The sequence below is a fragment of the Mytilus californianus genome, unplaced genomic scaffold (assembly GCF_021869535.1).
Source record: "Mytilus californianus isolate M0D057914Y unplaced genomic scaffold, xbMytCali1.0.p SCAF_8, whole genome shotgun sequence".
NCBI lineage: Eukaryota > Metazoa > Mollusca > Bivalvia > Mytilida > Mytilidae > Mytilus > Mytilus californianus.
In genome coordinates this window covers 99,109,502-99,397,859 of record NW_026262734.1, presented here as the reverse complement: position 1 = coordinate 99,397,859, position 288,358 = coordinate 99,109,502, and the positions used below count along the sequence as shown (strand labels likewise).

The 288,358-nt window shown below is 34.0% G+C and overlaps 7 protein-coding genes and 1 long non-coding RNA gene across 18 annotated transcripts; 2 read left to right on the top strand and 6 right to left on the bottom strand.

Annotated features, from left to right (window-relative positions):
• Positions 1-34,247: 34,247 nt before the first annotated feature.
• On the top strand, positions 34,248-46,561 carry LOC127711370 (elastin-like). 8 transcript variants are annotated; one of them, XM_052217403.1, is made up of 8 exons: positions 34,248-34,356; positions 36,306-36,377; positions 38,058-39,878; positions 42,545-42,568; positions 43,661-43,918; positions 43,991-44,002; positions 44,417-45,307; positions 46,302-46,561. In XM_052217403.1, exons 2-8 carry the CDS (start codon positions 36,317-36,319, stop codon positions 46,310-46,312), a joined length of 3,078 nt encoding a protein of 1,025 aa, XP_052073363.1. In that variant the 5' UTR covers positions 34,248-34,356; positions 36,306-36,316; the 3' UTR covers positions 46,313-46,561. The 8 variants fall into 8 exon arrangements, with proteins under 8 accessions (XP_052073363.1, XP_052073356.1, XP_052073362.1 ...); XM_052217396.1 differs by having other exon boundaries at positions 43,991-45,307; XM_052217402.1 differs by having other exon boundaries at positions 43,661-44,002.
• An 11,354-nt stretch (positions 46,562-57,915) lies between these two features.
• On the bottom strand, positions 57,916-198,541 carry LOC127712685 (uncharacterized). 4 transcript variants are annotated; one of them, XM_052219281.1, is made up of 11 exons: positions 198,104-198,541; positions 196,040-196,257; positions 192,529-192,696; positions 189,852-190,044; positions 188,558-188,799; positions 186,543-186,637; positions 185,968-186,114; positions 183,978-184,147; positions 182,632-182,825; positions 59,104-59,311; positions 57,916-58,221 (listed from the first exon to the last, which is right to left on the bottom strand). In XM_052219281.1, the coding sequence occupies exons 1-11, from the start codon at positions 198,453-198,455 to the stop codon at positions 58,145-58,147; spliced, it is 2,064 nt and encodes a 687-aa protein (XP_052075241.1). In that variant the 5' UTR covers positions 198,456-198,541; the 3' UTR covers positions 57,916-58,144. The 4 variants fall into 4 exon arrangements, with proteins under 4 accessions (XP_052075241.1, XP_052075243.1, XP_052075242.1 ...); XM_052219283.1 differs by lacking the exon at positions 182,632-182,825 and adding an exon at positions 61,238-61,431; XM_052219282.1 differs by lacking the exons at positions 182,632-182,825; positions 183,978-184,147 and adding exons at positions 61,238-61,431; positions 63,065-63,234.
• Positions 82,449-99,439, bottom strand: LOC127712686 (uncharacterized). Its single transcript, XM_052219284.1, has 2 exons — positions 98,542-99,439; positions 82,449-84,875 (listed from the first exon to the last, which is right to left on the bottom strand). Exons 1-2 carry the CDS (start codon positions 99,372-99,374, stop codon positions 84,035-84,037), a joined length of 1,674 nt encoding a protein of 557 aa, XP_052075244.1. The 5' UTR covers positions 99,375-99,439; the 3' UTR covers positions 82,449-84,034.
• Positions 153,315-157,255, bottom strand: LOC127712687 (uncharacterized). Its single transcript, XR_007987244.1, has 3 exons — positions 157,166-157,255; positions 156,087-156,219; positions 153,315-153,555 (listed from the first exon to the last, which is right to left on the bottom strand). It is a non-coding gene; the product is annotated as an uncharacterized LOC127712687 (long non-coding RNA).
• On the bottom strand, positions 198,541-220,056 carry LOC127712684 (uncharacterized). The gene is made up of 14 exons (XM_052219279.1): positions 219,373-220,056; positions 217,169-218,492; positions 215,680-215,753; positions 215,092-215,193; positions 210,840-211,787; positions 209,681-209,893; positions 207,398-207,536; positions 206,209-206,375; positions 205,617-205,939; positions 204,719-204,934; positions 203,128-203,435; positions 201,459-201,579; positions 199,718-199,903; positions 198,541-198,814 (listed from the first exon to the last, which is right to left on the bottom strand). The coding sequence occupies exons 1-14, from the start codon at positions 219,512-219,514 to the stop codon at positions 198,572-198,574; spliced, it is 4,506 nt and encodes a 1,501-aa protein (XP_052075239.1). The 5' UTR covers positions 219,515-220,056; the 3' UTR covers positions 198,541-198,571.
• Positions 220,057-233,451: 13,395 nt separating this feature from the next.
• LOC127712928 (lactadherin-like) lies at positions 233,452-240,675 on the bottom strand. The gene is made up of 4 exons (XM_052219519.1): positions 240,514-240,675; positions 238,321-238,431; positions 234,932-235,064; positions 233,452-233,596 (listed from the first exon to the last, which is right to left on the bottom strand). The coding sequence occupies exons 1-4, from the start codon at positions 240,581-240,583 to the stop codon at positions 233,452-233,454; spliced, it is 459 nt and encodes a 152-aa protein (XP_052075479.1). The 5' UTR covers positions 240,584-240,675.
• A 6,324-nt stretch (positions 240,676-246,999) lies between these two features.
• Positions 247,000-260,718, bottom strand: LOC127710737 (potassium voltage-gated channel protein Shaw-like). The gene is made up of 2 exons (XM_052216690.1): positions 259,957-260,718; positions 247,000-248,363 (listed from the first exon to the last, which is right to left on the bottom strand). The coding sequence occupies exons 1-2, from the start codon at positions 260,599-260,601 to the stop codon at positions 247,305-247,307; spliced, it is 1,704 nt and encodes a 567-aa protein (XP_052072650.1). The 5' UTR covers positions 260,602-260,718; the 3' UTR covers positions 247,000-247,304.
• A 1,842-nt stretch (positions 260,719-262,560) lies between these two features.
• Positions 262,561-273,640, top strand: LOC127712927 (uncharacterized). Its single transcript, XM_052219518.1, has 6 exons — positions 262,561-262,568; positions 264,306-264,584; positions 266,927-267,250; positions 267,899-268,054; positions 270,968-271,088; positions 272,543-273,640. The coding sequence occupies exons 1-6, from the start codon at positions 262,561-262,563 to the stop codon at positions 273,317-273,319; spliced, it is 1,665 nt and encodes a 554-aa protein (XP_052075478.1). The 3' UTR covers positions 273,320-273,640.
• The last annotated feature ends 14,718 nt before the right edge of the window (positions 273,641-288,358 follow it).

Sequence of the window (288,358 nt, the reverse complement as noted above, 5' to 3'; positions counted from 1 at the left end):
ATCGCTTATATGATCATCGAATGTCTTTGGATGTCAACTCGATAGTTAATTAGATGGCGTCTAGACTAAAATACACACGAAACGAAGCTACGTGTTATCATGCCCATGTCCTGTTAACTGTTTATTTTAGACTTTTAATCGTTTGGATAAATGTTTTACATTGTTATAAATCAAATATGAGAATTTGAGTCAAATCGGTGAACATGAATTTGACAGCTAGTGCACCTTTAACTGTTTAGTCTATTTTTGGCAATTTCCATTTGTAAATAGTTTAAGCATGCCATTTATTCAGTTTGCTCCGTTCTTTTATGTCAATTTAATAGTGCGTTTATTTATGGGAACGGCAAATAATGCCTTCACCTAGAGCGCTTCGATCCAAAAGAATTGCCGTATTTGTCCTATTAGAATCGAAATAATTCATGGGGGCTTGAATATATCGTGATTTTACCACGGGTTGTCCCTTTATGCCGATATTTTACCCCTCGCTATCGCTCATATTTGGCATAAAGGGACAACCCGTGGTAAAATCACGATATATTCAAGCCCCCATGAATTATTTCTTAATTCTTGTCTTTCGTTTTTGCTTATGTGATACGTCGATATGCCATTTTGTTTTTCTTTGTTGACACATTTTTTTGTTTTTATAGTGATTAAGATTAGAACACAATGTTGACTGCTGTACCCTTATTTTTTTTTATTTTTAGCTCACCTGGCCGAAAAGGGCCAAGTGAGCTTTTCTCATCACTTGGCGTCCGTCGTCCGTCGTCGTCGTCCGTCAACTTTTACAAAAATCTTCTCCTCTGAAACTACTGAGCCAAATTAAACCAAACTTGGCCTAAATGATCCTTACGGTATCTTCTTTGTAAAATGTTTCCGATGACCCCGCGGCGGCGGCGGCGACGGCGGCGTCAACAATGTATTAGTTTGTGATTAGGTCTAGTTCATGGTGAACCACTAGCGGTAGATCAATGATATTTGGTATGCAGTTGTATTAGCATTGGCACATCTCATTACCATGGAGATTATTTGGCCCCACCCCCTCATTCAAGGTCTATTGACTTTGAAACTTTGCTTATTTTTCATGTATTAGTTTGTGATTGGGTCAGTTTATGGGGAACCACTAGTGGTAGGTCAATGATATTTTGTATGCAGTTGTATAAACATTGGCATATCTCATTTCCATGGAGATTATTTGGCCCCGCCCACTCATTCAGGGTCTATTGACTTTGAAACTTTTGCTTAGTTTTCATGTATTAGTTTGTGATTATGTCAGTTTAAGGGAAACTGTTAGTGGTTGGTCAATGATAATTGGTATGCAGTCGTATAAGCATTAGCACATCTCATTTCCATGATATCCTTACCCCTCAGTCATGGTCTATCGACTTTGAAACTTTGCTTAGTTTTCATGTATTAATTTGCGATTAGGTCAATTTAAGATGAACCACTAATGTTTAGTCAATGATATTCGGTATGCAGATGTATTGGTATTTGCAAGTTTCATTTCCATGGAGATTATATAACCTCACCCCCTAATTATGGTTCATTGACTTTGAAACTTTTACATAGTTTACAAGTTAATGTTTGTGTTTAGGTTTGTTTAAAGGAATCGACTTATGAAAAGTCAATGGTATTTGGTTTGCAGTTGTATTAGCATTGGCACATCTCATTTCCGTGGAGATTGTTTAGCCCTGTACCTTCAGTCAGGGTTCATTGACTTTGGATATTTGCATAACTTACATGTTAAAGTATTACTATTTTAATTTCAACATTTTCATTATCAAAATAACAAATAGGCGAGACATATCTCTGTGTTAACAGTTTATGGTTATTATCTTGAATATTATAATAGATAGAGATAAACTGTAAACAGCAAAATTGTTAAGCAAAGTAAGATCTACAAATAAGTCAAATATGACTAAAATTGTCAATTGACCCCATAAAGAGTAATTGCCCTTTAATGTCAATTTTTCACAATTTTTCGGTAATTTTTGTAATCTTTTACAACAATCTTCTCCGCTGAAACTACATGGCCAAATTAAACCAAACTTGGCCTAAATCATCCTTAGGATATCTAGTTTAAAAAATGTATCCGATAACCCCTGCCATCAACCAAGATGGCCGCCATGGCTAAATATAACATGGGGGTAAAATGCAGTTTTTGGCTTATATCTCTGAAACTAAAGCATTTAGTGCAAATATGAAAGGAGTAAAAATGTTCATCAGGTAAAGATCTATCTGCCCTAAAATTTTTAGACGCATAAACAAAACCCCTGGTTTGGATGCTGCCCCTGAATTGGTAATTTTAAAATTGCTCAATATGTCTCAGTTTCATTCCTTGCTCAATATGTCTAATTCTCACTCATTGCTAAATATTTCTAATTCTCATTTCTTGCTGTATATGTCTCATTCTCATGTCTTGCTCAATATGTCTCAATCTCATTCCTTGCCCAATATGTCGAATTATCATTCCTTGCTAAATATGTCTACTTCTCATTTCTTGCTAAATATGTATAATTCTCATTCCTTGCTAAATATATCTAATTCTCATTCCTTGCTAAATATATCCAATTTTCGCTCCTTGCTAAACATGTCTAATTCTCACTCCTTGCTAAATATGTATAATTCTCACTCCTTGCGAAATATGTCTAATTCTCAATCCTTACTCAATTTAAAATTGAGAATGGAAATGGGGAATGTGTCAAAGAGACAACAACCCGACCATAGAGCAGACAACAGCCGAAGGCCACCAATGGGTCTTCAATGCAGCGAGAAACTCCCGCACCCGGAGGCGTCCTTCAGCTGGCCCCTAAACAAATATGTATACTAGTTCAGTGATAATGGACGTCATACTAAACTCCAAATTATACACAAGAAACTAAAATTAAAAATGTCATTGATACAAGACTAACAAAGGCCAGAGGCTCCTGACTTGAGACAGGCGCAAAAATGCGGCGGGGTTATGTCTGATTCTCATTCCTTGCTCAATATGTGTAGTTCTCACCACTTGCTCAATGTGTCTAATTCCTACCACTTGTTCGATATGTGTAATTCTCATTCCTTACTGAATATGTGTTATTCTCATTCCTTACTCATTTTGTGTAATTCTCATTTCTTGCTTAATATGTCAAATTTTCATTCCTTGCTCGATATGTCTAATTCTCACTCCTTTCTCAATATGTGTAATTCTCATACCTTGCTCAGTATGAGTAATATATTCATGTCTAATTCTCATTCCTTGCTCAATATATATAGTTCTTACTCCTTGCTCAAAACGTCAAATCTCACCCATTGCTCAATGTGTCGTATTCTCGCTCATTGCTCAATATGTCTATTTCTCATTTCTTGCTCCATATATGTCTAATTATCATTCCTTGCTCAATAATTTATGTCTAAATCTCATTCCTTTTTCAATATGTCTAATTCTCACTCCTTGTTCAATATGTGTATTCTCATTTCTTGCTCAATATGTGTAATTCCCACTCCTTGCTAAAAAATGTCAAATTCTCACCCATTGCTCAGTATGTAATTATTCTCGCTCATTGCTAAATATAATTTCTAATCCTCATTTCTTGCTCAATATGTCTTATTCACATTCCTTGACCAATATGTCAAATTCTCATTCATTGTTCAATATGTCTAATTCTCACTTCTTGCTCAATATGTGTAATTCACATTCCTTGCTCAATGTGTCTGATTTTCACTCATTGCTAAATATGTTTAATTCTCACTCATTGTTAAATTTGTCTCAGTTTCATTCCTTGCTCAATACGTCTGATTCTCACTCATTGTTCAATATGTCTACTTCTCGTTCCTTACTCAATATGTTTATAATTCTCACCACTTGGTCAATATGTCTGATTTTCACTTATTGCTCAATATGTCTGATTCTCACGCATTGCTCAATATGTCTGATTCTCACGCATTGCTCAATATGTCTGATTCTCACGCATTGCTCAATATGTCTGATTCTCACGCATTGCTCAATATGTCTGATTCTCACTCATTGCTCAATATGTCTGATTCTCACTCATTACTCAATATGTCTGATTCTCACTAATTGCTCAATATATCTGATTCTCACGCATTGCTCAATATGTCTGATTTTCACGCATTGCTCAATATGTCTTTACTGTTTAAATCTAACTCGTTATTCACTGTCTAATCCCCACTCCTTGTTTAATGATTAAATCTTACTCCTTGTTCAATTTCTAATTCCCACTCCTTGTTCACTGTTTTAAATCTAACTTTTTATTCACTGTCTAATTCCCACTCCTTGTTAAATGATCAAATTTTAACTCTTTGTTCACTGTTCTATTCCAAGTCCTTGCTTACTGCGATTCTTGTTCAACATGTGTTATTCCATTTCGCTGCCAGCTTTCAAAATCTAACTACTTGTTCACTGTCTTAGTCTCTCTCTTCTACAAAACTTGAAGATCAAAGTGAATTGGCTTTAATATATGGCTTATCTGGGAAGGATATTTAATTGATGAAGATCGGACCGTATGTTGAAATTAACTTAGGCAAGAAAATTCTTCTGCTGTTTTGTATTATGTTGCTGTTCCATTTACAATTATTTTAATTTCTGACTTATCAAATTTACTTTTATAATCGTACTTGGTTTATTTTTCTATCGTCTATATAATTTGTTCAATCCTTGCTTTTTAAAAGCAATTTGAAAAATTCAATCTATACCAAAGTAATGCTAAATAAAAGAAAAAATGGAGACGTTTTTATCTTCAAGAAGACGCAGCAACATAGAGCTAGATCCAGAGTCCAAATGTGACACACCATTTTTCGAAACTTTTGGGTTTTTTTTATTTTGAACTGCCCCTTTTCCAACCTTTTTGAAAAATCACAGATCCTACATTGCGACATTTTTCAATAAGTGTTAAAAAAGAAAGCTGTGATTTAGTGAAACAGATAAGACTGAAATATATGAGATCTGGGGGTGGGGTCTTTATTTTCTGTATTCTTTTAATTTTTAGGGCATTTTTCTCTGTTCATTATGTGGTTTTTTTGCTGCCATTATCCTCTACTCGGAGACCACAATAACCCGACCAAATTAAACTCTATTTGCAACAGTTAGGTAGACCCTCATATAGTCTTTTCATGCGGTTTTTATGAGTATGATTATGATGCTACCCTAGCTTATAAATTATTATTATAATACAAATAAAAATGACTCCCCATGGGTAGGTGGGAAATAGAAATATGGTCATTTTATGGTTCTTCCGACCGGCAGTAAAACACTTGCTAAAATGTGGCGTCTGTTTGACTGTCCGGGATGTATTAACACGCAGCCACGGCGGATCAAAACTTACGTCTATTACAATGGCTCGTGTAAAGAGAGTGCCACGCTCCCCACACGTAAAGAACACATGTAACAATTCATAGTGATGTTCGTAGGTGGCCTTTTGCAAGGCAAAACTTCGGTCTCTAGCCACTTATCTCTCATTTTTCAGTGGCAGTCCAAATTTCCACGACTTTCAACCCGTATAGCCACTATTACTGGACCTACTTATTATATTCATCTTAATTTGTTCTCGTCCTCAACATGCATGATATATTTGCCTCTGGATTTAAAACAACCAAGTTGAACAACCAAATATATAAGCAAATAAAAAATAAAGTATTAAAAGACACATTCATGAACATGAACAAACTATCATCTTGAACGATAACCTTTTATCTAAACTTATTGAAATTAAAAAAATAAAATAAACTGTAATAGTAGTTGGAAAATAAATTTCTGCATTTAATATTGTTTATCTACTCAAGTTGTTTGACAAAACACTTTAATTCATTTATCCCCACAAAAACAGCTATAAATACATTATGTTTACAAAAACAATCATAAATTCCTTGTGCTGTAAAATGATCATTCGCAGGTGATCTCAATACACAATCTAACTATAATAACATGTATAGATATATTCTTACAGGTGAGACGGTCAAATAGAGTTTAGATCTCTGGCGGCTATGCTTTACCTTGATAATTGTTGTTATTTATATTGCATATTATGGGGAATAACAATTTAAGCTTCTTTCTTCAAAGATCGCATTAACAAATATAGTTTTGAGGTTTATCTCCAATTATGGTGTCCGTCATAGGAGGATTATAATTAAAAAGTCTAAAATAAGATCTACTAAAAACCCTTCAATCACAATAATCAAAATTTGAAATTAAATATTGAAAAACTTTGATTTGTCGACACTTCATGTTATTATTCATTACGCTCACCTGAAAGGACGACTACATCGTCTAATTAAAGTGTCTTTATACTAATATGAGAATCGTATGTTTACGGGTAATATCGATGTGCTTAATAACTAAAAACGGAGAGTTACTTGGTGATAGGAAAACTGAAATCGACATAGTTTTTTATAAGGAGTCTTGTTTGAAGACAGCTTTCTGTGTAAATTTCAAAAAAGACATCCACATTTGAAGTAGACTTTCTACTTCTTCACACGATATATTATGAATTATAGTTAACAGAATATAAGGCGAGGCCTCTTGAATCGAGCTGTATTGACTTGGCAATCAGAAAAAAGCGAAGGCGAAAGCAACTGAATCAAGCTGTATTTACTGACTTTACACGCAGGATACACAAATGCGTAATGAAAAGTTACTCAAAACTAGAACTAAGAGAATAATGGACGAGAATTCTAAAGAATAGCGAAAAAATAATAAAAAGAAAAAAGAATAGAGAAAAATGAATACAAAGAAAAAAAGAATAGAGAAAAAAAAAGAAAAAGAAAAAAGAATAGAAAACAATGAGTTGCTTAAATATAAGGAATAGAGAACAATGGGCAAAACGTATAACGAATAGGGGAAAAGGAAGAAAAATGGATAACAAAATGAAGAATAGAAAACAATGAGGTGCCAAAATATAAGGAATAGAGAACAATGAGCAAAACGTTTAACGAATAGAGAAAAATGACCTAAAAAAGAATACAGAATGTAAGTTCTCATCCAGACCCTCAAAAAACACATTTTTATCTTATTCCACATTCAAAGTAAATTATGCAATAGTATTATTTTACAGTATGTAAACCCTGCATTAATCCACTGAGTGAGAGAAATATCGGTTGGTATTGTTACTAGAAGAAGAACAAAATGTGTTACCGTTACGTACATAGCTTTATTGATCTGTGCTATACGGCTTTCCATACATTATATATTACACAACTTAACGGACTGTGTAGCTATTGTGAGTATAAATACATTCATTTAATTGAAGAAAATACACTAATTGTTACACATAGTTTTCAAACTCTCCGCTTATTACTGTTAATTTTTAATTCTTACATAGTATATTGTCGTGGTTATTTTAATTTGTTGATTGTAAATATTAATCATAAACATCGATCGCCCGTTGGTATGTCGCAGTATAAGTGTCATAATTATTTCAATAAATACGTGTAAATGTAAAATTAATGCTCTTTTGTTCCGACGTTGGAAAGTTCCGGAGGAACTTATTAACTAGTTACTTTGTTCTTCCTCTGGTTTAAAAGTTCCACCGGAACAAAGTGACTAGTTGAAAAGTTCCAACGGAACATATCAACTAGTTAGAAAGTTCCTTTTTGCCAAATTAGTCAAAACCGGAACTAACAAACTAGTCCAAAAGTTTTAACGGAACTTATCAACCAGGCAGAAAGTTCCATTTGGAGAATTGATGCAAAGTAAAAGCGCAACATATTATATTTGAACCTTTCAAAGGGAAACCAAGATACTGATTACAAAAGTCAAAAGGAACTTATCAACTAGCCACAAAGTTCCTCTTTGGCAAATAAGTCAAAATCGGAACTAACAAACTAGCCCAAAAGTTCCAACGGAACTTATCAACCAGTCACAAAGTTCCATTTGGAGAATTGATGCAAAGAACCACATGAGGAGGGAGGTATTCTTCCCTCTCTTGAGGGTAGTATGAATACTAAATTTGCATGATAATGCAACTTATTCCGTTTTATGTGAGCTATGAAATACAACTTAAATTTTGCATATTTGTCCCCAAAGAAACCCCTTTCAGTGTGTTGGGTATTCTTGTAAATTAATGATTTGCTCTTATATATACTGATACTCATTTTCCCCCCTCTTTCTACAAAAAGGACGAAATATGGTATATTCGGAAAGATGGAACTAGTTGTTCTGTTCCGCCAGAACTATTCAACTAGCTAGATGGTTCCGGGTTTTTCAACTAGCTACTTTTTTCCGGAACTTTTCGACTGCACTCGGAATAAAACAACTAGTTGGAAAGTTCCATCGGAACGAAATAACTAGTTGAAAAGTTCCGCCGGAACAAAGTAACTGACGGAACATAGTGGCTGTTACATAAACATTATTGCTAATGACTTTTGAGTTTAAATAAGTTTTTCATTATTACAATTTCATGCTTGATTGATAGCTCATGGAGGTATTTACTTTATAAAAACAATCCCTAAAAAAACCAAGTTTAGATACTCGAAAAAAAAAAAAGAATTATATGAAGACTTCGTTTATTATTTTATTTATGAAATATGACCTTTCTGTCAATGTATATCTGTTCCACCTAACAGAAGTTCCCTGGAAACTTTGGTATTCAAAATGCCATAATATCTGATCTTTGTTGAAAGAAATTGTCTTTACCATTTTTTCGTAAGTAACCAATTCTTAAATATTATTTTTCAAGTGGATATAATATTTCAACATATTTTTTTTCCATTTGGAACTTATAGTATAAAGGAGCTTGTATTTCATGACATTTCAATCAAGAAGGTTATGGTTATTGCTTTATCATGTTTATTGTATAATATGTCCATGATTTGATGGCCCCCTCTTTGATAGGGCGTTTATAATGTTTAATTAGTGGCAAAATTTGTCCGTTACCACATACACGTGACAACTAAAGAATCATAATGTATATGAAAACTGTTTTTTAAAATTAATCATTTTTGTCGAGCCTGCGACTTTGGTCGCAAAAGCGAGACATGGCGATCCTACATTCCGTCGTCGTCGTCGGTGGCGGCGGCGGCGTTCACAAATATTCACTCTGTGGTTAAAAGTTTTTGAAATTTTAATAACTTTCTTAAACAGTTAAACTATCCTGGATTTCTACCAAACTTGGACAGAAGCTTGTTTATGATCATAAGATAGTATCCAGAAGTAAATTTTGTAAATAAAATCCTGTTTATCCGTATTTTACTTATAGATGGACTTAGTTTTTTCTGCCAGTTAACATTACATTCACTGGCGGTTAAGGTTTTTAAAATTTTAATAACTTTATTAAGATATCCAGGGTTTCTACCAACCTTGGACAGAAACTAAGTCTTGTTTATTATCATACATGTCATAAGATAGTATCCACAAGTAAATTTTTGTAAAAAAAATCCTGTTTATCCGTATTATACTTATAAATGGACTCAGTTTCTCTGCCAGTTAACAATAAATTCACTCTGTGGTTAAAGTTTTAAAAAATTTGATAACTTTCTTAAACTATCCTGGATTTGTACCAAACTTGGACAGAAGCTTGCTTATGATCAAAAGCTAGTATCTAGAAGAAAATTTTGTAAAAATTTATTTCCTGTTTTTCCAAATATTACTATAGGGGCCTCGGTGGCCAAGTGGTTCTACTACTGTAATCACTATTCTATCAACACTGAGGTTGTGAGTTCGAACCCCGTGGGTGCGCTCGACTCCAATCTTAATTGACTAGGATTGTCAGTTTTCCTATCGAAGGTAGGTGGTTTTCTCCGGGCACTCCGGCTTCCTCCACCAATAAAAGCTGGCCGCCACGAAATAGCCCAAAGTGGCGTTAAAACACCAACAATCAATCTATCCATATATTACTTATAAATATGATAAATGGACTTAGTTTGTCTTCCAGTTAACATTACATACAGTCTGCAGTTAAAGTTTTAAAACATTTATTAGATTCATAAACCATTCTGGATTTTTACCAAACTTGAACAGAAGCTTCTTACAATCAGAAGATAGTATAGACAGAGGAACATTTTAGATAATAATAATAAGCTAAACTTTTTTCATACATTTCAAACGTTTTATTTCATTAACTGTAAATCTATTATGTGCATTCCCCTATCACACTGAAAACATAGACAACAGCAAAAGTAGGCGAGACACTGGGTTCCGCGGAACCCTTACAACTTTTTATATTAATGCTTATTTAAACATATAAAAAAGAAGATATCACAGTTGTATAATTGCCAATGAGACAACTCTCAACCAGAGACATAAAGACATATATAAGTAAACAACAATAGGTCACTGAACGGTCTTCAACAATGATCAAAACTCATACTGCGTAATAAGCTATAAAAGGTCCTGAAATGACATATGAAAGGAATGTAAACGAGAAAACTAACGGCCTGATTTTAAGTAATTTATGCACAAAACAATGAAAGAAAAACAAATATGATATACAGCAACACACGACAATTACTGCATTACAGGCATTGAGACAAGCACATACAAGGTGTGGTGGGGTTAATCAGTAGCCAAAAATAGACTCGAGCAATTATTAGACATCGTTCATAGGTATTTTTATTTTAGGGTCTAGAAGGTAAATTGTTGCACTATATAGAGGCTCAAAGGGTGTAAATATAATATTTTTATGCCCCAGCCTAAGCGGAGGGGGCATTAAGTTTTACCCTTGTCCGTCTGCCCGTTTGTACGTACGTCCGTACGTCACAAAATTGGTTTCCGTTCTCTAACTTAAGTTTGCCTCAACAAAATGTTATGAAACTTATACACAATGCTTATTAGCACCAAATACAGATCAAGTTTGAATTTTGGTAGCATCACTCTAACCGTTCTAGAGTTATGCCCCTTTACAAATGGAAAAATTACAAAATGTTTAGTTTCCGTTCTCTAACTTAAGTTGCCTCAACCAAATGTTATGACACTTATATACAATGCTTTTTTCCACAAAACACAGATCAAGTTGAATTATGGTAGCGTCACTTTAATCATTATCGAGTTATGCCCCTTTATAAATCGAAAAATTGCAAAATTTTTAGTTTCCGTTCTGTAACTTAATTTTGCCTCAACCAAACCATGCAAACATTATGAAACCTATGCACAATACTTATTACCTTAAAACTCAGATCAAGTACAAATTTGGGTAGCGTCACTTTTATCGTTCTTGAGTTATCTCCCTTTATAATGTTGTATGCAAGCGGGGGCATCATCTGTGTCCATGTGGACACATTCTCCATTTATTTTATAAACAGTTTGTCAGGGTTAACTGATTAATAATGAGCAATAGGCCCCAAAAGGGATTTCATTTTTAGAATCTTAGTGTGAGTAACAATATGTCTACACAGATGTTTATTTCTATTAGTATTATTAGTCAGATACAACCAACACCCAAGCCCAACACGACCAGCCGAATGAGGTCCGGTCAGGTGAACGCCTGCTTATATTTAATAGCCCTAAAGGGGACTTAACTGCAATTTGGAATTGACGAACGCTGCAAATTGTATACAATTGGTTTGTTTTCTGAGGGGTTGAAAGATGGTCAATTGCAAGGCAACATTTCTACCCTTACATGTACCTACAACACCCTATTTTTTACAAGCAGTCTTTGATTTCTCGACCATCAAGCCGATCCACTACTTAACTACTTACAAAATTTGTTAAATGTGTTCAATATTCCTGCAATAGTTGCTACTGTACATAAGTACCTGAATCATTTTAGATTATCAATTATAGAGAATTACCGTCTGAATATTTTCATGATAAACGTACAATATGTGTTAGCTGTGTTTTACTTAGTTATTGTGATGTTCAGCCATAAATTGGGTTAAAAGCAGTTCATAAACGACCACCAACGATAGATGGGCATAGTCTGTTCTGTCGCCAGCGGAATATCAATTACTGATATATATTTACTGTCTATATTTACGCAACGACACAATTAGGAATGCGAAAAAAACGGTTTATAAAAAATAGAAGATGTGGTCTGATTGCCAATGAGACAACTTTCCATCGAAACACTGCATACATGCACTGAAAATACTGGTGTTCAATACTTCTATTTAAAAATTAATAAGTCATCTTGGACCAATATGTATTAGTCCCAGTTGTCGTGCAATGCCGTTTCACGAAGCAAAATTTGTAAGCAGATAAACTAGAAGATTAAAGCCCTGTGTCATTTATCCATCACGTCTATCATCCACAATTACAAGCAATTAACTTTAATCTTTCAGATTTCTTAAGATGACATCATTGTATGAATCCTGCTACGGAGAAAGTAAACAAACAACTGCATTGAAATATTGCACAAACTGCGACGAGCATCTATGTAACGACTGCGCAGACTCACACGTCCGTACTAAGGCTTTCAAATCACATGATATCAATCCATTGACAACCTCTACTGTAGCGAAAAATTGCAGTGATCACCCGGAAATGCCCATAGATTATTTCTGTATACACCACGATATTTTGTGTTGTGGAAAATGCGTTTCTAGTAAACATAAAACATGTCACAATGTAATGTCGTTAGAACTTGCATCAAAAGATGTGAAAAGCTCTGCATTATTGACCGATATCAGGCAGGAAATAAATCATCTTACTAAGGTGTTAGAGCAGTTAAACCAAAACAGGCAAGCAAACATAAACAAACTAACAAAACATAAGGCAGATATACTCCAACATCTAGGTGCAATAAAAGCGCAAATACCTGCGGAAAATGTTGATGATTTAGAAAATGAATTAATAACCGAATTGACGTCTCTTCAGATGAAACATGTGGCTGTTATCAACGGTGAAAGGAAAGCAATAGCAAAGTTATCGGCAAGATTAAAGGAAAGTGAGAATAGAATTTGCTTTCTGAAGGAAAATGGGTCAGACAATCTACTGTTTGTAACTTTGCATCAACAGGCAATTAACCTACAAAGGCTCGAGGACAATGTTCGAGATATGATATCCAACATTCAAGAAATCAACGTAACATTGGAAGGAAGTAAAAATATGTCACTAGAACCATTTGGGAAAGTAGTAACTACGACCAGACCCTGTGAAATCCAGTGGAATTATAATCCAAAGAAATTACAGCAAGCACAAAGCTTTATAGATAAATCAAGACAGATTGTAGAATTCGAGAAGGAAAGCGAAATAACTCTGAAGTCCAGGGTTAAGTATGAACTTTATGGTCTGGCCGTTACTAGGGACAATAAGTTACTGCTTAGCAATTATCAATACAACCATCCGAAACTCTTTGTCTACAGAAATTGCAAAAATTTTGAGACGGAAATAAAGTTTTCTAGCAGACCGTGTGGTGTCGCTGTGATACCAGAAACAGATACAGCAGTTGTAACAATACCTGAGGAGACATCAGTACAGTTTGTTAACACTTCAAACTTCACACTGGATATGAAAGTTGATGTTGAATTTAATTGTTATAGCATAACTGCTGTAAAAGATAAAATTGTTGTAGGGGGATTTTCTCGTGTCAAAATACTGAAGACTGATGGATCCATTTTGCAAAGTATACTTTTCCCCGATTCTAGACATCCAATTTGCTGGCGTATTTTGTACAACGAAGTCACACAGCTTATAACAGTAAAAACTGATTATAATCTTTATTGTATGAAATCAGATGGAACACTCGTTTATACGAAGGATGGAGCGGGAATAAGAGGAATTTCTGCTGATCAACAGGGAAATATTTACTTTACATACAACAGGACAGGAAATATCAATCGACTCTCTCCGGACTGGACAACCACGGAAGAAGTTCCGAACAAAAACCTCGGACTTGACTCACGTTCTGGTGCTATGTCTTTTAATAGAGACTTTTCTAAACTGTTTGTCATAAACAAAATTGATGGCAAGTCTGTGTTTGTGTACAAGTGCATATATTAAAAAAGTACATATAATTACCTCAAAGGAAACTTTAAAATAACTCTAATATATAAGTTTAGCATACATATTATAATATTATATTAAATTTTAAATGTATTCTGCAAGTTTGAAAAATATCATCTTGAATCACTGGGACCCATTTAAAACCGCTAAGATTTTCAATCTTATTTTAATTTTGTTTTTATTAAACCCCTTTGCTTTATTATATTTCAGAATTTTATTAAAAATTCGAGATGTCCGGTATCCAATTATTTATAATATTCATCAGAAAACATATGCAATGTTCCCGGTACAGTAAAAGAGATTTAGATAGTCAATGCGGAGGTCTATTCTCCCGTTTTGCATCTTCGCTATCCAAGGGTCACGATCCACTCCCCTCTTCTCCAGCCTTGGCAAATTAAGCCAACATTTGTGATTACAATGCTGCGCCATCTACCGGTAGATACAAGTCACGCCCATTCCGACATCATCATTTTTGACCAATGGCAGCACTTGAACACTCTTTAATGTGGAGGTGTAAGAATGATTATGTCCCTAGTGTTTACAAATTTCGTGAAGCTGGCACTAAAAATATATGTTGACATGCCAACATTTGCGCGAGAAACATACTCAGGAACTTTAATAAGTTATTTAAGAACTTTAAAATTGTCACCAAATATCGTTCTATGTTTTTGGGTTAAAGACTTGTTGCACAATCAGCACGTGGCAACTGTTTATTTACATTTTCTACATTATCACGTGATCATCTTACAGGTGCTTTTTGATTGGATGCAGCCAGTTAACTGTGACCAATAGAAATCATTACCTTGTGTCTCCGACAAGGGTGGGAGGAGGGGATTGAATCGTAACTCTTGGCTAGCGAAGATGCCCGTTTTGTAACTGATACATATCTATATTTTGTTGGACAATTTTCACAAATTATATGTACATGTATACTGCGTTGTTATTCGTTCAATTGCTTAAGAAGAAAACAAGCCTCATGTGTCATGATTTATTGGAAATACCGTGCCTCATGTGTCATGATGTATTGGAAATACATTGCGTGTCATGATGTATTGGAAATACCATGCCTCATGTGTCATGATGTATTGGAAATACCATGCCTCATGTGCCGCAGTACAAAAAGTCATATATACACAGTTTTTTTTCCAGTAGAGAAGGAGTACATGTAGTACAACAATATGAATCCAACAAATTATAATTTGGTGAAGTTCGTGTTGCAAAATCTATCCACAAAACCAGAGTGACTTTGAGATGAAGAACAGCAGTAAAAGCACTGTTCCTTTGTTTTTTGTGTGTGTTTTTTGCCTTACATATACTGATTTTGTGTCATGGATGGATACCTTATATCCTTTGTTTTTCTATTAATCATGGGAAAACTTAATGTAATAAATCAAAAATTAAAGATTCGCTATCAGCAGAATTAATTTTCAAATTGTCGATACTCGAACCGATTTACTACTCGATATATGGTATAGACAGTTATCGGTAGTCGAAACTGTGCGTTGCCTTGTTTTATCGTTTGGTTGCTGTAATTGACATCTGTTATTTATACTTCAATATGGATCGATGATACTTTAAGTGTAAGTGTATACTTTGATGAGTCCAATGTTTGTTTTCATATCATTCTAAGATTTTTGATCAGTAAAGTTTAAGGTAACGATGACTTTATTGTATTGCCATTATAATATATATTTTTCAAAAATGAATAAATGGGATTTTGCGTTTATGTCACCAAGACAGCTATCCAACGACACAACTATGATAACTAACCAGACAATCTCATTGAGGTCAACACATAAATGTCAAATATAAACAACTTATTATAAGATAATTTGGTAAATAGGAACTCAGAAAAGTAAAAATTCAATATGAGAAACTTGAAATCATGACATTTGTCAAACGTGGTTCCGTGTTCAGACGTCCATTACAATCAACTGTAAGGTATAAGTTCTGGTACATTTATTAAGCAGAACCAGTTGTATCATACTTCAATATTTTAATATTCAGTTACTGCGAGATTTGAGTTTCGTTGATACGGTATAGTGTATTGTTGCTCTGTTTGTATTTGTTTGTATTTGTGTTGTTTGTTTTGTGTGTTGCCTATTTTACCTTTATTATTTAGTTAATTGAGTTTTTTGTACTGATTCTTCAATCCAATAATCGAGATTCAAAAGGGGAAAGGTTGAGATATCAAACAGTTGATTGAACCCCTCCACATTTTACTTGTCCCAAATTGTCAACCATCTCAGTGGTGGTCTTTTGTTTACAGTTATATCTGATTATTTGTTGTTTTTTTTGTAAAACTTGATGTTGATGGTAAATATTGGACCGTCTCTGATATTTTTCCACAACTTTCCCCCCTCAATGCTATATTTAGCTTGACATATTTCAACATATATCTTACGATATATTTTGTTTTGTTGTAGAATTTGATGTTGATGGTAGATCCTTAACTGTCTCTGTAATGCGTTCCCCAATTTCCACCCTCAATGCGATGTATAGCTTGACATGTTTAAACATATCTCTATTGTTGAAAGACCGTTTGTTGACCTCTTGATGTATTTTTGTATTTAATTTGTTAGGTTGCTGTCCTATTACGCACATACATGTACCTCATGACTTATGTTTTCATTCATAAGAATACACATGATGGGGGAGATAGCAACCATTGCACACGTAAGTATTACTGATGTTTGTTATTGTTTGTTTCTTTGGTTTGCTTGTTTGTTCTGTTTTGTTTGTTTTGTTTGTTTGTTTTTAGAGGAGGCGCCCGGTATCAGATGTAAACAGCCATGTGAAAGAAATTCCGTCCATTCGATAAGAAGTTTAATAACGTAAATCCCTGCATATATTCCTGAGATGAAAAACAACTTAATATCAGATGTTCCGTCCAATAAGAGTACCTAAAAAGTACCAAAACATAAATATACATTGATTGTATAATGAAAATTAGATCAATAAATCAACAAATACTTGTATGGCAAATTGATTATCAATGATTAATATATATTCACTTTTTATTTTATTTTTTTCAACTTTTCACAGCTTTTATAGTTTTAAAGTTTCAGACTTAAGTCTTCAGATTGGTTAACCATTGAAAAACAGGTTCTAGCTCCTAATATCAAAAGTTTCTGCCTACATATTGAATGATACTTACAGACTGTTAGCATATTAATCTCCCCCTTTTGCACGTGATGTTGGATTTGCCACTGCCCCTCCTGTAATTAAAAAAAAAGTCTTATAAATGTAGTCAACAATTGTTGACTCTTCCATGCATGTTTCTATCTGTTTTAATGGTTTTACTTCGAGGTGAACTATAGTACTGTATCTATAAAGAAAATTTTTTTGTTTTTTTTCGAAACAGGAAGTTCCTAGAGTTAGTTCCCATTGAACCATGCTTTAAAAATCAATGATTTCAATTCAGCTCTTACTAGTCATATATATCTTTTTAGCGGGAAGGTGTATTTATCAGTTTTACTGTCTTATCCGTGCTAACTTCAAACTTAATCAAGTTTGGTATCTTATGCAGAGAGGCGGCAGATACCAAGGGATATTAAAATGCATATGTGGAAGATAAACTGGTAACGCCATGGCAACATACAAATAAATGTTTTTCTATTATTACCATAAACATTTAAAATATTTCTTGTCACAGATAAACTTTGCGACGCAACAAAATAGTTACCTTATTTTATTCGTTGTTATTTTTATCATTCATTCAAAGCGAAGAAATTAAGTTCTACAAACGACAATTTTCATAAATATTCTATTTGTTCGTTTGCTTTTATCCAAATGCATTATGTAAGTATGTATTTTTTTCAGCACTCATGTATGCTACAAGCAGGCAGGGCAGTAACTACATAGAGGCAAATCAGGCAAATGCCTCATGTTTGAAATTTAAAAAAAAAAAAAGTTGAAACAAAAGCTTGTCTCCATATCAAATTGTTTTCACGGCGAATGTCTTGCAAGAAGCAAGTTCTGTTCACCCTCTGACGTCCCCCCTGTTTTTCGGGATGCATATTTCTCTTTTTTTTCAGTGTTGATTGTCTATTGTTTGTCGTTATGTATCTTTCCCGATCCCGGGTTTGTCTTTCTGCTTTGCGTATACTTAAGACTGGGGAAAGATCTACGACGACAGGTGAACGGTTGAGTGGTTTAGCATTGTAAAATGAGTGTATTGACGCGGGTCCATCATTTCTGTATTCTTTAATTTTGACGATCATTATTCTTGATCTTTAAAAATTAATGGCTATTCTGAAATTACTTTATAACTGTATTCTGGACATTGTTCTTTTCTGTAATCAGTATATTTTTACATAATTATTTAGTTTTTGCCGTTATTCTTTATATTTTAGCCCCGCATTATTCTTTATTTTATGTTGTTTTTGCCCATTTTTCTCTATTCTTTTTTTTTGCCTATAATTCTCAATTCTGTAAACCCCATCAACACCTTCTTACATGTCCACCAATGTCTAGATATTGTTCGAGAAAATGTTTTGAGAAGATACGATGCTTTCGGACATATATAAAAATGGTCGTTTTTTCATGGAAAATTTAACTTTATGTTAAAGAATACAAAACTGGCTCTCTTCTCCGTAAATAAAACCAAAAAAACTGACATGGGTTAAATTAAAGTGAGACAACCAATCTCCCTGAATCAAATCATTTGAAAAGAAAAATAATATATTGCCTTATGACCTTTTACATTGAAGGGCTAAACTTGCATTAAGCCGTGTAAAGAAAATAAAGGGAGAGGGAGTAAATGTGCACGGGATAAAATCACACACAAATTATAAATGAACAGGGCTTTTATTACTGTTCTTTATCTTGACAGTGGCTGAAGGGTCTTCTACAATGACCATACAACAAGGTCAAGACGGCACCTAGCGTCGACTTAAGCGGTACTTAAAGTATTGTACTGTGAATAAATTTCAAAGTCACAAAAAAATTACACCAGAGTCTGAACACAATACAAAACCAGAACAGACAGATCCGACATTAATCAGCCGGTATACATATTAAAACAGCAACACATATAGCAATGAGGTCTAAGAACAATTTTCCTGAGTCTACCCTGAGTGTACCCTTTTATACCAGTTAGGAACTACATCAAGTTGTAATTGAAATGTGCTATAAAAACTAAATTCACATAGTTATATCAATATTAATCAGCCCGCTCTTAACTAATTTAAAAAAAAAACATGTATAATACGTTTTTTCTGCAAGCCGAAACTCCAATAACAACCAAACAAATCCAACAGCAGCCACACACTTAACTATATGTGAGTTACGATTTTTGCTTTATCCTACATACCGGTCTTTTGACATTGTCCCTAAAAACTTAAGACTACAAGTCTTACACTGAATTTATATGTTTAGCTTTGAGACCAGAATATTGTCGTAAAAGTAATTAAAACAAAAATTGCGTTTCAGATTAAGAAAGGATCGGGAAACGCTCAGAATGCACGATTTTGCGTCATTTTTTCCAGAGCTTCTGGGGACCTTGACCCCTCGCCTCAAATTTTTATTAATATAATTGGCCTCACTTTTAAAATAAGCTTGTTATGGCCCTTGCTCATCCTACAATAAAACTCAATTAGTACAATGGTCGTGTTGAAAATTCCTACCATGTGTTCTCGTGCTACCATCATCCCATTTATGGAAAGTAGAACGTTGGGACGTCGCTCCTACATTGTTCTGATAGAACGGTACAAATACCCACTGTACATCAGTTACAGCTGGCCACTGTCCACTATATGCCATTCCCATGTAAGGGGCTGACCACTGTCCTGCTTGTACGTTTCCCATCTGAACTGCTGGCCAGTTTCCTTTTTAAAGAATTAAGTGGGGATGAAAATGATAAATGATTGAAAATAAATTGTTTTGCATTTATTAAGTGAACTGGTTCCTTTTCACTTGTCAGTGTAAACGTGGTTTAAGTATAGTAAAGTATAGCAATCGATGAAAAAACTTTAGAATCCTTTAAATATAAATGACAAGTATAGTAACACTTGTGTAATAGTCGTCACTACTAATTATAACTAAATAAAGTCACACTAACGGTCTATATACCGTTTTTTGTGTGTGTATCTAATCTGATTAAATTACAGATCCTGTGTTCAAGCTTTGCTTATAAAGATCTGACAACTCGCTGTTATACTTTCTGTTCTAGTAATTATTACATCAACTTATGAAATTTCAGCCTTCAAATTTTTGAAGGTCTGTAAGAATCCGACAGGTTCCCTGAAAGTGTTTAAAACAGAATGCAGAACGTTGCGTTTTCAGATCATTGTTATTCTTGGACACATGCAGGATCTATATTTTAATTAGATTGTTTTGTATCCCACTCAAATTGGGAGTCTCGCACGGTCGCTGAAATACTCTCTAAAGCATCCTAGTTTTCATGACGGAAATATTAGAATGTCCCATTAGTTGAATTAAAGAATTGTGGACCGATTTCGGTACGAATTTTTAAACAATACAAAAACAAAAACAAATTTAAATCTTATTACTGTTTATAATCATTTATGTGTTTGTATTAATACTATTCATTGTATTTCAGTGGTTGTCGGTTTCCATGTTTTTTATAATACACTTGTATTTGTTTTTTGTTTATTGTTTTTTTTTTATACAAAAATTAGGCCGTTGGTTTTCTCGTTTAAATTATTTTACATTCGTCATGTCGTGACCTTTTATAGCTTGCTTTGCGGTATGTATTTTGCTTACTGTTAAAGAACGTACGGTGCCCTATACCTGCTAACTTCATTTAGTCTTTGGTGGACAGTCGTCTCATTGAAAATCATACCACATCTTCTTATTTTTACATATCGAAATATATTCCTGTATATATAAAGATGCCATAATCATCCAACGTTTGATGGTCTCGTTGTAGCGGGGATCATATTAGGCTTTACCAGGCTAAGTGAAAACATGGACCTGAAACTGATATTTACTCTTGAGTCTGAATAATGTTTCCGAGTAAGGTGGAGTTTCTTCCTGTAGACTTGCCTTATCAGATAAAATAGCAATGTTCGACTCAGCGTGTTGGTTTAATATAAACCGGTGTGTATTCACGTCTTATTAACATTTTATGTCGCTACTATAGATGTAATATTTGTTATTGAAGTTTAAGCAGCCATCTATCAGTGAAACATGTGTATGATTCCTGAAGAAAATCAAATTGTTTTTGTATTCCTTAGTATAGGAATGATTTTAAAGATTATTTTGATGTATCCATGACATGTTGTATAACACGGATTAAACTTTTATCAATGTTGAGGGCCTTGGGGCAAAACAGTCAAAGCAATTCGTCTACAGTGATCACTAGCTTTTCAACACGGAGATTGTCTCTGCATCGTGTGATATAAGGTATGTTTAACCCATATTTCCTTGTATAACGTAAAATAAAATCAATTAAAAAGAACCACAACATTCAGCACTAAATTAACTATAAAAGATTTTCTTACTTTGAGTTGCGCTGAAACTTCCATCATCCCACTTGGATTTTACACTACCTACAATAATGAACAGTTTCCGTAACATGGTTTTTGAATTACGTTTTGATTTATTGTACTTTCAATAATCCGTTCTCAAAAGAAAGAGATCGAAGTATTGTGTCATATGAAGGCACTTAATGGTGTTGGAATGTGTGGAAAAGGGAATATGGAAAAGGAATCATTTTACGACTGAAAAATATTTAGCTAAAACCAAACATATTTATCGTGCTTCAAATCTTCTAGAACTCACAAACATGCTTAATGTAAGCACTGACACAAGCCCTTTCCTTTTGTTGAATGCAATTGTTTTTAATCCGACAATTTTGTTCTGTCCGAAAATGCAAAAATATATTTAGCTGCCTATGCTGACTACAGTCACATCGTTGCATTTTTAGACTTATTGATATCAATTACCTCTTTAAAAAGAATAAAAATCAAAAGTAGAGTTTGTATCACAGGAAATTATCTTTTCCTTGTTTGGTAACTCTGCTTCATTAATGTTAGAAATCTAAATAAATAAAGAAATAAGGAAAGCGATCCAAAGTAGGCGTCACGTGATCGAGAGACGGCTTTTCTGCGAGATAAACTGTTGTCTGGTGAGAGACAAACACATTTATTTAGTGCATAGTTACAATTTTACTATTGAATAATGAGCATTATTTTTAGCAATGTTTTGTTCATGAGAAAAGATCTTAAGGCAGACAACTAACAGCAATACGACTAACGGTTCCCTAAGGAGTTTTGTTTACCAAAAACATAAACCTTATGACATTAGATAAAATCATCAAAAAGATACACAGGCACTTGTCTTAGAAAAAAAATGTCCTATATACCTTAATATAACGTGTATTAAGTTACATGTATATAGGAAATTTTTTTCTGAGACAAGTGCTTATGAAATTTAAAGATAGTGAACATGTATATTAGAATTATCATTAGATATATACTATTTACGAAAACGACGGGTCTCTTATTATCTAAAATCATTATTGAAGAAACAATTCAGGAAAGAAAAGTAAAAATCTAACTACCTTGAAGAAACTTTACTTACTCACTGACTGTGCATTCAAATACACAGATAAAGAAATGAAAATCAGGATCTGGTAGAAACTCATCTTACTGGTGTCACACTGAAATTTGTTAAAACGAATGTTTTAATAAGAGGTTTAAGATACATATCTGTTTAGAAATATTCTAAGGTACATAAGTAAATACATGACGTTTCTGTAATTATCAATCCATACAAAATGAAAGCTTCTCTCAGTATTTTGAACTATATAAGAATCCTCATATTATAGTATCATTTGGCCAAATGTAGGTCTACATGGATGAAATTTCTATACCTAAGGTAATTTTGAATTTAAAAACAATTTGCAGGACAGTTTTCATATCATATTTTGACAAATAAGCTCTACGAATAAGCCTGCTGGTTAAAAAAAATCAAATCTACCTACCTGCGTACAAACTATTTTAGGAATGCAGCATGGTTAACAGATGTCATTCTATATATATCTTGCTCCTAAAAATTATTAATATCATATTTAATTTTCATGTCATTAATAAACAAATACAACGCCATTAAATGAACTTTAAAGGAAAAAAATCGTGAAAAGGTAATAAATTATTAACGGTCTAAGTTCAACGTATGTTTTATCCATAAGTTGTAATGTATCAACACTTTAAATAGCGGAAACAACAAGTTATGTCCACATTAAACTGTTCAAGGAGAATTGTAGTTTTGCTATATTTGTTACTGTTCATAAGGTCACTTAAAGATTCAAGAACTACACATGATGACAATGAAATAATCACTATCATATTTTCAGTATGTGGGTGAACAAGAATTGCGTTTTTGCGTGAAATATTGATCTCTTTTTAAAGTAACTTATTACTTAGAGAAGTAGTACATTATACAATGTAAATATTTCATAATTTTTAGAGTAAGACCATCTGACAGTCAACACGAGCTCATAACATATAGAAAACAAATAGTATCAATGAGTGGTGAAACATCAGACTGGAAGAAGGTTAGCCGTATTTGGCACAACTTTTTGGAATTTTGGGTCCTCGATGCTCTTCCAACTTTATACTTGTTTGGCTTTCTAACTATTTTGTTCTGAGCGTCACTGATGAGTCTTATGTGGTTATGTGGACGAAACGCGCGTCTGGCGTATCAAATTATAAGCCTGGTACCTTTGATAACTATTTACACCAGGAATACCCCAAGACTCAGTAATATGCCCCCTATTATTTGTACTTTACGTAAATGTCGTAAATGACCTACCAGATTGCGTTAAATCGGATGCCTACTTATAAAATTTACTGATGATACTAAAAATTTCAGGATCATAGTAGATAAGAGTGACTGAAATAAATTACGAAATGATCTAAATCAGCTAGAAAAGTAGAATGACAAATGGCTCTTTCCCCTGAAAAATGTAAACATATACATTTGAGTAGAACTGCAAGGTACAAAAGCACATCCTACAATATAGTAGGTCAAAATATAAGCAGATGCAAAGAGGAGAAGGATAAAGGCGTGGTTATAGACGACAATCTATCATTTGAAATAGATATAGGAAGACAAACATATTTGCGAAAGTGTGAATAAACCCAATTCAATTTTTGCTGCACTAAGAAAAATCATTTAAAAACTAAAATAGACATAGTACAAGAGTAAACAGTAACAAAATCATTCGCCAAAGATTCAAAAAAAGTTTGAGGAAAAATAGCTTTGCGGTAAGAATTGCCAAAATATGGAACACGCTTTCAGATAAAGTTATAAAGGCCCCACCAATAAACTCATTCAAAATAGACACGATATATTATAAGCATTAGGAAAACGAAATGTTGTTCTGATTATCGAGCTGAAATAACAGGAAGCAGCAACAGAAAAGAACAGAAAAAAACCCACAATAAATGAGTCTGTTGAAGAGAAACCGTGAGGATCCTTTACCGGAAAACAAAATTAAGTAACATTAAGTATGTCGGCTTTTCAACGAAAACTTTCATTTAGCTTTAAGATTTTTCTCTTTTTCGAATTCACGTATGAGAGACGGGTTGGGAGATGAAAAAACAATGATGCGACAAAATGTACAGGTTACAGTGACCTTTATACGTGTATAGAACACTGATATATGAACACAAACATGTTCTGAAATGATGGGACAAACTTTACGGCTCATTGGACCCCTTTCTTGTCATAATGCAGTCATCTATCCTGGTTTCTTTTTCCTCATCAGAAAATAAAGATTCATTAAATCATTGTCTAAGAAAAAAAAAATCCCAGAACGAATGACCGATACTAGAATTCAAAAGATAATACAGAAATATTTATAATGACACAGGCATACATTGTATAGTCCGTAGATTAAACAGTATGAAACACACCTTGATTTTATACGATAAAATGCATGTCACTAAACTGGTACACGTTATGAACGTTTGAAGAAGTCATGTCTTAAAGTGATCCTTTGACAATGTGTGAACTATTGTGTTCTTTTTCTACTTTATTGATTAAACAAACCTAGTATTTTATTTTTTTTAGATTATGAAATGTTTGTATTGGTATAAGACACATTAATTGATGTTTTACATTGAAGTATCAAAATGTTACAATTGAAACATTACAATTTCTTCACACTTAGAAGAAAAAGGGTTTGAGCTATTCTGTTAAAATTTAACACCAGTACAATATAATCTTAAGTTGTAAAAATTTAACAAAACAGCCCTAAATCCTGGCTTTTTGAAAATATTTAAAACTGTAATAGCGTAAGTACACCTATAGCTGTTATCTTTTACGTCATTTGGTCTCTGGTAGAGAGTTGTCTCATCGGCAATCATGACCACATTTATGATCTTCTTACTTTTCTAAACAATTTTAAATTATATTATATCAAAACAATAATTTGTTTTTTTTGTTTTTCCTCATCTTAATGTTTGTAGATTGTTTCCATCGAAGCACAAAAAAAGCACATCCATAAATAAGACTAAGACATTGGCCGTAGTCTGTTTAGAAGCAAGTGCTTAAATTAAAAGAAAATGTGAAATAATATACTGAACTGAACCTTATATCTTTTTCTTTTAAGTAAATAACGAAACTTGAAAATTTGTATATTACCTGGGAGGATATGAGGTACATGTATGAATAGTGCACACAATTCGGATACACTGCATCATAATAGACCATTTTCCTATTACCGAGTCCAAATTTTCCGACCTTCATTCCAGAAGGCCTCTATTACAGGACCTACCTATTGTATGTATTGTTAATTTGTTCTCGCCCTGAACATGCACAAAATATTTGCCACTGGACGTTGATCGACCAAATAATCAACAATCAATAAATCATATTACCGCCTTTTGACTTCGGAGCACTAGTATATAATTTATCGACAGGTTACCTAACCTGTGGTAGGACATTCTCGGTCCTGTAAGAGCAAATAAAAGAAGTAAAATCAAGTTTACAATCGGTGCAATATAGAGGGGAAAATTAAACGTTTCCGATTTTGAACATAAAACAACTTTTTTCCCAATCTGAACCGATTGTAAGCGTGATTTTACTTCTCATAGTCGCTCTAACTTGACCGAGTACCAGAATATCCTACTACAGAGTAGGTTACCTGTCGGGAAATTATATAATCCGGAGTTATAAGTCAGTAATATGAAAATGGTCTAATAATGTTTTGATAAACACACAGACAGATAAAAGAAAAAATATTGCACTATAAAAAGTATATCTCAAGAATAATGGCATAACTATACAAATGTAAGCGCATTATCTAAGACACCGGGAAATAACTGTAAAATGTGAGCGCATTATCTAAGACACAGGGAAATAACTGTAAAATGTGAGCGCATTATCTAAGACACAGGGAAATAACTAAAACGTGAGCGCATAATATCTAAAACACGGAAAAAAAACCGTAAAAACGTGAGCGCAATATCTAAGACACAGGGAAATCATTGTAAAACGTGAGCGCATTATCTTAAACACGTAAAAATAACTGTAAAAACATGAGCGCATTGTCTAAAACACGGAAAATAACTGTAGAACCGTGAGCGCATTATCTAAAACACGGAAAAATAACTGTAAAAACGTGAGCGCATTATCTTAAACACGGAAAAATAACTGTAAAAACGTGAGCGCATTATCTAAAACACGGAAAATAACTGTAAAAACGTGAGCGCATTATCTAAAACAAGGAAAAATAACTGTAAAAACGTGAGCGCATTATATCAAAAACGGAAAAATTACTGTAAAAATGTGAGCATAGAATCTAAAACACGAAAAAATAACTGTTAAAACGTGAGCGCATTATCTTAAACACGGAAAATAACTGAAAACATGTGAGATCATACATCTCTAACACGTGGAAATTGCTTACGGCCTCAAAATATCACTAGAGTTCATTGCATTTTATCTATTGATAAGTAAACAATTTAACCTTTAGTTAGGTGTTTTTGCTGTTTTGTGTGGATTCTTTTTGTTGTATTTGTCCCAGTGTGTTTGTTCTTATTAGAAATACGAACTTCTTGCCTTGGGTCACCTTCTTAAGTGAGACCTTAAATGGATGGATGGATGGATGGATAGATGGAATTGAATATTAGCAGTTTGTTGTGAAAATCCCATGTCTTCACCTTAAGATGACTTTCTATATAAACACATGTCATTTTCCCACAAGATATGAGTTTCTTTTGAAGCTTGGCGATAAAAAAAAGTGTAATCTGTGTTTACATACTTAAGTCAGAAAGGAGATAACACAATGTGTTTGACAATAATTTGTCCAGGTAACGAAAGGTGAGAATACTTTAAAAGTATCACACAAATTTACCAAAAAATCTAAAAGATATTAAGCGGATTTCCTATTATTGGCGCTTGATGTGTATACTGAGCTGTGATACAGTAAGTTCTAGCATGTTTTCATTTCATTTCCTTGTATTAATTTTCAAGTATGTTTCCAGAGGAAATACTGACATTTCTATAGAACACAATATATTACTATTTTTGGAGCGTCATATAAATATGTATGTTGACGATATCGATAACAATTTAAAAGATAATAATGATTCTTTTTAATTGCCCCACATTTAAAAAAATGTGACATGTTATTTCTTAACTGTTTCAAATCGTGTGATATTTAAAAATTTTGGTAAGAGAGAGAGATAGAGAGAGAGAGAGAGAGAGAAATACATTGTACCTGCATCTTAGTATTATAGTCTGTTCATTTCACCATAATGCCAGTTTCAAATGATGTTTCGCCTGGCGGATGATGCATGTATAGCAGGCGAAGCTTTCCATATCTCGATTAGTTTTTGCTTTTACCTTGATTTATATTTTCTTAATGGATTTTTGATATATGAACATCGGTAAACTACTGTTGCCTATAATTAAAAAAAAACTTGTTTCGAGTAAAACTTCTATGTCAGTCATTGACCTTCAGCATCACCAGTCATCGACCTTTAGCATCACCAGTCATCGACCTTCAGCATCACCAGCCAGTCATTGACCTTCAGCATCACCAGTCATCGACCCTCAGCATCACCAGTCATCGACCTTCAGCATCACCAGTCATCGACCTTCAGCATCACCAGTCATCGACTTTCAGCATCACCAGTCGTCGACCTTCAGCATCACCAGTCATCGACCTTCAGTATCACCAGTCATCGACCTTCAGCATCACCAGTCATCGACCTTCAGCATCACCAGTCATCGACCCTCAGCATCACCAGTCATCGACCTTCAGCATCACCAGTCATCGACCTTCAGTATCACCAATCTTCGACCTTCAGCATCACCAGTCTTCATCCTTCAGCATCACCAGTCATCGACCTTCAACATCACCAATCATCGACCTTCAGCATCACCAGTCTTCGACATTCAAGCAGCACATGCATATGAAGGATATATTTCCAAGTTGATACTATATTCCAAGGATTGCAGAATATGAGTTGTTTTTCATTCGTTTGATGTGTTTGAGCTTTTGATTTTGCCATTTTATAAAGGACTTTCCGTTTTGAATTTCATTTGGAGTTCGGTAATTTTGTTATTTTACTTTTTCCTATATGAAATAAGGAGATGTGGTATGATTGTCAACAATACACACTTCATTTTGGAGATAAGGCCTTCAAAAAAAAAGTAAGACACACATCGTATAGTAAGCCGCTCAAATTTTACTCTCTCACTTTTTTTTTACATAAATATATCCTGCATTATGACATTGTGTTGCAGAATATTCATTTTTATCATGTCTTGTGCAAAGTTATTTATGTTCATGTCTTACTAGGCCAGGATATTCATTTTCAAACTCCTCCTCCCCAAGAATACCAAATGGTCGTCCCCTAATGATATGATTGACTACTATTGGACTCTCCATGGAGCGCAAGGCTTTGAATGTAAACGAGTTTATTTTTTCATTCTTAAGAACTTAGTTCCGTGTAGTAGTTACGTCGTAGCTTTGTACATTTGTGCACTCTTTTATTTCTTCTATGGAACGTTTTCTGGACTGTTGTTTGCCTTTCTAAATTGAATTATTTGTCTTTCTTTGTCCTTTTTGATTATTTATGTGTAATCCTCGTACGTTTTGTTTATTGGGGTCATAAAACACAAGCCCTTTGAAGAATCCTTTGAGTAAACAATGTGTAAGACTTCCATAGAAGATTTGTGTCGACTGTCGTCTCCAAATCATATATATATATAAATGGGTGCAAGAACCTGTGAACGTTAAGTCGAGTTTTGTCGAGCTATTTTGAGTTAAACCATTGTCGTGACGTCAGCCTATTCATTTACCGTGGATTCTTTTTCTTTACATCCCAGCTCCTTTGTTCTACCAGGGGTGATCTGAGCCGGATCATTCCTACCAGATCACCCAAGCTTGAGTTTCTTTGTTTTGCATGCTTTCCTTTGTCTTGAAACATTTAGGCGGGAATGCCTAATCCACAATAAAACTTAGAAAATTTATTGAGAAAAGACACACTTTCAAAATTTATGTAGAAAAAATCCATTGTCTATGCTGGGATTCAAACTCAAGACCTTTGGCATATCAACCCACGACACATACCCCTATACCAGGACGACTGGATACCAACTCTCAGTAATTTAACATATTTAAAGGAAGCAATATATCTTCATAAGTGGGGCGAGTTGTCAGACTGATTGTTCAATGGGATTTTATCCTTTTTCATAAGTGGTGCGAGTTGGTAAACAAGAGTGGGGCGATTTTTTTGAAAGTGGCGATTTAGTGTGGGCCGATTGGCCAGTGGGGCGAGTTGACATGGTTTCATATTTAAACATCGTGTTCGGTACAGGGTATATATTATATAGTAATATATAGAGTATATTATAATGGTTGTGTGGCGTTCTAAACTAGATTTTATGAATTGTAAATGGTTTTTCGTCTAATCTCTAACAGCTGGGATGTAAAATAGTTATCCCATTCGGACTTGTCGTGTCAGTGTTAGATCACCCTCTGGCCTCCGGCCATCGGGGTGATCTTACACTGACACAACGCGTCCTCATGGGATAACTATTACAGAATCAACGCTTCCTAAATCTGTCGCTGAAATGGACTCACCATATTATATTCAATTGTTTCCTTTGTGTGTCTTATTTCATTAAGTTTGAATTGGCTAATTTACTGATTTCTGTTCACTAATGAAATTAATTTAAAAACTTACTTTTAATTTTTGTTATTTTTATATGCCTTCACTGGGAATCGAACCCATCCTTGAAATCTGTTATGTGTGACTGACATCAACATATCGACGAAACCTCTCGGCTACCAATCGGTTGCAACTTAAATGTTTCTTCTATATATATAAATGAACATATGATATACATCAGTACAACGGACACACATGGCTTGTACCTTTATATATACATAATAGGCAATCGTATAGTATAGGTTGGTAGCCGCGAGGTTCGCATGGTTAAGATCAAAGAGTTAAAGGTAGGGACTTGTCTGTTTAGGTTCGAATCCCTGTATTCTCTTTGTTTTCCCTATTCTTTAGTTTTTCTGTTTTGTTTTTTTTTTTTGTTTTTTTTTCTTGTTTTGTATATTAAATGTCCCTCTGGTATCTTTCGCCCCTCTTTTATTGTGGATATTTTTGTAATAATATCGAGTTTTACCGTTCATTTTTGGATTATAATGGGCTATTTCACATATTTGAAACGAAAATGATAACATTCTATTTGTCCATTTTTGTTTTATAAATATAGTATGATTTCATCTGTTTTACTACATAATTTTACAAATGTTTTTTTTTCTCGCAAATTCCTATGCGAGAAAATCATGATGTGCCTAGAATTAGTCTTCTTGCTAGAATTAGTTTAAGTTATAAAGCGGGGGCATCATCTGTGTCGATGGGGACACACTCTCCATTTATTTTTTATTGATTTCAAAATTGAAAAAATAAGCCAATGCAATTAGGGTTATTCCAGAAAAAGGTGTCTCCTGGGACAGAATGTCCATGAAATTCAGGGGTGTACTACTACTATATAGATACAATGGATAAGCGGGCTCATGGTTTCTTTTTCAAGAATCAACGCTTATTCATTGTATCTATATAACAGAGTTGTAGACTGATTGATAAATTGGTGTCAGCAAAAAGTGCTACGTCAATATTATGGTATTGAAAACCTCAAATTACTTAGAAAAATTTTTTAATAACATGCGCAAAAATTCACGTCCTTTTGAACAGATTTGGGCAAATTTGGTTGAATTCTGTCAATCTGTTTTAAGTCTTGGATTAACCAAAAAAAGGTTCGGACGACCACGATGACGACACTAAACGACACAATACACTATCTTTCGCCACGGTCACATTCTGTATATACCTGTCCCAAGTTAGGAGCCGGTAATTCAGTGGTTGCTGTTAGTTGCTGTATATCAAATTTGTTTTTTTCGTTTATTGTTTTGTACATAAATCAGGTCGTTAGTTTTCTCGTTTGAATCGATTTACATTTGTCATTCAGGGCCTTTTAGGGCTAGCTATGCGGTATGGGGTTTGTTCATTGTCGAAGACCGTATGGTGACTTCTATCATTTGGTCTTTGATGGGAAGTTGTCTCATTAGCAATGATACCACCTTCTCTTATCTTAATGTATCAAACTACATAAAAACCAAAAGACAACTAGAGGTGAGGTGTTCGGAATGCCGAAGGTCTGTGGTTCTCTCCGGGCATTCCGGCTTCCTCCACCTATTAAAATTGACCGCTACGAAATAGCCAATAGTGCTTAAAGAGCTTTTTATACCAATCAATCAAATTCCATTAAACCCCACGAGATTAAGACTTAAGAGCGCTTACAATAAGCATGGCCCCAAAAGTATTCGACATACGCTGACTTTCAAATTCCTTCTTTCAAGATAGGCTGATGTTAAAATTTGACATACATTTAATTAAACCCTGATGAGAATTCTCAGATATTCAATCAATGCAGATTTTCAAACTGGACCGTCCGAAATATTCCTGATGTAAACCTCTGAAATAATTTGTTCTTAAATGCTAAAGAAAGGTCTAGGTGTAAGAGCCCTTAAAATGAATTTTCCTATAACTCACATTTACAAGAGGAATAACTCCTGAAAGATAATATAATGGACTAATTTTTGAACTTGTTAGAGATATTGCTGATGTTAACCTTTTACATATTCATTTAACTCCAAAGACGGATATTAAGTTAGGTGTGCGAGCAAGTACAGTACTGTTTTTCCGTAATACTTACATTTTTAATGGATAAAATTCCCCCTGGAAAATGAGTGCTCAGCAATGATATTCGAAATCTCCGAGATATTTCTAATAATAAACTTTAACATAGATTTAATTAAGATTTATGGAGAATTGTATGCGCGAGAGCGCTTACGATCTTGGTCGGACATCAGCATTTCCAAATATCGACTTCGTTTTGCGACGGAAAACAATGACTATATTAATCAACCTTACTTTGGTACACCCAATTGGTGCATACTTTACTTAATATAAGGTAGAGTGGGGGTCTTCCGCCATCTTAGATAGTAAAATATTAGAAAACGATCGGTTTAGAATTTCAATGAACTAAGCAAATTTTGAGGCAGGACTACTATTCATTAAAATTTCGGTTACTTTGTTTTGGTTATCTTATCTTTTTTCCGCTTTTGTAATTAAACTTCATGTACATTTTCCTATTTTTGATGAATTAATGCCTATGTTTGAAAGTAGTTAGTATTATACCATAATTCAGAATGAAATATCATTCCAACAAAGGTTGGTTAACGAAGCTAAAAGCTACTTCAAAAGATTTTTTATATATTTTTTTAACTTAATTTTACGGTGCTTTTTTGTACTTTAAAGAACGTCGGTGAATGTTTATGTTGATATGTAACCAGCAAGAGAAGTTACTCCGTAGTCATAGGAGGGTCTCATTGGGGGTTCTGATCCCGGATCCCGCTTACTGTTTTGTCAGATTCCCGTATCCCGCTTACACTATGTACGTAAGCAATTCTCATTTTTTTGTAATTTCCCGTGTCCCGCTAGACTTCAATTCCCGTTTTCACGGCACAATAATTTGACTTTCACGTGTCACGCTTACAAAATATCGGCAATCCTGCGTCACGCTTAGACCCCAATGAGACCCACTCATAGTAGTAACAAAACATATTACCCGATGTCTGTGTCCATGACACGTATTTTTGGAGCAACCTTCATTGAGTTCGCCCAAGACCAAAAGTTCTGGAAGCTTGAGCAATAAAAAAAACCGAGACCATCAAAAACCGAAAACGAATATAAACAGATCAGCGTAAATCGTACAGGCAAACTTTACCTGTTAAAAAAAACTGGTAAGCCTCCATGTTATATATATTACAACGCGTTTAAAAATATCATTGATGCTTTGTTGTCTGATTACTGATTAGCACACGCTACCTGTACCCTCAAGGTGAGCTTTAACGACAGATATCTTTTGAGTTTGATGAATTCGCCTTTTCATAATCTAATTCATGTGAGTAATATATTTTGAAAAGCATACACTGAAACCTTATAATTTGTTGAAGACCCTTAACAATATTAATGGAAATGATGTGACGACATCTTCATTCTGGGGTACGGACAATGAAACTATTCATTATGATAGTCCATTAGATTCTGAAACGGCAAATTTGGATCGAAACAACAACCAACTCTTATCTTGTATTTCAAAACCATGCAAGAATACACACGTAATTAACTATAAAAGTGCTCCAAAACTGAAATGATTAATCAAATACAGCTAGTATCAAAAAATGATTTTATTTTTTAAAGTATGTTGTAAGTTGTAATAGAAAACAGGTTCTCTATCTGTTAACGGTGACCTAGTGTCATTTCGTTGATTTTATTTTCATGACTCTTAACTACAGACTTATCCGAAGAAAAGATTTTTGCATTCAATGAATTTTAACCTGTGATTATTTAATCATTACATGATAGAGCGGACTAGCCATAACAATTATAGACAACCCTAAAATTTATACCATACATGACATTATGACATTAGCAGATGATAAGGGCAAAAAATACAATACAAACTTACCATTTTGAAAAATTCTTCAGTTACTATCAATACATTAAAGAATGCCAAAAAAAGTACTAAGAAACATATGGACTAGATTAATATATCGTTTTACGTAATAAAGTTCATAACATCAAATCACGCGTAAAATCGAACTAATAACATTTAGTATTTAATATAAAAATATTTATCATGTTGTCACATAATCTGACAACTATTCTAATCACGACGCTGTAAACTCGTGCAAATTAACAAATTTTATTAAAACTATTCATGTTCTTTGCAATGTTTTACATCAGGGCTATCGACACAGAAGTTGTTCGATTTGGTTTCCTTCACGTTTGATCTAGACCGATGGCGGAATTTACATGTACCATTTCCGGCAAGAGGGACATAAAAAGTAGTTTCACCTTTGAAACGTCGCTAGAATCAGCCACCACATAGTTGTAAAAACTTGGAGCACATTTCAAAAGGTGAGACATGATTTAAATTTATTGCATAATGATATATGTAACTATACAATCACGTAGAATACTTTAATTATTTGGACTTATTACAACACAAACGACAGGTACAGTGTTTTTATCATACACAGTGCTTTAGAAAGAGGAAAGGGAGCGCACATGGTTAATGCATTTTTATCGCTATCGTTTATGTTTGCTTTTCGATTTTTATATGAAAAAAAAAGTTAGCCGTCTTCAAAATCCTGGGTTCGCTGCTGATGTTTTATTGTCATTTTTAATGTACTTATGTTTCTGATCGGACGACATTTCATATGAAAAAGTTAATGTATGGTAAACGTCGATGAGACAGTAACCCAACGACAAAAAAGACAATAACAGACTTTACAAAAATCGTCTCGAATCAATACAAGTCTATAATATTTAGGAAAAGTATAACTGAAATAAATACGGTTGAAATGTATATAAGACTTGATCTACATCGATTCGTATTTTCGTTTCCCCCTTATTTTATATGAAAGAAAGTCAATACAATTATTGCTTCCGTCGAAAGTCAATTCAGTTGTTATTGTGCCGAATTTGATTTTATATTCCAAGCCTTGATGAACTAATTTTTCTTTTTTCCGTAATTATCTAAAGAGTAAAGGAATATGTTATGATCAAAATTATATTGCAATAATCTATGGAAATTCCTGTACACCTATACAACGTTGGACTTGTCTTTACAAAAGCAAAAGAAAGATTATTTCTTTTAAATACATCTGTTAACGATTCTTTAAAATATATGTTAAAGCCTGGGGGAAAGACTAATATAAGTTTTTGGTTAAAATCAGTATTCTAAACATGAATATTTCAACGCTTACTGTTCAAGACTGGGAGAAAGATTGAAATACGCATTTGGTTATAATCATTGTTTAAACATGAATATTTAAACGCTTACTGTTTAAGACTAGGAGAAAGATCAATATACGTATTTGGTAGATAATCATATGTCATTTATTTTTTTTTAAATCGTTATAGATTTACATTTTGTCCTTCAGTATTTTATAACTTATTATCAACATTCAGAGATAATTATGAATTTACCAAACAGATATTTGAAGATGTAGACAAACAGTATCTATCATGTCTATGATAGAGGATCAAAATTGCTGGTAAAAATTGGAAACCTTAGTTAAAAATGTTCGCTTATCCTGATTTGACATTCGGAATTCTCTGGTTTTCCCATGTAGCGCCATTTAAAGTTTTGCTTTTCAATTCATAACTTTATTACATATAGTTAAAAAATATTGAACAAATCCTTGTAATGTTTTCATAGTCTTTGAAAGTAAAAAGGTGCCAATGTTAAACTTATGAAAAATCTAGAGACAACCATTTCCCGCAAATTGTCAATGGTTTACATCTGAAAAAACAAAAGAAAAAGACACGGACCTTCATTTTTTCTGCTATTTGTTCCGTTATTTATGAAATATAAATTTATAACATTCTTTTAAAAACACTTGTTTTTTTTAAACAGAGCAGCCGACATCCTCAACTAAGTTTACCAAAAAATCATTTGAGAACTCGTCATGTACAAAAAAATGTGCTGATATCTATTGAATAGAACTTCTTTAAAGTCGATACCTTGAACTTAAAGATTTGTCATAAAGAAAGTTCTTTTCTTGTCTTCTGAACTCGACCATAATTGTTTACAGCGTGTGAATAGAACTTGCCATTAAGAATCTCACGCATTGAGCGTACAATGCATCGATTGGTTCACAACGATCTTTAAAATGGAAATTCAACCAATGAAATGCTAGCTTTTATATTCGTAGTATAGAACAATAAAATTAACCATATTGCTATAGATTCTGACACGGCGAATGACGTAAGCATGTGTAATATTACTTATTCTAGTTAATATTTTGTATGATTCCTTCAAAGTGGTTTTTTTTTTTTATTTTATTTCTCTTTTTTTTCAGGTGGACCAAATATGAATTCTATAATCATTTCCGTATTTTGCTTCCTTCTCATCTCCGGTATCCAATGCATGCGTAAGTACATAACGACTTATTTAATTATTAAAGCTAAAATAACTATGTTCTTTACTGATATTTTTTCTTAGTAGTATTCATATCTTGATATTAAAAACGAATTTCAATTTTCAATAAAGAATACTTTGTTCTTGTAGTGACTATATTTGTTTGTTTTAACATTTTTTCACCTTATTTTTTTTATTTTTTATCTTAATTTATTGTCATTAGTCAAAGTTTTATATTGTCGCGTTATATAATGAAAAACATGATTTTGACCACATAGAGGAGCTATGAAAAGAGATATTAACTGGACCATAAAATTCCAAATTAGCATTATTCCTAAGCACTTTCGGACGAATGCTTCTTTTTGTTGACATATCAATAGAATTGTATATTTCGTCACTTTGGTGCAGAAACATAAACTTAGATGTCAGGAATATGTCGAAATTGACATATCTAACATACACTGACAATTTGTTACGTTTTAAACAAAACATGTATGAGAATGCACCGTTCCCACATTCAGAGGCGGATTTATAGTGGGAGGATAAGGACCCCCGGGCCCCAACTTATAGAACTACACATAAGGTTAATGCATAGACTTTTTCAAGTCCCACTCTGAAAGGTATTTCTCTGGTGTCAAAATGTGGGTTCTGTTGGCAGTTTCACATTTAATGCAAGATGTACATATGAAGCCCCAATCATCTGACAAATATACAAGAAGAAAAATCAAATATAGTCATTATTGTTTAGGGGCCTGCTAAATCCTGCTTCCGGGTGCAGGATTTTCTTGCTTCGTTGAAGACCCATTGGTAGCCTTGGGCTGTTTTCTGTTCTTTGATTCGGGTTGTTGTCTCTTTGACACATTCCCCGTTTCCATTCTCAATTCTATTCTAAAATCTGACAAGAACTGTCTTAGCTAATGAATATATAAAAGATGTTACTTGATAAATTTATAATACACAAAACAAAAACGTGTCCTTATCGTACCTTCTCCTTTGTGAACGATACATTCCATAATATGAAGAGCATTCCAACCACGAAAATTGTATTTATATTACAATAATGTATCAGATATAAAGATAATATATTTAAGGGCATATGATATAGTTTAGATCTCACGGTGAAATTTTGACGAAAGTTTACATACAAACTATTTTTCATCTAATCAACTGAAATTTGTTATAAAAATATACATGTATGTACTACTTTTAGAGATAAATGGGGTCGAAATTTAAGACGTTTACTCAAAAATTTTGGTTTCTTGGACATTTCTATTCTTTGAAAAGACACACCTATTTTTTGTTTTACTTCAAAAGGTAAACATAAGTGGTTTAATAAAGTAAAAAAAAACATTGTGAGTATCTTCCTTAAATAAGTGAGCACAAAATTTGTCATGGTATAAAAGAAAACTAGATTCTTTTGCTGTATATTTATGTATTTTATGAAAAAAAATTCATCGGTGATTTTTTTCATAAAAATGGTACAAATAATCATCATACAAAATGAAGCCAAATGCCATTTTTAAAAGAGGGGTACATGTACTCGTTTTCAAGGTAACAATTATATCAGTCGAAAAATTCATCTTTTCCCCATAAGTCACAAAAAATATCATTTTATGTTATGGACGACATCACCTGTCATGTAACTTTATCGAATGCCCTTAATTTAAAATGGTTTCTTTTGAATTATGTTTAGCTCCGCCAAAAGGCATGCCAATGCCTATGCCAGGTGGAGGTGGTAGTAAAATGATGGGTGGTGGAATGCCTATGCCCATGGGTGGTATGCCAATGCCTAAGGATGGTGGTATGATGATGATGGGTGGCATGATGCCAATGGGAGGTAAAATGCCTATGCCCATGGGTGGAATGCCTATGCCTATGGGTGGAATGCCAATGCCAATGAAAATGCCAATGAAAATGCCAATGGGAGGAAAGCCAATGCCAATGGGAGGAATGCCGATGCCAATGATGGGCGGTGGTATGCCAATGATGGGTGGAGGAATGCCAATGATGGGAGGTATGATGGGTGGTATGCCAATGATGGGTATTATGCCAATGATGGGTGGTATGCCAATGATGGGTGGAATGCCAATGATGGGTGGAATGCCAATGGGAGGAATGATGGGTGGAATGCCAATGGGAGGTATGATGGGTGGAATGCCAATGGGAGGTATGATGGGCGGAGCGGCCGCAGGTGGAGAGACGGAGTATGAACCCCCAGAACCAGCTGCGCCTGCTACACCAGCTGTAAGTACTACTCCCCCTGCGGAAGGAGCTGCAGCTGCTGGTGCAGGTGCAGGCGCAGGTGCAGGTGCAGGTGGTATGCCAGCTGGAGGAGCACCAATGCCAATGGGAGGTATGATGATGATGATGGCCAAAATGCCTAGTGGTAAAATGCAACCAATGGGAATGATGCCAATGGGTGGCATGTCAATGGGTGGAAAAGGTGGAATGCCAATGGGAATGATGCCAATGGGTGGAAAAGGTGGAATGCCAATGGGTGGCATGCCAATGGGTGGAAAAGGTGGAATGCCAATGGGAATGATGCCAATGGGAATGATGTCAATGGGTGGAAAAGGTGGTATGCCAATGGGAATGATGCCAATGGGCGGAAAAGGTGGAATGCCAATGGGTGGCATGCCAATGGGTGGTATGCCAATGGGTGGCGAAATGTCTATTGAAGGAATGCCTATGGGAGGAAAAGGCGGTATGCCAATGGGTGGTATGCCAATGGGTGGAATGCCGATGGGTGGTATGCCTATGGGAGGTATGGGTGGAAAAGGTGGTATGCCAATGGGTGGAATGCCAATGGGAGAAATGTCTATAGAAGGAATGCCTATGGGAGGAAAGGGTGGTATGCCTATGCCAATGGGTGGAATGCCAATGCCAATGGGTGGTATGCCAATGGGTGGAATGCCGATGGGCGGTATGCCTATGGGAGGTAAAGGTGGAATGCCGATGGGTGGAATGCCTATGGGAGGAAAAGGTGGTATGCCAATGGGTGGAATGCCGATGGGCGAAATATCTATGGAAGGAATGCCTATGGGAGGAAAGGGTGGTATGCCTATGCCAATGGGTGGAATGCCAATGCCAATGGGTGGTATGCCAATGGGTGGAATGCCGATGGGCGGTATGCCTATGGGAGGTAAAGGTGGAATGCCGATGGGTGGAATGCCAATGGGAGGAAAAGGTGGTATGCCAATGGGTGGAATGCCGATGGGCGAAATATCTATGGAAGGTATGCCGATGGGAAGAAAAGGCGGTATGCCTATGCAAATGGGTGGAAAGCCAATGCCAATGAGTGGAATGCCAATGGGTGGAATGCCGATGGGTGGAATGCCAATGGGAGGAAAAGGTGGTATGCCAATGGGTGGAATGCCGATGGGAGGAAAAGGTGGAATGCCAATGAGCGGAATGCCTATGGGAGGAATGTCGATGGGAGGAAAGGGTGGTATGCCAATGGGTGGTATGCCAATGGGTGGAATGCCATCGATGATGCCTATGGGTGGAAGAAAAAGTAAGTGTTATCATAGATAGATATATATATATATAGATAGATCTTTAATGTTTAATTTATTCACGTAACACAGTTAAAGCTGAATGTAACAAATGATGATGTTTACAAACCTTTATTAAACTTTTTTTTATGAATTATATACAAATGAAATTGAGTAACATGACTACGTCATAAAAGATTAAAACAGTTGATACGTATATGTTTCATCCTTATAATTCTAAACACAAACATTTGCAATTTTTTGTAATAAGCTGTCCAATCCACAGTTTGCATCGTTACTAAGGATTGAGCCGCCATATTGAATTATTGAAATCGATAAATGTTGAGTTAATGCAATAAAACTGGAGAAAAAAAACACCTCCCTCAAAAACTACATTTTAATGAGACCATACCAGAATTTAAAGCGTACAGGTAACGGAATAACCTAGATAGTTTTCATTCGTATGACGTCATGGCACCAAGAACATTCATGAAAGTTCGCGGAATTTCATTTCATCTGATTTTTATACTCTATTGAATTATAGCTTTTTGTTATTCATTGGAAATAGGAAAAAGAGTTCTAAATTTTTTTTCAATTTTGATTTTCTTTGAATCCAAGGATCTATGAATGTGTATTGTATCTCACATGAATACATCACAGTAGAATCGAAAGAGATATGCAAATCTTATAAGACTTATATTCAAATAACTCATAATTATTATTATGACAAAATCAACACATTTTCTTTAAACATGTTTAATCGTATACTTGCAATGGACAGGTATAGATTGTTGTTCGGTTTTAATTTTTACAATTTTTTAACCATACTAGAAATAAGACACCGAACTGTCCTGCATATTGAATTACCTATAATAAGTTTTATTTCATTTAATTTGTATAGAATTGCCATACATTTAAAACATATTCTATAATATTAGACCTAAAATCAGTATATGATTTCACATTCAGAAATCGGATCATTTAAGGAATTTGGGGCTTTCTATTGTATGTTGAAAAATATCAATCGAACCTTCACAAGATTTGGATCTAATGTATAATCTCAACAAGAGGCTGTCAGAGTGACAGCAAACCGGATTTTTTAACATTTATTTGTGTCCATGCATTTTTCAATATCACAAGGACCATAACTCCTGAATGGTAAAAGTGACAATCATCAATATTGAACTTGACCTCCATTTTGTCATCAGTAACAACATATTAAAATTTTAAAAGCATTGGTTGAACGGTCCATGAGTTTAAGCACGGACACGACTGGAAACACCATTTTTCAAACTTTCAAGAACCATAACTCCTAAACGGTGAAAGTGAAAATCGTCAATATTGAACTTGACCTCCATTATGTCATCAGTAACAACATATTAAAATTTGAAAAGCTTTGGTTGAACAGTTCATGAGTAAATGCACGGACACTGTTTGGCAGCCACCCGCCCGCTGTACATCCCCAAATCAATAACCGATTTTTCGTTCGGAAATCCGGTTAATAAAACGAGATTTCAATTGAAGTAACGAAGCATGCAGTTATTATAGATGATACAGAAGAAATCTTAAATTTCTAATAAATTCAAACAACATTCTAAAATTGCTTAACTTAGATTTGATCATATATTTAGGGTTAGACAAATCTCTAAAGGCTGAAGGTTTTTCGCAGACAATTATGACTATTTTTTTTAGTAGGTTCTGATTGTGTAGTGAGAGATTTTTAACCAATAGACGCATTGTGTTCATTAGATTCCATAAGTGTTTCATCTGGGTTTTTATATTCAAGTTATTGATAGAAAGTTAAGGTCGTTAAACAAAAGAGAGGAGAAAAATACCAAATGGACATTGAAACTAATAAGTCGAAAATAAAAAACGCCATGATAAAACATGAAAAGACAAATAGAAAACATCACTATACATAACATAGAAAACGTAAGACTAAGTAATAAGAATCCAACCAATAACCGGGGGGTGATCTCATGTGATTCGTAAGGGTATGCAGATCCTGCTCCACATGTGGCATCCGTCGTGTTGGCCATGTGAGAACAAATCCGTAAAAGTATTTAGAATTGTTTTTCTAGATTCTAACATCTATAAACACTGCTGTCTCTTATTTGATTGTGTTCGTGTTGATTTGTTTTCATACGCCCGTTTACGGGACGTTTTATGGTATACCGTTGTCCGTCTGTCCGTCGTCAACATGCCTGGCAATAACTCAAAAACGCTTTTACCATTTTCATGAAACCTTGGTTAATTGTTTATATCTATTGACGTAAGCTCACTTTCGATTTTTATAAATTTTAGATTTTACGTTTCCGAGTTATGGGATTTTATTCATATAAAAGGACGGATTTTCCAATTTTCGGACAATAACTCAGAAATACTTTGAGCAGTTTTCATGACACTTTGGTGACTGGTTTGTATCTATTAGAATAAGCTCCCTTTAATTTTTTTTAAAAATGACTGATATGACATTGATATGTCGTTGAAAAAGCGTTGGGTGTATCATGCGCTCTTGGCGCAGTTCTTTATTAGTTTTGCTTTCTGTCTGTTTTCTTCATGTCATATGTTACTGTTGTTTCCCTTGATTTATGTTTGTTGTTGCCCTCTTCGGATCATCTTTCTTGTGTTAAATTCATGTATATTTTTGATCGGTCCTAATCATTATTTTTGTTTTGTTTTGCAGGATATAGAAGATATGCATCGAAAGGTAAATGATCTACTACAACTGTTTCACCTTAGCTTACTACGATTCATGGAACAATTTGAAACTCTTAACTTAAGTGAAACGTCAAGTTTGGCAAAAAATGAATACAACACTTTATAAATTTCATGCATCTGAAGCGCTTTTCTGGATTTACCATCATCAGGAACCGGAAGCCGAATATTTGAAAAAGGATGTATAAGAACCGAAACAGTTGAAGAGCTATATGACCAAAAAGGACATAAATATAATAACAATTGGAACATTATTGATTTGTGGTGCTTCGTAATGTCCTAATGTTCCAACAAATTTTGACATTGAAGGGTACTATCTAACTTAATTTAAGTTCATAGTCCATTTGATATAGTTACTAGAATGAATAGTTACTATATATTAGGTCATTAACTGCAGAAATTAATCAATTTCTCTGATCGGCAATGCAACCATTGGCGTACCACCTTTGCCTCCAATTGGCATTCCTCTCACAGGCATTGACGTTTAACATCAGCATTCCACCCATATGCATCGACGTTTAACGTTGGCATGTTACCCATATACATTTACGTTTAACATTAGCATTATACCAATATGCATTGACGTTTAACAAAAACTTTGTGAAAACAATTGTGTCAATTACCTTTTCCATCCAGTTAACATTTTTTGTTTGGATTTTATATACTTAGAGCCTTCTCTCTTTGTCATCGTTTGATCAAATGATAATAGGTCGGATGATATTTATGAAAATTCGTTAAAAAAAAATAATTAAAAAAAATATACGCTTTAGAAAGTATGGGATATGGTAAGGAACATTATTAGAACGGAAATAGATCATAACTAATGACGAGAAGCACTGTAATATCATATTAAGTAGGAAACGATAGTAGTGTTTATTTTATGTCTATTTGAATTAGTTAATTGTTGCAGAAAAGTTTCTTGGGTTATATGTAGAAGGTAATAATAACCACCCTCAGAAAGAATAACAAAATAACTAGATAACATAAAAAAAAACCTGCATATTCAATACCTAATGAGTTTAAAGGAGCTTTTTTTCATTCATCTTCAATCTAAATTAATACATAAGTTTTCTGTATATTACAGGCAAAGCAGGTGGAATGGGTGGAATGATGGCTGGTAAAGGAATGCCAATGATGAAAGGTGGAATGGGCGGGGGTAAAGGAATGAGTATGATGGAAGGCGGAATGGGCGGTGGCAAAGGAATGGGTATGATGGCAGGCGGTATGGGCGGCGGTAAAGGAATGGGTATGATGGAAGGTGGAATGGGAGGAGGCAAAGGCATGGGTATGCCAATGATGATGAAACCAGAGATGGGTGGAAAAGGAATGGGCATGATGGAAGGTGGAATGGGAGGAGGTAAAGGAATGGGTATGCCTATGATGATGATGATGTCAAAAATGGGAATGATGAAAGGCGGTATGGGCGGTAGCAAAGGAATGGGTATGCCAATGATGATGATGCCAGAGATGGGAGGAAAAGGAATGGGCATGATGGAAAGCGGTATGGGCGGTGGCAAAGGAATGGGTATGCCAATGATGATGATGATGCCAGAGATGGGAGGAAAGGGAATGGGCATGATGGAAAAAGGAATGGGAATGCCAATGATGATGATGCCCGAGATGGGTGGAAAAGGAATGCCAATGATGATGCCCGAAATGGGAGGAAAGGGAATGGGCATGATGGAAAAAGGAATGGGAATGCCAATGATGATGATGCCCGAGATGGGTGGAAAAGGAATGCCAATGATGATGCCTGAAATGGGTGGCAAAGGAATGGGCATGATGGAAGGTGGAATGGGAGGAGGCAAAGGAATGGGTATGATGGAAGGTGGAATGGGAGGAGGCAAAGGAATGGGTATGCCAATGATGATGATGATGCCAGAGATGGGAGGAAAGGGAATGGGCATGATGGAAAAAGGAATGGGAATGCCAATGATGATGATGCCCGAGATGGGTGGAAAAGGAATGCCAATGATGACGCCTGAGATGGGTGGCAAAGGAATGGGCATGATGGAAGGTGGCATGGGAGGAGGCAAAGGAATGGGTATGCCTATGATGATGATGATGCCAGAGATGGGTAGCAAAGGAATGGGCATGATGGAAGGTGGCATGGGAGGAGGCAAAGGAATGGGTATGCCAATGATGATGATGATGCCAAAAATGGGAGGAAAGGGAATGGGCATGATGGAAAAGGGAATGGGAATGCCAATGATGATGCCCGAAATGGGAGGAAAGGGAATGGGTATGATGGAAGGTGGAATGGGCGGCGGCAAAGGAATGGGTATGCCAATGATGATGCCTGAGATGGGAGGAAAGGGAATGGGCATGATGGAAGGCGGAATGGGTGGTAAAGGTATGGAAATGATGAAGGCAATGATGATGATGCCTAAAATGGAAATGATGGGAGGAAAAGGGATGGGAATGATGGAAGGAGGTATGAAGGAAATGCCAATGTCTATGCCAATGATGAAAGGTGGTATGCCTATGCCAATGATGGAAGGAGGAATGGGTGGCAAAGAAATGCCCATGTCTATGCCAATGATGAAAGGTGGTATGCCCATGCCAATGATGAAAGGAGGAATGGGTGGCAAAGAAATGCCTATGTCAATGCCAATGATGAAAGGTGGTATGCCTATGCCAATGGGTAAGCAAGAGATGATGCCAAGTAAAATGATGCCAATGATGCCAAGCAAAATGATGGAAATGATGCCAATGATGGGAGGTGGAAAAGGTTGGTCGTCAGTATAGTCATATAGGGAATTAAAAACAACCATTGATCTTCAACTTCATGTTTAGATAGATGTCTACTTACTGACTTACTCAAAGTTATTTGACAATTTTGAACTTATCTATTCTATTAATTTTTTTAAAAATTATAACCAAATTTAAGTCTGTTGTACATTATTACTCAAACTCAGAAATTGAAAGTGGAGATTGATAAACTTTTTGACAAAAGAGATTGAAACAATAACATTGTAAACATTTCATATGTGGCACCCGTATCATTTAATTGTTATTATTGGAATTCCTTAAACGGATCTAATCATAAACTTTAATAGTTGTTGACGGACGCCGATGATACCTTCCGTTGCCGCCGTCATAGATTTCATGAATTATGTTCAAGGTAAAATAAAACATTTAATTTACTTTTGCTTCTTATCCGCTAGTTTGTAAACAGTTTTGGGAGAACTAATGAATAAAGGTAGTATCATTGTACGAGGGACTTGTGGGTTTTACAGAATACAGAATAATGGGCCAAATAAAGAAGAGAAAAATAGACAAAATAAAAAATAATAGAGAATAATGGGGTACAAGAATATAAAGAATAGAGAATAGTTATCTAAACATTAAAAAATAGGCAATATAAATAAAGAATAGAGAATAATGGGGCACTAGAATATAAAGAAACGAGAATAATTATATAAACATTAAAAAATAGGCAAAATAGATAAAGAATAGAGAATTATTGGGCACTAGAATATAAAGAATAGAGAATAATGAAAACAGAAAAGATGGGCCCCCATCCAGACCATCATCTTGTATGGCATACCAGATCATTTGTACGTAATTGCGTACACTCCCCATTATACATTTAATCATTAACTATAAAGACCAGGTTGTACTATATATACTTTGATAGCTCTAAAAGCTATACTAGTAGTTTTCTTCTTTTTTTGCTGCAATTGTATCCAATGTTTCTTATACTATCGTCTTTTCTGTTGTAGGAGTGTATTAAGAATTCATACTGTGAAAATCAACGATAACACCTGAAGACTTTCGAAGTAATATGTCAACATAAAAATGCCAAAGTGTCCCTTTATGATTTGTTTATGTATATTTTGTATATCTTATGAATGTGCTCCAGTTTGTTTGTAAATTTACTTAGTAAATGATGAAGCAAAAATATGTTGTTAATTTGCAAATTTCATACAATACAGGGCTCATATCGGCATTATATGATATTCATATTCAAATACCAGAACCCTTTGGATGGAAATCTAATTACTTTCAGTTTAGATTCATTTCAATAAATATGTTTTAGACCAATCGTTTTTAAATCGAATTATACAGAGATCCATAATGCGCATATGCAGGGTATTGTAAAGTAAAGGACAATTAATTAATGCGTTGGATTTCCGTCTTTGACAGCAGTCCAGCATCTAAAACAGGGGATACATTGAGAAATGTCGATTCCATTTGACACTTATACAACATCTAAAACAGGAGATAAATTAAAGAATGTTAATACCATGTCAATCTTTTATCAGTCATGGCTCTAGATGTTTAGACAAGATCAGATTTACTTTTGTAGAAACTATGAAATTTCAGCTTGCAATTCCAAAGACTTTTGAAAAACATCAAACACTATAATATAATGGAGAAACTGACCTCAGTTTTCTCACTTCAGACAGGCGATCTGACATGTAGGGAGGATAAACCATGCTTGACCATCTGTTTTTCAAATTAGAAAGAGTATATATCAAAATAACCCTTATTACTGTACAGCATGAGTAAATATGACGCCAATAACACCAGTTCCATCAAAACTGTACAAAAGTATGCCGTGTCAAGATCACTGGCATATACTCTGAATCTGCTCTTGTGGCCTCAGTGGACACGTGCTCAAATACGGAATGTCCTTGGTTTGATTCCTGGCCTGGTCAAACTTGAAAATGAGTTGGTGCTGCTTTTCAGCTAAGCACGCAGCATTAAAGAGTGAGCATAAAAACTGGTCAACTCCGAGTCTAAATAATGCGTCAGGATATAGTAATTTATCTTCCCGCGGACTCAGTCCGACTGAATGTGTCGATATGGTACAAAATAGGTAAAAAGTTAAGAAGACGCGGTATAATTGCCAATGAGACATTATTCCACCAGAAACCAAATGACATAGAAGTTAACAACTATATGTCACCGTACGGCTTTCAGCAATGAGCAAAACCCAGAATCAGGTTTGTTTCAAACTGTCAATCTAATTGATATTAAACCTCTCTTACTTTTTCTGATCTGTTTACATTAGTAGAATTTAAACATCATCTTTAAATCTATTTACCGAAGTCATATATTTGATGGAAAAGTCTCATACGTATTTTCTTTATAAATCCCTGAAATTATTTATTCACAACAAAGATTTAGAAATATATCTAGTTATTTTTTTTAGGCGTTCTTTGACAGTTCTGCTATTTCAATATATATATATAATGAACGTATAGCGTTTATAAAAATCTATGACTTTTATGAGCATCTGGAACCGATTGAGAAATAATGTAGGAACAAACGGGTTGGAAACGTGAAGCCGATGGAACTCGAATTTAGTGATTCCAAACAAAGATGAAAATTATAAACGACAAATCGAAAAATAAGACCGCATCATGTCAGAGTGAAAAGGAAAAAAACTAATAAGATGACAACAGTCTACAAAACTAATGATCGAGCAACCCCAACCCCATGAAAACCCTAGGATGAAAGAAGCAGTTCCGAAATTGAAACAGTTCCTACTGACTATTGACACTACATGTAGTCGTGTTACTCCTGTTAAATTCCAATCTTAATAATGTCCCACGATGAAGTTAACACAAAATAGCAGATTGGTATAACTATAAAACATTTCCATAAACCATTGGTATATGTACAGTCTCTTATCCTAATTGATGATATCTCGAATATATCTGTGACTTCCCTGGAATCATGAGCATCTTGCACAGATTGAGAAATTATAAAGGAGCCAACGGAAAAATGAAGCCGATGAAACTTGATTGTTCGCAGTTTAAAACATGTATGATAAGAACCGACAAATAAAAATAAATAATAAAAAGAAGACGATATCATGTTAGAATGAAAAGAGAAACAAATAAATTGACATTATAATTTTGACTTTAATGGAGTTTATCGTGTATGTTATTTTCTGTGACAGAGACCATGATCAGGTGGAAGGGTAAAAGTGATCAACACATTTTTATAATCTATTCGATCCTTTTCGAAATGAAATTCTTGTATTCAATTCTGTTTATTTTTCATAAAGCCTGTAATTTGTTCAAAATCAACAATTAAGATATTGTACGGTACCGAACAGTTTGCAAAAAGGAAGGTCAGTGTTGTACCTGTTCTAAAGGTTGCACTTCTGTAAATATAGACAATGCAATTTCCCATAGGAACTCCTTTTACTGCTAAAACTGTACCACTTTTACTATGAAGTTTCGTTAAAAGTTATAACCAGGAATGGAAAGTTCATATGCACTACTATTTTTTTCAAAGGTCAAAATATAGGGCTGTGCGGCATATTTTCAACATTTATATGCCCCGAACTTCTTAGAGTTAAAATTTATACTATCATTCTGTACTACCTCTCCCTTCACTTTGAGTCTTCTTCAGAATTCAATTTCACCGCTAATCATGTCTATTCTATGTATTGGTAACATTCCCAAGTTATGTCTTTACGAGATGAAATATAGAGATCATATCTGGGAACCAGTAGGTAAACAAAACAAAATATTTATGAATATTATATATCTCCCCAAAAGAGGCGTGGTTTTCAAAACAGCTGTATTTACAAAGTGCAACCTATAACTCGTAGATCCATTTTGAGTATTCAAACGAAGTGAACAAATCTGCGGGTAAATTCATACTGATTTGTACCAACTGCGAGGACAGTGTAAGCCTCTCTACTACCTGCATGCATGCATCATCTGCCTTGCAAATCCAAATTTAGATAAAACAAACGTCACGATCGAGAAAAGGACATAAATGGTAAATTAATGACGAGATCGCGATATGTCGCTCTTGATTTGAAACAGACACACCGCATCATTAGTTGGTTCCTTACACCATATTCTCTGTTTCGTAATCGGACATCCGACCTTTATTTGAAGGGAAGCCTTAAAGTTGAATCCAAAATATTTTACCTTATACCAGGATACCTGTTTATTGGTATTGGTAAACATTTCGTGATGAAGACAAAAAACTTGTGTAATGACAATTTCAGAGCTACATATACTTCCTGATAACCTTGATGGAAGATATTTTGCGCTAGGAGAACACAAACTATTCCGTCTTTGTTTTATAATCTTAGTTTGAGAGAAAAGCAAAGCATTATTTTTAATTGGAATCTTCCAATCCTGCAAATGTGACAATCATTGTTGTAAACAATTGAAACGACACAGAAATTAAGAAAACTGACAACCACGATATAGCCAATAGAAATGACAGTTGTGTTAAAAACCAACTATCAATCAATCTATCAATCAATCGATTCTCCTTTTTTTGCTGCATTTTATCTCAAAAATTAAATGGCTTCATGTTATCGAAACGGTACTAAATTGTGTTGTGTTCTGAAGAATAAATTGGGGCTTCAAAGGACAATTGCAGGCCATCAATTGCCATAGAAGAGATCTCAACGGACTATGAACAAGGCTAATAACGAGACTTGTCAAGGATATTACTTGTAAAGTAAGTGTAACTTAATGAACGGATTTGGTTTTTAGTCTAATGTTCAGGACATCAAAGCAGTGCAACTCACTCAAATTGTTATATGTCAATGTAAATATGATACTTTAAACATGTATATCAAATTTAAATGGTTTGACACATGCCGGCTTTAACACTAAATTAACTGAATCACATCTAACAATTGTACTATAAACTTATTCCTTTTCTCTGATGACAGTCTAGATCTGCTGTTCTTACTATATCTATTTAAGAATACACTGTCGACAATCAATAACATTCAATTACGCTTCTGGCGTGCCAAATTATAAGCCTTGTATCATTGATGAGGCTTTACAACCATTGAGTTGATGCCACTGCTGCTGGCCCCAAGAGTGTCACCAGCCAAGTTGTGTTGACATGAAATTTCATTGATATGTTCAATTTTTTTTATAAATTTACTGTATATAAAATGTTTAATTATTCATAAAATCTGAGGTTTTCTATTCTATTCCTGGTCATAGGCTACTCCAGCCGTTTCTGTATTAAAGGTCGGTTTTTAATGATCTTCAACTTCGTGTTTTGATTTGATTGTATAACTGTTTTGATTTGGTTTTATATCTGTTTCGATATGGTTTTATAACTGTTTTGATTCGAGTGCCACTGATGACTATGATGTAGACAAAACGCGCGTGTATTGCATCAAATAAGCCGGTTATCTTTGGTGAGTTTTAATCAGCATTTAACTTATAAACGTTTAACCTCTCACAAAAGAATGAGTCATAAAAGGATTCGATTTTTGAGCGTTTTCTAAAATAACAATTATATTCTACCACCACTGCTATCATAAAAGTACCGAAAACATATACTCTTTAACCGTTTTATCGACAAATGCAAATACATGAATCAAAATTGTTGTTGTCTCATCGAACATCTTTCATCTTTTTTCAATAAAAATTATTTTTTATTATTTTGCATTTTGTTGTTTTAATTTTTTGTATTACATATCTTTTTAGTGGTATACTTCTAGTGTACTTTTCATATATCTAAAACAAAACAAAGAATCATAATTTTATTTCTACTATAAAAAAAAAATCCAAGTAACATTGAGATATTGAAAAGAAGTATCAAATAAATAAGTCTAGTATTTGTACGATTTTGACAGAAGAAATGAGAAAAAAAAACATTTTCAGTCAAAAAAAGATAAAAGTACAATCTTTCCTAATATAAAATGAGCTCAAATATACAAATCATAGCAGAACTAAACTTTTTATCCTATAAGATGTGTATTAATTCCGAAAATAAAATGAAAACAATTGTTACAAGAAGAAAGAATTTGTTAAACTCTTCAATAAAATCATATTTACATTTGTTGCGGATTTGTCCTTTTACACTGGTTGATTTGCAACACCTTTGATAATATATTCAACAAGAAATGAATGTAACAGGATGCTGTTACGAAGTCTCCCAAACGAAGCTCCCATAATTCGTAATTCCCAGGGTCGCCTGACATTGGGCAACTTCCAGTGAAAATTGGTTTGGTCCAGTAAAGTTATATGCATTAGTGATGCCTGGGGACTAACCTTGTATATCATTCAAATCATCTTGGCATGACAAACCAGAATATATATGGTTTAGGGGTAGGGATCTCGACCATTTACAAGATACTAGAACATTGGGGGTGGGGAGGAACCCCTGGGGACTGGCCCTATACGTCATTCAAATGTTCATTACATGACGAACAGGAATATATATGGTTTAGGGGTGGGGATCTCAACCATTTACAAGATATTAGAACATTGGGGGTGGGGTGGGGGGGCCTGGGGACTGACCGTATACGTCATTCAAATGTTCGAGACATGACAAATAGGAATATATATGGTTTAGGGGTGGGGATCTCAACCATTTACAAGATATTAGAACTTTCTCAAATGGCAGGGGGTGGGGGTGACCCCTGGGGACTAACCCTGTATTTCATTTGATGTGCTTTATCATGACAAACCAGAATATATATGGTTTAGGGGTGGGGATCTCGACCATTTACAAGATATTAGAACTTTCTCAAATGACAGGGGGTCGGGATGACCCCTGGGGACTAACCCTGTATATCATTCAAACCATCTTAGCATGACAAACCAGAATATATATGGTTTTAGGGGTGGGGATCTTGACCACTTAGAAGATATTAGAACTTTCTTAAATGGCAGGGGTGGGGGTGACCCCTGGGGACTAACCCTGTATTTCATTTGAAGTGCTTTATCATGACAAACCAGAATATATATGGTTTAGGGGTGGGTATCTCGACCATTTACAAGATATTAGAACTTTCTCAAATGGCAGGGGGTCGGGATGACCCCTGGGGACTAACCCTGTATATCATTCAAACCATCTTAGCATGACAAACCAGAATATATATGGTTTAGGGGTGGGGATCTTGACCACTTACAAGATATTAGAACTTTCTTAAATGGCAGGGGGTGGGGGTGACCCCTGGGGACTAACCCTGTATTTCATATGATGTGCTTTATCATGACAAACCAGAATATATATGGTTTAGGGGTGGGGATCTCGACCATTTACAAGATATTAGAACTTTCTCAAATGGCAGGGGGTCGGGATGACCCCTGGGGACTAACACTGTATATCATTCAAACCATCTTAGCATGACAAACCAGAATATATATGGTTTAGGGGTGGGGATCTTGACCACTTACAAGATATTAGAACTTTCTTAATGGCAGGGGGTTGGGGTGACCCCTGGGGACTAACCCTGTATTTCATATGATGTGCTTTATCATGACAAACCAGAATATATATGGTTTAGGGGTGGGGATCTCGACCATTTACAAGATATTAGAACTTTCTCAAATGGCAGGGGGTCGGGATAACCCCTGGGGACTAACCCTGTATATCATTCAAACCATCTTAGCATGACAAACCAGAATATATATGGTTTAGGGGTGGGGATCTTGACCACTTAGAAGATATTAGAACTTTCTTAAATGGCAGGGGGTGGGGGTGACCCCTGGGGACTAACCCTGTATTTCATTTGATGTGCTTTATCATGACAAACCAGAATATATATGGTTTAGGGGTGGGGATCTCGACCATTTACAAGATATTAGAACTTTCTCAAATGGCAGGGGGTCGGGGTGACCCCTGGGGACTAACCCTGTATATCATTCAAACCATCTTAGCATAACAAACCAAAATATATATGGGCTAGGGGTGGGGATCTTGACCACTTACAAGGTATTATAACTTTCTTAAATGGCAGGGGGTGGGGGTGACCCCTGGGGACTAACCCTGTATTTCATTTAATGGGCTTTATCATTTAGAACATTTTCAATTAAAAAGATTGTGTCTATCACAAACGGTTTTCAATTTATAATCATTTGAAAATTTAAAAAAATAAAATCCCATAGGGTTCTATAGTAAAACCCTCTTTTCTTTTTGCCCCTCAAAGTACCCCTTTATAAACCCCATTGCACAAACAAAACCCTGATTGCACCACTAGACATGTTAGTCTTACATATTGTGAAACCCTAAGTTAATCTGGCAAGCGGTTTTGGAGAACAGGTGCGGACAAGTTCAAATTTAAAAGCGGCGGAAGAAGAAGAAGAAGAAGAAGAAGAATAATAATAATAATAATAAGAACTGAGCAAAAACAATAAGTCTTCCCAAACTTCGTTTTGGAGACTTAAATATACGTGTATTCGAATAACACTTACACATTTTGGGGTCTCCAAAGCACTTTTCTTGATTTGCTCTTCATCAGGAACACTCCAACCCAAAACAATATTGGAAGCCAATGATATATAAATGATTATAACTTGAGGATTTTAAAACGATAGGACCTTTTGAAATTCGGAAAAATATTTTCAAAGTTTAAACAATTCGGTGAATATGACATTTGCAGCTAATGCCGCTTCAACTAGTATGCTCGAGATCTAGGGCATATATCTAGTCCCATAATTTGCACAAATAACGATTACATCCATTTTGTATTGAATCTATAGAACGTTTATAATGCTCTTATAAGTTTCAGTTTCTTATACAGCTAGTTTGAACGTTTAAGTCAATTTGATGGACATGAAGTTCGAGATCAAGACATTTAAAGCCAAAGAGTTGAAAGATTATAGTGTAAATGCTATACGCGATGTGATCATGGTACAATATACGCATGCTAAAAATGTTTCATCGAATTATTCAGTCACTTTCAAGACTTATCTAAATAATTGTCTATGAAATGTCCCTTTTAGTAACTAAATTTTTACATATATGTAGCCAATAAATATGAATTGATTACCGGTATTAAACTTGACAATAAAATGAATTGCTGCGCAACATCTTGAATATGTAGTTAATCAATATTTTTTTAAAGGTTGTAAATGGACCAAATTGAAGAACGATTGCTTCTCCGGATATAACGTTATAGTATATCTTCTTTTCCGTACATTATCATGATAATAAAAATATATTTTTTTGATTCTTCTTCCAATATTACATCTTTATTTATTAATGAACATGAAATCTTCAGTTGGTCCAATTTAAACTTTCTTATAAAACTCAGTATGTCTATGATAAACTGTGAGTAAATATACGGTATACAGTACAGTCCTCCTTTACAAATATATGGTAAAGTAATGAAAATGTATAAAACAAACAAATCAATCAAAAATAATTATCCTCGTCAACTTATATGAAAATTGGGGCTATAATATCTATATATCTTGTTCTGATTAATATTTGAAAATATATAAAAGCAGAAGATACCATAGAGAGGGTGGTAAAGGGTTATTTTCGTGCAACATGTGTTGCCATTTTTATTTCACGTGCAGTCGTGAAAAAGGTTCGTTATTCACAGTGTTTCGTGAAATCGGTAAAAAAATCACCGTGCAAGAAATTTTTAATTGTTCGTTCATCGTGAAATGGCAATTTTATTTCGCGATCTTCCGTGCAGATACCCCCACCCCCTTTATGCCCCTCCATAGAGACACTCATATGTCGATAATAAACTGACAATGCAATGGCAAAAACGATAAACGACGAAAAGACAAAGGTACACATGCGAATGTTATGTTGATAAATCTTCATCATATCACAAATAATTACAAATATACAACCGTAAAATGATAGTTTTATGGAAGATAACAACACAAAAAAAGTATGACAACTGAGACAAAGTTGAGTGTATTATATTTTTAGCGTGTAAGTCTATCATAACCGACGCAACTAAAGGTAATATCATTCATACTCTTATTTAAACAAATGGTTCAAATATAATAAGCATAAAATATTGAAAGATAGAAAATATATTCGTATGAATCTAAAAACAAAATGAAAAGAAAGATAATGAACAAAGCTTTACAAATTAATACGGATGTTTACGTTGTAAATCTTTAGATCATCATTTTTTTTTCATTTTCTGTTGAGGCAATGTTCATATTACTATAAAACCCCAAAATACACGGTAAACGATTTTGATTCTAGGACAAACGCCTGCCAAGACGAAGAATTATTAATCATTGTAACCGGGTACTTTGTAATTTCTTAATATGCAAAAGCCACAACACGTAAGTTGCGAACATTAGTTGGTTTACAGTATTTGTATGTAATTTTTCATTGCTATGGTTACCGTCTGATCCACAATTGTGTGTTGTAGATATGGAACAAGGCGCCATATTGAATTTCTGATATTGAACATTCAATTTTTACAACATGACAAAAAATAAAACACCATCTACTTAAAAAATTTGGAATAAATGATATATTTTTTTTAATTTGGAGCTAACAAGAAAATACACAACCTTCAATGATAGGTTTTTACTTTAAATGACATCATAATTACTAGGTCAATGTGGCAAAACTAATCATATCTCGTCGAGTTTTGTTTTATCTAGGTGCTTTACCTTCCAGAAACTCGGCGACGTATATAGCTGATTTTGCGGTCGTAAAATATCCCATGTACTTGTTCCGCTTCGCTTCGCATGTTAATCTGCAATTGGGACCGTAAAATTACTACATCTGCAAATACAATACTGTTTTTCCATTATTTCTAAGTACTGTTACTTTGATTATAATAAAAAATAAGGAGATGTGGTATCATTGCCAATGAGACAACTATCCACCAGAGCTCACATGAGGTGGATGTAATCAATTATAGGCAGCCGTACGGCCTTCAATAGTGAGAAAAACACAAACCGTAAAGTCGGCTATAAAAGGCCCCAACATGAAAAATGTGAAACAGTTCGGACTGCTCATTCTTATATGCTTGAATTTTGGAGAGAGAAAAAATAAGTCATCAGCGCAATTTTGTTTTCTACCAGAAAAATTAATTATAGACTAAGACAAGACATATAAAATTTGTGACGACCAAAAGTACAGAATGTATGACTTGTTTTACCGCAGACGATGGCCTTAATGTCGTTTGAATTGCAGTTGGCGATGCATTTGGATTATTCGTTTTGTCATACGATGATTTGGTTGTCTGATCCACTGCGCTCGTCGAAGTTAATGGTACTGTTGTTTTATCAAAAGATGATTCGGTTGTCCTAACGGCTGAACCAGTAGACGTATCAGGTACGTTTGTTTCGCCAGCCGAGGATTTGTGTGTCATATCTTGTGCGCCTGTGGAAATATCAGGTACTGTTGTTCTATCACTCGCTGATTCGGCTGTCGTTTCGACTTTTGTTGAAAAGACGGTATTTGTACTGTAAACGACTGAAACTGATGAAAATTGTACTGAAGATGTTAATAGGTTGTTGGACTGTGATGTCACTGAAATTTCAGTTGACGCGACCGAAGACGTAACTAACGTTGTTGTCATGATTTCATCAGATGTCACATAAATTATCACATCAACAACACCCGATAGTGATGGAATCCCGTCATCTCTGCACATTACTTGAAGCCTTATCTCGCCAACTGCTAACGGACTTTGCAATAAAGTAATAACTCCAGTATGAGAGTCTATAGCTAATGTCTCATTTTCAAAACCAATTATTTCAAACGTGATTTCATTTTTATCGAGATCATAAGCGTGAACTGTAAGAATATGCATTTCTTTTGGAGTTTCCGATGATAAGGTTATCGAGTAAGACGTTTTGTTGAATTTTGGAGGATACATGTTTTTTGGCCCAAATGTTAAAACATATTTCATTTCTATTTCTTCTGACACACTATTATTGCTTTTTATAAAGTCAAACAAATGAATGAGATACGAGTCTAATATATGAGTGGTAGTCCAAATATTTTTATCAACTACTACATCGCGATTATCATCTGACTTGACAGAAAGTAACGTTTGATGAGGACTTGTGATATTATTTTTTACCCTTGCATAGAACCAATTAGATGTATTAGTGAGTACCTCCATATAAACAAGAGTATATGTTTTCATATCGGACTTGACAAAAGAGCTTGACGATAATCCTAGTGCAGTTGCACTCATAACGTCATACACATTAGATCCATTTGCACTGTTGTAAACCCTTTCTGGTATCCCTTTATTATCAACAAAGTCATTTACCAAGAAATCGTCGAAACCATCATCCTCACCGTCACTGAAGAGTCTAACCAAATGAATAAGTTCATGATACCATACGTTTTCAAAAAGTGACAGTTGTGGATCTCCTAATGGATTTATATTCTCAAATGTTGCACTGAAGTTATAGAAGGTTCCTTTAAGTGTTGACGTCAACATCCATCTGGCTGTCTTGGTTTCAAAAGATTGTATATCTCCAAAGTCAACAATAAGAGACGGTGTAATTGGTTCGTTTCCTAAAAAACCGCCAATTATTTTAAAAGTGATGAGCAATCCTTTTTCATTTCCTATAATTTGTGGTTGCGCCGATGATATTTTAAGAGCTCGGGCGATCCCGTAGCCAGAATTCCTTACCATAACTAGTACTGCTAAAGTAAATGGGATAACTGGCTCTTCTTCCGTTGTCAAAGGATCATCCCCTCTAACATATTTTTCATGAAAATAATGTAGCACCAGGCTTGGATTAGGCTTTACTGTAATTGTATCAGGTAGCAATGGAACAGAAAAGTTTGATCCCCCTACCCGATAGGACAGTCTACCACCAACATTAAATAATACATCATCATTTGGTGCTGCTAAGGAGTACGGTATAATCAGCCATTATGCTGATCCAGATAAACCAACTCCTAGTCGACCGTCACAGTTTACCCCTGTCAGTCCTAATAAATCTGGGTCCCCTGAAAAGAAGATGGCTTACATTAATTACGTACAATTTTTTCATACAAACAACTTTTATGTGTATACTACATATGTTGTAACGAAAATATAGTAGATGAATTTTTCAACTGATTTCTGCTTACAGGTTCAAAACACACATACGAAACGGTATTTCACCAAATGAAAAATTAAGACTAACGTAAAATCAAAAATTGGAGTACCCTAATACCCTTAATCTAAGACATTAATAATACTTACAATACTTATAAAAGAGTAATCACAGTAGCATCTTTGACATTGCAAGAAGTTTTTTTCATATAATGTGAATCATTTTGGTTGGTTTTATAAGTGTTTTCTTATGCTCCTTCACACCATTTTTAAGTCATTTATATCTGTTTCGTTTTCTATCGTTTCCATTTAATGCAACAATATCAATAGGAATTGACATGTTTCTGTGAAAGGCAAATACTTCGTCAATAAAAGAAAACACAGGAAGTTACTTTGAAATGAAATGTATACTGTAAGCTAATTGTATGAATCTATGCAAATATTTGCAATAATTTTAATTACCTGCACAATAAAAAACTAATAACTGATTGGCTCTGATTTATAGATGGCATGATTTTGAAATAACTGTATTCCTCCAAATTTGCAAAAAAAACTAGAAGACACCAACAAATTCAGAACAAACAGTTGTCTTCATGCTCACTTACGTTTGTTTTGTTTGTTATGAATTAAATTGTTATAGCTCACTATGCGGTATGTGGTTCTCATTGTTGAAGGCTGTACAGTGATATAATGCTGTATATGTTTTGTGGACTGCTGTTGTTCTTTTCTCTTGTCATACTGATTGTATTACTAGATTTTATTTGCCTAAGTTTTTTTTATCAACTTTTACTTACCAATAGAAAACAAATCATTAACAACTTCTCCTGATCCAGTGTTGTGCTTGATTTCGATTTGAACATGAATACTTTCAAGAGCTGAGTTTTCACCGTTTTCGATTTCAAAACGAGCATTAAAGGCATTTCTGGTTAGTACAAGATCCTGAACAATTCTCACACGGACCTTGGCACATACTGCACCGTCCTTTTTACTGCTCCCTTCTGCCTATATACAAGTATTTAAATCATTATAAGTTTTGTGCGTGCGAAGCTATGTTATGGATTTACCTTCAATAGGAACGGTCGAACCAACAAATTAATGAAAGCCAGGGATGTATAAGTACGTAAAAATGTTAGAAGCTGTATGATAAAAAGGGAACAATTAGCAAGGGTGCATGGATGATGGACAGATTAAAACGGGAATGCGGAACTGAATCGAAAATGTTTGTTTTATTGGTTTCTTCAAATAGTTGGTCTTGTCTAAATTATCATATAGTTATAGCATGTTTTTCCAAGTTGCATTTTCTTGTCATACGCAAAAATGGTTACACCAGTTATCAACAAATCCAATTAATCACATATAGCTTAGTTTAAAAGATAGAATTTCCCATTAACATTAATGGTACCAATTGTTATACACCAGATGCCCATTTTGACAATTAATGTCTTTTCCTTGATGCTCGAGGCCGAAATATTTGAAAATCCTGAACCTAATAAAACAATGAAAGAGCTGATCAAAACAAAAAGGACCTAAAGTGAAGCCAAATTTAACCTTCACATTGCATCCGAACTAATGTATAACTATCACATGTATAACCTTAAGTGTATTTCTATTTATTGATTACAATTTTGTTTTGTATACTTTAAAAATCGACATTGCTTTTCCTATGTCAGATATTCTTATTGAGCATTTTTATGATTTAAATGGCATCTCATTCCATTATCAATCTACTTCGTTTAATGATAAAACTAATATAAAACATTAAAGGAGAAATACATTTGAGACGAAAGAGGACGAAGGTTGAAAAAATGATTATTTTAATACTAAATGTTTTTGCAAATTTAAACTTCAATCAAATGGCCATCAAATTATGTTTTTATTTAAGAGATTCTGATAAAAAAAAAAACAAACAAAAAATCATTTTGAATTAACAACAATACATTACTTTTGAGATACCCCTTCTCAGTGGCTTCATGGCAGAGGGCTGGACAATAAATACCTCTTTATCAAATTGCAAAACAATTCTGTTGAAAAAGTTACTGAAATACGGAAAAGTATTCGATGTTGGTTATGTTGTTAGGATTTTTATTTATGAAGCATCGTTTTTAATATAAACAAAGATAAAGTTTTTCCATATTTAAGTATTATCTAATTACAAATATAAATGTGTACCTTAAACGACGACAAAAGTAAAAGAAGTTGACGATTTTGAGTTTATTAGTATATTGATACTATTTCTATTCTTTGTGTTATTGATTTGTTTACTTTTATTAAGGACTTCATCCTCATATTAGATCTTGGTTTCCCAACATCATATTCCAGATCAAAGGCATATGTCAGCGGGTATTTTGTTACATGCGAAGGCGTGAGGGAATTCAGATATATGAGCCAGACAATATTGAATCTTAATAAGTACCTTTTCTTTAATCTCATCCATTCTTCTTCACAAACGAACAAAGTTAAGGCGACAGTAGTTTACCAATTTTCAAATCTCGTAAATCGATAAGAGACAAATCAAGATAACAAACAAAAACTGAGGGAGTTACATGAGCTCTGAAAGGAGCGATATCGGGGTGCATCGACCGAGTAAAGCATATCCTGCTATGTATGTATCACCCGTCATGCAAATTTACACTTGCTGTATTGCTATAAAATGTTTTTAGAAGTTTCCAAGGCAGTATAATATAATATTACAAATACTATACATCTCTATGTGACAAAAAGCTTCCTTTTTATCTGCAATTTGCTATAGGTTTCGTGTTGCTCAATCTTTTTTTTTTTAATAATGTTTTCAGCACTATTGATTTCGCTTTCGTCCTTTGTTAATAGTATAAAGTGTCCATCTTTGTAGAACTATTTCTTATTTTTTCTTTTGTATCGTCTTATTTTTATTATAGTTTGTACAATAAAGTGAATTATAATTATACTCACTTGTGTTTCCTGTTCGGCCAAAACATATGCATTCAATGCATGATCAAAATGACTGAATATCGAATTGAATCCCCGGTCGGCAGCTGTTTTAGTGTCCTTGATGTACTGCTGCATCATCATACTAAGTCGAGACAGGTTAATAACGCTTCCAGTTTTGATTTCTTCGTTTAAAGTCCCATTGTCCCATGCAGAAACTATAAGGAGGAATTCATAAATTTTGTTTCAAAAATCGTTTTTAGCTTTCAAACAATTTATTCCTACACTAGAGGAGCAATAGCTGTTTACCTCTCAGAATCACTTAAGTGCAGCCCCGGATTTTGATGTTGTTTCGTGTTGATCAATAGTTAGTTATCTGTGTTATGTTTTATGCATGACATTTGTCTATTTGCCGTTTTTTTCTTTTTGTCATGGTTGTGAATTTTTTCAACTAAACGTTTGATTGCCTCCTATATATCTTCTCCGGTTTTTATTTTACATTATTTCGAAAATGTATACGTATAATAAATCTATTCAAAACATCTTAATTATTATGATAGTATAAATATCAAGTAAATGTAATTGTTCAAAGATGGAAACAATTTGAAATCATGCAAAAAATCGGCATGACCATATTGATATTGTGGATCAACTATTGGGTTAATTGTGGTAAAAAAGTTAAATAAACAGGCTCTCTATAACATTATATCATGTATAAAACGCGATTGTGAATGTACTCTTTCCTTTAAAGGGACATATGTATTTAAAAGAGGGACGAAAGATACCAGAGGGACAATCAAACTAATAGATGGAAAACAAACTGACAACGCCATGGCCAAAAATAAAAAGACAAACAGACAAATAATAGTACAGATGACACAACACAGAAAACCAAAGACTAAGCAACACGAACCCCACCAAAAACTGGGGGTGATCTCAGGTGCTCCGGAAGGGTAAGTAGATCCTGCTCCACATGGGGCACCCGTCGTGTTGCTTATGTTATTACAAATCCGGTAAATAGTCTAATTCGGTAGGTCACATTCGTGAAAAGGGAAGGGTATTGTAGTTACGACATAAGGAACATATCCGATATCATCTGTGAAACGGTTATTCCATAACGGTCAACCAACTCGTGATGGCGTCCGTAAAATTTACGAAGTAATGATTTTATTCAAATCAACACAAGGATATGTGAAAAGGGAAAACTATCCACCTGTGACCAACGGAAGGGCGGATTTGAATAAATATCAAAAAGGTCAATGCATTTCAAAAGAGTGTGTTTGCCTTATGAACCTGTAACCAATATCCTTTCTGTATCTGGTTAAATGAAAAATCTATATTGGATTGGTAACCAATAAACAGCCAGTCAATCTCTTTTTTGCCGAATATAACATGGAATCTGACATAGTTGATACATTTTCACGTGCAAAGGATTTGTAATGACAAAAGTTATAAATAAAATAAAAATAGGAAAGAGATTTGTCTTTATTGAGCTTATCACTGTATATGCATTGTGTAAGATAAATTCAAGCAAACTTAAATTTTCAAAATATGTATTCTTTTTTTTTTTTTTACATCTGTCCAAATATTTGGGACAATCAAATTGAATGATAAACCATTTTACGCTACGTCATCAAAAAAAAGAGGACGTTAAGCAACCGACAATCAATCAATCAATCAAATAAATGAAAGAAGAAAAACACACGCGAATGTAACTTTAATGATTTGTATAACAATATATAAAAGCAAAAAAACATAGTCTATTTAATGATACTTTTATTTCCATATCTTCATAGGTCTCAGGTTTTCAGAAAATGCCCAAACAAAAACTTTAACTAAAATAAAACATACCTGTATTGTTCCATCTGTCCAAAAATCTCTCCAAAATAGGGTTTGAGATATTATTTGCTAAAGTGTTTAACACAAATGACATTTCATCTTTTGAAAGTATTGAACCACTTTCACTGTTATCAGAAATAACTGTTTTAAAAGAGGGATACCACTCTTTGTTTACATGGAACCTGAAATATACCAAAAAATCAATTTAGAAAAATATACTCTTAAAAAGTGCAAAAAAGTATATTAATATTAAAATAAGAATGTGAAGCATGGTTGTCTATTAGACAACAAACTGGTAAAGACAATGGTGTAAACAGCTATATTTCACCAAATTTTCTTCAAAAATACCGTACAGCAGCTATAAAAGGCTTCCCAGTGCTAAAGATATTAACGGCTTGCTTCATGATTAAAGCAATTAACAAAAAAATATTTAAAGCAAGCAACAACCAACTACCACTAATATATAAACGGATATTTCTTCGGAACTGAGCACAAAAAGAACTAACACATAGAAAAAAAAATCCATATGGTACCAAATCAAAGTGTTATTGAAGTTTGTAAAAGCTAATTCAGATAACACTTTGAACTAATAGATAAACCAGGTTATCCATGACTGAAATAATTGTAATAAAATTGAGAATGGATTGGTAAGTACACTTTATACCCATTGAATTTAAAGATTTCATTTTAGCAGCCTGAAATTACACGGGATTGTCATGCAAAACAGAAAAGAATCTACAGTATAAAAGTTAATAAGTGTTAATCATGTTAATAACTGGAAATCAATGCATGTTTAGTTATGTATTTAGCTATAGAAAATAAAATCAATATTAGTATCGATAAAGACAATATTCAAGGATCTTACATGATAAAGTTCATTCATAGTGTCAATAAGTAAACATAGATGGAATCTTCATTTACGGGGATTCAAACACCATTACAGTAAAAAATTAGGATGTGGTATTTCATTTATCATTAGATTTCTAACTAACTATCATTTTTTTCCCAGATTTTCAAAAAAATAAAAATAATTTACTTTGATGGTGCTCTTTTTATGAAAAATTAAAGATCAAGGCACAGTAAGTGGGCTAGATCAGAGATTTGGTATACATTTTCCCTTCAAATATGCTCAGTGATGTTGTTTAAAGAGCTCAAAAACTTAGATAAGATCCTTGTTAAATGATTGATTCTTTAAATAAACTTATTCTAAAAAGCTATCTATAGAACATTGAAATAAAATCTTTGAACATTGATTTTATCAGTACAAACATTGATTTTGTTAACAATGAGTTAAAACATAGCTTAATATTATTACTATTCTTCTATGAACATTTACGCTCCTGCATTCTGTCGATACCTTTATAATTGCATTTATCAAGGCCATATTTATCTCTGACTATTTTGACGTCTTTACAATAACATCTATTGGATGAGTACTGATTGATATTTTAGTCAAATTTTGGTCTCTGGTTGAACGTTGTTTAATTGCCAATCATACCACATCCGTCTACTTTATATAGAGTCACCGAATTGGTTTGTTGGGTATACATATTTGAAAGTAGATTTTGGTGAAAAAACATCTAAAACGTTAAAATGAAAATTACTTCGTAGAGTTGATGAGTAAAGAAATGTCGTTTTTCAACGTTATTCACTACGAATACAGTAACAGATCGGCTTATACATATAAGTCGGTGACCCTATCATTATTATATATAATTATATAACAGACATTTACGTGCCAACAACACCCATTATTAAGTAAAAATCTTTGTTTTGGTTTTGGAGATTTGATGATTTTAAGACGATTCTAAGTACGATTTCCTTCAATTTTACATACTTTCTATACATAAGTTCATCTGTTTTAAGAGATTTCATTCAAAATTGTTCCCGAATATAAAAGAAACAAATCCCTTTTTCGATTTTAAATAGCGTTTAAAATACTGCAGTTGCATCCAAAATCTTCTAAAAATCAGTGACATGAACCGTGAAAAGCAACAAAATCCTAAATGTAGAGCTTACATCTCTTCGTTTCCAAATATCTCCTCCACCATTGATCTGAAATTATTCATTGGTTTAGATGTGACAATAACGTTGTTCGCTACATCTGAACTCACATCACGTCTTTTTCTGTTGTTACTACATTCCTGTTCCAATGCTTGTATACATCTGAGACAAAAATAACATAATCAATATTACAATTAAACACACATAAACACAGTTTAATATGCATACAAATACACACAAAATTAAATATAGGCAAGGTGTTGATTTGTTAATTTTCGTTGATGACGTCAAACTTTATTTTCCTGGAAGCATGATTCTATTGATTTGAAAAGTTCTCTGTAAAAGCCCTTTGAAATAAATATATGTTTGTGCACTTTAGTTTGTGGTTCACTTTTATCCACAAAATCAACATAATAACAACTTCATAATAAGCAAATGGTATTGTTACGTGAAATATAAAAATGTAAAACACATTTATGACTCCTGTCTAGTTATTGTTGAAACGGTGAATATTGTTGTTACGTGTATTAGTTAATAATCAAAGGTTCTAAGGGTATGGGTAACTAATGTTAATAATAAAATGAAAGTTTACCTTAAAGCCTTGTATACTTTACCACAAACACTACACAATGGTCCTACACACAAGACATGGCTGTGTCTATAATGTCGTCAGGTAAATTTGGTCCCTACAATCCAAAGACGTAAATTAAAAAAAAACATCGAAAATGTACAAGTTAACTGTAATAAAAAGGGAAGTCGCTGGAAGATATCACGATCGATAATTATGTGGTTCATAATGATAAATACCACAAGGTCATTCTAACTGATGACCTAACTACAAAGTTCATAAAAACAGATTATTTTATGTGCTGACGGTATCACGTGATAAACCTAACTCAGTGCAAAGTTGATACAGAAAATCATTACTTTAAGTGTTGACAGTCCGACGAATGCAATCTAATAGAGTATCAGAACATCTTATTGCAAAGTTGATACAGTTACTCGTCATGTATGTGTTAAAGTACGAGGAGTTAAATCTTACAGACTAACAGAACACCTAACTGCAAAGTTGAATTTTAGACAATAATAACTTAATGTGTTGGCAGTACGTATATACAATCAGTCAAATCTTACAGACTAACAGAACAGCTAACTGCAAAATTGAAACAGAAGACAATAATAACTTTATGTGTTTACAGAACGTATTTACGATCAGTTATATCTAACACACTAACAGATCAAATGTTAAGTTGGAACAGAAACCCGTCCTTTGTGCGTTGGCAGTACGGCAAGTTAAATCCAGCAGACTTACAGAACATTTAACGCCAACGTTAGAACAGAAAATCAATACTTTATGTGTTCACGATATCACGAGTTAAATCTCACAGAACACTAAAAGGTAAAGTTGGTAAGGAAAACCATCACTTTATGTGTTAACGGTAAAACGACTTTAATCTAAGCCGAGGTATCAGTGTTTCAATTCTTCATCCCAGATCTCAAGCAACTGTTTGGATAAAGGACAACACTGATATAATTACTGCCTGTTCGTCAACACAGCGAAAAATCCCGCACCGGGTGGCGGGCTTCAGCTTGCCCCTAAACAAAAATGTGTAATAGTTCAATGAAAATGAACGTCATACTAAACTCCAAAACATACAAATGAACTAAAATTAAAAAAAACATACGAGACTAACAAAGGCCAGAGGCCTCTGACTTGGGACAGGCGCCAAAATGCGGCGGGGTTAAACATGTTTCGTTAGATCTCTACCCTCCCCCTTTACCTCTAGCCAATGTAGATTAAACAAACACACAGCAATAGGCACAGTAAAACTCAGTTCAAAAGAAGTTCAAATTTGCGAAGCATCATGAGAGAAGACAGCAACAAGACTGAGATATTTAATTTTCTGGCGGATATAATTGTGAAGATGATTCAAAAGAATACAGCCATAGTCACTGCAATTAGTCAATAAGTCTTGAAGGACTGACACACTACAATCACGAGGAAGCAGCCACACGAATCTTCTTGCATGCAAAACAAATTGCATTTGATGGTAACAAAACCATTTTTGGATAAAGCCAGCGACACAGATGTCCTTGTCATTAAGGTCAGTGTTCTGCCAATTCTGCAACTTCTTGGTGTAGAAGAACTATCGGTCGCATTTGGTCAAGGACAAAACGTGGTGGATTCCCATACATGATATAAGTCTTTCAGTTGGCCCATAAAAGTCCAAGGGCCTTCTATTTTTCCACGTTTTCACTGGTTGTGATGTCGTATCTGCATTCCGTGGTAGAGGAAAAGGAGTGCATGGCGAATACGGAATGTTTGTCCAGAGGCGTCTACTATTTTTATAAAACCCAATCAGTATCCACCAACAATTGACGCAGAAGATCATTATATTCTTAAGAAGTTCGTAGTCACTATGTTTGCCGGTCTAGTTTTACTGATAGAATTGATGAAGCAAGACTGGAATTGTTTGCTCTAAAACAGACGTAATATGACTCCAACAATAAGCAAAGCACACACCGCTTAGTCAGCGATAAGATGCACCGAAATAACAAATGTAAAACAATACAAACGAGAAAACTAACAGCCTAATTTATGTACAAAATAATGAATGAAAAACAATATGCAACACAGCAACAAACGACAACCACTGAATTACAGGCTCCTGACTAGGGACAGGCACATACAGAATGTGGCGGGGTTAAACATGTTAGCTGGCGCCCAACCCACCCCCTAACCTGGAACAGTGGTGAAACAGTACAACATAAGAACAAACTATAAAAATCATTAAGCATTTTTACCTGAATCACTTTCCATCTACACAGAAGCTAAAGAGAGAGAGAGAAAAAACTTAAATTTATGAATAATGAGACAGTTTTTCAACGACATAAACACCGAAATAAAACTATAGGTCAATACTGTGTAAAAAAAATAGTCAAGTGGTACATGTAGGTGTAATCCAATTTTCCGATCTTATTTCAAATCTAGGCGATTAAAAAATCTACTTTCATCCTAACTGTATCACAGTATCAGAACTTCTAGGTTGAACCTTGAGGTTTTTACAACATAATTAAAATTGAGAATTGAAATGGGGAATGTGTCAAAGAGACAACAATTCGACCAAAGAGCAGAAAACAAGGCCACCAATGGTTCGTCAAACAGCGAAAAATCGCGCACCCGGACGGGCTTCAGCTTGTCCCAAAACAAAAATGTGTACTAGTTCACTGAAAATGGATGTCATACTAAACTCCAAAACATACAAATGAACTAAAATTAAAAAAAACATACGAGACTAACAAAGGCCAGAGGCTTCTGACTTGGGACAGGCGCCAAAATGCGGCGGGGTTAAACATGTTTCGGGAGATCTCTACCCTCCCCCTTTACCTCTAGCCAATGTAGATTAAACAAACACACAGCAATACGCACAGTAAAACTCAGTTCAAAAGAAGTTCAAATTGGCGAAGCATCATGACAGAAGACAGCAACAAGACTGAGATATTTAACTTTCTGGCGGATATAATTGTGAAGATGATTCAAAAGTATACAGTCATTTAGTCTCTAATGCATGATTTTTTATTATTAATTGTTTTTGGCTTTTAACTAGCTGTCAGTAACTGCGAGTTCTCTCAAATCGTACTTTCTTGTTTATTTGACCTGTTGATACTTATTGTAATGCTTTTTTGTTATTTAATGTTATTCAGGATTATATCTGGTCTATATACCAGCTTTGATAAGTGTTTGGTATTACTATAAATTTTCACTTCGTACTATGAACATCAAAATTATTTATTCTGTAAAACTATATCCTTGCTCTATTTGAACTGTACACGTATACCTAACAACAAAATTGTTTTCATTTACCTGTGTTTAAAGTTGTTGCAAATGGCTGATATTTTTGTTCGCACATATTGTTTTTCTTAAATTGTTTAACATTTCATAGCGCTATAACATGTTACTTTTATTATTCTTCCCTTAGCTTATTTATTTTGTATTTACATTGTATCATAGGTCAAATTTATTTGTTCAGTGTATGTTCACTGGTTTTAATATGTCTTTTGATTGAGGTAAGCTATTTCAGTTGATATTTTATAGTGTGTCTTTCTATGTTGTGATGTTACACTATTGTTTCAGAAAAAGGGTGAAGGTTTGGTACCATTGAAACGTTTAAACCCGCTGCATTTGTTTGCACCTGTCCTAAGTCAGGAATCTGATGTTCAGTAGTTGTCGTTTGTTGATGTGGTTCATAAGTGTTTCTCGTTTCTTGTTTTCTATAAAGATTAGACCGTTGGTTTTCCCGTTTGAATGGTTTTACACTAGTAACTTTTGGGGCCCTTTATAGCTTGCTGTTCGGTGTGAGCTAAGGTTCCATGTTGAAGACCGTACTTTGACCTATAATTGTTTACTTTTATAAATTTTGACTTGAATGGAGAGTTGTCTCATTGGCACTAATACCACATCTTCTTATATCTACAGTCACTGCAATTAGTCAAAATATCTTGAAGGACTGAAACACTGCAATCACGAGGAAGCAGCCACACGAATCTTCTTGCATGCAAAACAAGCTGCATTTGATGGTAACAAAATCATTTTTGAATAAAGCCAGCGACACAGATGTCCTTGTCATTAGGGTCAGTGTTCTGCCAATTCTGCAGCTTCTTGGTGTAGAAGAACTATCGGTTGCATTTGGTCAAGGACAAAACTTGAGGTGGATTCCCATACATGATATAAGTCTTTCAATTGGCCCATACAAGTCCAAGGGCCTTCTATTTTTCCACGCTTTCACTGGCTGTGATGTCGTATCTGCATTCCGTGGTAGAGGAAAAGGAGTGCATGGCGAATATGGAATGTTTGTCCAGAGGCTTCTACTATTTTAATAAAACCCAATCAGTATCCACCAACAATTGACGCAGAAGATCATTATATTCTTTAGAGGTTCGTAGTCACTGTGTTTGCAGGTCTAGTTTTACTGATAGAATTGATGAAGCAAGACTGGAATTGTTTGCTCTAAAACAGACGTCATATGACTCCAACAATGAGCACAGCCCACACCGCATAGTCAGCGATAAAATGCACCGAAATGACAAATGTGATACAATACAAACGAGAAAACTAACGGACTAATTTATGAACAAAATAATGAATGAAAAACAATATGCAACACAGCAACAAACGACAACCACTGAATTACAGGCTCCTGACTAGGGACAGGCACATACAGAATGTGGCGGGGTTAAACATGTTAGCTAGCGCCCAACCCACCCCCTTACCTGGAACAGTGGTGAAACAGTACAACATAAGAACAAACTATAAAAATCATTCAGCATTTTTACCTGAATCACTTTCCATCTTCACATAAGCTAAAAGAGAGAGAGAGTGAGAAAAAAACTAAAATTTATGAATAATGAGACAGTTTTTCAACGACATAAACACCGATATAAAACTACAGGTCAATACTGTGTAAAACAATAGTCAAGTGGTACATGTAGGTGTAATCCAATTTTCCGATCTTATTTCAAATCTAGGCGATTAAAAAATCTACATTCATCCTAACTGTATCACAGTATCAAAACCTCTAGGTTGAACCTTGAGGTTTTTACAACATAATTAAAATTGAGAATTGAAAAGGGGAATATGTCAAAGAGACAACAATCCGACCAAAGAGCAGAAAACAAGGCCACCAACGGTTCGTCAAACAGCGAAAAATCCCGTACCCTGAGGCGGGCTTCAGCTTGCCCCTAAACAAAAATGTGTACTAGTTCAGTGAAAATGGACGTCATACTAAACTCCAAAACATACAAATGAACTAAAATTAAAAAAACATACAAGACTAACAAAGGCCAGAGGCTTCTGATTTGGGACAGGCGCCAAAATGCGGCGGGGTTAAACATGTTTCATGAGATCTCTACCCTCCCCCTTTACCTCTAGCCAATGTAGATTAAACAAACACACAGCAATACGCACAGTAAAACTCAGTTCAAAAGATGTTCAAATTGGTGAAGCATCATGAGAGAAGACAGCAACAAGACTGAGATATTTAACTTTCTGGCGGATATAATTGTGAATATGATTCAAAAGCATACAGTCATAGTCACTGCAATTAGTCAATAAGTCTTGAAGGACTGAAACACTGCAATCACGAGGAAGCAGCCACACAAATCTTCTTGCATGCAAAACAAGCTGCATTTGATGGTAACAAAATTATTTTTGAATGAAGCCAGCGACACAGATGTCCTTGTCATTACGGTCAGTGTTCTGCCAATTCTGCAGCTTCTTGGTGTAGAAGAACTATCGGTCGCATTTAGTAAAGGACAAAACTTGAGGTGGATTCCCATACATGATATAAGTCTTTCAATTGGCCCATAAAAGTCCAAGGGCCTTCTATTTTTCCACGCTTTCACTGACTGTGATGTCGTATCTGTATTCCGTGGTAGAGGAAAAGGCGTGCATGGCGTATACGGAATGTTTGTCCAGAGGCGTCTGCTATTTTTATAAAACCCACTCAGTATCCACCAACAATTGACGCAGAAGATCATTATATTCTTAAGAAGTTCGTAGTCACTATGTTTGCAGGTCTAGTTTTACTGATAGAATTGATGAAGCAAGACTGGAATTGTTTGCTCTAAAACAGACGTCATATGACTCCAACAATGAGCACAGCCCACACCGCATAGTCAGCGATAAAATGCCCCGAAATGACAAATGTAAAACAATGCAATCGAGAAAACTAACGGACTAATTTATGTACAAAATAATGAATGAAAAACAATATGCAACACAGCAACAAACGACGACCACTGAATTACAGGCTCCTGATTAGGGACAGGCACATACAGAATGTGGCGGGGTTAAACATGTTAGCTGGCGCCCAACCCACCCCCTAACCTGGAACACCGGTGAAACAGTACAGCATAAGAACAAACGAAAAATCATTAAGCATTTTTACCTGAATCACTTTCCATCTACACAGAAGCTAAAGAGAGAGAGAGAAAAAACTTAAATTTATGAATAATTAGACAGTTTTTCAACGACATAAACACCGAAATAAAACTAGAGGTCAATACAGTGTAAAACAATAGTCAAGTGGTACATGTAGGTGTAATCGAATTTTCCGATCTTATTTCAAATCTAGGCGATTAAAGGATCTACTTTCATCCTAACTGTATCACAGTATCAAAACATCTAGGTTGAACCTTGAGGTTTTTACAACATAATTAAAATTGAGAATTGAAATGGGGAATGTGTCAAAGAGACAACAATCCGACCAAAGAGCAGAAAACAAGGCCATCCAAGGGTTTGTCAAACTGCGAAAAATCCCGCACCCTGAGGCGGGCTTCAGCTTGCCCTTAAACAAAAATGTGTACTTGTTCAGTGAAAATGAACGTCATACTAAACTCCAAAACATACAAATGAACTGAAACTGAAAACAACATACAAGACTAACAAAGGCCAGAGGCGTCTGACTTGGGACAGGCGCCAAAATGAGGCGGGGTCAACCATGTTTCGTGAGATCTCTACCCTCCCCTTTTACCTCTAGCCAATCTAGATTAAACAAACACACAACAATACGCACAGTAAAACTCAGTTCAAAAGAAGTTCAAATTGGCGAAGCATCATGAGAGAAGACAGCAACAAGACTGAGATATTTAATTTTCTGGCGGATATAATTGTGAAGATGATTCAAAAGTATTTAGTCATAGTCACTGCAATAAGTCAATAAGTCTTGAAGGACTGACTCACTGCAATCACGAGGAAGCAGACACACGAATCTTCTTGCATACAAAACAAGCTGCATTTGATGGTAACAAAATTATTTTTGAATAAAGCCAGCGACACAGATGTCCTTGTCATTAAGGTCAGTGTTCTGCCAATTCTGCAGCTTCTTGGTGTAGAAGAACTATCGGTCGCATTTAGTCAAGGACAAAACTTGAGGCGGATTCCCATACATGATATAAGTCTTTCAATTGGCCCATAAAAGTCCAAGGGCTTTCTATTTTTCCACGCTTTCACTGACTGTGATGTCGTATCTGTATTCCGTGGTAGAGGAAAAGGAGTGCATGGCGTATATGGAATGTTTGTCCAGAGGCGTCTGCTATTTTTATAAAACCCAATCAGTATCCACCAACAATTGACGCAGAAGATCATTATATTCTTAAGAAGTTCGTAGTCACTATGTTTGCAGGTCTAGTTTTACTAATAGAATTGATGAAGCAAGACTGGAATTGTTTGCTCTAAAACAGACGTCATATGACTCCAACAATGAGCACAGCCCACACCGCATAGTCAGCGATAAAATGCCCCGAAATGACAAATGTAAATCAATTCAAACGAGAAAACTAACGGCCTAATTCATGTACAAAATAATGAATGAAAAACAATATGCAACACAGCAACAAACGACAACCACTGAATTAAAGGCTCCTGACTAGGGACAGGCACATACAGAATGTGGCGGGGTAAAACATGTTAGCTGGCGCCCAACCCACCCCCTAACCTGGAACACCGGTGAAACAGTACAGCATAAGAACAAACGAAAAATCATTAAGCATTTTTACCTGAATCACTTTCCATCTACACAGAAGCTAAAGAGAGAGAGAAAAAAAACTTAAATTTATGAATAATTAGACAGTTTTTCAACGACATAAACACCGAAATAAAACTAGAGGTCAATACAGTGTAAAACAATAGTCAAGTGGTACATGTAGGTGTAATCCAATTTTCCGATCTTATTTCAAATCTAGGCGATTAAAAAATCTACTTTCATCCTAACTGTATCACAGTATCAGAACTTCTATGTTGAACCTTGAGGTTTTTACAACATAATTAAAATTGAGAATGGAAATGGGGAATGTGTCAAAGAGACAACAATCCGACCAAAGAGCAGAAAACAAGGCCACCAATGGTTCGTCAACACAGCGAAAAATCCCGCACCCGGAGGCGGGCTTCAGCTTGCCCCTAAACAAAAATGAGTACTTGTTCAGTGAAAATGGACGTCATACTAAACTCCAAAACATACAAATGAACTAAAATTAAAAAAAAACATACAATGTTTCGTGAGAATTCTACCCTCCCCTTTTACCTCTAGCCAATCTAGATTAAACAAACACACAGCAATACGCACAGTAAAACTAAGTTCAAAAGAAGTTTAAATTGGCGAAGCATCATGAGAGAAGACAGCAACAAGACTGAGATATTTCATTTTCTGGCGGATATAATTGTGAAGATGATTCAAAAGTATACAGTCATAGTCACTGCAATTAGTCAATAAGTCTTGAAGGACTGAAACACTGCAATCACGAGGAAGCAGACACACGAATCTTCTTGCATGCAAAACAAGCTGCATTTGATGGTAACAAAATTATTTTCAAATAAAGCCAGCAATACAGATTTCCTTGTCATTAAGGTCAGTGCTCTGCCAAGTCTGTAGCTTCTTGGTGTAGAAGAACTATCGGTCGCATTTGGTCAAGGACAAAACTTGAGGTGGATTCCCATACATGATATAAGTCTTTCAATTGGCCCATAAAAGTCCAAGGGTCTTCTATTTTTCCACGCTTTCACTGGCTGTGATGTCGTATCTGTATTCCGTAAAAGAGGAAAAGGAGTGCATGGCGAATATGGAATATTTGTCCAGAGGCGTCTACTATTTTTATGAAACCAAATCAGTATCCACCAACAATTGACGCAGAAGATCGTTATATTCTTAAGAGGTTCGTAGTCACTATGTTTACAGGTATAGTTTTACTGATTTGATGAAGCAAGACTGGAATTGTTTGCTCTAAAACAGACGTCATATGACTCCATTCCCCCAACAGAGGCAGCTCATATTCAACATGTTTAGCGTAGTGCATACCAAGCAGGTTGCATATGGAGCCAATCAACTATATGTCAAATGGAAACCGAAAATCTTTTAGCTTTATCATTAGTTTTGTAGTTTTGTTTCGGAGGACAGATAAACTTGGTAAAAAGTAACATTTATTATGAATAAAACATTTATTAGTCGTTACTCTCGATAATTTTATTAGTGTAAGGAAGAATTTTTTTGTACTTAGTATATCCATCAAACTCTAGTATCTGATTGGGCAGTTCTTTAGATCAGTATTTAACAATGGATGTGCTTTACCGTGTGGCAATTCGCATTTGTACTGTGAAGGAAGACAGTTATTTTTGAGAATTTTAATTGAAACATACCACTTCCATCCCTTTTTAACTATTCTGTTTGTAGTGCATTGAATTGTATTGAAATACAATGCGGTTTACTGATTATTTTCATTTCTTAAGAAAATAGTTTATGTACTTGTTCAAACCCGTTTTTGCTGAACAAAGTCGTTGTTTTTAATACACTACTACTGTAAATATTTCACTTTTACTTTGAAAACAAAGCTGAGAAGACGTTTAGAGATTAAGAATACTCACCAACCCTTATGCATTGAACTATGTTTGCATCTTATCTTTCTGTACATTCTTAGATTGTAAAGTCTTCATACCTCCATCCGTCATGGTAACAATTTAAAAGACAAAGTAACACATCAGACACAAAATCTACTTGAATTTATGCAGATGATAGATCCCACAGCTGCTACTTATGACCTATTGATGACTGGACCGCCCTTCAGTGCACCAGCTTCGGATCACCCAACTGCGATACAGTGATAGTTTAACTCATTAGGTTGTGCATTGTATGATGTGATATGGTTTGAATATTAATTGAATTTAGCGATGACAATTCAATAGCCAAACACAATCAGGATTTGTAATTTGTTGTCGTTATATACATATCAAGTCATCAATGGCGTCTGTTCGCAACTTTTGATATTTGGGTAATGTAAATGAAACAAATTACATTGACATAATTGATAAACTGATCTATTTAATAACAGGCACTTTGTTAGAGGCCAGCGGCAGCCCGCCTCCAGGTGCGGGATTTTCTACCTGTGTTGAAAACCCATTGGTGGCCTTGGGCTGCTCTTTGGTCGGGTTGTTGTCTCTTTGACACATTCCCCATTTCCATTCTCAATTTTACTTAAAAGAAAAGTTAATTCAGATTGGCTTTCGTAACTACATGCTATATTATTTGAGGTTTGTGATATTTGGATATTATTCCAGAAAAGATCACTTGCAAAATACCAAGAAATTATTTCAAATTCTTTCATTTATGATCAATGTTGTTTTTTATTCAATGACAATTTCCGCTTTAAATATTTTGGGACATTAATACATCAGTTGGACAAATTATGAAAATATTTCACCTAATGCGTTTTCACAAACGTTGAGACTAGTAAAATGTAGGCATCTATAGATACAGTTTTTCTGTATATACATCGGTTCTGAAACAGGGTTGATGTTTTTGTTACTAAACTCTACAAAAGTTTCATTTTTATTCAACATGAACACAGAAATGTTCTTATAAAAGACTCCTGGGTTTAAGCGGTTTTTATAAAATGACGCTTTATAGATTTCGTGCGTCCGAAACGCTTTAATGGATGTGCTTGATCATGAACTGAACGAGCAAACCAAAATATTTGAAAGCCAGGGGGGATGTAAACATATGGTACATTATGTGTGTGACTTATACACTGATATCTTCATACCTAAATTTTAGGAAGCAGTAATTTACCGATGTTTAAATCCTATAAATATTATGAAAAAGAAATTCAACTGAAAGTTAAAATAAAAAAACACACTTTAGAAATATGATCAACTCTAAAGAAGCAACATATGGTGCGTTGACAAGAAAAGCACCCCGCTATGCCTGCATCACCCGCTATGCAGATCCAAAGTCAAAATATCACAATGAGAAGCAGAACACGATCAGTAAATATACGTATCAGACGAATATTATGGTATCGAAGACTTCGATAATATGTCAAGACAAAGTCAATCAATAAGTGATAGTGATAGTGACCGTAAAACTGATGACGTATTTGGGTTTTTCAAATTCTGTTAAAACAGTTATTTTGTAAAGAACACCCCGTGTTACGAAATCCATATAGCGCGAACACTGTACGAGCGTAACGTGTGAACTGAGATATATAAACGTCATACGGTGGTTCAGAGGGTGTGTTACTGTTAAGAAACTTGAAGTTTTCAATTTGAAAACTATCAAGATATAAAGATAAATGATGATCTCTGTATTATTTTTAACCTCAGTTTAATTCTGATATATGATATGTTGCTTATTAATGGCCAGGACATCATCAATACATCTGAAAGTGAAACAAAACTTTGCAAGAAGATCGACCGAAAGTTGTTATTAAGGGCATACGATACAGTTATAATGGAGGTAATGACATCGCTAACGTAAAATGTTATTTTTCGCGACGTCAAACTGTGACATTTTGGGGAAAGATGCTTTTTTCGACTGATTTTTATCATTCAGACTGATTTAACTTTAAAAATGCCAGTTTGTTTTTGTTTACTAAATCATGAAAATGTGATAAAAAAGATTTTTTTCAAAAGAAATGTTTCAAGAATTCAAAGCACACTTATGTAAGATATAACAGATGTTTTTACAAAGTCCGTTTGCGTTTATCTTTAGAATCAAAAAAGTTATGTATACAATTGATAGAATGTCCAAAACACCGAAATTTTCAGTTAATGTCCAAAATTTCGATCCTGTTTATCTCTAAAAGAAGCAAATGAATGTATATTTCTTATTACATATTTGAATTGACTAGGTGAAAAATAGCATGTATGCAAACTTTCGTCAAAAATTCACAGTGGGATCAAACTGTATCGTATGCCCTTAAGATATGTTAATACAATAGATGGGCCAGCGGGTGTTTAATTACTGTCACACTAAAACACTTAAACATGTTGAAGTTGACAATTTGAAAGATTAAATCACTACATGTGTCATAGATTTTTGTTTCATGTTTCAATATCAAGGAAAATATTGAGATATGATGATGACTTTCTGGTTCTTGTATTTCTAAAATTTCAATCTTACTTTGATACATGTCATGGGGGTGATTTATTGACAGGACATCATCAATATATCTAAAGTAAAACTAAAGAACTTTGCAAGATGCATATGTGTAAGGTATTAATTGAGATATATAAACGCAATACGATGGGTCAGGGGGTATATTTCTGCTGAGAAACGTGACATTGAATATTTGAAAGTTGCAATTATCACGTTAATCATAGTTTTTAGTTTGATGTACATTGTAGTCCATCTGAATCAATAAAAAAATATCAAGATACGAGGATTTCCTTCTGGTTCCTGTATTATTTATTATCTCAATTTGAAAGGGATATATGAAACATGTGATAATAAAGTCAAGATAATTTCAATATATCTGAAAGGAATAACTTCAGAACTTTACAAGATGCTTTTTCTTTTTGTCTTTGTGCAGGTTATGTTTGAATACTGTTTGAATTTAAAAACAAGTCGACCAGTAGGGGAGCACACGTCTTTTTGTAGAAATATCATTCCAACAAAACTAAAACAAATATAGTCAATATGATGTCAATCAAAAGGTCCTGGTATGAAGGTTTGTTGTTTTATATAAATGTGGTTCTTCGGAAAGTAAGATTTTTTATTACCTAAGAAATTTTGGAATTGTAGTGTAGAGTGTAGAAAAGTCAACACTGTTGACATGTAGTACTTCAACACTGTAAAGATTCTAATTGAAGTGATGCATATATAACGTAGATTGTTCTTCGGGACTTACGTGTCGTGCGCTTGTTGTCCATTTACATATCCCTCAATCTTGTGCATACATACAAAAATCAATTAAAAGGCATAATACCAATGTTGCTTTTAACTCATATATGTCATTCTCAAGTGTATAACAGACAAACATGGCACCGATGTTACTTTAGACATAAATTGGGCGATATCTAAAAATAAATTCATCGCTTTAGATTTATACCCCAAATTAAAAAAGCACATAAGTTAGGCGAAAAATAAATTAATATAAAATTTAGAATAGATGTGTGTCACATTTGTTTTCATAAATTGAATTGTTATAACTTGTGCCATCAGTTCTCTCGTTTGAATTGTTTCACATTTTTCCTGTCAGGGCCTTTTATTGCTGACTATAAGTTATAGTTTTCGTTCATTGTTTAAGGCCATACCGTGACATAACTAGAGGCTCTCAAGAGCCTGTGTCGCTCACCTGACTCTACTTTGGTTTTAGAAATCATGTAAAGATAGAAAAAAAACATAACAGATACCCAAATAATGATTGAGGCCAAATTTTGATTAATATTGGTCCCGTTATTTAATAAAATATCCTATTGGCCATCTTGAACAGTAAATCGCCAACAAAGTAGCAACACTTGGTCAGCACGTCATAAGGAACAATCTAGCCATGTTTGGTTTCATTCCATTCAATGGTACTCTAAAAGAAGACATTTGTATGTATTTCCCATAGGGTCCTATGTTAAACTAAGCCCCCCCCCCCCTAGCGGCCATCTTGGATGATGGATCGACTGCAAAGTAACAACACTTGGTCAGCAACTCATAAGGAACATTCATGCCATGTTTGGTTCAATTCCATTCAGTGGTTCTCTAAAAGAAGACAATTGTATGTATTTCCCATAGGGTCCTATGTTAAACTAAGTCCCCCGCTGTCGGCCATCTTGGATGATGGATCGGCTGCAAAGTAACAACACTTGGTCAACATCTCATAAGGAACATTCATGCCATGTTTGGGTCCATTCCATTTATTGGTTCTCTAAAAGAAGACATTTTTATGTATTTCCCAAAGGGTCCTATGTAAAACTAAGTCCCCCGCTGGCGGCCATCTTGGATGATGGATCGGCTACAAAGTAACAACACTTGGTCAGAACCTCATAAGGAACATTCATGCCATGTTTGGTTTCATTCCATTCATTGGTTCTCTAAAAGAAGACATTTGTATGTATTTCCCATAGGGTCCTATGTTAAACTAAGTCCCCCGCTGGCGGCCATCTTGGATGATGGACCGACTGCAAAGTAACAACACTTGGTCAGCATCTCATAAGGAACATTCATGCCATGTTTAGTTCCATTACATTCAGTGGTTCTCTAAAAGAAGACATTTTTATGTATTTCCCATAGGGTCCTATGTTAAACTAAGTCCCCCACTGGCGGCCATCTTGGATGATGGATCGGCTACAAAGTAACAACATTTGGTCAGAACCTCATAAGGAACATTCATGCCATGTTTGGTTTCATTCCATTCAGTGGTTCTCTAAAAGAAGACATTTGTATGTATTTCCCAAAGGGTCCTATGTTAAACTAAGTTCCCCAATGGCGGCCATCTTGGATGATGGATCGGCTACAAAGTAACAACACATGGTCAGCACCTCATAAGGAACATTCATGCCATGTTTGGTTTCATTCCATTCATTGGTTCTCTAAAAGAAGACATTTGTATGTATTTCCCATAGGGTCCTATGTTAAACTAAGTCCCCCGCTGGCGGCCATCTTGGATGATGGACCGACTGCAAAGTAACAACACTTGGTCAGCATCTCATAAGGAACATTCATGCCATGTTTAGTTCCATTACATTCAGTGGTTCTCTAAAAGAAGACATTTTTATGTATTTCCCATAGGGTCCTATGTTAAACTAAGTCCCCCACTGGCGGCCATCTTGGATGATGGATCGGCTACAAAGTAACAAAATTTGGTCAGAACCTCATAAGGAACATTCATGCCATGTTTGGTTTCATTCCATTCAGTGGTTCTCTAAAAGAAGACATTTGTATGTATTTCCCAAAGGGTCCTATGTTAAACTAAGTTCCCCAATGGCGGCCATCTTGGATGATGGATCGGCTACAAAGTAACAACACATGGTCAGCACCTCATAAGGAACATTCATGCCATGTTTGGTTTTATTCCATTCAGTGGTTCTCTAAAAGAAGTCATTTGTATGCATTTCCCATAGGGTCCTATGTTAAACTAAGTCCCCCGCTGGCGACCGTCTTGGATGATGGATCGGCTACAAAGTAACAACACTTGGTGAGCACCTCATAAGGAACATTCATGCCATGTTTGGTTTCATTCCATTCAGTGGTTCTCTAAAAGAAGACATTTGTATGCATTTCCCATAGGGTCCTATGTTAAACTAAGTCCCCCGCTGGCGGCCATCTTGGATGATGGATCGGCTACAAAGTAACAACACTTGGTCAGCACCTCATAAGGAACATTCATGCCATGTTTGGTTTCATTCCATTCAGTGGTTCTGTAGAAGAAGTTCAAAATATAAAAAGTTAACGCCGACGCCGGAATACGACGGACGACGCCGGACGACGACGGACGACGGACGACGGACGCCAAGTGATGAGAAAATCTCACTTGGCCCTTCGGGCCAGGTGAGCTAAAAATGCGTTTGAATCCTGGGGGGTAGTAGTCTCATTGGCAATCATACCACATTCTATTATTCTTATACTGATATAAATATGAAGTTATTCCATAGGGATCTTCAAAAACTTAAACCTGCGTCATTTCAGTTAACTTATCAGACGAGTGCGTGTTAAATATTTCAAAATGGGTTTGTTCGTAAATAAGCGTAGTTTTGGATCTTTAACAGTTTGGTCATGGACATTAATGAATACCAAAATTCCGGTACACACGATTTTGATTTATCCCAAAATTGATGAACTAAAATGGCAGGTTTTCTTGTATATATCATGTATATATTAAAAACATGAAATGCATTGGTTTATAAAAGCCGTACGAACTTTAGGTATTTGTATTTCCATACACGGTGTTCTTATGCATATGCATTATTGAAGAGACATTGATTGAAGCGGAATTTGTACTTGTATTGTTATTAAAAATGACCTACAAGTAAACAATGTCTATAGAGCTAAAAGAAAATTGAAAAAAACACGTTATAAACTGCATGCGTCCGATGCGTTTTCTGTATTTACCTTCATAAGGAGCGCTCAAAGTCGAATATTTGAAAACCAAGGATGTATAAGGACCGAAAATGTTGAAGAGCAATAAACCAAAAAGGACCTAAAAATATAGCCATATACATCTAAGGCCAACTTTGCCTGAGGGAGTTGAAACCTTAGTTTCTGTATAATTTCAAAATTTATAAACGGGCAATTTCAGATAGTTTGTTATAAATCATGTCAGTACCGAAGTACTGACTACTGAGCTGATGATACCCTCGGGGACTGATAGTCCACAAACAGAGGTATCGACTCAGTGCTCAATTGAATATATGTAGCACTAGTGTAAAGTATAATAAAGTTTTACAATTATAACTTAATAAAATGTTTTCAAGGAAATCATGGGTTCATTAACATAAGCCCAAGCTAAATGAATTTGGACTGACAGTTTTCTCTCCAAGCACTCGAATAAAAACAAGCATGATTGTATAGATTCATTTTTTTTTTTTATTTATAAACTAAATATGATACATCATATTAATAATATAAAATAACTCCTAACAAAATTGGTGTGTGAAAGGACAGGTTTGTACTTGGATGCGTAATGATCTTTAGATATTATCAAACGGGACAACAAATAGCCAAATCGACCCAATGTCAGTACTGCAAAGAAAGACAGAGGTATGGTAGCAATACACAGTTAGGAAAAAAACCTACGATTGACACTCATAATTTTTAACCAACCTCTTTCCCTTGCTTTCTAACGAAAAAGGCTTTTTGTTTGTGTTATGCATGTGCATATATATGGATACAGCATCTTCCATATAGTTATAATGGTGAAATATAATCTGTTTTTAGTGTAACTATGGCAAGAATAAGCATTTATTTTATACTAGATATTGCAAAAAGGTGGTGAAAATGTCACAAAAGTCCCCAAAATTTTGTCCAAAGAAGGATTTTAATCCATTAGAGTGATACTTTTCCTGAAACCATAGACATTTATCTATCAAGATATCTAAAAAACAAATAATATGCATGGCTCATTTTTCCATAAAATTGAATTGAAAAGTTCGAGGGTCAAATCTTTGTTGAAAAACACTATAATAATTTCTGGACCCATGGGCGGTACGGATGTGAAAATATGGACTTTCAAATAGAAAAATGGCCTATAAAACATGCAAAACATAATCTTGATGTTCATATAAACCCACTTGAAAGGTTATATTATTCTTCAGCTATCTAAAAATCAATTTTATTGTACAAACATTTTCATATTTAAAAAAATTCACCATGGCCAAAATGCAAAACTAAACTTCTAACTGTTTATTGCTACCTATAGCTTTTGAAGACTTTCTACATTTATCTACGGTTATGTTAAGAATCATGTCAGCTACGCAGCACTGCCCACTTAGCTGAAGATATCCTCGGTGACTACTATTTCGTCAGCAGCTAGAGCCAAATAACACTTATAAATTTGGTCCATCTGAACATGCTGAAGCACTTGTTAAGACTGCTCAACTGTCAAATCCCAAACATTTGAAAGCAAATGATGTATACAAACTTGTGCAACTACTTAAACAAAAGGAACATAAAATGAATATTTAAATGCACCTAAGGTCAACTTTGCCTGAAGAAGTTGGAACTTAAGTAAAATGAAAATAATAATTTATACATCTGATGTGTCCATAGCACATTTCATTCTTAAATTTCATAAACGCTCAAACCAGCAAATGTGAAAACAAGGATAAATAAGTACTAAAATTCTTGGGAAGCTATACGACAAAACGAGACGTTACAGGAATAACAAAATAATCTAAAGTCACCTTGGTTGAAGGCGTTGGAACTATTAGTTTATTGATAATTTCTTAAATTAGCATTACATATATCATGCAACAGGCGAATGAGTGTTGAGTGGTCTCTTCCGCCGCTGTTTTTTTTACAATGGATGAGGTATTTGTATGATCTGTGTAACACTTTATTCACTTTATACCTTAAAAAGCTAAAACTAGAATCTTACATGTGTAAAGTCAAACGACATTGGGCAATCAACAACTATATTTTCAGTTAAAGTTTTTATAATTAGTTTGACGAAATTAGACAATACTAGAATTCAGCTTGACACCCATAAAATATTTCGAAAGAATTGTTACATAGAGAAACATGGTATGATTGTACTATATGACTCGGAACTTTTCATTTCCGACAAAGGAAGACTTACTCGGTAACACATATGCCTATTTGGAGTGAAATTTTCGTCAAAGTTCGATGGAGTACATTCTCCGACTAGAATACATGCAGCCATATGGCTTGTATAAACTATTGAATCGGGAGATATACAAATAAGAGATCCACTATCTCCTGGCATTGAAAATTGTCCAAACTGTCCCTCAATGACAAAATTTTCTATACCATAATTTGTCGTCTCGGTTTTTATTAAAATAATACCTATGTAGTTTCCTTTAGTTAGACCTGTAGTTGCTCCCCATTTATAAAACTGATCGTCTTTACCTGGCGTCATGTCAATTTCTAATACTTCACCCGATACAAAACAATTGTCCTCGGTACGAATGCCGTGATTACAGACAATATTTGTATTCCTCAATTTCAACAGTGCAAAATCCAATTCAGTATTAAACGTAAGGCTGTCTGTGGAAAGTGCCATTCCACCATTGGAAATAATGTTAGCGTCTCCGGTGATGGCAGTTACATGCTTACAAGTAGCACAGTAATACCGATTTTCTCTGTCTTTCAATGGAAAACTTGCAGTCCCATAACGATTTTGATTCCCCACCTTCATGACCCTATTTCCAGACTTAAAACAATGTTTAGTAACGATCATTTCCTTATACTCACAAATTTTTACAGGTGAAATATCCGTACAATATTTACAAAGATATTCTCGAATTGATTCTTCGTTAGTTTCTTTCTTATGTATGTATATCTTTATGATGTCTCCAAATAATCCATATGCTTCAATTTGCAAGTTCCTATAACATAATACAAATGTAAATTACAGAGTTGAAAATAATTGCATCATTAAACAAAATATATTTGTTAATACATGAATTTTTACCACAAAAGTAGTATAGTTACAGACTTGTAATAATAATAAACAAACTATGAATAATACATTGTGTGTTTCGGGGTTTGTTTAAACCGATGTGGGAACTGTGGATTTTTTGAGAAAATTATTTTCTTCCAAAAAAATAACAAAATGACCAGAAAAGAATCCACAGGAATATCGTTTCAACTTGAATATATAAACTCCATTTGCTGGCAATGCTTGAATGTTGCTACATAGAACTGGTTAATTCACAATATGGAACCTGAAATTATCTTCTTTTTTTTTCTTCCAGTGAAGTGTGGTTCTCAACCGATCTTAATTGCGAATTTATAGACGTATGTACCTATGTTGAGTGCACAGAGGAAAACATATTTTTTGAAAATTGTTTGTCGAAAGATTACGTGTCTGTTTATTGTAGCTAATAGGAGTACATAGATATAAGAAGATGTGGTATGAGTGCCAATGAGACAACTCTCCATCCAAGTCACAATTTTTTTAAAAGTAAACCATTATAGGTCAAAGTACGGTCTTCAACACGAAGCCTTGGCTCACACCGAACAGCAAGCTATAAAGGGCCCCAAAAATGACTAGTTTAAAACCATTCAAACGGGAAAACCAACGGTCTAATCTATATAAACGAGAAACATTTATGAACCACATAAACAAACGACAACTACTGAACATCAGATTCCTGACTTAGGATAGGTGCAAACAAACGCAGCGGGTTTAAATAAAGGCAACAGTAGTATACCGCTGTTCGAAACTCATAAATCGATAGAGATAAAAACAAATCCGGGTTACAAACTAAAATTGAGGGAAACGCATCAAATATAAGAGGAGAACAACGACACAACAAAAACACAACATTAAAAATGTAACACACACAGAAACGAACTATAATATAACAATGGCCATTTTCCTCACTTGGTACAGGACATTTTAAGAAAAAAATGGTGGGTTGAACCTGGTTTTGTGGCATGCCAAACCCCCCGCTTTAATGGCAACGTCAAACACAACACCAAAACGACAACATCACATGACAGGACCACAATACAAATAAATGGGAGAACATATAGGACAAAGAAACACACGAATAATAGCTAACAAAAGGTATTAAACGTTTTAATAGGTACCAACCTTCCAGTCTTATATTCGATTTAGGTTTCCACAAGTGATGAAGTCCGTAATTTTAATCGAAATAAGTGTTCAAGACATGTCACCGTGTGCTGAGAAATTATTAGGTTTGCCCGTGGTTAAACGTAGATCATTCCTTCGTAATTTTTCGGACGCCATCATGAGTTGGTTGACCGTTACGGATAATCCGTTTCACAAATGATAGCAGATATGTTCCTACTGTCGTCACCACAATCCCGTCGTCCCCTTTTCCCGAATGTGGCCTACCGAAAAAGACTTTTACTGGGTTTGTACTAACATGAGCAACACGACGGGTGCCACATGTGGAAGATAATTTGCTTACTCTTCCGGAGCACCCGAGATCACCCCGTGTTTTTGGTGGGGTTCGTGGTGCTCAGTCTTTAGTTTTCTATGTTGTGTTTTGTGCAGTAATGTTTGTCTGTTGTCTTTTTCTTTTTTAGCCATGCTGTTGTCAGTTTATTTTCGACTTATGAGTTTGAATGTACCTTGGGTATCTTTCGCCTCTCTTTTAGAGTTTGTTCTTTCTGGAAAATGTTGCATTATTTTTTTTCTACTTTTCGAATTGAACTATTGTTTGTTATTACTCGTCTCCTGTCCTAGTGAACGATTTTCTAACGTTAAAATCTAATACATTTGAGATTGTGCAACATTTTCCGCAAAACAACAGTACAAATGTTTGAATGACTCGCTCAAAACGTGTAAAGATGAGATATTTTTGTCAAGATTGATCATAATTCTTAAATTGAAATACAATGTATTAAACGAAAACAAACGCTTTTATTTTAATCAATCGTCATTTCCTTCACACATCTAAACTAAGCATAAACCCTGTTAAACAACAACTTTTACCATTCTTAGTTCTATAGTTGCCTTACATAATCATATACAAAGTAAACAAAAATATCTAAAACTTTGTCATATGACTCTGAAAACTAGATATCAATGTTCAGTCATGTAATAAAAAATGTACTAGTTTTCACAGGATTAACTAAAAATAAAATATTTAAGTTTGTATTATTAACAGTAATTTAAAAGGAAATAGATATCAGTCATGTCAGTGTTCAGTCAGGTACAAAAACTGTAGTGGTTTTCATAGAAATAACTAAAAATAAAACATTTAAGTTTGCATAATTATCGAGTGATTTAAAAGGAAATTTTACATTATAGCATTGTACAAAATCTTGTCTTTGTGTACTGTTTTCATGGAATGATTATAAAGTTGATTGATTTTTGTCTGATTTACGTCTAGTGGCAAATATGTCATAAATTGAGAATTGAAACAACGGGGAATGTGTCAAAGAGACAACAGCCCATGCCACCAATGGGTCTGCAACACAGCGAGAAAATCCCGCACTAGGAGGCGGGCGTCAGCTGGCAACTAAACAAAAATGTATACTAGTTCAGCAAAAATGGACGTCAAACTAAGCTCCGAAACATATAAATGAACAAACCTTAAAAATGTTTTTATTTGTTTAAAATATTTAGTGGTATTACTGAGAAAATCAATGTCAAAAGAACCTTTCTTAGATTTTGAATGAATAATACCACCGTGACGTTTTAATTGTATCAAAATACCTTACATTAATTAGAAGGTACGATTACAATAACATCATGCCTAGATTGTCCTTAAAATTTTCATTTCATCCCAACAATATGTTCCCGTAATATATATATATATTGTTTGTGCTGTATTCAGACCCCTCTAACAAGAAATTTGTTTTGCATGCACACGTATAAAAAATGCGGTTTTTATCCAACGCAATCATAGGTTTGAACGTTGTTTTCAATTTAGACTTGTATATATATATATATATATATATATATATAAGTGCCTATAAATAGCAGCACATGACATACAAATCTATGGGAGTGTGGATTAATCAGTACAGAGATTAATTCAATTACACAAATAAAATTATAGATTGCCTAACAATGTAATTTTAACACACTATTTAGTATGTAAATATAAGAATGTTTAAAATATTTACAAAATGATGAAAATAAACGCAATATTTCGCTAGACTAACTAGCTTTATCAAGCGTGCATCTATCCAGGTGAAATCGGATGTAGATGATAAGAAACTTTTGCAGCTCAATGTATATGTTGCACTTGAATTTAGCTGCCTTGAAAATAATACATAATTTGGATGAAGTTCAAGATTTTTACAAAATTGGTAGTTGAAGTTAGCAACGTCCATTGGCCAATATTACAGGATAAAAAGGACGATGCTGTGTACTAAATTATTCTTTATCTTTCCTGTATCTTTTCTCATCTTTTTCGTTAAGACCATCAGGTTCTAAAGTGTGGAGTTGGTGGATCCAAAAATTTTCTCTTCTCCTTCTCGCCGTGGTGTCCCACTCGGTGTTGACTTCTATGATTTGGAAGGTAACATTGTCAAAAGAATGTTTCGTTGAACGAAGATGTCTTGTGAGAGGACAGTTTTTGTTGGTTTTGTACCATGAACGATGGTTATTGAGCCGAATATTAAATTTGTCCATTGTTTCTCCCACATACTGAATGCCACATGTGTCACATGTTAATATATAAATTGAGTTCTCCGTTTTACAGTTGGAATTTGAGTAGATGGTATAATTTTGTTTAGTAACAGAGCTGATGAAAGAACTGCTTGTATTGGCAGCTTTACAACACAAGCAGTTCCTTCGACCACATTGTTTGTAGCAACCGGGAGATGGAGTAGGCTGCTTTGCTAATACAGATGTCACTAATTTGTCACGGATGTTTTTAGGTCTTCTGAAGGCCATGACTGGTGGTGAGGAAAATACTTTTTTAAGATTTGAATCATTTTCTATAATTTTCCAATGCTTCTGAACAATGGAAGACACATTTTTAAAATCAGGATGGTAAGTGAGTACAAGGGGTGTTCTGTTAGCTGCTTTATTCTTATCTTTGTACTCTCGAAGTTCTTGGCGACTAGTTTTGTTTGCTCTTTCGAAAGCGCTATCAATGATGTTGTTATTATATCCTCGAACAACTAGATGTTTACGTAGTTGTCCAAGTCTAGCATTTTGCGTATTTTCAGTAGAGCATATTCTCTTGATTCGCAATGCCTGGCTGAATGGGATGCCACGGGAGCAGTGTTTAGGATGGCAACTCTTAGGAGAAAGGAATTGATGTTTGTCCGTTTGTTTGGTATGAAGGTCCGTTATAATGGTTCCGTTCTTGATGTAACTCGTAGTGTCGAGGAAGTTTATTTTCTCCATAGATGATTCATATGTAAATTTTATTGAATGGTGGAAAGAGTTACAGTGTCCTAGAAATTCATTAAGATGTTCTTAACGGTACTAGTATGGGCACAAAAATGGCCCCGTCATATGCCAACATATCTATGGGCCAACTTGAAAAACGCCTCTTGGCTAGTGCTCCATACCAGCCCTTATCATGGTTCCGATTCATTGACGATATTGATTTCAAATGGACAGATTCACAAGAACATCTTAATGAATTTCTAGGACACTGTAACTCTTTCCACCATTCAATAAAATTTACATATGAATCATCTATGGAGAAAATAAACTTCCTCGACACTACGAGTTACATCAAGAACGGAACCATTATAACGGACCTTCATACCAAACAAACGGACAAACATCAATTCCTTTCTCCTAAGAGTTGCCATCCTAAACACTGCTCCCGTGGCATCCCATTCAGCCAGGCATTGCGAATCAAGAGAATATGCTCTACTGAAAATACGCAAAATGCTAGACTTGGACAACTACGTAAACATCTAGTTGTTCGAGGATATAATAACAACATCATTGATAGCGCTTTCGAAAGAGCAAACAAAACTAGTCGCCAAGAACTTCGAGAGTACAAAGATAAGAATAAAGCAGCTAACAGAACACCCCTTGTACTCACTTACCATCCTGATTTTAAAAATGTGTCTTCCATTGTTCAGAAGCATTGGAAAATTATAGAAAATGATTCAAATCTTAAAAAAGTATTTTCCTCACCACCAGTCATGGCCTTCAGAAGACCTAAAAACATCCGTGACAAATTAGTGACATCTGTATTAGCAAAGCAGCCTACTCCATCTCCCGGTTGCTACAAACAATGTGGTCGAAGGAACTGCTTGTGTTGTAAAGCTGCCAATACAAGCAGTTCTTTCATCAGCTCCGTTACTAAACAAAATTATACCATCTACTCAAATTCCAACTGTAAAACGGAGAACTCAATTTATATATTAACATGTGACACATGTGGCATTCAGTATGTGGGAGAAACAATGGACAAATTTAATATTCGGCTCAATAACCATCGTTCATGGTACAAAACCAACAAAAACTGTCCTCTCACAAGACATCTTCGTTCAACGAAACATTCTTTTGATAATGTTACCTTCCAAATCATAGAAGTCAACACCGAGTGGGACACCACGGCGAGAAGGAGAAGAGAAAATTTTTGGATCCACCAACTCCACACTTTAGAACCTGATGGTCTTAACGAAAAAGATGAGAAAAGATACAGGAAAGATAAAGAATAATTTAGTACACAGCATCGTCCTTTTTATCCTGTAATATTGGCCAATGGACGTTGCTAACTTCAACTACCAATTTTGTAAAAATCTTGAACTTCATCCAAATTATGTATTATTTTCAAGGCAGCTAAATTCAAGTGCAACATATACATTGAGCTGCAAAAGTTTCTTATCATCTACATCCGATTTCACCTGGATAGATGCACGCTTGATAAAGCTAGTTAGTCTAGCGAAATATTGCGTTTATTTTCATCATTTTGTAAATATTTTAAACATTCTTATATTTACATACTAAATAGTGTGTTAAAATTACATTGTTAGGCAATCTATATATATATATATATATATAAGTGCCTATAAATAGCAGCACATGACATACAAATCTATGGGAGTGTGGATTAATCAGTACAGAGATTAATTCAATTACACAAATAAAATTATAGATTGCCTAACAATGTAATTTTAACACACTATTTAGTATGTAAATATAAGAATGTTTAAAATATTTACAAAATGATGAAAATAAACGCAATATTTCGCTAGACTAACTAGCTTTATCAAGCGTGCATCTATCCAGGTGAAATCGGATGTAGATGATAAGAAACTTTTGCAGCTCAATGTATATGTTGCACTTGAATTTAGCTGCCTTGAAAATAATACATAATTTGGATGAAGTTCAAGATTTTTACAAAATTGGTAGTTGAAGTTAGCAACGTCCATTGGCCAATATTACAGGATAAAAAGGACGATGCTGTGTACTAAATTATTCTTTATCTTTCCTGTATCGTTTCTCATCTTTTTCGTTAAGACCATCAGGTTCTAAAGTGTGGAGTTGGTGGATCCAAAAATTTTCTCTTCTCCTTCTCGCCGTGGTGTCCCACTCGGTGTTGACTTCTATGATTTGGAAGGTAACATTATCAAAAGAATGTTTCGTTGAACGAAGATGTCTTGTGAGAGGACAGTTTTTGTTGGTTTTGTACCATGAACGATGGTTATTGAGCCGAATATTAAATTTGTCCATTGTTTCTCCCACATACTGAATGCCACATGTGTCACATGTTAATATATAAACTGAGTTCTCCGTTTTACAGTTGGAATTTGAGTAGATGGTATAATTTTGTTTAGTAACGGAGCTGATGAAAGAACTGCTTGTATTGGCAGCTTTACAACACAAGCAGTTCCTTCGACCACATTGTTTGTAGCAACCGGGAGATGGAGTAGGCTGCTTTGCTAATACAGATGTCACTAATTTGTCACGGATGTTTTTAGGTCTTCTGAAGGCCATGACTGGTGGTGAGGAAAATACTTTTTTAAGATTGGAATCATTTTCTACAATTTTCCAATGCTTCTGAACAATGAAGCGGACGGAACCATTATAACGGACCTTCATACCAAACAAACGGACAAACATCAATTCCTTTCTCCTAAAAGTTGCCATCCTAAACACTGCTCCCGTGGCATCCCATTCAGCCAGGCATTGCGAATCAAGAGAATATGCTCTACTGAAAATACGCAAAATGCTAGACTTGGACAACTACGTAAACATCTAGTTGTTCGAGGATACAATAACAACATCATTGATAGCGCTTTCGAAAGAGCAAACAAAACTAGTCGCCAAGAACTTCTAGAGTACAAAGATAAGAATAAAGCAGCTAACAGAACACCCCTTGTACTCACTTACCATCCTGATTTTAAAAATGTGTCTTCCATTGTTCAGAAGCATTGGAAAATTGTAGAAAATGATTCCAATCTTAAAAAAGTATTTTCCTCACCACCAGTCATGGCCTTCAGAAGACCTAAAAACATCCGTGACAAATTAGTGACATCTGTATTAGCAAAGCAGCCTACTCCATCTCCCGGTTGCTACAAACAATGTGGTCGAAGGAACTGCTTGTGTTGTAAAGCTGCCAATACAAGCAGTTCTTTCATCAGCTCCGTTACTAAACAAAATTATACCATCTACTCAAATTCCAACTGTAAAACGGAGAACTCAATTTATATATTAACATGTGACACATGTGGCATTCATTATGTGGGAGAAACAATGGACAAATTTAATATTCGGCTCAATAACCATCGTTCATGGTACAAAACCAACAAAAACTGTCCTCTCACAAGACATCTTCGTTCAACGAAACATTCTTTTGATAATGTTACCTTCCAAATCATAGAAGTCAACACCGAGTGGGACACCACGGCGAGAAGGAGAAGAGAAAATTTTTGGATCCACCAACTCCACACTTTAGAACCTGATGGTCTTAACGAAAAAGATGAGAAAAGATACAGGAAAGATAAAGAATAATTTAGTACACAGCATCGTCCTTTTTATCCTGTAATATTGGCCAATGGACGTTGCTAACTTCAACTACCAATTTTGTAAAAATCTTGAACTTCATCCAAATTATGTATTATTTTCAAGGCAGCTAAATTCAAGTGCAACATATACATTGAGCTGCAAAAGTTTCTTATCATCTACATCCGATTTCACCTGGATAGATGCACGCTTGATAAAGCTAGTTAGTCTAGCGAAATATTGCGTTTATTTTCATCATTTTGTAAATATTTTAAACATTCTTATATTTACATACTAAATAGTGTGTTAAAATTACATTGTTAGGCAATCTATATATATATATATATATATAAGTACGTCTGAACCAGTGACAACACTACGACAGATTTTATCCATCGGATCACCAGTGATAGTGATACAAGGCTGAAAACACATTCTGTATATATAATTCGTCTAAACACCCCAACAATGTTAGATCTGTTGATTTACGGAAGCAAATGTTTTGTTCTTCCCTGGCCGGGATTCGAACTCATGCTTCTGAGATATCGTGGCACCAAATCGCCTTGCACTATGCCCGGCGCGCTAGACCACTCGACCACCTAGGCTCGATAAAAATCAATCTTTCGGTAGCCGGGTGTTACCTTTCCTCGTCAGTTTTTATCTAGCGTCGTAACACAGTACATGATATATAAGGCATGAAGATGGAATATTACAGATCAGCTGAATTATCTATCGTAGAGAATCTTACAAATTAATGTAGGATACAGTCACAGAAATAATTATATTATAAGTACCTCTGAACCAGTGGCAACTCTACGACAGATTTTTTCCATCGGATCACCAGTGATGGTGATACAAGGCTGAAAACACATTCTGTATATATAATTCGTCTAAATAACAGCCCAACAATGTTAGATTTGTAAATTTGCAGAAGCAAATTTTTTGTTCTTCCCTGGCCGGGATCCGAACTCATGCTACTGAGATATCGTGGCACCAAATCTCCTTGCAAAATGTCCGGCGCGCTAGACCACTCGACCACCTAGGCTCGATAAAAATCAAGCTTTTGGTGGCCGGGTGATACTTTTCCTCGTCAGTTTTTATCTAGCGTCGTAACACAGTACATGATATATAAGGCATGAAGATGGAATATTACAGATCAGCTGAATTATCTATCGTAGAGAATCTTACAAATTAATGTAGGATACAGTCACCGAAATAATTATATTTTAAGGACGTCGGAACTAAAGACAACTCTACGACAACTTTTATTCATCGGATCACCAGTGATGGTGATACAAGGCTGAAAACACATTCTGTATATATAATTCGTCTAAATAACAGCCCAACAATGTTAGATCTGTTAAATTGGTAGAGGGGTCTAAATACAGCACGAACAACATTTTCCAAAAGACAAAAAACGTGAAAAAGTATATTTTAACAGAACGCATTTGACTTACAGTTCGAACAACTGATGTTCTTAAACCCTGCTAACTGCAATGGCGATTGCCAAATAAACGGATCACCAGATGTAACAACATGGATCTTAATTATTAATATAACACCAAACAGAAAACAATAAACTTGCAGAAAAGATAGTATACCGCAAACATGAGGTGCAAAAACTAGTACACCTTATCGGGATTTCGACAATTAATGTCTCGTCAGTGATGTTAGGATTCGAAACGGTATATGGATGCCTTATAATTTACCTCAATTTTGGATAGACTCTTGAATTTTGAATAGTCGAAATAGGATGAACGGATCATACAAACCCGAAGTACGTCTTAACAAGTGACAACTCTACGATAGATTCATCCATTGGATCACCAGTGAAGGTGATACACGGCTGAAAACACATATTATATTCATAAATACTCTAAATATCAACAAAACAATGTTTTTCCCTCGCCGCAATTCGAACTCATGCTATTGGGATATCGAGACAACCCCGCCTGCACTGTGTTCAGCGCTCTAGACCACACCGCCACCTAGACTGAACTAATAATTTAGCTTTTGGTGGCCTAGTTTAACCTTTCCTCGTCAGTAGAATCTAGAGTTCTAGAGAAAAACACAGTACATGATATATTAGGCATGAAGATGGAATTGATTGCAGATTAGCGAAAAATCTATCGTAAAGGATCGTAAGTCACAGAAATAATTATTTTGATAAGTACGTCTAAACAAGTGACAGCTGTACGACAGATCCATCCATTGGATCACCAGTGAAGGTGATACACGGCTGAAAACACATATTATATTCATAATTACTCTAAATATCAGCAAAACAATGTTAAATCTGCAAATTTGCAGAAGCAAATTTTTGTTCTTCCCTCGCCGGGATTCTATAAATATACTCGCTAAGTTGATAAAACGTCATAGTAGTAATTGTAACGTATTGTATCCAAGCAATGTACTTGTTGTTTCAATGCTGTACTTTATTCCATTTTTTTTTACATAAATATCCGGATTTCGATAATGAATGTCTCTTCCGTGATGTTAGGGATCGAAAAGTATTTGGAAGGCCAATTAACTTACCTTAATTTAGGATAGACACTTGAATTCTAAAGAGTCAAAATAGGATGAACGGATGATATAAACCGGAGTGAAAATATAATACAAGCCCAAACGAAATAAATATAAACAAGTCTAAATTGAAAACAACGTTCATACCTATGATTGCATTGGATAAAAACCGCAATTTTTATACGTGTTCATGTAACAAATTTCGTTGTAGAGGGATCTAAATACAGCACAAACAACATTTTCCAAAAAGACCAATGGAGTGAAAAAATATATTATAACAAAACGCATTTGACTAGCAGGTCGAACAACTGATGTTCTTAAACCCTGCTGACTGCCATTGGCGATTGCCAAATAAATTGATCACAATGTATAACAAAATGGATCTCTATATTAATTTAATACGAAGTAAAAAACAATAAATTTGCGGCAAAGATGGTAAACCACAACAAAAGGTGCTAATGTTTTTACACCATATCCGGATTTCGACAATGAATGTCTCTTCAGTGATGTTAGGGATCGAAAAGTATTTGGAAGGCCATTTAATTTACCTCAATTTAGGATAGACTCTTGAATTTTAAAGAGACAAAATAGGATGAACGGATTATATAAACCGGAGGAAAAATATAATACAAGCCCAAACGAAATAAATATAAACAAGTCTAAATTGAAAACAACGTTCATACCTATGATTGTTCTTCCCTCGCCGGGATTCTATAAATATACTCGATAAGTTGATAGAACGTCATAGTAGTAATTGTAACGTATTGTATCCAAGCAATGTACTTGTTGTTTCAATGCTGTACTTTATTCCAATGAAGAAGGTTGTAATGGCCGAAACATATGGGAAAATTGTGTTATAGTTGTTATTATACATTCAATCAGAGACTTTATTATATATATAAACAAGTCTAAATTCAAAACAACGTTCACAGACTTGTTTATATTTATTTCGTTTGGGCTTGTATTATGTATTCCCTCTGGTTTATATAATCCGTTCATCCTATTTTGACTCTTTAAAATTCAAGAGTCTATCCTTAATTGAGGTAAATTAATTGGCCTTCCAAATACTTTTCGATCCCTTACATCACTGAAGAGACATTCATTGTCGGAATCCGGATATGGTGTAAAAAAATTAGCACCTTTTGTTGTGGTTTACCATCTTTGCCGCAAATTTATTGTTTTTTAATTCGTTTTAAATTAAGATAGAGATCCATTTGTTACACCTTTTGATCAATTTATTTGGCAATCGCCAATGGCAGTCAGCAGGGTTTAAGAACATCAGTTGTTCGACCTGCTAGTCAAATGCGTTTTGTTAAAATATATTTTTTCACTCTTTTGGTCTTTTTGGAAAATGTTGTTTGTGCTGTATTTAGACCCCTCTACCAAGAAATTTGCTTTTCATGCACACGTATAAAAATTGCGGTTTTTATCCAACGCTATCATAGGTATGAACGTTGTTTTCAATTTAAACTTGTTTATATTTATTTCGTTTGGGCTTGTATTATATTTGCCTTCGGGTTTATCTGATCCGTTCATCCTATTTTGACTCTTTCAAAATTTAAGAGTCTATCCTAAATTGAGGTAAATTATATGGCCTTCCAAATACCGTTTCGATTCCTTACATCACTGAAGAGACATTAATTGTCGAAATCCGGATATGGTGTACAAATTTTTGCACCTCATGTTTGCGGATTACCATTTTTTCCGCAAGTTTATGGTTTTCTGTAATGTAATAAATTAATAATAAGATCTATTTTGTTACATCTTGTGATCCGTTTATTTGGCAATCGCCAATGGCAGTCAGCAGGGTTTAAGAACATCAGTTGTTCGACCTGCTAGTCAAATGCGTTTTTGTTAAAATATACTTTTTCACTCATTTGGTCTTTTGGAAAATGTTGTTTGTGCTGTATTTAGACCCCTCTACCAAGAAATTTGTTTTGCATGCACACGTATAAAAATTGCGGTTTTTATCCAACGCAATTATAGGTTTGAACGTTGTTTTCAATTTAGACTTGTTTATATATATAAACAAGTCTAAATTGAAAACAACGTTCATATAAATATATATACATATTATTAATAAAAACAAGTCTAAATTGAAAACAACGTTTAAACCTTTGATTGCGTTGGATAAAAACCGCAATTTATTATTGATAATATTGTTCTGGGCGCAAACTGTAGTGCAATTAAAAATATAGGACAACGGAGTTGGCGTAAACCGTGGTTCGAATCCGACCGTAGACATTCATTTGTATCGGCCGTTGCAAAGCGGGCAGTTCAGCTTAGAGGTCATTGGTTAACTCGATTGTACCTATGTCTAGAAATTCAGCCGGCCGCGGCCAAATTTTGCTTTCTTTCTTTCTTCTTTTTTTTCTTTCAGAAGTTAAGAGAACATCATGGTATTATCGTGAAAATTATACAATATATAGCTATGGTATAATTTTCGGTTACATATATTTATACTCGGATTGCATTCCCATAAGCTCTTATGTACAGCTATAGGTTAACTTTGAGGGAAATAAGAGGATAACGATTGTAAGATAAAAGAAAAAAAAGGGTTTTACATTAATAACTAAGCAAGGATCAACATCTGAATCTCGTTGACAAATTCTTAAAAGTTCGGACACTCAGACTTATTGTTCATATTCTAATTTGGGTTTTCAAATTACTCATTTTACATGATTGTGTGCTGACCCGGCTACAATGTACATCTAAGAATGATAAGTTTCTCGAGAAAACGAGAAGATTTTCTTCGTTCCACTTCAAAATATAACGTTTCATAATTTTTTTATCAGTAAAGATTCTATATAGATCCATTATGATTGGGTTTCAGTTTTCTCTAAATGATCATAATCACAACCATATAATTTTAAGCTTTTCCCCTCATTATTAGCATGGCAACTAATGTAGAAGAAACCAGAATAACATATGAGGATTAACGGACTACATTGGTGTTTGCTCCATTGAAACATAAAATTATAACTGTCTTTTGAAGTAACAAGTATTAGTAACAGTAAGAAATATAGTTCTATTCGCGCAATCTCATTGATATTAATGTCAAAGGTAATACGAAACGAATATTTAATGTAAACACACATTTATCTTAACAAATATGTACAAACCTTTCTGTAATGGTTTTGTATTCGTGGAAAGAAATGCTTGCTCTGTTTCGTTTCCCAAATACATTTAGTATCTGCCATAATTTTATAAACTTTTTCCAAAAAAAATCTTTAAATCTATGATGAACGTCCCGAATTACTTCAGTCCTCCACGCCATTATATGTTCATGTAAATAATCTGCGATTTGATGTCTGAAACTTACATCTTGAACATCTACGGAAAATAACAGATTTGATGCTATTGAAAAAGGAGTGGATGCAAATCCAAGTATAGGTACTGATCTTATTGATATGATTCCTAAAATATCGAAAGTAAGCTGGTCAATCCAACACATCGATATATCCATCATTTTATCAAGCTCATCGGCAACTGCTTTTCTCTTGATAATCATCTGGTCGTTTAGATATTTTATTAAGGTCGTTGATATATCTTGGCTAAGGCATTCTAATAAATAGGTTTTGACTTGGCATCTAATCATTTGTATTTTCCACGGTAATCTATGCGTCCGGTCACTATCCAATTGAAAGTCCAAAGCATTACGCCTCAAAACATCAAGACATGTGTTTCCATTTAAAGGGCCCTTCGCAAGAACAGCTGTCAACTGCTCGTTTAACTCTAAAGACGTCAAAGTATTTTCCAGCACGCTAGAACTTGTATTAATAACAGGAAGATAATCTAAAAGACGCCTTTCAAAATAAAGAGATATCCTTATCGATATTTCAGAGGAATTTATTGCAAACAATCGATTATATACTGTGTTTACAGAGGAAAAAGGTTCCATCCTTTCAGAAATTTGAATGCTATATCTTTCTAGTATCGAAGAAGGACATTTCATTGTGTTAATGACATATATAACCGTTTTGGTATCAGCTTCAATCTCTACTAGCAAAGCCAGAAACATTTTATCCTGCAAAAAAATTGATACATTAACAATTTGAATATTATTCAATTATACGTCAGTAACATCAGACGTCAATGTAGGAAATAATACTCCTCTAACTTTAAACAGTGAATCGTCGAATTTTAGATATGATCCCTGTGGCAATGTTATTACGGGGGGCCTCAGAATCGTTAAGACAGAGAGGTTACAAACTTTTTGAAAAAAGGACCAAAATATCGTCCTCCATCTAAAATAGATTGGAAACAGTGTCGTCAGGTCTCAAAAGACGCTCTTTCATCGTATTGTAAAAATTGGTGTACACGGGGAAAATCTGAAAAGAAATCACTTGATTCTTATTCAAATAAATATATGAATGTTGTGGATATTCGAATATCAAATTTGGAAAATAGTTCAGAAATAAATAAAAGAGTACATAATACGCCTATTTCTAGAATAAGAAATAAACACCAAGAACTTTCAAAGCAGTTTGTGTTTGTACCGGCCGACCAAGCAGCCAACAATGTGATGGTGGTATGCCGTAGATACTACACGGACGTTCTTAAGAATGAAATTTTAAATTCATCGACATTCAAGTTCGTGTGCTCCACAAGGAGTCATATAGTAAACAAACATATAATAACCACAGCTTAAGGCCTTTTCTGAACATTTAAAGTTCCCTACTATGTATTGGTTACCTAAACTACACAAAAAACCAGTAAAACATCGTTTCATCTCGGCCTCTAGTAAGTGTTCTACAACTAATCTTTCGGTGCTTTTAACTAGTTCTTTAACTACTTTCAAAGAACTAATCATTAACTTTTGTAATAAAATATATAAAAATGGTGGAATTAACTTTTTTGGAGTGTAAAAAATTCTTTGGATGTTTTAGATTAATTACGTGCTTTTGATGGTCATTTTGATTATGTTGACAGTTTTGACTTTTCAACTCATTACACTACACTTCCACACAATCTTATCAAACAATAGTTTTCCAATTTGATTAAATGGTCGTTTGGTAAATCTGAATGCAAATATATTTGCTGCAACTCAATTAAAGCCTTCTTCTCTAATGAGAAAGACAAATTGGCTAGATATATTTACTGGAGGTGTGATAAAATGATTAAAATTGTTAATTTTCTCTTTGATAATATTTATATACGTTTCTGCAACAGAGTTTATCGCCAACTTGTAGTAATTCCTATAAGCACTAATTGCGCCCCTTTAAATAAATGTCCTGCCGAAATTTATCCAAAGGAACTTACTTTAAATTAATCAAATACAAACGGTAATAACTGTCCTTTCCTAAATTTAGATATGTCAGTTTTATACGGGAAACTCCACACTTAAATTTACGACAAAAGGAACGATTTTTCAATCCCTATTGTTAATTTATTACTTTTTTGGATGGTGATGTTCCTTTGGCACCATCTTACGGTGTTTATATATCACAACTCGTTCGCTATGGCCGTGTTTGTTGTGACGTTTTTTATTTCAATAAACATACTCTATGTATTACTGGTAAATGATTAAGTCAGGGATTTCGTTACCGCAAATAACTTAAAACCTTTACTAAATTCTTCCACAGATATAAAGATTTGGTTTTGAAGTTTAATTGTACCTGGAAAAGCTTATTTCAAACGGGATAGCACACCTCATTTTTACGGAGATGTTGTTACCGTGCTTGGAAATTTAGAAACGATCCTGGTAAGCTGATCGATCCTTTAAATAAACTTATTCTATAACGTAACCAATTCAACACAATAATTAGATCTTTGAGTATTGTTTTATTGGTATTAATATTGATTTTGCTATCAGTAAATTAAAAGCAAACTCAATATTATTGTTATTTACATATGCATATTCATGGCTCTACAATCTGTCGATACCTGTATCTTGAAATTGCACAAGGTCATGTTTTTCTCTGACTGTTTAAGACGTCTTTACACTAAATCCATTGGATGTTGGATGTCTACTGATTGCAAATTTAGTCTTAAATTTATGACTTTTTTTATTAGTTGTTATTGGCTTTGAACTAGTCTGGACAAAGGAAAACCATTCCATGAATAGTGAGAACACACATATTGACACTTTCTGGAATAAATCTTTTATCGTACGCTACAGGCGTAATACATACAGACCTCTAAGGTAAATTTACAATAATAGGTAGTTCATAAAGAGCGTAGATTGTATAGCAGATGTTGCATGAATACCATTCATACGATTATCTTGTCGACGCATCTGGTCTCGCGCCTTCAGATTTTCATGCTGTTTCCTCAGTTTTTGAGTTGTTTGATCGTTAAAATATGTTTGTTTCTCAACTCACTAGCGGTCGACATGTTTTTATAGCTAGATCTCTAAATACCAAAAATAGCCGTCATATATGTAATTTTACTGATTGTGGCATCTGTGTTTTGAATATCCCCTTGGTAATTTTCGTCCCAGTTTTTACTCAGTTTCGATTTGCATGTCCGGTGATGCATGCATAACAGAAGAAGCTTACAGTACCCTGTCGATCCACTCGTTCTCGAAGCTTACAGTACCCTGTCGATCCACTCGTTCTCGAAGCTTACAGTACCCTGTCGATCCATTCGTTCTCGAGGCTTACAGTACCCTGTCGATCCACTCGTTCCCGAAGCTTACAGTACCCTGTCGATCCACTCGTTCTCGAAGCTTACAGTACCCTGTCGATCCACTCGTTCTCGAAGCTTACAGTACCCTGTCGATCCACTCGTTCTCGAAGCTTACAGTACCCTGTCGATCCACTCGTTCTCGAAGCTTACAGTACCCTGTCGATCCACTCGTTCTCGATCTTATTAGACTTCATTTACTTCCTTGGTTTGTGTCTGTTACCTTTATTTATTTTATTATTCGATTTATGGAAATTGAACATCTGTGTACTCCTGTTGCCTCAATTTATGAAAACGTTAATATGTACATCATTTCTATTTATCACAAAAAAAACAAAGAAGTTTACACAGAATGAAGATAACAAAGGTGACAAATTGCAATACAATGTAGTTGCTTTATAAAAGCAAAATTTTCTACGTTATACATATAAGGTAAGACAAGGAAAATTTCTAACCTTTGTTGATAGTTTTCCTGATTCGTCTGGCTGAAGAATGCATACGGTAACGATAAGTTCAGTTTTACAAATATCGTATTCTTGAATATATTGACCATTCATACCCTTCACTGAAAATTGACCGTTGGTTAATTGCAGACACTTGGCAAACATTTCATCGCATATAAATCGTATATGAGGTGACTGTACGATTGTATTGTTCATCGTATCCATGGAATCGTTTAATCTCGTTTGCAGTAGTCTTAGTCTGGGAAAAGTATCATAGTTATACTTAATCATGTTAATCACTGTAAAAAAGACACATAGTATTTTGGTAAAGTCATTATAACAGAATTTAACGTCTGTGGTAGTTTTCAGTTGATTTCTATAGTTTGTTCTTATGTTGTACTTTACACTACTATCCCAGGTTGGGGAGGGTTTGGCGCCAACAAACTAGTTTAACCCCGCTACTTTCTAAATGTACCTGTCCCTAGTCAAGAGCCTGTTACCCAATGGTTGTCGTTTTTTTGTTGCAGCTGTATATCATATTTGTTTTTCTCTTATTGTTTTGTAATAAATCAGCCTTTTACTTTTCTCGTTTGAATTGTTATATATTTGTTATTTCGGGGCCTTTTAACGCCTACTATGCGGGTATGGGTTTACTCATTGTTGATAGTTATAAGGTGATAATAGAAGTTAACTTCTATGTCATTTGGTCTCTGGTGGCGAGTTGTTTCGTTGGCAATCATACCTCATCGTCTTATTTTTATATTTATTTTGATGGGTTTGAAATCCTAAGACTTATGATTTTGAATGTCCCTTTGGTATCTTTTGCTTTTCTTTTTATGAAAATTGAACGATGTCTTCGTCCTATGGTCCTATCCTGGAGAAAAATTATCTCATAGGACTTTAAATCACATCTTTTGCTTTTCCAATCAAAAACTTCTTTAACATGATCACGTTAAAATGTAGAAAATGTAAATAAACCATCGCCAGGTGCAGATTGTCCCCCGAGACTTTACCCAAAAGCATAGGACAATATTTAGGGACACTTCTAATTAATTGAAGTTTTTTATGTATGTTCATAGTGCAAATGTTGGAATGTCAACAGTATATATGATGTTTTTGCTTAACGAAATTTGTAAGCACTTGGCACAACCATTTGTTCACCTCCGACCTTAATTTAGTACAAAAATGTACAAGTGCTGTCATTGGTAATGAATGATGCATTCGGAGCTGGCGTGACCTCTATATGTCGCAAGATGACACAATGCTGTATACACAAATTCTATATTAATCTGCCAATGGTGAAAAGGAGAGGGTTAGATAGCGAAGACGGCAATGGCCTTATTTAAAAATATAATTGTCATATGGCTAATCATATGTGACAAAAGCTTGATAAAAAGCAAACAGGTAAGCTGTATTCACTGTCCCATGAAAATGAAGTCAACGATTCTGACCTTATGTCATTAAGAAAAAAAAGATATATATAATGCACCGCTTGAAAAGAAACTTTTTTTGTATATAATTATATATACATATATCGATTATCCATCTTTTGAACCTTCTTGAATATAAATATTTCAACAAAAAGGTCTGTCATTTTTCGTTAATAGTAAACGGATTGATATGTCATAAGTGATGGCAAAGATTCAGAGAACTGTTTAGTCCAGTCAAAGTGATTTTTTTCCAACTACATGTATGATATTCTTTCCGAAAACAAGATATTTGTATCAACGTATACGCTGTGCATTTTTTATGAAACAAAGTTAGACTAAATAGCACATACTGATTCTTACGGAAATGTTGTTTATCGAGCCCAGAAATTTAGATATGATCGGGGGAAACTAAATATTATTTTTCCATACATGGCTCTACAATATGTCCACAAGGTCATGTTTTTACCTGACGGTTATGACGTCTTTACATTAAATCAATTGGATGTTGGGTGTGTATTGATTGATATTTCAGTCTTAGATGCATGATTTTTTTATTAATTGTTATTGGCTTTGAACTAGCTGTCAGTAACTGCGAGTACTCTAAGATAATTACTTACTGTCTTTTCTGTAGTTGTGATATATAAGTACCCTCAAAGGTCCGGTCTGTTTTTTTTTTTTTTTATTTTTTTGTTAGATGTATTTCTGCTTTGTATCGATCTGATGAGTTAACCCCTTTTCAACTGATATTAACAGTTTGTTTTTATGTTGTACTATTATCCCACTGTTCACGGTTGGCGCCTTCAAAATAGTTTACCCCCGTCATATTATGTATGTGCCTGTCATTAGTCAGGAGCCTTTAATTAAGTGGTTGTCGTTTGTTGCTGTATATCATATTTGGTTTTCGTTTATCATTGTGTACATAAATCAGGCCGTTAGTTTTCTCGTTTGAATTGTTTTCCATTTTGGCAATTTGGGCCTTTTACAGCTGACTATGCGGTATTGGTTTGCTCATTGTTGACGGCCGTACGGTGACCTATAGTTGTTAATTTCTATGTCATTCCGTCTCTTTGGGAGAGTTGTCTCATTGCCATCAAACCACATCTTTTTTTTTTATAATTATGTCAATTTTGTTAAATATATATATCATATACTTATCATTAATATGATATATAGATTTGGCATATGCGTAACGAATGGAAGTAAACTGGACAATAATTCACAGGCTGATAACCCATACCAGGAGCCTCTCATGCAACTAACCAATAACAGTTCCTCTCGCGCAAGTTACTTCCGGTATTTTCGATGTCGTTTATGGTATTGACATTGCGCTTCCGTAGAGTGTATTTATGACGTCTATACAGAATACAGGTTCGCAGAATTTCTATTTTCTCCACCTCGAATTAAATAAAAGATGGTTTATACCTCAAATATATCTTGAACAGTGTTGTAAGAGTTGCAGTATACAAAAAATAAACATACATTGTCTCGAAATATAAATTGTATTTGTACTCGGCTATAAAAAAGATGATAAAAAGATTAACACATGGCATTTTCCATATCGGCCCGGGTATTATCCCACGACTCAAATCGAAACAGGTGTCCGATGATGTTACCCGGGCAAAAATGGAAAAGGCCATGTATTGATCTCTAAGTAAAAGGTTAAACGTCAATTGCTTTATACTATATATACTGTTCAAAAATAGAAACGCATAGCTCGGATGAATTTTTCAAAATTCAAAAATCCACCAAGTAAAATGAAACTGTCAATTGCATCTTCGCATTTTTACAGTTCTTTTGATTTGGCTCTCTGCCACATGAAATTTGCGATTCGCTATAAGTGAATATGACCTTTTCGCCGCAAAATTTTGCTAACGTTTTTCACGAGAATTTTGTGGTCAAGTCAACTGTTACACTTTTGCGCATATAAGGGCCAAATTTGAAGATTTAATTCATCACAACATTAAAACAATTTCGCGATTTTTGAACCAGCAGACTGGCTGTACTTAGGACCGCCCGAGAAGTTGACGACCTCGCGTAACGACTCTTGGACAAGATTGCTACATCCAAGTATTTCATCTACGGAATCGAACCGTTGCCACAACTGCCACTGCAGTTAGGATACCAGGATTGACAAGAATCAGCTCACAAACAGTCCACAATGAACTGCGACAACATAGCTTTAGACACAAGAGGCCGTATTTTGGACCCATTTTGACCCATTCTCTGAGTTCGGTATTTCTGTTATTTTACTTTTTTAGGCCGTTACATAGACGGAATAGAATCCGATGGTGCAACAAATTGAGGGACTGAACATTCAGCAACGGGCGTAGAATCTGGTTCAGTAATGAATCCCATTTAAGCTTCAGAAACGTAATGGAAGAACTCGTGTCTACTGGCGCATGAATGAACATTTTGCTTCCTCGTGTGTCAAAGAAGTGGACAGCTTAAGGTGAAGGAAATTTCATGCTGTGGGCGGCTATCTCTAATGAACGTAAAACGGAATTGGTACATATTCCGGGTAATTCTATGGCTTAAAGGTAGAGACGAATTTCTCAAACCTCACCTTATGCATGTTATTGCACGAATGTGACCTGTGAATTAGACTATTTACCGGGTTTGTAATAACATGAGCATCACGACGGGTGCCACATGTGAAGCAGGATCTGCTTTCCCTTCCGGAGCACCTGAGATCACCACCAGTTTTTGGTGGGGTTCGTGCTGCTTACTTGCTCTTGTGTACTATTGATTTTCTGTTTGTCTCTTTGTTTTTTAGCCATGGCGTTGTCAGTTTATTTTTGATCTATGACAGAGGGAGTTATTTCAGCAGGACAATGCTAGGCATACCGCAGTGCGTTTAACAATGTACTACCTTGAGCAGAATAACATCAGTTTCTACTTTGGCCTTCCAAATCAGCGGACTTGAATCCTATTGAGCATCTATGGGACCAACTGGATAAACGTGTGCGCCAGCGTCAACCCTCGCCTCAGACCTTTGATCAGCTCCGATAAATGTTTCAACAAGAATGGCAAGCAATTCCACGCAACAACATTAGAACATTGATAGCATCCATGCCGAGGAAATGCGTAGCAGTCTTAGCAACGAGAGGCGGTCATACACGGTTCTAAATTTAATGGCACCGGAAGTAACTCTATTTGTGATGAATTGACTTTTATTCAATCTTAAAGGAATTATCTGGCTTCTTCTCAATAAAACACGTTCTGAGTGAATATCTTTATTAGTTACTGTGAAATTTCCATTCAAAATACAAGGAAGGAATATAGTTACGATACTGTTGTTAGGTCATTGAAGATAGCATATTTTGGTATTAATATTGATTCTCTCATAGGGTCTTTGCATCAGAAATAAACACATCGGTTCTAAAACCAGTTGTTGGCATGATACGGGATGTTCGTCTCATATATTTTATGATGGTATGATACTAAACCCCTAACGGGAGGGATTGTGCTTGATTTACATATGATGAAGACATAATCTTTCAATCAGTTTAATTAGAGTCTGGAGCTGGCATGTCAGTAACTGCTAGTAGTTTTTTGTTCATTTATGTATGATTGTCATTTTGCTTAGTTTCTTTTGTTACCTATTCTGTTTTCGACTCGGATATCTTTTACAATGAGTTTAACTGTGCGTATTGCTGTGTGTATGTTTATACTACATTGGCTAAAGGTATAGGGGAATGGGTGAGATCTCACAAAACATGTTTAACCCTGTCCCAAGTCAGGAGCCTCTGGTCTTTGTTAGTCTTGTATGTTTTTTTAATTTTAGTTCATGTATATGTTTTGGAGTTTAGTATGACGTCCATTTTCACTGAACTAGTACACATCTTTATTTAGGGGTCAGTTGATGCCCGCCTCCGGTTGCGGGATTTTCTCACTGTGTTGAAAACCCATTGGTGGCATTCGGCTGTTTTCTGCTCGTTGTCGGATTGTTGTCTTTTTGACTTATTTCCCATTTCCATTCTAAATTGCATGTATTAAAACTCTTAAAAATTCATTTTGCGTTTCTTTTTTTGCAGAGTATATTCATGATGTAAAATGTAAAATAACAAAAATACCGAGCTCCAAGGAAAATTCAAAACAGAAAGTCCGAATGTCAAATGGCAAAATCAAAACTCAAACACATCAAACGAATGGAAAACAACTGTCATAGTCCTGAGTTGGTACAGACATGTCCTTATCTGGAAAATGGTGGATTAAATCTGGTTTTATAGCTAGCTAATTATCTATCTAGTATGACAGTCGCATAAGAATTCATTATATTGACAACAATGTATGAACAGAACAAAAAGACATAATAGGTAAAAATGTCAAACAAAGGGGTACAGCAGTCAACATTGTGTTATAATCTTAATCAAACTACAAAAACAAACAAATATGTCAACAAAGAAAAACAAAATGGCATATAGACAAAGCAAATAAGCAAAAATGAAAGACAGGAATACAAAACATGACCATGTCGTGTACAAGTTGCGATTTTGTACATGTTATAACATGTACAAAAATATTGTACATGTTATATTATGTACAAAAATATTGTACATGTTATAACCCGTACAATGCAAAAATACAAGTTATAACATGTACAAAAGTACCTCGTACATGTTATATAACATGTACAAAATATTGCTGAAAAATGGTTTTACAAAATTCGATAATTCCAAAGTCATTTATAATTAAGCGTGGTCCAATGAAAATAATTTTCTCTCTCTGGCTTTTATAGAGTATGCATAGGGGACATTGCTTTAAATTTTGCATGTTAAAAAAGAGGGAAGAAGGTATACTTTAAAACGTTAAGGTATTGTTCATAAAGTTTTTAGATGAATCAGTTATCTACTTTGTTGCCATTTAGGAAACGTATCCTTTTATTAAACAGTCACACTGCTGTAGGCCATGTTGGACTGAATAAAACAAATAATGACCTGAAAACACATTCTGCCAATATAAGCCCTGAAGCAATAAAAGTATTTCTGAAACTTTGTGATCACTTTGCTCTAAAGGAAAAAACATTCTGAGATTTTGATTATTGTTTTTGATTATTCAATAAATTTTAAATGTATATTCTGCTTTATTTAAATCTATTTTCAAATGTTGTACAAGTTAAAAACCATTTTTAAGCAATATTTTGTACATGTTATAACATATATGAGGTATTTCTGTACATGTTATAACTTGTATTTTTGCATTGTACAAATTATAACATGTACAATATTTCTGTACATGTTATAACATGTACAAAATCGCAACTTGTACACGACAACCATAGCACAATAGAACAAAGAAGCAATGTAAAAGTACCGAGCCACGCCAAAGGGATATTACCAAAAATGGACTACACAGTAAAGGTTATAAGATGATAAACAACGTCAGTAATTGCGCGCGAGACTGAGACTGTGATCTTATGTAAACTGACTCATTTTGTGAATGTTAAATATCAATTTAACATGTTTATCGTTATAAATTAGGACGTTTGGAAATCGAAAAATATATGAGAAATACGACCATTTTAAAACCCGTATTCCTGTTTAACTAATGAATTATTACCATATTATAACCCTGTATAGATAAGTATAATATACCTCTGATGTTCCAAGGTATTTTGTCTTCTAAAATCTCTTTGACTTTTGAGTGTTCAATCTGTAAAGTCTTGAGGGAGGATTCTAACCTTTTCAGATTTTCATAAACCTTTGATTGTTGAGTCTGTAAATTGATATTGAAACATTCTTCATGTTTTAACTGTGTACGACTTTTCAACACCTTTGAGTGTTTTGTTTTGTCAAATAGATCGATGATTTTTTGGGGTTCTTTCATCTCTTCCAGTAATTGTTTGATATTTTCCATAATTTCTTGATATGTCTGATCCAAGATTTTAACCTTTAACTCTAAGCATTCTTGGTACAGTTTTTTACCACCCAGTCGACATACAGCCTACAAATATAAAATGTATAACATGTTTAATCTTATCACTCCTTAAACAATTGTAAATCGTTATTGTTTGTAATACCACTAACACAATTCTAATATTATTTTTAAATTGGCACATTGGTAAAACCGATAACCTCTATGTTGTATGCAATAAACATATTAAAATATCTTCAGGAAATTGTTACCGCAATTACATAACTTTTAAGACCTTCAAAGGTCCCAGGATTTTGCTTTCAAAAACAGCAAGTTACTCGTGCGTTTAATGATAAGCATACATGTACTCCAACACGTAATTCGGCGTATTGGAATCTATGAAGTAGGTACACGTGTATCTGACAGATCCGAACAAATGATTTACGTTACAACTTATCACAGTGAAGTTGATTCAAAATATGAAGTCCGTCTATTCAGTAGTACTGTAGAAACGTTTTAATAAAAAATTGATTTGATTAAATCTTTTGAAAACTATAAAAAGTATTGAAGAAATCATGAAGTAAGTGTCCAAAAGGTGTTCATACATTGTAACTTATCACTGTCAAGCTGCTGACTAAATATAAAGTAAATTATGTCACGTAGTACTTGAAAAGTTAGGCAATCTTAAGTGTTATGTTATTGTCTTTTCCTACAATATTGAACCCTTCCAAGATAAGTGTTATTATTAGTATAACCTTTATTCATATTACTTCCTTTAGTTACATGTATGTAGAAGAACTACTGAAATCGACACTACATAAGTTTATGGACACCATCGTGAATTGGTTGACCTATATGACATGTTTTCGAGGTTTAAGGAACTTAAGATACCAGTATAGTCGTATGTACTGGTTTTTTTTATCGACTGTTTCCTAATCCTAATTGTTTTATTTAGACTGAGTGTGAATTTGGATTGATGGGAATATGCATAGCCTGTTGACGCACCGGTCTAGTTCCTTTTAAAATTCATACAATTACCTCGGTTTTTGTTTGTTACTTTGTTTTATCTCCTCCTTATAGATTAACAATAGTTTAGCTCGGTTATCTATTGTCGTACTTAATTAATCACAAGATGTAAAAATACTTGTGTGAAGGATGATGCATGCATTAAGTAGAAATTTATCCTGTCAATTTGCCCGATCTTACTCAATGTGGAACTCTTATGATTCTTTTTGTTTGCCATTTTCATTAATAATCCCTATATAAGGTCAGTGTGTTTGATACCTAGATCGTAAAATATGGTATAGACCAAAACTAAGGTCAATAGCATGACAAAGTAAACAATTAAATTCATTTCTAAGTATAACTAATTACATCACAATTACATTGATTTTAAATTATATTGTCGATGAAAATAGTAACATTTTAATTACTTCTGTGCATCTGTAATATTTGTTTATTCATACGACATATATTGCATCTCATGTCTTTCAAGTTTTTTTCTATTTCATCAGTGTGGATTCATCGTTTGTTTTTGTTCGTTTTTATTTATTTATTTTTTTCCTATATTTTCTCTTGAAATCATATGTTTGTATCTGGTTAATTATTCAAGTTGTATCATTTTATTAAAGTATTTATCAGTCGGAAAACACATCAACCAGAAACATATCTACAGAAATGTTCGTTTTTTTCTGTAACACCACTTGAAGACAAACATTAAAGATACTTTCATTCGTAATACAAAAATGGCATGCTGATCGAGATTTCGAAAATAAATCTTGAACTTTTGTACTAAAATTTTAATAAAACGCACACCACCTATTCCTATTCATGTTAATGTTTTCAATTTCAAAAATTTATGGGCCGGGGGGGGGGGGGGGGGGTCAATATACCGTTATTTAAACATCAGACCGTACTGGTTACCGGAACGTTTAATACACCAAACCAGGTACTCTATATCATTCATTTTTGTATTATTCAAAATCATCAGTCAAAATTTTTTCTACAAGGATCACCAGTTCTTCACCTTTCATTTGATACCTTAATTACCAAAATATATTTTACATAGTTTAATAATTACACCTATGCGTATGAACTATTTTGTTTTAAATATGTACTAGTTCCAAGGATGTTCTTTTCGACCGGGCCCAATTTGGTGGTGTTACATCTCATAGATTCTATCCGAATTATCTTTGTAAAGAATTCCGCTCAAGCCGATGCTAGGGGCCGTCTTAAACTTTCACTGGGTATATGGTCAGCTTGGTTTCATTAAGTGTTCAGTAACTAAGGTTAACATATTTATTGGGTTAGTAATATTTAGCAAAATTTTATTTAATTCCAGCTTTATAACACTGTAAATTGGATTAATATTTGATAGGGTACAAAATCAGAAAATATGATTTATGATGTTACACATACGTCTGATATTTCTGTCCATGCTTTATTGAAATAAGCAGTGTCGCAAATATTCACATTGGCATGACTTAATATGGTCCTGTACCATTTTATCCTGGCAAGATCATATCCTGGTGTTGCCTTATTTGGTGGTGGAAAACTGTCAAATCCATAGAATGGAGGAATCACAGAGGTCAAGTTTCTGATCAAACAGATCATCAATGTGACGTCGAACAATTGTGAATCAGCTACACCTGTATCAACAAAAGCAATAAATGAATTAACCCTTATAATAGTACTCAAACTGAAAATAAAAATTAAAAACCAATTGTTCAGAGAACAATTGAAGGTCTTTCCACATCAATTTTCAAAGTTATTGAAAAGAAGTTAGTTCCGGTTTACTCAAAGTTAAAATTGGTATCCAATCATAAGTTTCTTCAAACTGACGCAATAAATGAATGGTTTCTATATACTTTTGAGTGAAATAAGGGAGATAATGTGTCACTTCTAGTGAAGTAAACGTCACTTCCGGTCTCATTTGATAGCTTCTTTTACACTGATTCCAAATATATATAGTTTCTATATACTTTTGCATGTAAAACAGGAGTTAATTGGCCACTTCCGGTTTATCGAAAGTCACTTCTGGTCTTTAGTGATAAGTTTATGTATTTATATTACAAAATATATGGATTCTGAGTACTTTTCCATGAAAAAAGTGCAAAAAAGGCTACTTCCGGTTTTCTCAAGGTCACTTTCGGTTGACATTTTTCAAGGTCATATGTCACCAAACCCTTTGTAAAAGGTCATATGGCTTGATAATGAACCAAGTTGAAGTAATAATCAATTAACCTTATAATTAGACATTTCAGGGGCACTAACTCCAATTAGAGGCCATTAGATTGTTTCAAACCAAATGCAGCATATCTTCATTACAATAAGGCAAACATTTTGCACTTGTTCTTTCATATATATCTTTAAAAGTGTTGGAAAAAGTGCAAAAAACAAGGAAAAGTCAAATTGAGAACTTGACCTTGAGCTTTGACCTTGACTTCATTTTTTAAGTTAGGACCTAGGGACCACAAATAAAAAGATTCCGTGGTTATACGGTTAATGGTTTATGAGTTAAAAAAACATACCGACAAATTTATTTGGTACTGGTAGATAACTCCTATAAAATTTCATCGAATCGCTTCGATCCAAATTAGCCATAAATTCCTGAGGATGTAACAAACAATTTAGAAAAAGAATTTTGTCGATATCTTTTTTTGTTACGAAGGAGATGCACACACATGATAAACAGTGAATAGGGAGATAACTCTTACAAAGAAAATTGTTCGGCTAAGAATGTGTGAAAATAAAAAGCGCATAAACTGTATGATACTATATAAGAAATATCTTAGCGATATATTGCGAAACAAAATTTGGCGGAAGTAAAAATTAATAATCAGAACAAATACAATAGGTCCTGACCTAATGACAGCAGCGGATCGCGTTTCAAAAACGATTGCACTTGCTATTATGAATATGAAAAAGAGATTGGTCACAAAACAGAAGTGAAAATAATACAGGAAAACCTTTTCAGTTAATCATGTTAATGCCGCATTACCTTTTCCTATTTGTTTACTTCAATACTTGGTTAAACCCAAATGTTGATGAAATGTTGAAGATGGCATCAATATATGTTTGTATATGTTGTCCTGCATCGTAACACTTGATTAGTTATGTGAACGTTAATGTCTACCACACAATTGTGCTGTACTACATAAAAAAACATACCAGTCCTTGGAAACAAAAGATTCCAGTGCGCCTGGTTCAATCTTCTAGCTGATTTTAGTAAAAAAAGAACATTGCGATTTTTTTGCAGAGTTGAGGATAGCTTTGTCGGATTGAATTGTTTGTTAAAGAATTTTCGGACTGCTTTAACCGACACCCCTTTCAATAACAAAGCTAATCGGGTATAATTCACTTCTTCATCAGAAAGAGGCACAATAATTTTTGAAATATCTATAAGATTTTCTGTCAGTTTTGAGTATTCCGTCCCAAAAATGTTCATTGTTTGTTTCTGTTCGGCTATGTCTGCCAGTGAATGTTCGATTTCCAATATTAATTCCAAAATTGACTGGTTTTTAAATTTCACTTCTAACTCTGTGCACTCCTGATACATCGTTTGACCTCCCAATCGACCTACAGCCTAAAAGTGAATATTCAAAAAAAAAATAATGTTCTTACACTAATACACATTGATTATCTTACAACTATTGCTAAATGCATTACAGGTAAGGGAAATACGTTACCAGTTTGACATAGATGTACGGTACTGATTTTGAATATTATTGCTTTTTTATTAACCTGTAAAGAGGCTTTAACTTCAATTATCCATCGAGATCGAAACAAAGCATAAACATTTACAGGAAAAAGATAAAAACACAAAGTACCGATTTAAGCGTACTCATAGTAATTGACATTTAGTTCAAGAAGGCTTATAACATCTAATAAAGCAGGATTCCTGGACTCATATATCAATATGTTCTACTTAAATTGAGAACATGACCTTGACCTTTGACCTTGACTTCATTTTCTAAGTTAGGACCTAGGGGTCTCAAATAAAAACATTCTAGGGTTATATGGTTAACGGTTTATGAGTTAAAAATACATACCGACAAATTTTGTTGGTAAAGGTAGATAACTCCTATAAAATTTCATCGAATCTCTTCGATCCAAATTAGCCAAAAATTCCTGAGGATGTAACGAACAATTAAAAAAAAGAATTTTGTCGATATCTTTTTTTGTTACAAAGGAGATGCACACACTTGATAAACAGTGAATAGGGAGATAACTCTTACAAAGAAAATTGTTCGGCTAAGCAGGGTGAAATTTAAAAGCGCATAAACTATACGATACAATATGAGAAATATCTAAGCGACATATTGCGAAACAAATATTTATCGCAAGAACAAAATTAGGCGGAAAAAAAAAAATAATAATAATAATAATAATCAGAACAAATACAATAGGTCTTTCCACCGAAAAGTGGAAAGACCTTATAATCAGAACAAATACAATAGATCTTTCCACAGAAAAGTGGAAAGACCTAATAATCAGAACAAATTCAATAGGTCTTTCCACTTTTCTTGGAAAGACCTAATAATAATAATCAGAACAAAATCAATAGGTCTTTCCACAGAAAAGTGGAAAGACCTGTTGAATTTGTTCTGATTATTAGGTCAAAGATCTTGATGCGGTGATTAATTATTAACTTTTCAGAATTTGTTTACAAGATTCGTATTTTTATTTACGAGCTCTATAAATACCACCGTAAACATCAGGATTTGATATCGTGTTTAGAATTCTCGTTTGTTTTCTTCACAGTCAGGTAAGTCAAATCGTTTTGCATACGCATAAAATAATAAAGGTTTAAAGCAATATCTGGTAATAAAATCAAAGATTTCATAACTTCACAGACTGAGGAATACATAGATTACGTTTATTAAAATCTGTAACGTTACTACAGAACTGGTCATAGCGTTCCATTTGGTGTATATAGACACTGTAAGATTGGGCAAAAGAAATATCACCGCCCGAAAAAGAAACATTAACAAACCAAAACTAAAATGTATATCTAGATATCTTTTTATTATCTAGGGCAAAAATATCATCAATGTAATAGTAGGTATTGTTAAACTTGTTTATAAATGAAAGTAAGACAGATATTGACGGAGTTTGACCATAAACTGTGTTTCACAACAATACAACAGGTCTGCTATTAAATTGATGCCATCGGAATACCAACAACCAGTCGATGAACAGTATTGCCGAAACGTTCATAGATATTGTCAAGATGTAAACATACAGCTTCAATAAGAAAAACGGGTTTTTGATAATATTGTGTGGCAATGTAGTATAGAGAGTCGAAAAGTCATAAGTTTCAACCAAATTGTGAGGACCAATTATATATAATTAGAACACGTAGTTAATAAGAATATGCTTTTACTCTTCAAATAACTTGATGAAAGTTATAAATGCATTGCACCTTTACAGTCGTCTTACTTTAAACATTTGTAAGTTTGGCTGTTTTCTATTCCACATAAAACATTTACCTAATCACAGCCATTGATTTGTTTAAATCATTTGTCTGATAGTATTCACAAGCCGCTTTGTATTTCAGCATTTAGGCGGATGATTCATCTTTAAACTGTATTATCAAAATATCGTGTATGTTCCGCATTGGATATGCATCTTGTAAAGAACTGTTTTGCCAAAACGATTACGAAGAATAAAGTTGGACAAAATATCTTCATTGCCATGAGTCGTGGCTAACCACAGTATCAGTTATATTAATAAAATTGATTGAATACTTTCAGGATATTTTAGCGCTCGACTCCAATCTCAAATGACTAGGATTGTCAATTTTCCTACCGAAGGTTGATGGTTGTCACCGGCTTCCCCTACCAATAAAAATGACCGCCACGAAATAGCATTTAGTCTGTAATTGGCGTTAAACACTAATCAGCCAATCAATTAATGAAAGTTTAAAGTGCTCACATTATTGTAAGGTGTAGATGTCGATTACTCATTTTTTACCAAATAAGCTGAATCACATTTCGTCTGGGTATCTTTCACATTGCACATTCTATTCAACTTTCCTCTCAATCACATTGGAAATCAGGACGACACAGGGACCCCATGACTGGTTTTATAATTGCGGACCATCATTATAAAATTATCCTCCGGCATCGTCAAATTATCGCCACGATGGTAACGCCATCGATAGTAAGTGCAAAAATGTACGCCATGGTCGAAGGTGTGGTCGACATAGTCATTTATTGTCGTTTCGCTAGCCGCCGCAATTTTGTTAGTAACTATACTCAATTGCTTGTTATTGCACACCATCTATTGTATAAAAAGGGTCTCCTAATTACTGTTTTCAGGCCCTGAGGGATATCATGATAGTTAATCACTTGTACAGGTAAATAAACATGAAAGGAGAAAACTCAGACGATAAACATAATTATTCAATCAATTTTCAGCAATTGCTCATGAAAATTTAGATTTAAAAATCAAAAATAAATATAATTACGAGGAATTAATGTTTAACAAGTCAAACACTTGGTTTTATTGACTTCCGTTATCTGCACCTCCTTTTTAAACGAGTACAAAATTAGACTCTTAATCGTAAAAAGAAAAATAATGTCATGCCAAAGAATACGTGATACGAGTAAAATACCTATATATTCCTTCCACAAATCATATAATTCAACGTCTTACCTAAACACATACGAATCTTATATGTGTTGAGGCTGATAGTCGTCGATACGGGTTTGTGAATTTTACAGTAATATAAACATTTTAAATTTTTAAATCCTTACAAAATGACCAAAATATGGAGTGAAAATCTAATGAAGTTGCTGACAGTTAAAGGCTCTCATTGTGACAGGACAGCTTAATTGCGGTTATTCTTGACGAAAACGAGCAAGACTAGATAGTGTTACAATATTTGTTACATATGACAATTAATTAACATATTGATTATTCTATAATGAAATTAATCAAGTGAAAATATATCAGTCTATTCACTATTCCTTCAAATGAAAACATGGATACAATAATATGGATCACGACACACATGAGTTCCTCCATGGTTAAATTTCAAACCATAGAGATCCCTGCAACAGTAGTTAACCGATGTTTAAATCTTGCCAATCGATAAGAAAGAGACAAATATCGAAAACAAACAAACATTGAAGGAATTGCAAGACATTCAGAAAGAGCGACACCGGTTGCGTCAACATAGTAAGTGCCTCCTGAGTGTCATGCATCACTTGCCATAGGAATAATCGATCAGTGAGAATTGTCACAATCGATATAAGATGGTAAGATTAAAGATAAGACACTTTACTGTTGAATAAGACCACGAAAACATGTCAGCAGTGAATTGAGACACCGACAAATCGTATTGGTCATGCAATTTGTGATGTTGACCTTAAAACCTTCAGTCGTTCTTCATCTTAACCCTTTTGGAGTTTGTTTTTGGAAAAAAACACATCTTTTTTAATGAAGTCTGAATAGTGTGAACATGCACGAGCGTAACGTATTAATTGATATGTGAACACCAAACGATGAAGCAGTGGGTATGTTGCTGCTGAGAAATTGTAAGTTGACAATTGGACAGTTGAAAAAATGGCGTTTGTCATAGATTCTTGTTTGAAGTCGTCCATTTGTGTCAATATCGAGGATAAGATCAAGATATGAATCAGAAATTAGACTTTCGGTAGTTTTCTTTTCTTTTCTTCCTTGGAATACATAAGACGTAAGCACACATTGAAATATGAGTCATTAAGTTTCAGAACATTATCAATATATCTGAGAGTAAAAATTTCAAATTGCAAAACTGTATTTGTATTTATTTTTTCATTTTCTTTTCTTTCTTGCATACTTCGATAAGTATTAGAATAAAAGTCTCTAACTAAACTCAATGACAGATGTAATCTCACTTGTTCCTGCAAAAAAATCTTACAACTTATACGGAAACGCCTTTTCCTGTTAAACAGTTAAATGCAACTGATTCTACTGTCGGGGAATTTGACTCTGTCAACACAACAAATACGTTTAGGGAAAAACAGCAACCTGTTCGACTTATATTGAATCATCAATTCATTGATCAACAGTATATATATATATATAGAACAATGAAACGATGCCTAGGTTTCCCTTATATCACTGACATGAAGTCGACAACCAGATAATTTCGCGTACTTTTATGAAAATCCCTGAACATCACTTGCAACAAGGTGATTACATGGGCTAACAGAAGGTAAGTTAATCGGCAGAAAAATTTAACATCTAGTCATAAATAGAATTCCAGTTACTAGGAGTAGAAACGTCTGTTTCCCATCAAGCATTTCAACGTCGAAACAACGTTGAATCAACGTTGATCTGTAACGTACGTTGAAAAGACGTTGAATTAACTGTTGGTTTTGAAAGGTGAAACAACGTTGAAACAACGTTATATTTTCAACATTGTATTAACGTTGATTTTTGATTGAATATACATGTAGGTTGAAACTTAACATTGAAACAACGTCACCTTAATATTGCAACAACATTGTTTCATGTTGAAATAAGCAATTCATTGCTTGTTGTTGGTTCATCTGTCATATGTGTTTGTCGTTACAAATTTAGGCAGTTGGTTTTTTTCGTCTGAATTGTTTTAAACAAATTGTGTCCGGGTCTTCTATCGCGGACTTTACGGTGTGCTGTTTGCTTGTTGTTGACGGCCGTATAGTGACCTCTACGTCAATTGGACTGTGGTGGGTATTTGTCTCATTGGCAATCATACCACATGTCCTTACATCTATAATAGTTAGTAACCACAAAAGATATTGAAGCCACATGATCTACAGAGGACATCAGCAAGATTTGATCTTTAAAAAAACCAGTACAACAGATGTGAAGTTATGACAAAAGCTCATATAACCAAAAGGTGATCTGGTAAATGAATACAAATAATCCCTTTTAATTCATTTTTAATATTTTCGTGAAAATGAATTGTAGTCTCCTAACTCCTCCAACCATTTCTGGTGCATAATCCTTCTTTAATTTAGCTTCTGTTATTTTTGTGTAGGCATCCATTACTCGTCCTGAAAAAAACAACCACAAATAATATTTTGTAAACATAAGTTAACAATTACGTAGAACGTCAAATAGTGGCAGATATTAGCAAGCAAAATCGAGAGTATTGTGCGTGCAAATTATGATACAAGCATAAAAATTAGCACGAAGCATCATTATTATAACCTTTTAAGAAAAAACTGCTGGCCATAAAAAAAAATCTTTTTTCAAGATGCCCACGACCTTATTCTAAAATGGCTGTTATTTCAAGTTCGAAAATACTTATTTTTCTGGAAAACTGTTTTTCTTTGACATTCTCTTAGTTAAAACCTATCATGTTCGGTGGTTACCTTCCTTACATGTGACGTATATACTAGAAATTATTATTCGACATGTTCAGGGTTTGCGCATGAGCGAAAATAGTTACAAAATTCACATAAATTCACACAAAAACCTTTAGACTATTCACTTTATACTTAATGTTTTTGGATTTTAAATGATATTATGAATTGATTTCATAACATTTTTCAAGGTTATGATACACATGCATTGCACAAATTCGCGCATGCGCAAACTATTTAAAGATATAAAGAGCGATTAGCACGCACTACCAGGGCATACTGGTGTACACCGCTGCCGAATATAAACACGGAATAGGGTCTATTGTCAGCTTTCATTTTAAAGTCTCCCAAATACTTTATGGTTTGCCACTTTGTTAAAGCCACAAAGTCGTACCTGAATTGACAGGATGTGCCAACGCGGGATAGCCGAGCCAAGGAGGAATGGGCAATAATCCTCCGGATGGTTTAGAGATCGCACGGGAGTTAAATGACAGTGGATGAACGATCGGGCTGGGTGTAGGTACAACATCAACGAACCCGGTCGAATCCCATACAATAATGTGCAGTTCCAGGTGGTAAAAGGATAATTCCTCGACCTGTTGGCAGTATTTTTCCAAATATTATTATAGTGACTTTTAGAAAAGGTTTAATTGTTATTTCTGTATTGCAATTATTATTGTTATTGTTAGAGTTCATATTTAATTTGTTTTAATTTTTCATAATGGCGAAAAGAATTCGTCTGTCATCAATCTCAACAGATAGTTGGGAAACTGACTGGTCAAAGTGTTGATTGTGTCAGTAAGACACAGTTGAAACGTTAAAATCAACTGTCGATGGGAATAAAATGTTGGTTACCAACATTCCTAAGTTTCACGAAAGGAATAGCTTACCTATACCACTAGACGTCAGAAGGTTTAGCAACGGTTCCGGAATTGAAAACACTTGAACAATGAATGCGGCCAAATAACATCCAAGTTTCCGAATTAAATTCAACAACACCAAATTGAAACGTGACTAACAACGATACGAGTCAACGAAATCAACAAAAAGTGAAACTGGTTGTTCACCTATGTTCTTTCGCCGTTCAGTTGATCATTCAGATACAAAATCAAAACAAGATATTATCAAGTGTTTTTTGTGTGACAAAGAGGCTCCGCTTTTTGTCACTCAGGGAAGCAATGACAATGAAGCAGAATGATAGATTGAAAAGTTATGCTGAAACTCTCCAGGACAAAGAGTTATTGGCTTAATTAAGTACTGGGGACGTGATAGCGCAAGACTTTAAATACCAGCCTGCTTGTCTTGTAGCTCTATATAATAAAGAAAGAGCCGTTCAGAAAAAGACAGAAGAACAGGCACAAATTGATATCGATGCTGAAAATGAAGCAGGAGATGTTGCCTTGGCCGAATTGGTTAATTATATATTCGAGACTCAAAGAAATAGTGATGGGGCCAATGCATTTAGACTTGCAGACCTTGCAAATATGTATGAAAGAAGAGTTCAGCAGTTAAGCGATGGTACAATTCCTATACAAAGGACACGACTCAAAGAAATGCTACTTGCAAAGATTTCAGATCTTGAAGCATATACTAAAGGTAGGGAGGTGTTATTGGTTTTTGAAAAAGATGCTAGTCCAGCAATAGCATTAGCATGTAATTACGACGACACCATACATATCGGAAAAACTGCAGAAATTATTCGGGCACAAATTAAGGAACATAAGACAATAGTTCTGGTTCATTTTCTGCCAAAGAAATCCAATCAAGCGTCCCCACATCACTGCTTGAACTAGTGTGCATGATTGAACATGGCCCTGATATTTAATCCCAATTAGAGAACAGTGTATGCAAGTCTGATCTAGCAATTGCCCAGCTGATAATGTACAATTATCATGATAAAAACACCGAAAGTCTCAGAACAACAGCGGCATGCAGTAGATCATAAACCTCCTTTTCGAAATGGCTTGTTTTAAAATTCTTGGTGACATTTTACGTGATAGTGGATGGACAAGTGCCCTCACTGAAGCCAATATTGCAAAATCTGGCACGGCAGATTCTTTTCTTGTATGTTCAAATGTACCTAGGACTAGACACGCGCATAACTGCATGTGTTTCGTTTGAATTGTTAATGTGGGCTTATGAAAGCATAGACGTAGAAAATATAACTGATGACTCTGTGACGTTCGATAATTTGATAAACTGGTGTAAGGAAAGAGAGTCATCTCGAACACAGTTTAATTTCTGGCGTTCAATTATGAATTTAGAACTTCTTGTGCTTTCGGTAGTACGCTCATTTTATGAGTCAGATTTCGTACTTTACAAACAGTCCTTATCAAGCATGATAACGTATTTTTTTGGTCTTGATCGTGTAAATTATGCTCGATGGTTACCGATCCATCTCCGAGATATGGCTTCCCTTCACGAACATCACCCACAGGTGCAATGGAATTTGCCAATAGTAATTTCACTGTACGTAAGACCAACAAGTTGTTTTCCAATATCGCGCAAGAACAGAATAATGCAATTGTGAAGGGCGATGGTGGTGCCATAGGTTTAACTGAAGATCCCTCAGCTTTGAGACGATGGATGGTAGCTGGACCAGAAGTCAGTAGACTGGTAGATGAATTTGAAAGATCTAGTGGTTTGAATCATTCTACAACAGACGATCGACACCATGAAGACTTTACAAAAACACAAAAGGATTTCTTCGAAAAGGTTCAAAGGCTTTCTAAAGTGATGAACGAGTTTGGAAATCCATTTCTAGAGGAGTCATCAGATTTGTACAAAATTGTCTCTAAGGAAATTGTTGATTCGGAAGCAGGTTATATATGTAAACTCGAAGATATTGGGTCTAAACAATACGAAGATCTTTTGAAAAAAATGAGAAACGAAGGAGAATATGCTTTTTATGACCCAATAAAAAAGAACAATTTCCCATTATTCAGCCGTAAAACGAAACCGGAAATGACTTTGTCAAAACCAAAACTAAAGAACCTGAAAAGTGATTGTGATTCCTTTTCTAGACTTTTCATTTCATGTCAAAGTAGACAGTGTGACTTAGAAGATTCTTAAGCCATGCAAACCTAACTGCTCCACCGTCTTTGTCTCAGGATGGCACTTTAAACAGTGGTATTAAATCGCAGCTAGTGATTATACTTGAATCATTCTGCGATTTGCTATCAAATGATCCACATTCTGACGCATTTATCGTTGATGGGGCAGCAATGGTCAATTCCAGGCCACCACGTGGAGCAAAAATATTTGATGATTATGCAAATGATGTCATACTGCCTTACATAAAATCTTGCACCGATAAGTATTCAGGAGTAGACATTGTCTTTAACGTTTATTTAAAGAATAGTTTAAAGTCTGGGACGAGAAGAAAGCGAAGAGCTGATGCTAGCCGGAAAGTTGTTGGTTCTGGAAGAACGCCAAGGGTTTGGAGTAGTTTTTATGTGAAGATGACAACAAAACTGAATTGTTCAAGTTTCTTGCGGACAGAATTGAGACTGAAATGTTTGTGTCACTCAAGGTGAAAATATTCTTTGCAATACGAATACGTATACTTCCCAGCTATCCCTTTGTCACCATGAAGAATGTTTGTCCATGTTAAGCATGCTGCTCAAAATGGTTGTAAAAAAGTAATATTAAGTAGTACTGACACGGATGTAGTAGTATTAGGAATTGGAAAGATTAGGTGTGGACAAATTGTGGATATGTTTTGGAAGGAATAAAGACTTTCGATGCTTCCAGTACATGACATTTCAATTGCGTTAGGTCCTCGTGTAGCTGCTCTTCCTTTCCTTCATGCATTCCGTGGATGTGACACTGTGTCTGCATTTCGTGGGAAAGGGAAGAAGTCAGCTTGGTAGACATAGGAAGTATTTCCAGATGTAACGGACGTTTTTGCCCGCTTGAGTATGAGACCAAACTCTATTGAAGACACAGACATGGACATTATACAAGCATTTGTTTGCATCATGTATGACAGAACAACAGCAACATTTGCTGTGAACGAGGCACGGTTTGAATTGTTTGACAGGTAGCAGCGGCCTTATGATGCAATTCCGTTTACCAGAGGTGCTCTTCTGGAACACACCAAAAGAGCAGTATACCAAGGGGGACATGTTTGGGCTGTTATGCAATCAACAGGTATCAAGTCCTGAACACTGGGGTTGGATGAAAAAAAAAGACAATGACAGTTGGAAACCAAAATGGACTTCTTTGCCTACCGTTGCATCCTCATGTCAGGAACTTTTGAAATGCGGATGCAAGAAATCCGGCTGTGTTGGTAACTGTAAATGCTACCGTTCTGGCCTTCCTTGTACATGTTTGTGTACATGCAACTGTCAGTTAGATAATTATTAGATAAAGAAACCTGTTTTTCTTACCAAACTAGGCATTAGAACTGAAGAAGATAAGTAATATCTCTTGTGAAGTTGATTGAAATGATAAAAATTGACATTTTCAACGTTTTTGCCGCCATTTTTGAACCGGAAGTCACCTTTTTTCTTCATAAATGTATTGTCTTATCGTACTTTAGGGACTGTAATTTACTTTTTATCAAATCTAACATTGGATTATACCTACAACACAGCTTTCAAAGGATTAACGAAATGTAGCCAATTTGTAATGACGCCATTTCCAAAGTGAGCGGGGGCCATCTTGAAAAAATGAAATTTTTTTATGGCCAGCAGCTGTTTTTTTTAAATTAATATTTAGTCAACCTTTATGCCAAATTTCATTCTTGTATCCCGATTTGCACAATTATTTGCATAATATCTCCCACTAAAAGCAGGGAATAAAATATTATATAAGACCAGGTTTTTTTTATTAATTTACTGGTTTACAAAAAACGCGGATCCGTTTTTCGCTCCTCTGTATGTAGCAATGCCACCTATCTCGAGCACCAGAATGTATTGTACAAATGCCACCTATTTCGAGCACCAGGATCTATTGTAACAATGTCACCCATCTCGAGCACCAGGATCTATTGTATCAATGCCACCCATCTCGAGCAACATGATCTATTGTAACAATGCCACCCATCTCGAGCACCAGGATCTATTGTTAAAATGCCACCCATCTCGAGCACCAGGATCTATTGTACAAATGCCACCTATTTTGAGCACCAGGATCTATTGTTAAAATGCCACCCATCTCGAGCATCCGGATTTATTGATTGCAGACGGTTTATGTATCAAATTTGCTATGCATTAAAAAAAAATATAAATACAAATCAAATCAAATCAAATCAAATCAAATGTCTTTATTCTTAATTAAAGGGTCCATAGAGAACATATAAATCAAGTCAAATCACAAAGTTCATACAGTATCTACACAAACAACACATGCAATCTAACATACATACTGATTATTGATAATTAAAAAAAATTTAAAATGTTTTAAAAATACATACCTTGACAGCTATTACCTCTATCCTTAAATCTTTCCTTTTCGTTTTTCTCATTTAATCAAATATTCCTAAAACTCTTACTGTTCTGTCCCTAATACCTGTACAAAAAATAAGAATAACATCCATCATCATCGCCATGTAATATTTTAAATTTGTAAAATTCGATTGAAGAATGAAAAGAAATCGTTAAAAATTTCAGAGCATAGTTGACAATAATTATTATAATGTGATTATGGATGATGGGTAAAAAATAGGGAGATGATAATCTTACTTCGCAAAAGTCCCTTCTCTTTAACAAATCAGCAGTAAAGAACTAAAATAAACTTTATGTAAGCTGAGTATGCTGTTTCCAGATTATAGTACATATTTATATAGAAGTGCAGTCATACTGGATCGTACAACAAAAAAGACGATGGACACACTGGTCAGTAATGATATCTCTACAACATGCAATATGGCGAGATTTTCAAACTATTACACGTTTGTGCATTATATAATCTCCCAATGTTAACATCACAAAAGTTTTAAAAGACAATTAATACAGCAATGGATAATATTTAAAGAAACACTTACATTTCTATGAATTCTTCTTTGCTTAAAACGGTCTTAAATATTGTCCAGGAAAATTGTACAATCTCCTGTGTTTGTATATTACACTTGATGATCGCTGCCGCGTTTGAAAAAGGCGGCCACACGCGTGCGGTCGTACATTAATCAGCATCATGTCACGTGATAACTTTATCAATAGATTATTAAGAGTGCTAATCCTCGTGTATCAGCTGCGTAGATGCCGCAATTTCACATGCTGTGTCTTATCGATGATTGAAATATTTCCGGATAATAACTGATAATTTATACTTTTGCATACTTTTATGATTTTGATAAACGTCCCGGTTAGACGTCTGTCTGAGCTTATATTCCTGATTTGACTAGATATTGTACAAAAAAATTAAAAGGCAACATTGATTAACATTTTCGATAGCAAAATCCTTATTTATGAACTTTTGTTAATGCAACAACAAACTACGTACAAGTTTAACACTGATGGTGAATATTTTTTTTACACCAATGCGATCTGTTTTCTCGACGAACCTCCATCGTCGACATGTCAACCAACATTAAAAGTGGAAACAACATATTTACTTCAACCTAATATCAACATTAAAAATTCAACTAGAATTCAACGTTGAAACAACTTACATTCTGTAACATAACTTCGACGTTGCTGTTACAACGTTGAAACAACGTTGAAGCAACGTCATGACAAAATATCAACCACATTTCAACGTTGAAATGACGTTGCGTGCCGGGGCGGTTATGCCTTGCATCAGCTGTTTATAACGCAGGCAACATTAAAAAAGATTTTAACAAAGTTTCGCAATCTTACATTTGGATCTGTATACTTCCTTAGATAAAACTACGAAGTCTCCAAAATGCATGCTTAGATAAACGGAACGTACTAAAGCAGAAACTGCAATTGCTAAAATACAAGTCATGCTAATTAAAAAGGAGGCAAACTAGTGGAGCAACTTAAAAAAGTATAACAAAAATACCGAGCTCCAAGGCAAATTCAAAAAGGGGAAGTCAATAAAAACTGACAAAATAAAATGTTATCAATAAACGGAACAAGTGAAAAACTACTGCCATATTCCAGACTTTGTTTAGGTATTTTCTGAAGAAAATGGTGGGTTAAACCTGGTTTCCTGGCTATTTAAACTTCCCAGTAGTATAACAGTTGTTTATAGTTCTTAGGCCGAGTTAAAACAACAATCTATTTGTGCAAATCCTGAGATGGCACAAAAGGTAGCATGCGTTAAAGCTCAATCGGTACAGGAGACCGCATTTTGGTAAAAAGCTGAATTAAGAGAAGCTGTGAACCTTCTAGATTAGTCTCTCCATTCAGAGTTGACGACTATGCTAGAAAATGGGAAAACGCGACTCAGACGAACCAGGCCTGAACATTTCATCAGAATGAAACACAGCTGCTGATGTACAATGATCATACGTCTTTATGATCCTTTTAACGACCCAAGGTTTTTGATGCTTTATTCTCCCTTCAAAACAAACGTATGATTGATCCTGCAGACAAAGCCTCTAACAATATTCCTCCTTTATGTAAAACCATTATTTAGGATGTCTTACTATTTTGATCTGAGCGTCACTGATGAGTCTTATGTAGACGAAACGCGCGTCTGGCGTATCAAATTATAAGCCTGGTACCTTTGATAACTATTATTAAAAACTTGGAATTTACACCAACACTGGGCATGCTGGGAGTCCCATATACTCCCTGACATCTTTCACGAAATATGAGATTTAAGAACATCTCAAATTCGTCTTACTCTCCTTTGGTATTATCATAAAAAGATGACGAAAATCTACCATTCTTATACATGTTATACTGAATACCTAATCTTCACAAACATCCTTATACAGAACGATATTTAGTTCTCACCACCATTTTTTCTACAGAAAAAAGGTGGCCTTTAGAAATATTGTGATGTGGTATATTCAATCAGCGGTGTCAATCAGATGTTGGTGCTTGAAAATATTTTTTACACTTCTATTCAACATGCTAAATTGAAAGATCGACTTCATTGTCTCATTAAACAGAACTTTTATATACAAAAATGGGAAACGTAGACACAATTTGTTTTTTACTTTAATGGAAAATCTTACTTTGTGAGAACCACCCTGATTCCCACCACAAATACACCCAGGATGAGATCATAAAAAAATGATGGATTTTTTATACCGCCAACACATTTTTTTTTTATTTATTATATCACAATGTGAAAAAGTTTTTTTAGCACGGAAACCTAAAAAAACAACATGCTAAATGTTGTCTTGCTCATATAGCTCTACATTCCAGAACTTAAAAACCATTGTTGCTTTCTCATTTGAACATCATTATGCAATGACAGGTATTTTGTAGCTCTAATCCTACAGGAATGTCAGGATAATTTTTCACTGAGCTGGGAGATATGACAAATCATTTTGTTATCCCTTTCACGAACAATTTAAGTACGGGCTTTACAAACTCCAATTCCAACCAATGTTTAAACCAAAGAGGTAACTGAGAACGTTTGGTGTAAGAAAAACAGTCACAACCATGACGAACAAACATACAAATGCAGACAACAGTCTACAAAAAGCTTTACAAAACATCAGGAAACAGCAAGGTTGAATAAAGTGATCAGAAATGCAAATGCTGTAAAAAGGATCAGAGCTCTGAAAAAGTATGTCTACACGATCTTACTCTGAAAGCATAACAATAAAATCGATAACACTATGCACATGCTAATTAATTGGAGACATATAACACGTATAATATTTGATATAAATATACAAAACAAATCACTTATATTTGTAATAAGACACACTTACGTCTGATATATCTCTCCATGCCGTATTGAAAGAGGTTATGTTTATTCTATCATTTGGGTGAAGAGCTATTTTATTCCGGTACCACTTAATCCTGGCAAGATCAGATCCTGGAGTTGTCTCTCCTGGACATGGTAGCTTATCAAATCCATTTATTGGAGGAATGACAGGTGATATGTTTCTTATCAAACAAATCATCAAGGTGATATCTAAACATTTGGAATCAAAAACCCCTGTATCATAAGAAAAAATTGATGACAAATAAACTGTTATTAAAGGTACCATATGGAAATCAGGATACTATTTCTTTAATCTCAAGCAATTTAATAATTGTACCTGTAACATGTTCCAAAGTAGAGAGCAGGGTCGATCGTAAAGCAATCAAATAAAAAATGCCTTCTATAGCAATAATTATGTAAATAAATAAAATATTCAGCAACCAAACAATTTTGAAGTGATATTTATGAATAAGGAATGTTCTTGTCTTTTTCCGTCACCTGTTTTCCGGTACCGGCATTCGAATAGGCTTGTTCTGTTATGGAAATTTGCTGTGACAACATTTTTGAGATAATTTAAAATTAAGAAATATGTCTCTTTCGTGCAAAGCTCTGATTGATTGCCCGGCTTTGTCTTACTTTTTTTTCCTTTATGGGTTTAATCAGCTCTTCAATTTTCGAATAGGTTTTGGATTTTCAAATATTTTGGCCCCTAGCATCAACGATTATAAAGTCATAATAGATAAGAAACATCTTTTGACGAAATGCGAATCTCGTGTATGATTGGTATGCGATAAAATTGAGAATGGAAATGGGGAATGTGTCAAAAAGACAACAACCCTACCAAAGAGCACCAAAGCCACCAATGGGTCTTCAACACAGCGAGCCTTTTTTTCACACAACCGTATAATTAATTAGCGTTGCATAACGACCATACCATAAGGTGGAAACAAAACATCCCACTGTCCCTGGTTCAAAATTCCCTTTTTTTTCAAGCGTCTTAGAACTTTTAAGCATGTAAACAGCGTTGATGGTAAAAGAGACGATGGAAATTCATTGTCAAAGTAGGTTCGGACTGCCCTCGTTGCCACTCCTTTCAATAACAAATCTAGTTGGACATAATGTTCTTCTTCTTCAGAAATTATGGCTATCATCTTAGGAATACGGATGTGATAGATAGAAAAACATACAGTTCGTTCTATATGTCCACGTCTTCCTAAACAATAGATATTAATATACAATAAAAGCAAAATTAAGTAGAGGCTTCAAGGAGTCAAAATCGCAAACTTGTGTTATATTTTATATATTAACTTAAAAGTCAGTATATAACGTACAATATCTCACAAGGATTCACCCTTCAAACCCCTGTCCCCTACAAACATAAATCAACAAATTTTCCGACATTAAGCAGCCAAGAGAGTTCTAACGATCGAAAAACTTAATACAATTATACAACTGAATATAGTTTAAAAGAATATAAACCCAAAAATCCATTAAAATAAGGTAAATAACTCATACATGTCTAATGTCTTCTTATGTCAATGTAAACGTTTATGCATCAACGATAAAGTTTAAGGGTGTAAACATTTTACTCAATGGAAAGATAGCATTGTTTATAACCTAAAACATTGTACAAATTAGGATTAAACATTTATTTTCGAATTAAAAAGCGAAGTTTGCTAAGTACTAGTACTAAGAGCAAAATTTAAGATATACGAGTTTTAATAATATTATTCATATTCAAAAAGAATTGGCGGTTAAAAGGTACCATAATTACAATTCATCTATTAAAACATTACAACATTAGCATATTAACACATATAGTTAGGAATGGCAAATATTGAGCACATACTAGAACCACAGAAAATTAACATAAAGGTGGTGGTCATATAGAAGCACACTTGATCTTGTATGTACTCTCACCTCCCAATTTGATGATGACTGACCAGTCTCACCATGCTTATGTCGACTGAAAAATGCGAATATTGTTTTATTTATATTTGCTGCAATTAAAATATTACAAAAGGCAATCAGAGGTTAAATTTTAATATACGTTTTGTAGCCTATGCTCCTGTTATGGACGGCAAACCTAGAGACATAGCAACAATCGTGATAACTCTGAAACAACGTTTAGATATATCACAACGTTCCGGTGAACGATATTCTGTGCAAACGTTTGACTAGCATTTGTTGTTGTTGCCAAATGAGTGAAATGGTCACAAAAAACTCTTAGGACTTAATGGGCTACCCTGTTTTATAGCAACAGTAAGTGTTGGGCTTCAGCTGGACTTTATTGTTGACTTTTTTAGACTCCATATACAAATCAATGGTTGTTGGCAAAGAGTTTAATCGTTGTTATTGAGGATTAACTTTTGCAAATGCGGTTTTCGTGGCTCTTTCATTTAAAGCATTTTTTAATTGGCATAGAGACGAAAACCGTTTTAACATTATCGATCCAAATGTATGGAAGACTTTCTTTGACTGTCATAGGTCATTTGCTGTCACATTCAAGAGCACAGTAGATACTGAAGAGTAACTTTCTGTTGTTAAAGAAAATATTATACCATTACTGGAAGAATTCAGAACGCACTCTTGTAAACCATCGCAAAATTTTGCATGTTGGGATATGTTTCTTCGTGCAGTTGAGATATTGTTATAGAAGATTAACTCTTTTTAAGGTGTCCATATGTGATGATGTACGACACAGTCACCAAAAACCTCAATGTTCATAGAGTTAAAATATACGCTCAACAATCAGCCCTTTATTTAACTCATTTTATATAATGATTAGTGAAATATTTGTCGCTGGCAACAGATAAACATCAAATGTCAAAACAGTATTGACTTCAAGTCTTTTTTTAAGAAACCGTAAAATTCAAACATATATCTTTAGATGCACTTGTGATGTAAACAATTTCAATTGAAAGTCAGTTGCAGTTCTTAATTGTATCTTCTTATAGTTGCTTATCTTAATTTCCTTTAGCATTTAGTGATTTTATTATTTACAAATTAAGTTGAACATGAACTGGTACAACTGATTGCAAATATGTAACTCAGTAAAGACCCGTCTAAATTGCATTTAATTGATAAATTCAACAACACTTAGCTTTATTTTGATGATATTTTTTCTATAAATAATCAAGATTTGTCTTAATATACTGCCGATATCTACCCAAAGGAACTTACTTTAAAATAAATCAAATATAAACGGCAATAACTGTTCTTTCCTAAATTTTAGTATGTCAGTTTTACATGGGAAACTCTACACAACAATTTACGACAAAAGGGACGATTTTTCGTTCCCTATTGTTAATTTTCCTTTTTAGGACGGTGATTTTCCTTTGGCACAATCTTACTGTGTATATATATCTGTCGTTCGTTATGCTCATGTCTGTATTGACGTTTTGGATTTCAATGAACACAATCTATGTATTACTGGTAAATTATAAACTTTTAAGTCAAGAATTTCGTTACCACAAATTGCTTTAAACCGTTACTAAATTCTTCCATAGATTCAAAGATTTGGTTTGGAAGTTTTGGCTGTACCTGTAACACTTTTTCAAACGGGATAGCAGATCCTAATTTTTACGGAGATGTTGTTTACTCAGCCCGGACATTTAGACACGATCCGTGTAAACCAATTGATCCTGATAATAAACTTATTCAAAAATGTTACCAAATCGACACTGTAATTAGATCTTTGAATATTGTTTTTATTGGTAGAAATACTGATTTTTATTATCAGTAAATTAAAAGCAAACTAAATATTTTGTTTATATACATATGGACATTCATGGCTCTACAATCTGTCGATACCTGTATCTTTGACCGAAGAACATTTTTATGAACCGTTCATGCCTTTTATTTTTGTGTTAATACCGAAGGAGAGTAGGAAGGATTCGTGATTTTCTAAAACTTTCTCTTTCGTTAATGATGTATGTGTATATATGGGAGTCACAGTTTTGCCGTGCATTCCATATTCTTTAGTGGGAGATAGGTCTGTTCATTTATGGTTATGTTTTCAAAATGGACAGACTTACCTGACGAACAGAATCACTGGACTTAAGGATATGTTTTAAAGTTTAGGTATCTTCTCCCGCCATAATATTACAATATTTATTGAATACATTAACATAAGAATTATACAAGTCATTTGTGTTTATGAATAAAGCTGTGTTTAAAAACAATTGTTCAGCAAAAGTTGAAATTACCTATTATTTAAATACGTGCATGTATGTAAAATTTGTCAGTTTATAACATTACTTATAATTTGTAGGTTATACATAACTTTTAAAATTGTTATTTATTATATTTTTATTGAGGTCTTCAGTCAACCAGTATTTTAAGAATGTAAAAGGCAACTATCATACATGTGTTTGTTCAACAATATATCATTAGGCTACGTCAGTCACTAGACACAAAACTGAATCAGCCTACATGAGTAAAGTTGTGCATGGTTCCTGCTTACAAGTGAACGCAATTGACTGTTGGATTTTAGTTCAATGTAGTTGTAAATAGAAAAGTGTATTAACTACCATTTGAATTTATTTTTAAGGCTTGATCATTTTATTTATTTCTTAAAAGAGTGTAAATAATTTGTTATACGTGTTTAATATACAAAGACCTAATCTTATTGCAATTACCAGTTTCTGCAAAATGGATGTAAAGGATATAAGCCTCTAACAGTCCATTCTGTAAATATTGGACAGGTCTGAGGCCTGCTGTTCAATATTTTGCAGAATGGACTGTTAGAGGCTTATATCTTACTTTAAACATTATTTAACACGTCAAAAAGGTGAAAAAATGCAAGGAAATACAAACTTTTGGTATGATTTATATTCATCAAGTGCGAAAATTATTTTGTGAATAAACTTTCTTTACATAAAAATTTATCCTACATGTTGGCCCCTTTAAACAGTAGCTCAACTTAAACTATAGACAAAAAGAAAGTACAGCTGAAGGTAAACAACATGTATTGCTACATGAAGATAAAGACACACCGTATGCGTATCATGATTTTTGCGTGCGCAAGGACTACTCTAAATGGTTTCCTTGAATACCTTTACATGCGTTTGGTGTTTCAAAATGGATAAAGACGATGAAAGTATATTCTTAATGCAAAAAACGAAGAAAGTGATGTCGTTATCAGTGATTGTGTTGTTTCAAACTTTGGATTAAAATCAAATATGTATTCAGATATATTCGATTTCAGTGTGGATTACAAAGAGGATATAGTTATAGCAGCTAAAAATGGCAAGTTTTATATTTATAATATTTCAAAATGTAATCCTCTCCTATTAGTTTCTTGTTTCTTCTGGGGTTTTTATTTTTTACTAGGTGAATGAGAAAAAAAAAGAAAAACAAGTAAAGACAGGTTCACATTGAACCATATCGAGTGCACCGCAGTCGATTTTATTTCAAATATATAATTAATATGAACAAATGAAGAAATAACAACGTGCAATCATTTTAAGTTCTTTTGTTGTTCATCGGAATTGTCAAGAGACTGTTATTGTTTACCAAAACGGTACCACCTGAATATCCCTCCTTTTTTCTGTTTTTTTTTCTGCAAGGTCGTGTCGCTTTTTGTTTTTTTTCGTTTTTGTGTGTATTGATGTCCCTTGTGTTTTTTGTTTTTTGTTTTTTTGTTTTTTTTTTTTTAAGGTTAGTGAATCATAATGTTGTCTCTCGATTTCCTTTTGCAAAAAAAACCTCTCTTTTTTTCTTTTATAACATAAAATGATCACTACGAACAAAGTGCGAATCGGACACACGATTGATTTGTATAACAGATAACCTGCGGTAACGTCTTCCTTTATTTTGCTTCCCATAGTCATTGTCGTTCATAAGCGAATTGTTGCATTATATTCATATTCAAGCAATAATATCAGACTTAAAAAACAACAACTTGTAAATCAAAGCCGAAACCTGAAAATTATAAAAACTATTGAAGTCCCCTAGTTCATGAAGCAAATTCTAGATTTGCACTTTGTACACAAGGTGAGGTTAAGGTTTCTGTTGTGTCGTTGTTCTCCTCTTATATTTGATGTGTTTCCCTCAGTTTTAGTTTGTAACCCGGATTTGTTTTTTTCTCAATCGAATTATTAATTTCGAATAGCGGTATACTACTGTTGCCTTTATTAGGTTGTTTATGGTCCTTGTATTGCCGCATATCAAACGTTAGAAGCATTACTTTATTTGTTTTTCATTTTAATTGTAGCTGAAAATGATGTTAAGAAGAATAAGAGCAACGCCAGAAGTCAATTGTGAAACCAAAGACGGACGAGGATAAATCTTTTGAAAAAAGGAATACATAAAAGCAACACAACTAAGACTTATAACGAGCTTTATTAACCAATTGAATTAGTGCTAAAGGAGACAATCCAAAACATGAGAAAAATGGCTGTGATATAAGTATTGGTAGTGTTGAAATCAATTTGAAAGGGATTGTTTTCTCATGAAACCGTTTTGATTAGTGACAAAATTATTGTATTGGAAGGTGACTTTAATAAAATGTTTTTTTTGTAATTGTCATTTGTTCTTTGGTTGTATTTTTTTTTTCACATAAAGAAAAAAATTTGCGGAATTGATAATGTTTTTTCTTCTGTGATTGGACTATCATTTACCTGTAAGAATCAGTTATGCTACCTTCAGCTGTCCAATATTTTTAAGAAAGAGGAGGGCTATTATTAAAAATATTGGACAGTTAAAGGTAACATCATGGTTTCTTATAGGTATATGATAGTCCAATCACTGAAATAAAGAACGGGTACAACAATAGAATGACGTCACAACAATGTTTTAAGTCTATAGCAAATCGTTATATAAATTTCAACACTCAGTTTGCTTAATAATCTCGAGGCATTTATATGATCTTTTACATCTTCATAATTGTTTCCTGGATGCCTTCAATTATTATTATACTCATTATTGAAGCAGTCTGTACTCATGATAGAGGTGGTATAGAGTAATTGAAAGTCCAATTTCCATGTGAAGTGTAATTCTGTGTCATACAACTTATAAGAAGGTTTCGTATTTTTTTCTTGAGAGTAGCACACCAGCTTCATTAGGACCTAATATATATAGACAATATTTTTGTCTTATAAAACATCTCAAGTTCTAAGGATTTGCTGAAGTTACTTATTAATAAATCAATCCAAATAATTTACAGGAAAATCTTAGTTTTGAAGAATTTCTTGATTTCAGATGTTTTATGGATACCTGCACATGCTCTCGATGGAACCAATTTATATAAAAACTAGAGGGTCTCAAGAGCCTGTGTCGCTCACCTGATTCTATTTTTTGGTTTTAGAAATCATAACGGATACCCTAATATTGATTGAGACCAAATTTGGTTTAATATTGGCCCCGTAATTAAATAAAAAAATCTTGGGGGTATGTATTTCCCGTAGGGTCTTATGTTAAACTAAGTCCCCTGCTGGCGGCCATCTTGGAGGATGGGTCGGCTACAAAGTAACACTTAGTCAGCACCTCATTAGGAACATTCATGCCATGTTTGGTTTCATTCTATTCAGTGGTTCTCTAGAAGAAAACATTTGTATGTATTTCCCATAGGGTCCTATGTTAAACTAACTCCCCCTGCTGGCAGCCATCTTGGATGACAAATCAGCTACAAAGTAACAAAACTTGGTCAGCACCTCTAAAGAAACATTCATACCATGTTTGGTTTCAATCCATTAAGCGGTTTTCTTGAAGAAGACATTTGTATATATTTCCCATAGGGTCCTTTGTTAAACTAAGTCCCCCGCTGGCAGCCATCTTGGTTGATGGATTTGCTACAAAGTAACAACACTTGGTCAACCTCATAAGGAACGTTCATGCCATGTTTGGTTTCATTCCATTCAGTGGTTCTTCAAAAGAAGACTTTTGTATGTATTTCACATAGGGTCCTTTGTTAAACTAAGTTTCCCTCTGGTAGCCATCTTGGATGATTGCTTGGCTACAAAGTAACAACACTTGGACAGCTTCTCATAAGGAACATTCATGCCATGTTTGGTTTCATTCCATTCAGTGGTTCTCTAAAAGAAGACATGTGTATATATTGTCCATAGGGTCCTGTGTTAAAAGAAGTCACACACTGGCAGCCATCTTGGATGATGGGTCGCCTACAAAGTTACAAAACTTGGTCAGCACCTCATAAGGAACATACATGCCATGTTTTATTTCATTCCATTCAGTGGTTTTATAAAAGAAGACATTTGTATGTATTTCCCATAGGGTCCTATGTTAAACTAAGTCCCTCTCTGGCGGTCATCTTGGGTGATGGATCGGCTTCAAAGTAGCAACACTTGGTCAGCATCTCATAAGGAACATTCATGCTATGTTTGGTTTCATTCCATTCAGTGGTTCTCTAAATGAAGACAATTGTATGTATTGTCCATAGGGTCCTCTGTTAAAAGAAGTCACCCGCTGGAGGCCATCTTGGATGATTAATCACCTATAAAGTTACAACACTTGGTCAGCACCTCATAGGGAACATTCATGCCATGTTTTATTTCATTCCATTTAGTGGTTTTCTTAAAGAAGACATTTGCATGTATTTCACATAGGGTCCTATGTTAAACTAAGTCCCTCTCTGGCGGCCATCTTGGATGACTGATCGGCTTCAAAGTAACAACACTTGGTCAACACCTCATCAGGAACATTCGTGCCATGGTTTGTTTCATTTCATTTAGTGATTCTCTAAAAGAAGACATTTGTATGTATTGTCCATAGGGTCCAATGTTAAACGAAGTTCCCTGCTGGCGGCCATCTTGGAGGATGGATCGGCTTCAAAGTAACAACACTTGGTCAGCACCTCATAATGAACATTCATGCAATGTTTAGTTTCATTCCATTCAGTGGTTCTCTAAAAGAAGACATCTGTAAGTATTGTCCATAGGGTCTAAGGTTAAACTAAGTCCCCCGCTGGCGGCCATCTTGGATGATGGATCGGCTACAAAGTAACAACACTTGGTCAGCACCTCATAAGGAACAATCATGCCATGTTTGGTTTCATTCCATTCAGTGGTTTTCTAGAAGAAGTTCAAAATGTAAAAATTTAACGACGACGACGGACGACGACGACGGACGACGACGACGGACGACGGACGCCAAGTGATGAGAAAAGCTCACTTGGCCCTGTGGGCCAGGTAAGCTAAAAATTGGTAAAAGTCAATAAACTAATCATAGATACCAGGGTTAAAATTTTGTACACCAAACGCGCGTTTCGTTTACAGAAGACTCACTAGTGACGCTTGAATTGAAAAAGTTAAAAAGGTCGAATAAAGTACGAAGTTGAAGCGCATTGCGGACACAAATTTCCGAAAGGTTATGCCAATTACCGCTAAGGTAATTCCTGGGGTAGAAAATCATAAGTGCTTTGAAAATTTCAAGTTTATAATAGAAAAGTCACTCAAAAAAAGAAAGAAAAGGAAATGAGAAACAACTAGAGGTCAGAATACCTTAATGATGACCATGCTTTAAAGTCACATGTCAAGCTCTTACTGTCGTGTCCTGAATTTAGGTAAGAAAACTAAAATTCACATTCCGTGAGTGAAATTAATATTTATGCATGCACATGGTTTTCTTGCGCAAGAAATAGTATTGATTGATTGATTGAGTGTTGGTTGCTAAAAGTCCAGTGCCAAATATTCATGTATGTTCAGGACTAGAACAAATTAACAATAATTACAATAGGTTGGTTTGTCATTGAGGCCGGTTGGAATGAAGGTCGGGAAAATTGTGGACTCCCACTGGAAAATGAGGGTATATCGGATAGGGACATAAATTGTGCCTTGCAACATGTCACATACGGATCCTTTAAAGTGTTGTTGCAATGGTTATAACATGCACAGAACATGGATTTTTCTTTACACGAAGCATCGGATTTAACGTTCTCATTCAGACGGGACGTGGCTGTGTACTCGATCATCCCACACAGACAAACGGACGCCCCACTTTGGCAAGAGTTTTACTGCCGGTCGGGAGAATACCAAGAGTGACCACATGTCTATTCTCCAGTCACTCTTGGGGTTAGAAAATGGAAAGCATACGTACTGACATTCTGGATTAGAATATGCATTTGCGTTATCACGTTTATTTATTCTAGGCTCAAATCTAATGAAACTTAGTTGAATTCGGATGTCAAACTATCTACCTCAAGTGGTTTTACTCTGGATTCTTTGCCCTTTAATCCGGTATTTGTGTGAACGCATACCGATATTGTTGTCAAATCGGTATTGCTGTGTTGTGAGAACAGGTTGCAAAATAATGGAAATCAATGAATACAATTTTCAAAATCGCACCATTTCGCAAACAAATAGATTCTACAAGGTTGAACTATTAAAAAAAAAAAATTGAAATTTCATTATCATACAATCCTGTTAAAAAAAACCGAAAATTTTAAATTCACTATCAATAAACACAAACGTCATTAATTTACTGATGTACATTTTTCTGTCCAATTATTCTCTACTTTAAGCAGAATATAAGCAGAGACTTAAAAAAAACATACTAAAATTGTGTAAAATAATTAGCGTAATTTAATGATTATTGTAAAATATCAATTACGGGTTTTTTTTAGAGATGCTAGGATTTTAAAATCTTTGTGAATTGAAACCTTGCAACTATTTTGTTTTTCATTCACTACAGTTTAACTTTTAGATACTAATTTATTTGTGTGCATCCCTGATAATTGGTGTTAATTTGTTGCATATAATTTTTGTCAACGTATTTGTAATGATTTTATAGTGTTTTGTGTGTGTGTGTGTTATAATACCTAAACATAATACTTCTAGGCTTGAGTCATCTCGTCATCCAATACTGATGCACAATGTAGCTCGTCTAAAGTAGGGACGTCCGATCAGGATTGCAACTAGGTTAATTACTGTCAAATATGAAGTGAATATTAAATGCAACCAGGTCAAGCAAACTCAAACCAAACATGAGAAATGAGAAAATAAAGACTTTTACTCAACAGAAATTCGTACCAAAAACAGTTAAGTTGACCCGAACTTGAATTGCTTAGTAACATCATCAACCGCCTTGTTCTAAATTCTGTATACTGTCCAGATAATGTGTTGACTCTTGAACTGAAGGGTAAACAATATCTTTACTGGATAACATCACAGGGCAATGCGGAGACCCACAATAAAGAACGAGGACGTGATGGAGAGGAAAAAAGTCTTCAAGATACTCTGAGTAACTGTGTCAAAAGACAAATTCTGAAGACAGAACAATGGACACAAACTAATAAAATATCATCAGAAAAATAATCCAGTCTTACAAGAAGAAAGGTAGTGAAAGATCAGAGTACACAATGCAAACAACAGACTTTTAGTTTGGAACCGACATTGGTTCTATGAAATCATATGAACTGGAGTTGCATTCCATTTATGGTTACAAGAGCGCAATTATTGGTTTACATTTTACCGGCAAGTTTTTTACCCCCAAGATGGTTTTTAAAAATCCAGAAAATCAAATTCACATTTTGCAAAGTATAGAAAATATCTTCCATTTCTGCACGTCGGGGCCATTAAAAATATGCCTTTTTCATTAAGCGAAAAAAATAGACGATCTTTTTCAACTGCATTTTAAGTCAATTTTTGCCGCATGACCATATATATTTTTTTGGTTGTAATGCAACACTGGCATTTCTAGTAACAGGAACTGCTACCCGTTTTTCCCTAGTTTGTGTAGTCTTCGAGAAAAAAAATATGGAACACCACTGGTACCCTATGGAAAATGCATTACGAATAATTGCGCTCTTGTAACCTATAATTAGTATACATAACAACTGTATTTATGTGGAATTAGGAAGTAGGAAGAGGTTGCTGCTCATTTATATAGAAGAGGGAAATGGTTAGCTGTGTTTCATAAATTAAAGAATTATTGCGTAATATTGCATGACATTGGAGAATCTCCCTATCAACTATAACTTAGGCTTTATTAACTAGTGTATTTCAAATAGAATGTATTCATTCTACACTTAAACTTCAAACAGTTTATACAAGGTAGTACTGAGATTTAAAAGAAAGTGCCATGACTTTATTCTATAGAACGGGTCCATTTCTGAGAAAGAGGGATGAATGTTATGAATATGGTATAACGTCAGTTTACTCGGAACTACATATATTTAGCTTTACTATATATCAGAGTACATTCGGAAGACTACTACGTCATGTTAAGGAATTCCGGGATTTCCCATGGTATATTTGGTATATTAACCTAGTTGTAATCCTGATCGGACGTCCCTACCCTAGACGAGCTACATTGTGCATCAGTATTGGATGACCAGATGACTCCAGCCTAGAAGTATTATGTTTAGGTAATATAACACACACAACCCTATAAAATCATTATAGTTGCTTGTCCGTTAAGTGGGGACCTTTGTTTTTTTTTTTTTATATTGTAGTATTTATATTATATATATTTTGCGTGTAGTTTTTTTTTGTTTGTGTAACTACTTGTCGTATTACTAAGACGTTTGTTTGGCTTTCACTTTAATCTTATAAGTAATTCACAACTCAAAATGTGAGTAATATTTTCAGTAATTTTGACTGAACAGCTCCTCTCGGATGGTCCCTGCTGAAAGCAAGTATTGTGTCTGCAGCTTTTGTAAAAGGATGGAAATGTATATATTCCACTGTTAAAACTTGTGGGACATGATATATAACTATGATTATTAATTGATAAATTTAGTTTCAGTTTAAGCTTTATAATTTTAATGAATATTGCCTTGGTCTGTTAGTAAATATAACATGTATAAATGATATCAAATATTTTGATAGAAATACCGTTTTGTTTAATTATCTTTCTGCTTTCCGAGCAATGTGTTTCCGACAGGTCTAAAATAACTATTTTAAGAGAAATATCGTTTTGTTTAATTTCTTCTTCCTTTCCGGCATTTGCTCAGACTATGATGGAAATACAAAATCTCAAGTGGTAAACTTTCAGAAATAATCAGTTTATTCTGGGACAAACCGTCTCAAAACATAAATTATGTAATTGTGTTATCATTATACTTGATATTTAATAAACATTCACATGTGTTATGTCAAACGGCAAATAGGTTTGAAAAAATGAACGAATTTGTTACTGCAATCTAGTCTTTACATTCCGATCTAAAAATGAACTTTGATTGTTGAAATATACAATGTCACGTTGTAGCCTGTCCATAAAGGGACTGTATCAAAGACATAGATAACTACCTGTATAAATGATCGAAATCTTTCGAGACGTTCCGAGAATATTGTTTCCATGGATATCGAATGGCCAATAGACGCTACCAAAACTCACCAATATAATTCTACACGTTCCCTTAACTCGATCGTATTTTTTCATTGCTTCGGGCTACCACCACTGTGCAATACATAACATATTTATCGCCCTGCAAGTGGAGTTCTACATTGTGACTTTGAGCAAATAAAAATGTTCAGTGGTCAAATCAAGAATTTAAAACAGTGGACAAAATAATAACAGAATGTACATGCAATTTTTCCAATACAAGAGTCATTACAAGCTTTTATGCTATAATACAAGACGTGTTAATTAGTATGGCTTACTTATTATGAAGATCCAGTGTTTCCTTCTTCCCTTCCTTAGTTATGTGATTTTTCAACACTACAGTAGTAAATCTATTCATGCAATGTATACACATTTTGTTAGGATTGACATTTAAACTTAACCTGTTTTTATTAACGGCATTCAACTATGACGACATTTACTTCATTGCAACCATGACAAACTTCTGGTCATGTTTAAATGGGGCGATAACTCACTTGTCTCATTCCGTATTCTTCTCTGTAGACTCATTGATGCTAGATATAGTCAATATGATACCAGATTAGGTTTCGCTTGTGACATTATTGATATACTCACAAAATATGGTTTATCGAAATATGTAGATCAGTTTCTCAATGATGGACAATTTCCAAGTTCTGCAACTTGGAAATCGATAGTCAAGTCGTCAATTTATCAGGTTGAAGTAGTAGAGTGGCATCATCGTATGGCAGTGGATACCTATTTTGTTGTTTTTAAAGACATTCACACGTTTTGTGTACCGCATACGGCGTGGAGAGTAGCACTACGTACGTCACCCACTGATGCGCAGGCAGGCCAATTTTGTAACATCAACATGCTATCTTATACGTGAAACTTACAAAACAACAGAATATTATGTGATAAATGTGGTAAACTCTTTGATGATCCTTGTACTCATGCAATACTATCATGTGACTATACAGTTGATGTTCCGCCTCGAGATCAATTTTGGAGGAGTGTTATAGACATAAACCCGTTTACATTTAGTGTTCATTTAGGAAATATGACTGACAATAAATTGCTAAATTGTATTCTTGCCTGTGACACCGATTTTGATCTGGAGAATGAGGAACGTGAACAGTTTAACTTTGTGTGTGTAAATTTTATTTACAATTCTTGTAAATTGTTACAGAACTGCAACTGCTACTAGTAGTACACAAATTATCTTTAAACAACTTTAAGGCACATACATGTATGTAAATAATTGAACTTTTCGTCATGATCCCGTCTTTATTAACTGTCTCTGTGTAAATCATAACTCTCATGTTGTTTGTATATGAGTAATTGTAGTTGTCTTTGCTTTGTTATATACTCTATAATAGAGATTTACGGAAAGTCTCGGTTCCGACTGTTGACTCCGACTCTGACAGCAAAAATTACAGGGGTCGTCTCAAAAGTTAATTTAGCGGCGCAGTTTATTCATAAGGAGTCCATAAACGGAGCATACTATGGCTCCACCGACAATAAGAATCAAAATTTGAATCCAGAGTTTTCGTAACTGCACATTTCCATTGGACGTGTCGTCAAGCTCATACACATGTACATGAAGCAAGATACGTTATTTTGAATGATTTTTTTTCCTGCATCTTTATTGCCATAGTTATATATAAATGTATATATACATATGTACATAAACATATCCTGTTTTCTGATATAAACATTTTCCTGTTTTACAGATACGCAAATAAAGGGCACATCAAGGTTAGGGAGTTATTATTTTAGATAAGGGGAAAGGGGGGAGGCGGGTAAGAAGAAGAAATTTGCAATAAAAAGGCAGTACCAATGTTTCAATAAAGTAATAAATCAAGGGCCAGTTCAAAAATGTAGGACGAAAGTTGTCTTAGCCACCCCCCCCCCCCCCCCCCCCCAAAAAAAACAAAAATAAACAACTAAAATGTAGCTCCCTAAGTTAACAAGCGGTGGGGAGAAACGGGAATATATAACCAGTGATGACCATATTACTTAAAAATATGTGCCAACAAATTAAAAGTTGTGGCGGCCATCCCGGAAAAAAAAATGGCAACCCAGGAAAATGTTTGCCAATTTATTTTGGTTCGAGTCAACAGATTTGGATTTGAATAAAGGGAAGCAGAGAGGGACCTGGTCCCCTGTTGTGGAAAATTTTATTAAAATAACGGAAGTATTTGGCAAAATTTGGATCGTGCACCCCTTTTAAGCGCCAAAAATGTAGCGGGCCGCAGTTTCTGGAAATTATGGATCTTCAACTGGTCAAACCAAAGACTTAAAAATTTATGTTTACTGCTTCTCCACTTAGCACGAAGCATGTTCGGCCCTGAGTCAGAATGTGTTAGGGTTGGTTGACATGTGTCGGTCTTGTACACTGCACGGTCAAATATCCATATCTTATTATGTTCCCTTTCCTGGATTTAGCTTGCCACTTTAAGATGAACATTCAACCATCCATTCATCAATCCTACATTCATTTTTGGACGGAGGCTGCGATGGCAATTTTGAAATTTGAAAAAGTTTGGTAAAATACTTTTTTTAGTCGGACAAAACTTCGGATGCCAATTGATCAGGACTATAGCTCACAAATACCTTTGAGCTTAGAAGCAGGGGATAAGATTTGTGGAACTGTATATATTAAATAAAAAAAATATATAGGAAATAAACAGAAGACAAACCTAATTTGATTAAATAAATCGTTGTGTAAAATCTTGTTTAACTGTTATTTGCAAATGTTACCTTCAGTTGAGAAGCTAATAAATTATTATTTAGAACTTTTTTTTTATTTTGAGACGACCCCCTTCATTTTACCTGTCAGAGTCGGTGTCAACAGTCGGTACCGAGACTTTCCGCAAATGTCTATTAATAGGAGGCTAATAAAGTATGTATATATATACACACACATTTTGTTAGGATTGACATTTAAACTTAACCTGTTTTTATTAACGGCATTCAACTATGACGACATTTAATTTATTGCAACCATGACAAACTTGCTGGTCATGCTAAATGGGGCGATAATGCAAATTTTGTTCATACTCTACAGTTAAAGAACGCATATTTTTAATTTTTAAAATGTTTGTTATAAAATTAGATTTTTGTGTGATAAAGATATATTGCTATAACGTCGAATAAATCACCAAATTTGATTAACATGGTCAATTCTATGGAACGCCGTAGCTGCCTAAAGTGAACATATGTTTATATAATTATGCACTTACTTTTCAATATATGCACATACTAAATCTTTTATGATTTTAATTTTTGTTCATTTATATGTTTTGGAGTTTAGTATGACGTCCATTTTCACTGAACTAGTACACATTTTTGTTTAGGGGCCATCTGAAGCCCGCCTACGGGTGCGGGATTTTCTCGCTGTGATGAAGACCCTTTGATGGCCTTCGGCTGTTTTCTTCTCTTTGGTCTGATTGTTGTCTCTTTGACACATTCCTCATTTCCATTCTCAATTTTGTTTTCCTATATATGCACATAGTTTCATATGCACAACATTTCCTATACATGCACATAGTTAACTTTATATGCACATACTTTTTCTATATATGCACATAGTTTACTTTATATGCATGCACATAGTTTTTCTATATATACACATATTTATTTTACATATGAACATAGTTCTTCGTGTGCATACTTTTCTCTATATGAACATAGTTTTTCAATATGAGAATTACCATTCCGAAAGTGCAATTTATAGAAAAAACGAGAAAGTGCAATTTAACAAAAATCAACGTTTCAAACATTTCGAAGGAAGATTTAGATTCATTTATACAGGAGCTAGTTGACAAACCCTTGTGTGTCGAAACTATGATAAAACACTTTTTACTGCAAAAAACAGCTATACCGATATATTTATTCCCTCTTTTTGAATAGCCGCTTTATCTTAATTCATTTCCTATACCAATTAAGTTCACTTTCATTTTAAAAAAAAGTATTTCATAACAATAGCTATAAACATTTCTACTCATTCATTATTATTCCGGTATGGATGATTGATTGAATAATTGATTGATGTTTAACACCATTTTCAGCACTATCGTTCTATTTCGTGGCGGTCAGATTTTATTAGTGGAAGAAGTCGGAGTGCTTTGAGAGAACCACCGACCTTCGATACTAGGAAAACTGACATTTCTAGTCAATTAAGATGGAAGTCGAGCGTACCTGCCACGTGCTGGATTCGAACTCACAACCTAAGTGTTGACAGGCTAGTGATACAGTTGTTTGATTACTTGGACCACTCGGCCACTGAGGCCCCCTGGTATGAAGGAAAGGAGATTTTGAATGAACTTCAACTCGGTGTATACATTTGTGCACAGCTTTTTATTACGTTTTCGCGCATTTATTTACAGCTTCAAATAGACAGTAACCCGAAACATAAACGGTTTCGTGGGAAGCCGCTCATATATACACCTCCAGACTAAAGGCATCGACTTGTAAACAGGGCTAAGGTACCGACCATTCATCTTCTTTTTGGATAGATGGAGGAGGTCATGTCTTTTTTTTAAAGTTTGATTCTCAATTTCTGGAAAAAGATATTATTTGTTTCAGAAGGGAAGCAATTAAAACAGTTTCTTTCCATTGAAAATGTCTCCCTATTAGAAGCAATTTCTTCTATAAGGTACACAAATTTCAAGTATGTTCATTTTTTGTAAAGTTAGCCTTGCTGATCATTTTAGTTGATCAAGTTTCTATTAAGATAGTACTTTTCTCACGATATTAGTAAAAACAGACGCAAAAAATGGACAAAAATCGGACATTGTAAGGATAATAACTCCTGTAACCTGAAAAGGGGGGATAGGAGAAAATTAAGGGGTGGGGCCTGGACAATTTTTGGAATGGAAAGGGGGTATCCAATTCTTTATAAGACCGCAAAAATTTGCGGCCGTATAATGGGTCGTTGTCGTCGTCCGGGGACGTTTTGTTTCCAGACCACCCGATGCAACTGAGGTTGTCCTCTTCAGTAGATCGTATGTTAGTGGAGTTACGTTGTTCAATAGACGATATGGTATACCATGTTAACATATGTTATGGGGTTCTTCTATTGAAATAGGGTAACACAGTAATATAACCATGCTAGTATATGGTATGGGGTTATCTTATTCAAGTAAGATAACATAGAAATTATGCTATTCTATCATATGGTGTAGACTTATACTTTTCAAATACGGTAAAACGGTACAACGATGCTGAAGCCAATCATTTTATTATTTTTTATCCTACATCCGGAATTTAAAACTGCGACCTAACCACCATATACCATGAGACTGACACTTTATTTGATTAATTATTGTTGACCTTATATTACAGATTATAAAGATGGTTAGTTTGACGGAATTTCCAAATCTACAGCCGAGACCGCATTCGATCAAAAATCGTAGGTGAAAAGCATTAGACAATATCGAAGATGATTATCTTTGATAATACGCATACCTCTGAAATCACCAATATATGGAAAATGTGTGATAAAATGGCTTAGATTAGTTCACAGTAACTTATTCAAAGTAAAAAAATAAACACTGTTCCGTAAAAAAATTGTGCAATAGAATACTAATAACCACCATATCCTATAAGTTTTTGCTTTATTAATAACAAAGTTATTAGTATTATTTGGCTTCCTGAATTTATAACAAATTATACTGTATATACTGTACAGTATGGTACAGTATATGTTTAGCTTATTAAAAATGATTTTATTTAATTTTAACCAGGGCTTGGGAGTCTACGGACTATACTATATCTTTATTCTCATAACCATTGCAGATACATAGGTACAGAGAGAGTGCAAAATATGTACATGAATATGCATCTATTTACAAAACATTTATATACAATACAGTGGTTTCAAAATAATATACGTTTTAGCCAGGAGGACCCACATGTTTATTAACACACTTTATGAACTTGCATAATCTTTTTATTTCTGACTTTTTGTTTAATTTACTCATCAATTTTCTAAACTTTAGTGTATTAACACGAGCCAAATAGAATTTTTCAAGGTATAATTTTCTACTGTCGTTAAAAAATGGACATTCTAGCAGATAATGAAATTCGTCTCCAATGCTACCAATATTACAAAGATGACATTTTCTATCATTTCTATTAATATTATTCCACCTCCCTGTCTCTATTGGGAGTCTGTGGTTTGTGGTTCTATATCTACATAAAATAATACTTTCGTGCAGATCCAAGATATCAAAATATTTTTCAAAATTTAATTCTAACTTCAAAATTCTGTAATCAACTGCTTTTGTAGACTCTTGTAATTGTGTATTCCACAACTGTTTAAATTGGTCTTGTAATCGCAACTTTAGTGCATTTTTTAACCATATATCGTTACCAAAACATTGAGTAATCCAAATATTTGAAAAACCACATTCATCCAATATATTTTTAACCTTACTTACAAAAAATGTACATACATTATTAACAGTAAATAATGTTTTTAATAGTGTATATGCGATAGAAGATAGCTTAGTCTCTTTAGCAGATACTAATTTACACCAATAAGATACTATTTTTAATTTAATATCAATGTTCAAAGGATATCTACCAAGTTCCCCATACACCATATAGCTAGGTGTGGAATTTTGTAGTTTCAAAAGAAGTTTACAGAATTTCAGATGGATTCTTTCTATAATATCAACATTACCATGCCCCCAAATTTCACATCCATACAATATTATGGGTTTCACAACTCTGTCGAAAAGATCTAAGTGACACTGAATGGAAAGATTATGTATGCGGCCCGATTTCAATACATTAAACATAGCTTTTGTGGCTTTTTCTGCTAGGTGCTTCTGTGCTATTTTAGTATTACCAGTTCTAGATAATAATATGCCCAAATAGTTAAATTTTTTAACAATTTCAATGTCAGTGCCGTCTATATCAAAATGTAAATTTGACGGCATTCTGCCTTTAGAAAAAATCATCACTTTAGTTTTCGTGACGTTAACTTTAAGCTTCCAAACATTACAGTATTCACTGAAAGAATCCATCTGTTTCTGTAAATCATCAGCACTTTCTGCCAATAGTACTGTGTCGTCTGCATAAAGGATTACAAACAGTTTTAAATAAATTTGAATCTTGGAATCAATTTCTTCAGAAATACTCTCAAGCCCCCGTAGGCTTTTGTCTTCCAAAAAAGTGTTCTAGGTCGTTTAAGTATAAAGCAAATAATATAGGGGACAAGTTTTCGCCTTGGCGGACACCTTTGTTACAAATAAAATAGAGAAAACGTTTCCAGACAAACAATAAAAGTATTGTTTCGACAACTTTTACTGCTCACCTAGGGTTAGCCCCAATAAGTCATATGATGTATTGCAATAATTCTTTTGATTAATCGTCTGAAAACTGTTCACATTTTAAACTTCTGCAAAATCATTCTTGCCAACTAAAATCCCAAATTGACAGGAATTTTCATATTTGTAGGTACTGCAAAATATTATTTTTTAGTGTGGATCTGGAATTTATAATAGTCACGAGGGACAATAATGTATTCTGATTACATGAAATTGTAAATATCTTGGTATTTCTTTGCCTATTTGATTTAAAATATTGTACAAATGATCAATCATAGATAGCCTAAAACCAATTTTTATTTTTTCTTGCCAATTAAAATTCAAGGTGGCCACCTCCACGGAACAGACATTTAAATTTATAGGTTTTTTTCAAAAGTTTACCACTACTTTATCTTAGGAAAGGATTTCTGTGGGTGAAAATATACTAGAGATGTGTCAGTATACATTGTTTATCCCAGATAAATCAATGGACCTTGGAAAATAGTTTCATTCCCAGCATTTTCTTCGAATGGGCATTTAATGTTTCTCAACTAAATAATAATCTCGAGCTGATCTGTTAAAAGATGACACGACAGCTTTCTCTAGGGAAGTTTTCGACATAAAAGCAGAACGCTAATTTTACATCATTTTATGTCAGTAAATGGCAGTATAGACATTTCTTAGCAAGTACAAATTTCAGCAAGGTGTTGTCTCCTTCAGATGATGGTTACTTGCAAAAAGGCCATTCTTGAAAAACATACGTATGTCGAACCCCGCAACACGCCGGTTTTTTTTTTTTTTTTTTCTTAGCTTTTTCTTATTATCTGAGAGGTGAGATGAACGTCACCGTTGAACACACTTTAACATAGAACCATATGTAAAAGACAAAGCAATAGCCCAAAAAACATCTGAAGAGGGCACAACCAATATATAAACTCAGTGATGATAACACTGTCAACCATACTAACACAAATTTAACAATTACTATCCACACCGATCTGTGTACACACTTGTAGGGTTGCATTAATGACAGGACGATTGCCCGGATTGTGGCAGGATATTGACCGGATGAGATATAAATAGTCAGAACGTTTTCGTTATTTGGTAGATTTGTAGACCTTAGAGATACCAAAGAGGTTATATCTAATATAACCTCCTTGGAGATACTAAACTATATTTTATGAAAATTTAAAAAAAAAGTAAAAAAAAATGTTGACCGGACGGATTTCACACTCGCCAATGTACGCTTTACATATATTGAACTGATCGACAACAAGTGCTAAGATCTCTATTGTTTTACATTATTTTTTTATTCTTACTTTGAAATCTGCGAGATCAATAAATATATTATATGAAAATATAAACTTTTTTGTAAAAAAAGATGTTTTTCTACAAAAAAAGTTGACCGGACGGATTTCGGTACCAATAACAATGACCTGATCGACAAAAAGTGTTAATATTTCTCATATCTAACAATATTTTTCGGTTAAATTAATAAACCTTTAAGATAAATAATTGTATATAAAATTATATGGTATTTTATGAAAATATTAATTAACTCAATCTTAAAAAAACTTTTTTTCATCGAAAAAAGTTGATCTGATGGTGATCATTGGCTCACATTTCGATTTTCAGTTTATATTACTATAGAACAAATGGAATTGTATATTTGTTCAAATGATTAAAACAGAGCCAGTCCCCCAAAACATTTGAAAAACTCTGGTGAACCCACTTGCTGCAAGTGACACGACCACGTTTGCCTTCACATCCAAACATATTTTCCAATATATTAGGCTTACCACAAACACAGCTACATTCTATCTTTCTAGTGTGAATCTTGACTGAATCAGCACAAGAATTAATTGACTGAGGGAATTTTGAAAAGTATCCCAGTACAAGACATTTCATCAAATGGTCTCTCATGCTAGTTTGTTCAAAGCCGTTCTTTGTTTTAAGTCAAATGTACCTCCATAAAGCAAAATTCAAGCAAATTTGCTATGGAGTTAACCCCACAATCATAACCATTTGGTTGCTGTTGCACTTCCGGGAGTTTAACTGAAATGTGTTTTTTGCCGTGACCATAAATAGCAGCAAGTTGAATGTCAAGAGATGGCGTAAGAGTGAAAGTCTTACGTATGAACTTTATTCTCACAAAACTACATGTCATAGTTACAGAGAAAATATATATCTACAATTTGTGAGCATGCTTCAATGACTCATAACTGCTAAAAAAGTCAGCTGATAACATTTCTAGTGATATAAAAATCTACTGAACATGTTCTAATTATCTAAAAAAATAAAGTATTCAAAATGAGAAAGATATTGCAAAAGTATTCTTGTTTAAAGATATTTTGTTATATGGATACAAATATAAGTAAGACCAGTACAGTGAGCTAGTTTTGTTGTGGTATTAAAGTGCTGTAATTGACATTTACTTCTAAATTACACAAATTAAGAAATTAACAACTGAATGATAAATGTTAAACAATGAAATATAACTTTAAAAACCATAATTTTTAAAATCATTTAGCATAATAGGCCCTATGAAGTTTGTCCTTTTCTTTTACATATAGTGAATGACCATTTACATGCAGAACAGATGTTTTAAAAGTGTTACAAAACCACGGAGCATCATATTGCTAGTAGCATGTGTAGCATTGTTTGGTAATTTTGTGCTTTTGTTGTCCCCTGTGTAACACGTTGCAGGGGACATGGAAATACCAAGTGTCTAGCTGTGCCTCTGTGTGTCTGTCCTTGTTAGTACTGTCATGTGTACAATTCTTGCCAGATTTTTATAACACTTATACTATAGGTGAATATCAGCTATATCTCGGACAAGTTCTAAAATGGTGGACGATCGACTTATTTTAAAAGAAATTTGCCTCTTGAAAATTAACCCGAATAATTCAGTTCCTCCCCGTAATCGTTCTCTCCTACATGTACTTGCGAGGTTAATGAAGTAATCGTAGATCAGCGGAATATAACGACTGAATTATTCGGGTTACTTGAAAATATTATTAAATTTATGGAAAATGGCCTCGTTAACGCTCTCACGGGTACAATTCTTGTCAGATATTTATAAAACTTACATGTATATTATAGGTTAATATCAGAACATTTTGAAGAGCATTATTTCTACAGGCCGAACATATAGTTAGATAATCTGTTCCCTGACCAAGATAACTATAAATAGAAATTAATTTTTCTTATCTCTGCCTGCATCTGTCATCACTCGGTGTCTATTAATTAATAGACATTTGATAAGGAAATAACGTTGCAATATTTAAACAAAGAAAATTGCAATTTGAAAGAAAATAAAAACTATTCAAGGACGTATATCAATTTAGATTATATACGTCCTTAGTCTATCCTAGACGTAAAATTTCAATAAAGTGCAAGAAAGACTTCATTTTAATTTCAGTATTGTCCTTTAGTTAGTCCCACAAGGACGTTGAGGTATGAAAATTATGAAATAGCCTGCTTCGTACATTATGTACATTTTCCCTAGACTCGGAATCGTAAGTGAAATGCTAGTAATACTTCTTTTATAGATTTTAGTTTTAACAAATCTCGTTTCGAATATAAATCGCATTGTTTGCTTGAAATCTTATCTCATATCTAAACACAGCTGGTTTCAACGTTTGACTCTAATTAGAATAACTACGCGTATATGTAAGGTAAATATTAGCAGCTTGTAATTGCGTACAAGGAAGTATTCAAATGCTTATTAAAGTAGCTTGCGTCATAATAAATTTCGCATCATATGTAAGGTTGCAGTCTTGTAATTGATTGCTCCATAGGCTTACATGCAAAACAGCTGATCTTCAAAAAATTTTTATTCAAAAATGCTACATAGAAAATTTTTTTTGTGTACAGATCATGCATTTAGTAATGTTATACTATGATTTCATGCAAAAAAAAGGGCACCTTGCCACGAAGAATAAAAAGTTAATCAACCTCGAAGTCAAAACTTCCTTTTTCTACTTTCTGTTTGCTGTTTTCATCCGACCGCACCACTTCTAGTAAACATTAGATCCTTCCACCTTCCTAATTTAATTTCTGAAAAAAGATGCAATATTTTTGTTACATTTAAATAGTACTTTCAATTCATCACAAAGTTTTAATCAAACAGTTTATAGGCAGTGCAGAAAAAAATTCAGAAAAATTGGGACTATTTTATTTAACTCCATGTTTTGACATGCACCGGAAACTGAAATTGTAATACAAGACTGGTACCTACAACCAATTCAACATTGCTCGGAAAATTACGAAAAAATTATTTAAGAAAGAAGAACTATATTCTGACTTGTATGCCAAATTATTTTTGTTTTACCATTAAATTGCAGCTTAAATTACATTTTTTAGAGTTGTACCCTTTTTTGGGATATTTAAGATTTTTTTTTTTTTTTGTATATAGGGTCAACTCTAATTTTTGCTTGTAAATTTTTTCTATTGGAGATTTTTGGCCTAATGTGTGATACATTTGTACATAATACATTGAACTTTGCAATTATTAAAGAAAAAACTGTATATTTTAATATTATGTAATTTTTATGTATTTTTAATTACTGTATTGTAAAAAAATTGCTTTTTTTCAAATAAAAGTTAGATTGTTTTCTTAGTGTTTGTTTTAATTCTTGATAATTAGGAGCCACTGTGTAGCAGAATGTGTGTAGATTCTTTTGACTGCTTGATGATTTTATGGTACTTCACACCTAGGTTAGAATTGGGTCTTTACTGTCATGTGGTGGAATTCTATTGAATTGTCATTATCATCAGTAAGGTTCTAAGAGGCTGCCATATCTGGCATTTGAATGCTGTCAGTTGCATTTTTTGGGTGTTTTGACTTTTGACACAGTTGATTGATGATGTTGGAAAAGTATAAATTCAGAAGTATTTTCAAAATAGGCATCAGAGTTCAAAGATGCCATATACAAGTAAGTCCAAAAGTGTTCAGTTTAAGAAAGGTGATGATGATAGGAGACAAATTCCTGTTGTTGAGTGGGATGAAAAGACTGAAATTAGGAAGAAATATGTTAGACCAGATGCTGCCAAGACCAAAGAAGAAAGTTTGAATGACAAAGCCTTGACAATTTTGAAGGAAAATGTAACCAATGTAGATAACTCAAAAGTTATATCTGTACTGAGACCACAGCCTGGGGAACCCAGTGTATTTGAAAGATATACAGACAACTTAATCAGAGGAGACAAGAACACATATAGGTTTTTACATGCAGATAGAACCTGTAAACTATTCACCAGAGCCTTTCATGAACATTTGGAGCAGTCACCAGGCTGTAAGGGGAACTTTCAATTTGACTATGATGCCGAAGAGCAGAGAACCATGTGTTGGAGAGAAAAAGTGGTTTGTACCATGTGTAAATATGAGTCCTTGATGTACCCCTTGTATGAAGAGATAGGGGAGGAAGGAAAAAAGGGCAGGAAAGCAGGTGCCCCCAACAGAAGGTTGCAAATTGGACTTGCGGATACAGGTATTTCAAATACTGCATGGTGCCAATTGATGCGGACCGTTAGCCATCCAGCTCCATCGAGGACCGACATGCAGAGACAGTCCAATGAATGCGGTGAGATGTTGGTCAATATGAACAGAGAAGATATGAAACAGCAGCGACAAATTGTAAGACAAGCATTAGAGCGCTCAGGGTTCCCAACCGACACACCGATACCTGCTGAGTGTGACACTCGATACAACAATCCGTTGTTTGGATCTCGAACAAGGACTCCCTTTCAACCTGGGACACAAGCAACAACCACTATTGTTGAAAATGTGACAGCTAGGAAGAAGATCATTGCTGTACATGATGCCAATAAGCTCTGCAAAACAGCCAGTTATCTAAGGTCAACTGGAGAGAACGCAATTTGTCCTGGACACCAAGGCCACTGTTCGGCAAACCTAAAACCATGGGACTCTATTGGTAATGAGGAATTGTAAGGTGAATTACTGGCAGATCAGTTAGCAGAAGATGAACAGCCTCTAGTTATTGGACAGTTAACTACAGATGGGGACAGCCATGCCTACAGAGGATTCAGCAAGAAACATAGTGAAGTTGTTAACCTGACACCAGAAAACTTGCGCGATCCAAGACACTTGGCGTCAACCCAATTGCGTAGATTGATAAGGCAGATTTTAGTGAATTTATGTTTCCCGGAAGGACAAAAGCAGACCGTGAGAAGATTCACAGGAGATTTTCCTTGGATTTAACCAACAGGTGCACTGTGGAATATAACTTTGCTATCAAGGAGGCTGCTGGGGAATTGAATAGACTTGTAAATAGACTAAGTTATGTAGCAGATTGTATAATTGACTGTTACACAGGACATTGTGGAGATACATGCCGCGCCTATTCCTATATTTGTAAAGGGACAGAAGGTGATTTCTGGGGAAAAGAATTCTTGCCTGAACATGCCAGATGCTTATACATGACAGAGGATGATGAAAACCTGGTACGCAACTGTATGAACATTAGATTTGGGAGAAAGAACTTAGAGAAAACGCGATTCGGTACAAGTACGCAAAAATGTGAAGCTACAAACAGAGGATATAATAAGTCTAATCCTAAAGATATTACCTTCCAGAGAAATTTTCCTGCTAGAATTCACTCCACTGCACATAGAATTAATCATAGACCTGGAGAATCAGCTGTTTTAAAATGTGAAGCTCTTGGTGTACCACTTTCTCCAAATTCGCGTCCGATTCATCAACTGAAAAGGGAAGACGAAATTTATGAATACCACCAGTTGCGTAAAAAAAATCCTGTTGTTAAACATGAACGAACTGTTTCGAAACTTGAAAGATTTGAACTTTACGATGAAAAATCTGTAGAAAAGGAGACATATCAGAAAGATCTTTTGGATTCAGAAAAAACTTTAAGAAGTAAACGGAGAACTCGTGCTGATCATTCTTATACAAAGTGACATTTCTGTATTTTACTTACATACTGCAACTAAATTATGCATTCTGGGTACATTCCATGTGTCTGACAGGTTTGTGGAACTAAATTTTTACATATTTGCCTGCTATTATTTATATTGGGAGGTTCTAGAGACAAATGTTCAGGATTAATACACAAACTATTGTGACATAGGTGTGAAACATGTAAATCCGCAGCTATCTCTGTTAGGTCATTTTGTAACATAAACATAAATCTGTGAGCCAGATAAAATTTTTTTCTTCCATTTGGCCACTTTACTTTTAGACGACCATATTTTGGACCACGAGTTAAACCCCTTTCTCTTTGATTGACTGCAAATACTGTCGACCAAATTTGGCAACCCTTGGAATTTTGGACATTTTGGTCAATTTTTGAAATTAAGCCTGCTAATTGCACAACTTTCCACTGAGGATCCATTTTAAAAATACCATGAGGTAGTATAGTACCCAGAATATGTAAATCAGTTGCAGCATCCTGGGAAATTTGCATTTTTAACATGAAAAAAAATTCCAAAAATCACTACCCAGGTTGCAGTCTTGTAATTGATTGCTCCATAGGCTTACATGCAAAACAGCTGATCTTCAAAAAAATTTTATTCAAAAATGCTACATAGAAAAAATTTTTTTTGTGTACAGATCATGCATTTAGTAATGTTATACTATGATTTCATGCAAAAAAAAGGGCACCTTGCCACGAAGAATAAAAAGTTAATCAACCTCGAAGTCAAAACTTCCTTTTTCTACTTTCTGTTTGCTGTTTTCATCCGACCGCACCACTTCTAGTAAACATTAGATCCTTCCACCTTCTTAATTTAATTTCTGAAAAAAGATGCAATATTTTTGTTACATTTAAATAGTACTTTCAATTCATCACAAAGTTTTAATCAAACAGTTTATAGGCAGTGCAGAAAAAAATTCAGAAAAATTGGGACTATTTTATTTAACTCCATGTTTTGACATGCACCGGAAACTGAAATTGTAATACAAGACTGGTACCGTAACATATCTCTGTAGCAACTTTAAGATGCTAATGATTCAATAGGTCAAATAATAAGCTATTGCGCATGTATATGAAAGGTGGCCATATGAAGAAACAGATGTATTCCGAATAACATCCGGTGTTCCGAAAGACTACGGACATCGTCCAATATATACTGCGTAAACCCTCAGGGGTTTACGCAATGAATGATTTCTAAATCACTGATTCGAGTAACATTTTGTCCAGAAATGTTGGAAGTAAGAGTTGTCTTTCTTTTATAATAACCTATTTAAGTAGTACAAATGAATCACAAGACTAAGTGATTTAATTTTATTGTAGCTTTGAATATATAATACTAATGATCCAGGGACTAATTATATTGCTAAAATTATCACAACCAACATCCGTGTTTATAGGATGACTGGTCATGTTAGGTGATGACCTTGTACTGAATCTGGGATAATGACATGAAAATCACTTGTTTAATTAAAACCCTTTCAAGGGGAACGATGCCTTGAGGCATCGCCGCTCATGCGCCGAACGATGCCTTCAGGCATCGTGGAATCGTGAAAATGGCCATGTTCAGTTAACGAGCTTCGTTTTCTCCTCCTCGTATTTTAGCATAGTAATGCGATATGTTCTGAAATTGGTAGGTTTTATGATTTCTTTTGAGCTACTTTTTGATTCAGGAAAGTGGGAGATAACAAATAAACATCTGAAAATCAAGTGAATTTTTGTTTTCAAAATCTGCCGCCATTTTCGTCAATGTGGGACAAACCATGACGAAACGTTTCAGTCGTATATGAAAGTATGTTGATGTTTAATCAACTTGTTTTGAAGAGGAAACTACATAAGTACATCGGTATTTATTTATTACATGTCTCAAAGCTTGTAAAAGTATAAATTTAATTTCGCGAACAGGGGCTGCATTCCGGTCGTTGTGTTTGTTGACACTGACAAGGGACGTGGTTTCAATACTTTCGTTTTTGTCGGCAAGAACTCGACTGAACATACGATTAAACCCGATCATACTTTTCTCATTGTTTCGTGTGTCAAATTACTTTTAAGGAAAGTCTAAATAAAGCTAACCAATCGTGTTCCTTCCTTGCAAAATTACGTCTTACTTGTAGTAAAAATTGACCTAATTTTTAGAAAATGGCGCTTGAGAAGTTGTGAAAAATCGAGAGATCTGACGATGATTTTTTTAAAGTTTTTTGTTATTAAAATATAACAAGCAAGTGAACGGTATTGCATAATGTTTTCTTGAAATGAAGCAGGTAACTATGTTGACTACCGTAACGTGGGAAGTGATCTTTTTGGAGGAAAAACATGATCCTTTCTGTCCACATGCCTTCAGAAATGTAAACAAAGCTGGTAATATGCAACAGATCACGATTTAGGAATTGTCTCGATGACAATAAAATGCAATTACTTTAGTAGATGGCTCCCTATCCATATAATTATTGAACTACAGAATCATCAAGCTCCCGGAAAAGAACCTGATAGCGTTTCCAGCCCTTTCTAAGTAACAAAAACCTGGGACTATAATTATAGTAGTCCAAGACAAAACTGACAAGTTTTGCCAAATAAATTTATCCAGGATCGCCTCAAACTTACCACTTCTCTTGACCATAACTTATCTGCTTGGTGCCTTTTTGTAAAATAATATGTTGAAGCCTTTTCTGTCTATGTTTTAACAGTTTTAATGTTGACAGGTGGACCGTGGAGACCATTTTACAAAACAGGTCTTCATGAATAAATCTTTCAGCGTTGATATTTTTTTGTGAAGTTTGACATTAAGGAGAGAGTAAGCAACTTCTAGCAAACAATGAGACATTTATACGTCTCTAGTCTTTACTGACATCAGAGACACTTAATACTGCTGACTTGTTTTGCCAACAGGATAATCAATCGTTAGGCCTAACAAAGTATGACAAATAACGAATGATCTAAAAAAACATCGAAATATTCTCTTACTCATGTAAGACCACACATAACAGAAATGTGCCTTTTTATATAAATATGTAACCATGCCATATATATTGAAGCCCCTGTCCAAAGTCAAGAACCTCAGCAGTAACTTAGAATTTCGTTATTTGGAGAATTCAGTGTTGATAGCAGAATTTTGATGGTCTCTGTTAATTCCATTCACAACTTATACAGATTCTGTCAATTTATAGTTTTTATTGCCATAAATAACATTATACATCTGTACATGTGTTGTATAGAAACCTGTCTATTGTTGAAGCAAAGGCTGTATGTTGACTTCTAGATGTTTTTTTCGCTCGGAAATGTCATTGGTTTGACGTGTCATCATAGTCATTGAGGTATACAAGGTGATATCCAACAATTGTTTCCCATATAAAGTATACCAATCATCTTCCTATTGAAATGTAATTGGACTTTTAAGAAGTAGAATTATATACCGGGTACTATACATGGTATTGAACTATGAGCTTTATTTGTATCATACATGGGGTGAATGTCATACATGTATTGTAATACCTGTATATATAAATTAAAAATATACAGTACAAGGGTTCCTGCTAGTTACTTTAAAAAAAAATATGTCTCTCTAAGTGGCTATTTCAGTTCGATTTTCTACAGGGGTGTTGTGTTTATATTGATACATTTTTCAGCAAAAATGCTAAACTAGTGAAAAGAGAAGTTATTATCATTCAGTACAATGGAAAAGGAGAAGTGTCCCTGATGATGACAATAAAACGCTTAAGATACAACCTAGGAGGGTAATAGGTTTTTTTTTTTTAAAGGGACAATATTTCTAGTATCTAGACATTAGTAGAGACAAAAAACGTTGTTTGACTGTACAGATCAATTCAGTATATTTGTACATATTTAAGGGCAGTTCATATGTCATAAAAAAACTTATTGTATCGTATAAGACCTCACAGTAGTTCGAAAGGGTACACATACAATATATTACTGTGTGCAAAGAAATTGTAACTAAAAAAAATCCATGTATACCTTATTTTTTTCTGTGAAGATAGGTCTATATTGTTACTGTTATATTTTTTTTTTATTCAAATTCAAAAAAGAGGCTGGTTCTTGGGACTTATCTATATTCATAATTCTTTTTGAATTCTAAATTAAAACATATTATAATAACATGACCACTTTCATTGGAAACTAATAAGTCAAAAACAATTTAACATGAACTAAGAAAATATTTATTGTAGCCTTATTGTTTAAGGAATTAATTTATAATTAGAAAAACATAAAAGTTGAAATCTGTTGTATGTCACTGTAAACAAAATGGTTTGTTTAATAAAAATTACAATTCTCTTTTCAGTTTCTAAAATATAATATTTTTTTATAAGAAAAACATTATTTTTTTAATATTTAGATATACAATCTAAACTTCTAAAGTCCTGTCAACTTTTTATTAGTTGAATTTCACTGATTGTTTTTGAAGCCCTGAATTATGAAAAGTACACTTTTTAACACACAAGCAATGAGCTAAGAAAGACAACTCCAACTTCAGTTTATCAAGTGATTGCATTACAAGTGTAAAATGGCCGCCGCGGAATTTGACAGGATCATTTTCAGTCGTGTTTATTTAGACTTATAAGTTGTAAATTCGACTATGGAATAACTATTTCCATACAACTTTGATTAAAGAACACTCGAAATTGTTAACTACCGTTTTTATGTGAAATTAGCAGATGAAAGGCAATAATAAAAACCGGTCACAGAAAAATGATAATTTCGCGTATCCAACGTCATTTTTCTAGCACAAAAGGTTTTAAAACACCAAAAAATGCTATTGTCATGTATAATTAACCATTTAGCTACGATCCTTACACACTAAAATGTATCACCGTCGAGTTTGACATCGATTTGTAGATAAACACCGAAGATACGAACGTATTTCCAAAAACGTCACTTTTTCTCCCTGCACATGGCAAATTAATTCAGGCCAAGCAAACTGCGCGCGAAATTTGAACAGGCCACACACAGTCGCGGAAAAAAACAAACCAGAAAGGAAAGTGTTTTAAGTATCATACCTCTATTTTCTTCCAAAAAATCACTTCTTTAAGTATTGTTATTTTGATTACCGCCACTCATTACAACATCCCCGAACAGTGAAATTTTGATCGCGAACAGTAACATTTTATTTCATAACCTGTAAGATGAAACCTTGAATTTCACAGGAAAAATACTCCCACTGCTTGGATAAATCTGTTAAGACAGTATTGATTCATTAGGTAAAGCCTTCATTATAGCATTTTTTCAACAAATATAGAATTTACAGCTGAATGATTGCATCAAAGTTATGTCCCTTGCTACTTAAAGGAAGCAAAAGGAAGACCAAACTTTCACCTAATCATGTAGTAAACTGGTGAACATTGAACAAACATTCAAAACTATAAAATGTTAAAAGCGAGCTCACGTCAATAGGTATAAACAATTCACCAAAGTTTCATGCAAATTGGTTAAAGTGTTGTTGAGTTAATGTCCGACATGTTGATGACGGACGGACTGACAGACAGACGGACAGACAACGGTATATCATAATAAGTCCCATAAAAGAGTATAAAAATTGTAGGTGAACCTACAACTTAATAAATTGTGAAAGATATAATATTTTGAATCTTGCAAATACATGTATATGATATTTCTTTTCAAAAATTCACTGTATAATTTTTAATTTTGTTTATTGTTCGACTGTATATTAACCTCTTAGACTAGATGTTTTTCAATTACATTCAGTTTGGCGTTGGGTTGATGTCTGATTGTTGTACATGTACATGTAATATTGACATGGGATTTATTTGTATAAATAACAACTATTCACCAAAGTTCACATTATGTACATGGATGTAAGTAAATTTAGGCAACCATACAGCCTTCATAAAATGAGGAAAAGCCTTGAAGGCTGTAAACCGTCCCAACATGAAAAGTATGCAACAATTCAATTAAGAAAAGTAATGGCCATTTTAACAACTAAACAACAGCTCAGTTTGGAACCCCCTCAAAAAAATAAATAAAATGTAATGAGGGATATCCCTTATTTTGCTGTTGTAGAAAAGAGAAAAAGAAAATTTAGCTTTTTTTAACTTTATATAAAGGGGGGTTGGTTTTTTTTTCAAAGGATGGTTCCACTAATTTTCAACAGAAAATGAAGATTGTTTTAAAAAGTCCATCTCATCTGGGACCAGTATATGTGTATTATGTATATGTGGAGTGGACAAATTTAAACCCGAAATCAAATGTTGATACTGTTCTACTTGAATACTGCACTGTAGTGGTAGGAAATCAAATTAAAACACATCAGTAAATAACAATGCCAGTGGTCGAATCAGAACTTTATATAGAGTGGGGGGAAGGCGCTGCCTGACCTACCAAGGGCCCACTCCAGTCATTGAATCAATCATGCTTCAGCGATTCCCTATATAATTACCCAAATTTTTCCCACAAAAGGGGAGGACTGGCCCCCAGGCAGTGGCTGATTAAGATTTTCATAAGAGCTGGCCCACTGACTAAGAGGTTGCCCACTCCAGTCATGCTTCGGTGATTCCCTATATAATCAACCAAATTTTCCCAACAAAAGGGGGCATGGGACTCTACCAGGGCCCCTGGATCCACCTATGAATGCAGAAACAAATTTATATGTCTCAATGGTGATGCATTCGAATGGAAACTTTTCCCGTGTAAATGTCATGTGTAAAACGGGAAAGATCATACTGAATTTCAGGTCTATGTTGTCATACACATTTCTTCATATTTAGGTCATTTTGAAACAGAAAAATATAAAGAAAATATCAACTTTATAAAATGTTTCTGTATCAAGTAAGTTTTTCAAGGAAAATAAGCTAATTAGTTTTCGCAAAAAAAATCCCTAATTATGTAACATGCATTAATAATAAATCCATTGTATTTGTTGCTGATGTTGGTAGAATATGATGGGATATATATGCTCTAGACTTCAGTTGTGACTAGACTAGAGCTTTATGTGTACAAACCGGACGTCAATGTATGTACTGTAGTAGAGCATACAAATTATATCACATTAATTCCTACACCTTAAACCCAAACACAATTTATAACTCATAACAATAATCCAACAATTCATTAATAAATTACGATGTCAATGGAAGAATTTCCCGCGCTAATGTCATGTGTAAAACGGGAAAGGCCATACTGAATTTCAGGTCTATCTTGTCATTCACGTTCCGATCAACTTACACAGTTATATAGAAAATATTTGTTAATTATATCAAAATTGGTTTTAAATTTAGTAACATTATCAGAACAAATATTTATTTCTCGCAGACAACGCTATATATACATTAACTCGACACTGAATCTAAAAACCCCTAAAACATAATGATATATGGAATCGTCCAAACAGATTTCCTAATATTGATAAAGGGGATATATGAAGAATCAGAACTATGCACACTGAAATAAGATCAGAGATAAAGCCCGACGTAAAGTAAAAACAACAACAAAAAACCTATATAAAAGCATTGTTTATTAAATTTGCTTGCATAAGAACCGTGAAGTCTAAAATAATGACGATTACGTGTATCCTGTCAACCCCTGAAAACAATAATGCTGTGTTCTTGACTACTTCCGCGCGCGATGGTCGGAATAATTAATATTTTATTATAGTGTATGTTAAATATATAAATAGAGATACTGAATTTATTAACTTATCTATAAAAAAGAAGATGTGGTATGATTGCCAATGAGACAACTCTCCACAAGAGACCAAATGACACAGAAATTAATAACTATAGGTCACCGTGCGACCTTCAACAATAAGCAAAGCCCATACTGCACAGTCAGCTATAAAAGGCCCCGAAATGACAATGTAAAACAATTCAATTATCTAGTATATTCAATGACTCTTCCATCCATAGCCAAATACCTCCATATTTTGATAATACAAAACCACCTATTATTTCGTATTCTTATAAAAAAACCAGCAGAAGTTTGATTTTTAATTATACGTCAGTTACATCAGACGTCAATATAGAAAATAATGCTCCTTCCACTTGAGACTGTGAAACATCTAGTTTTAGATATGTTCCCTATGGTCATGTCATAACAGGAGACCTCAACATCGTCGAATACCGTGAGGTCAAATATTTTCTTAAAAAATATCGTCCTCTATCTATAATAGATTGGAGACAGTGTCGTCAGGTCATTAAAGACGCTTTGTCTGCCTACTGTGAAAATTGGCGTAAACGTGAAAAATCTGATAAAAAATCTCTAGACAGTTATTTGAATAAAATTATGAATACTGTTGATATTCGTATATCTCATTTTGAAAACAATTCTAAAATTAATAATAGGGTCCATTATATACCCATTTCTAGAATAAAACATAAACTCTAAGTACTCGCAAAGCAGGTTGTGTTCGTACCGACAGACAAAGCATCCAATAATGTAGTGGTGGTGTGACGCATATACTACACGGAAGTTCTCCAAAACGAAATTATCAATTCGTCTACATTCAGGTCAATACGCTCCACAGAGAGTCAAAGTGTAAACAAGCATATCACTGCCACTACCTAGCGTAAAGCCTCTTCTGAACATTTGAAAGTCCCGACTATGTACTGGTTACCTAAATTACACAAACAACCATTTAAATTCCGTTTCATCTCCGCATTTAGTAAGTATTCTTCTACTCATCTGTCAGTGCTTCTAACTACCTTCCTTACTACTATCAAAGAACTTGTTATTAACTTTTGTAATAAAGCTTATGAAAATAATGGTATTAATTATTTTTGGAGTGTTAAAAATACTTTACGGGTTTTCGATAAAATACGTGCTTTTGATGGTCCTTTCAATTCTGTTGACAGTTATGATTTTTCTACTCTCTACACTACACTTCCATACAATCTTATCAATCAAAAGTTTTCATATTTAATTAAATGGTCTTTTGAAAAATCTCATTGCAAATTTATTTACTGTAACTCGTTTAAAGCCTTTTTCTGTAACGAAAAAGGAAAGTATGCTAGATACACTTACTGGAAATGTGAAGATATGATTGAAGCTTTAAATTTTCTCCTGGACAACATATATGTACGTTTCCGCGATAAAGTGTATCGACAGGTAGTAGGTATTCCTATTGGCACTAACTGCGCCCCTTTGATAGCAGATTTATTCCTGTATTGCTATGAATCTCAGTTAATGACTAAACACAGTAAAGACACGTCATTGTTACATTTGGTTGATACATTCAACAATACATACCGTTATCTTGATATTTTTTCGTTTAATAATCCAGAGTTCTCCAAATATACTACCGAAATTTACCCAAAGGAACATACTTTAAATAAATCTACTAGTAACATAAACAGCAGTAATTTACGACAAAAGAGACGATTTTTCATTCCCTATTGTTAATTTTCCTTTTTTAGACGGCGATGTTCCTTTGGCTCCATCATACGGTGTTTATATATCCCAACTCGTTCGTTATGCCCGTGTGTGTAGTGATGTCATAGCTTTAAACGAACGTAATCAATGCATCACTAGTAAATATTAAGGGATTTGGTTACCATAAATTACTTAAAACTTTTACTAAATCTTTTTGATAGATACAAAGATATGATTAGTAAATTTAGCTGTACCTGTAGAAAACTTATTAAAAACGGTATTTCATATCCTAAATTTTACGGTAATAATGTACTAAAAGCGCGGAAATCACTATGTGATCCGTGTGAACTCATCGAACCTTTAAACAAACTTATTAGTAAAGGTTATCTTACCAATGTTGTAATTAGATCTTTGAATATAGTTTACATTGGCACAAATATCGATTTTGTCATCAGCAAATTAAAACATAACTATATTTGTATTCTTTTCAAACGGCTTTTTTTTTGGGGGGTGGGGGGATGTATAAATACACACCCACGTTCATTTTCTATATAGAGATTAATCTATCTATGTATAAAATTATAAAAATTTATTAAAAGGTTAACTCCTAACTATCCTACTGCCTGTCTAAACTTTTTTTTTGGCATTGCACAAGTCATGTCTTCTTTGACTGTGCATGACGTTAAAACACTAAATCCTTGGGATGTGTTTTAGTTGATTTTAGTCTCTGATGCATGATTTTTTATTATTAATTGTTTTTGGCTTTTAATTAGCTTTCAGTAACTGCGAGTACTCTCAAATCGTACTTTCGTGTTAATTTGAACTGTTGATACAATTTGTAATGCATTTTTGATATTTAATGTTTACGATAAATTTTCACTTCCTTTCTCGTACTATGAACAACAAAATTATTTATTTTGTAAAAAATATTTCCGTACTCCATGTATACCTTGCAACAAAATTGTTTTTATTTATCTGTGTACGTTATTTTATTTGGCGGCATTTTGTCCAAGATTATGGTTGTCTTTCTGATATTGTTTTACATCTAACCCCTTGTTTTATTAATTTTGTATTTACATTGTGTCATAGATCAAATTTATTCGTTCAGTGTATGTTCACTTGTTTTTGTTAATATGTCTTTTGATTGAGTTAAGCCATTTCAATTGATATTTTATAGTGTGTCTTTCTATGTTGTGATGTTACACTATTGTTTCAGGTTAGAGTGAAGGTTGACGCCTATTAAAACGTTTAAACCCGCTGCATTTGTTTGCACCTGTTCTAAGTCAGGAACCTGATGTTCAGTGATTGTCGTTTGTTGATGTGGTTCATAAGTGTATCTCGTTTTTATATAGATTAGACCGTTGGTTTTCCTGTTTGAATGGTTTTACACTAGTCATTTTTTGGCGGCCCTTTATAGCTTGCTGTTCGGTGTGAGCCAAGGCTCCGTGTTGAAGGCCGTACTTTGACCTATAATGGTTTACTTTTACAAATTGTGACTTGGCTGGAGAGATGTCTCATTGGCACTCATACCACATCTTCTTATATCTAACAACTATTTCAAATTGTATTGTATCGTCCTGAACATGCATGAAATATTTACTACCGGTCGTCAAGCAACAATCAATCAATCAATTCAAGTTGTACTTGAAAATTACTGTTTATTTAATATAAATTTTGAAGCACTTTATTCATGCATGGAAGAAGGGGTGGCATCAATTTTGTCTAGTTTGGTAGGGTTAAGTTGAAGATTCATTTGTTTTATAAGCTGAATGTGCACCCGGTTAGGACGAAATAAATTTAAATCAGTACAATTAATAGGAAATTTACGAAACCGGACAGAGGAAATGAAAACAAAATAACAATAGCCATTCGGATCCCGTAACGGTTACATATTTTTTTCAATACCTCGGAGTAAAGATAACGTTCTTCTGTATTCAGTAACGTCATCCTTTTTCTGTCAAATTCTTTGCATATCGTTCAGCTTTGAAGCAATTTATCTATAAAAAAAACAAGGATGGTGGCATATGTGTTTCTATACCTGCACGGATTCAGTATATAATCCTGAATATTATGTTAGATTTTAGTCCTTTCTCCGTATGTAAGAACATTGCACAAGGTCATGTTTTTTCTCTGATTGTTTAAGACGTCTTTAAACTTAATCCATTGGATGTTGGATGTGTACTGATTGATATTTTAGTCTTAGATGCATGATTTTTTGTTAGTTGTTATTGGCTTTGCACTAGCTGTCAGTAACTGCGAGTACTCTCAGATCTGTACTGAGTGTCTTTTTTGTTGTGAGGATGTATAAGTACCCGTCCACGTCCACTCGTTTTTGTTAGATGTATTTCTATTTTATCCATCTGATGAGTTAAACCTTTTTCAAATGATTTTTATAGTTTGTTCTTATGTTGTACTGTTACGCCACTGTCCCAGGTTAAGGGGAGGTTCGCGCCTTCAAACGAGTTAAGCCCCGCCACATTCTGTATGTGCCTGTCCCAAGTTAGGAGCATGTAAATCAGTTGTTGTCGTTTGTTGCTGTGTAACATATTTATTTTTGTTCATTATTTTGTACATAAATTAGGCCGTTAGTTTTTCTCGTTTGAATTGTTTAACATTTGTCATTTCGGGGCCTTTTATAGCTGACTATGCGGTATAGGCTTTGTTTATTGTTGAAGGCCGTACGGTGACCTATAGTTGTTACTTTCTGTGTCATTTGGTCTCTTGTGGAGAGTTGTCTGATTGGCAATCATACAACATCTTCTTATTTTTAAAAATAGCCATCCATTGAATAATTCAAAAAAAAAAAAATAAGTAAAAAAAAGCATTTTCCCTATATATCAATGTAAATTCATTGCCAAAGTTGATGTTGTCTCATGAAAATTACAAAAAGCAAAAATGGTGACCCCATTTTTTATTTCATATTCCAATGTAACTTGAATAAAAGAACAAGTGGGCCAAAAATTTTCGAAATCGGTATTTGGTATCGTGTTACCTTAAATATCTGTTAATGTTCATAAATACTACATAATGCCTAAATGATAAAATTCGCACATACCAGTTGATATTTATGTTTTGGCAAACACAAATAATTGTATAGTACTTCAATTTTTGGACGAAAGATTGCCCGTAGAGCGCGTGCAACACAGTTTTCACCAGTACGTTATCTGCCTGTCCGTCTTTCAACTTCGTGTCCGGCGCATAACTTGTGTACCATTAAACTTAAGTGAATCAAACTTGGTATGCAAATGCTAGGGATGTGTAATATACCAAAGTCAGTCACTCTGGCCTTGACTTTGACATTTGACACCTATATATATATCAAAGTAAATCCTTGTCCAATACATGTCCTGCTCATAACGTTGTACGATAAAACTTAGGTAAACCAAACTTGCTATGCACTTAAAAAATGAGCTTGCTTACATCCACTTCATTTAAACTTTGGTGGATAGTTTCCACATGGGCAATCATACCACATCTCCTTTTTTTATTTGGACAGTGTGCAACACCAAAATCAGGTCGCTTTGACCTTGACTTTGTTCTTTCACCCCTATAATATTAACTTTTCTACCGTGGCACTTAGACATGTTAGATTAACAAAACTTTGTCTATAGAAATGTTATATTGACCATGACCCTTACGATAGTAAAACATTGTCTGATGGTGTGCTGTGCATAACGGTGTACGGTGCCAAAAGTGAAGATAATTTAACGACGGGATGTCAATTGCGGGTTGGAAGTGAAAACTTCAAAAGCGTTTTTCCCTGGAAAATAGATATGAAATTTATGAGGTCGGTTATTGACCTGATACGTCACCGAAGTTTGGAATCGTCTGTGTTGTTTACATTTCGTTATTTTTTATGAATGGCCCCAAAACGCAGGGAATTGAGGGAAGAACCCGTTTCTAATCGTACTGTTCAGCAAAATTTGTATGAAGAGGGGTATAAAAAGTGTGTTGTAAAAATTCCATTAGAATTCGTGCTGCAAATGTCAAAAAAGGCTGGCTCAAATGGAGACAGCAATTCGTAATATATGGACAGATATACCCTTAGAATGTATAAGAAAACTTTATGATTAGATTCCAAGATCGATGCAAGTGATCAGGGCAAAAGGAAACATCACAAAATATTAGGTAAGTTCAGATCATTTTATTAATATAATTACAAAGGTTGAAAGGTGACAGGTACCTGACAACTGTATGTGGCAGCCATCTTGAAATTATCTTCACTTTTGGCACATGTCTGTAGTTTAAGTAAACTAAGTCAAACTAAGTGTCCAGATGCATTATGGGGAGGTAATAAGATAAGGTCAGTGTGGCTTTGACCTTTGATCCCAAATAGGTTGATTGATCTTTAACATTGATATGATTGAAAGCAAAAAATCTTAAAATGTCATTGTTTCAATACTGAATTTCACAGATGCAACTAAAATGTATGTGCGTTGGCATTAGTCCCGCTTTGCACACAGCTCTAGTTTTCATAGAAACTTTGCACAGTATCCATCTACTAGAGGCTAATGCACTACATGTTACCAAGAGTATACGGATGTGAAACGTTTTATGTCCGAGTAAGATACAAATATACTCATTCTCTGAAAATACCAGCATTGGGGTAATAACACGAGCTTCACAGTCCTTTGAAACTGAAACTCTATCTCCAGAGCCCGTAGTCATATCAATTGAGTGCGAAGCCCTATCATTGGAGTCAATATCCGTACCATTGAACCCCGAGGTCCTATCAGTGGTGCCCAAAGTCGCACTATAACATTAGGATAGAACCAAGAGCCCATGGTATCCCCAACAACATATAGGGTATATGTGAATAGTTATAGTTTCAACTACGCTAGATATAGCCCTTTAAGATGTACTCTTTATATGTTGTTGGAAAATGTTAAAGAACCCTTTACTGTACAGCATAAGTAGAAATGACGACAATAACCCAAATAATACGAAATAATGCCATGTCAAGATTACTTGAAGATACTCTGAATCTGCTCTTGTGGCCTCGCTGGACTCATCCTCTAATGCGGGATGTCGTTGCTTCGATTCCTGGCCAGGTCAAACTTGAATATTAATTTATGCTGCTAACCCGCTAAACCCGCGGCAGTAAGGAGTGACTTGTCGACTCCGAGTCTAAATAATGTACAAGGACATGGAAACTATTTTCCCGCGTGCTCAGTCCGGCTAAATGTGTCGATTTTGTACAAAACAGGGTCCATTTTCAAATTACATTAACATGTTTACCTCCTGAAATGCATGAAATGCCAATGACCATAAATACTAGTCCATATCCATATCTCATGCCACAGGACCATAAATACTAGTTCATATGCATAATCTCATGCCACTAGACCATAAATACCAGTTTAGGTGCATAATCCCATGCCACTGGACCATAAATACTAGTTCATATCCATAATATCATGCCACTGGACCATAAATATTAGTTCATATCCATAATCTCATGCCACTGGACCATAAATACTAGTTCATATCCATAATCACATGTCACTGGACCATAAATATTAGTTCATAGATATAAGAAGATGTGGTATGAGTGCCAATGAGACAACACTCCATCCAAGTCAAAATTTATAAAAGTAAACCATTATAGGTCACAGTACGGTCTTCAACACGGAGCCTTGGCTCACACCGAACAGTAAGCTATAAAGGGCTCCAAAAATTACTAGTGTTAAACCCTTCAAACGGGAAAACCAACGGTCATATCCATAATCTTATGCCACCGGACCATAAATACTAGTTCATATCCATTATATCATGCCACCGGACCATAAATACTAGTTCATATCCATAATTTCATGCCACTGGACCATAAATACTAGTTCATATCCATAATCTCATGCCACCGGACCATAAATACTAGTTCATATCCATAATCTCATATCACTGGATCATAAATACTACTTCTGAAATTCATATCCATAATCTCAACTTTTTTAACCTGCTGACAATAAAAATAATGGTTTTTATTTCATTCTTATATTGTTTAAAAAAAAAAAGAGGCGAAAGATACCAGAGGGACATTCAAACTCATAAGTCGAAAATAAACTGACAACGCCATGGCTAAAGAAGAAAAAAGACAAACAATAGTACACAAAACACAACATATAAAACTAAAGACTGAGCAACACGAACCCCACCAAAAACTTTAAACGATCATACAACAACGTTATAACAGTGCAGAAAATCACGTGCTATTTCAAAAGAAATTAAAAAAAAAACGATTTTCTATTTGAAAAGAAAATAACAGTAAATAGAAAAATTAAGTAACGTTTTAAACTGTCGATCGAAGATATTATTAATCCTACCTAACCTTCCAAAAAGTCTTATTACATTAGTAGAATTTAAACTGGATCTTGAAAATCTATTAACCGAAGGCATAGATTTGATTGAAAAGTCTCATAAGTATATGCTTTATACATATGTGTTGTTCATTGTTGTCTTTTTTTGAAAGAGTGTTGATAATTGATGTTGTCTTTCTTACTTTCCAGTATTTAAAGCGAATTGTGTTATCCTTGTTTAGGTATTATAAGGAAATACAACATATATATGATATCGATTTAAGAGCGCTGGATCCTTAAAAATGTTTTTTTATAATCGTTTATAACCCAATCAATTATTAGAAAACGTTAAAGTTACGTTTTGAATTTCATATAAGATGTAGCAAGTTTGATTTGTTGTTTCAGATCGTTGCTGAATTGAAAAGTTAATGTTGTATAATCCATAGCCTCTCTTTAAATGACTACATGTATTGGTCGTACCGGGCGTAGCGTTAACCACCATATGTCCGTTATGAATAAGCTACACCCGGCCATGTAAATCTCTTTTTAGTAATTCCATATGATCGTTCCGCTTTATTATTGTAGACTTTGAATAGATCTTTACCCTCTCCCCCTAAAAAAAAATACAAGCAAACAACAACAACATATAGAAAACCAACAACAAACAAACAACACAAATACAAAAAGCAAATGTCAGTTAGAGAGACTAACAGAAATGAAAGATAAAAGTAGAATTTGACCATCTAGTACTTATACCAAATGCCGAATAATTGTCACACGTTTATATGAAAATGAGCAAAAAGTTACTGTAAGAATTTCATCAAAGTATCAAACTTGAATTTCCTAAATGCTTTGGCCATATCCTACTAAGCCATCTACATCTTATTATGTTAGGGACAGAACATTGATACAAATTGACAGAATCAAATTGTTATCCATCATCCTTTTCACTTGGAGCATTAAACGTAGTACCTTTCTTCTATTCTCTTTGAGGAGGGGGCTCGGTTGCTGAGTGGTTCAAGTTGTTCATCTATGGTATCACTAGCCTGTCAACACAGAGGCTGTGAGTTCGAACCCCGCACTTGGCAAGTGCGTTCGACTCCAATCTTAATTGACTAGGATTGTCAGTTTTCCTGACGAAGGTCAGTGGTTCTCTCCGGGCATTCTGGTTTCCTCAACCAATAAAAACTACCGCCACGATAAAGCCAATAGTGACGAAAGTGGCACTAAATACAATCAATCAATCAATCTATTACTAAATTGATTTTCTTAACTGAATTACAACTAGCAATTATACTATGAATTAATTCCTTTCTCTGTTGCCAGTCTTTTGTTCTTACTATATTTTTTTTTAAAATACGCTGTCGATTGAAACTTACATTCAAACGCACATACTTATGCGTCTGGTGTATCAAATTAAAAGTTTTTGATGGGGTTTTACAACCACGGAGTCGATTCCACTGCTGCATGCCCGGAGATTATCACATGCCCAGTAGTCAGCACTTTTGTGTTGACGTGAAATATCTTTGATATGGTCATTTTTTTTTATAAGACTACTGGTTATAAAATGTTTAGTTTTTCGAAACACCGAGGTTTTTTTAAATAAAGGCATAGGTTACCGGAACCTTATCCTACACAACTTTCTTAAAATGTCAATGTTTGATACTAAATTTTGATTTTGTCTAACAACTGTTTTGATTCGAGCGCCACTGATGACTCTTATGTAGAAAAAACGCGTGTGTATTTCACCATTTATTAGCCTGGTATCTGTGATGAGTTTTAATCAACATTTTACTTATTAACTTCTAACCTCTCAAAATAGAATGTCTCATAAAGGGATACAATTTTCGAGCGTTTTCTTAAATAATAATCATATTCCTCGACCGCTGCTATCATAAAAGTACTGAAAACTTATACTTTTCGACCGTTTTATCGACAATGAAAATCCGTGTAAATACATGAATCAAAATTGTTAAATTTGATGTATGCCTTTTTGTGCTTCTTTGTTACATTTGTTTGTTTTTATAGTGATTAAGATGATAACACAGTGTTGACTGCTGTACCCCTATTTTTGACATTTTTACCTATTGTGTCTGTTTGTTTTGTTCACGCATTGCTGTCAATATAATGGAATTTGATGCGACTGTCATACAAGTGAGAGGTTTAGTTAGCTATAAAACCAGGTTCAATCCACCATTTTCTACATAAGAAAATGCCTGTACCAAGTCAGGAATATGACAGTTGTTATCCATTCGTTTGATGTGTATGAGCTTTTGATTTTGCCATTTGATTAGGGACTTTCCTTTTTGGAATTTTCCTCGGAGTTCAGTATTTTTGTGATTTTACTTTTTGTGTTGTTGTCTCATTGAACATCTTTCATCTATATTCAATAAAAATTATGTCTTGTTTTTTTTCATTTTATTGTTTTGATTTTTTGTATTGCACATCTTTTTAGTGAAATACTTCTAGTGAACTTTTCATATATCTAAAACAAAACAAAAAATCATAATTGTATTTCTACTATAAACAACAAAGTAAAATTGAAAAGCAATATCAAATAAAAAGAATTTCTACAATTTTGACAGAAGAAATACAAAAAATCCCATAAGTCAAAAAATGATAAATGTATAATCTTTCCTAATATAAAACAAGCTCAAATACACAAAACATAGCAAAATTAAACTTTTTTTGTGTAAACTTTGTATTAATTCCTAAAATAAAATGACAAATATTGTTACAATGAGAAGAATATTTTTTTAAAATACCTTCAACAAAATCGTACCAACATTTGTTGCGGGTCAGTCCTTTAAACACTGGTTGATTTGCAACACCTTTGAATGATATCTTCAAAAGGGCCTGTATTCGAATAACACTTACAAATTTTGGTGTCTCTAAAGCGCTTTTCTTGATTTACTCTTCATCAGAAACACACAAACCCGAAAAATTGAAAACCAATGATGTATAAATAATTTATAACTTAAGGATTCTAAAACGATTAGACCTTTTGAAATTCTAATAAACATTTTCAAAGTTTAAATCAATTCGGTGGATGTGACATTTGTAGCTAATGCCGCTTCAACTAGTATGCTTAAGATCTAAAGCATAGAGCTAGTCCCAAAATTTGCACGCATATTGAGTCCATGCATTATTTATTGAATCTATAGAACTTTAATAATGCTCTTGTACGTTTCAGTTTCTTGTAAAGCTAGTGTGAAGGTTTAAGTCAGTTTGGTGGACTGAACTTCGAGATCAAGACATTTAAAGCAAAGAAGATGAAGATTAAAGTGTAAATGCGATATGCGGTGTGATCATTGTACAGGTATAAGCATAATGAAAACAGTTCCATCGAATTATTCAGTCACTGCCATGACTTATTTAAGTAATTGTCTGTATAATGTCCCTGTTAGTACTTAGTTTTCACAATTTGTGTAGCCAATAGAAATAAATTGATTACCGGTATAATACTTAACAACAAAATGATTTGCTGCGCATTTCTAATATTTAGTTTATCAATATTTTCGTAAAGGTTGTTACTGGACCAAATTGACGAACGATTGCTTCTCCGGATATATCTTCTTTTCCGTACATAATCATGATAATATAAAAATATATGTTTCTTTCTGTTTCTTCTTCCAACTTAATATCTTTATTCTTAGGTAATTAACATGAAATCTTCAGTTGGTCCAATTTATACACTCTTATAAAACTCAATATTTCCATGCTAAACTTTGAGTAAATATTAGATATACAGTACAAATATATGCTAAAGTAAAAAGTAAATATATAAAACAACCAACTCAATCGAACAGAATTATCCCGTCTCTGAACTTATCTGAAAAATAGGGCTATAATATCTATATATAAACTGACAACGCGCATGTCAAAAACGAAAAAACGACGAAATGCATAGTACACATGCGAATTTTATGTTGATAAATCTTCAGATAAAAAAATATTACAAACATACTACCGTAAGTTGAGAGTTTATAATGAACGCGGTAAACGATTTTGATTCTAAGACGAACGCCTGCCATAACGAATCTGACTTTGTACTTTGTAATTTCTTATATGCAAAAGCAACATCACGTATCTTTGGATATTCCAGGTATTGAAAAATGCTGTATCGCATCATTTAGATAATTTTTAGATAATCAAAAAACATCTTTTGTCAACACTTCATTTCATAGAAAATCATAAAATCATAAAATCACCAACAAAAAGGACGTATTTTCCGGATATTGTATGACTTAATTTCCGAACGCACAAAACGTGATTTTGGATCAGTCTGATGTATCTTATTGTTACTGTAAACCAAATTTCGCGGATACTTTATTTCGCGTTTAGCCCTTTCAAGCCCACTTCGCGGTTATCATTTTGCGATTTTCAAATTTACTTGATGTAGTTAAATCAAGAAAGATCCAAGTTTTATGTATTCTCGACGATTTTTTTCGCGTTTTTTTTTTGTTGCGAAAATAAATCGCTCGCGAAAATTTCTTTGTTTACAGTATTTTTACATAATTATTCATTTTTATGTTTACCGTCTGATCCACAATTCCATGTTATAGATATGGAGCAAGACGCCATATTGGATTTCTGATCTTAAACATTCAATTATTACAATATGACGAAAATTAAAACACCACATACTTCAAAAATCTAGATTAAATGAGATATTATTAAAATTTGGAACATACAAGAAAATAGATAACCTACAATGTAATATTTTTCATTCAAATAATGTCATAATTTACCATGTCAATGCGGCATATTCATATTTCGTCAAATTTTATTCTATAGATGTCATACATTTCGGAAATAAATACGAAAACCAATAGCATTACAGAATTTCAAAAGAGCACTTGACGACATCAATTGCAAAGGACAAGGTACGATAAGGCCTGTGTTTGGCCCCCCTATTTTCTCATTTTTCAAATTCTGTTTTGGAAAGCTACTTATTATGTTGAAATATTCCCTGAGGTTTGAAGTTTGTTTGGATAAACTTCAAAACCACTAATTTTAGCAACTAGGTGAGGTGAGGGGGTTAACTTTCTGTTATTATTCAAATATTGTAATTATTATTCACTTTGCAGGTGTTTTTTAGTTTAGAATTTTTAGTTTTTAAGTGCCTGCGGCAACGTGACCCAGGAATTTTTTTTATTCCAATGTCATGAGAACTGTTTTTGCTGTCTAAATCGCCATAATTTTCTCGGGGTCACGTAGGCGCACGCTATTAAATTTTAAGAAACAATGGCCAAAAATCGTAATTTTTCCTTCTTTTGGAATTGTTGATGCCCTTTTAACCCCCTAATATCACCCATTTTCTGAAAATAATGGTTTTGAAGTTCATCCAAACAAACTTTGAACCTAAGGGAATATTTTAACAGTACAAGTAGCTTTCCAAAACATAATTTGAAAAATAAGAAAATAGGGTGGCCAAAAACGGGCCTTATCGTACCTTGTCCTTTGGCAGTCGAACATAACTACATCCGCCTATACAGTGTTTTCACTTTATTTTGAAGAACAGGTTGATCATGGCGGTCTGCTAATTCTAAAGTGCTTAAAGTTTGATAAAAAAAAATTATAAAAATTACAGCGCGTTTGTTTTTCAATCAGAAAAAAACTAATTAATGAATAGGGCAAGTAATATTAAATTGGAGACGACCAAAGGTACAGAATATATGAATGAATTTACGGCAGCCGATGACCTAAATGTCGTTTGAATTGCAGATGGCGATGAAACTGTAATTTTATTTTTGTCATACGATGATTTGGATGTCTGATCCACTGCGCTCGTCGACGTAAACGGTACTGTTGTTTTATAGAAAGATGATTCGGTTGTCCTAACGACTGCACCAGTAGACGTAGCAGGTACTTTTGTTTCGCTAGCCGAGGATTTGTGTGTCATATCTAGTACACCTGTGGAAATATCAGGTACTGTTGTCGTATCGCTCGCTGATTTGGTTGTCGTTTCGACTTCTGTTGAAAAGACGGTATTTGTATTGGAAACGATTGAAGTTGATGAAAATTTTACTGAAGATGTTAATAAGTTGTTGGACTTTGATGTCACTGAAATGTCAGTTGACGCTTCCGAAGACGCAATCAAAGTTGTTGTCAAGATTTCATCCGATGTCACATAAATTATCACATAAACAACACCCGATAGTGATGGAATCCCGTCATCTCTGCACATTACTTGAAGCCTTATCTCGCCAACTTCTAACGGACTTTGTAATAAAGTAACAACTCCAGTATGGGAGTCTATAGCAAATGTCTCATTTTCAAAACCAGTTATTTCAAACGTGATTTCATTTTTATCGAGATCATAAGCGTGAACTGTAAGAATACGCATTTCTTTTTGAGTTTCCGTTGATAGTGTTATCGAGTAAGACGTTTTGTTGAATTTTGGAGGATACATGTTTTTTTGCCCAAATGTTAAAACATATTTCATTTCTATTTTTTCCGACACACTATTATTGCTTTTTATAAAGTCAAACAAATGAATAAGATTCGAGTCTAGTATATGAGTGGTAGTCCATATATTTTTATCAACTACTATATCGCGATTATCATCCGACTTGACAGAAAGTAAAGTTTGATGAGGCCTTGTGATATTATTTTTTACCCTTGCATAGAACCAATTAGATGTATTAGTGAGTACCTCCATATAAACTAGAGTATATGTTATCATATCGGAATTAACGAAAGTACTTGACGATAATCCTAGTGCAGTTGCACTCATAACGTCATATACATCAGATCCATTTGCACTGTTGTAGACCTTTTCTGGTATCCCTTTGTTATCAACAAAGTCATTTACCAAAAAATCGTCAAAGCCATCATCCTGATCGTCTCTGAAGAGTCTTACCAAATGAATAAGTTCATGATACCATACATTTTCAAAAAGTGAAAGTTGTGGATCTCCTAATGGATTTATATTCTCAAATGTTGCACTGAAGTTATAGAAGGTTCCTTTAAGTGTTGACGTCAACATCCATCTGGCTGTCTTGGTTTCGAAAGATTTTATATCCCCAAAGTCAACAATAAGAGACGGTGTAATTGGTTCGTTACCTAAAAAACCGCCAATTATTTTAAAAGTGATAAGCAATCCTTTTTCATTTTCTATAATTTGTGGTTGCGCCGATGATATTTTAAGAGCTCGTGCGATCCCGTAGCCAGAATTCCTTACCATAACTGCTAAAGTAAATGGGATAACTGGCTCTTCTTCCGTTGTCAAAGGATCATCCCCTCTAACATATTTTTCATGAAAATAATGTAGCACCAGGCTTGGGTTAGGCTTTACTGTGATTGTATCTGGTAGCAATAGAACAGAAAAGTTTGATCCCCCTACCCGATATGACAATCTACCACCAACGTTAAATAATACATCATCATTTGGTGCTGCTGTGGAGTACGGTATAATCAGCCATTCTGCTGATCCCGATAAATCAACTCCTAGTCGACCGTCACCGTCTACCCCTGTCAGTCCTAATAAATCTGGGTCCCCTGAAAAGAAGATGGCTTACATTAATTACGTACAATTCTTTCATAAAACGACTTTTTCTGTGTATACTACATATGTTGTAACGATAATATAGTAGATGAATATTTCCACTGATTTCTGCTTACAGATTCAAAACACACATACGAAGCGGTATTTCACCAAATGGAAAATTAAGACTAACGAAAAATCAAAAATTGAAGTAGCCTTATACCCTTAATCTAAGACATTAATAATACTTATAATTCTTATAAAAGGGTAATAACAGTAGCATCTTTGACATTGCAAGAAGTTTTTTATATAATGTGCATCATTTTTGGTTGGTTATATAAGTTTTTTCTTATGCTCCTTCACACCATTTTTAAGTCATGTCTATCTGTTTCATTTTCTATCGTTTCCATTTCATGCAACAATATCAATAGGAATTGACATGTTTCTATGAAAGGCAATTACTTCGTCCATAAAAGAAAACACAAGAAGTCACTTAATTACCTGCACAATAAAAAACTAATTACTGATGGGCTCTGATTTATAGGTGGCATGATTTTGAAATAAATGTATTCCTCCAAATTTGTTAAAATAACTAGAAAACACCAACGAAATCAGAAGAAATTGTTGTCTTCATGTTCACTTACGTTTGTTTTGTTTGTTATGAATTCAATTTTTATAGCTCACTCTTTGGTATGTGGTTCTCATTATTGACGGCTGTACAGTGATATAATGCTGTATATGTTTTGGACTGCTGTTGGTCTTTGGTCTTTTCTCTTGTTATACTGATTTTACTGCTGGATTTTATTTGCCTAAGTTTTTTTATCAATTTTTACTTACCAATAGAAAACAAATAATTAACAACTTCTCCTGATCCAGTGTTGTGCTTGATTTCAATTTGAACATGAATACTTTCAAGAGCTGTGTTTTCACCGTTTTCGATTTCAAAACGAGCATTAAAAGCATCTCTGGTTAGTACAAGATCCTGAACAATTCTCACACGGACCTTGGCACATACTGCACCGTCCTTTTTACTGCTCCCTTCTGCCTATAGACAAGTATTTAAATCAATATATTTTCGTGCGTGCGAAGCTATTTTATGGATGTACCTTCAATAGGAACGTTCGAACCAACAAATTAATGAAAGCCAGGGATGTATAAATGCGTTAAAATGTTAGAAGCTGTATGATAAAAAGAAAACAATTAACAATGGTGCATGGATGATAGACAAATCAAAATGGAAATTCGGTACTGAATCCTTTTTATTAGTTTCTACATATATTTTCGCTTTTTTTTTTAAATTATCATATAGTAATAGCATGTTTTTCCAAGTTGCGTTTTCTTGTCATACGCAAAAATGGTTACACCAGTTATCAACAAATCCAATTAATCACATACAGCTTAGTTTAAAAGATAGCATTCTAATAACATCAATGGTACCAATGGTTATGCATCAGATTCGCATTTTGACAATTAATGTCTTTTTGGTGATGCTCGAGGTCGAAATATTTGAAAATCCAGAACCTAATAAAACAATGGAAGAGCTGATCAAAACAAAAAGGACCTAAATTGTAAATTTAACCTATACATTACATCCGAAATAATGTATAACTATTACATGTATAACCTTAAGTGTTTTTCTATTTATTGATCCTATTTTTTTTTGTATACATGTACTTTAAAAACCGATATTGCTTTTCCTATGTATGATTTTCTTATTGAGCATGTTTAAGATTTCATTCCCATTCCATTATCAATCTTTTTCGTTTAATGATAATACTAATATGATTACGTTATCAGCATTTAAGGAGAAATTAATATGAGACAGGTTTTAACTAAGAAAGAGGACGAGGTCGGTAGAAATAATTATTTTAATACTTCAGACAAATGTACTAGGGTCATCAAATTTTGTTGTTATTATAATAGAGATTCTGACATAAAAAATAAAAAAAAACCACTTTAGAATAACAACAATCCATTACTTCTGAGATGCCCCTTCTCAGTGGCATCATGACCGAGGGCTGGACAATACATTCCTCTTTATTAAATCGGAAAACAATTCTGTTGAAAAAGTAGCTGAAATACGGAAACGTATTCGATGTTGGTTATGTTGTTCAGATTTTTATTTATGACGCATTGTTTTCAATATTAACAAAGATAAAGTTTTTCCATATTCAAGTATTATCATAATTACAAATATAAAAGAAGGACGAAAGATACCAGAGGGACAGTCAAACTCATAGATCGAAAACAAACTGACAACGCCATGGCCAAAAATAAAAAGACACACAGACAAATAATAGTACAGATGACACAACATAGAAAACTATACTATAAATGTATACCTTAAACGCCGATTTTGAGTTTATTAGTATATTTCTATTCTTTGTTTTATTGATTTTTTTACTGTTATTGAGGACTTCATCCTCACATTAGATCTTGGTTTCCCAACATCATATTCCAGATCAAAGGCATATGTCAGCGGGTATTTTGTTACATGCGAAGGCGTGAGGGAATTCAGATATATGAGCCAGCCAATATTGAATCTTAATAAGTACCTTTTGTTTTATCTCATTCATTCTTCACAAACAAACAAAAATTAAGGCGACATTAGTTTACCAATTTTCAAATCGCGTAAATCGATAAGAGACAAATCAAGATAACAAACAAAAGCCGCGGGAGTTACATAAACTCCAAAAGGAGCAAAACCGGGGTGCTCCGACCAAGTAATAGTATCCCCCAAGTAAGAGTATCCTGCTTTGCATGTATCACCCGTCATACAAATTTACACTTACTGTATTGCGATAAAATGTTTTAGAAGTTTCCAAGACAGTATAAAATAATATTATAAACACTATATATCTCTGTGTGACAAATAGCTTTATCTGCAGTTTGCTATAGGTTTCGTGTTGCTCAATCTTTTCTTTTTACTAATGTTTTCAGCACTATTGATTTCGATTTCGTTATTTGTTAATAGTATAGTGTGTCCATCTTTGTTATTTCTTATTTTTCTTTTGTATCGTCTTATTATTATTATAGTTTGTACAATAAAGTGAATTATAATTATACTCACTTGTGTTTCCTGTTCGGCCAAAACATATGCATTCAATGCATGATCAAAATCACTGAATATCGAATTGAATCCCCTGTCGGCAGCTGTTTTGGTGTCCGTGATGTACTGCTGCATCATCATACTAAGTCGAGACAGGTTTATAACGCTTCCAGTTTTGATTTCTTCGTTTAAAGTCCCATTGTCCCATGCTGAAACTATAAGCAGGAATTCATAAATTTTGTTTCAAAAACCGTTTTCGCTTTCAAACAATGTATTCCTACACTAGAGGAGCAACAGCTGTTTACCTTTCAGAATCACTGAAGTGCACCCCCGGATTTTGGTGTTTTTTCGTGTTGATCAATAGTTAGTTATCTGTGTGATGTTTTATGCATGGCGTTTGTCTATTTGCCGTTTTTTTCTTTTTGTCATGGTTGTGACTTTTTCAACTAAACGTTTGATTGCCTTCTATATATCTTCTCCTGTTTTTGTTTTACATTGTATCGAAGATATATACGTATAATGAATCTATTCAAAAACATCTTGATTATTATGATAGTATAAATAACAAGTACATTTAATTGTTCAAAGGTGTAAACAATCTGAAATCATGCAAAAAATCGTCATGAACACATTGATATTGTGGATTAACTATTGGGTTAATTGTGGTAAGAAAGTTAAATAAACAGGCTCTCTATAACATTATATCATGTATAAAACGCGATTGTAAATGTACACTTTCCTTTAAAGGGACATATGAATTTAAATCAATACAAAGAGGTGTGAAAAGGGAAAAATATCCACCTGTGACCAACGGAAGGGCGGATTGGAATAAATATCAAAAAGGTCTATGTATTTCAAAAGAGTGTTGCCGTATGAACCTGTAACAAATATCCTTTCTGTACCTGGTTGAATGATAAATCTATATTAGATTGGTAACCAATAAACAGCCAATCAATGTCTTTTTTGCAAAATATAACATGGAATCTGATATAGTTGATACATTTTCACGTGCAAAGGATTTGTAATGATAAAAGCTATAAATAAAATAAAAATCGGAAAGGAGTTTGTTTTCATTGAGCTTATCACTGTATAAGCATTGTGTAAGATGAATTCAAAGCAAACTTAAATTTTCAAAATATGTATCCCTTTTTTTACATCACTCGAAATATTTGGGACAATCAAATTGAATGACACGCTCGAAAAAAAGAAAGAAAAACACACGCGAATGTAACTTTAATAATTTGTATAACAATATATAAACGCAAGAAACCATATTTTATTTATTGATACTTTTATTTCAATTTCTTCATAGGTCTTAAGTTTTCAGAAAATGCCCAAACAAAAACTTTAATCAAAATAAAACATACCTGTATTGTTCCATCTTTCCAAAAATCTGTCCAAAATAGGGTTTGAGATATTACTTGTTAAAGTGTTTAACACAAATGACTTTTCATCTTCTGAAAGTATTGCACCACTTTCACTGTTATCAGAAATAACTGTTTTAAAAGAGGGATACCACTCTTTGTTTACATGGAACCTGAAATATATCCAAAAATCAATTTAGAAAAATATACTCTTAAAAAGTTCAAAAAAGTATATTAATATTAAAATAAGAATGTGCAGCATGGTTGTCTATTAGACAACAAACTGATAAAGACAATGGTGTACACAGCTATATGTCACTAAAGCGCCTTTCAACAATGAGAAAAGACCATACCGTACAGTAGCTATTAAAGGCTTCTCAGTGCTAAAGATACCAATGGCTTGCTTCATGATTAAAGCAATTAACATAAAAATATTTAAAGCAAGCAACAACCAACTACCATTAATATATAAACGGATAACTCTTCGGAACTGAGCACAAAAAGAACTAACAAATAGAAAAAAAACATATGGTACCAAATCAAAGTGTTATTGAAGTTTGTGAAAGCTAATTCAGATACAACTTTGAACTAATAGATAAACCAGGTTATCCATGACTTAAGTAATTGTAAGTACACTTTAAACCCATTGAATTTAAAGATGTCATTTTAGCAGCCTGAAATTACACGGGATTGTCATGCATAACAGAAAAGAAAGAAAAAGTGTTAATCATATTAATAACTGGAAATCAATGCATGTTTAGTTGTATATTTAGCTATAGAAAAGAAAATAAATATTAGTATCGATAAATACAATATTGTAAGTTCTTACATGATAAAGTTCATTCCTTGTGTCAATAAGTAAACATGGATTGAATCTTAATTTAAGGGGATTCAAACAGCATCACAATAAAAATTAGAATGTGATATTTCATTTATCATTAGATTTCTAACTAAGGTTCATTTTTTTCCCAGATTTTCAAAAAACTAAAAATAACTTACTTTGATGGTGCTCTTTTTATGAAATATTGAAAATGAAGGCATAGTAAATGGGCTAAATCACAGAATTGGTAAATATTTTCCATTCAAATTTGCTCGGTGATGTTGTTTAAAGAGCTAAAAAATTTAGACAAGATCCTTGTTAAATTATTGATCCTTTAAATAAACCTATTCTATAAGGCTATCTATATACGTTGTAACACTGAAATAAAATCTTTGAACGTTGATTTTATCAGTACTAACATTGATTTTGTTATCAATGAATTAAAACGTAGCTTAGTATTATTGTTATTCTGCTATGAATATTTACAGTCCTGCATTCTGTCGATACCTTTATTATAGCATTTACAAAGGTCATATTTATCTCTGACTGTTTGGACGTCTTTACAATAACATCTATTGGATGTGTACTGATTGATATTTTAGTCACATTTTGGTCTCAGGTAGAACGTTGTTTCATTGGCAATCATACTACATCCGCCTATTTTCTATAGAGTCACCGAATTGGTTTGCTGGGTATACATATTTGAAAGTAGATTTTGGTGAAAAACATCTTAAAACGTTAAAATGAAAATTACTTCGTAGAGTTGATGAGTAAAAAAATGTCGTTTTTCGACGTTATTCACTACGAATACAGTAACAGATCGGCTTATACATCAAAAACAAAGTCGGTGACCATATCATTATTATATATATATAACAGACATGTATGTGCCAACAACACACCAACTATTTAGTAAAAATCTGTGTTTTGGCTTTGGAGATTTGATGATTTTAAGACGATTTTAAGAACGATTTCCATCAATTTTAAACACTTTCTATACAAAAGTACATCTGTTTTAAGAGATTTCATGCAAAATTGTTTCCGAAAATAAAAGAAACAAATTCCTTTTTCGATTTTAAATCGCGTTTAAAATAGCGCAGTTGGATCCAAAATCTTCTTAAAATCAGTGACATGACCTGTGTACAGCTACAAAATCTTAAACGTAGAGCTTACATCTCTTCGTTTCCAAATATCTCCTCCACCATTGATCTGAAATTATTCATTGATTTAGATGTGACAATAACGTTGTTCACTACATCTGAACTCACATCACGTCTTTTTCTTTTGTTACCACATTCTTGTTCCAATGCTTGTACACATCTGATACAAAAATAACATAATCCATATTACAATTAAACACACATAAACACATAGTTTAATATGCATTCAAATACACAAAAAAAAATATAGACAAGGTGTTGATTTCTTCATTTTCGTTGATGACGTCAAACTTTATTATCCTGGAAGCATGATTCTATTGATTCGAAAAATTCTGTGTAAAAGCCCTTTGAAAAAAATATATGTTTGTGCACTTTAGTTTGTGGTTCACTTTTATTCACAAAATCCACATAATAAAAATTTCATGATAAGCAAATATTATTGTTACGTGAAATATAAAAATGTTAAACACATTTATGACTCCTGTCTATTTATTGTTGAACGGTGAATATTGTTGTTACGTGTATTAGTTAATAATTAAAGGTTCTAAGGTTATTGGTTACTAATGTTAATAATAAAATGAAATTTACCTTAAAGCCTTGTATACTTTACCACAAACACTACACAATGGTCCTACAACACAAGACATGGCTGTGTCTATAATGGCGTCAGGTAAATTTGGTCCCTACACTCCAAAGACGTAAATTAAAAAAAACATCGAAAATGTACAAGTTAACTGTAATAAAAAGGGAGGTCGCTGGAAGATATCATTATCGATAATCATGTGGTTCATTATGTAAAATACCACAAGGTCATTCTAACTGATGACCTGACTACAGTGTTCATAAAAACAGATTATTTTATGTGCTGACGGTATCACGTGATAAATCTAACTCAGTGCAAAGTTGATACAGAAAACCATTACTTTAAGTGTTGACAGTCCGACGAATGCAATCTAATAGAGTATCAGAACATTTTATTGCAAAGTTGATACAGTTACCCGTCATGTATGTGTTGAAAGTACGAGGAGTTAAATCTTACAGACTAACAGAACACCTAACTCATGTAACTGCAGAGTTGAAAATTAGACAATAATAACTCAATGTGTTGGCAGTACGTATATACGATCAGTCAAATCTTACAGACTAACAGAACAGGTAACTGCGAAGTTGAAACAGAAGACAATAATAATTTTATGTGTTTACAGAACGTATTTACGATCAGTCATATCTAACACACTAACAGAAAAATGTCAAGTTGAAACAGAAACCCGTCCTTTGTGCGTTGGCAGTACGACAAGTTGAATCCAGCAGACTTACAGAATACTTAACGCCAACGTTAGTACGAAAAATCAATACTTTATCTGTTCACGATATCACGAGTTAAATCTCACAGTACACTCAAAGGTAAAATTGGTAAGGAAAACCATCACTTTATGTGTTAACGGTAAAACGAGTTCAATCTTAGCCGAGGTATCAGTGTTTCAATTCTTCATCCCAGATCTCAAGCAACTCTTTGGACGAAAGACAGCAATAATATAATTATTGCCTGGTATTTCCAGAGATGATAATATTTTCAATTATAAATATCATATTGTAGTTATTGCTATTAATTCTAATCACTTGAGTTTTTTACTATGGCATGAAAAGATAGTTGAACATAATTTTCGTGATTCAAAAATATGTAAATGCTATTGAACTTGAACATTTACATGAAATATAAATTCATTTACATTATTAGCAGTCAGTACTCCTGTGTTGGCATTACATATCAATGACAAGATCATTTTGTGTAACTTCGATGATAATATTATATATTAAAAACAATCATTCAAAACACCTAGAGTTTGATACCCTAGGCATCGATGTTATCAGTAAGAATTTTTTATTGTACTCTACAACTTCCTTTTTGATTTGATCTTCCAATTGTTTCGATTCTATCGCAATAAAGGGACCTTTGTGAGATAAATTTGAGCCTCATCTTTCCTCTGTTTAATGTAAATTAAAAAATTATGGTAAACATTTATTATTGCAATTTTTTGACAAAAGTGCGAGATGAGTTATTGCAATTTCAGGAAAATCTGCATACAAACATATGTTTCAAGTATCGGAATACGAGTCAAAACAATTGTATATAGTACCTCCGAATATGAAATCAAGCGTTTTTGGAAATTATATTCCGACTATAGAATGAATAAACTCATCCTTGATACACGGATTAAAGTATTATACACCAGACGCGCGTTTTGTCAACAAAAGACTCATCAGTGACGCTCGAATCAAAAAAGTTTAAAAAAAGGCCAAATAAAGTACGAAGTTAAAGAGCATTGAGGACCAAAATTTCCGAAAGATTTAGCCAAATACATCTTATCTATTCCTGGGATGGAAAATCCTTAGTATTTTGAAATATTCAAGGTTTTGAAATCAGTTAAAACATAAATTTTTGTGTTTTTAGTCATTATAAGTCAATTAACCATATAAACGGTAAGCTAATTGATTTTCGAAGAAAGTGTTTTTACAATATGTTAAAAAAAAAAGGGGCATAAGCATTGAATGAAATATCAAAAGTAAAAATGCAAAGAAAAGAAAATTCAAGTAATCCTTACCGATGAGGTTAATAATTTATCAGCTGATACAGCACAGCCTATTACTGGGAAAAATTCCTGAAGCGCACAACTCGCAATCGTCGAAGCTGCTAAATTTCCTTCTGATGCCAGACAGCCTACTATTGGAATATAAACTAAAATACACTTCTTCAAGAGAGCAGCATGGCAATCACATGGAACTGGAGTGACAGGACGGTAAACAATCATCACACCGGACCCGCTTGCTGATCTACCACCTACAACTTATAGCAAGAAGACACATTGTTTTAGTAAAAATGTAAGTTCAGAAATTATTGCGAGGTATTTATCATTGTAAATAATGCGACTGGGTGAGTATCGCAATAATAAGAACTCGAATTCTGAAATCTGACACATATATATGTAGGCAGCTTTTCCTGTAATCACAATAATGCTTCTGACATTTTGGTCTGTTGAATTTTCTGAAGTTCAACTCTTTTTGCTAGATGTTGTTTTCTCTTTTCCTTAATCGTTCAAAGTTTGATATATAACATATAACATTAATTTTGCGAATCAAATGCAACAGTTCCGATTTACAAATCCAATATATCTATTAGCAATATGTAGATCGAGGAACAAAAAACGAAAATCGAGGGGATCGCATCGACTCCGAAAGGAGCGAGATCAGGGGGGGGGGGGGGGGGTGTAGAAATATTAAGCGACTCCTCCAGATGTGTATGTATTACCCACCATGCCAATGCATATTCAGCCTACTCTTTTAACTTAGGAATAGGACACAATCAGTACATTACATATCAGAAGATCATTCTTTATTATATCTCAAAACGTCAAGTCATTTGATTCTTTATTATATCTCAAAACGTCAAGTCACTTCATTCTTTATTATATCTCAAAACGTCAAGTCACTTGATTCTTTATTATATCTCAAAACGTCAAGTCACTTGATTCTTTATTATATCTCAAAACGTCTAGTCTCTTGATTCTTTATTATATCTCAAAACGTCAAGTCACTTGATTCTTTATTATATCTCAAAACGTCAAATCACTTGATTCTTTATTATATCTCAAAACGTCAAGTCACTTGATTCTTTATTATATCTCAAAACGTCAAGTCACTTGATTCTTTATTATATTTCAAAATGTCAAGTCACTTGATTCTTTTTTATATCTCAAAACGTCAAGTCACTTGAAATAAATAAAGTAATAAATAAATACACATTATATATTGAAAATATAAACATGATCACTAAAGGGGCCTCTTTAACCAATAAATACGAAATTTCACATAACTGAAAATGCTCAAAGAAGCTCTTACATCTTAGATATCCGCCTCCACAACTTCCGGTAAGAATAACACTGGCGCTATTAGAACGTGTTCCACCACAAACATAGTCATACATTAATAACATACTACAGCCGCCTTGTCTTTTGGTCCTTGATTTAAGAGTTATCTTGACCGGTATAATAATAGATGTGTTGGCTGCAAGATCCCCGATTACATCGACAGTCTGAAATAATTTCGTATGTTCAATTTAATACATTAGAGTTCTGTAAAATGTATAAAGTAATTGAAAAAAATCAAAAAGAAGAGAGAAAATACCAGTGGGGGAAACACAAAAATGTCAAAAACAACATGGCTGATATAAAAAACGATGAAACTGATTTAGTGAGATCCACCCGAGTGTTTTGTCGTTAATGTTTCAGTGACACAAGCTATAGTCCCGTAGAATGCTTTCAAAGACCGCTGGAAAAACCACTTAGTGTGCTAGCTAAACACATTTAATTCTACCACTGCTGGGTCAATCAAAAGATATTTTTACATATTTGCATGATTGATTGATTATTGTTTGAATGAATGAGAATTGGAGAAATAACAAGACGCACAAGATAACGAGGATATGTTCGAGAGAGTTTTGTTTGCATGATAGGTCATCTTCAGGTTATTTAAAGGGTTTTTGAGAGGTTTCTTTCCATGCAGATGGCATAGCGTAGTTGTTTGCTAAAATAAGGTGTCCATCTGAAACACACGTGAATATTAACATCTCGCACAGCCAAATGGACGAACCTTTGGAATTTCTTATGGGTGAAAGGATATTTTCAGATCATCATAAGAAATTAAAACTTATGGTCAAAAATAAATAGGAAAGATGATTGTATTAAAGCAACAACAAAAAGGCATATGCAGTTTCTTCATTTCTATATTTCAGAGATTGTTTTTTTTTCCAAGAAAATCAAATAAGAGTCGGTTCTTAATCAGTTCACCCTTATATTGCTATTGTTGTCTTTGTCATTAATTAAGGAAACTGGTTAGATTTTTTTAAATTTGAAGACAAGTCTGATCGATTTTATATTTTTAAAACGTAAAAAGGATTAAAGCAATTTCACTTTGTATTGCACTTTGATATTATAAGTGTACGTCAAATCTGCGATAAACCATAACAAAAGTTATGCTCCGAATTTTCTGACAAATCTAAATTCAAATTAAGAAATTTTATTATTTTATTACTAATGAGAAAAATTACATTGCTGCTTTCCGCCAATAAATTCAAGATCGCAAGACTTTCAATTTATCAAGTAATACTTATCTCATGGTCAAAATATATAAGCCTTTTAGAAGTCAGCACTAATTATAAAAAGAAGATGTGGTATGATTGCCAATGAGACAACTTTCCACAGTAGACCAAATGACACAGAAATTAATAACTATAGGTCACCGTACGGCCTTCAACAATGAGCAAAGCCCAGCATAGTCAGCTTTAAAAGGCCCCGAAATGACAAATGTAAAACAATTCAAACGAGAAAACTAACGGCCTAATTTATGTACAAAATAATGAACGAAAAACAAATATGTAACACAGCAACAAACGACAACCACTGAATTACTAATACATTTATATTTTTTTTACATATTTACTTTTTATTAATTATAAAGGGGATTCTGCCAGTTGTTTTCGAAGTGTTATTTATGACTTCCATTTCATGTGAAGATGGCGACCATTTCTTTTTCGTTGACTCTAAAACGATGATCTCAGGTAACAATTAAGTAAAATAACGATATAACTAAATTTTATGAAATTTTAACCAACAACCAGAATATCTGGATGAGCTTATATAAAAAAAATGATAAAGGTAACTTTTATAAAAATAAGGAGATTTGGTATGATTGCCAATGAGACAACTATCCACTAGAGTTCAAAAGAAGTAGATGTTAGCAATTATAGCCCACCATTATCAGATGCCCTCAGAGTCAATAATGTAAAAAAAAATATACCGTGTATTCGGCTATACAAGAATCCTACATGAATGAGAACAGCCCATACCGTTATTCGTTATGAGATATATAGCAGTTTTATAATAAGAATTTTTCAATTGCCCTTTCTTGAGATTTAGTCCTACTGATTTTTTTCAAATAGTGATTATTCATTATCCCTGAAATTTCCACTTTTATTTATTGATATTCAATTTAAAAAGGGTCACTGAGGAGACCTTAAACGTTTTAGATTTGTGTTTGAAATTTCTTGTCTTGTTGTCACTCCTCATACTGTTGACTTCCAAAATGTTTGACTCTGAGGGCATCTGATAATGGTTAAAATAAAAGTGTTCCGAATGGTGCTTTGTCAGTTTGTTTCATTTTCATTTATAATATTTGTTCGGAATTTTCTTGGTGTAATATTAGTTAATCATGTATCATGCTGTAAACTCGGTACGTTTCTTTTTAATTCTACACTACTGGTTCGACTGGAATGAAAAAATAGGGAGAAGATGCCAAGGTTGCAATAAAAACAGATAAGAACATTGCAAAAAAAAAACAACCAATTCAAAACACACTTCACAGAAAAATAAAGATTGAGCAAGATCAATCCCCTCATAAATCGGGGATACACTTATTGGCTCCGGAAGGATAAGCACTTCATGTGCAATCAGTGACACCCGTCATGTTGAAAATGACAAGACAAATAGTTGGCAGTATTTATTATAGTAATTATATTTACCGATTGAAATTGAAGTGTAGGATGTCCTGTAGGTAGGGAAAACCGAAGGTTATCAGCCCGGATGAGACCATGATTAGTTATCGTAAAGTCAACATAATCTCGTTCTTCTGTCTCGAAAGGCACTGTGTCTAATTTCTTTGGTTCAATTGTTACCACAGGCATTGGTACCTTGCAAACAAAACAAAACACACAAAAAATCAATAAATTTGATGGTAAGTAATACAAATCGTCCAAAGACATTTAAGGATGAAAATATTGAATTGATTTATTCTTGTCAATGTAAACGATATTTCAAATACAACGTGCTACTTTCTCTTTGTAAACAACAGCGTGATAAAATTCTTGATATATCTATATTAAGCGCTGACTGACAGATGTATATATGTATGGCTATTTAGGACGTAAACTATGTATCAACACTATGTCGATAAAGCTGTGTTAAAATTGAAATTGAAATATAGCTATTGAACTTTCATTTCTATTCTAATGCATAACTAAAAGAATTGATGGATTAGAGCTTGGAAAAATGTATAAAAGTAAAATCCAATAAAATACTGCGAAATTTCATGAATGATCTTGGCGGATTGGATGAAAATTTTCAAGCTATGCTTCAAGGTCGGACATTTATTGAAATGGATTTTTGAAGTAGGTGTTGTTTCATTGTCGATGCTAATGCATTAATCACATACTTACGCTCGAGATAAAATTCGAATATAATGGCCAAGGCCATGTGAAAGTTTCAAGCAAATCTATGGATTGCATAAATTATTTCTTAATCATTAATTGAGTAAGTTTATGCATACGATAAACGAACATTTACAACATTGATAGTTTAAATTTATCTCAAAAGAGTTCAAAATTGAACACATAAAATTGAGAATGGAAATGGGGAACGTGTCAAAGAGAAAACAACCCGACCAAAGAGCAGAAAACAGCCGAAGGCCACCAATGGGTCTTCAACACAGCAAGAAAATCCCGCACCCGGAGGCGGACTTCAGCTGGCCCCTCAACAAAAATGTGTACTAGTTCAATGAAATTAGACGTCACATTAAACTCCAAAACATACAAATGAACTAAAATTAAAAAATATACAAGACTAACAAAGGCCAGAGGCTCCTGACATGGGACAGGCGCAAAAATGCGGCGGAGTTAAACATGTTTTGTGAGATCTCAACCCTCCCCCTATACCTCTAGCCAACGTAGAATAAACAAACACACAGCAATACGCACAGTAAATTTCAGTTCAAAAGAAGTCTGAGTCCGATGTCAGAATAGGTAACAAAAGAAACTAAGCAAAATGACAATGATACATAAATTAACAAAGGACTACTAGCAGCTACTGACATGCCAGCTCCAGACCTAAATTAAACTGATTGAAAGATTATGTCTTCATCATATGAAAATCAAGCATAATCCCTCCCGTTAGGGGTTTAGTACCATATCATCATAAAATATATGAGAAGAACATAACCTGTATCATGCCAACAACTGGTTTTAGAATAAATGTGTTTATTTCCGATGCAAAGACCCTATGAGTAAATCAATATTTATACCAAAATATGCCATCTTTAATGACCTGACAACAGTATCGTAACTATATCCCTTCTGAATAAGTCTGTTTAAAGGTTTGGTCAGCTTTTGAGGTGAATGTCGACATTTTGGGCTTTGTATAGAATATTATCATAAAGGATTGGATGTGAAATACCTGAACGTATAAGTTGTCTGCATGTTGATTTATATTTACGAATGATGTCCTTGTACCGATGATAACATTTAGTAGATGTTTTGACTAGTTTGTGATATCGAAAACCCTGGTGTAATAATTTTTCAGTAATGCAGAGGTTTCTTTCGTTAAAATCAAATACGTTGTTACATACACGAGCGAATCGAACAAGTTGAGATATATAAACACCATAAGATGGTGACAAGGGAACGTCACCATCTAAAAATTAACAATTAACAATAGGAAATGAAAAATCATCTCTTTTATCATAAATTTTGGTATTAAGCTTCCCGTTAAAGATGTAGATGTCAAGATCCAGGACAGGGCAGTGTTCATTGTTAGTATTAGCTTTAAAGTCAGTTCAGCAGGATAAACCTCTTTAGTATACATACTGAAGTCGTCATTATTGAGAGCCAATATATCATCCAAATATCTAAAAGTGTTATTAAATTTTTGTATCAGATGTTGTTTCGATGGGTCTTTGCTGATTTTAGTCATAAATTGTAACTCATAACAATACAGAAACAGGTCCGCAATAAGTGGTGCACAGTTAGTCCCCTTTGGAATTCCGATAATTTGACGATATACGGAATCTCCATAGCGAACAAAAACGTTATCTAGTAAAAATTCAAGGGCAGTAATCGTATCAAAGCAGGTCCAATTGAAATACTTCTTTTGTCTGTTGTTACTAAACATATTATGTTGGTACAAAAATTCATAAATCATAAATATGGTATATAAAGTACTTCTGGGTATCAAGGAAAATGCAATATTCAAAAAAATGATACCATTTACTGTTATACTTACTGAATTAAAAAAAAAACTTTCGAATTATGATTTATAGATTAAAAGTTTATTAAACACCTTTCTCCATCGAAACTGTTTTTTCATTTTATATTATTATTTTTGTCTTAACAAGTTAAACATGAATTAATATAGAATTTACAGGATGCAAAAGACTAGTCATAACTTTATCTCTTTATACGTTAAATTGATCATGAAAAGTATTATTCAGATAAAAAAATCGGATCCATTGAATGACAACATTACCAGATTAAAGAATAAATACTATAATATTCCTAAAAAAATGCAGATGATCACAATAAACTAGTTATGATTGTAAAGGGATGCTGTTACGAAGTCTCCCAAACAAAGTCCCCAGAAATATTTTACCTATTTCATTCAATTCATCTTTAAATGTCAAAAGAGAAAATATGTGGATTAGGGGTGGGGATATCAACATGTGAAACATTTCCTTTCGTCATATTTTCAATAAATATTATGGTATGTGTGTGGTTTTAAAAACAACGTTCAAGTTCAAAGGGCAGACATCATAGGTGTCTATTAAACTTAGCCTTCGGAAGTTCAAATGATCCAAAAATCATTCTTAAAAACCCCATGTTTCCATCACGGACCGTTCTCAAGTTATAAACATTTAAACATAGGCATATTATAAATCCCATTCTAGTTTTTGTCTCTCAAAATACATCTTATTGAACCCCATGAAAAAATAAAATACTGAACGCAGGACTAAGCATGCAAATCAATACTTTGTAGAACACCAGATCAGCATATCTAAGAACTGCTGCAGACAAGTTCATATGCAAGAAATGGGTAACAGAAAATGATGAACAGATAGCTAACAGTTTGTCTAATTTTACTTAAGACGTATCTTTTTTAATGGAACGCACATTCTTTCGAACGAATTTGCTGAGTAGTTTTTTTCCACATTTAATTGTTTTGATTTTAATCATAGGATAAAGGTAGACTTTAATTATATAAACTTACAAATGTTTCAAACGTGGAATCCAGTGTTATTTTATATTTGTCCTCTACAGTAGTTGGTGTAACTGTCCAAGTATATGTCACAGCTGTTCTTTGTAGGAATATATCTCGAACTGTTGTATAGGGTGTAGCAATTATTATAGCAGAGTAGGTAGAATGACCTTCAGCTTTGGCGTAAACAGTGTATTTGTCCTCGTGTATGTTTTCGAATAATACAGTCCCTATGAAAATATAAAAAGAAAAGAATTTTCACATATCACAAAAAATATACAACAATGAAAAGAAAATATAATAGAAAGTGCGAAAAATATAGTTGTTCTTTGATACAGTTTTTTTTTTTTTTTTGGATGAAAAAATATCAATTATAAACCAACATCTAGACATTATTAAATTGTATTATTTAGTTTGATCGTTACTTTATATGATAGTGATTAAACATTGCAACTAATGTAAAGTTAAAAATATAAGAATTAAATCCAGAATCGAATATAGTTCAATTAACGAAGGTAAGGTACAACAACAACTATTAAAACAAATTATATTAACATTTTACTTTCTTCAGTTGGAGGAATATGAAGCTCAAAATCGTCCAACTTTTATATTTTATGTACACTAGCCCAACATATATTACTAAGTACATACGTAAAGTCCTTAAGTGAACAAAAGATATCCAGAAACGACAATCACAGACACAAGTGTCGTGTGACGTCAGACCGCAGTTTATTTATAAAAGATTTACGTAGTAAACCCCTGTTACACAAACGAAAACTAAATGTCTCCTATTTACGCAAATCCCTCAGAGCGCAGTCTATATAGAAAACATGGAAACTGCCGACAAAGGCTTAAGGTGGCAAGTTTTTATCTCGAAATTGTAAAAGAACTATTTTAAGCAACTGAATCATTCATCAATCCATAGCTTATTCATTTCACACCACGAATAAGTATAAAAAAATGATATTTTTAACGATTTCAAGCTCTTTAAAGCCGTTTAGTCAGAGCAATAAACTAATCAAAGATATCAGGATCGAAATTTTGGACGTCAGACGCGTTTTCGTCTACCATAATCTCATCAGTGACGCTCGAATCAAAAACTTAAAAAGTCCAAATAAAGTAAAAAGTTGAAGAGCATTGAGGACGAAAAATTCCTAAAAGTTTAGACAAATACAGCTAAGGTAATCGATTCCATGGGTAGGACTGAAGGCAGATGTGTTTTAAATGTTAAGATGAAGTGACTAAACGTGATGATAACCTACCTTGACTTTAACCTTATACTAGAGAGAAGAACGAGCGGATGTATGCATAGGTAGGACATAATAACATTAACGGTACCAATTGTATACACTAGATGCGCATTTCGACAAGTAATGTCTCTTCAGTGATGCTAGAGGCCATAATATTTTATATCCAAATCTTAATACAAACGTCAAAAAGCTGATCACTATCCAAGGACCTAAAGTATAGCCAGATCTGGACAAGGAATCTAAGCTTTGCATGAGGAACACATATTCCTTAATTAAAAATGATTTCAAACAAAATCCGTATTTTCATGCCAGTACCGATATGAATTACCAGCACAAATATCACCCCAGTAGTAGTAATAACGTTATCAGTGTTATTGCTTCAGCTGTGTATTTCGACAATTAATGTCTTTTCAGTAATGCTCGTGACCAAAATATTAAAAATCCTTATCTTAAAATAAACATGAAAGAGCTGACAAAATCAAAAAGGACTTTTAAGCATAGCAAAATCCGGACATGGAATTAAAAGTGATTTCAAATACTTATATAAAGGCAAATTCTAATCAAACAATACCCGTATTTTCATGCCATAACAATTGTGGAAAATAGTTAAAGGCAATTTGAAACGTTCAAAAATCACAGTGATTTATGGTACAGTTTGAGAGCATCCGTCGTGTGTCATAAACTGCCTTGCTGATTTGCCCGAGGAAAGGTTGGTATAAATTAGTATTACGCATTTTAGTAAGAGTCAAAAATAGTTCCTTAGTCACCTATGCCTCAGTAAACATAAGATAAAAAAATGCAAATAGAATCGAATTAAGTTAAATACCTGTGTCATTGTATGTGAATCTTGTTTCTGAGTATCCTCGTCTTGGATTTACCAATTTGATTTCTGCACCAGTAACTAATGGTGCTCCAGTCGCAAAATAAGTATATTCGTCTTTGATTACAAAAGTTAAATTGAGTTGCCGCTCTGAATTAATTGTAAAAGCGTATGGTAATATAAACGTAGTAAGATTAGTATTTACAGCTATAGTTCCCCTTAGTTCCCCTAATGGAGTGTTCGATTCAACAGTGATGGCGAGAGACATGATTGCCTCACTTAGAGGTGGAATAGTCAAACTACCTCGCATTTGTTCGTTCGCATAATTCACATCTTCTCCTTTCGTGAATAATGACATCAAACTTATTTTGGATTCATTTGGTATATGAATATTCACATCTCTTGCTGGAATCTCACCGATATTTCTGATTGTAACATCAAAAATGTTTTGAGTACCACGAATAATGTTTTCTCTCACAGCAAATGGTTCAAAAAAAGTAAGGGCTTTTTGATCGATAAATCTATATTGATTTGAAGTCTTGCATATGTTCTTTCAATGGTTGAAAACACGATATAAAAGGTTTCAGACATTGGTTTTACATCTTTTATTTGGAAACCAAAACTTATCACTCCATCTGTAAGAAGTTCCGCCATAAAGAATGTGTCTTTCGTTTTATCTTCAGATTTAAAAACATGAACGTTTTCGATACCATATACCTGTAATGATGATAAGCTATTGTAAATTTGATATTATTTAAGTAAAAATGTAAACACATAGTTAGTATGTTTTTCATACATCTACATGACTTGTATGAACGAAACAACACCTAATAAGATAAACAGATATAATTTGTCGCAGAATGAATTTAACAATCAATTGTCGATTAAACGTAAACACATGTAACACAACGCATCCATTTTTTAAATCAACAAATGTAAGCATTACCAAAGACAAAAGGAATGGAATCACTAACTCATAATTTTGGCCGGAAATATCGGATATTTTTTAACTGCGAAAATGTTGTGATAATTATATGAATTATAGGAAAACAACTGTCATATTTCTGACTTGGTACAGGCATTTCCTTATGTAGAAAATGGTGGATTTAACCTGGTTTTATAGCCAATTTAACCTCTCACTTGTATGAAAGTTGCATAGAATTCCATCATATTGACAACAATGTGTGAGCAAAATAAACAGACATAATGAGTAAAAAAGTCCAAAATAGTGGTGTATTTGTGACCTCATAAACGTATGTACTCATTTAAAGCTGTTTTTTGGCATAATTTGGCAAAAATTGTATCACAGTTTTCTGAATTAATAGCAATGGCACCACCCATCACAATCAAATATATCTTAGCTGAAATATTCTGTATCTACCATATTCTCAACCCTCAACCATAATGTCAATGGGCGAATGTAGGCACCTCACATGAAATTATGAAATAAGGTCGAAAACGGTAACAATTTTCTGGAATATTTGAGTAAAATGATCTATTCCCATTTCTGGTTTATATATTTATAATATATGCAGCAAATATACAAATTGTCTTGTTTTAGCAATTATTTAGAATTTTGTTATTTGATCTATCAGTACCACAATAATACATTAAATTTACCTTTGATGATATGTTACCAATTGGGTAACCTCCTACATTTTTTAGAGTTGATACGTTTGCAAATACAGCTTGACTATCGTCTATGTAACCTTTCAAACTAACGAAAGTTGGCTCGCAACGCATGCCTAGGACTACCCATGTTAATGTGTTTCCTGTACTTTGCTCCAAACCTGGATGATATGCTTTCTTTAAAAAAGAGTATGGAAAACATTTATTAAATATACACATTGTAGAATATTAGCATTATTAAGCTATTATTGTTCTGTTCACACATTGTTGTCAATATAATGGAATTTTATGCGACTGTCATACAAGTGAGAGGTTTAGCTAGCTTTAAAACCAGGTTTAATCCACCATAAGAAAATGCATGTACCAAGTCAGGAATATGACAGTTGTTTTCTATTCGTATGATGTGTTTGAGCTTTTGATTTTGACTTTCCGTTTTGAATTTTCCTTGGAGTTCGGTATTTTTGTTGTTTTACTTTTTTCTTATACGATAGGAAGATCATAAGAGTAGTAAGATATACACTCTCAAACTGTTTTTATATCAATATATATAAATGATTGATTGAGTTATTGTTATTTGCGCAACTTCCATTGGGAAATAGTTCATGAAAGTTTGAAAAGAGAAAAAAAAATATAAAAGGTAGGTTCTGCAAGGTTTGTGAGACCCGAATGAACAGATAAACGTGAGACTGCCACTGGAAAATTAGGTTATGTTGGATTGGGACAAACATTTTGCCTACCACCAGGACATTTACGGACCATTATAGAGTTATTGCAAGCTATTTGAACGTGCAGAGTGTGTGAAACTCTTTTTGCACGAGGCATCAGATTCCCCCCTTCCCGATCGGAATCATTCAGCCAAACGGACGATTCAGTTCAACAAGGGTTTTACTGCAGGAACGGGAGAATTCCAGGAATGATCATATTCAAATCATTAATATATAGCTTTCTTATTTGTTTTAGAGCGCTGTGTACATATCTTTTTAAATCGTTTGTTGTTGCATGACGCCAATATCTCATTTTTGGTCCGACTTTTAATCCTATGAAAAAAATACTGGTCATATTTTTGGTACGCAATAATAATTGATATACTGACTGGTTTCTGTCTCATTTGAAATGATTTATTTATCCACATTCCTTTCTATTTTATCTCTAAAATTCATTTATTCATCCCGCAAAGTTTATAAGTAGCTTTTTCACTGCAGTGTATTCATTAACCTCCGATGATCCCCTGCTTTCGGGTATTTCGTTTGTGTAACTAAACCACGAAGTCAACTTTCCAACCCAGTTCTAATTTGTTTTAAGCTTTTATAAAGACTTCAAATATCCACGAAAATACAACTGACACCTCAATCCACAAAAAATAAATGAATTCACAGTATAAACATATTTAATGGGTATGCTTCGAAAGAGATACTTGTATGAAAAATCAATAAACAACAAGCAAGATTGTTCGTTTCTTATACCTTACTGTTTGGTCATATGAGTTATTGAATGATATCATTCATTGAATGAAATATTGCAAAACTAAGCCTTGCTGCACATAGAACCAAGGTACACGAAAAGTATAATCTTATTAATACTAAAACTTATATTTTGCGAATGCATATGAACTTAAGAAAACTGACTTTTCCATTATTTTATAAAAATGCACCTGATAGTGAGCAACTTGCCCTATTATAATCCAGTATCAAATATCAAAATGAGTATAATAATGATTCAATGTAGGGCGTACCACAGTGAATGTTCCTGCGTCATCTGGCCTTGGATAGTACGTTGTTATGAATGATGTTGGGTCATAATTTTCATTTGATGGTGATAAGACCCTCTCTGTACCCGTTAAAGTACTTTTAATTCTGAAAAAATAGCAACATTCAAACCATATACCATATGTTAATTCAAATAATTCTCAAGTGTTTATCTATGTGCAAACAAAATCTCATCAAATATATCACGCTTATAATTTGGTACTTCAGAAGCACGTTTCGTATACACAAGGCACATCAGTGGCGCTCGAACTATACCGTTGGAAAGACAAGTCAAATTCAAAGTTGTTAAGTATTAAAACCGAAAAGTCCGAAAATATTTGCCCCCCCCCATATATATGCTTGGGTTAAAAAACCTTAGGGTTTCGAATAATTCAAATATTTTATAAACAGTTTGTTCAGAAAATGAACATATCAATGATATTTCATGTCAACACAAAAGTGCTGACTATTAAGCCGACAGCAGTGGCATCAAACCAGTAGTTGTAAAAACTCATCTTTTATGGCTTATGATTTAGTACGCCACACATACGTGTCGTCTACATAACATCCATGAGTGGCGCCCGGACAATTAAATTGGTAGGATGTACGCAAAATACATTTATAATCTTTTATTTCGGTTTAATGACTTTTTGAATACAAATTTCTTTTATGGCAACAGTGCTTTTTAACTAGTTTTGGTTTTTCCCCTTTTCAATTGTTGTCGCTGTTAACATGGTTTACAACAGACTTTTCAAAAATTCACCTAAATAGATTAAACATATATTAATAACCTAAGGTTCAAACTCCTTCAGGTAAACTTCTTTAATTTGGCTAATCGTTTAGGCCATTTTTTGGTCATGTAGCTCCTTACGTTTATACGTATTTATACATCATTGCCTTTTAAATGTTTTGATTTGAGTGTTCCTCAAGACGGTAAATCCAGAAAATCGTAATGGACAGACAAAATTTAAAAAGTGTTATTCGTAGTTCTATAACCACTGGGTCAATACCGCTGCTGGTGGACTGTTAGTATGAGCTGACATGATTTAAAACATACTTTTCAGAACTCCCCTTTGATGAATTAAGAAATTATTAATCGGCTTAAGTTCCACATCCCTCCAGCAAAACTCGTCTTGAATAAATTTGACTAATATTTTAGGTCGATTTTGAGGCATGTAGCTCCTATTTTTTTTATATCCCTGACTTTCATGTGGTTATGTTTGAGCGTTCTTCATAATAGGTAAATCAAGGAATGAGCTATGGACGCATGGAATGAACAAAGTGTTATTTATCATTATATTGATAAAAATGATTACTAAACATGATAAAATATACCAGGGTTTTTATGTATTAAGCATGTTAAGTCAGACACGCATTTCGTCTACATAAGACTGACATTTACAAAAGAAATGCAACTGCCTGTCAACAGAAAAAACAAATGAACAATACCCCCGGTTTTTCTGTGGGTTTCGTATTACTCAGTCTGTTGTGTTTTTGACTGTTGTTTGCATTTACATTGATTTTCGTTTTTTGCCATGGCGTTGCCAGTTTTTCATCATCTTATGAGTTTGAATATCCCTTTGATATTTTGAGCCTTTGATTTTGTTTAATATATTTTGATGCCAATAATAAGTTTACACTTTTGATTGAACTCACACAAGTTTGATTGGAACGAGCCTCGGTGCATTCAAATCACTGAATGCAACCTCTCCAACAATGTCTATTTGCTTTGGTTTAGATAAAATTCCATCTGGATCTAGGGATATCAGGTTAACAGAATACGAAATAGGTACATTTATCGTCCATTCAATACTATGTTCACCGACAATATTTGTTGCCGTTACAATGACTGAATAAGCTGACAGTCTTCCTATTACATTTGACCAAAACAGTCTTCCAGTTCGTTCATCTATTATCATATTTCCTGGATGATCTATGAGTGACCAAGTTACTGGTATACTCCCCTGGAAATGCAAATTATAGGAAAATGAAATTAATGACTTTACCTATCCTTACGGTTTGACATAAATGGGCAATATTCAACCATTGTTGACATACATCTGATACCTTTGGTATTATATAAATAAGAATGTTGACAATTGTGGCAAGTCTGCATGAATCAAAACCAGTAACAATGTAAGAATGCGCTCTCTTCACATTTATATACCGCATATATCGATAAATATATATGTTGCACCAATTGATGGTATTATTCATGTCATGTTAGGTTTAATTTTGTCCTGCTATCTTTCTTATGAATAAAACAAATACAACTTTATGTTATTTCCTCACACCTAAAAATACCCACTATTTCGTTACATTTTGGTGAAGACAATTTATTCATTTTGCCAATTAATCATGTAAATTTAGAGATAACGTTTTATTTTCTATTGCTTTATTCTACTTCAATTTGTCAGACTTTTTGTTCCAGAACCTCGATAGTAGTATGTCTTAATGATATTTTTCGTTACTTGGAAAATTAGGTGTTATCGGCAAATCTTTGTGTTTCTGTTAAATTTATACGCAACTTTCATTGACTCGGGACGATTTAAAGCTTCATGAAATCTCTATACTGTTGAAGACTGTATATCACCCTCTTGGTGTCCTTCGGTACTTGTTTTCGCAGGGTTGGTGTCTGATTGACATTCAGTCAACAATTCAATTAATACACAAGGTATACAGATATTGTGATTGAATTTGACAATAAAATATAGCCTGTTTTGGATGACTGAATATGAAACTACAATCCTCCAAAGACCAAATAACATAGGTATACAACTATAGCTTATTATACGTACTTCAACAAGGAGCAAAACCCATGCTGCAAAGTAAGCTATAATAAGTCTGAAATAATTCAATATAAGCAACAGTAGTTAACCAATGATCAAATTTCATAGTTCGATTTGATTTTGATTGTTTTTTGTTTTAACGCCACTTTTAAGAACCGCTTTTGGGCTATTTCGTGGCGGCCACTTTTTATTTGTGGAAGAAGCCGGAGTGCCCGGAGAAAACAACCGACCTTCGATAGGAAAACTGACAATCCTAGTCAATTAAGATTGGAGTCGGGTGCACCAGTACGAGCGGGGTTCAAACTCACAACCGCAGTGTTGACTGGCTAGTGCTTACAGTAGTAACTACTTAGACCACTCGGCCACCGAGGCCCCTGTTCATAGTTCGATAAAGAAAAGTAAAACTGAGGGGATACAAAAAGCCAACGACCAGATGTAATCTACTTAAGACTGCATACCCGTACTAACTGTAGTTGATAGTCGTACATAACCGATTCGTTTATAGTTTGTGGTGGAGGCTCAATAATTTCAGGTGCTAGTAGTTCAATTGTACAATTTTCACCTGTCCAGGGAAGGTTGCAAGAACAACCACCAAACAAACACTGACCACGTGGAGGCGATACATCTCGTCCACATGAGTTTGGTGGACACGTTGCAAAATATAAATATTTAACCTATAAAAAATAGAAGAATAACATAAGTCTGGCATATTTACATGACTTGAATATACCTATGCATATATATAAAATAAACACTGAATGATGCGAATGAATCAACTATCAAATAGATCATTTAAACTATGTCCGCATGTCTAAGTCTGCAATTAGCCTTACAACCTCAAACAATGAGTTACGACAGTCAGAACTATGTTTACATAAGTTTAGCTATGTACGACCTTCAGCAAGCAAATAAGTTCGTGATTCCATTTACATTCGGTCGTGCAAAACATGGATGTAGAAGTAAGCAGCTTTCCTCTTTGGTCAAAATATCAGTTATTCTTCTTCAACTATCGAAGAAAGAGAAGAAAAAGTAAGATTTGTAGGAATGAAGTGTTCAATATGTATGATATTTAATTCGAGGAAATATTGAGTAAAGATATCGGAAAGTAAGAAATAAAAACACATGTTACAAACAAGGTGTACGGAGTAACGGCTGTCGGATAAAATATACCATGAAAACTTGGGAAATGTAATATAAGCAACATTTTTAATCAGACAAAAATGCATCAGATATGTTTATGAAATTTGTGTGAAATAAAAAAAATATAAAATACATTGTAAAAGTGTAAATTTAATGCATGAATGATAACAGATTAAAATAAATTCTAAACCTAATTTATAATCTACACAGAGATACCTGATTGTTGCTGAACTCTATCCCATCCGATGAAATTTCAAGACTAACTGTTCCATCTGCATGTTTTGGAGCAGAACAGACCACGTGATTCGAGGCAACCCATACGCCGTTCACAACGTCTGTGTCAAATTTACATTTATAAGTATCTGTCTGTGGAAAATTGTGCCCCCAAACATGCACGTCATTGCCTCCTCTGTCAAGGCCCTGATTTGGTATAACGTTCAAAACCGTGAGCAAAGGTAGACAATCCGGACCATAGAATGTTTCACTGCAAATATCACAGAGACGTCCTGTCCACTGCGCTCCAATACAATCACAAGTCCCTGTATGAATAATTAAAGACTCATAGGAAAGTTCGTTTATCAAACATACATGACAATGTGCAAATGTCCCTTATACGTTTTTACAAGTACAAATAGCACCGATGGAATCTCGAATCATCATATTATTTACATTATTGAAGGAAAAAAACTTTTAAATGAAATGTGGTTGTAAACACAAGTTGTTTAATGTCCTTATAATTACCTTGCATGGTATTGTTCATCACATTGGACGGAAAAATGTAATTGAGTAAAATTACTGAAACCAATACCTGTATTTAGATTACACTCCCCATTCCGACAGTTTGGACAGGGATCACAGTTGGTGCCCCAATGCGATGGTATACACGCACTACAGTTTTCACCAGTGAATGAAGATGCACACGTACAAATATTAGGTCGAATACAGAAACCATGATCACTACAGTTGTTCACATTACTATAAAAATTTTATAAAAATACATTATTTAAGGGGTAACAGACACTAAGGGAGTTTACTCTTTAAAAATCAGCTGAACGTTTAAATCACATACTATTGTTAAAAAGAAATCAAGCTTCTCAATGATCAAAATTAGTCTTTGTAATAACTGCTATCTATCCAATGAAATATTACCTTTAAATTGTGTGATTCAAATTTATTGAAATCTTTAGATTTTGGTCAACAGATCAAAGTTAATATTTTGTCAAATATTTAAGAAATTAAACGAGCCAAATCTATTAAGTGTTTGGTATGCTCTTAAGCGTTTATTTAATATAAATGAATATGCGCATAGTCGGGATGTTAGACGTACCGTATAAGAATAGTGCTTTGTTCTCTGAAAGTAAGGTACTTTGTTCAAAATCCTTTGTGTGTCCTTATATTACATATTCCGATGTTCCCCTACCCAATATGATGTTTATGCCAAGTTAGTCTAACATTTGCCATCTTAGTCACTTTCGACTAATTTGTTAACTTATCGTGACATAAGTTGCTGTTTAATTTGTCCTGTTATGATTTTCAAAACAGAAATCCATAAAACATTTAAGCAGTGTATATAAATATTTTTTTTTTCTAATCGATGTTAGTCATTTCGAAACATAAAATATTGTGACTAGGTGAAAAAAAACAGACATCTTAACGCGTAAAGCTATACTTCTGGTACATTCCGTATTACGTCAAATTTGGTGTTCGGCATTCAGTTAGCAAATGGATTAAATTGAAGTATTGAAGTAATACACTAATAGTTTGAACTACATACACCGACCGATACGATTTTGTAGTGCAAGTAAAGACTTGTTGCATTTATCACCATTTGAAATTATTATTGAAGTGTAAGACCACACAATACCACTGCCACTCATCGCGTTTTTAAATGCCAAACTGAAAGGCAAAACATAAAAGATGCCCATTGGTTTATTTTGTAAGATGAAGAATATACCAACATTTGGCAAATAAATTATTTCTGTTTCAGTTAAAAATACCTGCACAATGCATTGATACACTGCTGTCCGCTCCACCCATGGTTACACTCGCATAAGTTCGGTCCAACACATAGTCCATTCCCGTAGCAACTATGAACCCCTGAACAGTCATATCCTAAGCACATTTTACCAGCATAACCTAAAAAGAGTCAAACATGTTTCTAATGAAAAACATATTAAAGGAGATTATCCCTAGCAAAAGAAACGGAAACAAACATTAACAATTAAAAAAACCTTTAAGAGTTAAATACGTTTTCATATTATTTTCTTCCTTTTTGGAGGCTTGCTATCATAAGATTTGTAATTCTAAATAGAGATCAAAATAACCAGTAAAAAAAGTAACAAGGGGCTGTCAGAGTGACAGCAAACGGGATTTTCCTGCAGAGGTCGAACCCTGAACAGTTGAGCAAGTATGGACACTACATGTAAGCTTAAAACTGCTCTGAATTTGGATTGTGGTTGAATATTTGACACAGCATAGGTTTGTGACACAAAATGAATGTGGTCAAAGAACTGAAATATTTGAAATTGGACATTTACCTATTATGGTCCAATATCCAAAATCTAAGTACATTGTAAGAATCAGCATATCAAAGAACTCCAAAAATTCAATTTATAATGAAATCAAACAAAATTTTAATTTATGACCCTTTGGACCACAATGTGGACCAATTTGATAAAGGAGCTCACAATCCAAAATCTCTCAATACATGGTAAGATTCAGCATTTCAAGGAACCACATCAATTCAATTTTTGTGTATCAAACAAAGTTTAATTTTGGACCCTGATTTGGACCAACTTGAAAACTGGGCCCAAAAATCTAATATTTAAATACAGGTTTAGATTCAGCATTTGAAAGAACCCTGTATATATTTAATTTAAGTTGAAATGAAACACAATTTAATTTTATCCATATATTTTCTGTGCAAAGAAAATAACTCAAACTGGATAAATAGATATGATTATAATCAATAAACCAGTGAAGTGATGACTAAGTTCTATGAAATTAGATATGATGTAATTTATCAAGTTATAATCAATAATATAATAACAACAACCAGTGATGACTAAGTTCTCTAAAATTAGATATGATTTAACACTCAAACATTGTTAAAATCAGCATATCAAAGAACCCAAGAATTCAATTGTTGATTAAACAAAAGTTTAATTTAGGACCCTTTGTACTTCGATGTGGTATTATCTAACTAAAAATGAAAATAAATACAGGTTTAGATTCAGCATTTCAAAGAACCCTACATATATTCAATTTATGTTGAAATCAAACACAGTTTAATTTTGGACCCCGATTTAAACAAACTTGAAAACTGGGCCAAAAATCAGAAATCTAAATATATGTTTATTAATAGACAATATAAGCTAAGTTTTGAAAGGAGTTCACCTAATCAAAACAATGTATATAGCATTCAGAAAATTGGTTTTTACAGAATAACAAACAATTTACAATTTACCAAAGAAAAGAAAAAAAATCAAAAATTTTGTTTATCATTTATACAATGTCTTTTAAAAATCGATAAAACTTATCTGTAATTATCTTCAAAATGTCTAATAATGAACAGTAAATTTCTTATATATTTACTATATTTACTCCTAAATAGCTTTTAATCATCAACACTTAAAAAACAGAAAATTTTCAAATAAATGTCACTCAAGATAAGACATTAACCATATGTTTAGTAAACTGATTACAGGACATATAAACAAGTGCAAATTATCTATAAAGGCTTAGCGTAATCAAACTTTATGTATATAATTAACAGTTTCTGTTCAAAGGAAAATAACTCAATCACAAAAAAATACCACTTATGGATATTAAAAAATGCAATAACTCACAAATGAGAAAAGCTAAAATCGTGAAAATTGAACTTGACTTTCATTTAGTCGCAAAAAAACAACATATCTAAATTTGAAAAAAAATTGTCAAAGGGTTTTCATTTTATTGAAGAGACACTGTTTGGCAGCCGGCCGTCCGCCTGCCCGCCCGCCGTACATCCCCAAATCAATAACCAATTTTTACTTCGAAAATCCGGTTAAAAATCACAGTTTGTGGATAACAGTCATTGTTGCCAGTTTTTCTTGTACAGGTATGATGATACTTAGATATTGAATCTTTTCAAATTTTGGGTTGACTGGAAAATTAAGTTTTGTAAAATCGTAAGATAATTCTTCCGATTGACAGATTGTCCTTGGTTTGAAGTTTGATAATCCATTTGTCCTAGATGTCCGATTACAAATATATGATTGTTAATGTTTCTATCTACTTACCAGAGAAACATCTACATTTATTTGGACTCACACATTCACCATTGGAGCTGCAGTTATTGACCCAAGAACAATCAATGTTTCTATCAGTCAAAATCGAAGTTATATTAACCAGTAACAAAGAATTATCACGATGAAAATCAAATATTCTTTCGTATGCTATATCGGCATCGGCATTTCCCCACCAGTTGTTAGAAGCATTTACAGACGAAGTTCCTAAAATGAGAAAAATACATGATTAGTTTAATACTGTATCGCTTATTTAGACTGCTAAACCAAATTCTCCAAAAAGCGCCAAAATCAAGTACTTTCGCGTAGCCAATTTGTTTCTTTGGAAACGTTTCTTATGACACAGTGTAAACAATGGTCAGTACTAAACAAATATGCAAATTGCAACTACATATAATGATTAAGGGTGACGTTCGGAGTTCTTTTCTCCAATATCCTTTCACTTGATGATCAAATGGAAATATGGTGCAAGTTTCGACAATGACTTTTTTTATGTTCCATAACAAATCAATAAATAGTTTTAATACCAGTTTCTGTGTTTTCTGTTATTGCTTGTAATTTACCAGATAACATGTGCTGTATTGATAAACGTCAAAGTAGGAAGTATGATAAGAAAACTCATTCGGCCTCTAAAATTTCAAAATTTTTAATTTTTTTTCAATCCATTACGTTAGTTTCATTGATAAATGAAAACAGTGAAATGAATTTGGCAATTCCGTGTAAAAATGTTAGTTGTGTAGTGGTTAGTTATAAACATGTTCAATTATTTCCCGCCAAATTTTCAATGGCTGCTTATATATCGAAAACAAGCACACGGACCCTTAATTTTTTTTCGGCTCTTTTAGTTTTTTTATATATATACTATCTGTTTGAATTATTTTACGCTAGTCATTTTGGGGCCCTTTATAGCTTGCTGTTCGGTGTGAGCCAAGGCTCCGTGATGAAGGCCGTACTTTGACCTATAATTGTTTACTTTTTACACATTGTGACTTGGAATGGAGAGTTGTCTCATTGGCACTCATACCACATCTTCTTATTTCTATCAATAAATAAGTTTTTTAAAAAGCTTGTTATTTTGAAACAGAGTAGCGAACATCCTTAAACCTTGACTTACTAATTCTATATCAATGAACACAACTTATTAATAACATACCTGTCTTCTTCACGTATAGGTCATAAGGTGACTTTGGATTATCAAATATGTTGTGGGAAAAATTGAAACAGTTTGAGTCTAATGTAACTGTTCCAACAGTAGCTTGTGTAGTCAGAAATTTGTTGTAGTAGAAAACACCTGGGAAGACTCCAGCATCATCACTTGAAACCAGACTGACAATGCAGTCACTAACCAAATCCCTAAATATATTTGTAGATATGTTGAACATTCTTCCTTTAATCTCTTTGTTTCCTTTTGCATATGCGTCAAGATAGCATTTTCCAAGACCTTCACAATTGCCATATTCAATTGTATTATCGTGAAAACTTAAGTTTGCGTTGTTCCATGTTTTCAGGTATATGAGACAAGTATTGTAGAAAGTATTGAAACCTATATCTACATGACCTATATATCGATAATTGTAATCATTTGACGGAAAATTGATCGACAATGCATTGTTTGTAATGTTAGTAAATATATTATACTTTATATTTACACTATTTATATCCCAGACATTCCCCATGGAATAATCGACACCGTTTGAACAGTTCGAAATCCGGCAACTATCAAGGGTCATGTTTCCTGCAGCCTGTGATGTTCTTCCGAAACGGACATAAGCTGCTGTTGAGCAGTTTGTAATATTGCTTGATTTTACAGTTAAATGACCATAATAAGTGTCCATCTTTATGCCAACAGACGCATTTTGAATATTAACATTGTAAACATTTATTTCTCCATTACCAAAAACAGAAATTCCTATCTCCTTACAGTTGCTTATACTGGTTCCTTCAAAATCATGAGTTGTAACGTCAGTATTTTCGGGTTTGATGCTCAAACATGACGCTCTGGAATTATTTATATGAGTATGTTTCATTTCAAATCCGTTAGTAAACGCTGTAAAACCTTGCATGGTGTTATTTATCTGGGCGTAGTTTATGGTGGAATATTCTGAAAATATATATATATGAGAATACTTATAGGAAATTAAAAAAGTGTATGATGTGTAGAGAAGCAGAGAAGATTAAATCAAGCCTGAATTCTGACACAAACAAAATATTTTTCTAAATATTATTTTGTCATTTCAGAGTGTTTCAAACATTTTAAAAATGACTGTAAACGCTAATCATATTCCGTTGATGTTCTTACTCATCCTTTTGAAAGAAAAGTTGACCCTCAGAAAGACAATTTTTTGGAAGCTAATAAAATTATTGGATCTTCCTTAGGTACAACGAAATTCCTCTAAAGCGCATTCTGATTGATCTAAACATGGTAAACGGTAGCACCTAGTCTTTCAAACCTCGGTATGGTTCAAACACGACTATTAGTAGTAGATTAAACAGTATACGTATCAATCATAACCAACGGAAGGATTACAATTATTCTAAATATTCTTCTATTTCTTCAGAAGCTATTTCTTTGTATTAAAGAAGTTTATTTGGAAGTTTCAAAACATTCCATGAAAGTTTAACAAAGTTAATAATGTATAAAATATGTAATTTTATACTATATGTAAATGTTAACTAAAAAACACCTTGTTAACTTATAAGTAAAATACGGGAAAATCAACAAAAACAACTGTTTTGTTTCATTCTGACATATCTCTGAATCATAAAAATCTTCTGCTACTGTTTCATAAAATGCTATGAATGGTTGATAAACTTATTAATGTCAAAAACACTAAACACCAGACTGTTAAATGCAAAACAACTCAGTCTTTTATCAATGAAATATGGAAACATAAAAAAAATCAAAATTTTGCTGCGGATATTTAGTTCATAAAGAAACTCTATCAAAGTGTCATAAAGGTTTGACGAAGTTGTTGATGTCTAAAAATTTTCAACCTTAGACTTTGTTATTGTCAACTCTACTCTATATATTATAAAGGTTCTGTCCATGTTGGCCAAAGTTAACCAAAAAATGAACCTTAATGTTAACGACATCGACGTAGCTGAATGCGCCGACACAATCAACCAAGGAATGTAGGAAAGCTATGTCTCGCTTCTACAACAAAATGTTGCAGGCTCGACAAAAATCATGAACATAATGAGTAACCTTGTAACTTCAGTTCGATAATTGTACACAGCTCAATTTCAATTTTCTCGATCGAAGCAATGTATCGTTTTCAGCTCCATTCCAAAATTATAAGAGCTTAATGACACATTAAGCTTTTCCCACATATCGATCGGTCAAAAGAGGTAAATGTCGTTTTTGGATACTTACGTTTGTAAGAAAAAGACCTATTTTATTTATATGATTCATTGAACTATGTGTTTCAATAAATACAGTGGAAACTATCACACTATGATCAAACTAAATTTCCTACTAGTCTATAATAACGGACAAAAGACTAGCAGAAATATATAATTTTAACTGCTCATCGTTTCCTTTCGGTGTTGTTATCTACAACAACCCTCCAACAATATTTAGACGCTCAAAATTCGAAGATCAAATATGATCCCCCTGGACACATTAACTTTCTCCAATATCTGGAATGAATATGGTTAAATTATCAGCAACAATCCTTATACATTTTGTTATTCAAATATTCAACTACATATATTTTGGTTCTTCTGACTTTTGTTCTTAATGGCAAAATGTTATTTTTCGAGACGGCAAACTGTGATATATCGGAAAAAGATGTAATTTTCGACTAATTTCTATTCGTTAGCTTGAAAACGAGTACATTGACCCCTTATTGTTAAAGGATGATATTTGGTTTGATTATGTATGAAGATTATTTGTACCAATTGTTTAAAAGAATCTCCGATGCATTTCTTTTAAATCAGATAAATATACAGCAAAATATGCCGGTTATTTTCTAAAATCATGAAACTTTGATAAAAATGAATTAGTTCCAAAGACTGGTTAGACAAATTTAGAGCATAATCATTTAAAGAAGATTTTATAAATGTGTTTACAAAAATCCGCATGTGTTTATCTTTTGAAAGAAAAAAAGTTATGTATGGCTATCCAAAGGATAGAAATGTCCAAGAAACCACAATTTTGAGTAAACGTCTAAAATTCCGACCCCATTTATCTCTAAAAGTAGCACATGAAAGTATATTTTTTATTACAAATTTGAAGTGACTAGGTGAAAATTAGCTTGTATGCAAATTCTCGTAAAAAAAATCTGTTGGATCAAAACTGTATCGTATGCCCTCAAAGCCGTAACGAAACTGAAATCATTCGCACATTTTTCCTCAATTTGTTTGCCCTATTCATAGAATTTTCCTACAAATTCATCGAACTCATATCTTGATATTATCATTTTTGTTATTTGTGAAGAGATTATGGAGAGATTGTTAGAAAATTACTGACAGTACTAGTATATGTTAGATTGCTTTTTCGCTATAGTTAAACATTTACAGTTGTAGAATGGTTGATATCTAGCAAGCATTCAACTCGAACCTATGTGGGACGCCTTTATTGAACTTATCTTGAGCTATTAGCGTTTGCTCCACTTTTCAAGGCTCGCTGTGATTATGAATGGCAACACAATCTATGCGTTTGGATTTGTCTTATACGTGAACAGATTTTGTTACATGGATAAATACACACATATCTTTTTGTTTTTCATCTTTCCTTTTGTAAGTGTCCACTTGGTCCTTTTTCTGAACTGTGGATTAACAATTGGTTCGATATACGCATTTTTGCAGATAGGCCACATATTTCAACGAACGAAATATTGTTTTCACTAAGAACCATTACGACAAGGATTAGGATATCATGAAATTTCAATCAAATTTTATAAATTTTATAACCAAAAAAAACCAGATGTAAAATTTCGTACTTGCAGCGATTGAATAAAGTGATATTTCACAAGTTTTTATTGAGCCTGCTCTCAGTAACCGCGTCGTGTATGATATAGTATTGCGTATTACTGTTTTGTTTGTACAAATTTACTATAATGCTTGAAAAATATTAAACCCTTATTTTAGAAATATGAAAAGAATGGAATTATCTTTACTATATTAAAAAAATAGTTGAATCCAGTCTATATATATGTCATTGTCAGTTTCTATCGACTAATGAGTTTGAACATACATTTTGTTCTATCCGCCTCTTTCTTAAATGAAAGTACTACAAAAAGAGGATAACAGGATTCACAAAAATACTGGAGAGTACAACCAACAAAACTCGACTCTACCGAAAAATAAACATTCAAACAAACACAAACAAAAACGCAGAACACATGGCCCAGATAGCCTGACTTGGTTAAGATACAACATTCTTCTTTTGAACGATTACTTACTATCGCTTGTAGATTTTATCACTATTCCATACCAAGGAACATTTTCGTTTACAGAGTCCATGACAGTTAGCCTTCTGCTACCGGTAGAAATTTTCAATACTCCTGAAAAATATTGAAGGAGAAAACCTTTTTATCTTTTTCAAATTATTTTCAATATTGTAGCTGCTCTTATTGCTTTGTATTAATTATAATATTATTAAGAGTAAATACCAGAACACATAACAATTGGTCCGATAACCACGGAGAAAAAAAATACGGATTAATAAACATACACTTTAACAAACAAATACATGAAACCTATTATAAAACAAGCTAGATTAAAGAATTTGAATTCAAATAACAACAAGATGTAATATCAGGGGCTCTGGAAAGGCTACCATAGCCTAATCAATATGTTCAATCATTTAAATAATTTTAAATTAAAGGTTTCAGTTTTTCAAATTTGTATTTGATTTGGTCTCATAGCTGTTTTGATTCGAGCGCCACTGATGAGTCTTATTTTGTCGAACCAAATTCAAAGCTTGGTTTATTTAAAAAGATTTGGAGACATATCTCATGGTTTCATTATACCTTTTTACTATTGCATACCTTGAATATATATTCCTCTGTTTTCTTTGAAACGGATGACGGCACCAGCTTCTAATGTCAAAACAGTACCTGGTCTAAAGTAAAACATTGACGTTATCCTAATTAATATCAATAATCGATTATCTTTAATCAGATATTAATCTCTCTATTTTGAAGCTACAATGACTTAAATCCTAGTATTGCTATGACTAAATATAAGTAGTATTGATTTTTACAGCATACTGCGTAAATGTGTGTGCATGAGTCTTACTTATTTTGAAATATTACGGTGAAACTCGTATTATATATAATCATAATAATATTTTAGGTAATATGACATAAGTGATGGAGCTACGTACTGTGAATAAAGTACCGAATCAGATGCAAAACATCAGTTTTTTTTATTAACATATACGAGAAAAAAATCTTAGTTTCATAAATTTTCATAAATTTGGAATATGAAAATTAAAATAACCTGCTTTCTTTTCATTTTATAAATAACTACTATTAAATGAGGCATTATTATTGTTTAAAAACAAACTGGTAACATAATAGCAAATACAGTTGCATAACTTATCAGATATTTAGAAACATTTAAAAATCAACTAAAGTAGGAAACATGGTCAGAACAACTTCTATATAATTTGTCAGTATTTTGAATATGTTATGAACGATCATAGATATTTATACTTGATTCTGAATATAAACCTTCATACAATTTGTTAAAAATTATGTGACAAATTAGCAAAAAGTGCGATGTGTTGTGGTAGAATGAACTGCAACTATATATATCAACACCATCTTATGTAATTTATCGGTCATTTGAAATTTCCTGTTGATTTTTGGCTTAATATATTTTAGATTGCGGACAAGCTCAATTGTTAGATTTGCTGATAAAATCAGAATCAAGAAATAAAATGTCTTCACAAAAGGTTTTTTGAAACGTTTGCTACAAATCACTTCAAAGTGTGTTTGTTGGTTTTTAAGAGAATGATGCACAACAAAGTAAAATATTAGAAAGACAGAAGAGATAGTATATGTTTTATATGTATTTAATATACAGTCAATAAAATACTAAGCACATTAAATATGCAAATGAAATAGTCTTCCCTTTTGATAATTGACCGATATTTGGTTTTATATGGAGGATTCGTATATCGAGTGATGCATGCATAACAGGAGAACTTTACCATGTAGACACTTATTCGATTTATGACGTGCTTACATTCATTCTTCCTCCTGACTCGACGTAAACATATATTCCAGACTCGGTAGTCCCTTCAATATCACATTCAGAAATAATAACATTTGCTTTAATATCAATACCGTATTCTTTATATAGTGGATTCGGATATCGAGTGATACCATATAGACACACCCGATCTCGTTCCTTTTTGAGTTGATACGATTTTGTTTCTTACCTTGATTTGTATCGTCTTATTCGATTTATATGATTTTAACATTGGTAACTTTACAATGTTTTATGTGGCTAAAAATTTATAAGTCATACCTGACAAACAAAGCTCTTGATATAATAATGGGACTACTCAGTTTTGGAATGGTAAAATTCTTAGTAACATCCCCTCCGAATGCTCCATGCACATCAAATTCGTCTTGTGTCAATGACACAACTTGATTAAAATTGTTATCGGTATAAAAAGGTATATAATGCATATAACTTCTATCCATATCTTTTTCAAATCCGCATACTAGATCCAAAATGTCCATTGCTGATTGTAGCCCCCAGTAATTGAAAGTAGCATTTATTTCAAATGACTCCGCGAATTTCGGTGCACTAACAACGCAAACATTTGGAAATAGGTTATGCAGATCATTATAATTAACTGTTATTTCATGGTAACTGTTAATGTTAATCAATGATTCAGTAGCCCAGTCGCCCGACATATCATTGTGCTGTACTGAAATTATCCCAACGGAATGTCTTACATTTCCTGTAATAAGTAAAGTGTTCTTTGCAATATTCCCTTCAAACTTGTTATTTTCAAATTTCACATCACCAACGTGCTCGAATTTAGACTCTACAAGAGCACCGTCTGAGTTCGAATTGTTAAGAAACAAGTTTCTGATAATTTTAACGTAAGCCATGTTTTCGTAAAAGGAATTGTAATTAATGAAAAGTGTCTTATTTCCGTCCATAAATGTATTGTTTTCAATATGAAGCATAAGGCCACCAATGCTATAGTAATGGAAGTAAATTTCAATTCCATCATTGATATTATTTTCAAAAACGCTGTTTAATATTCTAATGTGAAACTTAGAGTTGTCGTTCTTTCGCAGATACACATATGGTATTCTTTGAAACCAATATTTTCCAAAACGACGGAAAGAATGGTCAGAAATGATGCAAGAATCTACCACAAGTTCCTCCGTGAAATATCCTTTGATTGCATATTTTACATTTCGTGATATTTTTGACGTGCTTACATTTATTCTTCCTCCTGACTCTTGGTAAACATGTATCCCAGACTCGGCGTTCCCTTCAATATCACATTCAGAAATAATAACACTTGCATTAGCTTTTATATCAATACCGTATTCGTTGTTTTGACTAACAGTACATTTTAAAATCTGGAACAAAATTTCTGATGAAGGTATGTCCTCTGTTGCAATCTGAATTCCAGTTTTCCCATTATTTGAAGCGTTTAACTCAGAAATAGCCACTTCGGTTACATTGCTGTTAACATAAAAAGTAAATCCATTTGTTGCAGAGGACTGAGATGTTATATTGTGGATAAAAGTGTTCATACTCCATATTTGAATACCTGACATAGTGTTCGTCACAGCAAGATATTGCAAAGTTGAATTATTATTTCCTAGGGTGAAAAAAGACATCGCAATATAAATAAATTTATAAAAAGTCACTAAATGTCAATATGCATATTTCCTTTTTAAGGAACTCTGACTATGATATCGAATTTGAAAGTTACAAGTGAACATACATTTCAAAGCCATCATGATAAATCAATTGTCCAATGAACTCTATAAGATAAAGTACAAAAAAGGCGAAAGTTACCAAAGGGATATTCACACTCAAGTGTCTATAATCAAACTGACAATGCCATAGCAAAAAAAACGAGGGGGGGGGGGGGGGGGGTGGGGGGGGGGGGGGGGGGGGGGGCAAAAGATAAACAACAGTACACAAAACAGAACATAGAAATCTAAGAGTAATCAACACGAACCCCACCAAAACCGGGGGTGATCACAGGTGCTCCGTGACACCTGTAACTATATCTACAGAACGTGTAACATGGTTAAGTGATAACACAGTTTAAGGCTTAAAGATATATAACAAAGAAACTTATTTATAAGATAATCCGACATTGCAAGTCATGAGGCGACATCACCACATATAATTACACGTGAAATTATAGGCTTTGAATCTGTAAGAAACTTTTTTTATATAACATTCCAACATTGCAACGATTCCATTGCCAGTCTTAATTGATATAGACACATAAGGCTATGACTATATCACATCAACCCAAAGCTGCATAATAATGGTTAATAATTCAAATATCAGTTATCGTAAATCAATCATGTAAGTATTTTGAAATCAATCTTAGCTAGAAAAATATAAGAAAATATGCGATGCGATATAAACCAACTATTTAAAGGAAGCTGAAATTTAGAACTTATACATTAATATCAATGAGCATATTAGACATGGTAAGAAGGAAACATATTTGTATTTACCTCTGTGTGATTTAATATCCACCCCTCTCCATGGTTTGCCGATTACTTCCGGTTTCAACTGAACCAACTCATCTGGTGTTCCCAAAACAATAAAGGCTCCTAAATTGAAAAAAGTAAAGTGAACAAGGCGCTGGTATTTCATTTTTTTTTTTTTTTTTTTTTTTTTGCCCGTTTGTCATTATTCATGAGAGCCTTTAGACATATAAGAAGTATTTGACAATTTTATTTATCTATTTATGGAAATAAAAAGTTGCCGAATGTCAATTATACCAAGGTAAAATATATAATTATATCAAGGCTGCTCTTGATAAAAAAAAATAGACTCTGCATAGTCTTGCAGTTCAGCTGACAGCCATAAAATATTTTCGGTCGGTCTTATAATCGCATGGTCAAATAAAAAACAGTTTTATTAATTCTATATCAAAACGTACTTGACTGAATGTGATATGTAATAAATCGAACGTGAACTGTTTTCTTGGTTTTGAGTGTTTCTCGTCAAGAAAACTTACAGAAGCTTAAATGCGTTATATCTCCCTACTTTTGTTTAATGTTTTATGATGTGGCGCCAGTCTTTTTGTTGTTTTACGTTTTGCCCATTAAATTATCTTCCTTCTCATTATAATATACCTTGGACTGCATGTATTTTGACAACCTATGTCGTTTTCAAATTTGAATGTATCGGTAAATAAGTCACAAGCGATTGGTTCAATGAGAACGAAAGCAAATATAAAACTAAGTTCTACTGTGAAAAAATACATTTCAAAATGTAAAAAATACATTTCAAATGTAAAAATTACATTTCAAATGTAAAAATTACATTTCAAATTTAAAAATTACATTTCAAATGTAATATGTTTTTATCATTGTTGAAGACTGTACGGTGACCTACAGTTGATAACATCTACATCATTTTGGTCTCTACTGGTTAGTTGTCTCATAGGTAATCATCACATATCTTCTTATTTTATAAGGAACATTCAGTAACTAATTCCTTAATGGAAATTTTAATCTCAACTTTCTACAGGTATTGCATTTTATGAAATCAATATTAATCATCTATATCAAACCATTCACGAATACTCACCGTAGACCGTTATACTGAGATCTTCCTTAAAAAGCAGTACAACACCAGCTCCTAATGTTAAAACGGCATCTTCTTTTACCACAATATTAGAAACTACAATATATGGACTCCTTCCCTTGGTTAGGGTGAAGTTTTCACTTACAATTCCACCAATATCGCCATTAGAACTTAAAAATGTTGCCTCTTCGTTTTGAATGTCTGAATAATTTTTGGATCCTAGATATGGTCTGAAAGTTACTTTAAACAAAGTGTTATCATAGTTATAATCATATATTCTTTTTTCAATAACATTAACATCATTTGTACCCCAGTAGTTTTGGGACGCATTAACTACTCTTCCTGTGTAACTATTTGTGTCACTTTCGACTTTTAAATTGTATGCAGAATCTTTGTTTTCAAAGAAATTTTGATAGATATTAATATACGGGGATGTAAAAGATATCACGATATCTCGATTGTTCTCAAATATATTCTGGACCAAGTTGATGGTTGAATTACCAGAACGAGGCTGTTGCAGTGTCACAATTCCATCTGCTGTATTATTAGAGAATACATTTTGAGATATTGTTAAAGTATCAAAACCAAAATCTGCTATGGAATGCTTTATACATTCACCGTTTCCAACGAAATAATTGTTCTCTATCACTATTTCACTCAATTGACCATGTGTTTCGATTGCTGTCGAATCTATATTTTCAAATCTATTGTTAGTAAGGTTCAATCCAATAACAAAATCTTGTTTATTTTTCTGTTGATCGCAGAATGATACGAAAAAACCTTTATCACTTTTGTCGAATTTGTTCAGAAATCCTGCTAAATCTACTGAACTGGCTTTGCAAGTGAACAATGTTTTGCCACCATTTTCCACAGAAAACGACGAGGAAATTAGTTTACTCTGTATATGACTGGAACAAGTATCCATTTCAAAAAGGTTTTCGCTTGCTGTTGCAAATACTGAATTTTTAACGTTTAAATGAATATCAGTCAAATTTTCTGTGGATGCTGCCTCGCTCAAACTTAATAATTTTCCTGTTGAACTGTACAATTCACTATTATCAAAGTTGATATATAACGTTTCCGTTTTGTTTATTTCGACATTAACTGCAATGTTCGTTGTACTGATAATACTATCATTAAGACTTAATTCCAGATTTCCATGAAAATCTATTGCCGTGATAAATCCTTCCATCTGACCAACTGTGACGTTAATGACGTCAATTTTGGACGCACCGTTGTGGACATACAAGCCAATATCACCGTCTTTCATGTCTATGTTGACAAACTTGAATTCTAGAAAAAAAAACATTTTCAAATTAGTCAAGTTAGTGCTAGTTAAAATATTGTAGTGTGTGTGACAAAGTGTTTCAATGGAATATTGTTATAAATCAATCAAATTGAGTTTAATATATTTTGAAATTAAGGTGGTACATAAAACTATAGGGAGATTACTCTGTAAAATTCAGATGAACGTTTTAATCACGTTCTATTTTTAAGGAAATATTGATCTTCTCAATGATCAACTTTAGCCTTGGTCAAACTGCTATATATCCAATGATTTTTTTCCGATTGAGTTTTTGCTTCAAGTTTTTTTAAATTCTTATTTTTTTGTCATAGGGTCTTGATGAATATATTGTAAAAAAAAATTTGGAAAATTAAACGAGCCAAATTTATTTTGGACAAGGTGTTTGGTACCACCTTAAGTAGTACACAGGCACAATTTCCTACAGTGGCTTTCATTTAATGAATAACCGTACTGTAGTTGAAGCTAGGGTTGCCACCGTCATGTGGCGATTTGACGTTCGTCAATCATGTCAATTTAATATTATTATATCAATGCAAATTGGATCCAGTCAAACGGATATTTGTGACTGTTTAATCTCAATAAAGGGCAATAACAGTACTTTCAATTCTATTAGTATGCATAACAAAACAAAAATACATAAGAGCTTAAAAAATATATAAATTTCAATATAGAACAAAATTCCATGAAACCTCGTGAAAGATTTTTCACATAGCTGTCATGGCTAAACATAACATCATACAAATGAAAACTTATACTTCCTCGATTCACATTTGGGCAATATTACATCAAAACGTCGTTTTCTGGAATGAAATGCTAGTGACTAATCCAGGATTTTCATTGTAATTCATAAGAGGAAAAACGTTATTCAAGTACTGAATTCTGGCTGTCGCTGGTTAGTAACTTATTTAACTACTTATTAGTTTTCAAACCTTCGTTAAAAAGATGCATCCCGTTCCATTGATGCTGCACATTTTGTGCTTGTAAAATCGTTCGATTTCCGGTTTCACCTAGGCGAAGATTTCCTACAAAAATGAGAATTGAATACATTATTTCAAAAAACACTATCGTTAAAAATTGTGCTTCTGAATAAAGGCAACAGTAGTATACCGGTGTTCAAAAGTCATATATCGATTGAGAGAAAACAAATCAGGGTTACAAGCCAAAACCGAGGGAAACACATCAACTATAAGAGGAAAACAAAGGAACAACAGGAACATCGAACATGTCGAAGTGCAACAAAAGCAAACGCCAACTACATAGAAACAAACTTTTTGATAACAACTGCCATATTCCTGACTTGGTACAGGACATTTTAAGAAAAATGGTGGGTTGAACCTGGTTTAATGGCTAGCCAAATATTCCGATTTGTTTGACAATGTTAAAAAATATCGCTAAAATGACAACACTACGTGACAGAAATACAGCATAAAAACACACAAGAACATTCATAACAGAGAAACGCACAATCAAATAATATAATAGTCGACACTGAACATTTAATACTGTTGTGAACTAAATTATCATGTAACAAATCAGTTAGACTACATCTAGAAATTGACAATGAGGGTCGGTTGAAAACAAAACTTTACGACCAAAGAGATGATTTCAGCTTCCCAACTGTGAACTTTCTATTTCTATGCACCAACATTCCAGCAGCGCCTGCATAAGGAGTATATATCTCTCAGTTGTTATCCATTCGTTTGATGTGTATGAGCATTTGATTTGGGACTTTCCGTTTAATTTTCCTCGGAGTTCAGTAATTTTGTGATTTTACTTTTTGATACGATATTCCAGGGCTTGTATTTCCTATCAGGATTTACTTTATAGAGGATATCTGCTCATAAAGAAGCTATTAAACCAAGAATTCAAGTGGTGGAGTTGAAACTATCCTTGCGTTAATTTTACAGACGCCATCAAGAGTTGGTTAACCGTTATAGAATATCCGTTTCACCGATGATAGCGGATATGTTCCAATTGTTTAAACTACAATCCCGTCCCCTTTCCCCCGAATGTGACCTTTGTGTTTTGTGTACTGTTGTTTGTATATTTGTCTTTTTCTTTTTTGGCAATGGCGATATCAGTTTATTTCGATTTATGAGTTTGAAAGTCCCTTTGGTATTGTTTGCCTCTATTTAAGAGGTGATTCATATCACTGGTAGTCACTGGTTGTTATTGTCCTCCAGTATCATCTGACCAGCAGCCATTTCTTTAGTTTTAAGAAGATATTTAGATATACTTTCATCAAAACGTAAGAGATTTTAAAGTATACACTTTTTACTGTAGAGGAAATCACACAAAAATGTTGAAAAAGAAAATTATAATGTTAAAAATAGATACAAAGACGCTGAATTACGTTATCATTACAATTATCAATATGGCTAGCAACGTTCTTAAATATTCGCATAGATAAACTCAGATTGTAACAATAAAATATTTCAATGTTTTGCTATTTTCCAATTTACCATGATTTGTCAGTAAATGCAGTAAGCTTTTTTTTTTATATACAGATTATTGAATTTAATCAAAAGCTAATAAACGAATCCATTATATCAAATTGGATTAAAAAAAACACGAACAACAATCCTTTTTCATTTCTTACCTATCACAATGATGCCTCTATTGGCGGTGAAATTAAATGTTATACCAAATAAATGTACGTCTGCTGAATAATCAATGATGACTGTGCGATTGACAATGACAATATCCGACTCAAAAGTAGGCAGACTACTGGATGATTTTATGACTCCACCTATTACATATGCATTGAAATCTGTATCAAACGTAATCTGGAAATCATCAACTGTTGGAATATGTTGCGCAAACGTCATTGATGGATCAAGGAACACGTGATCTGTAAGAACCCTCGCTTTCGAAGAGTTGAGAAAAACATCACAAATCCACGCTTTCACTAACGATATATTGTCTGTTCCCCAGTAGTTGTAATCTGCATTGATAGACTTAATCTTGTTATACTTTTCACCGACTCTTATTATACAATAATTCACTGCATTGTTGATGAAACTGTTATTGTTAATCTGATGAGATAACCCGTCAATAAGGTTTATCAGGTTATTTACAGAACAATTCGAAATTATGTTCTCTACAAATTGCAATCTTGTATTAGAAATATAGATGACGGACATTGTTTCCCCATAGATATTTTCAAAGATGTTATTTCTCATACTGACCTGTACTGACGAATCTGAGCCAGAGTCTATTCTGAACCCACCGTGCAAATTGTAAAAGGTATTATCAACAATTTCAAACGTTCCAACTAGACGGTTAGCACCGATTGACACTGCATATCTTTCATTATACGAATGCTTTTCAATCGTATTATTTGCCAATACGAAATTCATCATAACAGGTTTATCATCATGATTAGTAAAGGAAAAAACTATCTGAAATCGTTTGTTATGTGTAAAATGATTATGACGTAGACTATTGTTTATACTAAAATCGCAATACCAACATGAGTACTTGTATTCTACACCATTGTACCCATTTTCTTCAAATGCGGAATATGATATATCAAAGATTGTTGTTGGCTCATAATAATTGCGAAATAAATACAAGCCATTTTCTCCATTTCTAGAAAAACAGGAATTTTGTATCACAAGGGAAAGTACAATTTTGTTATATGAACTAGAAGAAAGGAGACCACTTTTAGAATTATCATTTAGTTTAGAATTATAAAGGTGTAATACTGTTTCAGTGGATGATGCATCATTCCAATTTTCGATTACCAAACCGTGCTTGTTGTTGAAACTGAATTCCGAATGATCTATGCAGATATGAGGCCTTTGCTCATTACCGTGTAAACGGATTCCGTATGTGTTATGAACACACCTTGTTTGCAATATTGGAAATGTAGAAACAGATATTTTGTGTTCACTTGTGGCGTTACTTGTGGTTCCTCCAGATAGCTGTATTCCTGTATCGCAAGAATATATGTTACTGTGACCTAAATGTATTCCAATACTGTCACCTTGGATACCAACGTTCGCCTGTCGGACGACAGCATACCACAAACTAATGTTGCCTTAAAAATAAGAAAAACAGATTGTCGTTTTTTAACTTGGTGCTACCACTGTAATTTGTAGTATGTATCGCATTTAACCATTGCGTAAATGGAATGATACGAAATAGAAGAATTTAAAATGAAATGAAATAACTTCAAAAAGCAATATTTCCGAAATCTATTTTTCGAATCAGCATGTTTAAAATACTTTTCTTTTACATTACATATTGAAAATAACATTTGATACTTATTTGTGCGCCCGAAGCGCTTTCTAATTTATCTTCATCAAGAATGCCAAAACATAAACATTTGAAAGCTAGGGATATAGAAACACAAAGAGTGTTAATCATAAGTTAAACTTTAAACTTTCATAAATCCGTTGGCAAATAAAAGGCAAGTAAAGGTGATATTTGATTTAAATAAATTACCTCCAGGTTGATGGAAAATACCTTTCCACTGTCTTTTCTTTGATGTAACAGGAAACGATGATGTAAAAATGGTTTCTACAGCTTCTATCCCATCAACTCTTAGTGTTCCTTTTGAATAAAAGTGGTATTAAATATGTGAATTACTCATTATTTAAAATGCGTAGTTTATATAAGCAGGGTATGATTACCCTTCCGGAGAACATAGGATCTCCCCAAGCTTTTGTTGTTTTTCGTTTTTTTGCAATGTCGATGTCATTTTGTTTTCGACTGCGAGTCTTAATGTCCCTTGGGTATCTTTTATCACAAAAACATTCTGGACCGGGGATGGAGGCCAAATTAAATTTTGCGAAAAAATATGGAACATTTTGGTACAAGGATTAATTTATTCGGTAATGAAAGACCAAGGCTCTCACAAATACTTTACGAAGTGCTGACGGACGGAAAAAAGCTTGATTATAATGTGTCGCATAGTGCGGCCGATGAACAATGGCCACAGGAAATAATGTATGATGCCATTAGATGCAAATGGCGATATTATTTCACTGTTCTTCGAAATAGGATGCACTTATCCTAATACACGGAATTTTCTGATTTGAACGAACAAAATAGAACCAAACTAATTGGCAGAAATCTAAAGTAATTCCAGTTTTAACTACGATTCATCGAGCTACTGTCTCGCCAGACAACATATTCAACAAATTATACTTTCTGGTGACTTCTTTTTATATTACGCATTACATATGTGTCGAGTTTTGTGATTGGATAACAACACAGAGATGTCAGTATATATTCAGGTAACTGCCGGGGTATATACGACGTTTTTCATCCCAATTGGAACATCAACAACGTCAAGCTGTCAAATTCATGTTCACCGATTTGACTCAAATTCTCGTATTTGATTTATAATTTATCAAAACATTTATTCAATTATAAAAAGTCTAAAATAAACAATTTACAAGGCATGGGCTCGATAATATGTCTCATCGTCTCGTGTGTATTTTAGTTTAGAAGCCATCTAACTAACTATCGAGTTGACCTCCGAATACTGCCGATGGTTATATAAGTGATATAAACATAAATATAGATATAAATAGATAGCGAACTAGTGCAATTAGATTTTTCTAGGTCGTTTAATTTCATATTATAGTTTAAAAATATATTTTAATCATCGTTTTTACCTGTATGATAATGAGTTTTTGTGGATCGAATCAGTCAATCAAATGATTTACCTTTGTTTCACTTTCAATGTTGAAATTCTTTTCCTTTTAATAACTGAACACGCACAATTCATGCGTTATTCATCTCTAACTAAGGCTTAAATTGAAGTTCACATGAATACGGATTCAACGAGGTCGAATTATTCACTTGCATATTTCATAGTTTAATTTTTTATATATATATATATCTCGTAGCTATAGCCCCTTTAAAGTTTTATTACAAATTATTGCATTAATGCTAGAATTATTTTCACAGTAAATTACAACAAAATCCTTCACTTATGCGGAAAATATGTATACTGCACGTCGAATGTTTAACAAATATCTGATACTGAAAAAAAACATTAAGGCAAGGGTAATCCGTAATATATGTGTAATTCAGGTTTCAAACAGTGTATATAATGTGACATTCCCGGCATATGCGAAGGGGATATAAACCCTAAGCCGAGAATGTCACATTATATACCCTGTCTGAGACCTGACTAACATATAATATTTCGGATATCGAAATAGTATGTGTTGTGTTTGTGATGTATTGATAAATATAAGTTGTTGAGACCAACTCTTTTCTACTCCTATACCGTTTTTTCAGATTTATGTTTAAATGACAAAAACCACAGCTTTACTTTCATATTGAGCTGAACATAATTGAAGTAAAATAAAGACCTACATGCTGAATGATCTGCTTTTGTGTTGTCAATATTACTTATACACCAAGCAAGACACAGATAATCAATGTGTAGGAAGTCTTCAAAGGGTCTAGGAAAACATTACATATTTTAAATAAAAAAATTGTATTTTTACTTTTTTAATTTGTCAGCCTCTTTCACAACAACTCTCAAATGTACATTGCCATGATGACTGATCAACTGTTTAAATAATGACAGGATAATATACAAATTTCTCTTGAAACGTATCTCAAAAAAGGAATCGGAAACACCAAAAAATGTATAATATAATTGTGTAATAAAGTATTTGTATAAATACCATAAACGTCAATGCCAGCATCTGTTGACGTAAAGATGACAGAAACTCCTGCCTGTATAGTCAATGTTGCCAAAGGTCTTATGCTAATATGTCGATCTATTATAACTGGGCTTTGACTAGGAATCCAAACTGTGTCCGACTGCATCAGAGAGATAATAAAATAAATCGAAAGAATATGACATCGCTTGATATCGACCCGAGTTATCTAACGTCAATGCAATAATACAGCTTATGGTTAGTTTATTATTATAGATTTATTTTAAATCGAATAAAGAGAAAATCAAATTCTCAGCGGTTGTTAAGAGGGATGTGTCTGTGGTCTTTTACTACTCAAATATGATTCCATTTGTGCGGTTGTTTAAGTGCACAACGGACCCTTCATGAGATAAATGTGTGTTTTGCTTTACGTTAAATTGGGAGTTACATTGTGGTGCAATTGGTAAAATCATATCGAGCTTGCTTCCATTATCTTCCTGCATCTTTATTAACTGTAATGTTTTACGCACGATAATCAATTTAAGCGTATTCAACAAACGCTGTCAAATCAAGTGTAAGTTAGTACAAATTACATAAACGGTACTAATTTTACTGCACCAATGCGCATTTCAACAATCAATGTCTCTTCAGTGATGCCCGTGGACAAAATATTTGAAAATCCAAAACCTTATACTAGTATGCATAGCCAAATCAGGCAAATAAATGAGAACTGTGCATGAGGGGATATATTCCATAATTAAAAAGAATTTCAAAATTTTATAATCAAATTAAAACAGTATTCTTATTTTAATGTACCAAAGTTCTGGCCACGGGGCTTGTGGTGCCCTCGAGACTAATAGTTCACAAGCAGAGAAATCGACTAAATGGTAGATTGAGTAATAACATAAACAGTACCAATTTTACTTCATTAAATGCGCATTTTGACAATTAATGTCTCATCAGTGATGCTCGAGGCCAAAATATTTGAAATTTAAAAAAGAAGATGTTTTATGATTGCCAATGAGACAACTCTTCACAAGAGACCAAATGACACAGAAATTAACAACTATAGGTCACAGTACGGCCTTCAACAATGAGCAAAACCATACCGCATAGTCAGCTATAAAAGGTCCTGAAATTATGGCAAGCCGTTTTACTATTTATTCTAACTTCAAGATATCTCATAAACTTTATAAGATAGCTTCGCTCTCACCCCATATGTAATTTACTGACCCCATATATATCGTATTAGGTCACTAACACACCATGTGACTAATATTATATATTTTATAAGATATTTCATTTAATTTTTGAGATATATTATAAAGAAAATTATATAAGATATCTTATAAATTATATGAGATATCTTATAAACTATAGAAGATATCTTATAAACTATATAAGATATCGTATAAACTATATAAGATATCTTATATGCTATATGAGATATCTCCTATAATATATAAGATATCTAATATAATCTCCTAATGTTGATAAGATATCTTATAAACATTTTTTATATAAGATATCTTATATACTTTATTAGATATCTCATATAGTTTATAAGATATTTCATACAGTTTAATAAGATACCTCATATAATTTATAAGATATCTTATAAAGAAAATTATATAAGATATCTTAGAAACTATATAAGATATCTCATAATCTATATAAGATATCTTATAAACTATATAAGATATCTTATAAAGTTTATGAGATATCTTGAAGTTAGAATAAATAGTAAAACGGCTTGCCATAATTTCGGGGCCTTTTATAGCTGACTATGCGGTATGGTTTTGCTCATTGTTGAAGGCCGTACTGTGACCTATAGTTGTTAATTTCTGTGTCATTTGGTCTCTTGTGAAGAGTTGTCTCATTGGCAATCATAAAACATCTTCTTTTTTAAATTTCAAATATTTTGGCCTCGAGCATCACTGATGAGACATTAATTGTCAAAATGCGCATTTAATGAAGTAAAATTGGTACTGTTTATGTTATTACTCAATCTACCATTTAGTCGATTTCTCTGCTTGTGAACTATTAGTCTCGAGGGCACCACAAGCCCCGTGGCCAGAACTTTGGTACATTAAAATATGAATACTGTTTTAATTTGATTATAAAATTTTGAAATTCTTTTTAATTATGGAATATATCCCCTCATGCACAGTTCTCATTTATTTGCCTGATTTGGCTATGCATACTAGTATAAGGTTTTGGATTTTCAAATATTTTGTCCACGGGCATCACTGAAGAGACATTGATTGTTGAAATGCGCATTGGTGCAGTAAAATTAGTACCGTTTATGTAATTTGTACTAACTTACACTTGATTTGACAGCGTTTGTTGAATACGCTTAAATTGATTATCGTGCGTAAAACATTACAGTTAATAAAGATGCAGGAAGATAATGGAAGCAAGCTCGATATGATTTTACCAATTGCACCACAATGTAACTCCCAATTTAACGTAAAGCAAAACACACATTTATCTCATGAAGGGTCCGTTGTGCACTTAAACAACCGCACAAATGGAATCATATTTGAGTAGTAAAAGACCACAGACACATCCCTCTTAACAACCGCTGAGAATTTGATTTTCTCTTTATTCGATTTAAAATAAATCTATAATAATAAACTAACCATAAGCTGTATTATTGCATGAATTGACCTAATACGATATATATGGAATTTACTGACCCCATATATATCGTATTAGGTCACTAGCACACCGTGTAACGAATTTATCTTACCGACTATCATCACATGTGGTATTTTGACTAGCGGCCTATCAAAGTGATCAAGTCTTTAATACTTAGTATTAAAATCCTACTTCTATTTGTCTATATAGTAAAAAATGCCAACAATAACAACTTTTTAGCTTTAAATTTGTTTTATGAATTTATTTGAATCGTTCATTACATGTATCAATTTCTTCGTCTGTTGAATCCTTTCAAATTTCTTTTTGTTTTTGTTTTGAAAGGGAAGTAACTCCGTTATGCCAACAATATCAACTTGTTAGCTTAAATTATGTTTTATGAACTTATTTCAACCTTTCATCATCAATTTCTTCGTCTGTTGAATCCTTTCAGATTTTTCCTCAACACCGTGTTGTTTTTATAAAGGGTTGTGGCATCTTTTTTGTTTTGAAAGGGAAGTAACTCCTTACTAACCCCATATGGTAACTAACCATGTATGGTAACTAACCCTATATTTTTAGGACACCCTATATCAAATATACATAGTCATCACGTGTAGTCCTTTAACCAATCATATCTCTATAAATCTATAGGAGGTAAGATAAGATATCTTATAAACTGTATAAGATATCTTATAAAGTATATAAGATATCTTATATAAAAAATGTGTATAAGATATCTCATATACTTTATAAGATATCTTATAAATTTTAGAAGATGTATTATAAAGTATATAAGATATCTGATAAACTATATGAGATATCTTATATAATATATATAAGTTATCTTATATAATATATAAGATATCTCATATAATATATAAGATATCTTATAAAAATTAAATTATATAAGATATCTTATATATTAAATGAGATATCTTATATATTATATAAGATATCTTATATGAGATATGAGATATCTTGAAATTCGAATAAATAGTAAAACGGCTTGCCATACGAAATGACAAATGTAAAACAATTCAAACGAGAAAACTAACGGCTCAATTAATGTAAAAAAAGTGAATGAAAAACAAATATGTAACACAGCAACAAACGACAATCACTGAATTACAGGGTCCTGACTTGGGACAGGCACATAAATACAGAAAGTCTAGATTAAAATACAAACGTTGAAGAGCTGATCAAACCAATAGAGGACAATATAGAGAATAGTGACTTCCATCAACATTATTTTTTTTTGGAACAAAAGAGTAATTTTGTTTTAACAATATTTTGCCATACCTCTAAATAGATAATCAAATAATAAATTATAATAGATAGCTCAAAGTCGCAATTTTGACAAATAATTAGTATAATTGTTCAAAAATAACATAGTTTACCTCGATATTAGTTCCTATTATTGTTGAAATATTGTTCGATGCCACATCATTTTGTTTACATCCATAAAGTTCCACGCGCATTGACGGGCGCCAGTTGTATTTAACAGGATTAAATACGATAAATCGAGTCTGTAATAAAAGATATGCATTATATATTTCACATGCTGTCGAGCAACTATTCTCATGTAAACAGCTTGTACTTTTCTCGGTGTTGCACGGAAATAGTAGTTTTAACAGTCTTACTCATTTATAGATAATTGTTGTAATGGAAAGTTTACCAATTATCGATAAAGTTGACCATTTTTCGTTCCTATTGTTAACTTTTTGGAACGGTGCTTTAAACGGTGTGTATATTTCCATAACTCGATTGTTGTGCCCGTGTCTACAGTGACGTTTTTCAGTCAAGGTTTCCGGTACTACAAATTACCTTTATCTTATACTAAATTCTTTCGGAGATGCAAATATTTGGTTGGAAGTTTAGCTGTACCTGTAATAGCCAATCATACCATATCTTTTTTTTTTTGATTAGGTATTTATGATATTTATGTATAGATATTTGTTCATTTCTTTTGCATTCAGATTCATGAAGCTGTCAATGGGAAACAACAAGAAATTTACTATTTCTTCCGTGTGTGTGTTTGTCCCCTTTTTTTTGTTGCTGATTGATTTTAAATCAATTTACAAATAATACGGTACGTTGTGGGCTTATTTGCCCAAATTTTAAGGATCTGGTTTGAAGAAGAGAACCCCAAGACATCACCAAATTCGTAAACAATAGGTCACGTAAATTTTTAAACCCTTAAACTTGACCGAATTCGAAATTTCGAAATTGAAACACTATTTTTCAAAACAAAGGTAAGGTCAGACTGTTCTTGGTTAAAACAAAATATTCAATGACAAAAATAATTAAAAGGCATAAAGTAAAACGCTGAAAACTAAAACAAGAGCACCACATAAACTCTTTTTAAACAAAACTATGGGTGCTTGCTCCGGAAGGGTAAGCAGATCATGTTCCACATGTTATTATTATAAAAAATAAATAACCTTTATCGTCGGATTAAACTGGATCGTTGTGACCTTGTCCTGTCTGTTGAATGTTTCGCCAAGTATTTCATCTGACAAGTACGTATTGTATGCAGTCCATGTTAATCCATCTTTGCTGTGAAATATTCTGAAGGAAAAATTTATGATTGTTCTCAAGCATAGTATCAATTAATTAAAACCTGATTAAAACTAAAAAATGAAAACAAAACTTTAAAAATCGTGTGCGTCCAAAGTGCTATTCTTGATTTACCTTCATCGGAAACACTCAAAGCCGAATATTTAAAAGCCAATGATTTATAAGATCCGAAACAGTTGCAGAGCTTCACGACCAAAAAGTACATTAAAATAATAGCCAAATCCATCTAAGTTTATTTTTGCAGAAATGAGTTGAAATCTTATTTTCTTAATAATTTCAAAATTTATAAATGGACAAGTTTAGAAAGGTTTGTCAGAATCGAACCAGTATCGACCCAGTTTTGTAATAATTAAAACCACACTTTATGTCATCCGTAGAAAAAATAAGAAGGAAAAGCAACATCTAAGGCAACAATATGAACATAATGAATACCAAAAAAAAACCATATACACACAATAGTAAACATTTATTAGCCCGGGGATGTTTATAAATTGGGTACCGGTATAACATATAATCGGGATTAGGGGCGGATGGGTTGAAAAAGGTTCAAAAGAAATAGTCTGAAATGGATATAAAATCATAAATCCATAATAAGATACCTGTAAATACACAAGTACATAGACAAATGTCACGTACTATGACTGAGGGTCTGGATGGGGTGACCTTCATTTCTGTATTCTTAGGTATTTTTTCTATATTCTTTGTATATTTTTTAACCAATATTCTCTACTCTTTATATTTTACCACCTAATTATTCTCTATTGTTTATTTTTTTCCTTTTGTTTTCTCTACTCTTATTTTTGCTCTTTAGTCTGCCTTTTTTGTCCTATATTCACTATTATGTAGACCACATCCAAACCATACAGCTATCCCGGAACTCTCTTGTCAACAATTTCACTTAATTGATAACATCACTGCCTATGAATTCTGCGTTGTTTTTTTAACGAACGCACCTTTACAGACTACAGATGCGGAACTAGGATATTGAAAAGGGGGAGCCCTAAACTAGGCAAAACTAGGAGTGGATCAAGTAAAAAGTTCACGCATTAACCTTAAATCCGCTTCTGGAATAAATATTTATAGGTGAGTGACTAAAACTTGAACAGGATATTAGGAAATTGTTTAAAATATAGATTTTAAAGAAAGATATTTCATATGTAATTTTGATGTACCAAAATATATTATATACGATATTTATTTTTCAGTACTGGTATTCATATTAAGTGCAGTGATTTATTTTTGCTTACTAATTTTTTTCCGTTAGTTAAAACTTCTAATTCTTTCTCCTATGACTGTCAAAATGACAGTGAATAGAAAAAATAATACCTGAAAGCTTGTGTGGCGTACCAGTACCACCACTTGTCAATATCCTGTGTTATAATGCTTGTTATCTCACAGAGTCCTTCTAAATCAATCTGTAGATACTGATAGGCATTATTTTCACTAGCGACCCAACCTCCTGTAAAATAAATTATAAATACATTTGCATGTACATTTATATAAAAACAAAGAGATTGATGCAAGGTATACGTCAATAGAACAACAGCTAAAATCCATTAATTTATCTTTTAATATACCTTTTAAATATCTAGGTGTCTAATAATATTTTATCTATATTTAATATGAATTTAGATGATATAAAACATTTAGAATATTTTAAATGTGTGCCAGAATTTTATCGAGTAGTAATAAAGTCCTGGATTTTGACTGGGGGTGGGCAAACAGATCAACCAGTTACATATGTTGATATAAGAAAGCAAACAATATGGGGGAATAAATTTGTTACATTTCATAATAAACCAATTATCTTTGAAAACTGGATTAAGAGTGATATAATATATTTAAATGACATTCTAGATGCCACTATGTCATTATCAAAAAAAAATATTTTAAACAAATTGTATGTAAGGTAAACTGGATTGCTGAATTTCATAAATTGAAACAATCTATTCCACAAAATTGGATTGACATAGTTAAACAAGAAAATTCTGTTCAAAGTACAGTAAATGTCCAGAGAAATAAAATCACATGGAAAGGTCGTTATTTTGAGACTACATGTTTTTCAAATAAAATGTTTTATGATTCGCTAGTGAATAATAAAAAAGAATCGTCAGTAGTGATAAGTAGGTGGCTTAAAATTCTACCAGTGCAAGAAGCTCCAGATATGAATTCATTATATAACTTTATTTTCAAATATTTAACTGAAAATAAATTAAAAATATACAGATGGAAATTACTACAGTTTATTGTACCAACAAAAAAGCTTTTATTACAATGGAAAATAACGAATAATAATATGTGTAATTTTTGTAACATAGAAGAAGACTATTCTCATCATTTCTTCGATTGTTCTTATTTGACAAGATTTAAGCAACAAATATACGACCTCTTAAAAAGGAGTAATTTAGATTTTTTAATAAAACTACAACACCTGATATTTGGATACAAAATCGCAGACAACAAGTATTACTCAATAATTAGTTTTTCAATATAAAAGTCATACCATGTATCTGAGCAGAAAACAAAAAAAAATAGACGTCTACAGAATTTTTGTCAATGAATACACCAAGAGAGTAGAAACCAATGTTAATGGACATAAGGCAATCAGTCCAATGTTACTAACAATTAAAAGGAACATAATCAATGAATAATTTTCTAATATTGTTATTATAGTGTTTTGTATACAAAATGTATGTCAATTAATCTAATCAGCTGATTACTCACTGGGTAGTCAGTGGATTGTAACAGGGTACGTCAAGAGAAGCTTGGAATCTTGATGGTTTATGTAACAGGCAATATTTGATGAATAAAATTATTATGTTAAAAAAAAAAATCCATTAATTTTTACCAAAATACTTTAAGATTAAAAAAAGTGTCCACGCTGTTAGTATTGACTACACTTACCTTCATCGAATGTCACGCTGTTAGAATAGGCTACACTCACCTTCATCGAATTTCACGCTGTTAGTATAGGCTACACTCACCTTCATCGAATTTCACGCTGTTAGTATTGGCTACACTAACCTTCATCGAATTTCACGCTGTTAGTATTAGCTACACTAACCTTCATCGAATTTCACGCTGTTAGTATTGGCTACACTTACCTTCATCGAATGTCACACTGTTAGTATAGGCTACACTCACCTTCATCGAATGTCACGCTCTTAGTATTGGCTACACTTACCTTCATCGAATGTCACGCTGTTAGTATTGGCTAAACTTACCTTCATCGAATGTCACGCTGTTAGTATACTAAGGCTACACTCACTTTCATCGAATGTCACGCTGTAAGTATTGGCTACACTAACCTTCATCGAATGTCACGCTGTTAGTATTGGCTACACTTATCTTCATCGAATGTCACGCTGTTAGTATTGGCTACACTTACCTTCATCGAATGTCACGCTGTTAGTATTGGCTATACTTACCTTCATCGAATGTCACGCTGTTCGTGTTAGAATAATGCAGTTTTTTCGTTTGTTTAACTTACTTTCATCGAATGTTACACTGATTGCATTGCTAACACTTAGCTCCATCGAATATTACACTTAGCTCCATCGAATATTACACTGTTTGCGTTAGTTACGATTACCTTCGTCACATGTCGCACATAATACGTTGGTTACACTTACTTTCCTCGAATGATGCTCCTGTTAGTATTGGCTACACTCACCTTCATCGAATTTCACGCTGTTAGTATTGGCTACACTCACCTTCATCGAATGTCACGATGTTAGTATTAGTTACACTCACCTTCATCGAATGTCACGATGTTAGTATTGGTTACACTCACCTTCATCGAATGTCACGATGTTAGTATTGGTTACACTCACCTTCATCGACTTTCACGCTGTTAGTATTGGCTACACTTACCTTCATCGAATGTCACGCTGTTAGTATTGGCTACACTTACCTTCATCGAATGTCACGCTGTTAGTATTGACTACACTTACCTTCATCGAATGTCACGCTGTTAGTATTGGCTACAACTACCTTCATTGAATGTCATGCTGTTAGTATTGGCTACACTTATCTTCATCGAATGTCACGCTGTTAGTATTGGCTACACTTACCTTCATCGAATGTCACGCTGTTAGTATTGGCTACACTAACCTTCATCGAATGTCACGCTGTTAGTATAGGCTAAACTTATCTTCATCGAATGTCACGCTGTTAGTATTGGCTACAATTATCTTCATCAAATGTCACGCTGTTAGTATTGGCTACACTTACCTTCATCGAATGTCACGCTGTTAGTTTTGGCTACACTAACCTTCATCGAATGTCACGCTGTTAGTATAGGCTAAACTTATCTTCATCGAATGTCACGCTGTTAGTATTGGCTACACTTATCTTCATCGAATGTCACGCTGTTAGTATTGGCTACACTTATCTTTATCGAATGTCACGCTGTTAGTATTGGCTACACTTACCTTCATCGAATGTCACGCTGTTAGTATTGGCTACACTTATCTTTATCGAATGTCACGCTGTTAGTATTTGTTACACTTACCTTTATCGAATGTCACGCTGTTAGTATTAGAATGATGCAGTGCTTGTGTTGGTCTAACTTACTTTTATCGAATGTTACACTGACTGCGTTGGTAACACTTAGCTCCATCGAATATTACAATGTTTGCGTTATTTACACTTACCTTCATCACATGTGGCACCTGTTACTTTGGTTACACCTCGTTGGTGTTGTGTTCACTTACCTTCATTAAATTTTGCAGAGCTTGCATTATAATCCGCACTGTATACAGATGAGGCAGTAAACTGGTCATCTCTCAGATTAGAAGTCAATGACTCGTTGCAGGTAACTGCATCTAAAATCAGATTTGGCCATTCATTAAAACGTATCGCCTCTTATAAGTATTGGTTGCAATTACATGGCAGAGTTTACATAACCATATGAAAGAAAGCTTACAATAACCGAAATATTTGCTATAAAGAAGCATATGTGCTGCTATATGTATTTGTATCTTTTGATTTAACCTTAACGTTTAATTTTGTAAAGTGATAAGCTACCATTGTCTGATTTTTATAGAAATCGACATGGCTTAAACGCAGACCACGAAAAGGACAGCGAAATGAACTGTAACGTAACCAGTAATCCTTAACACTGATTGATTGTTTGTGTTTAACGCCACTTTCAGCACTATAAGGTATATCACGGCGGTCAGTTTGTATTGGTGGAGGAAGACAGAGTACCGGGAGAGAACCAACGACCTTCGGGTAATCCTTAACATTGATTGATTGTTGGTGTTTAACGCCACTTTCAACACTACAGGCTATATCACGGCGGTCAGTTTATATTGATTGAGGAAGTCGGAGTGCCGGGAGAGAACCACCGACCTTCGGGTAATCCGTAACATTGACTGAGTGCTGGTGTTTAACGCCACTTTCAACACTACAGGCTATATCACGGCGGTCAGTTTATATTGATTGAGGAAGTCGGAGTGCCGGGAGAGAACCACCGACCTTCGGGTAATCCTTAACATTGACTGAGTGCTGGTGTTTAACGCCACTTTCAACACTACAGGCTATATCACGGCGGTCAGTTTATATTGATTGAGGAAGTCGGAGTGCCGGAAGAGAACCACGGACCTTCGGGTAATCCTTAACATAACCGTCAGCTCAAAATAGAAGCAGGATAAACGGAGACTATTTCCTATACAAATTAAGCAACAATTTGTTATTTGTACAATAGTTGGATGATTGCAGGATAAATAGTTCTCCTTTCTGTATGCGATTTTGTTTTTCTTTGTTGAAATATTTATTTGTTTTTATAGTGATTAAGATTATAACGCAAAGTTGACTGCTGTACCCCAATTTTTGACATTTTCATCTATTATGTCTGTTTGTTTTGCTCACTCATCGTTGTCAATATAATGGAATTCTATTTTTGTTATTTCACTTTTCAATACAATTCTTGTTGAGGTTAAGCTTTAAGTAAAACATTTTTTGGATTAATACTCAATTTGTCAAAATTGCGGTTTTGACCTTTTTTCAGGCGTTGATTGTTTTGTGATCGGTTTTGAAATAAGCCATATTACTGTAAGAGCCTTAAAATGCACACACAGAGCGCTGATACTTATTTTAAGTAAAGAATCAAAGACGTTTGAAAATAACCCTGGTATGGACTACATTCAAGGCAAGTTGGCCCATCTTCTTTTTACTTGGCCCTTTTAACTTTTTATTTTATTGGAGCTCCACTGATGAGTCTTGTGTATACGTAACGTGCGTCTGGCGTACAAAATTTGAATATTAGTATCTCATGTATCTATGATGAATGTATTGGCTTGGTAGATATTACGGGGGTCTTAGATACTTGTACTAGAATCTTTGCAACTATGTTTAAAATAAGGCAAAATTAAAGTTTGCCTCTATATATTTACTAGTATTCCTGGTCAATTTCATTTTTTTAAAAAAAGGTGCTAATAATAAACATATTCTTCACGTGGATTGATTGATTGGTTGATTAACGTCCAGTGGCAACTATTTCATCTATAATCAGGACGAGGACAAATTAACAAAACATACAAAAGGTAGGTTCTGTAATAGAGGCCATCCGGAAAATGAGGATAGTGACGGAAATTTTGAGAGCAGATTTGAACTGTGCAGTATATCTGAGTTAAATAATGCACATCGTAGAACAGCTGTGCATTATCCAGATTATTGCACATTAAAAACAAAGAGATTTTGCCCATGGCATGCGTAAAGCTAAAATCCATTTTAAGAATAATTACGTGTTTTAATGTTTTATCGTTTTTAATATGCATGCAGTATCTGTCTATATTTAAGTGCTGCTTTAGTGATTTTTGCATCATTCATCGACAAGTTGAACTTTAATCTCACATATTAATCAAGAGCTTTACCATGTTTACACATAAATATTAATAACTTACCGATATTTGATTTGTGTACCGAAAGTAGAAATATCAAACTGTAAATTATTTCTATTCCACATAAATTCATTGCAAAATCTTATGTGCTACACACATTCACATACACTTTTGATTCTATCTTTAAGCCATTAAATTTCTCTGTTGCAAGTTATGATTAACCGTAGAATTATAATCGGTGTAAAATCATAAGTATATATATCATATTGTGTCAAGTGTACTGAAATATAATATGCAAGTAAGGGGATTCCCTATGATTCAGCAAATCGCACACCCTTGTACGGTGAATCAGGATATATTTGGTCTTAATATTACAAATAATATTTGTTTTGGTTCCTTTTGAGATCAAACAAATGCTAAACTTTAGATAACATTTTTAACAAGCTAAGATATTAATCAGTGAAATCATAATTAAATCCGGTGAAAGGACAGGATGAGTGATGACGGCCTTTGGTGTCCTAATTTTTGCACTTCTATTTCAAACTTTAATTTAAGATTTAAATTTAAATAACCGGTATTTTAACAAATGTTTAAGTTGAGGAAAAGAAAATAATTTTTAAAAATATCACAGCACAACACAGATATTCGTCATAGATATATAGGTATATAACTTCTACTGTAACACATTTTTTGTGAAACTCCATTGAAACGTAAATTTTGAATTAATTTTTACATGTTTTAAACAGCAAATAATGACACATTTTTTTTTATAAAAGGCCACTTCAACAAGTTTTGGTTAGCAATACATTAGCCTGGAAGAACTTGATGTATTCATTAGCTGGTATTGGCTTTGAGCAAGCTTCATTTAATCGATCGGTACGTTGTATCTTTTGGCAGCTTTGCGCTATTGTTGTTTTTTTTTCTCTTCGTGTCAATCTGATGAGTCAAGCTTTTTACATAGAGCTCTTGGGATTATTTTGGTTCCTCGGGTTGATACAAATGTGATATTGAAAATCATTTGCATCAAGGGTCAAAACACTTATCCCTTTTGGTGCGACTAAAACTTACCACGGGTTACCTAAAATATATCATAATTTCAATATTGCTCATTCTAGGGTCACCTTGCATCTCCATGCGGGTTATGAAGTAGAAAGATTTAAATCGATATTTCGTTAGCTAGTTTTACGGTCAACATCACGAATTGGTTGATCGATACGATGTGTATGTGTCTCACCTTTCAAGCGACATGTTTTCGCGGTAGTAGATTTTAAGAGTTTGGATTACCATGGCGCGTGATGAATATGCATAACAGGAAACGCTAACCATGTCGACTCGCCTAGGCTCGCTCCGTTTGAAGTTCATACGATTCCCTCAGGGTTTTTTTTTTTACTTTAATATGTGTGTATGATTTAGATTGATTTACGAGATTTTAAAAATGATAAACTACTTTTGTCTTTGGTTTATTATCTGTCCGTGTTATGCAATCGTCTGTCTTGTTATGTTGCCTTTAACATAGGAAATACACCTTTTTGCATTACACAGATTTTACGAAAATTTTAAATTGCCACTTTAAAGTTGGCCATTTGAAATTGTTGGTCACATATTTTATAGACACCTATCTATTGATAACAAAACCTATGAGCTGCGTCGGATACAAATCGACCTTATGCAAGTGCACGTATACATGTACATGTATATATAGATTATCGTTGAACATCTCAACGAGATTGATTTTCTCGCTTGAGCCGGTACGGCGAAAGTGAGAAAAGCAATCGAGTTGAAATGACCAATGATAATCTGTTTATCGCTATTTTACCTATGACGACGTTGTTAATGTCACTGACAACGAGCACGTTCGCCCTTAGTTTCTAGCGATAATTTTTCATATCACTCTACTGTGCTGAGAAAGGAAATTATAGCTATTTTACGAAATTTTCCTTTGATCTTGCTGACTGATAATTTTCTTTCTCAGCGGAGTCGAATAATATGAAAAATTATCGCTAGAAACTAAGGATGCACGTGCCCGTTGTCAATGAAATTAACAAGATCGTCACAGGTAAAATAGCGATAAACAGATTATCATTGGTCATCTCAACTCGATTGCTTTTCTCACTTTCGCCGTACCGGCTCAAGCGAGAAAATCAATCTCGTTGAGATGATCAACGATAATCTATAATAAGAAGTCAGTAAGATCAAAGGAAAGTTTCGTAAAATAGCGATAAAAGACTTTAATTGATTTTGGATCATTCAAATACAAAATAAACGATGAATTTTGTTTTTGTTTTTATAGGGTTCTTATATCATCTCAATTTTCAAACCGTTATAGACTTTGAACAGGGATTTTTTTTAACCCAAAATAGGAAAACAGATGTTTTGATATTCATTTGCAAAAGGTCGATTTCTATCCGACGCAGCTCATATGTTAACATTTTGTTATTGGGTTGCTGTCTATTTTACGTATAAGTCACTTCTCCTTTCATTCGCAATTTATTACAAAAAAAATATTGTTCTGTTAGTGTATAGTGGATTTAATGTTTTATACGGCACAGGGTACATACATGCACAGCAATCATGGATAATGACGAATTCAATGTAAGAGATAGTATATCTTGTCGTCAACGATATACTAGATGGCTTATGGGCTTTATAATGTACTCGTTCCAACATCCCTGTTGCATGTGGAGTACAAATTTGGCAGTTGTCTTCCTGTCATTATTTTATTTATATTGGTGTGGATGGGGGTTTACAGAATAGAAAATAATGGGCAAAAAATATAAAGAATAGAGAAAAATGGACCAAAAAATAAAGAATAGAGAATAATGAGGTTCTAAAATATAAATAATAGAGAATAATGGGCAAAAAGTATAAAGAATAAAGTAATATGGCCTCCAAAATTAAAGAATACAGAAATGAAAGACCCCATCCAGACCCTCATAGAGGGTTGCAGCTTACAAGGAAGCTTTTGATCAAAGGGCTCTTAATTGTAGAGTTGAAGTCATCTCATCGAAAATTTTATAGACACCACCGTGATTTAGGATACCAGTAATGAAATATATGTGTCACTCATTTCAACGGGTATGCTCCTTTTGTCGTAGCCCCAGTCCTGTCATCGTTTCCTCGTTTGTAACACATTACCTACCTTATCTATACGGAAGTTTACTTGCCTTGAGCAACACGACGCATGCTACTTGTGGTCGAGGTACTGCTTACCTTTTCCGGAGCAACTGCATCCACTGTTGTTTTTGTAGGTTTTATGTTTCTCAATGTTTTGTGTTATATGTAGTGTTGTGTTGACTGCATAATGTTGTCTGTTCAACACATTAATTCACGAATGCGCGTATTGTTGTATGACGTCAGAGAGTGAAATAACCACGTTTATTTCACATGTGAAATTATCGGTTTTTATTTGACTGGGAAATCAATGTAATTCATTGCAACCAATGTAATAATTCCTGTTATCTGATTAGGTGTTATTTGCCAAACCACTCGGGTTTTATCCTGGACTAATACTTTGTGTGTACCGATATATACTTTTTCATTTGATATCATTTTAATTTTCCTCTCGGGATTATGAATTTTCAGTTGCATTCAAATATTTCTTAAGATTTAATTTTTTTTTGTGAAAGCATGGTTAGAGTTCAAGGGCTATGTAAATCTTACATACTACTTATCTACTAGATGCTAATTTATAACATGTTCTTATAAGAATACAGGTTTGATACGTTACATGTATGACTAAGACGCAAAAATACACATTATCTGAAAAAAGTACCCTCATAAGGGTAATAACACTGCATGGCTCCACATTTCCTTTGGGACGGACTACTACCTTCAGACCACGTATCCTTATCAGTGGACCCCGATGCTTTTTTATTGGAGTCCGGTGCCAAACAACATTGCTCAAATATGATAAAATTAGGCTGGAGCTCAGAGCCTATGTTACCCCTAAACACATACAGTGTATATGTTAATAATTGACGTTTCAACTACGCTAGAGATAGCCATTAAACATTTACGCTGTTTTCATGCCACCATTTGTAACCGATTTTCACCTGTCTCTGACGTTAACTTCTGTAGTTTCGTATATGCAGCTGTTTGAGCATTGTTTGATCCTGTTACAAACGTAAGATACGTTTACGGAAGACACAATTCTGCAGTTCGGCATTTGTCATGTATGGCAAGTTCCATGTTAGTGACAATTATGAAGAAAATGGGGTTCTGTGTAGATTTTTCTAGTTTGGTTTATCAAGGAACTTTTGAAGATTGCCTTATTGTATGAGTCTTTATCCATTGCTGAAGGCCTTTGATGACCTTTGGATGTGATTTGCCTACTAATATTTAAAGTCTTTTTAACTCGACATTTATAACAAATGATCTTATTTCCTCCCTGTACACCGGACATTGTCGGTGGTGTACTGTAGATTGAAACCGGTGTACCGGGAATTAAGATAGTCAAGGAGGACAAAACACAAGAAAGGTTTGTTGTTAACATATTCAATCCAATTATAGACATATAACTGCTAATATAAACATCGTTATTTCAAGAGGTCATTCCATTCGTTTTGAGCTTTGTAAGTTGTCATTATCTCTTAGCAATGTACATACGATTTTGAATGCATGTTCATATAAATAAGAGGATGTGGTATGAGTGCCAATGAGATATCACCGTGAGCCAAGGTTCCGTGTTGAAGGTCGTACTTTGAACTATAATTGTTAACTTTTATACATTGTGACTTGGATGGAGTGATATCTCATTGGCACTCATACCACATCCTCTTATTTATATGAACATGCATTCAAAATCGTATGTACATTGCCAAGAGATTTACATCTCATATTTCATATTTCATATTGATTTTTGGTTTTGATTCATAATGAAAAGCACAGACGCGTGATGAAACAAGAATCGGTTTAGAAAAAAACACAGGTAGTTTTTAAACAAACAATTTCATACAGAAAAGCCTTTCCAATATACAAACAATCAATTAAATTCATGACAAGTACTTCAAAACCCTATCCTAATTGGTTCAACAATTTTTGTGCACACATCATACTGAACAAGATTCGAAAACTGCTAACCCTAGACTCTTCATTGCAGTGAACCAGTATTAATTCCACCAATGGAAAAAAACTTGCTTCAGGTAATACTTAATAATACTCTGATCCAGCAGCATACCTTAAATTTGTTGAAAGCTTTATAAAGAAATATTTTCAGCGTTCCAGTTTTGTGCGCTATATAAATTTGAACTTATATATTATTATTAGTAGTTGTACGTAATCTATTGATCAGTAAACAGTTGAGTAGGTAAGATTTTAATGTTGTCCATTTCTAATCTGGCGTTGATGAACTTGGTCTAATTGCATCATTTCATTTGTCGTAGTCACTTATTCGGCCCATTTCCTAGTTTTTTTATTTCAATCACCGAATGCGACTTGTTTCAGATTTCTAATTTGCACTAGCAACAAGATAGTGCAATTTTTTTTTAAGTACTCGAGTTCACCCAGGTGTGTGGTGTTGTTCGTGTTTCCCAATCATAGGGTTTTATGGACCTACTACAATCTGTTGATACTTATATATTTTTATTGCAGAAGGGACATGTTTTTCTCATGTTTCCCAAACTAAAATATCATCAGTACACATCCAATAGATTTAGTGTAAAGACGTTTATTATTGGATGTGTACTGATGATATTTTAGTTTGGGAAACATGATTTATTTGTTAATTGTAATTGGCTTTGAACCAGCTTCAAGTACTGCGAGAATTCTTTGATATGTATTTTGTGTTGAGCTGATGAGTCGAGCCTTTTTGAGTTTGTTTTTATGTTGTGCTATTACACCAATCTTCCAGCAGAGGCAAACATGTATTACTAATCCCTACACATTCTTGTGTCTGTTCCAAGTAAAACCTGTAAATCAGATGTTGTTCTTAGTTGTTGCCTATCGTTTTTCGTTCTTGTTTTGTTCATAAATCAGGCTGATAGTCAATCTAATTATAATATAGATCTATGATTTCGTTATGCTCAGCTTTGACGAGTAAGCGAGTAATCGACGAGTAAGCGAGTAATCGACGAGTAAGCGAGTAAGAGAGGAGAAAAATACCAAAGGGACATTCAAAAGGTAACGATAGATCTGAATTTCAATCAGATTGGCCGTTTGTTTTCTCTTTTGAATTATTTTCCATTTTGTCGTGTCAGGGGCTTTTATGGCTTATACTATGCAATATTGGTATTGCTCATTGTTGAACGCAGTATAGAGACCTATAGTTACTTACATTACATCAACGTCATGTGTACTCTGTATGATATTTGTTTCTATGGCAATCATACAACATCTACTTATTTTTACACTATCATATCGTCTTTTCTCTTTTCGACATTGTGTTGTCTCTCCTTCGACTTATGGCTTTTAGAGATCAACCCTCCCACCCCACCCACCCCTTGATTCTTCGTTTTGTCTTAAATATACTTACGTGTATTAATCAAGGATTCATTATTCCTCTGCACTGTTGTTTTTTTTTTTGTATTTTGGTTTAAGGCATTTAAAAACACATAGTTTAGGTTCATTTATATATAATACAAATCTGACCTCATAATATACTTTCGTTCTGTCAAAGCAATAACATTATTTTAGATGTTTGTGTAAATAAATATAACAAACAAACACACACACACACACATCATTCTAAATTTACCACAGCATTGCTACAGCTAAATAAAATCTTCACAGCATCACATAAAAATTTGTTAAACAAATAATATATTCTTTGCATAAAATTTAGTTACAGCATGCCATGTATGCATGTACTGACAACATTATATAATTCATTTAATCGTAACAAACAACATCAATATATATTATATACATTCCTCTATATCTGATCCCAGGTAGTCTTTTGAAACAACAATACTCACTTTGTTTATTGGCGGTATTCGCATTCGGTTTCGTGGAGGAGGTTCTGGCGAACTAGATCTGCTTTCTGGAGAGCTTGCTGAAACTTCAGAACTTTTCACTGAAGGTCCTGGAATACTTGTTTGACTGTTATATTCTTCTTCAGATGATGGTAGTACTGGCTTTGGTAGCTCTAAATTTGAAGTATCTACGTTCGTTTCGTTAACGTCAGTGGAAAATCTCAGGCGATAGTAAGCATGAAAGTTGCTAACAATTATCGGTACGGGCATTTGTATCATAATTATCCCCAATACAGCACAAAAACTGCCTACAATATAACCAAGCCACGACTTTGGGAACATATCTCCGTACCCTACCGTTGTCATGGTTATCAAAGCCCACCACATACCGTGAAAAGCATTTTCAAAATTATCAGGTGTAAAAGCTTCGGCGCAATATATAAAGCTAGCGAAGATAGTAGTGTTAAAAACCACAAACACAAGAAGAAGTGAAAGTTCTGGAACACTACTCTTAATTGCAAGATAGAGTATCCGCAGTCCTTGGTGGTGCTTGATGAAGCGGAATATTCTTAACACTCGAAAAATTTCGATCGCCTCTATAATTATAAACAGTGTGACGCCGTTTTTCGTATGCCAAAACGTTCCATGTGTTATTTCTACGAATAAAACCATCCATGCAGGCAAAATATAAAGCATATCTATCAGCGTTGTAAAGTTCTTTAAGAGTCTTAATTTCCATGGACATACCACAAATCGGAACACAAATTCCACTGTAAAGAAAATCAGACAAGCCAATTCGATAATCTGTAACACCGGATGTGGCACTGTATTCAACAATTTTTTAATTTTAGGAATCTCGTCACTTGCAAGTTCCTGTGTCTCGTTTGTGCAGCATCCAAATCGGTATATAGACTCTTCGAGTGAGACACGACACTCTTCCAAAGTGGCACAAAAGAATGACAATATAGAAATCATTACTAAGATCATGTAAACGGCATGCCAAATCTGAAATGATAATGATAAGAATACTCAATTTCAAGGCATAATCTGGTCGAACAAATTGCTCTAAAAATGAAAACAACACGTTAAAAATTTCATGCGTCCGAAGAACTTTTCTTGATTTATTTTCACCAGGAACGCTCAAAGCCGAATATTTGAGCCAAGATGTATAAGAACCGAAACAGTTGAAGGGCTAAATGACCAAAAGGGACATAAAAATAGCCAAATCCATCAAAGGTCAACTTTGGCTGAGGGAGTTGAAACCGTAGTTTCTTTATAATTTCAAAAATTATAAACGGACAATTTTAGAAAGTTTTTTTTATAAATCATGTCAGTATTGAAGTACTGAATACTAAGCTGATGATACCCTAGGGAACTGACAACACGTTATAAATTTCATGCGTCCGAAGCGCTTTTTATGGATTTACCTTCAACAGGAACGCTCAAAGCTGAATATTTGAATGCCAAGGATGTATACTGAAAAAGGATTGTTTTTTTTTTCAAATTTGCCAAATTGTAGTGTTTATCTTGCTTGCCACATAGTAAAATAAATAAATCAAAAAAATTATCAACACAATAATTTTTTTGATCCCTGAAGTCTTAAAATATAATTCCAGAGGGAAGTAAGAGTTAGTATTCAAATCCAGAATTAGTGCATATGGAAAATTGTAAGTGGGCATTTCTGTCTCATATAAAGTTTTTATCTAGGTTTTATCTATTTGCATACATTAAGTCGTCATACGAAGCAAACTTTAAAGCTTGTTATAGATTTTAGAGCAAAGTAATTACAATTTGTAATTTAATTTCTTGCCATCGAAAATGTTTGTTCGCATTTTTTGTTCACAATTGTCGTATGAATGCCTTACATTATCACATTATTTTGACACGATAGGTTGATGCGCAAACAGTGATTTTATACTGCATAGTTTTAATCTGCGTTTTTGTATTTTTTTTATCTTCCCTTCACCTAAATGTATGATCGTGCAATGGACCAATAACAGGGTCCCGGGATTTAATGTTATGAAAAAAACAATTGAGAATGCCTTTCAGACATCATCTTAGGGACGGAAACTTGGTTAAGCGACAAAATCAACACAAGTGGAATTTTCCCTCCAGAACTTGTTTATGATGTCATACGAAGGGACCGCCATACTAACGCCCATGGAGGAGTCCTCATAGCTGCAAAGACACCACTTGGACTTAGCCATCTTAAAGTCGGGGAAAGACACTGAACTCATATCTGGGAACATCAACATAGACCAGAAAAAGAAAGCCATAATAACTTGTCTATATAGGCCACCAAATAGACTTGATCAACAAACGGCAAACAACGCAATACAGGACATCACTGATCTACGCAATAAACACAAAAGTAGTATTTTCATCCTTGGTGGAGATTTCAACTTACCAGACATCGACTGGAAAAGTTACACAACACAGGGTACTCAAACATCAAGAGACATTATTAATGCAGCCAACCTTAACATTCAACAGATGGTAGACAAACCAACCAGGGGGGACAACACCTTAGATGTGCTGTTTACATCTCATCCAGGACAACTCAATAGATGTAAAACCCTACCACCTCTTGGGAACATTGACCATGATATAGTTCTTCTTGACTTTTCACACGGCTAACAAAAACCTAACCAGCAAAAGAGAAAATTTATCTATGGAAAAAAGCTAACATTACCATGATAAATCAACACCTCAAAGAAGAATACAACATATTTCAGAATACAGATTTTGAGGATATAAACAGCCTTTGGACCAATATAAAAGGCTTGATTTTAGATACCATCAACCAACACGTACCAACCAGGAACACATTATCAAAACATTCTCATCCATGGATGAACTCAGATCTTAGACGACTAAGTAATAAAAAGCAGAGGGCTTATACCCTGGCAAAAAGCAGTGGTAAAACGCGTGACATGAAGAGATACAAAACTCTGAAACTACAGAAGGAGTCTAGTCAAGCACACAGTTCTTACATGGAAGATGTCGTAAGCAGCGACTTGGAGAAAAACCCTAACAGATTCTGGTCATTTGTGAAGAGCCGGAAACAAGATGCATCCCAGATTGTGACCTTGAAGTCAAAAGATGGCTTCCTCCATAGTGACACAGATACTAAGGCATCTACACTGAACCAGCAATTCCAGTCAGTGTACACCATAGAAGATACCAGTACATTACCTGACCTAGGTACTAGTTCACATCCCATCATGGACAATATCATCATTCATGAAAGAGGCGTATACAAACTCCTAAAGGGACTCCGACCATTCAAAGCGACAGGCACAGACGAAGTTCCAGCTAATATTCTTCAACAGGCAGCAGAATCACTAGCTCTTATCTTACCCGGATGTTTCAGCTTTCCCTGGACCAGGGTAAGATTCCAGATGAATCGCGCAAAGCGAACATCGTGCCAATCTACAAGAAAGGGGAGAAACACCAACCCTCAAATTACAGGCCTGTCTCATTGACATCTATATCATGCATACTGTTAGAACATGTTATACACAGCACAGTAATGGATCACTTTGATCGACACCCCATTCTATGTGACGAGCAACATGGATTAAGCCGCCAATCCTGTGAGACCCAATTAGTTGTAACAATAAACCAGATTGCAAAAAACATGGACCAGGGGCACCAGACAGACATCATTCTACTGGACTTTTCAAAAGCCTTTGACAAGGTACCACACCAACGCTTGCTCTTGAAAATGTCACATTATGGGTCAAAAGGTACAACGTAGAGCTGGATAAAGGACTTCCTGAGCAGCAGAACTCAGTCAGTTGTCCTAGAAGGACATACATCTGCTCCTTTAGATGTTCTATCTGGAGTTCCACAAGGGACAGTCTTAGGTCCTCTCCTTTTCTGACATATATCAACGACATGCCAGATTGTACATCTTCAGATGTAAGATTGTTTGCGGACGATAGCCTGGTCTACAGGTCTACAGGAAAATTAGAAATCCTGATGATGCAGCAACTCTCCAGAGAGACCTCACTGCCCTGGAAGAATGGGAACACAAGTGGCAGATGTGTTTTCATCCAGAAAAATGCACTGTCATGAGGATCTCTAACAAGCGTCACACCCTGCAAACCACTTACACCTTGCACGGACACCAACTAGAAGTTGTTGACAGCGGAAAATACCTTGGAGTTACCATTAGTCAAGACCTACAGTGGAATAAACACATACATTACACCACCGGAAAAGCAACCAGGACCCTCGGTTTTCTCCGCAGGAACCTTGGCCATTGTAAGCCATCTGTCAAAAACACAGCCTATTGTGCACTGATCAGACCATCGATCGAGTACGCTGCCACAGTGTGGGACCCCCATCAAACCACACTGATCAAAGACCTCGAACGGGTACAGCGCAAAGCAGCAAGATTTGTATACAACCAGTACACGGACACTTCCCTAGTCACTGGACTATAAGACCAACTCCAGTGGGATACCCTAGGCCTACAGCAAAGACGAATGAACCAGCGACTTGCCCTTTGCTACAAGATCCAGAACCAACTAGTGGAGATACAACCAGCTATCTACTACACACCTGGGGACAGCAGAACAAGGGGTGGCCATAGAATCAGACAGATCAGAGCAACAAAGGAAGTTTACAACAACTCCTTTTTCCCGCGCTCTATAAGAGACTGGAACCTACTGCCAGACACAGTAGCAGCTGCAGCAACACTTGAAGAGTTCAGGGCCAGATTAGCCAGTGTGCCCTGGACCTCAAGTATGAGGTCAACTCCTTACCGGAAGAAGAAGAAGAGGTGCGGATCCAGGATTTGATGTCAAAAGGGGGCGCTGCTCAGAATTAGTATATGAAGGACTATATTTTTGACAAAATTGGCTGTCATTTTACTTATATTTTTTTTTATGGGGGGGGGGGGGGGGGGGGGGGGAGGGCATGCCAGGTGAGCGTGATAAAGTTTGCTGTTGGCTACAAAAATGTAGAAAGACAGATTCCATCACCGGATCTCGTGAAATACGACACTCCGCTCTCGACTGTTCAATTTCAAATATTTAAAACGTTCGGCAAGCTTGAATGGAGAAATATTGTGACACACACTTCAGTATGAAAATAAGCTAATGTGGTATGACTGCCAATGAGACAGCTACCTGACCTAGGTACTAGTTCACATCCCATCATGGACAATATCATCATTCATGAAAGAGGCGTATACAAACTCCTAAAGGGACTCCGACCATTCAAAGCGACAGGCACAGACGAAGTTCCAGCTAATATTCTTCAACAGGCAGCAGAATCACTAGCTCTTATCTTACCCGGATGTTTCAGCTTTCCCTGGACCAGGGTAAGATTCCAGATGAATCGCGCAAAGCGAACATCGTGCCAATCTACAAGAAAGGGGAGAAACACCAACCCTCAAATTACAGGCCTGTCTCATTGACATCTATATCATGCATACTGTTAGAACATGTTATACACAGCACAGTAATGGATCACTTTGATCGACACCCCATTCTATGTGACGAGCAACATGGATTAAGCCGCCAATCCTGTGAGACCCAATTAGTTGTAACAATAAACCAGATTGCAAAACACATGGACCAGGGGCACCAGACAGACATCATTCTACTGGACTTTTCAAAAGCCTTTGCTACAAGATCCAGAACCAACTAGTGGAGATACAACCAGCTATCTACTACACACCTGGGGACAGCAGAACAAGGGGTGGCCATAGAATCAGACAGATCAGAGCAACAAAGGAAGTTTACAACAACTCCTTTTTCCCGCGCTCTATAAGAGACTGGAACCTACTGCCAGACACAGTAGCAGCTGCAGCAACACTTGAAGAGTTCAGGGCCAGATTAGCCAGTGTGCCCTGGACCTCAAGTATGAGGTCAACTCCTTACCGGAAGAAGAAGAAGAGGTGCGGATCCAGGATTTGATGTCAAAAGGGGCGATGCTCAGAATTAGTATATTAAGGACTATATTTTTGACAAAACAATTGGCTGTCATTTTACTTATAATTTTTTTTATGGGGGGGGGGGGGGGGGGGGGGCATGCCAGGTGAGCGTGATAAAGTTTGCTGTTGGCTACAAAAATGTAGAAAGACAGATTCCATCACCGGATCTCGTGAAATACGACACTCCGCTCTCGACTGTTCAATTTCAAATATTTAAAACGTTCGGCAAGCTTGAATGGAGAAATATTGTGACACACACTTCAGTATGAAAATAAGCTAATGTGGTATGACTGCCAATGAGACAGCTACCTGACCTAGGTACTAGTTCACATCCCATCATGGACAATATCATCATTCATGAAAGAGGCGTATACAAACTCCTAAAGGGACTCCGACCATTCAAAGCGACAGGCCCAGACGAAGTTCCAGCTAATATTCTTCAACAGGCAGCAGAATCACTAGCTCTTATCTTACCATCCACAATATTCAAATGACGTGGAACAATTATAGGCTTTCTTACGGCCTTCAACAATAAGAAAACCCCAAACCATATAGTCAGCTATAAAAGGTTAAAAATGTAAGTAAACATGGATAACTGTACATATATTGCAATATATTATTATTATTTTATTGTATTAAGCAAAATCAATATTAGTACAGATAAAAAACAACATAAAAAAAATATAACTACGATTTCAATGAATTTACATAAACTATATTTCTTTTCTTGTTGAGCGTCAAGGTAACCAAAAGGTTTTTACTTGTATTCATTAATTGATAGTATTTTTTTTCAAAATTAGTGTATTCTAACACCATATCAATTCATACCGACTGTAGATATAAAATTGATTGCAGACATGCATATCTTGTACGGAGTGGCTATTGTTCCGGCTGCTAGTCAGAAGAATACTTGGTAAAAATCTCTATTTTCCTGGCTATCCGTTTGCGCACGCGCAAATGTTTAATATCATTTGACGACTTCAATTGGATCAAACTTCAAGGAAATGATAGATTCATGGTTTTCTTTAGGAATCACAGGTGTCCATTAAAGCCATAAATCACTGACCTGACTCCTAATCTTGCAGGTAGTTCATAGGTAGAACATAAAAGAGGAGAGGCATTTTTGGCCACCATTCCATTTGAACTTGAGCAAGAAAGAAGTTTGAATATATGGTGTATACAATGAAGTAATGAAATAGAGAATAGAAATGGTGAATGTGTCAAAGAGACAACAACCAGACCAAAGAGCAGAAAACAGCACAAGGACACCAATGGGTCTTCAACACAGCGAGAAAGTCCCGCACCCGGAGGCGGGCTTCAGCTGGCCCCTTAACAAACATGTGTACTAGTTCAGTGAAAATGGACGTCATACTAAACTCCGAAACATATAAATGAACTAAAATTAAAAAAACATATAGTCCCAATTCGCAGTGTTTGCACGAAAAAGGGGGGTGTAATTGTGTGTAATTACATTCTCCACTGGATCCTACAATAACCACTTAACCAAAAACATTATGCATTATTTTCATGTATGGCCGGAAAAATAGCATAATAGCAGAGAAAAGCTATTCTTCCGGATGGCCGGAAGAATAGACTTTTTCTATTTTTCCAGCTAGCCGGAAGAATAGCCGCTGCCTAGTTTGTAAGTTTCGTGCTAAAAACGCAAGTGACTTAGCTCATTTGTTAACAAGAAGCCCTCTCGACTTCAAACAAAGACAAGTATAGTGACAACGATGTTAAAATGGTATAACAGACTAACCAATTTCCGCACAAAAACATGGTTTGGGGATTACAAACGTATCCAATAAACTTTTGATATTGACATGGAGAAAAGATACTAGCGATTCTAATATGACGTTCTTATTTCGCTTTAAAAACAAAACCGCGTTCTAATGTCAGACCACAAAATATGTTTGACACATGCGCACAAACAAACGGTTTACATTCTCGGTATTTTCATCTTTATCCTTATAAAACATATATATTAAGGCTGCTTATACATGTATAAAATTAAACTATATATTGTTATCAAAACAACATATATTTACTCTGATTTTAGTTTTTAAACTTATTAAATATGAAAATGTAATGTACATAGTACTCGATGGGGACAAAACGGGAACAACCAGATATTTCCAAGGTATTTTCGTACTCTTCGCCCTATACAAATACCGTATTTGTCCTATTAGAATCGAAATAATTCCATCATGTCATGCTCTATGCTCATTTTAACATGGGTAGGCATTATACTATACTTGACCATATTTTACACTTTGCTAAAATACATAACATGAAGGAATTATTTCTTAAGTATAATGCCTACCCATGTTAAAATGAGCATAGAGCATGGCATGAAAGAATTATTTCTTATACATCACTAATTCGATTTTTACGAATATGAAGTTATGCATGGATGCAATGAGGTACTCCTCATAACAGATCTTAGGTCGGTTCAAACCAATTTTTCATTGATTCTGTGTGGATTCAAAAATATATTTGTAGAACTATATAGTAAATAATGATATATCTTCAAAATAAATACAAGTTGGAAACTTTTGTCTGTTTCTAAAAATAGACCGAGATTAAAAAACTGTCAAAATAGGTCCAATTTGGGTACCCTCACTTTATATATATAATTTATTTTGAGAACCGGGACCCAGGGCTCGTTTTCTGAATAAACTGCAAACTGACATGCATCTTGAACTCAGATATTCAATGTCACAGAACCCAAATTGCACACATTTAGCAAAAGTAGCAGCGGAAATCTTACAAGTTTTCTTAGAGACTAAATAATTTTAAATATTTTCATGATTTGACATTTTGCGCGTCTTTCAACATAGCTAAATATATTTAAATACACACAAAACGTTCACAGTATATATATATCAACCTGGAAAAAGTCAAATCTACGGAAATGTCGCCATGCGACGTCCACGAAAAGTCAATTTCTAAAAATGAACAATTGAAATATGTTACAGGCATCCATTTCTAAAAATGATTAGTAAGCATGGACTATTGTCAAATTGTTCTGAGTATTTGGAGAAATGAAACAAAATAGATGTGAATTCAAGCATGGATGCAATTTGGGTACATCTCATTACAGAATTATGGATCGTTTGGCGGTCGGTTCAAACTCATTTTTATATGATTCAACATAGATTCGAAACTAAATTGGTTTAAATATATAGTAAATAAGGATACATCTACAAAATAAACACATAATGGAAACTTTTGTCTGGATCATAACTAAAAGTAGGTGAAAAAATGTCAGAATATGTGCGATAGACTATTTTCATATAACCGACATTTGACTCAGAAAAATATAATTCTTCGACAGGTTACATACTACATATGTGATAGAATATCCTGGTACTCGGTCAGATAAGAGCAACCAAAAGAAGTAAAATCAAACATATAATCGGTGCATTTTGGGGGAAAGTTAACTGTTTTTCGCTGATTTTGTCGTGTATAGAAAACATCAAACAGTTAATTTTACCCTCAAATTGTACTGATTGTAATATTAATTTTACTTCTTTGAGTTGCTCTTACATGATGTCCTGCCACAGAACAGGTAATCTCTAAGGTATATGTAACATGTTGGAAAAAATATAAACTCCGGAGTCAGAAGTCGGTAATATGAAAATGGTCTATTTTGTATCCTCGCGTTAAGGATTAGAGATTAACCCTCACACCGAAATATATCCGCTTTATAAGAAACAAACCTTAGCTGCATTAGATGAGGACTGATCATCTAAAAATCCCCAAATACGGATCCGCAAATTAGAAATATTTTTGGTGACTTGTTTGGTCTGTGAGCTGTAGATATTTGGCCGTACTTTCATTTCTTGTTGAAGACTTTCTTCGGAAGCAAACTCAGCAAAATCATCCTCCACCACTTTTTTGCAACAGTCAGTCATTTCGGAATATTCAATTTGCCAGTATGCAAGTTCCGATTCCACCAAACGATAACATACATTATGTGGTATATGAAGCTGCCCGGATTTGTAGTAATCCAAAATGTAATGAAACAAAACTGGATTTCTGTCGAAAAAGTAAGAGTTCGTACTTTCTTCATAGGAACCACTGGTTGTGTCCAAATCTGCTAGTCTGGTCTTTGGAAATCGCTTAAAATGATCTTTACTGGTTTTAAAAACTTCTCCTCCAACGTTTATAACAATTGTGTTACTTTTCTCTTCTTTAGTATTTTGTGTCATTTTTTTTATCAAATCTTTCCATCCCATACTTTTTCCTGGAAGGGGGCGCGTATGACTGGCCATTGAATAGCAAGCCATCTTGTTAAATTGTCGATATTGTACTTTTATAGACCTTTGTTACATCAAAACGCAGCTCTTATACAACGGGCGGCCATTAAAAGTTATGACGTCACTGAAAACGTTGACTTTCGCCGCCGCGGTTTAATCATTATCTTTTTGCCGCGATTTTAAGGGCATGCGAAACAGAAGAGATCTGACATTGACCCTTCTTGAAATCTTGACACAAAGTAAATGCCGAGTACGCACTCTCGTAAGATGAAGACCATGACTTATACTTCTCGATATATTTCAGATTAATTGTGCATTTTTAAGGTACAACCCGAAAATCTTATTTTTCATTACTTTTCCGATAAAAAAAAACCAACATAACTTTTAAACGGAAATATATGTGTATGTCTTCTTTATGTATGTATGCCACCAACCACATTGAGGTTAAACTGGGCATTAAACGGGTTTATTCCCGGTTGTCCCACTTTAAAAAAAAATAGAGTTCTGATGGTCCCACATCAAAAGTTTTGATTTCCTGGGAGCAATACATTTGCGCGCATTCATGTCAACAGTTATTATTTTTGAACATATTTGTAATTTTGAATTATATATTTTTTTTCGCTTTGAATTATTTAATAATTATATATTAAGGGATCCTCCATGTAATTTTGTGTCTCTTTAAATTATTTTAAAATTTCAAAACCACCACATATATCAAACTAAGAGGGCTTGGTGCATTAACAGTTGTACGAAGACGTGAGATAGAGAAAACAGAGTATCTGAGGGGGCAATTCCGAAAATACCAGCATAGAGTAGTTGACTGAATTTATTTTCTTAAAGCAATGGCTTCAAAAATTCAGCACGTACATACAGGTAAAATCGGCACTTTTACTCTTCAGATTTGCCTATGTTTATATATTTTGATCTTTAAATACGTCCAGGAATGCATGTGCATAATAAAACGGACTTATCCTGCTCAAAACCCTCTTCCTTCTCCTCGTCGGTGAGCAAGGGACTATCTGTAGACTAACGGAAGGGGTACTCGTTAATAGTTAATAGTTAATAGATAATCTACCCTAGGTATTTTTTTGCAACTTTGATTAAATATTCTTGAAGTCGTGCACATTCGACTGCAAAAGAAAAAAATGGGGAGAATGAGCTTACTTTTCTATAGCTAAACAGAAAATCTTTGTTTTAAATGTAACATGTGCATATTTTACCGGCCTTTTCCGTTACCTATCAGTCTATATCTTTACAGGGGTTGTACACATATTTTAATCGAGAGCGTAGTGCTTATCGATCTTAAAATTCGTTCAGTTCAAAACATTTTTCTTTATAAAAAAAAATCTGATTAAGAAATAAATTTGAAGTTTACACTTATCTAAAATAGAGACTGAGTATTGTGTATGTATTGGCCTCTAATATCATATTATAACACATCCTTTGCTTGTGAAAAATATTTTGATAAAAAGTGTTTTGCACTTCAGCTTATCTTTTCTTCATACAGTCAAAATTATGTTGCCAATGAGTACTGCAATACTAAGGCATGACGATCATAATTTTTCAATGGGGGTGTTTCGATCATGCATTTAAAGCGGAAAACAGAAAAAAGTGCTTTCATAAGTAGAGCGGTCTTTTGAGAACGGCAACTGACCGGTTGCACATGGGACATTCTTCTGGTTATCCTCTTCTCTGTCATATGACCGTTCTGGTTTTTTTCAAAAACACTACTATTGAGTGCCGCAGGTGAGGCCCAAGGCCAATGATTTTTTTTCAACGGATAAAATGACCCCCCCCCCCCCCTTTCCCAAATTAAATAAAAGTGGTAAAAAGTCTATTCAAGGTACACGCGTTAGTAATTATTGGTTGACCCAGAAATGTAATGACGAAACACAGACCAAGAACCAGAAGTGTACGCCGTTTCAAAAAGTATTACATATTTTTTGCAAGAGGAGACACGATTGTTAAAGTATCACCAATGAAAAGTGTCATCTGTAGAGTTTCAATAGTTAACGTGTAAAATTTTATATAAGAATGGATTATACCAAATTAATTTTTGTTTTGATATTAATTTAACCTCTGATTTGACTATGCATATATAATGTGAGGGTAGCCATGCAGTTAGCACCCAATTTTGACCGTTTTTTCGTTTTCATTTCTTTAAGAAACAAAATTTTCATTAATTTATTCTGTATTTTTTGTAGATGTATCCTTATTTACTATAATATAGTTCTACAAATTAATTTTGAACTCATACTGAATCATAGAAAAACGTGTTTGAACCGAACAGAAAGAGCCGATTTGGTTCGCTCCTTGTTTTTATGTTACTACCCTAACTTTTTATCATAGAATACACACACACTTATATATATATCAACAACTTACTCACCTTAGCGCTTTTTGACGATGTAAAATCGTCCAAAAACTCCCAGATGCGAATTCTCCAAGATGAGTAATCATAACGATTATACGTTTTACTGTGAACACTATAAAGGTTATTTGGAACGTTCCTGACTTCATCTATCAATGCTTCATATGATGCTATTTCATTTAGAGACTCTTCCAAATATCTTCTGCAACAATCGGCTAAATTTGAAAAGCCCAGCCCCCAGAATGACAAGTCATTTTCAATTTGCCGTACACATACATCACGAGGAATGTGCATTACTCCGTCTCTATAGAAATCTAAAATGCACTGGAAGATAACAGGATTTCTGTCAAAAAAGTAAGATTTTGTTTCGGAATCATAATTTGGGCTTGTAGTGTCAAGCTCTGAAAGCCGTGTTCTTGGAACGTTGTGTAAAGTACCTCGGTAAGTCTGGAATATTTGTCCTCCGACGTTTATTTTAACTACTTCGCCAGTGGCTTGAACAAACCTATTCAAATGTGCAGCTAACTGCAATTGATAATTTGATAATTGTGGATGTGCGAGTGAATGTCTTGAACTACCTGTATGAAGCGGCCCTCTATCGTCGTGACCTTGAAAAGTTGATTTTCGTCGTGTTGGCAAGGACAAAAAATGAGTCAGAGTCATTCTCTTTCCAAATTCGATAAGTCATTTTCAGTACCTTTGTAGCGTTTCAGACAAAACATGAATTTTTCTGATTTTACCCTTTGTCCTTACAATGTTTGTCTAAGATGGGCGCGGCCATTTATGATTTCATTTTGCTTTCGAAACCTGACGTCACACAAAAATTCAAGCATAACGTCGCAATTAGATGTCATATTTGTTGGCGCTCTTAAACATTGTAATCAAGACGTTAATCTTTGACGTCTCGACAATAGAGCTATGCACGGCGGAGATTATTCTCTAATTTCAAATTATTATCAAAATTCCATAACAGCAAAATTTCAATAATACAATATCCGTATTTTCATGCCAGAACCGAAGTACAGGCAACAGAGCTTATGATACCCATAAACCTTGCACACTATAAAAGCCTTTTATCGATTATTACTTAGCTTAACGTCATGTGGCAAATATCCCATGTATATTCTTGACATTTTCATAATTAATTACATTTATACAATACTTCCTCTTTAATAGCTATAACTGATTGTATAAAGAAAACCTTTGTGGGATGAGCAATACAAAACAAAACTTATTCAACATTCTAATTTCATAAACATAATGATCTACTCATTGGCATTAAGAATTCGATCACGTTTTTTTTTCTTCGGAAAAGACTGTCCAAAAATTAAGAAACATTTTTAACTAAAAAATATAATATCTACAATTAGAGTAAATGTATATTTTCATCGCATACTGAATATGTTACTGGGGAGGTGTGGCCATGATATACACACGTGCTAGTATATTCTAAATTGATTGCTGTTCTTATTTTGATCGTTGCTGGAGAGTTAAAGGTTGCAGGAAAAAGACTATCAGCAAATCCAGTGCGGCTCCAGTATTTCATATAGATTATAATTAACAAAAAATGAAAAAAAAACTTGAGGGCAGTAACCCGAAGTTCTTAAATAATCAATTATCTTACCTCCTATACATTTCGAGGAATATGATTGGTTAAAAGCAACCGCGTGGAGACTGTGTATATTCCATATTGGGTTTGTAGGCGGGGCTTATTTCAATACACGGTTAGCCTGGCATCCCGGCCCGATCTAGCTGCACGTCGCAAAACCAAAACCAAAATTCTATAGAATGAAAAACTAAGTATAGATTTTCGTAAGAAAAAAAAACTCTTTATTTATTCCGGAGGTACAAAATGCAAAAAGTATGCGTGCAGTAAGGTCTTCAACAGCAATGGAGTTGAAATGAAAAATATTTCGCTATTTTTCGTTATCTGTAGTAAATTTTAATAATGAAAGGGAGCCATGAATTAAGGTCAATAATTTCGTGGGTAAATTGTGAAAGATAATGGTTATATCTACCGGCATGTTTTGGGAAAAATCTCTTCAAACAAATAAACGCACTATATATAGAATAAGGAGATGTGGTATGATTGCCTATTAAAGACAACTATCCACCAGAGACCAAATGACGTACCGTATATGTAACGAAATGTCACTGTATGGCTTTCAACAATGAGCGAAACCCATACCACAACGCAAGCTATAAAAGGCCCCGACATAACAAAATGTAAAACAATTCAAACGAGAATAAAACAATTTCGATTTATGTACAAAACTTCAAACGAAAAAAAAAATATGATGATAGCCTTTTGTGAAGTATCAGGCGACATAATCGTACATCTTCCAAGGATCCTCATCGGAACAATTTGCATTTATCCTTAATCTTTTGAATATTCAAATTCAAATAAATTCTACAAACTTTTCTTTTGTGAATGAAAGCAATTCTAGCACGTACATATATATAAACTTACTATTTCTAATGAAGAAAATATAGTAGACGATATAAAAATAAGAAGATGTGGTATGATTGTCAATGAGACAACTCTCTATCAGAGACCAGATAACGTAGAAAGCTAGCAACGATCAAAACCCATACCGCATAGCAAGCCATGAAAGGCCCGAAATGACTAGGTAAATCAAATGAAACGAGAAAACTAACGGCCTGATTATGTACAAAACAATAAACGAAAAACAAATATGATATACAACAACAAAAACCAACCACTGAATTACTGGCTCCTGACTTGGACAGGCACATACAGAATGTGGCAGGGTTGAACATGTTCGTGGGCGCTCCAATCCTCCTCCAAACCTGGGACATTGGTGTAACAGCTCAACAGAACAACACTATAAAAAAACAGTTGAAATGGGCTTAACTCATCAGATCGATACGTTACAACAACGACTAAACGGAAAGCTGCTACTGAATACCACACGTATATATTTTCTCCATAAGGTTCCAAAGAAACTGAACACTCTTCGTTTTATATCCACATACAGTAACAATTAACAAACATTTCTGTTCATCTGGCTAGTGCCCGTTAAGGAACTCCTTATGAGGGGCGGACAGGGTAAAGGAAGACAGGAAGAGAGGGGGTGGGAGAAAGGGGAAAGGGACGGGAGAAAGGAGAGAAGAGACGGGAGAAAGGAGAGAAGAGGCAGGAGAAAGGAGAAAAGGGAGACAAAAATTTATATAAATATTAATAAAAGTGAGCTGGAAAATAATTATTCTATTAAATTGAAAATTAAAAGCTTCAAGAAAGTGCAAATAAATTCATAGTAACGAAAGCAACCTCATTAAATTCTCTGAGCGTCGTCATTAATTCATTATGATCTCTTATATACGGAGAAAGACTGAAAACTAACAATTTCAAGAATTTTATACTGAGTCCTTGCATGGTTCTACAATTTGTGGATACCTGTATCTTGGCATTGCACAAGGTCATATTTTTCTCTGCTGTTTATAACATCTCTAAACCAAATCCATTAGATGTTGGATGTGTACTGATCGATAATTAAGTCTTATATGCATGATTATTTTTATTAGTTGCTAGTGGCTTTGAACTAGCTGTCAGTAACTGCGAGTACTCTCAGATCTGTACTTTAAGTTAGTGTATTTGTGTTGTTGGGATGTACAAGTACCCGGCCACGTCCACTCTGTGTTTTTGTTATGTGTATTTCTATTTGTTTCCATCTGATGAGTTAAGCCTTTTTCAACTGATTTTGCTAGTTCGTTAATTCTTATGGTGTACTGTTACACCACTGTCCTAGGTTAGGGGAGCGTTGGGGTCCCACTAACATGTTTAAACTCGCCACATTCTGAATGTATGTACCTGTCCCAAGTCAGGAGCCTGTAATTCAGTGGTTGTCGTTTGTTGCTGTGTTACATATTTGTTTTTCGTTAATTTTTTTAACATAAATTAGGCCGTTAGTTTTCTCGTTTAAACTGTTTCGAATTTGTCATTTTTGGCCGGCTTTTATCATGTACAAGAATTACGGACATTTCAAGGCGAGATAACTCGTGTTACTTTTCTATTCTGGTTCCCATCTTGTTCTCATCGTCTGGTGACCAGGAGATATTTTATACAATTATCCCGAAGTGAAATAACTTTTAAGGGTTGACAATTTTGGATATTCATCGCTTCTAAGGGGCCACAATTGTTTTATTATACCGAACTAACAGTGGAAGGGCATTTTGAATCATTGTAAAAGCACTTACCCTTGAGTCAGTAACAAACACAAGTTGACGTTCAAAAATAGATTAGACCACTTGCACATTAATCGGCGTTTCGCTTTCAAATCTGCAAAATATATCGACCGTAAATAGGTGGGGCAAAATACGTCACAGTTTTTGCTTGTTTACCATAGCGATTCCACAAAACAAATTGTTTCATTCTGCTATTCTATTACAATCACGGTGTTATCTTTTAAATCATTGACAATTTCAAAGATTCAGCTGTATTTACGAGATAGAGGAATAGTGGCAAATGGTTATAAACAGAGAGATTTGGCCAGTTTAGCTGAGGCGGTGGAAAAATTGAAGATTCCGTATGATCCCAATTTTCTAGCAGACGACGTCGACTCTACCCTACAAGATCGCCTGAGAAGAGCCGGTTGTAGTTTTTCAGACCCGTTTACCTTAGAAAGGTAATTAAGATAATTTTCTATTCATTTCTATGGCTTTTACCCTACTCTGCATACTTATTTAAACCGGGTTTTGACCGTTTTTTACTAAGGGGGTCCCAACGCGTGGCTATCCACGTAGAATATGTATGCCCATACTAAACTTGCCATAAAATTAACCAAAATTCGTACCTTTACTTAACTTAAAATTTTTATTATATCCCTTGTCGTTTGAATGAGTTATACAGTCAAAATAAGTCAGAAAGTCATATTTTCGGCCTTCTTTTAATTTACGGGCTCCCAAACTATATAAAAATATGCTCAACTAAACTTTACCCAAACCCATACCTTACCATGACAGTAGCCCTAAATATAAAACCTTACTTTAACCTAGAACATCACATATATGCTAACAACATTGACCATAAATGAACCCTAAACCTAAAGTTTTTTTTTCATGATTTACCTAACCCATAACCTGAACATAACACTGTCTTCCCTAGAAGCTAACCCTTAGAACCTAGTTTCAACCGTAACCCAAAAGTTAAAAGTACCAATAACCACTGAAAATAGGTTAAACCTAATCCTTACACACAGGGCCATGTACCGCAACCATATATAGCATAGCACCAGTCCCATCTTTAAAACCTAACCCTTACATTACCAAACCATACATAGCACATGTTAGTCACATCCCTTAAACTTAACCCTTACCTAACCCAACCATAGCACAACTTGTGCCACAAGTCCAACTCTACCATACATGCCATATCACTAGTCCCATCCATAAAACCAACCTCTGTCTTAACCTTAAAACCTAGTTGTAACCCTAACCATAAATAAACCATATATAACCCTAAAGTACTGGGATCCCTAAAGTAAAAGAAGGGTCATTCTTCCTTACCTGTGTGTCTGAAGCCAATTACTAAAATACATTTTTCTAGCAGTATAATGAAATCATTTTTAAAACTCATATTATTTCAGTATTTTTTCAAAAATATGATTATTCATGTCAGTCCAAAACAATTTTATTAAGGGAGCTACGATTTCACTTTGGGTGGGTGGGTGGGGGTTAGGCTAGGATGAAATTTGAAAAAAAATAGGCATGACAGAAGTTTTGAGTAAAAAAAAGGCGGGTTAAGGCACTTTGCAAAAAAAAAGGCAGGCTATGACAATTCATGTAAAAAAAAGTCAGGATAAACTAATAAATAAAAAAGGCAGGACCGTATAGAGTGAAAAATAAAAAAGCAGGACAGAGATTACAATTTAAAAAAAATGCAGGACAAAATTTTCCCCCACCCCTTAACTATCAAATAGCTCCCTAAGAAGAAACAACCCTACATATATGCAAACTTCTAAATATTGAAAACTTTTAAGACTTTAAACTTTTTAAAAAATAATAATATGACAATAACTGTTCAATTTTCTATAAACTTTTTCCATTAGAAGTAAATAGACTCAGTTCAAAAGAATATCCATTTATAGCAATTTTACATTATAATTAAAGGGATAGCCCATGGCCCCTAAAATTTAGTCGTTCAAAACATGTAGCTATTACATTTTTTTATACAATTTTACTTGATCAATAAGGAAGCAGGACAAATCGCCCCACTGGCAAATCGCCCCACTTTTTCACTAACTCGCCCCACTTTTAAAAAAATCGCCCCAAACTGGTTTACCAACTCGCCCCACTTTTTCAAAAATCGCCCACTTGTGAAAAGGGTTAAATCCTGTTAATTTTTCTCCTGCCAACTCGCCCCACTTAATGAAAAAAAGGTAAAATCTAGATGAATATATAATTTTCAGGTCTGCCAACTCGCCCCACTTAAATGAAAACTTATCTACACAGAACGCAAATTTATTAGATTATTATTATTGAAATTAAATATCTTTAATATAAATATTAACTGCCAAAAACTTAAGAATTTTAGGGTTTAATGAAATAAAGTCATTGTATGAGTAAACTTTTGAATTGCAAGAATTAAGCGGATATATTACCACAATTATCATAATTTTTCCACATTGATTTTCTTTTTATTTCAAGTCCAACAAATTCATGTACAGTAAGTATATAGATTAAGATCTACTTAACATTTTGTTGTACATGTAATATAATATATCATTAAACATCTATTTAGAAAATACTTTATGCATTTTCATATGTATAAGTATATATAACTTTCAACTGTCTAGTATATATAACTTTCAACTGTCTGAACTGCATGTACTGGCGAGGGCTCATATTCCCAATCAGTATTTTTCACCTTACTATTATACATGTCTTACTAGAATTATCTGTTAATCTGTTAATTTCATACCAGCAATGAATTCTGTAGTGTTAATTTGAAAACCTTTTATTTTTTCAGATATGTTGAAGATTTTTCTGGTGTACCTGACTTTTCCTTGTATGACATTTTCAATTATTTGTTGTTGCACCGTTCAGATTACGATAAAAAGAAGTTGAAAGCTTATAAGAGTGCAGAGGACTACCGCTTGTTTTACGATGGACATGTCCAGGAAATGAAAGTCAACTACTTAAAAGATGACAGCTCAGTTTGTGTTTTTATTGGAAAGGTGAGGCCAACACAGAGGGCAAAGACGTTGACTGGGAAGATGACCTACCAGTGTTGGTTTGTTGTTGAGAAGACTCTAGGTGATGTTAAAGCAGCTTACTGTGAATGTCCAGGAGGGTAAATATAAAAATATTATATTTGACAAATTCTCGACCCACTATAGTTTCTATTGTAATATGAAAATAAGAAGATGTGGTATGATTTCCAATGAAACAACTCTCCACAAGTGACAAAATGACAGGGAAATTAACATCTATAGATAACCGTACAATCTTCAACAATGAGAAAAACTCAAAGGGAATAGTCAGCTATAAAAAAATTGAAATGACAAATGTAAAACAATCCAAAGAAGAAAGCTAATGGTCTGATTTATGTACAAAATAATGTAAGAAAAACAAATATGAAATATTTCAACAAACAATGACCCTTTTATTACAGATTCCTGACTTGGGACATGCACATACACAATGTGGTGGGGTTAAACTAGTTTGTAAGTACATTTGTATGACAGCCTCAAGTGCAGGGTGATGAGGTAATATTTCATTGCTATTTGTCAAAACTCAAGGTTGGTTTTCTAGCTTCTGTGTCCAGTATTTGGCAGGTAGAAGTTAACAATTCTGCTGATGTAATTTGATGACGTGCAATCTAAAACGCTCATGTTTAGTTAACCGTAAAAATCTATAAAGATATTAGTATTATACAGATCATTTCACAAATGAACATGTATGCATGTACTAACTTTCTCTTAATACAATTTTATTGCAGTGCTGATGGAGCTTGTCGTCATGTTGCAGCATGCTTATACGAGTTGGAGGCATTTGAGAAGAAGTCTGTTACTGACGGTCCTTGCCAGTGGAAGAAACGAAAGAGGGAACACGATGAACCAGTAGAGGTGGAACGAATGAAGATTATCAAGCCAAGGTTTTAACTTTATCATTTTTATCTTTAGCACTGGTAAAATGAAAAAATTAATAAAAATATTCTAGATTTCCCTCATATATTACAGTATTTAGTATATATAGAATAATACATGGCAAAATCCGTATCGCATGCTGTATCACCACCAGAAACCAATATCAGTCCCGAGAGCCGAAGGTCCCGATCGAGGGCTGATATTGGTCAAGTGGTGATACAGCATGCGATACGGATTTTGTCATTTATTATTCTGTTTATCATATATTTAAATAGAATCAGATTAATGTCATATACGTTTTTTTTTAAATCGTCGGAAAATATAACAAACAAAAGAACATAAGGATTTTCCTGTATTTTTCCAGGTGACTTAGTTTTTTGTTATAGACTTCCTTATTTGCTTAATATCCACATCGTAATGTCCCCTACAACCTTATTACATGCTCAATATAGAGCTATGAAACTCGCAAATAATATTCTTTAAGACCATGTATTTAAAAGCATTCACTAACAATAGTGTCAACTGTTCCCTCCTGCAGAATACAACCCACCTTCCCAATATTTTTTACTACAATCTGAACTCATTTGTATACATAAATATGGACAACAATGTTACCATGTATCATCTATTCAAATATTATTAACAGACAAACAGGGGATTCCTATATACACAGTCATTGGACAAAAGTGAGTTCCCACTAAAAAAACTTATTGTATCTATTTTATACAAATCGCTTATAAAGTTCTACTGGGTAATATTTTTTTGGAAAAATATAGATTTTAGTTCAAATGATATGACATTTCTTGAGTGGAAATTCACTTTTTTCCTATGCCAGGAAATACAGCAACTGGACGTCATAGGTCAAACGTTGACGTCATTTGATTTATGATGTCACGCCAGGTATGTGATACAGATTTAGCTATGCGATACGGGTTTAGCTATGCGATACGGGGTATGCGATACAGGGTATGCGATACAGACTGGAAAAAAGAACCTTTATTAGATATACAAAATTGCTATATTTTGTACTAAATATATGATAAATACCAGGGGCGGATCCAGGATTTTTGAAAGGGGGGGCGAAGTATGTAAAATTGTTTTTGACCTTTTTTTGGCTAAAAAAACATAAATTACACTTTTTAACGGTTCCTGACGTGGGGCATGTATATTATATAGTTAAAGTGTAAGGGTTGAACATTTTTGATGCCGTATTCTCCCCATTATTATAAAATGAATAGATGGATCCAAAGCTATGTACAAATATATTTGATGTGGGATTTGTCAGTAAAAAATGGACATAGAAAATTCTCGTTTGTTGTATGTTTAGTTAGCATATCTTCACAGATTTCTTGTTGTAAACAAGATATACGCCGGGCTATTCAATGAAATTTACAATACGACCGACACGAGTTAAGAAAGACAAACAAGCAATTTCTATCCAAATGTTTGGTTGAAATGTTTCACCCAACAAGGTAAGTGAGGGATTCCAAATCAACCAAAGGCTACGAATGAGTCTAAAATGGCAACGAATTTAGGAACGACGGTCGACAAATGGAGACATAAAGGCCAAGCAGGCAGGTTGCAGTCGGGCCTTGAAAAAAGTATTCAATATATCAGTTCGGCGAAACAGACATTCCGGTCAGATATGGGAATTACATGCAAACCCCTGGCCACAAAAAAAATTAAGACCGTTTTTTATTCATCATGTTCATTTAATGCTAAATAATTCTGTTGGAAATTTTCAAAAAAGTGGACAAGATTATTGATTTCAATCCAGATACGACTAGAATTTTTGTTTAAGGCAAAAATCAGGGTCAGAACTTTTTCTCTCAAATATCTCAGAGTGCCCTTTCAAATCAAATGGTCCGTACCTTAGACTTTAAATCTATCTAGAGCTTACTGACTGGGGATCATTATTCAGCTATGTTATTAATAGGCTGGGGCGTGTTGGGTTAAACAACGGTTTTCGTAGGTAAATAATATTGATGTGGAAATTTTTTTTTCATGAGAGTGTAATAGGGTATTACTTTCTGTTTGGTGGAATTGTGAAATAGAAGTCAATACGTTCTTGTTCAATCCTTTGTCGCTTTGAATGTGTCATGCTTGTCATCCTCAGCCTCGACGCACTGGTCAACCCCACCGTAGCAAATCACATGACTTTGACATAATCAATAATATATTACAGTAAATACGAGCGAAAAATATCTTTATAAGTAAAGAATTGTCGCATAAAAATTAAATACACGGGAAATGGCAAAGTTTACGAAGTCTAGTCTGATTAATCATTTTACAAAAAAAAAAAAAAAAAAAAGTGCAAGCAAAGGCGGGGGCGTACGCCCTCTACGCCCCCCTCTGGATCCGCCACTGAATACATGTATATCATATATATATGTTACACACAGATCGACATCTGGCCTCGAATCTAAAAAAAAACATTTCAATGCATATTTTTTTTATATATTTATTAGGAAGTTATTTTAATAAGAACTTTGTTTTCATTTTTCTTGTCGCTAAATAGTCTTCTTGTTGCTAAAATATTCTTCTTGTCACTTCTTGAAGTTTCTTTCGCTACTGAAAACCTTGAAATCCTAAATACATCCCAAGTCAGGAGCCTCTAGCCTTTGTTAGTCTTGTATTATTTTTAATTTTAGTTTCTTGTGTACAATTTGGAGTTTAGTATGGCGTTCATTATCACTGAACTAGTATATATATTTGTTTAGGGGCCGGCTGAAGGACGCCTCCGGGTGCGGGAATTTCTCGCTGCATTGAAGACCTGTTGGTGACCTTCTGCTGTTGTCTGTTCTATGGTCGGGTTGTTGTCTCTTTGACACATTCCCCATTTCCATTCTCAATTTTATACAATGCCAACATTTAATGCTTTACCAATAAATACATTTAAATATTGTAATATCCCAAAATAGGAGGATGGAAGCATGTGTATCATCAGCAGACCATGTAGTATCCAGTTTTGATCCTAGACAGATGGTTGACAGAGCTGCAGAAGACGAGAAGATAAAACAGTTTGCAAGTAAATTAGCACAGGTATAACAACAAATATTTTAACAACACGCCCACCGGTTTTATTGGTGGATACACTATACATTCAAGTACAGCGCCCTCTAGCGACTCCTCTTGAGGTTTGATACTGTCCAGATATCTTTATTATATTTAATTTTTAAACCTCAAAATGAAGTCTTGAGCAGAACTCGTGTCCATTAAAAATAGGTATCATGGTGCTTACACATGGTGCATAGTTATAGCATACACCAACCATTCTTGAGAAGTTAAAGGACTGACAAAATTGGACAGTAACATTTACAAATTCAAAAATATTAACAGCAAAAAATTAATCAAAATAATATTATTTTGTGCCAGACATTTTTGTAACAATATAACACACTTTAATACTACTCATATTTTAATTAATTTTTATTAACAGTGAAAGCTTTATTTAATACTGCATTACTGTTCTTAAATGTTCAATGCAATATCAGTATTTTTTAAAATTTTTGCACTGCAGCACATATATATATATTTATTTCTTATGCAGCAAAAATACTGCAATCTGATTGTTTATTACCCCGCTGTAGATAACACCCCATCCTTGTTCACCCGGGGATAAATAAAATTTTGCCAAAAAATTTAAAAAAATAAAGTTTTGCCAAAATAAAGAAAAAAATATAAAATGTAAAAAAAAAAAAATTTAAATGTAGAAAAAAATAAAATAAAAAAAATTTTACACTGGAAATTTTTCATTACCACTTTTCAATTTTACATCCTCGTTTAAAAATGAGTAAAGGAATTGTTCATAAGAAATAAATTCATTATCTTGGTGTAATCAGGGGTGTACGGAATTTTACACCCCTGATTACACCAAGATAACTAATAATATGCACCATGTGTAACCTTTTTAATTTACAACTTTAAAAAAATTAATTCTTATTTCTAAAAAAGTTAGTATAGAAAAGGTAACAATTTAGTTTGTGAAATTTATGCTTTGAATTTTTTTCAAGTTTATCATTGATAGGAATTTGCAATCAATTCAGCAATTTCAAAACTAATTTAAAAGGTTTTTAAGACAGTTTATAAAAAAATAATTTCTGCTCCTGGCTTTAACAAAACACCACAAAGCCAGTAAAGGTAAAAGTTAAAATTATAAACAAAAAACAAAGAATATCAACAAATTCATTTTTTATTACTTACCAACTCTGAAAAAAATAGCATTAGTAAGAACACACCCTTAAACATTGTGTAAATTTTTCATATTTAATTTTCTTTTTAAATTTTTAACAACTTACTTTTAAGAAAATACATCATATATTGAACAAAAATATTAAAATCATTAAAATGTCCCTCTCACATAAAAATCATACAATATATCTTGTACCATTGTCTAGATTTTCAGTTAATATTTTTCTTCCAATTCTTAAATTCAACAATGTTTTTTTTTTCCTGTAAAATATATAACTAATGCTTTGGTTACTTTTTTTTAATAGATAAATCCAGAGGCAAGAGCACTAGAATTTCTACCCCATAAACCAGTAGATGTGTTACCAATGGACTTTTCAGAGGCAATGCAGGACTTGACAATTCCTACTAAGGCTAAGTATTTTAAAGATAAGTATGTATGTTTAATTGATAATGAAGAGGATATAGTTGAAAAATTTATGGCTAGCTTATCATTCAGTTCAGATGATGTGATGCTTATATCAAAGGCAACTCAGGGCCAGAGTAGCAACAATTTATGGTTCACTATGAGGAAAGGTTTAATTACTGCTTCTAACTTTCAGGCTATAATGAATAATGAGGACCCAGATCTTATTTGCAGCCGAATTATAGGTAGTGAATCACTTTCTGCAAAGAATAAATTCCAGGAAATGGCCTTAGACTGGGGTAGACGCAACGAATCAAAAGCCAGGAACCTATACCAAACAGCTCATGGATTGAAAAGGAATAAATGCATAACTGAAACTGGTTTGGTGGTAAATCCGAAGTATCCATGTATAGGTTGTAGTCCAGATGGAGTGATCAGCTGTCTGCCATTTGCAAAAGGTGGAATTGCAAGAGTTGCCCCCTTCAAAGCCAAGAGATCACTTATGGTGAATCCACGGTCAGCCATAACCTCATCGCCAAACTCCAGTTTTTCCAAGAACCCAGATGCTTGTGTAATCCTGCGGTCTGAAACTGCCCCTGACCACAACTTTGACAAGAAACAGAATGAACCACTTGGTGTTATACCTACCAGAAGTTTTAATGTATTATTATGCTTATAACTTGACCAAGTGATTCTCTGGGCAGAAGGTAATGAGGGTTTTTGAACAAAAAATTCAGTGCAATCTATAACTACTCTGGTTTGAGGGAAATACTTAAAAGATTTTGGCATATTTTCCTTTATTTGGTCTTTAGTGGGCCACTTGATAAGAAAATCCAGTTCCTTCCGCAAAAACACAATCCATGTGGTAAAGATCCTGGAAACAGTTGAAGAACTTATACACAACATATCTGCTAAAACATCTGTGTCCAATCCCTTCCTCAGTCGTACAAGGCTCATCAGGTACTCTTCCCAAAGTTTCAACTCCCTTAATGCTCCCCTTTTCTGTTAAAAAAAAATTCAAGAAAAGACTTTATACATCAATTGTCCAATAATGAGATTTGTTAATTTTTTATTGTTTATTACTTATTTTTGGTGATTTTCATCATTTTTCTGGCTTATGAGATTTAACATGTTAAAGCCAGGGGCAAAATATCTAAATAAACATATCGAATATGGCATTCTAAATAATATTATTAAAAGCCCAACTGACATGTTTAAGATAACATGTACTATTTTTTGGAACTATTTCACACGGAAAGTTAATTTAATCATAACATATGAGATGAATTTTTGTTTGTTTCCACAGAAAATTTCTGTAAATGCATATAATATGGCTATTTTTCATAATTTTAATCTTTGCTTTTATCTGCCTTTCTAATTAAAAACAACCAGTTGACATGGTCCTTAGTCTTATATGTAATAATAGTAGGGTATGTTTACACGAGTTCTGCTCATGACTTGGCATAAAGATACACGTGATATTTTTTCAAATAAATTGTAATGTTCAGTAAACCCTGAAAACTGTTACTTTTCATCATTGGTAATTTATTTTAATAAGTTATATAATGAATACCATTGTAAAAAATATTCAGGTTGATTTGATCACAATTTCATGGTACCATCAGTAAGAACAAAAATCAGTTTATACAAAATTATTATGCCAAGTCGCTAGGGGGCGCTGTTCCAACAGTGTATCCACTAATAAAACCAGTGGACGTTGTAAACAATGCTTGATATATAAACCTTTGATGCAAAACAAGAAATATTTATTGTTTCATTTTTCGTGTTTTTACAGGTAATAATGAAAACCTTGTAGGGGGATGTGAATCAATGAAGAGACACGTTTTTGAGAAATGACCATGTGTTGATTTTTCATATAAAGTATTAACACTGGCCATTGCTTGAATAAGTGCTCTAAATCCATCAAAAAGAACAGATCTGTCTGAGGAAATCTTTCTATTGATGTCGAGGATTTGAATAAAATATAGGTAAGGTTTTAACTAAAGTGAATTATGAGACAGATCACTCACTTGTCCACTGACATCATTCTCTGTATCGTCGAAGCTGTCATCAACCCTAGATGACCCATACCATTACTTCATCCTAGAAGCCTTCAACTCTACGTGACTAAAAACAAGTTTCAAGACATCCAGTGTCATTCCTGTAAATTTACAACAATGAGGCTGTAAAAAATGATAATGTGTTAATGCAACAATTTCAATTGATCTTAATTTTACATCTAAATTTGATTATAGTTAATCCTTTTTTTTTAAATCTCTAAAAAATAATCGAAAAGTCTACATATATTAAATAGACCAATCTTTTCTAAATTAAGAATAATACACCATGCTTTCATTCCAATCTTATATTTATAATACGGAGACCTTTTAAATACCTGTATAGGCTTTAGGCTTCTTTTCCACATCTAAAACAAATAACTGTCTTCTCATGGTCTTCAAGTTGACATTTGTACTGCTGTCAGAATAAGTTGGATGGTAAGTCTGAGATTCTGAATCTGCAATTTCAGTTCAAATATAAATACACGTCGTATAACACTTCTTTCCTCTATCCAACCCTATATTTAAATTTGGACAGGAATTTTTTTTATTTTTTAAGGTCTTGTCCTAAACCAATGAACCAAGAAAATGAGGTCATGGTCAGATAAACGCTGCCAATTGAGACATTGATTTGTGGATTAAAAAACATTTTTCCAAATTTTATGCCCCCGCTGTAGCATATGGGGGCATTAAGTTTTACCCTTGTCCGTCAGTTTGTCCCCAAGTTGGTTTCTGTTCTCTAACTTTAGTTTGCCTCAACCAAACATTATGAAACTTAAACAAAATGCTTTTTACCACAAAACAAAGATCAAGTTTGAATTTTGGTGGTGTCACTTAAACTATTCTTAGAGTTATGCCCCTTTACTAATGGAAAATCACATTCTGCAAATAGATCAAAGTAAAAAATCTCAAAATAACAATATAAAGTGATTGTTATTTGACTAGTTAAGTAAAAAACTAAAAAATCTCAAAATAAAACATTTGTTTCAAAGTACATTTTTGTACATTGTGGCTATACAAATTCACTGCAACAAGCACTCTGTGAGTATTGCATGGCAATACATAGTGCCCTACCGGTTATAAATTCATTGTATTGGAACAAAATTCTAACCTGATCTATAACTTGTGAAAAAAGTGTTGAAAACTGATTATTTAAGTGAATTTACTAAGTCCAAGGACCATAACTCTGCACAAGTCATCAGTCCGGAACAAAATTCGAACTTGATCTGTAACTTGTCATGATAAAACTGTATACCAATTTTCAAATCAATATCTTTAAGCATGGCGGAAAAAAGTGTGGAAAACTGATTATTAGAGTGAATTTTCTAAGTCCAAAGACCATAACTTTGCACAAAATCATCAGACCGGAACAAAATTCGAACTTGAACTGTAACTTGTCATGATAGAACTATATACCAATTGATAAATCAATATCTTCAAGAATAACAAAAAAAAGTGCAGAAAACTGATTATTTTAGTGATTTTTCTAAGTCAAAGGACCACAACTCTGCACAAAATCATCAGACAGGAACAAAATTCGAACTTGATCTGTAACTTGTCATGATAAAACAATACACGAAATATCAAATCAATATCTTCAAGCATGAAGAAAAAAAGTGTGGAAAACTGATTTGCCAGACTGACGGATGGACAGACAGAGTGCAAACCTAAAGTCCCCTTCGATTTCGTAGGTAGGGGACTAATAAGGAACATTCTAATATACATGTAAGACACTTATTAGATTATGATATGTTTAAATCCAGAAATAGAACAGTGCTGCACTACTTGATTTATTTCATTTGATTGCCAAGGTTAATGTATAAAATTTGTAACTTCACACCTTCCCACATATCCTCCAGTCCATTTAGAAATATACAGCTCCTATGTCTAGTCATAAATATATAAATTTACCTGTTGTTTCCACAGGTAGAGGAGTAGCAGTAAAGATAGTGGTGTCAATGTCATCTGGTACCTTCCCTTCGTCTCCAGGCCCTAGTTCAATCTCTGCTTCAAAATCTAAAATTATTTAATGAAATCCATATCCCTTACCGAAAAATAAGCTCTGCGGCAAACATTTGCCGCAAGTTTGCAGCAAACATTGCCGCAAGCTTGCAGCAAACATTTGCTGCAAACTTGCCGCAACCATTTTACCATGCAAATGAAGGTTGCGGCAAGCTTGCTGCAAACATAATTATGCAAATAAGATTTGCCGCAAGCTTGCGGCAATTGTTTGCTGCAAGCTTGCGGCAATTGTTTGTTGCAAACTTGCGGCAAACTTGCAGGAACTACACATTATACCAATGTCATGTGTGTAGACATATTCAATTTATCTCTTTCAAATTACACAGCAACATTTTTAAAAAATCAATTCATGCCTGTATACAAACAGTCATTGAAAGAGTTCTTGCAAACTTACGAGATTTAAGGAAATACATACATGCATTTGAGTTTGGAAAAAGGGGGCAGGGGTCATTCTCAAATGACATCATATACCTGTATTAAGAAATGAAAAAGGATAAATCTCAAATGTGTATTGAGAATAAAGCTAGGTAACAATTGCATAACAGAATTGAACTTAGTTTTAATAAACATGGTACAGTACATCAGTTACAAAATTCAAACTTATAATAGCTAAAGTTTTTCATTACACACATACATGTATATATAGTTGCTTACTTTATTATGTATGATGATAACATTAATTATTTTATTAAAACATTCTATGAATAATTTGTACTTACAAAATTACATACTGAATATCTTTATCTATTGAACCAAAATGCCTCCTTGATCTCTTATTTGTGAAATGCATTTTCCAAACACAACCAACATGACCTAGCCACAATTTCAAATTGATAACTTCCAGGAAGTGCCAACTAGGCATGCCCAGTCAATATTGTGTAATTCTTGCAATGTTCTGGCAAACATATAGAATGGTCAAAGTTTTCAGCAATCTTGCGGCAAACATATAGAATGGTCAAAGTTTTCTGCAATCTTGCGGCAAACAATCTTTATAATTTTAAACTTTCTGGCAATCTTACGGCAAACATTGATGTTTCTGCAAACTTGCCGCAAGCTTGCAGCAAAAAGCTGCAATGTTTGCCGGAAGTTTGCAGCTAGCGGCAAACATCTGCAAACACTATTTTCTGTGTTCCTGCAAACTTTTTGTTTGCCGCAAGCTTGCAGCAAGTCTGCTGCAAGTTTGCGGCAAACAATTCAGTTCCATAAGGGATATTATCTATTATAAATTAATAAAATTATCTTCCCTTCATATTTAAAATGATTTTATTTTTTGAAATATACACTTAATGCTTTTTTATACTTTCATCTATAAATTTGAAGTTTTAGATGATTTTGTTGTATATTGCAAGATATTTCATGTACTTGGTAACTATTTTCTATTTAGCAAAAAAAATTACTTTTGCAACTTGCCCAACACAGATGCTCAGAAAAAAAATCTACATTAAATTATAATTTCAGCCAGATAAATAATCTAAAGAAAACTTGTCAACAAAAAGAAAAAAGACACTATTTATTATATTTGTTTATCTGGAGTTCACCTACCTACATGTACATTTTGTATATACTAAATTAATTTACAGAATTTTACCAATTTGATTTGTTCAGGAATATTCACCTTTAAAACTAAATTTTACAAGGTGGATCCTAAATGGCGGGTAAAAAATGATAGTACTGACAGTTATTTTTACTTTGTGTGATGTCAACTTATGAACTATGATATGGTTAAAAGATTTTCGATATTGTACATTTCATGATCAATTATTTAAAAAAAATATAATCTGAAAAATTTCAAATACATACATGTAAGCAATATTAAAAAAAAACATTCAAAATAATTGAAATAACAACCAATATGTTGTTGTTGTTCAAGATAAAATATGAAATCTATAATAATGAAGTTATTCCAACAAAATTAAATGATTTTAAAAAGAGACTGTAATGTGCTGACAATTTTGATACAAATATGTTCGGAAATTGATAATATATCAATTGCAGCCTTTGTATGAGATGTATAATTTACATTTTAAGATATATTGACTGAGGATGACATTTTTCTAAAGATACATGTTTTAAAAGATTTTACCTGGAACATGAACTATACAATAAGAGTGATCTAGGTCTACTGTTCTCTGCTCAGCTGATTTACCTGAAATTATGAATTTTATTATTGTATCAAACATTACACATGCAAAAAATAGACAGTTTATCATGTTGATAGACATTTTTTTTAACTGCACGCCATAACTACATGTAATATCTGACATGAATATAGGGAAATGTTGTTGATTTAAATATGTGCTTTTCACAACAGTCTGTACTGTTAGCCAGTAGTCTGATGCCCCAGACTAGTAATTAAGTTGTTGTTAAAGTTTGTTTAGACACATAGGGAAAATGTGGGAATATTGGTCTTTGGACTAGTAATCAGATAACATTTTGATGCAAACTGCACAACATGCTTAAGATATTTCTAACATAGTAACATACATTGTATCATGCATATATTTTCTGTTCGTGAATACTATATTTGGACAAACTGGTAGGTCTATATAAATGTACATAGAGTGAGATATACAATTTCTGTTTTATTTGTGTATGTCTTTGGGCGGGTTGAATTGCCTTTTTCATCAGTAACGAAAAATTTTTGTGATTGGGCATTGTGGCAAGTCGTCATGGATTTTATTCTGCAACTATGCTATTTGGGCAGTCAATATTCATTGGCCTTATAGCTAGTAGATATAAGAAGATGTGGTATGAGTGCCAATGAGACAACTCTCCATCCAAGTCAAAATTTATAAAAGTAAACCTTTATCTGTTTATAGGTCACAGCCTTGTTCATACAAATTGATGTTTCTATAAGATTGTAAGTTGAACAGTAAAATGTATGAAATATGAAACTGTTTTTTGACAGCACCTGCATAATTTCACACTGCACTTCCTTGTACCATGAGTACATATACATGTATAAGCAGCACCTGAATGTTCAAGTTAAAAGTGTCATTGGTAGATACGTCAAGAATGTCAAATTATAAACAAGGTAATATGTAAACATTATGAACCTTTATAAAGAAAATACAAGCATTATATTAAATTATATATACATTTCGTACCTGTTTTTTTCACCTTCCTACACACAAGGCTGGGACGGTCTATTGGTGCCCTTCTTTTCCGGTTCTGCAGCATGAAATTCTCCTTTTCAGCTTCACAGGCTCCTGCAGGAATAGGATCCGGATATTCCTCAGTCGGACCGTTTCCCCTTACAAAGTGAAGTGAACATATATAGCTGTATTTTGTCACTTTTTCCACGTCCAAGTCCTGTCGTCCGCAAGCTCGTATCCATCTTTCACACTTCACTCTATTCCGTAATGGTTTTGGGAACGGAATAAAGTACACATCCTTCTCCGCGAGTCTCTCTGGGTACCTACTGTCACTCTTACAAACCCCGTACATGCAATTCTTGTTCACCAAATATCCAAGTTTAAAGACAATTATTCTTTTTTGTTAACTCCATTCCAACAAACCATTTTCTGCCTGAGCTTCCATGCAAGCAGCTTTTACTATGCATTTTGGCTAAATTATGTCCGTATTCTTTTCAAAATGAATTTTATTTTTACATCGCGATGACGGCCGTGAGGGCATTCCGATGTATTGTTGCAGACGAGATTTCTACTTACGTAACTTTCGTGTTTGACTGGTAACCGTCTATAAATACGCAGACATTATCGAGTGCAAAATAACATTCCTTATCGCTTGTTATACATAATTCATTTCTTAAATGAATACTCATTGTCACCATCTTATGGTGTTTATATATCTCAACTTGTACGATTCGCTCGTGTATGTAACAACGTATTAGATTTTAGCGAGAGAAATTTATGTATTACTGAAAAATTACAAACTAGTCAAAACATTTACTAAATTTTATCATCGGTACAAGGACATCATTCGTAAATATATTTCAACATGCAGACATCTTATACGTTCAGGTATTTCACATCTAACTTTTTATGGTAATATTCTTTACAAAGCACAAAAATGTCGGCATTCACCTCAAAAGCTAACAAAACCTTTAAACAGACTTATTAAAAAGGTATATAGTTACGATACTGTTGTAAGGTCATTAAAGACTGCATATTTTGGCTTTAATGTTGATTCACTTATAGGGTCTTTGCATCGGAAATAAACACATTTATTCTAAAACCAGTTGTTGGCATGATACGAGTTATGTTCTTCTCGTATATTGTATGATACTAAACCCCTAACGGGAGGGATTGTACTTGATATTCATATGATGAAGACATAATCTTTCAATCAGTTTAATTGAGGTCTGGAGCTGGCATGTCAGTAACTGTTAGTAGTCTTTGTTAAATTATGTATCATTGTCATTTTGCTTAGTTTCTTTTGTTAACTATTCTGACATGGGACTCGGACTTCTTTTAAACTGAGTTTTACTGTGCGTATTGTTGTGTGTTTGTTTTTTCTACATTGCTTAAGGTATAGAAGGAGGGTTGAGATCTCAAAAAACATATTTAACCCCGCCGCATTTTTGCGCCTGTCCCAAGTCAGGAGCCTCTGGCCTTTGTTAGTCTTGTATGCTTTATAATTTTAGTTTCTTTTATATCTATCGGAGTTTAGTATGACGTCCATTATCACTGAACTAGTATACATTTTTGTTTAGGGGCCAGCTGAAGCACGCCTCCGGGTGCGGGATTTTCTCTCTGCATTGAAGACCCATTGGTGGACTTTGGCTGTTATCTACTCTTTGGCCGGGTTGTTGTCTCTTTGATACTTCCCCATTTCCATTCTCAATTTTACTCATAAAAATATTTTTGTTTAGAACATAAATTAATAATATGAAAATGTTTTGTCGTTAGAAATATATATATAAGTAAAAAATCATTGATAATATCTATGCACACGAACAGAAAAATAGTGTTTAAGAATATCTCAACAACGTTTTGCGGGACTTGAAATATGAATGCCTGCGCTCAAATCCAATCTATTAGAAAAATCGAATTATTACAGAAAAATGTCCACCATGTACTTGGAAGTTGCACTGCACTATTATTAGAATAGTAGAATAGAATGATATACAAATGGATGAAAATTATATATACATGTAACTGTTAAATACAAACATTAATATATACTAATATAAAAACAAACCAGAGTATACTGATTTGTATCACTACAATATAATAGTTTTTACGGTGATGTTGAATTCCCTGTCATTTATTCATCTTCCACGCACGAACTTGTCTCAGAAAAAATCTATCTCTGTACATTAATCTCACTTTCAGGTATACAGATGTGATTTTTTTTCTGAGACAAGTGCTTGTGACCATCCACAAGAACTTGCGGTCATCCGATGTTCAGCACTTCAGTACTTTGATTCTATTTTGCAAGTAGCGTTTTTCAGCAACCATTTTTAAAACGAATGGGTTTCTTACCGAAATTGCACTAATAGTGGCACAAACGGCATTCCCTTTATTTTCACACATTATCCTGCGATTCTATAATTCGGATTTCTAGTTTAAAAAACAATCATCGGGAAACGGCGTGCATCAGACTTGCCATAGAAAAACAAGACATTTGATTGATTTGTTTTAAAATGAGCTTCCTATACACATGATATACATTAGTGTTTCATATTTTAGAGCGGGAGACAAATGAAAGGGGGTGGGAGAAAGGAGAAGAGGGGCGGGAGAAAGGAGAAAGGTACCCCCCCCTGTCCGCCCCCTCCCTTATCAAATATTGTTACAACGCTTATTTTAACAGTTTTACTTACTACTAAGACTAAGTATCTCTAGAGTGTGAAGAAAATATTTGGAAGTTATGGCTAAGCTCCATTTCGTTCAGCGTCAGTTCTGTCTATGTTGACAGGTATCATTTATCTATTATGTGTATGACACTTACACATAATCTTATGAAACATAAATTTTCCGTTATAAAATAAAATGTTCTTTCGAACAAAAATTTGCCTATGTGTCTGAGTGTTGTTTTATGTGTTTGTTTGTTGTTCCTTATACCGGCATGATATAAGTAAGTGCTTTTACTGTCAGCAATATTGTTCGTTCTTTCATGCACCAGTTGTTACTGCACTGATCGAGATTAAAACGAAGAAGGTAAAGTGCGATAAAACATTGTTTAACTCAGGATTCATGTGCTGCTCTCAAGTCATAAATTTGTTATTTGTTGTTTTGAGTTATTTCTTAATATTGCTGTCCTCTATAGAATTTAGTACTGATTGCAGATATTTGATAGACACTGTTTAATTCATTCACACCTTTTTACACTTGGGAAAGTTAAAACTTGAAGTATGTTATAGAAATGTGTCTATTATTCAAGACCGTATGTTACCGTATGGGAGCGACACCGGATATTGGTACTAGATGAAGCGGAGAGAGGTTGTTAAATGCAAGCTGCCGTACATAGCAATGCCGTACACTATCGAAACTATGTCTTTGTGATTTACATAACTTTTGAAGACAATTTATGCTAAAAATTGTGGTCTGGGGTATTTATAGCAGGTCATAATTGAATAAAAAGAAGAACAAAAAAATCTTTAGAAGTATTAAATCGACTTTTTTCTTGATCTGAAGTAATCTATGCCTCCTTTTGCCCGGTACTAGATGATAATTTTTTATCTCTAGATTTGATTTACACTGATGTCTAAAGTTCCTAAATTATTGGCAGAATATGTCAATTCCCAACACATCATTTTAAAAATCTTTAGACATGTGTAATAATTACAAATACATAAAAGATTGGAACTCTTACCTGTGATTAAAAAAATTCACAACATGGCTCCACTTCTAGTGCCAATATCCGGTATCGCTCCCATACTGTGTAAGTTGACCACTAATAACTTTTGATTTTTGGTACCGTTGGGTTGCTATCTCATCGACAAATATCCCATATCTCCTTTTATTCATAAACAATTCTGAAAAAAAAATTCTATATATGCTTGTCAATTTTGTTTTTCCTAAATTGTATTGTTATAAATCAGGTCGTTAGTTTTCTCGTTTGAATTGTTTTTCACATTTTACATTTCAGTGCATTTTATAGTTTACTATGCGGTATGGATTTTTCTCATTAACGTAGGTAGTACGAAATAAATTCAATGCCAAGTTAATAAAATAAATAATTCAAAATATCGTTTCACAGGAAATGACGGCCTAGCAGATTTAAAAATCGGTTTTACGTTATAACTCGGCATTACAAAGTTCAGACCAATTTTTAAATCATTCCTTTTATCAAACGATGAGAAATATATATACTGAACAGCAAAAGAATTGCATTGCCTCCATTAATATCCAAGGAGTAAACAATGCTTGAGAAAAAAATGTGTAACATATATCTTTTAAAAGAGTGATTATAGTATCAGTAAACATTTTGATACAATATTTCTGGAATCATAAACATGAAATTCTGACATCTCAAAAGAACCCACATTTACAAGCATAAAGTAACGTAAAAATGTTTGCATATATTTGTAACAATTGAAGTCACGTGTATCTAAACGAAAAATTAATTGACGAAACGAAACGAAATACAATTCTCGTTGACAAAAAAATTAGTTCTTATTATCGCAAAATCTAATAATTTCTTTCTTTTGCATCAAAAAGCACAATCATAAGAAAAAAATCGAAGATATTCGGTGAAATTATATTAATATTATTCTTGGTATTACGGATTGCACTAAGCAGGAACTGCTTATCCTTCCGAAGGCACAGGAGTCCATCCCTTTGTTTGTTGTAAAGGGATTCCTATCTTCCGAAGGCACCTGAGTTCATCCCTTTATTTGCTGTAAAGGGATTCCTATCTTCCGAAGTCACCGGAGTTCATCCCTTTGTTTGTTGTAAAGGGATTCCTATCTTCCGAAGGCACCGGAGTTCATCCCTTTATTTGTTTTAAAAGGATTCCTATCTTCCGAAGGCACCAGAGTTCATCCCTTTATTTATTGTACAGGGGTTTCTATCTTCCGAAGGCACCAGAGTTCATCCCTTTATTTGTTGTAAAGGGATTCCTATCTTCCGAAGGCACCTGAGTTCATCCCTTTATTTATTGTAAAAGGGTTTCTATCTTCCGAAGGCATCAGAGTTCATCCCTTTATTTATTGTAAAAGGGTTTCTATCTTCCGAAGGCATCAGAGTTCATCCCTTTATTTGTTGTAAAGGGATTCCTATGTTCCGAAGGTACCGGAGTTCATCCCTTTATTTGTTGTAAAGGGATTCCTATGTTCCGAAGGCACCTGAGTTCATCCCTTTATTTGTTGTAAAGGGATTCCTATGTTCCGAAGGCACCTGAGTTCATCCCTTTATTTATTGTACAGGGGTTTCTATCTTCCGAAGGCACCAGAGTTCATCCCTTTATTTGTTGCAAAGGGATTCCTATGTTCCGAAGGCACCTGAGTTCATCCCTTTATTTATTGTACAGGGGTTTCTATCTTCCGAAGGCACCAGAGTTCATCCCTTTATTTGTTGTTAAGGGATTCCTATCTTCCGAAGGCACCGGAGTTCATCCCTTTATTTGTTGTAAAAGGATTCCTATCTTCCGAAGGCACCAGAGTTCATCCCTTTATTTTTTTTTATCTCTAGATTTGATTTACACTGATGTCTAAAGTTCCTAAATTATTGGCAGAATATGTCAATTCCCAACACATCATTTTAAAAATCTTTAGACATGTGCAATAATTACAAATACATAAAAGATTGGAACTCTTACCTGTGATTAAAAAAATTCACAACATGGCTCCACTTCTTGTGCCAATATCCGGTATCGCTCCCATACTGTGTAAGTTGACCACTAATAACTTTTGATTTTTGGTACCGTTGGGTTGCTATCTCATCGACAAATATCCCATATCTCCTTTTATTCATAAACAATTCTGAAAAAAAAATTCTATATATGCTTGTCAATTTTGTTTTTCCTAAATTGTATTGTTATAAATCAGGTCGTTAGTTTTCTCGTTTGAATTGTTTTTCACATTTTACATTTCAGTGCATTTTATAGTTTACTATGCGGTATGGATTTTTCTCATTAACGTAGGTAGTACGAAATAAATTCAATGCCAAGTTAATAAAATAAATAATTCAAAATATCGTTTCACAGGAAATGACGGCCTAGCAGATTTAAAAATCGGTTTTACGTTACAACTCGGCATTACAAAGTTCAGACCAATTTTTAAATCATTCCTTTTATCAAACGATGAGAAATATATATACTGAACAGCAAAAGAATTGCATTGCCTCCATTAATATCCAAGGAGTAAACAATGCTTGAGAAAAAAATGTGTAACATATATCTTTTAAAAGAGTGATTATAGTATCAGTAAACATTTTGATACAATATTTCTGGAATCATAAACATGAAATTCTGACATCTCAAAAGAACCCACATTTACATGCATAAAGTAACGTAAAAATGTTTGCATATATTTGTAACAATTGAAGTCACGTGTATCTAAACGAAAAATTAATTGACGAAACGAAACGAAATACAATTCTCGTTGACAAAAAAATTAGTTCTTATTATCGCAAAATCTAATAATTTCTTTCTTTTGCATCAAAAAGCACAATCATAAGAAAAAAATCGAAGATATTCGGTGAAATTATATTAATATTATTCTTGGTATTACGGATTGCACTAAGCAGGAACTGCTTATCCTTCCGAAGGCACCGGAGTCCATCCCTTTGTTTGTTGTAAAGGGATTCCTATCTTCCGAAGGCACCTGAGTTCATCCCTTTATTTGTTGTAAAGGGATTCCTATCTTCCGAAGTCACCGGAGTTCATCCCTTTGTTTGTTGTAAAGGGATTCCTATCTTCCGAAGGCACCGGAGTTCATCCCTTTATTTGTTTTAAAAGGATTCCTATCTTCCGAAGGCACCAGAGTTCATCCCTTTATTTGTTGTAAAGGTATTCCTATCTTCGAAAGGCACCGGAGTTCATCCCTTTATTTGTTGTAAAAGGATTCCTATCTTCCGAAGGCACCAGAGTTCATCCCTTTATTTGTTGTAAAGGGATTCCTATCTTCCGAAGGCACCTGAGTTCATCCCTTTATTTATTGTAAAAGGGTTTCTATCTTCCGAAGGCACCAGAGTTCATCCCTTTATTTGTTGTAAAGGGATTCCTATGTTCCGAAGGCACCTGAGTTCATCCCTTTATTTATTGTACAGGGGTTTCTATCTTCCGAAGGCACCAGAGTTCATCCCTTTATTTGTTGTAAAGGGATTCCTATCTTCCGAAGGCACCGGAGTTCATCCCTTTATTTGTTGTAAAAGGATTCCTATCTTCCGAAGGCACCAGAGTTCATCCCTTTTTCTTGTTGTAAAGGGATTCCCATCTTCCGAAGGCACCTGAGTTCATCCCTTTATTTATTGTAAAGGGGTTTCTATCCTCCGAAGGCACCAGAGTTCATCCCTTTATTTGTTGTAAAGGGGTTCCTATCTTCCGAAGGTACCGGAGTTCATCCCTTTATTTGTTGTAAAAGGATTTCTATCTTCCGAAGGCACCAGAGTTCATCCCTTTATTTATTGTAAAGGGGTTTCTATCTTCCGAAGGCATCAGAGTTCATCCCTTTATTTGTTGTAAAGGGATTCCCATCTTCCGAAGGCACCTGAGTTCATCCCTTTATTTATTGTAAAAGGGTTTCTATCTTCCGAAGGCACCAGAGTTCATCCCTTTATTTGTTGTAAAGGGGTTCCTATCTTCCGAAGGCACCGGAGTTCATCCCTTTATTTGTTGTAAAGGGATTCCTATCTTCCGAAGGCACCGGAGTTCATCCCTTTATTTGTTGTAAAGGGGTTCCTATCTTCCGAAGGCACCCGAGTTCATCCTTATATTTGTTGTAAAGGGGTTCCTATGTTTTTGCTCTATTTTTTGTGGCAAGAGCGGCCCATCATACTAAATGAACACAATAACAGATTTCAGTTTATTCCGTGGGGTGCCATATGAAACTCTTTCCTTTGTTCTAAACAATGTCGATATTTCGCGCTCCGTCAAGTTTCATAGATACATTTGTAGTAAGAATTTGGGACTTGTATCGACGGTTAATGCATTTGGTTATGTCTTAGTTAAAGCAAGACAAGGAAAAAAACCGAATCGTCTTTTTACGCCGCCTTATTATACAGGATTATGAATCATCGCCTGTTATTTCACGCAAGAGTTACACAATGGGTGTCACTAGTGGATTAGGAACTGGTGGTCCTGCAGGAAAAATAGAAATCCACCTCTTGTTTTTTGGTGGAGTTCGTAATGCTCAATTATTATTTTTCCTCTGTTATTTTTGGTGGACTATTGTTAATATGTTTGTGGATTTTGTTTTGCCTAATTACACAAATTTTCCATTGCCATCTAGGCCATGTTTTACCCTTTTTTCAGATTTGAGAGGTTTGATATTTTGACGAAAAATGGCCTGGATATGGTTCAAAGGAAATGTGTGTACTAAGGAAGTGTGAAAAATATCAAGTAAAAAAAATTATATTATTATTATCGGATAAAAATAGAATTTTACGTTTACAAAGACTAATAAATGCGGCCGGGTATGATAAAAAAAATGACACTCTTAAAATCTAATGGTCGATCTCTTATCATGTGCTTATGTTGTATGGTTGAGTCCTTTTGTGACGGAAAACTTCAAG

Coding starts and splice junctions, on each gene's coding strand:
- LOC127711370 (XM_052217395.1), top strand. CDS start 36,317: ATGAATTCTATAATCATTTCCGTATTTTGCTTCCTTCTCATCTCCGGT. Junction 36,378..38,057: donor CTCCGGTATCCAATGCATGC/GTAAGTACATAA, acceptor AATTATGTTTAG/CTCCGCCAAAAGGCATGCCA. Junction 39,879..42,544: donor GCCTATGGGTGGAAGAAAAA/GTAAGTGTTATC, acceptor TTTGTTTTGCAG/GATATAGAAGATATGCATCG.
- LOC127712686 (XM_052219284.1), bottom strand. CDS start 99,374: ATGAAATGTCCTTCTTCGATACTAGAAAGATATAGCATTCAAATTTCT. Junction 84,876..98,541: donor TACAAAACCATTACAGAAAG/GTTTGTACATAT, acceptor ATTATGTTATAG/GAACTTGCAAATTGAAGCAT.
- LOC127712685 (XM_052219280.1), bottom strand. CDS start 198,455: ATGTCATTATTCACGAAAGGAGAAGATGTGAATTATGCGAACGAACAA. Junction 184,148..185,967: donor ATATTTGGAAACGAAGAGAT/GTAAGCTCTACG, acceptor GATATATTTCAG/GTTCCATGTAAACAAAGAGT. Junction 179,576..180,398: donor TAATTATTTGTTTTCTATTG/GTAAGTAAAAAT, acceptor TCTTCTTTTCAG/GGGACCCAGATTTATTAGGA.
- LOC127712684 (XM_052219279.1), bottom strand. CDS start 219,514: ATGAAATACCAGCGCCTTGTTCACTTTACTTTTTTCAATTTAGGAGCC. Junction 205,940..206,208: donor GGAGTGTAATCTAAATACAG/GTATTGGTTTCA, acceptor TTATTCATACAG/GGACTTGTGATTGTATTGGA. Junction 204,935..205,616: donor TAGAGTTCAGCAACAATCAG/GTATCTCTGTGT, acceptor TATTTTTTATAG/GTTAAATATTTATATTTTGC.
- LOC127712928 (XM_052219519.1), bottom strand. CDS start 240,583: ATGAATTTATGTGGAATAGAAATAATTTACAGTTTGATATTTCTACTT. Junction 238,432..240,513: donor GGTACACAAATCAAATATCG/GTAAGTTATTAA, acceptor ATCTGATTTTAG/ATGCAGTTACCTGCAACGAG. Junction 235,065..238,320: donor CTCTGCAAAATTTAATGAAG/GTAAGTGAACAC, acceptor TTTATTTTACAG/GAGGTTGGGTCGCTAGTGAA.
- LOC127710737 (XM_052216690.1), bottom strand. CDS start 260,601: ATGACTCTGACTCATTTTTTGTCCTTGCCAACACGACGAAAATCAACT. Junction 248,364..259,956: donor CATCGTCAAAAAGCGCTAAG/GTGAGTAAGTTG, acceptor TTATCATTTCAG/ATTTGGCATGCCGTTTACAT.
- LOC127712927 (XM_052219518.1), top strand. Junction 264,585..266,926: donor GACCCGTTTACCTTAGAAAG/GTAATTAAGATA, acceptor TTATTTTTTCAG/ATATGTTGAAGATTTTTCTG. Junction 271,089..272,542: donor TTGCAAGTAAATTAGCACAG/GTATAACAACAA, acceptor TTTTTTTAATAG/ATAAATCCAGAGGCAAGAGC.